The 243,793-nt window shown below is 39.0% G+C and overlaps 3 protein-coding genes across 5 annotated transcripts; 1 reads left to right on the forward strand and 2 right to left on the reverse strand.

Annotated features, from left to right (window-relative positions):
* Positions 1-32,422: 32,422 nt before the first annotated feature.
* On the reverse strand, positions 32,423-217,567 carry LOC124157878 (membralin). 3 transcript variants are annotated; one of them, XM_046532944.1, is made up of 14 exons: positions 217,347-217,567; positions 216,357-216,884; positions 213,399-213,591; positions 208,807-209,032; positions 194,535-194,838; positions 192,139-192,250; positions 190,748-191,003; positions 185,920-186,010; positions 161,989-162,046; positions 140,144-140,227; positions 98,633-98,765; positions 70,491-70,590; positions 35,298-35,964; positions 32,423-33,146 (listed from the first exon to the last, which is right to left on the reverse strand). In XM_046532944.1, the coding sequence occupies exons 2-13, from the start codon at positions 216,747-216,749 to the stop codon at positions 35,323-35,325; spliced, it is 2,592 nt and encodes an 863-aa protein (XP_046388900.1). In that variant the 5' UTR covers positions 216,750-216,884; positions 217,347-217,567; the 3' UTR covers positions 32,423-33,146; positions 35,298-35,322. The 3 variants fall into 3 exon arrangements, with proteins under 3 accessions (XP_046388900.1, XP_046388898.1, XP_046388899.1); XM_046532942.1 differs by having other exon boundaries at positions 32,423-35,964; XM_046532943.1 differs by lacking the exon at positions 217,347-217,567 and adding an exon at positions 217,008-217,224 and having other exon boundaries at positions 32,423-35,964.
* Positions 217,568-219,107: 1,540 nt separating this feature from the next.
* Positions 219,108-231,474, reverse strand: LOC124157880 (UBX domain-containing protein 6). The gene is made up of 8 exons (XM_046532946.1): positions 231,254-231,474; positions 231,093-231,180; positions 230,783-231,012; positions 229,670-229,821; positions 229,131-229,546; positions 228,724-228,881; positions 227,675-227,804; positions 219,108-221,480 (listed from the first exon to the last, which is right to left on the reverse strand). The coding sequence occupies exons 3-8, from the start codon at positions 231,004-231,006 to the stop codon at positions 221,160-221,162; spliced, it is 1,401 nt and encodes a 466-aa protein (XP_046388902.1). The 5' UTR covers positions 231,007-231,012; positions 231,093-231,180; positions 231,254-231,474; the 3' UTR covers positions 219,108-221,159.
* Positions 231,475-231,574: 100 nt separating this feature from the next.
* LOC124157879 (vacuolar fusion protein MON1 homolog A) lies at positions 231,575-243,522 on the forward strand. Its single transcript, XM_046532945.1, has 9 exons — positions 231,575-232,065; positions 232,148-232,383; positions 232,645-232,842; positions 233,039-233,282; positions 237,604-237,779; positions 239,182-239,302; positions 239,846-240,107; positions 240,855-241,126; positions 242,011-243,522. The coding sequence occupies exons 1-9, from the start codon at positions 231,778-231,780 to the stop codon at positions 242,149-242,151; spliced, it is 1,938 nt and encodes a 645-aa protein (XP_046388901.1). The 5' UTR covers positions 231,575-231,777; the 3' UTR covers positions 242,152-243,522.
* Positions 243,523-243,793: the final 271 nt, after the last annotated feature.

A 243,793-nucleotide genomic window follows, 5' to 3' on the forward strand; every position in this document is an offset into this window, starting at 1 on the left:
AAACATTTTTCTACAATAATTTGTACTTAAAAAATCACGCTGCAGATAGTGAAAATTACATTGCAAGATTACACGAGACCATTCAAGAAAAGCGAAGCACGATGTACACGGCCGGTCGTGCGGCGTACTTTGAACGCCACGGGTGTCGGTTCCTCTTTCCGATCTAAAAATAAATTAGCTGCAATACTTCGTCGAGCTTTGATAAATCACACTATAGACCGTCAAAGTACATTATAATAATGGACGAGGCCATTCTAACCCAGAATGTACGTACAATGTTGAAATCCTAGGTATTCAAAGATTGGCGTACTTTATACGCGTTATAGGGCGCTCGCTCGAGAGTGAAAATCATAGCTTTAGATTCGAACATATGACGATTACCTAGTCAGTTTAATTTTTACAGGAAAAAAATTATTTAAACATTTATTTCAAAAATCTCAACCTGGCACTGCGCAAATAGCTGAAAATCGGATCTGAATTTAGCTTTGGATCACTCTTGCCAGGTTCAGGTTATTCGAAATGCTATTGGAATCATAAAATCGATTGGAAATTTTATCTAGTCCTAGGCAAAACGATCAAAGTGCTTAAAGCAGAATATCGAAAAAAAAAACTTCCCCGAAACGCAATGGAAAAGCCTTGCGGCAATGTGCCAGACCCGTCGGGTTGAAAATCGTGATGGGTTGTTAAGATTTAAAGAAATCTATAAAGCAATTGTGCATACACTATACAACTTATGCGGTGACATGGATTCTGAAATATCTTTAAAGGCTAATTCTTTTCTAAGATCAGTCATTTCAAGTGATTTAGTTGTAAGCTTATATTGCTTAGGAATGTTGTTCCCTAACACACTGTCGCTATGCAGAATACTCCAATCTCCCTTATGCGATTAGGCAGCAGCTTTACAACATGTCGATTTAATTATTAAGACTATTGAAGATGTTCGTCAAAATGTTGATACAAAATTTGCTGAACTTTTCATGAACGCGGAGAACTTGCTCAGAACTGTTAACGAGGAAATGAAAATTCCGCGAATAACAGCCTGCCAAGAGCATAGGGTGAAATACAACACAAAAGAGCCTGAGACTTATTTTAGAATTACTATAATGATTCCACTTTTGGATGATTTCATTGATCAGCTAACGTCGATATTTCAAAATCACAAAGACACATTATCATTTCTCAATATTTAAATGCCATCTCTGTGTTGCCGCAGAGTTGACATCGACAACGAGGAATTAATTAATTTTCTTCGCTGCAAAGAAATCCAGAAGACTGAATTTAATTATTTAATAATATGGTTTACATTTTCATTTAAGGGTTTGTAATAAATAACCGTTAACCGTACACGCTATTTTATTTATCTTATTTAAATAATTTTATGTTTTACTACTATTTCATAAACCCCCCCGAAAATATTTTCTGGCCACGGCCTTGCCAGTGAAGATGAAACGGATGAAGCAAAAACAAAAGCACTACAGAAAGTTTTTGTAAAAATCTGAAATCCATCTCGAGGAAACAATGAGTAGGAGGATAATTTAATGGCAATAAGAATGGATGCACCACATTTGAATGCTATAAAAAGGTTATAAGGCTGGTTCGACAAATATTCTTTCTTAGATCTGTCACAATGTAGATATATAATGATAAGATAAGATGTAATATAGACTCATGATCGACAAGAGGTACAGCTTGTAATTTGTTCAAAGAAATATTTTGAGCACTGCCCTCCATACTAATTAAGTGTACTGAAAGTTGCGTATTCATTCGCGGCTAATTCAATTTCGAAATTCACAATCTCACTAGCCTAATCAAGAAGCCTTACACGTTCTTAAAACGCGAATTTTAGCATCCGTACATTTTAGCCACCCCATACATTCTACAAGCGTTAAATAACTAACCGGAAAGAAGAAAAGATCAATCCAGCCTACTAATGGGCTGTATTGATTTTTTCTACTGAATGATGTAAAATTGCACGTTTTTCATGGTAGTGTAATTTCATGACCTATTGATCTGGAACTTTATCATTTGGGATGACGGAAGGCGAAAATCATTCTCAGAAAGCGTCAGTACTTCATTAAAGCACAATACTGAAATGTTTTTGATTCTACAATTTTAATAATATTTTAAATAATGGATAACAGAAAAAATACATTTGTACCTTCAATGGGCATTCTTTATAACATTTCAATAATCATACATGAATATTTACGGAATGGCTCGGATAAATGGGACGGCTGCTACATTGGGGCAAATTGTAGCAGTGCCGACGTTCCCCAAATAACCGGAAAGAACTGTAACCAAATAAGTATATGCCAAGTCGGCCACGAGCAAACGGGTTAAGGTTCATGTTGAGGTGGTGCCGCTCATTCCGTATCCGCAACATGTTGCAAATACCCTCAAGGCTGAGAGCCACGGTATACACTGGGCCGCCCATATCATCACCTCCCGAACACGTATTACTTATTTCCTGTAGAATGGTTTTCCCACTCAAGCCGAACACGAGCTTCGCGTGCTACAGCCTCGATTTCATTTATTCAATAAACATCAACAATACAGTAAGTCCTCGACATGTAAACAAGATGCGTTCCAAGACGTTGTTCGTAAGATGAATTTGTTCGTAAGTTCAAAACCCTAAGTAAAACAAGGAAAAGTGTAGTTATCCTGCAGAATGCAACACTGCGTCATTATGTTCATCACGATGATAGCGAACTGATCTGCGCGTGCGACGCGACGCAGCTGGAGCCGCAAAAATCTCGCTGCCTGCGGGAAGGAACAACAGGCAAAACGCCGAACAGTTCCTGACTTTAAAACATTCTAATTGATACTCCTTTTAGATTGTGCCCAATCATTTGAGTTCCTCTTCGCCACACAGCGTTGCGTCGGCTGACCTCGAAGGCGCCAAATTTGAAATTTCGAGCACGATTTTTAAATGTTCGTATCTCTGAATCTTCGTGAGTCGAATGCTCGTAAGTAGAGGACTTACCATCCAAATCGAGTAAAAAATTCAACATTCGGTAGAGTTGTAACGTTGTTGCCTCCATGCTCAACGGAGTTGTGTCGGAGTGACTCGCGGAACTTCGGTTTCGCGGAATCTGATATCGCAAACCTCGGTAAACATTGGGAGCCGGCTATTTTCCTCCCCATGTGACGAGGCCGACTCGTCTCACACTCAACCCTCCCCCGGGCAATGAACGCACAATCAATCCGAGCGGTACCGGCAACCTTTGTCCCTCAGGATCGCCTTATATTGAGGAGCGCTCCTCCGGCTGGGAGCCTTCCCTCGCTCTGTCTGCGCGGGTCGTCTTCCGTCCTCCTCCGAGTGTCCTCCCGTCCTTCCCAGTCCTCGCCCAGAGCCATGGCACTGTCCGCACCCGAGTCGCCTGCCCCGTCTAGTGGCGTAGCCAAGGGAGGGGGGGCTCGGACCCCCCTAAAGATAAAAATACAATTATTTCCCTTGATAAAAGAAAACTAAATATTGAAAAATCATGAATTTACAAGATATTTCTTTAAAAAATGCAGTTTTTCGATCATGGAAAGTTTAAAAATTATTTTAAAGCTCATTATTTAGTACCCTTTTTTTAAAGTTTCCCCCCTGGTTTTGGACCCCCCCGAACGAAATTCCTGGCTACGCCACTGGTCCCGTCCGCCGCTGTATGCATGTAAGTACCGAGTCCCCCACACTCGCTGTGCCTGATCGGTCAATGTATTGGACCTTTAAAGCCACACAGGGAACCACTGTCTTTTCATTGAGAATACCTACGCTCTCCACCAATGATGTCGCGGCCGCCAAGCACGTGACATTGGGGTCGAACGAGGATGAGAATCGGTTGGGTGCCAGTACAGGTAAAAGGGTCAAGTTACCCCCGCACTCTCCGAAAGGAGGGAATGTGGTTTATATTTTTGGGTCATCAATCCTTTACGGAATTAAGAGTTCCCTCAGGTTGGGCCGGGGACTTACTCACGATCTCCCGACGGCTATCCTCATCATCGGGAAGGATAAGGAGGAAGGGAAAGGTGGAGAAACACAATATATGAGCCAAAAAGCCAGAAGCGGATACTTTTCCCCAACTGTAGGCGTCAAAATGATGCACAGCTGTACTTTGCAAATTTATATCTGGGCTTAATTGTCTGCTAAAATAATGAATGATACGTTGTTTTAAAGAAAAATTTATACTAAATTCTGATTTATTTTTTGTTTTACGAAATATTCAAAAATGTAGACACGGAATGGCGCGCCAGTGCAATAATTGACTTCGCGCACCGTCAAATTAGCCATTTTGTCAACTTCATGACCTTTGTAACTCAGCCTAAGGAAAAATACTGCGTATGCAGCATTCATCTTCAACAATGTTACAAATATTAAGGTAGATAGATAAAATGGCTTTGGCGTGTTTTTAGAAAGCATAACTTGTTGTTAATTAACGAAAATGTTTAAACATTATCTAGTCCTACAGTTTACCCCAAAGAAAAAACAAAACTCATAGAAACACTATAAGTAGCAGAATAGTGGCCGACGAATGAGCTGGCCTCCCCTACCTCTTCACTTGCCCCATCTCTATCCCGTGATGGTCCTGCCCTCAACAGTTGGCGGGGGAAAAAGAAATGGGCATGAGACAAACAGCGGTCAATACCAAGTGAGTAATGACAAACGTCACAGCATAAATGCAATAAAAAAGGCGTCCCGTAATTTAAGGTCTTTTAAACCAAGGATAAAATCCTAAATGCTATGTGTTCAGCATAGACCCATTTTATGCGAAAAAATCTTCATAATAAACTTTACTTGTACACAGGGTATATATTTTCGCATATTTAAGTGATTTTACTGTGAAATATTCCATGTGAAGTATCAGTAAACCTCTATCAACTTGTTGGAAAAAAATTTTCAACGGCTTTTTTCGACCATAAAAAAGGTTGGTGACATTAAGTATCTTTTAGGACACATAAGAATTCAAAGATTGACAAAACATAAGTCGTGTCTAATAGGTAGCTTAAAACAAAGCATGATTCAAAAATTTCTACATTGACGCAACAGGTGTTCTGCAGGAATGCGGTGACCATAACATCGATTACCTTAAAAAAGGTAAAGTGATCACCGGCGAATATTATTCAGAGCTTTTGGATATTTTCGATATAGATTAGTAGGAATAACGACCGCTTTTGAAGAAAAAATGTTCTGTATTAGGCTACGAAATGCAAACCAATCAACATTGCTCACTATAATTAGCCCCCTGCGACTACTTCCCGTTCACAAATATGAAGATGTGGCTGAGCGGTGAGAGATTTGGGTCGAACCAAGAGCTGAAACGAACTGAAACGAACGCCCATTTTGAGGGCCTTGATAAAAGTATATTAGTTAGAAGGAATAAAAAATTGGAAAAACGTGGGACTAAATGCATCGAGCTAAAAGGAGACTATGAACAGAAATGAAATCCTAAATCCTTAAGTTGGATTTCCTAAATCCGGTTAGACAAGTCTTTAATGTGCTAAAGCCTTCGTGTCTGTAATTCAGCAAAAACACATTCAGCGCAATCATCATTAGCCAACATTGTTGACTCAATAATCCTAAGATTGGTTTGCTGCAGCTCTCCATACCTATCTATTCCGCTAGCCTATTCAAAGCGATGTATTTCATCTTTTTTACATTCTTCATAACCTGCCCTAGGTATCTCATTCAGGGCCACCCCTTGCCCCTCTTCTCTTCCCCGTCCTTCTACGATTGTATTAATCAGGCGATCATGCCTTGTAATAAGGCCAACTGAACTTTATCGCCGCAGGACAAAATTTAAAACCTATAAAATCAATGAAATGACACATTCAATACTTTTGAGGCCTGAGAGCCAAAGGGTTTAAATTGCGTGCATCATTTTTCCAGCATAGACTTATCCCATATGCGAACATTTTCATTACTACCAATTTATTGCTTCTTCGGAATAAGAATAGAAAGCTGAATCTCTATGCATGCACTTTCATGGCACGCATTTGCAAGCGCAAAAGTCGCTACCTTCTTACTCGCCCTCCCACGTCCCCGCGGCATTGAGTTTCATGCCGAGAAGGTGAGCCCGTTCCAGTGCCGTAACTATTCACTTTCGACGCTCGAAGCATTTCTCGCCTATCTCCTTCCCCTCCTTCACCCTCCTCCCACCCCTTCCCTGCTTAAAAAAGAAGAGAGAGAGAGCACCCCATCCTCCCCTCGTCCCTTCAACCCACGTCACAAACCCTCTCCCTCCCTCCCTCCTTCCGAACGCGGCACCCGGGTGTGTAGGTGTTGGTGGTGGTGGAGGCGGCGTCTCTCTTGCGCCCTATGATTGTGTCATGTTTTAGAGGCCGCCAGTAACAAGGCGACGACGGTCTGGTGCTTTAGTGGCGCCACGGGCCGAGACAGCCCTCAAGCGCCGACGCCGCCGCCACGAGTCTCGAAGGACGCGATAATAAAAAAAAGAAAGGGTAGGGAGGAAAAGGGCTGGGGGGGTGAGGGAGTGTGCGTTGGGGGAGAGGTGGGTCAGATTAAGGGGAAGGTAGGGATGGGGTGGCGAAGAGGGGTGGAGAAAGGACTGGAAGGGTGAGAGGAAGTGTGCAAGGGTGGGAGGTGCGAACCGATACATTTTTAGAGCCTATGTTGCACGGAGGGAATGGGGTTACAGTTGGGAGATAGAGTACCAGTACCCGGCATAGATGACGAGATTGTCGGCAAGGAATAATTGAGGTCAACTAAAACTACCACAAATAGGGAATATTTGATGAAAACTATAAAATACTTTGCCATAACTAAATTGATCTCTAGTAAATTACAAAAAGATTACCATGGATGGAACGGATACAGGGAGTCCTTGAATTTTCTTCAAAATACATCCTCGAAAATTGCGAGTGCAAGTGGATCCCTGTATCCCAGAAATATGAGGTGTGAATGGTGCGTAAATGCGTAAAAATATGCAGTCATTTACCTAATTATTCTAGTATTGAGGCTTTTCGATTGCAAAAATGAAATCAACAGGTTACAAATTTTTTTGGACCCGATTTTCACGGAAGGAATTGATCTTGGAGTATAGGTCATGACCTATACTCCAAAGTCATAAACACTACATTGTTGTAATAATAAGGAAGGTCAGGAAAAGAAACTTTATTCATGGAAGGAATTGAGATAAACTGGGAGAGTAAGGATTTAAAAAATCCTTTTAATTACCGATAGGGGACGCATCACGCCCGTTCAACTGATCGAGTTTTGTCTTTTTCATGACCCACTAATCGCTTAAACTTAAGCTACTTACTTAAAACTTGCATATGATAAAATTCAAATCCTTTTCAACATTTATCAGTCATCGAATATGAAATTTTAAATGCAGAGAAAATACTGAGAAACCACATTTAAGATACAGGACAACGGTAATAAGGCCTTCGCTGGAAAGTATGAACTGACGCACTGCTAACATTAGGCAATTACTGCACAAGAGAGATTGACCTACGTGTGCACACTGAATTTCGTATATAAAATTAATCACGTGAAACATGGCGCATAGAAATTTTCACGGCCCACAACTATAACCATAGAGAAAAATACATTGAGAATGCACTTGCCTAGAATACATACTTATTTCATAATTGAGAAGCAATAAGATGAATGAAGGGTCGAATCAAATGTAACACATTGAAACACCATTCAAGACTGTCACTTAGGCAGTGTTTACCCGATATGATGAAGTAATTATCGATTCTCATGTACCACAGAAGCGGTCAGACTTGCATGAAAAACGTAACACCTAAAAAATTGAAATAAGAATGAGTTCAAAATGTTAAAAATACCTCTCGAGAGCCATATGCATTCGCGGATTTTTATTCAACCGCGGCTGGCGCTATGGGCATTATCCTTTTACTAATTTTACCATAGGATGCACGTTGACTACAATACCATGGTTAAAGTATCTCCAACCGTGATGCTTTTGATTTTCTAGATCAGATAGAAGTTGCTATTTGAATGACGAATGTTTATATCCAAAAGTAATTATTCCGTTTCAATTAAGTAAGATAGCCAATTCTAAATATGTGAAGCTATTAATTCTAATATTCGTAACGTGTGCCCCATGATAAATGACAAATTTTTCAAATAGTCGGACCGTAAGAATTACACACTTTCAGTATTTTTTTTAACTCTACGCAATATTTTTCCCTATGACTTAATGCTATAAGTCCTTTCTTTCCCATTTTTCGATTGAAGAAGCTCGTAAGTGTTATAATTTTCAGGAAAATGATTGAAATACGCTGAAAGGTAAATGAATGAATGAAAGGTACAAGAGAGAAAACATTGAATGTGACGCTATAACATTCACAAGGGAAAGTTAACGCCAAAGGAGATTTTAGCCCTAAATTACGGCAGCTGGATAAACCGGCAAAATATAAAGGCAGAGCTCAGCAATGATAATTCAGAGAAATAGTAAATTTCTAAATACCACAATGAGAATGAAGATAATTCCATCAAAGAAGACAGCCATTGAAACAAATTAAACGGTTATTTTTTAGTCATATTTCTTCGACCCGGGTAAAATTGAGTATCACATTTTCTTCCGAGCAAATATCTGCAAATTTTCAGCGCATTGTGCGTAAAAATAACATGAAATACTATGTATAATTTCCGGGAATTTCGAAACGCTTGTGACGAGGAACAAGAAAATAAAATAATACTCCTCACATAAACCTCTTCTAGTTTCTGGTACATTAAGCTTGTTCCAGGAATATCAGCGTAAACAATTCCAGGTAAGGAACCCCATCGTCAAAAGAAAATTTTCAAAATACGTTTCTTGGCTTGGATAAAGCCACCTCGGCAATGAGAGAGAGATTATGGTGACACGAATAAAATAAGAAATATTTATAGCAGGAGAAAACAAAGGGAAAGTGCCCCATCTGTATTAAGCCTTTCGAGGAATGCTAAGTTAATAAACTCCAACAATCCTTACATGCCAAGGCGTTTTTACTGGTGAGACGAGGGACGATTACAAGTTGGGATGGCATCAGTAAGGTCACCAATCCACCCTAACAAACTAATTTAGGGAGCTGACTTTGGAATTTCAAGAATCCGTCTCAGTTTGAAAGACAAATGCTTTGAAACTGGCTCCCACCGAGAGCCACCCACCCGGCCCTCCCAATTTCTTGCAACCTCCCAAATATCATGCGGCAATAAACCTGACTTCATTCCATCCCGCCGTCTTTTTCAACAGTACCTACAATATGTTTCGGGGATATGAAAGCCCATCACAGTGAAGCTTTGAGTCAGGGCGAATTTGTATATAACACGCGATTGCAACCATGCTTACTGCAAGATGCATCAAGCTACACTCTTGTTTTCTTAAATAAAATGGCTTGTTTAGAATATTGCCAATTCATAACATTTTTTTTTTTAATCTCTCCACTTCTGAATATCGCTGGCACGAGAATATGAATTTCTGTGCTTCTATGACAGACTATCATTCTTCACTTCTATGACATCCGCGAGTAAAGCATTTTTATTTCCTTGGCAGAAGCGCCTGGAAGTATAGTGAGGGATGAGAGATGTTGGAAATGATAGGATTAGTGGATAATGATGGTGGAAATGTGCCAGCAGGAAAGATGGAATCCGTGGCACGAAGAGATTTTCTAACCCCTTACAACCGAGGAGCTCACTGCGTTGACATGGCAATAATGTAAACAATCAGGGAAAAATAATAACAGAATATTCAGTAACACCGTAAGGATGTGTGAATTCTGGTTTTGAGCGCTCCCTGTCCTCTCGCGTCCTTCTGGTGGCAGAGGAAAAAAGCTGATCGCTTATAGTCCCTGCCCCAGGAGTGTATCCGGCGAGCCCGTCCTAAGGGTTTCGTTCCCACTGTCCTCTCGTGTAGGAAAATATATTTGTTTTCTCTAAAACACAAGGATGATGTAGATTTACCAGCAAATATTAGCATCTACCATTAGCACCACGATTTTTGTTTTTGATATCTGAAATGTCCTTTTAAAGCTTATTGTAACTTTCTCATCAAATATACTTGAAATTTTCAATAATTTAAAGGGCCATATGTCGTTATTTGTTTCTATTTAATACAACCTGTTTTGTATGAAAAATGTATTTTTATATTGTAATATTATTTACACTCCATACTTTCAATGAATATGCGCTCACTAAATAATTAAGAAATTATGTTTCTTTTACTTTATTTCCAACTTCAGGGAAAATCGTGCATGAATGAGGGTTGAAAGTATACTTTACGGATGACAACGTGGATTCGGAGAAGAACAAAATTTCCCCGAATACGGTTAGGTATTTAGTTAGAATGCAGGATTCTACATTAAAAATTATCAACTGATAAAGTATCATGTTAGGTCCTCTCCCGCATTTCCATCCATTGCTTCTTAAATAGTGTATGCCTAGGTCCCTAAAATGAGGTTTGGTTTCCCGTAATTAGGCCCTAGGAAGACTATAGGAATCTATTTGACGGATTGAGAGTGACAGCTTAGCAATGAAGCAATGCTACTGGTTTAGTACACGCAGTAGCCTAGGTTCAAACCAAGGTAGTAAAAGCTAACTTCTCGGCAGTCACCTGAACCATGTTTTGTTGTTTTTAAAGAGAAATTAATTATAGTAACTCCTCCGCTGGGTAGGAAGCTATGCTGTAATTTGTATAAGAGGAAAAATGCCGTGGATGAACTCGTTGACTTTACCCTTTCTTCCCAATTTGTGATACCGAATCATGCGGTATTCCTCAGCATTGCTTAGACACTCGCTAGGCTTTTGCTATTTTCCAGTACCACTCCAGACACATTTATATCACACATATTACGATTATAACCATAAGTAAATTTATGCGAAAAACTATGTTATCTTCAATCCACACAAATTAATCATGTCCAGAAATATTACTCATTTAATTTGCGATTGCTTAAGTTCTGCCATGGGGGGCAGGCCCATAGAGGGCATTACACATATATATATACTTATATCTCCATTCACATATTTAATTAAAATATTTTTCTCCATTATTTGCCAACTTAGGCATCTTCCCACATGATTCAAAGATAAAATGGTGGAATATAAAGAAGGGTGAAGTAGAAAAACGCGAAAAAAACGTACAAGAATAATATAATAGCATATATACACTTCAGCAAGTTACTCATCGCTGATGCCAAGCGACCACGGATTCAAACGCAGTACCGCACTTACAGTAAACGCGACAAAGTACCCCAGCAAGGATCGGGCTTCTGAAACATTCACTTAACCGTAAGGAAATTACCACGGACTAACCAATGGCGTGCGTTTACGGAGACACTCGTAAGTGCATGTTGAGTCCAAAAATTTCTCGCGGGAGAAATCGTTTTCTTTGTTCCAGAGAAGGCAAGCGACTTTTTCTTCCGTGGAATCGAGACCAAGGTGGAATAAAACAAATAAATGGAAGAATTAATTTATCACCAATTTCGAACACAGAAGGGAAAAAATGAATTGCGATCATTGACGCTGAAAGCAACCGTGGTGCGATTACGCTTTCAAGATAAGCGCTTCCACAAAGTTGGAGGAGAGAGAGGACTTCTCCTCTTCCCCCCCCCCGGGCTATAGGTACCTCTTAAGAGAGAAGACCACCTACCTACCTACTCCTCGGTCCACCTACTTAGAAACGGAAGTTGGGCGGGGGTAAGAGGACGGGGAAGATCCCAATATCTCCCGGAAGTGCCTTTTGTGTACCTACTTGTGCTGCCCTCTCTCTTCCAAGATTATGAGAAGTTCTCTCAAGGGGCGGGAGGGGGTGGGATCGGGGGGGGGGGGGGTGGCAGGGAGCGTGGGGGGAGGAGGGGGAGCAGAGTGCTGCTTTTGTGGCGACGAGGTCGGTAGGGGACTGCCGCAGCATGGGTGGTATAGGCACATGCGGGAGGAACATGGCGTACACACGCACACTAGCATACTTACGCGCGCACACACCAGAAACCAATTCTCTATTTACCTATCCATGTGCACCCACATACATGCCCAGCCCTCACTGCTAACACTTCAAAGAAAATCTTTCCCGGAGATTTTTTTTTACTTTTGGGTTCACCTCAGTAGACGGTTTAAGCGAGAGTTTTTATCTCCTCTTTTTCTCCCATTCCTTCTTTCTTATTTCCTCTCTGGGGTGCGGGAGGAGATGATGGCTCGCATGTGGGACTAGGAGGATATTATTTTGTTGGAAGGAACTTTGAGCGAGAGGGTATAATATTTTTTAAGATATTTTTCCCCGCCATTCTTCTGTGTCGACGGCCTCCGCTGCCTCCTGCCGCCGCCTTCTCAGATCGTTTTTCTAAGCGAGGAGAAGAAGAGAGTTAGGGAGAAAGAAACCTTTTCTTGGTCTAGGAGAGAATGATTTCTCTCCCTCCGATGCCCTACCACCCAGCCCACATTCGCCTACTAATCCTTTTCTTACCTTCCACAACGACGCTTCCGTCATACGAATCTCAGACTCAGGAAAGGAAATCTCTTACGTGCAATGGAAAGGAAAACCTCCCTTTGATGGGTTGTCCTCTTTCATCCCACACCCTCGCCATTTCGCTTCCTTTTCCCCCAAAAACCAACGCCCAACCTTCTCATGACACACACATTCTTTTCTCAAATCCTCATCTCGCCTTCACAAGCCCTCGCGAGCGGTGGAAATCCACCCTGGCCCTAACCTGCGGCCTCTACGGAGAATGCTCCAAGAATCGTAGCCACCTGTGGGGCGTGGCCCTCAATTGAATAAATATAGATATCATAACAATTGCTGCATCTGGTTAAATAGTCACTGACAACCGCTCTTATAGCCCACATATTTTTATTAAGTGACCCAAGTTTCGGTAAACTATGTCAATATCAAGGTTTGCAATTTTAATGTCATCTTTTGCCTAAATTAGGGTCGGTTAATAAAACTCCGTGGTTCATACTAACATTTGCCATAGATTACGTAACCTGCCGCACAGTTCTACAAATGATCGTAATCTAGTCTTAATTTTGTTATGGCTGTATTTTTCTGAATATATTGGGGAAAAAAACTCTGCATCTTCTCTACTCTTGGGATAGTAATCTATTCATCTAGAAATAGTGACTTACATTTCGTTGATGATAACCCTGTAAGACGGATAGGAAAAACAAATTACAGGTATACCTGTACTATTGAAAATAGTTTCCGAACTTACTAAAAATAAGTCTAAAAATCTCTAGACTGCTCAAATGACCCAAGACCCTCACGCCGTGATCTTCATTAGGAGGAGGATAGAAAGCATGACTTTATAGTCAATTCCAGTGGATTTTGACTTGAGGCAACCTTTCCGGACGAAAATTTTGTACATTCTGAGGTATTCATGCGGCGTTTGTAAAGGAAACTAGGCAACCAAAACGTATTATTCACTCATTCAACGGCGATAAATGATGAGGGCAGAGTCACTCCGAAAGAATCCATAAGTATACAGGTTTCCCACATTCGGGACTTGAGGGAGGGAGTTCAGTTCCATTTTCGCGGGTCACTTCAGACAAGGATTTTTGTTCAAGTTGAGTCAAGATAACTGGAATTTCTACCCCGTGATGCTTCGGACAGTGACTAGATACTACTATTAAAGAATAATTCATTAAAAGTTTGTGCGTTTCTGACGAACAACACGAGTTTATAATACCATTGTGGAGGTATGAAATTCACATCCATATTCATCGAGACTCCGTAAAGGTATTCTCATATAATCAAAACGTATTTTGTAGACCACCAGATGTGTAAATTCGCCAACTGAAATTGATACCTTCACCAATACGCATCTAAATAGGGATTTCGGGAAATGCATTCAAAACCACAAATATGAATGCAGTCAATGATGCCGTTAGGATAAAGAAAGGAGAAGAGGTTTTTTTATTTCATACCAAGTTTGGAAACCTCGAATTCTCAAGACGAAAACTTCGGCTATGGTGCAACGAGACTAGCATCTATACTTAAATTAGATATGATAACGACCAATGAGTAGTCATAATTATGCCATTAAACAGGGATAAAAAATATAAACTCTCCCATAAAGTTCAAAAAAATCCTTTAACCACAAATTTTCATCTTACGCATAATTAATCTCTTTTGTTAAATAATGCAGAAAACAAGGCAGAAGCCTGAAAAAATATGTTAAAGAAGGAAGAAAATAATGGAAATGGGAAACCAGGATCAAAAGCATAGGAGCGCTCCACAGGATTTCTATGAAGTGCATTGCAAACACCTCTGAATTCCCATCTCGCTCTCACTAGCATGAGGGCAATTAAGCGCCGGGAAATCTAATCACGACACCTGTGGGAATCCAATCCCTTCGGCGATGTGTGTCAGAATGCAAGTGAGAGACAGGAATCTAACCAAGACAGCCATGCAGCAACGAGAAATATGGCGTACATCAAAAGCAGGGTTAACAGCAATGGTGTGGAAGTGGAGAAGCCTAAAATGGTCAACAGCTGCACGCACCAAATGAGTTACCCCGCGGCAAGACCCTAGACTGAGGAGGTTAAATAGCCATGGATGAAGACCTCTCTAATGGATAAACAGCCAAAGATCAAAGTTCCTCGCTCCCCAATCCGAGAGTTAGAGAGAGGCTAGTAACCAACTCGTGCCAAAGAGATACTTTGCCTTCACTTCAGTGCCTCGAAGTGAATTATAACGTTTGAATCGAAAATACAAGTTTTCACTTGAGACAGAAACAGTAAAAGATATGCAGGTGGAATAAGGGGTAATAAGCGCAGAAACTAATACTTCCAGTGAAATTGATACGAATAATGATTGAAAATAGGAAAGTAATCCAGTTAACGAAAGGTAATGATGACTAAAAGCAACTTAGAAGCACTAAAACGAGATAGGTGCTCTTAAAATTGCATGCTAGTGGAGAGTGGACGATAGTGTTCATGCCATGAAGGCAAACAACTTAGTGAAAGACTTGATATGTGATTATCCATTTGCTGAAGAATCTCGTGGCACTTAAGTCGAGTTAAAACCACGAGGTCTATCCTACATACACATAAGATAAAAATTCGCCGGAGACGCAGGGTCATAAGAAGTTTACAGCAACCACCTTAATGAAGAATACATTTGAGGAACAAGAATTGGTTTACGCGTTTATTTAACACCTACAGAAATCGTGGGCTTTAAGTCAGCTGGGAGGTTTAATGCCATTGACTTTGAGGTGTCATCAAAAGAATGGACGATCAGACAACAAAGGAGCAAATTAAGTTATGGGCAATCAAAGGGAAATGAAATGATGAATCACATATCCAACGACAATTTACACAATAGATATAGACAATCTAATAGATATATAAATAAAGTAAGCTCCACTAGACAATTACTTTTCAGAGTAAAATGGTCCAAGTAGAGCACGCTATTAACAAGTTATATTTTCGATTGTTCATCTGCAGCCAAATTATTTTATTTTAAAAAAGTGTGAAAAGTGAACCTAGGAGAATTTAAACCCTCAGTTACAAAATAATTACCATTGTAAAGTGGAATTTACTAGCGCACTATCGTGAAAATCCACCATAGTATAAAAGACGTGAACCCTGGTTTCGATATGTGACTCCTGTATGGTAACACTTTTGACATGAGTTGTATCCATTGAGGTACGAATTTGGGTAAAACATCTACTTCCAATCTGAAATTGCATAACTGACTTTTCTTTGACCATTTTCTTCAAATTATTGAACTCCTATCACTTTCATAAACAAATTTTAAGATATTTAGTTGTGACCCCTGCTTTTTACCGTAATGGAGTCTTTTGGGACTGAAATTATGTAAATGATTGACACTGAAAAGTTAAGCGACCATTGTAAATAGCCTAATGGGCCGCTACAAACCGTCAAGCCCGAAAGACAGAAGTTCCATGCGTATAAAATGTGCGATGCGTTATAATATACCCCATTTGAAGACGGATGAAATATCTACTCCCTATTTGAATTCCTGAAAGTTGATTTCCACCTCTTTCTTACTGGATAAGTTCTAACAGATGATTTACGAAAATGTCACATACCACAACGATTCACGCAGTAATGATGAGTTTACACACTTTAGTTATATATTTGATCTCGTGCGACAAGAGTTGCAAAAAGTGATCGTTATCCAAAGAAATTGTAGCACAAATCATGACTAAGCACAGAATCAGCAGGGCACGAACAGATTCGCAGCTCTGAAGAAGAGGGAAGTTGGAGTGAAGACAGTGTAGCACAGGATGAAGATGGCGGAGGTTGCTACAGGAGGAAAAAGAAGAGAGAGGCACTGGAGAAGAAGCAAGGTAGGAAAACCCGATCATCCATACACCACCCCAATCCACTCTCTCTCCTATCCCTCGAGGAAAAAGAATCTCTATCACGACGACCTTAGGAGCTCGTTTAAGGGGGCTTAGTGCCTAAGGAAAAGCAACATTGAAGACACCACTATTTTCAATTCGTAACTAAACCTTTGCCTTGGTGCAATTTCTAAGGTAGGGATGAACACGTGCCATAATTCCAAGAAATCGTACATTTTTGGGTTGAAATTGAGGAAATAGGACTCAATACCCAACTTTATTCCTATTAAATCAACCTGTTTTTTAATACCTTCAACCCTAAAAGTAAAAACCTCAAGTAATATTTACAGATATAAGTGTTTTAACAACGAATTTAAATGGCTTGCATCACGTACTTTATGAATGAAAAGCTACGCTATTGAAAATGGGAACACAGTCTACGATATTTTTACAGTCGTTTCCACGGCGTTAGAAGAAAAAAATCAAAATACATTTTTGCACTATCTATCATATAGATTTTCATTTAATAATATTAATTAATTCATTACTTTTCCACACAAAAATAGATAAAATAATTGTTGCTTTCACTTTTTGAGCGTGATGTTATAGTGAAGGTGGTGAGCCACCTTAGCCCCGCCCTCTCCTTGCCCATCTCACGGACAAACCCGTCCGTCTTTTCATATGCCTTCAGCAGCTTTTCGCACAGGATTCGACGGAGAGATAGGGTGAGAAGAAATGGGCAGCGAGATGGTTTCCTGGACGTCGACGCCAGGGCAGGGGGAGTACAGGGAGGGAGGTTGTGTTTGAGGGTCCACAGCGTGCAGGGGTGAGCAAGAGGTGGGAGGAGGTCAGGTCGGAACGGAGGAATGCCTGAAGGGGGCAGCGAAGGTCCTAATTCGGTGGAAGAAGGGGATTGTTTCTGGGGAGCAGTGGGATGAGTAACAAGCGAGGAGGCGATCCAGCAAGGAGGAAGGAGTATCTTGAGCGTTTTCCCGTAACAAGACGGAGACTGCGGTGTCAAAGAGGAAGACACGATGATTTGAACACACGAAAGAGGCTTGAACTATAGTAAGCGGGCACTTAGCCTCTTTGTCTAACATATGCTTACACGTGTCCAGCATGGTGAACCCTCTCCCTGCCCTAGCGAGCTACATTGCGTTAATCAACCTATTCGACAGCAGTCAAACACTTGACACACCATAACAAAATAAGGCTGCTATCACTGTTTCAATAAATAAAAGATCGTAGCACTTTTCCAAAAGATTTTTTAATGCGTACAACGCGTTTCGGCTCACTGAGCCATCATCTTGTACAAGACCACCAGATGATGGCTCAGTGAGCCGAAACGCGTTGTACGCATTAAAACATCTTGTGTAAAAGTGCTACGATCTTTTATTTATTTAAATATGTCTAACTTCCACCAATTGAAGCCTAAATCTGTTAAACTGCTATCACTATTTTATCCTCAGGGAAGCTTCTACTACATTAACGAGCGTAAGACTCATAGCCGTAGAAAATGTCACCACTTTGAGAGATAACCCAGAAGACAAACGCAATCAGTTGCATACATTATGACGCCGTAGACCTGAAAAAGTTAATTCCATTTTAGGCGTCGAATGATATAATACACGTTATAAAATAAACAAATGGATAAAAATCACTTCTTGCTCTCAAATAATCACTCAGATTATTTCAAGGACATTTTATTTTAGTAATATTCATTAAATACTCAGTGCTTCAAATTTTAGGACATATCAATTCCGGCTCACAGCGTATGTAGCAGACAGCATTAAATAACCTTGTCCCAATAAGATCGGCTTAAAAGATTCACCAAAATCTCCATGATACTACCTTTCACAATAATTGCCCTGCATCTAGAAATACTGCATTGAAAGGAAGAAGGCTACCAAGAATCATTTCATGACCTAGATGCTTCATATGATTCTTCATGTATTATCAAACCGGCACAAAACAAGGCGCAAACTTTCCCGAATCACTGGCTTTACATGACGGAGTAAGCTAATACCATAAAAGAGTTGCTAACCTAACTAAAAGTTTTAGTGAATTTAGCCTTTCCATTTTAAATAATTAAAGGCAACACGGATACGCCAGTCACTTAGCTATATTTGCTTGCCTGATAAATAATTGAAAAAATATGTTATGATAATAAATTCACAAAGTATCCTTATGTGAGCAAAAATATATCAAAGATGTTCATTTGCCAATATCAAAACATTAATAACAAAAAAATTTCTTGATTAGGTGAAAAAATTAGGAAATCTTAATTAAGGCAGCAGAAAATATTTTCATTCCAGTCATGAACAAATAAATTAATTTGGCTTGGGATTAAATTAATAAAAAATGCCTTAATATCATCTTTGTAGCACATCGAAATCCATCGTATACCGATAAAATTTCCACTATGTTAGACTAATCGTTTTTTTGTGCAAAACAAGTAACAACAAAGTTACAATATAGTTACAAGAAATTTATACTTCAACAATAAATGTTACAAACCTATTTTAACACAGAGAGAAAATTTTAGTAGTTACACAAAAAAATATGCAAACTATGTTGTAGAGCTAGGTATAAAAGCAGCGGTTATACTGCCACTGTTAACACTTTTAAATGCTAAAATAAATTAAAATTTTATTAATTCATGACAGCTTCTGCGTCATTCTTAGGAGGCGCTATTTCTCAGAAAAAAATTGAATGGAGACACGTCGTTTCATCATTTGTTACCTACACTATTGTTGAGTTTCCTAGTTATTTTGTAAGGATGGCTTAAAATATAAGTAAAAATAAAGAAGAAACATGAAAATCTTCAGTTTTACCATGTGCTCTTTCAGTAATCCCAAAATCAATGACACGAAAGATTTCGTGCTTTCCCGGCGAATGGACTTAGTGAAGAGTTCTCGGGATCGCCACCGGGTCAGGAACTCTATATCTGCCGACGTTTCGATGTCCAACTAAATCTCTCTTCACTAAATAAATGACATGCTTAGTTAGGGATCGTAAAATTTTCACTTTTAAAATGTCAGTGCTTCGTTCTCATAAGTTAGGATTTCACCTCACACCGATCTATTACAGGTAATGTCAACGAGTATTTATCTATTTACTACGAGTGTTTACGATCATTTTTTGTAATGATGAAATTATTCTGAAACGAAGTTAAATATTCGAAAATTTTCCATAAATGGTCACTCAACATCTATTCCCGACGAAAAGGGACAAATAAGAGATGTAATAAGCATTTGCCTCAACATCTAATCTGGAAACTTTTGAAAACTATAGATAGCGCACAGTGACTCTGCCGGGATGAATGATTTTTCTTTTTCGGACTTATGGTACTTGCAGATGGCACAAACACAGGTATTTCCCTGTACTCCCTAAAAATTTGGCAAAATGTTTATGAGAATGCCCAATATACCTTGATAAAATGATAAATGAAGAGCAAACTTAGTGCATGTCCACAGTAATTTTATTTGGTACGACGCGTTTCAGCGACATGCACTAAGTTTGCTCTTCATTTATCATTGCATCATTATGTTCCTATTTCATTTTTTTGAAGAAATAAAACTATGAAAGTAAACGCCAACACACTACCTCTGTAGAAAAAAATCCTCAACAAGTAATTCAATTTTTTCAGGTATTACATCTCAACTTGAATAAATAATTACGAAATTTTGGGTAAAATTCTGTCTAAAACTAAAGCAAAAAGGACCTGAAGGTTGTGCAATCGATATTATTGGGAGCAAATAGTGGAAGAGGGAGCATTTAAGTGCTGCCCAGGAAGCGCTCAATAGCCCACACGACGGAAATAGATTCGTCGAGCTCGCATCTATCACGGACAGCTTAAAACAGCAAATGAGCCCGCATAAATCGTGCGACGCCATTTGTTTCCCGCCAAACAAGCGGACTACGACCATATCGGCGACTGCTATTTTCTCCGCAAACCTCCGGTTAATTAAAACTCGACGGCTATACCTTTTTCTGCCCCCCCCCCTTTTTATCCTCACTCGCCCCTTCTCACCGTCCCCACTCCACTCCTCCCTCCCGGCCCGGTAACTGCAGACCAATGGCATTCCATTCCTTTCGTCAGGCCGTAACCCCCCTCCCATATCCCACCTCCCACAGCAGCGATCAAATTAAACACGATTCCAAGAGACCGTTTTGGAGGGTGGAAGTTCTCTCTCTCTCTCCCTCTCTCTGCCCCTCTCATTTTTCCATACCTTTTCTCACTCTATCATTCCCTCTCGCCGTCCCTGTCCGCTTCCTCGGCCATCCTCTCCTCTCCCATTCCTCACTCTCTCACGGAGGGTCGACGAGCTAAGCGCGGCTCACCAAACTGAACGGATGCTGGGTAAAGGCCGGCAGCAATACACCCTATCTTCCACATCTCGATCCCCCCCCCCTTCCAGCATCTCCCTTAACCTCCCCCCCCACCCCCTACTCCCTCAATCACCTCTGCCCGAGAGGACCCCTATCCCCCTCATACCCACCCCCATCTCGAATTCCAAAAATCCTCGTCGACGACCGTCGGAATTCCAAAGGTGTTACGAGGACGGGGAGCGCGAGAGGTAAGGGGAGGGTTGAATGGCGGCGGTAGAGGGCGGGTGAGGTGCGGATGGCCAAGAGCACACAGATCGCCGGGAGTTAGTTTCGTCTGGGCCTAGAACTATCACTCATCGAAACAAATCAGACAACGACGGGTGTCGAAAGTTACACCGTTCGAAAATTCTCCAGATAATAAATCTCGCAAATTAATTAGAAAAGAAACTTGCTGGAAATAATGCTAATGAAGAATTTATTTCAACTTTTCCATTAATCATGATGCAGTTCAAAGGAGCTTGAACTGAACCCCACTAGACCTTGAATTTTCAATCCCTATTACTGTGAATACGTATCATTTTCCAAACTAAAAATAAAAAAGTCATTTTTTACCTGTTTAAGAACATAAATCCGCCTCGAAATGATGTACTGTAAATCATCTACAAAAATATCAGAAATTCTAGTGATAGCAAAAACTTTCATCATTGCTATTTACTTTATTTTTTGGTCCATTATTTACCGCCAAAGAAAGGACTGGCCTGGTTACACGGTACAAGAGAATGTATAAGAAAATGTGAGAATGTCTGAATCTCAGAATGAACGCGAAAATGCACCGTCTAACCACGCAAAGCTTAGAGCTCAAACAAGCAAGGGTTGACGCATCATTTTTAAGGACGGCTACAATTTGGAGTTTATGAATGCAAGATACCTTTGCGGTAAAGGGTGGATAAATACCCGGCGACGGTGTTAACTAACAGGTAAGTAAGACAGTCGCAAACGGTTCATGCATATCATTTCATAATTGCTAAAGTAACTATTAGTTTCTAATTTCCGTCGGATTTAAAGGTTTGCATAGGAAGTAATGATGCAATTGATGATGCAAACCAGATTTAAAATGTCAAAGTTTTCTCGTAATATAGGGATAACAACGGTGTCTAGATTAATTAATTGAATGGCGTCCCTCGCTTAGAAGATTCATTGCTTGTTTGTCTCTTTCCATTCTTATGAACTTGTGAAGTTTTCTAGATGAATTACGTACTGCTGGCAAGTTTTGCCTTTGAATGATTTTGCACGTATTATTTGCCATAATTCGTAGTATTTTATGACCGTGCCCTGTGGATGTGGGCACTGCCTTGCATGCTGGTGATTGGTCACCCCCTGCCAAACACCCCAGAGGTGGCTCGCATGGTATTATATTGAAAAGGATGCATTCTTTCACTGGCTGACATTCACAGTCATATCCAATTGGCTTAAATACTCTCAATCATGTATCCCATTCAATCACATAATTTTGATGAAATCAAGTCGGTCAATTGAGGGGGTTAGATCGATCCCGGTGGGCCAACTAAGATTTACGAACTAGATGAGAAATTCAGCCAGTGGCACCGCGATGACAAGTACAGTCCAGCCGCCGAGAGTTGTCCGATGACAGTTAGAAGGGGTAGGAGGCAAGGTTGCCAGGTATGCAAAGGAAACACCTATGTTGCTTGTAAACAAAAGGGTTCCGTGAGGAAAGGAGCCGGAAGGGACGACATTAGTGAATGATCCAAAGGAAGAATCCATACGGGCCATGGAAGAATCCCTTGTTTTGTGGTTCGAAGAAAGGGCTTATTTTGGTGGTTCAGGCTTTTTTCGTCGGTTATTAATGCATGTGACAACGTTGTATGACTAGGCGATGGTGTGAGGTGCGTTTAGGGGACAGCGATTGGCTGCAAACCGTGCTGGCGTAGGGTTCTTCACCCCTCCTTTTTATCTGTCATCGGACAACTTTCGCCGGCCGGACTGTAGAAGCAGGGACGCAGCTAGGAATTAAAACTGGGGGGGGGTTTAGGTGAAACCGGTGCAACTAATACCGGGGTGTATGGGGGTATAGAATACCCACAAGGATAAGCGGTAGGTGCGAGATCATTAAATTGCGGAATTTTAAGATAAATGGTTCAAAAAGGTGAGTTTTACGGCTTTCTAAGTGATATTTTATTAATCCTTACACCATTTTGTTAGTAATATCAATGCGATTAAGTAAATTGGATTAAACTCAAAAATTTCTCTGAGCTGTGGGGGGGGGGGGTTTATCTCCCAAAACATCCCCTCGCTGTGACACTGATTAGAAGTGGTTGCAATAAAGAATCTTTCCATATTTGAACCCATGGACTGGTATTAATTTGATAAAGGTGACCTACAGATAGCGTCATCTGCGTCACGATAGCATGTTAAAAATGGTAGGGTGCAGAGAAGGCCGGCGTGAGCCTTGATAAAAGGCGCCAATTGGATACCAGCATAACGTCCCACACGACGACGGACTTCTGTACTTGGTGCGACCTCCTCACAGCGCGCAAGTAGCGTTGGACTGCTCTGAGCGAAAGGCGCTGAGAGAACATTAGCTTAACGCCCATACGACGAACGGAACATTGTACTAGCAGTACCATGGGGATCGGGTTGGTGTGGTGGCTAGAGTGTTGGCTTCCCACCCGGCGGGCTCGGGTTCAAATCCCGGCAGTGGCAGAGAATTTTCAGAGACTGCCCGATCCCTGCTTGAATGTTGTGTGGAGGACATTTCAAGCGCAAAACTCCGTCCGTCGGATGGGACGTTAAGCCGTGGTCCCCTTGGCGCCTTTCGCTAAGAGCAGGCTAACGCCGACGCCGGGTTTCTCTCCACCCTTCCTTCCACACCCTTCCCTCATGGCGCAAATGACCTCAGCTGTCGGTCGCCTCCTCCAAATACCATACCATACTAGCAGTACCATGCACACATCACACAAGTGGGGAAAGAGCTTCCACGGAAAACTTCCGCCACCACCGATTTTGGAACACGGGCACTTTGGATGAATTGTCAATACCCTAGCCAACCAAAAACCCGATACCTTCGAAACTATAATCTAACACTTTATACCTGGCATACTACTTACTTACCAGCCAACTTCAAGCTTTCAGTATCTAACATATTTTGTAACGAAAACCATACCCACATTTCCACATGCTACTGGCGTGCCGACATTTGCAAAGTATATTTTAATTAGGATAAGTTTATTGGAAGACAATAAGAAGCATGCACATCGCTTTTCTGTCCGCGGTGAAGATAAAATATTCACTAAGGGAACGGAAGTAGACCATTAGCAAAAGAACTATGAACATCGATTTACCGAATGAGGTGGGTAAAAAACACAGTGTCGATGAGTTAGGATAGCAATTAGATATAACAACTAACGTACTTAATCATATCAATTACAGAGAAAACAAAAGCTTTCACACGTCTGATAAGTAGCAAAACTTTCACGCCAAAGCATGCATTTACATCATTATCCTAGAAACTTGCATGCATATTGTGGATATATTCACGCTTTAATGCAACTAAGTAAAGGCTGTTACCTTAGGTAAGCTCCTGAAGTCTGAATATTGGCCAATGCTGATATATTAACACCAAGCTTTTCACATAACTCACGACCATCACCAAACAGTTAAACGCCCGCCGGTGGAACTCTTCCTTCTTCCCAGTACACGTAAAGTCGCTGTTCCGATTACTGCGTTACTCCCCTCCCGCACTACTGTTTATGGAAACTTTAGCGCCAATTGGCCATTCTATGATTGATTGGAACTCTAATTAACAACAACCAATAATTTAAAAATCAAGCCCTTATTACTTGAATAAAATTTCTACCTATTTTCAAGGCTATCTATTCACGCTAATAACTGGCGGCAAGGACAGCACTTACGTCATCTACCATCAAAGACGGAAATTACAAAACGTAATATTCGTGATCACGTCCCAAGTCCACAACGGCTACGACGCGATAGTAACCTATACGGCTTGATACGGTTCTTATGAATAGTACTTATTTATGTAGCGTAGAAAATTCTTTCTTAGAAGATGCATTTGCGTACGCTATAATTTAACTTCTAACAAGTTATTGAGGTAATGTCGATTATCATAATTGATAACAAGAATTGGGATGGTATAATTTAAGAAGTGCTTGATATTTTCTTCAAACGTCAAGCTCTGTCAAACTCTAACATTTATAAGCACCAAGGTAGATAGTTTTTCTACTCATGTTCATTCCACTATCTTGGGAAAGAAAACTTTTAATGAAATGATATTCGTGATATGATATCCTCTCTTTCTTTCGCATATAAGAAGAATGGCAGTATATTGTGCATACATACGTACCGTATGTAGGACCGTAATAGCCTAACTCTTAGCACATTATGCTCGCAAAGGCCCCGGAGTTCAAAATCCTTTGGACATTGGCAACTACAGCTCTCTCAGCTGGCCAATGGAAAAAGGTACTCCACTCTCTATCTACTATGGTAGTCAGTCATATGCCTGTGCCTTAATGAGGGGCGAGCTCCAACCTCATCTATTCCAAAAAAAATATGGGTGGAAATGCTTAATGGAGGGGGCAAAAATCCCTGTTCGTTCGATTAAAAGCTATACCTCGCAGATTTAGAGTATCGACAATGGGCACCAGTATGTTATAACCCACGCATAATTATTTATCTCTCTCATTTCCCCGCTAGTTCTTTACTTTAAAATCTCTCCTACCGCGAAAATGTCTCAATTCCCTCACTAAAAACAAAAAATAACTCATTTTATTGAGTCATTTTTTGCTTGTCTAATTGTAAGAACATAAATCCATCTCGAAAAATGTACATTAAATTTATCTACAAAGATATCAGAAATTCTAAATATCCAATAAACTCTCATTATATCCTATGTATGTACTTTATTTCCGGTCCATTATTAATCCTCAAAGAAAGGATTAAGAGAGTCAAGCACATGTCAGGATTTGTATTCTTTCCAAAGTTACCGTGAGAGATTCCAAGAGGCGTGTATATACCTGACGGCGAGTGGATGGTTATCCCTCCGAACCCCGTCTATCGTGGAAAATTGAAAAGATGGCCATATCTCTGGCCATGACTCTCCAAAATTAGTTTTTATTTAACCGTCTGAACAAGCAATACTTTAAAATATATAATGAATATCAAAGAGCCACTTGCCTACGCATATCAGGTCTAAGGCGCATTATCGCGGAGAAATATTTCATACCACCGAAACAACGACCTTAATTACGGCTACTAATGTGAAGAATTTTTCACATACTCCGCTAATTATATAAGCACATAATCAAACTATTATTGATTAAAATAAATCGTAATTATGTTTATTCATTGATAAAATATTCAAACTTAGTGAATCATATTTCATGTTTGTCTCAACGATATGATTGCATTTTAAGGACATGAACATTTTGTATATCTGTTCCTCTGTGTTATTAATTCTATCCCTACAAAAATTTTTGATGAAGGCTTTTTTATGCTTTTGAGTTATTTCCCACATTTACATCAGATGATAGATGCGAGAGATAAAGGCACCTGTCAGGATTCCACACCCAGTCAATTTGTGTTTTCATAGAACGCTCATATTAATAATTCACAGGGTATGTGCCTAACGGTTACGCATGCGGTAAGTATTTGGCATACATGGGCATAGATATATAAATATATACGAGTATTAAATTAAATAAAGGGCCATTATCTATATCCGGTCGAGCCGATTCATCGGTGGTGATCTGTTCAAGCGTTGCCGCCGGCAACGGGAAAAAAATCCTTTGCTGCCCGCGGCACAATGCCTGTGTCCCCGAAATTCCTCCCCAGCCATTTCACTGCCACGGCATTGGATAATACATTCACGGCAAAGGGAGCGAATTCAGGAGTGCTAAAAGGGAAGGGAGAGGGAGTTAGAACAAAAGAGCGACGATATATACATATAAAAGTGATGGGTTGGCAAGGGCGAAACGGAAGACCACGGGGAGGAGGTTGTATGAACCATAAAGTGGAAAAGGAAGGGGAGGGTGAAAGGATTGTGGGAAGAGAGAAAAAAAATTGAGAAAACAGGTGAGGACAGAATGCTAGCTTTTGAACTCTCCGAGAGGTTCAAAGGTTTCGAGATGAATGGAAAAGAGGTGAGCGATGGGGAATAGTGTAGAGGAATTTGTCGGGTTTTATGACGCTCTGTGATTGAGAGAATGAAGATATTCCTCGCGTACATTGCATTTTTTCAAATAAGCCGATTCATTTAGGACTTCGCTCTGGATTTCTTTCTAATTTTTATCAGGCGACATCCTGCGAAAGGTATTCTATGACTTGCTCTACCATATTACATTAGCTAGCATCGCAATATTTCTTAACATGCACTTTATATTTCAACGACCATGATTTACACCTCTAAACCTCAGGAAGTGCTGGAGCTAATATTCCCTCTTTCCACACAATTTAACATCGTAATAAGGCCCTATGAAAGCGTTTACCAAGGACTTGGCGTGGCATAATTTCTTAATTTTAGCAAACTTAATGCCTCATTACAACTCAAATGTAAAGCAACATCGACAGACGTATCTTTGACTCTTCGCACGCACGCCTCAAACCTTCATCATTTGCATGACTCAAGAATTTCGTGACCGAACTGCAATAGTTCCATACACCAAGCATGAACTTCGCCATGAAAACATCATATGGCTTAGCCGGGATCCAAACCCGGATCTCCAGATGGCCGGTTTGGTATGCTAACGGTTACACTATCAAGCCATCTTTTTCCAAGGCGAACCTCAGACTGGGTTTACTGAAGAAGGGGTTGACGTCTTTAAGTCCACACTGCAGCACAGTACACAGAGGTGGTGCTAGAGAAGGCACTGTCGGAGAATTAATCCCTCATATTATTGGTTATCCGCTACGGACGTTTTTCGACGGACGGATCCGACACGGACGTTTAGGTTCAAATCCCGATTAAGTGAATTGATTTTTTCATGACGAATTTTATCCTTGGCGTATATAACTTTAGACCAGTGTGCATTATTCCGTACAGTCATTTGTTTTATGCAGTGCTTTGAATTAGTTCCGTCTTTAATCATTCCGCCCGTGGTGAAAATACGAATCCACGATCAATCCAATGAAATTCGACCCCTCTTACAAGTAAAATAATTTCCTTCCCTCCGCCACCATATCAAGCACCAGTTGTCTTGCCTCCTTTTCAGGGTATTAAACTTTTGACTTTTCAATTAGCTGAAGATGAATGTAATATTCATTAATATTAGATTAGTTTTTGTGTCTGAGTACCTTTTTTGAGACTCTCTACTTGACTAGTCGAAATCGCCTTAAAAAAATAAGGCACCCCTGTAATTCATGAGTTATGCATTTGACTATATAATACCACGGAACATGAGCAAGTTAATGCCTTGATAGAACTACAAACACTAAATTAAAACACACTACCACTTGAATACCGTCATTTCAATGTGAATGAAGCAATAAATGCTAACTCAAGATTTAGTGAGAGCCGATAATTTTGTCTACCCTCTGATTTTCAAATAGCAATGGCATTTAAAATTTTTATCGAGGATTAAGAAGAGTATTTTTAGCGCAAACAAAAATCCTGACTCGTATATTCACAGTATTTGAATACTTTAATAGCATAATATGATGTAAACACGTTTCCGAGGAGCCTTTTTACGTAATACCTCGTGCCCCATTGAAAATTATGAATCACGCTATAAAATTAGTAGGAAACGTGGTAACTGATTGCTAACGAATGCGGTTTTTGGAAACGAGATGACTAATTAAAATTTTTCCTGAAAATCATACTTCCTACTTTCCATAAAAAATAACTTGCGAAAGAACTCGTCGCGCATTAAGCAGAGACGCAACGAATTCCAAAGCTGAGGAATGTTCCAAGAACTCGTCGGGATTTTTAAGTTTTTTTCCTTATTATAGGAATGCAATAAGGAGTGATTGCGAAAAGAAATATCTCAAAAAAGAACGATAGGAAAATTCGATGAGCAGCCTTGGAAATCATAACGAGGGATCAAGATGGGCGTCGTCAAAAGCGGCGAGGACGGAGCCGTTAAAAACGCGAAGGGCAGAAAGAAGCGAGCGAGAAAGGGATGCGGAGATGAGGCAAGCAGCGGGGGATAAACCCCCACGAGTCAGGGGGTCAATTAGCGAGGGGACACTACGCTGCTAGGGGGAGATCCCGAGGGTAGTTCGGAGCGGGCGGGGGACGAAGTAACAGATCGGCACTAGCGGGGAGGAGAGTTGGGGACATAAGGAAGAAGAAGTCATCTCCTTTGAAGGGGAGCGAGAGAGGGTTCTGGGGGGCGGGATTCTGTGGGGTGGTGATTAATTAGCGAGATCCTGTTGAGCCTTAAAGTATATATCGCACTCCGGAAGAGACCGAGAGAGAGAGGGAGGGGATCGAATACCAAGTCCACCTCCTCCTCCAAAACCTCTCCTGCGTTCCGACCTCTCTTTACAGCATGCAGTGCTCCACACAGTCCCCTCCTTTCACACGGAATCACCTCTGTCCTTCCCATCAAATCCGATTTCCTCCAACATTCGACGCCCGCCGTGCAAAATCTGCCTCCCCCCAACAACTCCGCACGGAAGGAACCCTTTGGCCGATTACCTTTCAACCTCGGGCCCAAAAATCCTCGCACGCCAACGACTCACATCATCCAGCACTGCTCACATTTCGTCCCATCTCGTTACGCCGCCTTGGAGTCAGTCCTCTTCTTACTTCTGGGAATTCCACCTCGCAGCAGAGCGAGCTCAAATCCGAACGAGGGCGGAGTTGACGGCTGAGCCGATATTTTTCGGCCTTTTCCAAAGCGCCACCATGATGCATTTTTGCACCACTGGATATGAGATTGAAGATTGTGCAGTGACCTGTTGAGAGGTAGCTACACTGACGACAGAAGGTCCGTAAACCCCGTAGAGCCCTTGAGCACAGGTTTACCTTAAATCCAAGGAAGGAGACTATAAGACTATTTAGGTACCCCTAGACCACCAATAGACTTAAAATTTGAGGTGAAATCAGCAATAATTTTAATAAATATGGCTTATGAAAGACATTCGCCATAAATTCCACGTAAGTGCATAAGAACGTCAAAGATTTAATTTGACAAAATTTATTTTCCTTTTCCCATCAACGCTTTATAGAGTGCGAAAGAAACGTTTCATAATACATACCTGATTAACGAACACAAGCATGAATTTCGAAAGTTGTTACGTTAATCCACCGATGTTAAAGTTATATCCACGAAAGTATACTAAACATGGTTATCTCAGCGTTTAAACGAACTTCATTAGCAATTATACTTTCATTCCAATGTATGATATTCATTCCAATTGCCTTTTCTATACTTCCCATTACTGAGAAGTGTGTATAGCCTACGATTCCCAATATTCGGATACGAGCGGCACAACGAATCTCGCAATTTGGTCGAGTTTATCCATTGAGGTCAAAATTATTCCCACGAAAAATAGACAACGGGATAATCTCTTCCTTTCAACGCATTTCCATTCATTAAATTTTCATTCCCGTACATGTACTTCATTCCGATTCTCCTCCCCGTTATTCCCACCAACCCCACAAGTGGGCGAAGCGTTCGTTCCCCAATATCCGGCGAACAAGCGGCGCCAGCAATGGACCTTTTCCTCCCCGCTTTTAAAGGCTGGCGGCCGCCCACTCTCCCAATGTGCTCGCCCGCCCTCAATACAATCAAACCAAAGATCTTCGATGGGTTTCCCTCCACGCGAGAATAACAAGGTGCAAAGGTAAATGACTTGCGTTTATTTGGCTTCCCCACCGCCCTTATTGCCCTTTCTCCCTCCCAACGCAACCCCCACTACACTTCCACCCTCCACTGTCCTCCTTCCAGACGCTTCTCACTCTTTATCTTTGTGGCGCTGCGTAGAAGGGGAGGGAAATTCAGAAGGGGAGTCACTTTGAGAAAGCAACAAGACTTAACACTGAGGCGGGCACAGTTCCTCTCCTATGATTCTCAGCCTGCCTTTTTGACGTCTCCTCATCCACCTCATTCAACTAAAACTTTCACAAAGGCAAGGCAGGCCCGAGGTTACAGGAAGCAATTACAAGTACCATAAACATTTTGGCAACCACACGAGATTCCCATGAGCCCTGTTGGTTGATCTTGGTGGGGCTCAAGATAGTTCCACCGACAATTTCAGGGCAGGAGGAAAGATGACCAACCCTGAAGACATCATCTTGAGAGACTACTGGGTTAGCCCTAGTTGATAAACAGCGAATCAATTCCCTGATAAATCTAACTATTTATCAGGAATCCTATTTTCTACTTTCTTACTGATGACTTAGCTCTAGGAATTCTGAAGGAATAGGGTGCCCTTCTTAGACATAAATTTTTACATGGTGCATTATTTATTTACACCTTAAAATTCAAGGTTGCAGCCTGTCTGAATACAGCTCCATATTTGTGTATCTACAGAAAATTTCATATGCCAGAGGGAGGGAAAAGATGGGCCCCCAATTTGCTCTTCAAGCATAATGGTTTTGAACCTCAGCCTATAATTAATATAAGCCAGAAACCTAAAATAAAATGTTATCATGAAAACCGGAAAGATTAAAGACCTTGATCCCTCACTCAGAGCTTGAATCCAATGGTAGACAAGAATTGATGAGGGTACAGCTCAATCTACACCAAGCCAAAGACCTATGCACTTGCTATCCCAGAACGAGTTGAAAATGCACATAAAATCACTTTACCAATATCCTATTTAATTTATCCCATTATTTCAGCAACTTTAAAGTGGTATCTGTGTAATGCTTCTCCACATCTAATGCACACATACCACTGAAAAACTATTTTTTTCAGGTAGGGAGGGGTTGGAATAAGAGAATAGAGGAGCGTGAGAAAGGAAAAGTAAGGGGTGGCTGGGGGGGAGGGCAGGTGTATAATCCAACATAAAGTTAATGGTATTAATGATAATCAAGGTTGTTCCCTATTCACAAAAGTAATCACATCAAATCATTAAAGCCATTGGATCTTCAGAAGAAGGGTGCAGCTAAGAATCCTGATCCTTCCCTACCCTAAGGATGTGATGAATGAATGTAATGAATGTTTCTGTTTAATTTCATTATGAATCAAATGCATTGCACCAACTGTCCATTATGCATTTCCATAAGGCTTCACGGATTGCAACCAAAGTTACTACATGGGTGCATCTCATGCTACCCGAGCCAATAGTGTTACTTCTGGTTGTGTCTGACAGTGTCCTTTGTGTCGTTTTCTCATTACCATTTGTTGTGTCACACAACTTCTGTGATTTAACATCCTGCCGGGTAGGCATACCTCTTGACACTATCAAGGGGAAAACAACTCGTAGATTTCTAACCTTAACTATTAATCCTCTTGATGGAAACCTTATTACTGGGATACGCGTTTACATGACTCTTTGTTCGGCACACGGACATACATAACGATCAATGTTGTGGATTTAGGTACAAGCTGATCCCATATGCGGTACATATATGGAAATTATTTTTTATATTGTTTGCTGTTACATACTATGCATACCATCATCATAACTGCTTAGCGTCTTTATCTATAAAAATATCCGGCAATATGACCATGAATTCCAAGTTCCAAGTTTCCCACTTCTCTGGGCACTATCCTTCCTGAGCAACGCCAGGCAGACTGTTATTTGTACAGATTGTCGGCCTTCAATTTTAAAAGCTATGGCTTCTGTACAGCCATTTCACCCAGATGGTAAGCAGAGGATAGCAATTACATAATGAAACAAAATAAAACACAAATTTATAGAGATATAAGTATATATCTGTACAGGCACAGTATTTACATGCATATCACAAGATACGCACCAAAAACAAAAATATGAATACAAAATGATATTTAACACACAGTCAATGAACAGTATTGCTCTTCTACCAATTCATGGAATTCAGGAGTAATGAAGTCAAATTTTTATAGCAATATACCCCATTCTCTCATTCAACCTCAAAAATAAAACAATTTAAACCATATCAGTCAAAAACCCTGAAAGTAATTACATGACTATGTGTATAAATATATCAATACATCCAGAAGAGGAATAAAACAAGAAATTTTACAAAATACAATATTTACAAACACAGCATTCATATTTACTAGTAGCAAACACCACTAAAGCATCCTTGATATTCAGGTTTAACTAAAGTAAATCAGGTGTTTACAGGCACAAAGAGTATAATGAGTGCAAAGTCTTAGGGATAGCCATTCAATAGAACTTCCACATTCAAGCACCTTCATCATCTTAAAAAGATTTGTTGATTAATCACCTTATCACCAATACTGAAAGGGAGCAAAGCCTGAAGTCACAGAGCAAAAAGACTCACTTCATCAATAACTTGAAGTCTTGGAATATCTAATCCTAATTTCAAGCTTTTTCCTTGCACCAAAGGCATCCTACAATTCGAGAACATCTTTTGAAGAAGCTGTGGAACCTTCCATAAAACACCAGTTCTGCTATTTGTGAAATACCTAGGAAATAAACTTCATTACTTTCAAGTCTGGCATAAAAATTACACTTATCATAGACTGCTTAGATTATCGATTTTCAGAGAAAAAAATAATCATAACAAACATACAAAGATATGAAGCAGCAATATTAAAATCTTAGACTCTGATTCTGAAATAAAAATAGTACCAAATTGTGACTAACTCATCATTTCTCTGGGACCCAGGTTTTTTTTTTAAGTCTTTCAATATGTTCTTTCAAGAATTATATAATTTTTGGCTAACCGCACCATAAATTGTAGGACTAAAAATTGAAAACTAAAACCCCATCATAGCAGACATTTACTATAAGAGCTTCACTCAAGTTATTTGTGGATTTAAAATGTTCATTAAAAAAGTAAAACTTTCATAAACCAGAGAAAATTAACATGAAACAATAAATATTGAGCTGTGGGCTAAGTATTGGATGATGATGAAATCTACCACATTAGGCAAGGAGTTCCATTACATTATACTACATCCCACAATGCACCATAAATAAAACAACATAATTTACCTAAAAACATCAAGAAAACAGAATGATTTGAAATGAAAAAGCAACCAAACTTGGTAACAATTATCACAATCATAATAAAATGGCTAGGAATCTTATTTGTAGTTTCTAACAAAATCAAAAGACAAGATACCCAACACCTATCTAAATAAGTTTCAACAACAATGCTGACTACAAATTCAAATAACAATGGCTTTGGAGACTTCGCAATCACGAAACACCTCTCAGAATGAGGAAACCTTTGGAAGGACAATTTCCTTGATGCACAAAGCATGCTATCATTCTCAAGGGAAACCATAAAACCCTTCTCTTCCCTTCGTCAGTAGGAACTGCATGGGAGATGAACTGACCCACGATCAACCCGCCAGAGAAAGAAGATGGGAGCGAAAGGAAAAGATCACTACGGCCCTGGCTCTCCATCCTACTTTTTTCATCACTGCAGAGAATTCCCCAAAATAACAACCATGTGAGTCTCAGAAATAACATTCTCAAAAACAACAGTCAATTCCGAACACACACAACAGTTACAAACAAAACCCCTGCAGCATGAGGACGCACATTCATATTCACTCCTCAGTCTAGAAAGAACAGAAATGGGAGGGCTCAAAAGTACTAACAGTAATTCCAAGCATAATCCCCACTCAATCATCATTAGCAAAATAAAACTCAGTGACTGATGATTCATACGTGTGCCCTGAACCAAACTTATGCTTTAACTTGAATTATGACTGATACAAAAGGACTTTCATTTGAAAAATTCAGTACAAATTCTGAGATAAAATACACATTGAATTTAGGTTGATATATAATTAAAGGCTATTTCTGAAAAGTTTCTAATAACATAACATGTAGTCCTTTCCCTGAAAACATTGTGTTTCTCACTGGTCTAAACAATACATACCCACCCAATGTTATCAAACTTGGGGGGGCACTGAATTAAGCCTCAGTTTAGCTGGGGCTAAAATTGGGCTGGACATGTGTATCTAACAACAAGCCTTAAATGAAGTGCCTACCAATCGTTTAGCATACTTATGTGGGCTACACGTAGCGCCATAATCATTATGTGCTGGAAAGCACAGATTTATTGACTACTTTTACCCAATAAGGAAGTGTCAAAGCAAATGATTTTTATTCATAACATTCACTTTGGTATATTGATAATATTTGGACCATCACCATAATCCATTATTAGTGGATGTCTCAATAATTTTTTTTGGTGAATCAACTTTTAATGAGAAAACTGTGTCATGGGTAGCAAGCAATGAACTTCAGTCATAGAAATTATACTTCAAACTTGAATGACAAGTTCCACAGCAATGACTTTATCAGCTGTTAAATAGTAATAATTCTTTAAACTTCAAGGACCATTGCATAAAAATCCACTGAGAACCAATGCATTGACTCGTGAAATTGCCAAGGTAGGAAATTAAGCGAGCATTATTCAGATTTCAAAAACTGAACAAACAATCCTACCATAACCATCATAATGCATAAAACGTGTATCCCACTACATATTTCTGAGAGCAAAAAAGTAGAATTCTTTTGCCAAAATTGGTCATATTTGGGTGATACTAAAAAATAATAGCAACATGCCAAATCTTTAATCAGGTCAAAATCTAAACCTTAAGAAGGTGAGGTGAGCTGCAGTTAGGCGGTAACCTCGCCGGGCACACCACAGCCGTCAGCCGTGCCGTTTGGACCGCCGGAACCTCCGTCCACCGAAGAGGACCCAGTCTCCAGAACACCAGTACTCCCACCCAAACCCGAGGCTCGGCCTTCGTCATTTGATGGGGAATCGCAACCATTTCGGGAGCCAGACGCGGTGCTCGCTTCTGCCTTCTTCCCCTCCTGCTTGGTACTGCTGACTTCCTCTGACCTGGAGGCGCGGGCCTTCGCGCTTTCCCCGTCGACCCGCGGGCCCTCTTCCTTGCTCGCCTCTTCGGCCTCGGCGGTCGAGGGATGGGAGGCGGAGGAGGATGTGGAGGCGGAGGAGGAAGAGGAGGCCGAGGTGGAGGGCGTTGAGTTGGTGGACGTGGAGGTGGACGAAGTCGGCGTGGCGGAAGCGCCGCTGAGGGCCCGGCCGATCACCACGCCGAGCACCCGGCTGCCGCCGCCCTCGCCGGCCGCTGCACCGCCAGACCCCTCGCCGCCGGTTGACGAGATGCCCGACACCCTGACCAGCATCGCTCCCGCGCCCGCGGGCCGGTTGCGGAGCAGCAGCTGCTCCAGGTGGGCCTGTTGCAGGATCACCGGCAGTTCGTAGTGGTGGAAGAAGTACAGCATGGAGTGCTGAAAGGAAGGAAAGGAGGGGAATGGCATATTATCATGAGTTCTAAGTGTGGCGAACGTAAACTTCAATGGAGGCATTGAGAAGCCCAGGGGTACAACTGATTTTTTTTTCTTAACAGAGTTAGGTACCGATATTGATAGAATAAATATACAAAAACTTAATGACCAAAGGATACGAGTGAGTCCCTGCTCTATACTGACATCGAGTGGAAAAACTAATGCACAACTAAATATCGAGTAGCTGTCGTATGTTTTCTTTCCCTAAGTTTTGTACCCTAACCCTTTTTAGAAAAAATATCACTTGTACCCCTTGGTTTCTAGCACTCTTAATTGATAGTTTAAAAAGGGCCAAAAGTCAGAACATCATGTCCATAATATGAACTGTACAGTGATAAAAGAGGTAAATAATCGTTACAACGATTATCGCAACAATCCAAGATGTTATACTCATTTGAGAACGTCAACATTATATTTTCCCCAAGTCAAAAACATTGTATCACAAAACTGCGTACATTTGTAATCATTGGATCACAAAACTACGTACAATGGTGATTAGTTAGAAGGTAAAATACTACAAGAGTAGCAGTGCAAGGGTGGGATAATTTTTACAATGGAGGGTGGAGGAAGGTTCAGAGCTAAATTAAGTGTAGATAGGTGGTTTACATAATTATATCACATTACACGCAGCATAAAGTTGGCGTTATAAAAATTTAAATTGAGGTTTTGGAAAATAATACTTGTATTAATTCCAACCCTTTGGTGCAAACGTTTCGCCACAATACACGAGAATGATAACTAACAGCACAGAATCGTCCTCGTAGTATTATATGGGGTAGTAGAACATATGTGATTATTGTGGTATAGTATCTAGACTGAGAAAATAACAAAACAATTAGCTGCACAATCGAAAAAAAATTACAAATTCATTATTGGCGATACTATTATATTTCTACAAAATATATCATTACACTGTCCCTTCAATTCAAACATGTTTAATCAAAACAAAAATAATAATTCTAAACAATATTGAATAAGCTCCGAAAAATATAAGCCGTTCAAAACATAATATTTATGCCGAATCGCAAGCAAAAATATTTAACTGTGAACAAAAATTTTCCTAACATTTATAATTATATAAGGTATTTTTGTAAAAGAAAAGTGCCATTGGAAAAAAATATAGTCAGTCAATACTAGCGTTAATTAAACAGGGATTAGTAAGATTAAAGATTGAAGAAGATCAGCGTCATGAATTTTAAAAGCATTTTTCCACTTACGCGCTTTGACGTTATATAATTTCGCGTTCCATAATGAATTAACTTCGCGTGCCTTAAGACACCAAGGATCAGCGTCATAAATTTCACATGGATTCCTCAACTTCGACATGGTATAATTTCGTGTTCTATAATGAATTAACTTCGCGTGTCTTAAGGCACTAGAGTTCCAGTAGAAACGGACAGTCGATGTTCTGAGACAAAGCGAAGTACATACACACACGAAACGGGGTAATTTATGTCACCGAGTGCCACGGTCAACATACTAGAGGGCGCGGGAGACGCTGGATGGGGAGGCAGTCATACGTGGATTCAGTTAGGTCCCGGGAATCACAGCGACAGCAATCATCGTCCATTAAACTGCTTAATCCGGGATCCGGCAGGAGTCCGCGACGCACTGCGTTAAGCCAATGAAGCGCCGCAGTGGCCAGGCAGGCAAAGCCAATGAGGATCAGCGGATGGAGGCGAGGGTTGTCGAGGAAGGGGACAGAACTCGCGCGACTGATGGACGCCACGCATTAATTCAATGCAACGAGCAAACAATCGAGAGCGGGTGTACGCATTGAGGGGGCTGAAAGGAAATTCAACACGTCATGAGAGGACGACCACGTCACACACTCCCTTGAGAGATGCTCTTTGGGTAAACCACGCGGTGGTGTGGATGTCGCCAAAATGCTTCTGATACGATCTCAACTCGTGATCTACTCGCCCTTGGCCTTCCGCACGGATATCCCCTGCGAAAGGCATTCCGACACATCAAGTGCTTGCTGGAAGAAAGATTCAAAAATAAATTTTGCTGTATTCCACACATAATTTTTAAAAAATTGATTCGATTTCGACCTTTTCAGGTGATTATCACCTCTTGATAATGGCCCGAAAAGGTCAAAACCGGTTGAGTTTTTTTATCAAATACTGTGTGGAATGCAACTAAGTTTATTTTTGAAAAAGTGAACTCGTAAACCATTGATTTCATACATTTTGGAATACTAACGCCTCGATTCGATTACCACAACTCCATAGTGGTGGCTCTACATCCACGAAATATTAGAATTGAATCGTCTGAAAACGGCTACCTCATACCCCCTTCTCACCAGATTTGAATTATCCATGTCGTTACCTTCTTTGAAATTGAGTAACCCAAACGCAAGAAGAACTCAGGTAGGGAAATGAAAGATACTGTGGTCGTGCGCTAGTAATGAAGAAGGGGAATTTAGTCCATGAGCAGTAACACAAACAACGCCATCATTATTAATGGTAAGAAATTAAATGAGGAAAATAATACACCAGTCACAACGCCAGTGGAATAATACCAGAGAAGTGAAACATATGCGATGATATATTGTCCCCCCTTCGGTAACCAAGATTTTCGAATTAAATAACGCCCACAAAAAATCTTCAAACGTAATCGAATTCCATTTTCCGCAAAAGAATATTTTAACCTAAATTTAATACAGTTATCATAGTCGTAATGACCTAAAATACCTATTCCAAAACTCGAAATATTTTCTAATTAGATGCTCATGAATGAATATTATTTTTTTCGTGACATAGGGGTAGCAAATGATGACAAGTTTCTACAAGTAGCTACTAAACTCAGCTCCAAGAAAAGGACATGAAATTAAAAAAAAATTTCACACCACAATTCGCTATGAAATAAAGGTAAGAACGTAGGAATAAAATAGAGTGAAGAAACGTTATTTCAATAGTTTACTAAATAAAAGCCTAATGGAATGACCACAATAAAGGAGAAGAAAAAACATTGAAAATTAGACGGTTAATGGACATCAATTTTTATTGACCATGGGATAAAAACGATTAGTAATTACACATGAAGCGATTTATTCTCCACCAAATTTTGACACGTGTAAATACCGCACATCTACTGCGCAAGCATATTAATTACAAGAAATAGGCAATTTGAACCCTAGTGTAAATATTTAATTCATGAAAATTCGCTCTTCGAAGAGCACAAGATGGGGCAGAAAATTGACTTCATAACTTTAAGATATTTTATGAATGAAATGCAGTATCCAAAATGAATCCTCAAACCTTTTTCGAAAAGTTTGCTCACCAATTACATCCACCTCACAAATTTTTTCCAAGAAAACAAAGAATCCATCATTGATGCAATACGATTATAGAATATTCCTCGAAAAAACTGCAAATTTACTGGTTTTTCTCAATCCTTCATTTCCTGAATCACGCCGTCACACCCACCATCCCTTTTCCTATCGCTTATTCGGCCATTTTCGTATTTTCAAATGTGATACAATTAAGAGGCAATCGTGGCGTTACAATTGCTGTTGGTGGTCGTGCGTTCTGATTGGCTGCAGGACAGTGTCAGCGACGGGAAAAGGGACGTACCGTGTGATGGAAAAGGGGATGAAATTTCTATCCCTAGAACCATCGCGGAAAATGATCGAGTGAAACAGCAATTTCTTCCGCCATCATTAGAGCGATCGCTGGAGCTGTCCCTCGAAAGGGATGGAGAAAATGATTCTGTGATTCAGGTTTGATGAACAAGCCTCAATGGGCCAAATAGCCAACGTCCCCGACCCACTCCGATGCATTTCAAATAGGACACATATGACTCCCTTTTTAGCATTCACGAAAATCTGCCTTCGCTCATTGCGGAGTGATTAAGGCAAATGACCAATTCATTTCGGCACGACTGATCGCGTGCAAGGAAATGAAGGAGGAAGGTGCACGAATTTGGAGAGGCGTAATCAAGAGGGAGCTGGGGAAGTGTCGAACGCGGCAACCGCCAATGGTTTCCTACCTTACCTTCAGCCCTCATGGTCTCCAGGGAAAAAGATCTGATTGCCAGTCATCAATGTGGGAGTGTGTTTGGGCGCCTTCGTTCGCGGGGTCCTTCGCCCATCGGCCATTCGACACAAACGGCTTCCATCGCGCGAGGCTTTTTATTTGGGATGGATCTCAGCCACTCCTCGCAATAGTCCAATAGCCTTTTGAAGCCTAACTTGTTTCATTTGGTCGAGGCCAAGTGGCCTGCCCCATCAAGGTAATCTCTGAAGTGAATTGAGGAATGCAAATTGGTCGAAACACGTTCCACTTCCTTTTACGCGACAAAAGACCTGTAACATGCGTGACCCAAAGCATTTGATTCCCCGAAAGAGACCGTTACATCCCGATGGTTCCTGCATTTAAGTGAACAGCACTGAGAGATTTGATTCATGATTGCCTCGTTAGCTTCTTGATTATTGTTAGGCGTGTACAGAAGAGAGCAAGACTATGCAACCGAGGATGAAGTAGCCACGCCGACCCGGCTAACGTGCCCTTTCATTTAAAGGTCCATATTAAGAAAATAATTTTACCGCATGAGTTACATCTGTGATTATATATTGTTATTAATGCAAGTGATGTCATAGTAATATCATCTACTATTGTAAACATCCATTTTTTTAATTTTTGACTAAAAGCTATCCTAAGTAATACCCTAAACACGAACGTAGACGGATATAAATTATATAGACGACCAAAAACACGACAGGAGTTGAAAATTTCATGCCTTGGATTAGTCTTCTCAATATAGAAAAATTAAATGCACCAATATAGAATAAATTACTAAAAATTAATAAAAAGTTTCAGAAACCATGCGCCCTGTTCATAATGCTCTCCACAATCGGCTTAGACAATCACCGACAAAAAGAGCTCCAGTTTCATAGAATAATCCCCAGGGATAGTTCGGTGATAAATGAGCATGCACCTAATCATAAGTAGAAGAGAAGTACCTACATGAGATAAATAGCATTTTTTATATTCATGTAAACGGGCGGATGACATAAAAAAATCAATGTACAAAGCAATGCAGACGAAAATAAAATATTTGAAAAATGTATTTTGTAATAACATCTCAACGTGTTACGGGAATTACCAATTCACAAAATCTATTCCCATCGATTACAACAAACATATGAATACGACGAAAAATTGAGTAAAATCAAGCAATAAAATAGTCAAAGAATACCTCCTTATTGACCATTAATCCCTCAAATGGACATTTACCCTTCTCTCTTAAGCACACAATACGGTAACTAAAAAGCTGAGTGGCCACGGAGCATCAGGGCTTCGCTCACCACTCTAATGCACCTGCCATTAAAGAGAAAATGGCCGATTCCAACAGGGAGTGGAAGAAATAGGGCCATTCTACGGGGGTCAATGGTTAGGCATAGGGCGTCCCGACACGTTGCTAAGGGTAAGGGGGTTAGTCACCACCGATGCACGCCATGGAGGACCTAGCAGAGAAGAAGAGTGAGGCGGGGGAGGAGCATGAACAGGGGATGGGGTGCTGTCGGCATGGCGAGTGTTCGCAAGAGTGCCGGCCACTCAGCCGGCCGACCTAATCTTAAGGGCAGCGTGTAAAAGATATAAAGGATGGAGGGATTGGAGGAAGGGGAGGCAGCGCTCAAGAGGAGAAATGGATTACATGAGAGAATGGCCCAAATTTGATGGTGACCACCCCACATCCGATCCCATGGCGGCCTTAAAAATCCACAGAAAAAATATCAAACAAAAAGATTCCCCAAAATATAGCTGATGATTTTGTTGGAATGAGCAAACACGTCCTTTTTTATTGTGTCATTCATTACATTTTTGTTACGTTTTTTGTGTTGGCTCTTTGATTAGAGCGGTAGACAGTGGTGTATATTTTTAATTTTTTGTGAAAGAGAACAAAGTTTTTTGTTTGGACCACAAAGCTCATAACCAGTCGTTGGAAAAATACCCATTGCTAAGTTTGAGCAATGATTTTTTTTGCAACAGTTCCACATTTTAATAGATTTCAGGCTTAACTGTGTGAAACATTATGGAAAATGAAAAAAAAAACTTTTTAGGTCCAATAATATATATTTATGTATTTTTATTTACGTAAGTATGTTTACTTCTTGATGCATGAATGTTTATTTATTTATGCTTCAAGAAGTATGCATATTTATATACGTATGTTTCACTAATATAATATTAGAGAACCTAACAAAGTTTATTTTTTTCATTTTCCACATAAGATTCTCATTTGTGAGTTTCTGCAGTATTTATTGGAAATTTCTTAACGCGTTTCAGCGTAGAAATTAATTCATCCGGAGGGACTTTTTTTCGGCACCAATGTAAATGAAGTGCCTGGTTCTCCATTCCTTTCTGCCATTTCAACATTTATGTAAAGTGATCTCCCCTCCACTCTCCCAGGTCCCCCATCGTCCCGCCCCTCTCCCACTAATCACTGAACTACGATTGCAGGAATTGGGACTTGAAAACGAAAACTAGGTTCCATCTACTAATGGGCTTTATTAAGTTTTAAAGCAGGAAGATATGATACATAAATATTGCTGAACATAAAAAATAGAGACTTATTCTGTTACCATCATATGTTGCAAGAAAATGTTGATTTAAATAAAAACATTCCATACAAATTAAGCTGTCTGCTGAATTTCCCATTTCATGCTATTATAGTTGAATAAAATATGAAAATGTATGACAACACTATAGCCTTACGTCTCAAAATGCAGAATTGTAGAACCATTACGGTCACATATTTTTCGAGCGGCAAGAGATAAGTGGTGAGTAGATATAAGGTCACTGCGGTTGAAGCCACTTAATAACATTTTATAAGCTCCACTGGTTAGAATTCCTTGAATAAAAATATTGAGAAATGGGGATATTATATAATAGCCAATGAGCATTGTAAACGGGGAGATTTGCTACATCTTTCCTCCCAGCCTTAATAACTAACTTCTTTCATCCCAGCCAGAATAATTTCACAAGATATGCAGGGAGCAGTAGTAGTTTAGTAGTGTAGGTTAGCTAGGCATTCATCGTGAATAGCTAACCAACAGCTATTAAAGAGAACTAAAGTATGGCATTATCAATTTAAGGCAGAAGAAATTTGTGTGTGGTCTAATATATACTATAAATAGTATCTATTAATACTCTGTCAAAACGATAAATAGAAGCTTTAAAAAAACAAGACCAATACATTTCCTCAGCAGGGAAACCAGAACTATTTGACAGGATACGCTATACCCTTCATTTCATAATTATTTAATCCACTCACTAAAAAGAAGTAATGCTCAACTAAGGAACAACAGAGGGAAATGAAACACGACAAAATTATACAAAAAATGAAGCTAATAACCATGCATTAAAATAGTATTTCCTCTTGGTTCATTTCAGAGGACGAACGCTATACGACACAAGCGCGTTGGAAGAGTTTTTGAATGGAAAATAGTAACTCACCAACGCTGACCTCCACTATAACCATATTTTAAAACTAATTTACGCTCCATAAATTAGACATACGACAAGGCAATAAGTAATAGTAAAGAAAATGGCAATTTAACGAGATAGAAAAATTAGCCGAAAATGAATCTATGCATTTCCTGACTTACGATGACAATTTTTCGGAGTATTAAAAACGCCGCAACTAGCGCTATACATGTAAACGGAATCGGGGAGTAAAAACATGATAGGACAGGGATGTAAGGTCAGCGAGGGCTAAGAAGAGGTCGTCAGAGAGCGTAGTGGAGGGAGAGCGGAATAAGAAAGACCATAGGGATGGGAAGATGGATGGCTGCAGGTCACTCCTTTCGACGCGGCCACGCTGCTTTAGGATTCTGCAGCACCCCACTGACTGATTAATGACGCTTCTAGATAGTGGAACACTAGAGAGGGCCACACGAGATTGAAAAAAGAGAAGAAATCGCGTCCGTCCTCCTGACATTTCATTGGTTCTAAAACCAAAAGCAATGCTCATATTCCGCTACCTGTACAAAAATCGCCAAAGCGCATATACGTAGGTACGTACTAATTCCGATGAAAAGGTGATCGTTAAAATGAAAAAAAGCCGAAAACGTGTAACAATCCGCTCACATTAATGAACATGGACTTTAAAAATAGAAGATAAGCAAAGAAAAGATAAAATAAACGGAACAGTTGAACAACCCTAGGTCCGTCCATCACATTCAGGATTATGTCCATCCTAATTTTCTGGATTACTTCATAAAAACAACGATATGTATACATAATCTGCAAACAGCAAAGACCAAACTGATAATAATTTAGAAAACCACTAAAATAACGCACAACATAGAAAATCCTTAATAATTTTCTCCCAAGTATCACCTCTAAGAATAACCAGCATAGTTAAGAATTGTACGTAGATGTTTCAGATATTTTAACCGCAGATAATCTCAGACTTTGGACAGAAAATACACGGAGAGGTAGATTAAATACGCGTGCCTAATAAAAACAGCAGTCTATAAATATCTGTTAATTACTGTGAACTATACTGTAAAAATTAATGCAACAAGTCTGATTTTATAAAAAAAAAAATGTATAACATAATGAAAACGAGCGCACCGCACATGCATATTTTTCACTAATCCGAGCTTTGCATTAATTATAAAAATATTACATCAGTCAATGAACCTCCGCAACACGCACAACGCCCGGAAAAGGTGACTAGCGTTAGACATATCCAAGGGGAAAATTTCTCTGAATTCCAAAAAAAATACAGCAATCCGCGATAGGACGGCAAAGCACTGAAGTTTGGGATAAGCAGATACGGGCGGAGGAAAATAAAAATCCGCGAAGGAGGAGGAATGGCTGGGGGGAGGCGGCGAAGTCATCGGCGGGAGAGGAGGGAAGCGACCATTGGAGTCGGGGAGGTCATTAGAGGAAAACTCGAGGCGCTCAGGGAAGATGGGAAAAGGGCATTGAAAGACGCCGTCGCCGCACCGAAGAAGAAACTCGCTCGAGGAAGAAGAATAAGCGGAATAAGAGGATGGCGATAAGTGCGGGTGGGGAAGGGGAGAGATCGATTCAATCAACGATCAGGGTTCCACGCTCACCCCAGCGTCTCGCTGCCACGGCCCGAGAAGAGGATGAGGTGGGGATGCGTGGGGCGGTGGGAGGGGGAGAAATAAGGTGAAAGGGTGGGGGAGGGACGGGAAAGGGCATACACTACTAACCCGTGGGGGAGTGGAGAAGGTAGGTGGCCGAAAAAGGACTATGATGGCGGCGGCTCCTTCGTGGATCTTTCTCCAGAAGTTAAGAAGAGGAGAGAAAAGTTTCGCGAGCAGAAATGGTCGCAAGTTGTCATTATGGGAATATTCGTGGAAATTCATTTTTTTCGGGGCAGCCTGCAACCTCATCTTGAGAAAGGTTAGATACCCTTCCCTCCAGCGCTACCATCAAATATACAAGATATACGCCTCCAAAACCGGTATTCCAACATGACGAATCGCATAGCGGCCTCCGCCGATCAGAGAGCCAGTATATTTATTCCCCAAGAATATTCAGTAGCTAGGACCTTTCAGGGAAACAGTCTATCTAGCTGACTGTAACCTCATATCTACAACTTATACATACAACGGATAAAATTGAATACCTTGACTGATTTCGATTAAATACGAATGAGATAAGCATTGATACACACTATCCAGCCAATAACTAAAAGACTCCAACCATTGGCTATCGAGCAGATGAGAGAAGCAAAAGACAAAATAAGCTTTAGTAACCCACAAAAGTTAAAGGAAGAGCGATACACACGAGTGAGAAATTTACTATCACCGAGTAAAATAAAGATTACTATTAGGAAAGGAAAAGATATGACATTTTCAAGATTTAAAACAGTTCTTCCAAAAGAATCCAATGAAAATATCATGTTATCATCGGCATACTATATAGTAAAAATCATTTTACTTGAACGTCTGACTACTTAAACAAAATGAAGAGTCTTTTGAGGAATACAGAATACAAGAAAAACTATAGCTGCTTGCCTTAAAGAATAATGCAGTGCACATGATCAAATTTTCATGTAATCTCGTACTATTATGCAGCACGGGTGGTTAGGAGTCACCGAATGCAAATTTTCCATAACCTAGTTCCTAGCGTTTACGAGAATGGATGTATGTATTCAATGCAACTACGAAATAAAGGTAAGTAAAAGTCAGAACAGATATCACGACAGATGAAACTTTCAATAGAAATGGTAAAGAGAGCGCTAACCGCAAGAGAACATTCAGAGACAAAACACACCTCAACAACGATTAATATGAGCGGAGATACGAATGATATTTTTTCGCATTTACAGAGGAATAAAATTAGTACGAGGGTGGTTTGAAAAGTTCTCGGAATGGAATAGAAAAAATGTTCTTACATCACTGAAACTTATTTTATTTCTCAATATAGTCTCCTTGTAGATTTCTACATTTGGTCCGACGATATTCTAGTGCCTTGATCCCATTTAGAAGATGAGGTTTCCCTAGGCCTGCAAAATAGTTGTCAACTTCGGCTATCAGTTCTTCATTTGAAGTAAATCATTTTATCCACCAGGTCCACCCTCAAGAAATTTCAGTTTTGGTAAGAGATGGAAGTCTGACGGACGCACATCAGGTGAATAAAGCGGAAGTGATAGCAATTAATACCATAGTTTGTGTTATTTTGTACGAGTCGCGGCACTCATCTTGCAGATAATTTTTTCATTTCTAAATTTTTCGTTAAAATATAATATACCCTTTTATATGACACCTGGCAATAAAGAGCAATTTCACCCACTTTCAATCGGCGATCCTCCATTACCATTTTGTGCACTTTTACTATGATTTCTGGAGTAGTGACACTTCTTGGCCGACCTTTGCGTGGACCATCATCTAAGCTCCCCCAACCAAGTTTAAATTCTTTTGTCCTCTTGGCAACAGTTGACTGTGGAGGAGCAGAGTTCCCTAGTGTATTCTGGAAATCGGCATGAATGTCCTTTGCTTTCATACCTATTTTTACGAAGTATTTAATGACTGCGCGAATCTCGATTTTTTCCTTCTTCGCACCTCACTATGCGGCAACAACAAAAAAGCCACGTCACCGACACAGTTCTTTTCCATGAGCATTGACGTGGCATGTGTTTACAGCGAACAGTCCTATGGATATCACGTGAAAAGTTCGTTGCACTAGCGCTGACAACTCGTGGTGATTCCGAGAACTTTTCAAACCACCCTCGTAAATGATACCCACCAAGACTTTGATAAATTTAAACAACATAAATAATATTTTCGTGATCCAAATGAGTTTTGAGGACGCCTAAAGTTCCAGTTACTTCCCACCAACGATTCCCCCAACTTATGGAGAGGCCTTTTCAGGACAGAATGGCCTCTCTGCGCACGTCACGAGCATTTTTATGGATTTAGGAGGGAGAGGATGAAGGATGAAACGGGGAGATTTTGTCTTCTAGAAGTTTCAAGAATTATAAGTAGAATGTGGCAATAAAATGGACATTGTAACTTTTAGAATACAGATACATAATATGTGTCTAATTATGGCTAGAGAAAAACACGTACCATGAGATTAAACATGATCAGGCACAATCTTTCTCTTCATTTTTTATAAATAATTGCCACAAAATCGTTATCAGCAGAAGAGGAGCAATATTAAAAGGAAAATAAATCCAACTCAGTTGCGATTTGAACCCAAGATAATTCACAAAATACATTAATCTCAAAATGGAACCGAGTTAAGGAGCTTAGAACATTATAACTATCTTACCCATTTGCTTCATATGAATACGAAAATATACGACTACGGCCATCAAGGTTGTTGCCAGAAATTCAGAGATTCGTTCTTGAAGAGACTTTTCTTTCGACATTCCAATGCATGTTAAAACTCCACGTGCGTAAAAATTCCACTTTGGCAGTCGGTGATTAAGATACGTACAAAAAATCTAGTCAATTAGTCCTCGTTTGAGCAATACCTCACTATTTGGCTAACATGTTCACCGTTAGCAACCTTTATCCATAACATTCGGTAGACGTATTTCTTAAAAAAATATCAAACGCCATAGCATGATGGAATACCGGAAAGATTCTGTTTTGGACCTGAGTTAATACATAGGGCTACAACTAAAGGTGGAGTAGGTAGAGTAGACTTCCGGCCAATAAGGAACGACAAGCATCTGACGACTGAACCATCAGAATTCCGTTTTGATTGAGCAAAAAGAATAATGGATTACAGTGCTAAATTCTTCCTCGATTAATTAAGAAGCGTCTCCTTGACATCTCCTCTAATATCTTCTCGAATTTTTGATCCCGTTATAAAATTTTCCTCATAGCTACTCGACTGAAGAATTTAACTAGTTTTCCACGACTTCATCAACAAAAATGAAACGTATCTCGGAAGATAACAATAATGAACATGGCATTATGAATTAATAACGAAGCGAAAACATTTAATTGGCTCCGAGATTAATAGAGAAAACAAGCAAGAATCGCCGTAAGTGTACATAAGCACTGAAAAATCGTACAAGATGGAGGGAAAAAAACTTTTCCTGGAAGTCACTTCCGATCTCCCAAAAGAAGAAAAAAACACACACAATTACAAGAAGAACGGACGAACGGTCAAAGGGAAAGGAGAGGCAAAAGTGGACGGTGAAAGATGAAAAGAAAAGAGAGGAGGAGTAAGGAGAGAATCCTTACGTTAAAACGCTCACTAATGCTCATCCTCCCACGCCCCACCTTTCCTCCGCTCGCGAACACACACCCTCAATCTCGAAGATCCAATTAATGGCGAGAGATGGCGCCGCACTTGGGACGGGCAGGAAAGAGATAAAAGGGCCCGTGGCCAACGACTGGGAGGGCGGAGGGAGACGTAGGAAGGAGTCGTGCTGCAGAGAGAGAGAGAGAGAGAGTCACGAAGGGAGGGAGGGCTTAAGCCCGACTGCTTGCCGGGGAGGAAATTCCTCAAAAATTCGAGCGAAAATAAAGGGCCCGAATGGCGGGCGGTGGCCAATAAAGAAGGGATTCTGGTCGAAAGAGGCGCTGAGAGAGTGCAACAGGAGTGGGAGGACTCGACGGCGGACGGCCCAAAGCAGTGAATGACTGCACTAGAGGACGGGAAACGGACCAAACACCCCACCACCACCCAGACAACACTCCTCTCGTCCGCTCCCTCTTCCTTCGGACATCTCGCCACGGAGAGGAGGGATGCTGGCGTTGCCATGGCGACGGAGACAAGGTGGGAAGGGATCCGTCCGCCGATGCTAACGAGGTTTTCCGCTCGAGTGGAGTCGGAAGCAGGGTTTTCCATGGAAAGATATCTTCTTGACGATATTACACTGATTAATTAAATTAACAACTATTGGAGGGATTGCGACGATTTGCCGGCGAAAAAAATGCTACTGGTCACCGCGCCCGGAAAATCGTGTCTTAAGCCAAATGCTCATGTAAGTACACTAAAATGCATCAGAAGGTAAATAGAGGTCGTGAGTTAACGAGTCCCACCAAGGCGAAATTTTCAGTACTCAAGATATGAATATATGCGATGATTCATCTGATAAAATGTGTCAGGGGAATATTGTCCTAAATTGGCCATTAGGTACATTTTCAATTCCAAGGCATTTTAATTGAACCGTTTTTCTAGTGATGAGAACACTATAAAGACGACGAAGTCGACTTAAGTCGACAATGTTCGACGAGGTAACTTAGTGGAATGTAATGATTAAAAAGAAAAAATACAAAAACCGGTTAATTTTATAGGATGTAACACCTTCGACCCAACCAGTTCCACCTCTACATCATCAACTTTTGAGATTGTGTAAAAAAAACTGTTGGAGCCGGATGAGTCGTGTCCTTTGAATTCGGTGGATAAAACATGTTTTTTTCATTTTTTTAAGTTGATCAGGCGTCCCCAAACACCACTAAAATGACAATTTCATTCAGATGTAAACTTAAATGGTCAGTGTACGCACCGTTTAAGAGATCTGTAAATATAAATAAAGCCCAACGAGATAACATCACATGCGACACGATCCCTCTTTTCACATAGTCCCAGGCGTTCAACTAGAGGGGTGCCAGGAATTTTGGCCCGCCCCCTCTGCCGAGACGACCGCTTCCGTCCGACCTTAAGTGATTGATTATCCAAGTAATTTGCGATTCTAAGCAAGCCACCTCCAATCCCGAGGCACAACAGTAAAAGACAAAAGAAGATTGATTTTAATCACCACTAAGATGTTTCAGCAAATTGCAAGGGAGCCGGGTGACTTTCATTGTAATTGATGGAAAACTTTCAACAGAATAAGTATTAAAAATATTGTGAGCAGTGGAACTGGGGGAAACGATCCAAATTAAAGACTACGCACCGCAGTCGGCTAAAATGGAGAACTCTAACGCATGGATGAATACTATAATGTTATAACAAATGATAATCACCACGACATTAGCCGTGATTTGGGAGGAAATTATTCGTTACAGAGGAAACAAAATATAGCTGAAAATTGGGAAGAGGGCTGCTCACGGTTTCAATTTCTTTACGAGCATAACCATTAGCATTTTATTAACTCTTGCATGCCAGCGAAGACGATATTCATTATCCTTATGCGTGGAATTTTAAGACACCTCATTCCTTCCCAAACGTCCGTATTTTTGAATTCCATCACGGAATCCAATGTTTATAAATATGAGAGCGTGTTAAACTAACATATATGTTATAAAACAGACGCTGAAAATACAACCATACTTTAAGTAGAGTGACAATAATCCATTTATCTCAAGGGGTAAAATTAAAGTGTGGAACAGAATGGTGTTTATAGAAGCAGAAACATCAACATTCAGATTATACCAACAAAGACAAAACTTAGAGGAAAAATCAAAGATTGGAAACAGTCCATATCTTTCATTTGTTATGCTGAGATCACTCGCTCGGGGCTTCAACCAGAAAGTTGATTTAGGTGGGCAAGAGCAAAGCTTGCCACAGACGGGTGAATTTCAAATTTTCTGGGAAGGAGATTAGTTTCTTACCCTGAGCCACAGAGGATTTTTTCTTTGAGGGTGTCGAAAAGCTTCAGTTCAATTTGAACCAATTCAAACCATGGAATCCTCAATCAAAATCCCAACTTTCCACCGACATCAACCTCCGACATACGTGTCAGATTTTAAACAGTTATCACATCCAAATGCAATGATCTGAGATATAAAATACTCCTACTCTATCACAACGATATGAATTTTGCACCATATCAGAAAATGAAATCAAAAAAATAACTCATAGGTGTCTCTAGTCCAGAGTGAGTCCACCACCAAATGCACTGGGAGTGAATCTAATTACCAGCTGATAAACAATGAAGGTGACTCCAGAGGGAGGCTGTTCTCATGGAGCATAAGGGACAACCACGCCAGTCCAAATGCGTTCATCACAACTCCAAGGGTGTCGGACGCCCGAGTTCTCGCCAGGACTCATTGCAAAGACCAAGGGACGACGGATGGAAGCCACGATGCGCGTCTAATACGGCGCCCTCGGACGACAGAGCGGCGGAAAAGCAGGGGTTGCCACTTGGAAGGCTTCCATTGCCCGCGAAGTGATGGCATAGGAGTCAAAGGGTGCCCGGTCCAGAGGGAAGGGAGGGCATCGCAAAGGAAGATGATGACGAGGAGGGTGGAAAGGGACGCGCCAAAACCCTTCAACTTCCTTTCCAGGAAGGCGCCGTCGACTTTCTTAATCACGGGGACACCCATTGCTACCCCTTGGACCAGTTGTCCCTTCCTTCATCTGTGCGGCATTCCGACCGCAAGCAAAAGAATCCTGATAAACTGTCACGAGATTAAGACGGACGAATGCTGGGAGAGAAGATGACAGCAAACAAGTGCTTGGAAAAATCGAAGGGTTCTTTGATCTATCACGGTTTAATTCAGAGGGGGCTACTACATGGAAGCTAGTGAAAATATTAATTAGGAAAGCTTAAGAGAAATTTTGAAGAATCTGACACATATACCACGCAAACATGAACGAAAGGTGATGTTATTCGCAAGATACGATGTTTTTTATACACCTGAGACTTTCAATCTCTTGAAATTCATGTTCACTTGAATTGGCATGTTTGCGATGCGGATTACTAAGCTAATTATATTTAATAACCCAAATTATTTTGATTATCTTTATTCTTAAACATTTAAAAAATATAGAAAGAATCAACCGCAAAAATGTCATTCACAGTAACCAGAAACAAGGTCACTATGCATCGTGAACCTTACCAGTTAGAATGAAAAGCGTCATTATGCCAAGTTATACGGCAAAAAAATCACGTAACACGTATTTTTAATTATATGGAAAAATGTTCATAATCGAGGGAAATATTTTAAAACAGTGGGGTGACATTACACGATTTTGTTTGTTCGGTATTTTGGTTCACCAAAAACGTCTTGACGGCACGCTAATTGACAAAAATGTTTAGAGATAACTTTTAATTAGCTCGGATTTTCCTCGTTTGCGGAGAGAAAGTGATTTGGTGTGATAAAACAACTCAGTCATTCTATTTTGTCACCTCCCATAAAACCAGTCAAAAAAAGGCTACAACGTAAAATTTAAATTAACCGACTTGAAATATTTCTGCTAAGACCACGGCATCCAAACATATATTGATTAATCATGAGACTCTTCCGACAGAAACCAATGTATCGAATCTTCAGCTTCTCCCCACCTGATTGTGAATAATTTCACGAACCCTATACTTAAGTCATAGAACATTTCCGCTCTATCTTTTCCCTTTGAATAACGTTATAGTATGAGACCGGTCAATAATACTTTCCAAATACTGAAAAATATTCTCTATTGGTCATTTGTAGACATTTCTCTCTGTGAACTTTATTCCTCGACGTATTACGCAAAGTTCATGTCATAGATAGAATAGAGTGAATTTCAAATTTATTAGAACCAAGAGAATATTTATCAGAAATAGTCTCATAGTTAGTAATGATATGGCAGATTGGATCCAGTTCCGAAAATGGAGGACAACTAGGTGAACTCGGCAAAGAAATCTGGTGAAAATAATCGGGCTTCAATACTTTATTTCATTGAACTGGAGATGAAATTAACCCCTTCCAATTCGATTCATTTTCCGAATATTGTGCTCCCATTCTCTATTTATTTTTTCTGTGGTACTCTTTTAAATGGTAGGTAGTGAAATGATATTTTGTATTTTGTAATAAACGTAATACCATGAAATAAAATGTGATTGTTAAACATGGAGAAGACAGCTATCGCTACTCGAATAAAATCATTTTAATACTTCCAATGCATCATGTTTCATGAAATATGAATTATTTATGTATACTATGTTTGTTTTAACATTTTCAAGCTTTCAAAATAATTATATTTTTCCTCTAAATAGTGCTAAAATTATGAAAATCCGATGACAAGACACACTCGTCATTGCGCGGTTTGGCGTCGAAAGTTCATGACGAGCTAGACTCGTCATTACAGCGCGAGGGGTTAAGTGCCGATAACTCGGTTATTACACTTAATATCACTGCAGGTTTGACGAACCCATCTCTCATTTACCCGAAAGAGCATCTTTTTAAACGTACGCGTCAATGATCAACTGCTTCGTTCGAGACGAATCATGGTCACCACACAGGTACCAACATCAAAACCTCCAACACTCGACAAGCTCTAGAGCGGTAACCGCCCTTCAAGACCCACCCGGGAACAATACAGCCTCCCAAAGGTGGAGAAAGAAACCAGTGAAGTGCGAAGAAATGGAGGGGGTCGGTAGGTAAGGGGAAGAGTGGTGGAGAGGATGAGGGGCCGATGGATGCTGAAGGGCAGGAAGAAGAAATACGAGACACGGGAGGAGGGTGGGAAACGATAGCAAGGGATCCGTACGGCCCGGTCCCCCCCCCCTCTCCCTCATTCCCCCCCTTCCCCGCCAACCTCCAACTACCCACACACATTCCTAAACCTCTACACGCAAGCACACTCGGAGCAAAGCAGACGTCGCCCGCCTCACCCCCACCTCCTCAATTTCAACCCCCTGTCAGTGGCGAGGGAGGTGGCGCATGAGGAGGTGTGTGAGCCCACTACACTACATTACTCACTCACTCAATGATTCAACCCTAAAGGTGGTTTGGTTTGGCGAGGGTAGAGCTCACCCCGGTCTAGGTCAAAGGGATGTAAACATGATACATTAAAGGTAGGTGGGCCGGTTCCTTTCTATGGTCCACCATAGGAAGTGGCATTGCTGAGCCTGTTGTATGCTACCATTCCCACCCACTCAATGATTCGACTCGAAGGTTGGTTTGGTTAGGTAAGGGTAGAGCTCAGTCTGATATTGGATAGAGGTGTGTAAACACGATACATTCAAAGTAGGGGGGCCGGTTTCTTTCCACCTCGCACTTCGAGGATTTTGCCACTAGTGCTATTTTGACTCAGTTGCACTTGTTCTTCGGACTCAAAATGACTATAGTATTATGATTAATTGGTCAGGTAAAGGTATACAAATTAATAAACGAACAACTGACACTACTTGGCTATTTATTGAGTCCAATAGACGAATATGCAAAATTTTTGCGCGCAAAAATTATTCGGACACACGATGCACGTCGATTTACGCGCGTTTCTCGGAGCGCGCCGGTATCAGAGCGGTCCAACTGCGGGCGCACACGCCTCCTCTACGCTGTGGCGAGGCGAGACGCATTTTTGACTTACCTGCGTACTGAAGTGTGAATAGACATGGGATGAAAGGCACCTGATACGACTTAAGCTGAGCGAAAGCATTATAAGACTCCATAATCAGCGAAAGTCACAGAATCAAATAACTCGACTTGTCGAACGACCAAGGTCCACTATAGTACGACATAGAAAATCGGTTTCGGATGATCAAAACTGTTCTAAACAAGTTCCGAAGCGGAACACCGTGGAAATTGATAGACATTGACAACCGATTCACCGTGTGGGAGATCAAGAAAGACCCTAAAACTAGCGATCCCAAGGTAACTGCTGACCTACAGAAGTGCTCTTTTTACTTAATTGTGAATACCGTCGGGAATGTTGAAGAAGAACGGGTACCACGGCCGAGTAGCAAGGAGGAATCTGTGGATCAGCGTGTTCAATCGCGAGAATCGGATATATTTCGCGCGTGAGCATCAATATGAATCTCTAGTGTACCTACTGGGATCTCGCGAATTTTACTGACGAGAGCAAGTACAACATATTCTGCTCCCATGGTTGTCAAATGGTTTGGCGTCAGAAAAACACCCAGCTTGATCCCAAGAACTTGTAAGAAACAGTGAAGCATGAGCGTGGATCTGCAATAGCGTGTGAGGTGCATGGGTTCGTCTCGAGTGGGTAGATTTCACTTTGTGGAAGGGATCGTGGACCACAAGATGTACAACGACATGCTGAAGTAGAATTTGTTAGTTAGAGCTTAGAAAATATTTCAATAAGACAATGATCCCAAACACACGGCAAAGAATACAAAGCTGTGGATCGTGTATAGCACAACAAGACAGTCGAACACCCCTCAAAAATCACCAGAGCTCAGTCCTTGAACAAAGTACCCTCTAGAGTCACATCAACATTGGTCCACTCAATGCCAAATCAGGCAGGCAGTCCTGAAAGCCAATTGGAATGCCTCAAAATATTAAGTGTTGCTCACACAGTGCCTTATAACTTAATTTAAGATGAAAAATGCAAAAACCCGAATACTTTTTGTGCGATAAAGTTGAACTTGTTTTTCTTTTTTGCTTTAATTTTCGAAAGTTTGTGTTTTTGCTATATCTGTAGTGTATACACGAATAAAGAGTCTGTAGAACACAATGATAATCACTTCAAGCCAGAAACAAACGCACAACACAGAGAAAAGGGAAATTTTATCAAGAAAAAAGAGGTGTCCGAATACTTTTTGCACTCATTGTCAGTCTAAACTGCGCATCATAGAAGTCAAGGCTAGTAGTGTTCGAAATGTGTTGTTGATGAAGATAGACCGTGCGATTGATGAGTTAGTCTTAGATGAGAAGATAAGTCCATTAAACCCTTGAGAAGAAAATGGGACCACGCACATCATGAGATACAATGGTATTATGAAAAAATCGTTGAAAGACAAGTGGAAGGAAAGAACGCCTCGAAAGGTAGGACTAGGATAAGAAACAAGCCAATTATGAAGAATGTAAAACAGACGAATAATGCAAGTCTTTAGAGATTATCTGACGAGAGAACTGAGTGGAGAGCGGTGTCAAACCAGTCATCGGATTTCTGTTCGATGACGATGAGACTGGGGCCAGGTGCGCAAAAATGGAAGAACCGTCCCGAACAGCGGGCAATCTTAGCAGACACACCGATTTTGGACGGCAACTGATGACTGGTTTGACACCGGTAAAATATCGGCCGTCTACATTCCAATAGTGTACAATTGGAGGGCATGGAAGCTCTTACCGACTACACACCGGCAACGAGAAAAAGTCGGTTAGCAGACGGTCATTGCAACTGTGGATCACGACAACCAAGCAAGTGGTAGTTTGACCGGTTAAAATCCGGCGTATGAGCAAGAAGCGTTCCACCGATAAAATATCGGCCAGTGTTTTACCAGCCGTCCAAATTCAGTGAGTGTGCAAGGAGCCCGAAGCCTAAATCACATGATCCATTTTTTTCCAGAAGTTCATAGGCATAGCTACAGCGATAGCGGAAAAAAATGAAAGAATGACTCGCTATCATTTCCCGCGATGGTTCGAGGGATGGGATTTCCATCCCTTTTTCCAGCATTCGGCACTTTCCTTTTTCCGTCGCTGAAGCCATAGCTTGTACCGTCCTTCAGCCAATCAGAACGGCCGCTAGCAGCGATCGCAACGCCACGCTCGGCCTTTTATTGAACAAAAGTTGTAAATATGGAATGTGGTGGAAAAAGCTATGGAAAAAACGGGACGGCGGGAAAGACCGAGTGATTCAGAAAATGATAGGTCGAGAGATCATTCTTTTGGTCCCTGAAAGCCTATCGCTGGAGCTATCATTCCGAGGGATGGAAAAAATAATCGTGTGATTCAACAACGCCCCCTCGATGGTATCTCTATCTTCTCGTGATGAGGGGGCTTGCGTGCCTAAGTGAACCTGAGAGCTATGCCGGCGGGAGCAAAAGCTCCTGGTAGGGCCACCCAAGCCGGACAGGTCAAAGGGAATAGGCCCGACAAAAAGAGATACCCTGGTCCTCCAGGTTGGGGGTTGGGCGTGGGGCTAACAATCCCACACCGTAAAAAAATGTTCTGTTACGAAACCCATAAAGAAGCCTCGGAATACGGACGGATTTAAGGATAATGACACTGGCAAACGATCAGGAACTCGAAAACGGAATACAACATTGACCTTAGCTACATGGAATGTAAGGACCATGTTGAAGGCTGGAAAAATGGCAGAGATCGCTGAAAAAGTATTGAAATATGGGATAGATGTAGTGGCGTTACAAGAAATAAGATGGAACGGAAATGGAAGAGTGGATAAAAAGGACTACTCAATGTTCTATAGTGGGCCTAAACTGAGAACTGGACAATGTGGAACAGGGTTTATCCTTCATAACAAAATGAAGCAAAGCTGCTTAGGGTATGAACCTGTTGGGGATAGAATGTGTAAGATAAGGCTCAAAGGACGTTTTAGAAACTTATCTATCATCTCAGCTTATGCACCCACAGAAGATGCTAATGATGAGGAGAAGAATGCCTTCTACGATAAACTGGATAGAGAATGCAGCAAGATACCTAAATATGATATGTTGATTCTCCTAGAATATTTCAATGCAAAAATAGGAAGAGAGGACTTCTTGCAGCATGTAGCTGGAAAACACTCTTTACATACTGAAACAAATGGAAACGGAATGATGTTAGGCCAGCTGGCAGAAGCTAAAGGGCTAATAATCAAAAGTACCTGTTTTGCTCACAAAGATATTCATAAGGGAACATGGAAAATGGCAGGTACAGGAGTGGTCAACCAAGTTGATCACGTTCTGGTTTCCAGAAGACATGCATCTTCAGTCATTGACACAAGGTCTGCAAGAGGCCCAAACTGTGATTCAGACCATTATTTGGTAAAGGCCAAGCTCAGGGAAAGAATTGCGAATGTGGGACGTATTAAAGGACCCAAGAGGATACAGTGGAGAGTGGAAAAGTTCAGAAAACCAGCAGCTGTAGCCCAATATCAGGAAATCCTGGGTAAGAAACTAGAAGGAGCAGAGAACCTGAGTGTAAATGACTCGGTTGAGAGAAAATGGCTTAATATAAAGAAGGCTATGGAAGAGGCTGCAAAGGAGACCATAGGAGAAAGAAAGAGAACAAGGAATGAAGAATGGTTTGATAATGAGTGCAGAAAGGCTATAGAAAGGAAGAATATAGATCGAAGGAACACCATCCAGAAAGAGACAAGACAAAATGTTGAAAGATATAAAGAAAGCAGAAGGCAAGCAAATAAAATACTACGAAAAAAGAAAAAAAACCGTACTTAAAAGGGTTTGTGGAAAAGATTGAGGAACTGAACACACAAAATGAAAGTAGAAAGTTATACCAGGCAATCAAACGGATGACGAATAAATTTCAACCAAGAACAAACGAATGTAAGGATAAGAATGGGAGGTTGGTTGGAACAGAGGAAGAAGTAATGGGAAGATGGGCCGAGTACTTTAAGGAATTGCTGAATGTCAATGAGATAGATGAGGAAGATGAGGAGGATGGAGAAATGTTGAACATGAGGGTGGACACCAATATTAGTAGGCCGTCAATTGAGGAGGTGGAGGAGTCGTTAAAACGGCAGCGGAATGGGAGAGCTCCAGGGGAAGATCAAATTGTACCGGAGTTAATCAAGTATGGAGGAAAAAATTTAACAAAGAACCTACATATACTGATATGTCAAATATGGGAAAAAGAAGAGATGCCTGAGAAATGGAAGATTGGTTTAATTTGCCCTATATTCAAGAAGGGAGATAAATTGCAATGCAGCAACTATAGGGGAATCACATAACTAAATGTCACTTACAAGATACTTTCTTGTATACTGCAGAGGAGACTTAACACGTATGCTGAAGTAATCCTTGGTGAATACCAATGTGGCTTCAGGCCGGGAAGAGGAACAACCGACCAAATCTTTGTAATGAGACAATGCATGGAGAAATGTTTTGAGTACAACATTGACCTACATATGCTTTTCATTGATTTCCAGCAAGCTTTTGATAGTGTCAATAGAAGAAAAATGTTGAAGGCATTGGAGGGATTTGGAATACCAAAAAAGCTAATTAAGTTGGTAAATATGACTATGGAAGGATCTCAAGCTAAGGCCTATATCGGGGGCAAGACTAGTGAAGCCTTTAAGATAACAACTGGAGTAAGACAAGGAGATTCTCTATCAGCAGTACTATTTAATCTGTGTCTACATGAAGCCATGAAAGAACTGGGGTTAGAGGGGACAATTGTGCATAAATCTACTCAGGCATGTGCCTATGCCGACGATATAGTTCTAATGGCACGGAATATGGATTCTCTGAAAGAAATATTCAAAATCTTAGAACAGAAGAGTAGGAATATAGGGCTCAGAATCAATGAGAGAAAAACGAAATACATGAGAATGTCGACCACGGAAGACAGAAGATGGACTCAAAACGTTAATTTGGGCAGTACAACTTTGAAAATGTAAAATATTTCAGCTACCTCGGTACTAATTTAAACTGTAAGAACTCAATGACAGAAGAGATCAACAAGAGGATAATGGCTGGAAATAGGGCTTACTTTGCTAATATTAAGCTCCTGAAGTCAACTCTTCTATCTAAGGAGATGAAATTCAAGATCTATAAGACACTTATCAGACCGGTCGTGACATATGGAGCAGAAACGTGGAGCATCTCCGCTGGAAACGAGCAAGCTCTGCGGATATTTGAACGGAAGGTTTTGCGAAAGATATATGGTCCCGTGACAGATGGGGTAACTTGGAGGATAAGAACAAACAAGGAAATAGAAAATATTGTCCAAGGCGAAGACATAGTGAGGTTTGTGAAGACCCAACGGCTAGCTTGGCTAGGTCATGTAAAAAGAATGAGTGAAGAAAGGATGCCTAAGAAGATTCTACATGGAAATATGGATGGAAAGAGAAAAAGAGGAAGACCGAGGAAAAGATGGATGCAGGATGTGGAAGAAGACATAAAGGCTATGAGGATTGTCAGATGGTGGGAGAAAGTGCAGAACAGGAGAGAAAGGACAGGTGTCTTGAGGGAGGCCAAAGCCCATACTGGGCTGTAGTGCCAAGGAAGTAGTAAGTAAGTAGTAGTAGATTCAACAACGCCACAGCACCCCGTCCCGAAAACGCGCCCTGGAACGAACACTACACCATCTTTTCCTCTCCCATCCCCGCCCACAGCCGAACTAAACCTCTTCCTCACGCACACATATACGCCCTATTCAACCCCGAATTCTAACTCCGTCTCACCTTTCGGATTTCTGGAGACGGGATAGGGAGAAGGGGAATTGTTGCTTCCTCCAGGGTGGAAAATAGGGGGAGGAGCAGCCAATGGGTATGGGGCATGGATAACGGGGCTGGATGAAACCCGGCGAGGAGAGGAGAAAGGAAAGCGGATACGCGGCCAAATATGAAAATAAATACATTTCCTTCAAAAAGTACGGAAAATGCGGCGAGGCAGGTGGGCGGCGAAGGAGGATCGGGAGGGTCTCTCTCGGAGTTGGATGAGAAGAAAGTATAAAGAGGAAAATCCAGACAGAATTAGCTCACGCGATCCCCGAAATTCGTCTCAGGATCCGAAGAAAATGTTTAAATTCCATGAAAATGTTTTCGAGTATTTCGAGCAACCGTATCTCTCCCTGCTGAAGAAAAACTTTTCTGTCTTCAAATGACAACTTTAATAATTTTAAGACGTCAATTTACGGAGATTACGAACAAAAATAAGACCAGTTTCACCACTTTACTCATGAACCAACGTTTGTTTGGCAAAAAGGAAGTCATATTGGCCAATCAAGGCATTTTATAATGAAAAAGTGAAAATAATTCTACTTTCGTCCCTCTAATCATATTATAATTAATTTTCTACCCCAAATAGCAAGTTCGAAATCAAGTTTTAATGTTTTAAAAAATAAAACATGAGCTTTTTGGCACGGAATAATAAATAAAAAAGGTCATTTCATCACCTTATTTCTCAAGAGAGCAACAGATAATATTCAGAATACATCAAATATTAAAATAAATCTTGAAATGGATTATGGTACTTAGTCGTACCATTAATTAAATAGGGAATGGTCTCGCGCTCATTTGATAACTTGGTCCTGAGGATACAAGGCAATTAATAGTTCAAAGGAATTAAAAATTTGCCATACATCTCGCTTTCACAAGACAAATTCTAACAACCAAACTTGATTAAGGTACTCCCTGCAACTAATGCACAGGAATGAAGTTGCTAATAAGCCCAAAAATAAGCACTCTTTTACGTTTCAAAATAATAGACCAATAAAACAATATAATGGAGCAACTAACTCGGGAAGTAACCATAGAAGCCTTTATCTAAAATAAAAATAGATAACAGATATAGATGATAAGTGGCCGATTTGCCACGGCCGCTCGTAATCTTTCAACGCAGTAGTACTCGAAGGGCAACTACGATCCATTCGGAAAATGCTTTAAACTAGACACATTAGGAATTTTTCTTTTTACACGTGAAGATAAATTTTAATGTCCAAATCATGTTCTTAAATAAATTACTATAATCACCTACTAATAGATTTACTTTCGATACATCAAGCGAATTTCTTGTATTATTAACACAAAATCTGTTTATATACTAATATGCATGTTCAGAAAGGACAAAATTTGGTATCTGAAGTTGTAATTAGAGAATACATACCTAGAATATGGCTTGAGAAAAGATAAATGGGATAAGCACTATTTAATAAGCTATCTACTTTATGTATTCGACTTTCGATCGGTTATCACTGATGCATTTCATGAATAAAAAAAAGTGAAGCGATGAAATATCTTCTACTTCTTCAATAGCTGCTAACGCCAAGTTTCAAATTGAAAGAAAGAAAAATCGAGCCTTGACCGGGTGTTGAAGAACAGCAACTTAAAGGATCACTCACACAAACCAAGGCAGAAATCGGAATAGCGAATTCTCAGAATTAGACTTCCATCCACGCAAAATCGTCAATGCTCGTAGGAAACTCTGTACGCCGCATCCTCATAATTTCGAACCTTGAACCCACATCCTTTACGGAATCAAGCGAGTGTATCGCCCCGCTCAGATTAATCTGCTCAACAACCGACTAGAGTTCCTCATGCCTCAAAAACAGCCGTCAAAAGAGGAATCACATCACTTCCGTTAAAGGGCGATCGGCTCGACACGCAACACATGAAATGGCATCATCAGGCCCCAACGCTCGGCTCCCTCCCTTTCTTGTGCAGCGACGTCGGGGCCCTAGAGGCAGATTGTATCGACATTAACCGGGAGTCCCTATCCTCCACGTCACTTTCTATTTCCCCACACCCCTCCGACTAAAGCGATCCCGCAACTCGTAGATGTCAAGGGAGAGGGACCAAGGCAAGGCAGAGCACAGACCGGGATCCTGCCGCCACAACTCCTCATAATTACGGCGAATCTCAAACGTTTGATTACTTCATTCCGCATCAAAGCGTCACGGTCTCTTCAAACCGAAAATTATAACCCTCCCGAATTCCCCAACCCTCTCCCACGCCACAACACACACCGACTGCAAACCGCCAGCCCTACCACCCCACCCTCCCTCCAAGACGGAGCCAAACTCAGTGTCAAGACCATTGATAACATTGGTACCGTGCGGTTCGGACGATTTGGTAAATATGCCGGAGTCGAGTCACTTATAATTAGAAATGTTTTTTTTTTCAATTTTTTTACTTTAACTCAATAGTAATGATAATAACGCCATGACGTCATAATCTCAGTTTCCATTTTCCCCAAGTTTTTTCAGATTTTCTAGAGTATTAACAGTTTGTTTCAAGAAAATTCTGAAAGCAATTAAATGCCCTTATTATAGTATTTCCCCATTTGTAATTTTATGAGTTGAAAATTCCAGAGTTAAGTACCGAGGGACTTAAATTTCAATATGACTAGAATTCCAAATAAACTTTCAACAGTTATGCCTACAAATTTTAAATTTCAACAATTATTAATTGGTCGCAGCAACCACCATATCAATCATATTCATTTAGTATGATTCCCGAATCTAATAAACAAATATTCCTGAAATCTTTATTTATTTAACACCGGAAAAATAGACACCTATCATATAGCATACATTCAACATATGATTTAATTATGAGCCTGTATGATTCATGTGTCTGGCGCTAGCGCTGGCGTAAATTCACACTCACATGCAAGTATTTTCATGTAATATACTTTCATAAAGGCGAGTAATAAGGATGAATTCCGAGGTACGTATGAAATCAGCCTCTTCATGTTTGCTCGAAACGGATTCCGAAACACTTCAGGTATCCTCATTAATAATCAATCAAATAATTCAGCCTACGCTGTACATTATCTCTACTCTAAGGTAGAATTGAGACAGCAACGAACTTTTCTGGGTGTTACAGAAAAGTGCTACGATTCATCAAGTTATTCATAAGGCTTCAAATGTCCTGAATAGTTTAACACTCGCCTTTAGTTAAGCACCTTCCGCTGACATCGTGCTGATTTCATTCCATCTTTTGCTTCCAATGGCGCACCCACATATCAACTTGTCGCGATTTGTGGTACTGAATAATAGAGCTAAAGAGCAATTGGCTTATAAATACTATTTTATTTGGCTAATTAATTAATAATATTAATGGCTAATTATGAAGTAACCTAAATTATTAACTTGTTATTATATCAACCACAGTCCCGCGTTATTAAAATAAAGAGCGCACCATCTCAATAATATTAATTAATAATAATATTGCCCCGCCCATAAATCTACCAAATACCATGACTCCTACCTTGTTAAATCCACAAATTTATGGATTTCCCTCCCCGAACACCTATAACTGAATAATTCAGAAGGTAAGATTTTACTTACCTATAGCGTACTAATATTTCGTAAGTTGTTTATTTCTTAGCTTTATGGGATTTATTTAATGTCTTTGGTATTCTTAATTGTAAGCTTCACATCTTTATTAGAGCGAAAACAAAAAAATGACGACGATGTCCTTTATTACTTTCCGTAAATAAAAATAGATATTTTAATTATTGAATATTGGGTTTGTAAAAATACATGTAATATATAATAATATTAAAATACCATGAAATAGAGACAATTTTGTTTTTTCATTATTTCTTTGTTAATATTTTTTCTGACCTCATCACTATAATTGTCATTGTTCATGTGGTGATCTTAGAGGCCATGGTTAAGATGCGATAAATGGAAGCTTTTATTAAAAAGAGAAGATGCCTCGGGACGCTAGCAAAAAAAGAAAAATAGTAAACAGGGGGATGACAGCGTGGATATCAATAGCATCATTAATAGATAATTTCAATAGATAATCAGAAAACCCAAGCCGCTGGAACCGCACGTCATCATAAGCATGTGCGAGCCTAAAAATGTCACTGTAATCGTTTTAATATACTATCAACCACATGATCAATCCTCTCATGAGCTTAAAAGGAGGCACTGATTAGGCCACACTCGTGGAATCATCATAAACTTCAATTTTAGTTTGAGGACATGTTCAAGAGAACGCAAAATATGGCAACATATGAAGAGTTTCCGGGAGATAAACAGATTTCAGATTCACGGCAGCCATTCATAAGGAACTCAGGAAATCGACTGACGCCCAATTGCAAACGCACGCGGATTTGGAACGCGGGAGTGCGGGGGACGCTTCTACATGCACGCACGTATGTGTAACAACAATGGGAGGAAGGAGCGTCGAGTATTTTCGTCGCGGCCCGCTCCTCATCCCGTGGTGTGAGTGGCCTGGGGTGTCTTTCCGGGGGACTGCCAATGGCGCCCAATTAGGGAGAGAGTGAAGCTCGGAGGGGACCGTTTCAATGCTCCAAATTAAGGCATAGCTGTCCGCAACCCGGGATCCCCCGAAACACGCTTCCAAAAACTCAAACCCCGCCCTCAAACTCACACGGATCGAGGCCCCGACCGACCGCCTAAAATACATCTCCCTCCTCCCTCTCCCGACCATTGCTTCGAACAGAGCACACGTACACTCTCATCCTATGCGGCATTCGACCCGCGTTGCGGGAATGTCCTTCGGGTTGAGTGCATACGCGGCGGCATTTCAATGCCTCTCATTCTCTCCCGTACATACATATTTACGTATCGCACTGAATCAAGCTATTAATTGAAGGACAACTACGATGCCTTCAGAAAAAAATTTGCTTCCGCGATAAATAGAGCCAAGCGACGGTATATTACGCAGGAGATGCATTCCACTTCCGATGCACGGTTGGGATCCGGTTCACGTTTTTTTGCACAAAAAATCCAGGCATTCCAATAATATTGTCTACTGAGAATTCAATGAAATCCCTTAAATTTGAATGCGACATAATTGTGTAAAAATAAATATGAAGTAAAATATTTGAATTTGAAAAATAGACTAATATATGAGTAGAAAAAGTACTTGTTGGAAAAGTTTGGAATTGAGATAAGGGGAATATAATTCGAGCACAAATTGTAACCGAGAATTATGGAAGCGAGGTTTTTTATTCAATTGTGATTATGGACACACTTCAAGACTGAAATCCACCAACAAGCCTATGAATAAATGTGATAGGAAACATGGCATATGTTACAGCAGTTAAACCACGAGCACTTGGGCGAAGGTCACAGTATATCAAGATAACAGCTAGGTAACACGAAAGTTTTCCTAGAAGAAAGGAATAATTCGAATAACTTAATTTCCTTTTATGCACAAAAATATTGAGTATAACTAAGGAGTATTGAAAATACAGCACAATTATCTAACGAATTTACGTTTTTCAACATATTGTAACGAATAATTTCACTTTCAAGTAATCTCTTTTTTAGTTACTAATATCCTCAATTCCAATACCACACATACATAATTTAGTGACTTCGTTTATTTACCACTGGTTTCCTAATAAGATAATTTAGCCAATGTAAACCAATTTGAAGCGCCATAAGTATGAGATATCGCACTCATTGAACGCTACACTTCTATTTATTTGCGCATATCTAATGATCAGCAAGCAGTCCGGTGCGGAACATCACTTTATAATAATTTTTCTAAATTAAGATAAAAAGATTCCCTTTAATCAAATAATTCTAAGAGAGGGACAAAAAATCGTTTTGATGCAATATAGGCATATTTGCAAAGGTGATCTATGATAAAACATGAATGAAAACAAAATCACCACTTTTTCGCCTAAGTACCGAAAAAATTAAAAGTAAAAGACATCAAGGTTGGAATTTAATGAAATATACGTCTATTACTTTCCATATTTTACGTCATAAAGCTAATAAGAACAAAGCCGTGAGAACTGTTCCTATTTCCACAAAAAATATGTGTTCAAATACACACTTTACTAGAATGGGCTGGTTCACCAAATTCATTTTATTGTAAAAATTGTTATTCAAGTTTAAAATGTTGAGATCTGCATTTTTTTCGTTTTTCATATATGTCGCCTATTTCTCTAGCTAATCGCGAAGAAAATTCTACGACCTTAACCCTTTCAAATGTAAGTAGAATAAATTACTACAGAAGAGAAGAAGAGCGTGAAGCCGAAGAGAGCGGGTCGCCGCTTCTTCCCTGCTCCCCGGACTTGTGCAAGAGCCTTGCGAGTTTCTTTGTCGTTTACACTCTAGCAACCGATTGTTTCCCTGAATTAAACAATCCATGTACAAGTACATGAACAAGAAGTCAAATTACGTCACCAACTCATGAATACTGGGCGGCAACGATCGCGCTTTCTAAATTTGAACTAACGAGAGAATGGCTGAAAAAGGACGATTTTATTTCGCCTAAAGTTATATTCCTCTTCCATCAACCGAACTTTATAGACGAATTGCGATTTCGGTCTGATTTAATAACCTCGTTCACGCCCTGAATGTGAGCAAAGCTAGGATGTAGGGAGGTTACCACAAGAGGAGTATTCCCATGGAGGCTCAGAGTAAAGAACTGAGGACATCCAGAAGATGAAAACCAATAAATGGAGAGCAACGCGTGGTGAGGGGTGAGCGGAGCAGAGAGGGGGAGGGGAGAGAGGTGAGAAAGAAAGAGAAGGGAAACAGGGCGGAAAACCAACGTCACGAGTCATCAGGCTGATGGGTCACTGACAGCTCCCTCTCCCTCAAGCGTTTAAGTCTTTCGCCCCGACCACCACGCTTGAGTACTCCGCCTCATGCTCCTCTGTTCCCCAGCCGAGAGTAAAGAGGCCCCACCCACATCACCCCTCCCCATCTCCGCGAAAAAAATTCTACCTCTCCCCTCATTCAACCCATCCATTCTCATCACCATTTTCAATTCCACCAACAATGGTTACCGAGGGAGTTGCTATCCACTTTTTTTTCACATCTCATTTTACTCTAAGAGTAGAGGTTCTTAATCATAAACCTAATGTGTTATTTCATCGGATTCTCATCACAAGCAATGCAGTAGACCCTTTCTTTACCCTTGGTTCGGCTTGCGATGGTTTCGGCATACGACCTGAGCTGATTGTTCGCGCGCCTTTTAAAATTTCGCAAATTTTATTTCCATTCTAACAATATGTCTTCATATACGTAATTGTGCACCTTAGCTATTTGTTAACGAAACAAACTTAACATAGCAGGATGCGTTGGAGATCGACAATTGATTTCTCCATCGGAAACAATGCAATTCGAACACAGGATAAAATTTGCTTCATAATTGGTCCGGAACGGATTTATATTGAGAAGCGAGGATATAACGTATATTAAAAAAAAAAACAAAAATAGGGTTAATGCGTTTCAGGAAAAGTTACAATGATTGCACACCAAAATTCAAGGCAAAATGGGCATAGGTTATTTCACAGTCATTTCAATAGTTAGGCATAAAGAATTTATCTTCAAATGAATGAATGTTGGATCCAAAAGTTCTTAAAATGAAGTGAACAACCGAGTAACCCAGAAAATTGAAAACAGAGGATTCATAATTAAATGCAAAAGACGTGCGAGGAAATCTTGAAAGGGCGTAGAGCCGTCAAAGCGGAATTTCTTCACTCCCTATACGACTGTGAAGAATGAATGAAGAATGAAAACGTGGACAATTTTTTTTATAATTATACCCATTGCACGTACAACGCCAACTACTTACATATGGTCTAAATGATATAGAAAACCGTCTATAAATTTTAGTACCAAATTTTCCATGAAGGAAACAAAAACGAAAGTTGTTTTTGTTATTTGGCCGGGAAAAGAAAAAGAAGACGTTCATAATTTTGGTCATAAAATTAATAAAGAAACATAACAAATTGTAAGTACTGGTCTGAAAAATAATCCAATCATTATTAAACAAAAACATATTCATAATATACGGCACTACTACGCTACTTTTTCAAGTTAATTAGGTCTTTTTGCTCTTTCCTTCAATCCCAATACCTTCACGCTTCCCCCGCCCATCACATTTACACAGCGTCATCCTCTCTCCAAATTACAATTTAATTCACCCGCCTTTTGCACAAGGCCACGTTTCGACGTACAACCTCAAGCTATGTGCTGCATCAACATCAATTCCGAGGGAGAGACCCGACATATGTTTGACATTAGAGGAGGACCAGAAAGCCTGATTCGGAAAGAGCCACGCCCAAACATAGTCTCCCTTCGGAAATATAATTCATTGAAACCAGTCAGAGGAGAGGGAACTTTGGATATAAAACACTGCTTCCATCTGCGGTAACCATTAAGTTTCGGCGTTGATATCATTGCTTTCTCTCCTTGAGGGACTAGAGAGCTGGAGATGCTATTGAAATTTGAAACTAATTACCACTGAAAAATTGCTTGCACTCATAAATTTTTACTACATTTTATTATACTCGCAATCTTGTTATAAAGTTTTGGTTTTTGAAATTTTCGTAGAGATTAGATGCACTATTGCAATCCACAAACCATATTAAGTAAAAATAGTCTAGCTATTTTTAAATCTTAAAATATTAAGCACGTAGACGTACACCCGAAAATGGATTGTAATAGTGCTTGTTATAAAGTTATCGAATAACGAATTTCACAAAAACCTTTGGAACCAGTAAATGCCTTACCAAAATAACAGGGTCACAAATGGGCACCAGACACGATGGAAAACTTGAGGACTCTATTTTGCAACACCAACCGCGATAGCCATAAACATGAGCAGTTCAAAATACGTACACTACTTTATAAATTATAAGTGGTCGCGCATTGGGATGCAATAGACGGAATTTCCGCTAGAAGGCGGCGTTAGGTCTCTCCAGGCATCCTCGAGAAATCAGGAATAAAAAGAGTTAGTAATGGCGATTCAAACAGTGCTTCCTGGTAGTTACTTTTTCGTTATTTAAGTTTACATACCAATAAATAAAAATAAATAAGATGAAAGGTTACCATTCTTTTAGTGCTAACTAAACGATTACACTTAGTGGATCATCTGCCGAGCCTCAATTGGTTTTTCGTCGCCATATTTACAGGATTAAACGTTTCACATCTACCGATATACATTTTTTATCTCTCTCTGCATTCTAGAGAACTAAATTATCTCGTTAATATGGTGAGATAGGGAAACACTGTGAAGAAATTCCACTATATTAAGAGAGAAGCGGTGGCATAATATGGTGAATGGCATTTAAACAAACGTCGAAACGCGTTGATATTTTTCGCTATAAATAAATGAGCCGTTAGGAAATACTATATTCTTTCATTCATTTTATTCATTCTGAACCTGGATTTCAGTAGCTTACCTAAAATTGGTACAGCTTTTTCTAACGATATGGCTTTAAAAATAAATGAGCACAAAATGTTATTCGTTAAGTGTTGTGAAGAGAGATGAGAACAAATATCACTTAAATTGGTGGACAAAAATCCCTCAAAGAGATTAAGTTTCAACCGAAATTTAATTTTAAGCTCCAAAGAATTGGCTAGCTCGCTAGCATACTGAGTTCAAAATATTAGTTAATTACCAATGCACGAAATTTATGAACATAGGATTAATTTGAAGTAATTTTAATTTTTAAAAACGAGAAGAGCAAAAAATTCATTTGATACTCCAGAAATCAGGAAGGATGGATTAGAAAATGCTTTCAATAAAATCGACGGATCGCTAAAAATAGATATACATGAAAACGCTAACCGGCATAAGTCATTCACCAACATAATAGTTAATTGAGTAGATTACTTCCCAAGACAAATGAATAAGAAAAAAATTAAAATTGGAATAAAAATTAACGAAAGGGATGGATAAAATCTGTTACTCCAAAAAACAATCATAAATGTTTTCAATAGCTGGTTAGGGCAATAGCGTCTCGAGCAAAAATTCGCTAGTACTCACTTGAATGAACAGCCATGAAGTAACTAGCGCCAGTCCACTGTATTGGCCGTTGAATCGATAGTGGTAAGCGTAGAAGGAGAAGTGGTACAGATAGAAGAACCTGGCAAGAATAAAAATAAGCCATACATATAAAAGCAATTTCAACAAGAATCTATACAATGTTATCTCCACAGACACACTTACAAAAAGATAGTCTTATTATGAAAGGCAAAATAAAACCATATCATGTTAGCATAGAAATTACAAATTTATTATAATTCATTTACAAGATAATTTCATTGAGAGATAACCATAAATGGTAATGGAAATGGCTAGCTGTAGCAAAAAAAAAGTGACATGCACGAAAAACAGGCAATCGGAATACCAAGATACATTTCTAATAATATATATCGTTATGAATTATACACAATGATCACACGTTATTATATGAATTTGAACACAATTTATAACTAAATCCACATACATTTGACGTCACAAAATTGATATGCAAAGCATTAATACATTAACCAGAGTGTTCAGTGATAATAGATGAAACCAATGCTTCATGTAAAATTTCGATAAACTTTAATACGTGTGCACAAATGGGTACAAAAAACCTTTTTCCTTCAAAATCTATGCGAAATAAATAAATTTTATAGAGTTTACTTAATACACATAGGTTATTATACTTCAGAGAAATCCACCAAACAGACAATGTATACATTGCATTACACATTCTGCATACCATGGTATACAATTTTTTAATTGGGTTATAGCAAGTGAAGGTCGCGGCTTGCTATGCCGATGGTTTGAGTTTAAATGCTAAGGCGGTGCTGGTAATTGATGAATCAATTCCTCCGACAACAAAGACATTTTATTATAATCGCTATCTTGTTAGATTCACTAGAAAGAATAGAAATCATGAATGAGGTTTCCATAACCTGCATCGAAAACCTTTAAAAATTCTGTACAAATATAACTTCATTGTATCAATATATCAAGTTCACCATGCCTTTGAGTAGCTTAGGGCCACTCTTAGCTAACGGATAAACCGCTTTCCAGCCGCATGTTTTAAGTTCCTGCCCCAACGCAGTAAATCATTCCCTCTGACCGCCTCGCAAGTCATACAACGGGGACTAATCCGACGATATCTCAACGCGCCGCCATATCTTTACGGGCCTCGGAGTGACTAAGGGCGGAGGCCAGCACAGCGAAGTGGAGACGTAGAGAGGGAAGGGAAGTGCTCACGGGAGAAGAGAACGGCATTCGCCCTCGGTCCCTGTAAGTGCGGTCCACTCCCGCCAAATATGCTCATCAATTTCCAGGGAGAGGGATATCTTGTAACGCGGGAGGGAATAAAGGTGGGTGCGGGTAGGGCAATGGAAAGAAGGGGAAGAAGGCGAGAGGGATGGGGGGAGGGGAGGAGAAAAGCGTACGTTGCTCGGGCATTCGTAAATATTTAGCGATATCGAGGTGGGTATTTGGGAGGAAATGGGGTAAAGCGTGCATTTAGAGGGTTGGCTTAGGAGTAGGAGGAGAGGTTAGAGAGGGAGGTGGGGAGGGTTAAGTTGCGGGGTGAAGGAAGGAGGGATTGGGAGGAGAAAGAAGGGGTGGGCATTAGGGTTGGGGACTGAGGATGGAGGTTTCCACGGAGGGTGTATCGGAGAACCGACCCCTTCTATTTTTTTTCCTTTCCCCTTTAGCTAATGGTGTTACCCTGTCGGGGAGACCCTAGATAGCCGTGGCCATGGAGTGGGTGGGTGGGTCATTGAGTGGGCGTTGGCGCCTTGGCGGAAGACGCGGGGCAGGGGTTGGTCGCAGTGACGGCGAGTAAGTAATAGAGGGGAAGAGGCTGATTATTTCGCCCCGAATTGCGCTTACCCACGGGGCGTACACATCCACGATCCAAAGCGGTTCTCACTTCAATGCGCCTCTCATGTTCTCGATGGCAGAGTTATAAAATGCCATAAAGTACTTAACGCCCCTTTCCGCGAGAAAACTGCAATTGGAGTGAACCCTATATTGTCACGCCGCGCCATGATCATATTTCCCAGATCACATTTCAATGAAATTTTCACACGTATGCTTGGAAAAAAAATTAATCTTTTTCGGTGATTGTGATAATTTTCTTTCTGGCATAATAGCGTGGCCAATTCCTTATTGAGGTATGACACGAAAACCACAGAAAAAGGAAATGTGATTCTATACAACTCAGAGGCAGCGATAGGCTAGCAGATTAATAAATCGCGAAAATTTACAGCAACAAACACATCGTTCCAAACTAATCGTTACGTAAAAAATACCATTTTTAAGGGCTGGCCGTAACTTTTACTCGAATCAAACGCCCTATAAAAATACCGGAACTACACGCGAAAGATAATAAAATTCGCTCTCTTCATTATTAATAACTGAAAGTGCGTTTATAAAAACAATGGCTCTTCTTCCTTAATTATGAGAACAAACAAGACAAAATCATTGGATCTTCGACAAAAAGTGAGGGGGACTGAAATATTGAAATGAGGATTTAACTGCCTCACGGTTAAAACGTTCGCCAGTATTTTAGTTCTCACATCTCATTCGGCACAAAAATCTCAATAACTGCAAGAAGAAAATAAAAGGAAAATGAAGATACAGTAGAATATATCACTACGTCAATCTAACTTTCACGGCTATAAAAGAATATATTATTAGGTAATCTCACGGGCGGAAAGAAATAATGTAAAATGCAGAACCTCATCCCGAATCCGAAATAATATCCTGGAAGTAATTAAATTTCTGGGACGTAAAATACGTGCCCAAATAAGGATATAGGAATTCAAAACGCCAAAAATAGAACAACATACATCTTTTTTGTATTATATTTCACCGTAAGGACAAATCTGGAATAAAAATCACTCCCAAGATTACTTACGAAATATACGGATGAAAATAATTCTTAAAGCGTAATAACCTTAATGCAGTCAATATGAAGAGATTAAGGAGTCCTTATAAATCCTGAGGAATCCTTCGAGATCGTTTTCACCTTTTACCAGGACGTGAAAAATAATGAAAAACAGGACAAGTAAGGGATAAATTCCCAGTACATTGCGGAGGAAAAGCAGAATTCAGCAACAGGAAACTTTTTCAGTGAGGAGGACACCTAGGCCGGCGTCGATGAAGTGACTGAGCAAAGATTGAGGAAGTGGAAGGCGTCGGAGTAGCGACAGAGCGATCCCGAGGGTATGAGGTGGGAGTAAGGTTGGGAAGGGGGATTTAGCCATGCATTCAGGAGGAAGGTGGACGGGCGGGAATGGTGCGAGAGAGCGCTGGCAGGAGGTCCAAGGAGAAGAGGGCGGCGACCGCGTCTGGACTCCCACGGAGAGGCGACGGCGTCATGGCGTCGTCGTCCTCGTCACTCTCCAGAGAGAGGCGGAGGGCAGTTGATGAGTGAGGGAATGGGAAAACGAACAGAAGAGGAGCGGATATCGCAAGCGGCGCCCGGGAGAGGATTAGATCTGGGTTAGTTCTCTATTGCCTTGATCAACTATTTTCCTCGACAATTTTATACGCCGGGCAATTATGTTTTCGTGAGTCCTAATCACTGGTAAGCATTAACAGACTATTATAATAGAGAACTCGAGTGCCTCGCTTAAATACACACGGAGTGAAAAGAAATTTTTATAACTGATGAATCTCATCCTTTAATCCTAATTTATTCAATTTATGGGATGTGCAGTACTCATCCAGTAGGAGGAAGGTATCCAAAACGCCAGCAATAGAAAAACCCGATTCACTCTAAGTATATAATAACGCTGTTATAAATGAATTAATAACAAAATGCTGTTAATTCACTGCCTTAATCGATGAACATTAAATTCAAAGAATCAATTTTCTGGTTCTGAATTCTTGGTCTTCTGACCGGGTTAGGTACTCCATTTCTGCCGACATTTCTATGAAATACTTTTTTATCGCTCTCAGGAGTGGTTGATGACATTAGTGACTAACTTGCCCTAATGACGATGAAAAAGTATTCCATCGAAATGTCGGCAGAAATGGAGTACCTAACCTGGTGGGAAGCCAGAGAGACATTCACACCCACCATTCGCCGGGAAAAAATCAAATCCTTCTTAATCAATTTCATCGTTTTCAGAAAAAAATTAATTAATCAGAATATAGTAAAGGAAAAAGAGAGAATACCCACAGCAATTAAGTTTTAACAATATTGACAATTTATGTCTCCACTATAAGCAACATTTCCAATATGCGACACCGTGACTTTTTCAATTTACTTACAAATATAAATTTCTTGCAAGCTTAAAAATGAGCGCTCTAATTCCAAAAACGTAGTTGTTATTTCAACAGAACTTTGAATGTGCTATAAAATGTTAAAAATCACAGTGAGTACTTAAGGTAAATAAAGTAAAAAAGCTTCAATTCCAAATAAATTTTTAATCACTACCGCTGGTCATTTAAAATGATACACATCTCATTGTTGCTGTTGGGATCCGAGAAAGTCTACTGAGGCGGCTAGCTAACGCAGATCCAGTACGTCATTGCCTGCGGAACATATAAAAGGCCGTGCCCCGGCATGACCGGGGCAGTCTACTGCTGCGACGCAACGGCCTCGATGTAATTCGAAGACAATAAATAGTTAAACCCGGAGATATTGTCTTCATCATTAACAGAACGCTAAAGTTTCCAACTTGAGGTCGATTTTTCGGGAAGACAAATTAACCTTTTAGGAAACAATTAGGTAGGTTATCGGGGTTGGAAGAGCTCTTCTGTCAATTTATTTATTTATTTATTTATTTCAAAAGCCCACATACAGCAATTATTGCCAATTTACAGTGGCGCAATAACAAGATAATAAATAATATATAACAAGAAACTTTTATTACTACAAACTTATTATTACTTTAAAGATCGCTTATCAAGACTATAACTCATATTAAACTATCATATTCAAAATTAACTTAAAAATATCTGGATTTATTCCTCCCCAAGACCTCGATTACAAAACACCTTGATCAGCAACCTTTGGAATCTAGTAGTATTTCATGGTTAAAACGCTCATTTTCCGTTACTCTAGACGCATAAGTGTGCAACTTAAGTCAAGATACCAGTCCAAAATCAATAACACAAATGAAACATATGAGGCAGGGGAGAGCGATGATTACCACGACGAATTCAATCAAAATTGACATAGTGAAGCTGGAGAGCAAACTAATGGACATTCAAAAATAAATTCGCGATGGAACAACACAGTCCTTAGGAATGGCATCCCGATTCGCTGCCAAAGGAGGAAGATTCTGAATGGAAATAAATTTCCCTTTGTTGCCTATTGATCTCTTTCCTCTGTGGCAACGGTTCCGGGCATATTTGGCACCACAGCCCCCCCACGCCGTAGCGGGAACAGCGCGTGGACCAAGGCGCCAGTCGGGGCACGTGGGTCGCCCACGTGAATGACGGAAAGGGCAGAGTCGATGGACATACGACGGACGGACTACTCGTGACACAAATTTTCGCTTTTCTCAGCTAATGACAGCTTCATGGCGAATCATGGTGTACCAGCAGACGCTCATCTCAGCTTCCAACTACTTGGCTACGCCACGCTAAGTCAGGTAAAGTTGATTGGAATTAGGCTCAAGCCTTTGTATAGAGATGGAATAATATTTTGACATTGAGTAGTGACGGCCCATGAACGATATTCTCTCCCATTAAAATATGAAACTCTCAACCTTCACTTTGTGGTACCACATTGCAAGATTTGAAAATAACTTCGCAATGTTCCATAGAAAGTTACATCTAATAAACTAGGTTTCGGCTCTTTGCAAGTCATTATCAAGGCAAAAACATCTAACCACGAGCCACCTATACCCCGAATCCGTATACAAGGTCCTCAGTCATTACAAAATTCCTTTACGGAGTCATTCAGTTTCCGGCAGAAACCATTTATCATACGGGAAGAAAGATTTATTGCTAAGAAGGATCTTTGAAAAGGACTAGGAAAGTGAATATGTAATAGGGATGAAAAGATGTTACGCAATTGATCCACGTCGCCGACTTTCACGGAGAGGAACATTTTTAAGGCTATAGCCACTGAAGAATTACCACAGAATAACACATTTGACTCCTCAAATTCAAAATTATCCAAGTCTACAGATAACTCTTATTTCCAATCCAAATTATTTCCGGGAAAGGAACAATTTTTATCATAAACACATCGAAAAATATCGACTAGAAGATCAGCATTACCAATGTAGCACACGATAATATGATGCTATCCGCCTTCACATCATAAAAACTAGCATAAATGACTAGGTTGGGTGGTACTAAATATTTCTCGATAGAGAGCTGACAAACGAAGTTAAGAAGCCATTTAGCCGCATAGATTTAAATATGTTCGTGCAAGTAAAGGTGAGGATTTATCGCCGAAAATGATTACTGACCGGTCAAAATATGGCTAGATAAGGCCTACAAAGATTTTATACAAAGAAAGAAGGCTCCAACATCCCCTTGCAAAATGGACCTAACGAAATTTGCATGAATGACTTAGCAGTATCGAAGAAAACCTTCGTGAACAGAAGAATTCATCTCTCAATAAATACCTGATCATTTTATTTCAAAGAACTTTCTTTCTCACTTTCCGTTGATAGCAATAAATAGAGAAATTACATGGCTTCTTGAAGAATACTTAAATGGGAATGATGATAATTAAGCCAAAGGTTGGAAGCTCCTTTTTTCCATTCCATGGCTAGCTATCTACAATGGACGGTAAATCTCTCTATGTGAGAGTACTTACTTCGATAATATCAGTTTTTGTAGTCAAGTTCATAATGCAGACCTTTTCCTTCTGCACTACCTTAATTCTATCGCGATGAAAAGCTTTTTTTGTAACAGTGGAGCTGGAAGAGAGGTATTTGAAGGTAAAGAGAGAGAGAGAAAAGCAAACAGATGAGCGATCGATTCAGGAATTCGCCGTCTCCCGATCGAATAGCTTCGGCCCCCACGGAGGCATTACGATAAAGTAAAGCGGACTAGTGGAAGGGGGGCCCCCAAGGGACGATGGTTCTGCTCCTCCTCCAATCACTTAAGTCGGGTGGGCTCACCAAAGGTTATTCCTCCCTGCACAACGGAACCTGGCACACTACGTCCATCGCCAACTCGAGTCGACTAAATTCTCCGCCTCTGAGGACACTTCCCCGCAACACTCCAACATATGAGAGGCGACAAAACGGCGAGTTTCCTCTGCTGCTCTAACAAGAGGCAAACAAACTGAAGATAGGATGCGAACGCACACGCAGCCTTGCGATTACGACCCATTCATAATGGCCATGGACATTTTTAGGAGAACAAAAACACTAGTTAAAGAAATCGAGTATTTAAGGTGATCAATTAAAATGGCCGTTTTTTTTTGGCAAATTTGCTTTTAAATAATTTCGAGAAATATCAAGTCTATGGCATAATAAATCCATAGTTAACGCTAACCAGGCATAAAACCGGCACTGACAACTCCTCCTCACCGTAATATGATATTTATTTCATGTCAGTCGTTGTACCTCGATCAAGCTAGCTGGAAAAATCAGTCTTGATAAGAAATCTGAGGTTATTACCATATTCATAATGAGGAAAAAAAACGAACTTATGAAAGGTTTACTTATGCTGTCATTCCACGAAAACCTACGCAACTAATAGCTTAAGTTGATGAGAAGGCGCTAAAAGGATGCGGTAGGCAATAAAATGCTAAGAAAAGGAATAATTTTGGAATGATAAGAGTACACGTCCCTAAAAATATCATGCACCAACGTCAAAATATGAAACCATCAATCACTACGGCATTCAAAACTTCCCTAGGACTAGTAAACTCAACTCGTTCGATATCCCCATTCCCTCATACCACCCACTTACCAATCCGTTCCACTCAAATAGTCTTACCGCCTCAAAAAGCTTGAATCATAAGACTCCGATGATTAGAAATATTAACTTAATCGAGGACTTCACAAAAATATTGCGATGCATTACGATGGATCTTGCTTCAGAACATCGATTTATCCGGCCATTCTGGGACCACCATGAGGTTTTATTAAGCCAGAAAGAGAAACATCAGATAAGTTCAGTATTCCTTTTAATTTGTTTTTGTAAAAAAGATTTACATTTTAAGGAAAAGCACGTGGAAGAAATGATCAAGCTGGCTGTCGCTGTGTCATGACAAATATGAATGGTGGCTCCGAAATACATGTTTTTGAGAAGCTAATATAACGTTTTATGCAGTAAGGAGGAGGCGAAAAGAAGTCGATAAATCGCCTCCCGTAGAAGACTTACTAGCCATAAGACCTAAGAGACAGAGGGAAAGAAATGCAATACGCCCTGCCCTACCTCTCTCAAACTCAAAGGTAAACTCAATAACAGAGGAGTTTGAAAGTCACTTCGTTCATAGCGGCAGTGCCTATTTTTTTAATGGGACATATCTCTCTTAGGTTCTCATCTTTCGCACAAGAAACTTTGCTTCGGCGTCGTCAGCCATTTAATGAGTGATAGGTCTCCACAGAATTTAAAAGGCAACAAAAATAAGCTTTCCACCAATAAATTTGATGCCTAATTTCACTCTGCGAAGTATTCAACGATTAGAGAGTGGCGACTCGAATTAACTAAAAAGAATATGTTTAACACCGAGGCACCGACACCTCAGACACATATTAATAAGCAAATTGCAAGACAACAGTAATTTTCAAAGAATTTTTACCATGATGTTAGAAAATACTACCCTTAGAAGATTAAGATTATTTCTAACACGCATACGGAAACGAATGTCTTCAACAGAAACTTAACTGCCCAGCATTATTGCGCGCCTCTGATCCAAAGTTATACTATATTGAGAATAAATTTATTCGACATCATGCTAACAATTACTCCCAGGCACCACGCCCGACCAGATGCTCACGATTAGAAAAACGTTTACTATTTCACATACGAAAGGGCAACCAAAACTCAACTAAGAATTACAAATATAGCGACGCATTTTAACATGATAACAGGTACTTGGGTTACTATTCATTGGCTTTAAATGTAACCCTGACAACAGGAGAGTCTTGAATATCATTTGTATGATAAAGCGGTGTTAATGGACAACCGAATCACAGATGAGCACGCAGCGACTCTGCCGTGTTTTACGGATTAAAAATAACCAGCGACCACGGAAATATGATTCCCTGTGACGCCATGTCGCGCGGGAATCAATAATCAGAAAAGGCACATATGGTCACCGGCAGAGCAGTCCCCGACATCAATGAATATTCATCGTCTGGATCGCTTGTTTGCCCACGAAGCATTTAAGGCAATTATGCTAAGGAACTTATCCAGAAGACAACGGCTTCGCTTCGCTATCGGAAATTTCACGGTGAGGGCACGCAGTTAATACCCTGTCATGTCTAACGAGGGAATTCAGTTAACGCCCTCGTCCCAGAAGCCGTGCGGACGACACGATATTCATCGCATTCCCTGGCCTTGATCGTGCCGATTGGATGCGAAGGCTTGCAAAGATGTCGCGACGCGTCGCCACGGGGTCTGTGGATGGGTAAGGGACATCCTCCGGAAGGAGACAGCGTCCTCGGCCGAAAATGACGTGGACGTCGAGACAAACGTGTTAGAAGTAAGCTGTCGCCCAGTTGAGGACAGGCGCACCCAAGAACACACGCAGTATGTAGCCTCTGATTCTCTCAATGCGAAGCTGCCGCGACGTGGGACGCAACCAGAGGGCAAAATTCAGGAGATAATAATAACGGGTGAAGGATTTCGTAAACCAAATGTAATAAAACGCTTGGCCGTAACCAAAAATTTATTTGGGGATTCATTTGGAGAATACATCAGGGAGTGGTAATTTTGAGAAGTATCATTAATACTGCATTCGTAAAATATTTTGGTGGTTTTGAGCCCAATTACTTTCCTTCCGTTGGTTACAGCCTCAAAAATATACTTGTGGAGAGGCATCACTCCACCTTGACCGGTATATTTCTTGACGTATTACTCTATTAAAAGTAATGTTATCATCTTGCAATTTTTAGGGTGCATTAAAAAGATACCTGCCAAGATTTCCTGATTCTCAAATTTGAATCTTTTACCTTACTATTTCTTAAAATGAAAATATTTTCGATTTCAAATACAGAAAATTGTTAGCATAAATTTACTCCACATGCCCTGAAAATCTCAAAATTCTAACGTAAGTTTTAAACCACTGATAGGTCACGAGGTCGCGTTCTCTTAACACGTTCCGTGCTGATGACGTAGCGTCTACGTCATGGCAGCCACTACCCAGTGACTGATGACGTAGACGCTACGTCATGCATCCCTTTTGCATTATATTCCGCCCTGAGCGCCAGCCACCGCTGTTAGAGTATGGGAGAGGATCAGTGACCACTCTTCGCCTGTTTGCCGTGCGGAAAGCTCCGAAAAAAATTTTTTTTCGATTTTTTCTGTGTTTTTCTATTTTACCCGGTTTTGTTCTGCAAGGACGTCTTTGGGGGTGGCTTTTTACAATGTATTTCTTTATTACTTTCATTTTATAATGCAGAAAACAGTTATATATTCTCACAATTGTTCTCATACCTTAAAAAAAAACTTTTACAAATATTCAAAGCGAAATAATGAAAAGATACTTTTGCATTTGACGAGGATAAGTAATTACTTTATTACAAGGTATTTTATCTTTCTTTATGACTTTTAACGCAATGATTAGATTGTGTTTATTTAATTGGTTTTTATAAGAAGGAATACAATTATTTTTCCCTTGTTGTTATTTTCATTTTTAACGTCAATTAACGCTATCGTGGTAAATTGCTTAGCTGGTTGCCTAATTTCGGACATACTCCAGGTATGTGTATTTTTATCCTCACGATAATAATAAATGCTTCCGTTCTTATACTTTTAAAGTTTCCGAGTGAATTTTATTTGCTATGATTTCATCATGGCAAAATTTGTTGCTATCCCTTTGTTTATTTGCTGCTATGCATGAAATAATAAGTATATTTGCATAAATTTTACAATAACTTCAGTAAAGTCCTGGTTCCACATTGCAATTTATTTTTACTATATACATTTCATGCACAATAGCTAGACTTCCCCATCCTTATGTTCACTAGCATTTGAATTAGAGACTCCTTACTTGATTTTTTCCATAATATCCGAAATACTTAAAAGCATTCTATTTGGCATCCTCCCCAACAAAAAAATGCCTAAGAGAACAATTTCCACTAACCCATTCGCATGCCGCCGAACTCGGAGAAACTGATCCGGCCCGAGGATATATACATCCGAGGGTATAAAATGGGCAATACGTGTCCTGAAGGAAATTTACTAGATGGGAATATTTAACTATAGAAGAATTTCCCCACTTTTTGGCCTTATATTTCGTACTAGAATTATCCAAATCTCCCGTATCTCCAATAATTGAAAAGCTTGATCTTTATATGACTTGCATTGCTTCAGGAGAGAGAAGTCGCTTGATCAATTCATGTCAATTCTCCAAGCCCTTCAAATCAACAAGAACCTATCTACGTTCTCTGACTCTAACACTCCTCTGGCCCACCGATTATTCAAAATTATCCCCATATAGACGCATTCAAGGAATCAATGGAAAATGTAGTGACCCGCTCACGTGACCTGAGTTTGGAAGATTCTATGGTTCCATGGAGAGCTAGCCTGGGATATAGTGAATATGTGAGGGGAAAGCGCTACTGGTACGCAATAAAGTTGTATATGTTGACGGAAGCAAAGGGTTTGGCGCTGCAGGTCCTCCAACTCAGAAGTGTCTGGAAAAGGGCATTCGGAGAGGATGGTAAATAAATAATGGAGGATCATTTAGACTGAGGCTAATCCTTTTATATTGATAACTTTTATAACAGTGTAGCCAGTTCTAGATTTCATCCAAATGGGAAACCTAAATTGACGGGGACACTGAGGAGAGGCAAGAAAGTTATTCCTCTTTTGGTGCTCTGCTACAAAATAAAGAAAGGTGAGGTGGTGGAGGCCTTTCATGAGGATAAAATCGGTATCCTAAGGTGGACGGATGAGAGGGAAGTGCGGATGATCATCGCTGAATTGAGTGCAAAAAATGAACGAATCTACGAAAAAACGAGGGTGCACGCTGAGAAATCCACATGCGGTGGTTGAACATAGCAATTACAATTGTGGCCTCTATCATTGGAAACAAATGGTGTCTGACTTTCCCATTGAAAGAAAATTCATCAAATGGTACTAAAAATTGGGAATCCACCAACTGAAATCACTGTTGCTGAAACGTAATTTTTATTCAAAGAAAATTTTTGTAAAATTCCTCTCATCGACTTTCTAATTCCAGTTATAGAATCCCTTATGATCTGAATCTGTACCTTCGATCCATTTGAGGAGATAAGTCATCCTAGCCTGTCTCAACCAAAACCAAGGGCTTATTAGGACATTTCCCCGATTATATGAAAAACACGATAGACAGAAAAGACGAAAACAGAAGAGATGTAGGCAGTGCTTCAAGAAGAATGTCCACCAGGATACATCATATTATAGCCCCACCTGCCCATCTGATCCTCGATTGTGTGTTGACTGTTTCCAGAAGTATCACAAGAATTAGTGATGCAGAAAATGATTTGCCTAGCGGAAAAAAATTATTTTTTAATGTTTACCTTTTATATTTTCTATTTCAATATTTATTTAAAAAGATATTATTTTATGCGAAGTATTTAGTAACTGAAAAATTATTCTAAAAATACTGGTCAATTTTTGATTTGTAAAACAATATGTTTCATTGCAGCAATTCTTTGTTTATACAAATTTTCCCTTTCATTTATAAACCAATGTATATCATTATAAAATCTTATCCAGAGGATATCATATCGTTCATAATAATTTTTCCACCAAAGGGAGCAACACTTTTGCAGGAAATATTGGTTATACTCGCAATATTTTCTTTTGAGCAATAGAACATTTAAAATCGTATTTGAATGTATCATTTCCAGATTATAAAAATAATGTTTGCTGCATTACTATTTCCATTAGTTTTTTCCAGAAAGTGAAAAGTTTGGACGGTTTTTCGCTACAGTACTGACAAAGAGCAAAGAAATGTGGGAAACATGTAGGTGTGTTGCGGGAAGGTATCAAAAGTTTGACAGGATACTTAGAAAATTTAAATTTCAAATTTTTAACAAATGAAGGGTTATTTTTTTAAAAAAAGTGCGAAAACATGTAGCAGGCATCACAAATCATAAGATCACGTCGTTAAAATAATAATAAAAAATACAAATTTTTGCCTAAAAGTCAGCCACAGGGTATTTTCTTCAAAAAACGGTCAGCACGGAATGTGTTAAGATACCTTGATATCTACTTACCGCAACTTGGCCTCCTGTGACCCCGACATAGGTGCAAAATATTCCATCAATTCAAAAGTTTGAAACTTGATAAAATAATGGCAAACTCCAAGTTAGTTTATTTACGCCGATGTGAACTAGTAGATTGTTTTTTGCAAGACTCACCGTCTTCAAGCCGAGTGAAGTGACTGTGAACAATACAACAAGAGCTGTCTATGCTCATCATCGATTTCACAACAAGCAATGAAGATGGAAAGACTGGAATGAATTGGCCGAAAACTTTGCACCAAAAGCAATTAACAGTTACTATACAATTCAATTAATGCTTAAATTATAACACTTTTTAATATAGAAGAATTTCCTGACGCGGAGCATAAGAATTGAGTAGAACAAAACCAAGAAGCGTTTAATCAAGCATGGGCCTAAGGATTGCTGAGTAAAATGCGACTGCAGAAAATACGAGAGTGAACAAAACTCACTCAAATGAATAAACCTCAAGCGAGCGCTTACTGAAGCGCGAGCATCTATTATTAATTTATCTGCCACGATAAAAACATAGCTATGCGGAAGCAGTGTGTTCTGTTGACAGGTAGCGAACGAGGTTTGGTGATGAAAAATAATACCTTTCAAGGAAGGAAAAATATTACCAAGAAATATTTTCAACCGGGGATCCCTCTTAATATGATATAGCCGCTTACGACATCAAACGTTCAAGTGCCGTAGTGCCGAAATTCTAACCTTTTCATAAGAGCTTAAATCCGACCTTGTATTTGCAAGTAAACCAAGATTCCTCAAAGAAAATTCATAGATCAAGCTAAATAAATCAATGATGGGACCCATCCCGCCAGAAATTGACTCTGATTACCTTGATGAGGGAGATTACCCAAGAATTTATCAAAAATCGTTATGATTTCTTTCGGCACGTATCTTTAATTAATGACTGCGCGCGTGTGTATCTTCATTTTCCTGAGCACATTTTCATTGTTCGCTGATTTAGACGGGGGAGTCACCAGGCAAGTGAAGTAGGTTAAGACAGGACGGCGTTAGGAGAATTCAGGGAGATATATATAGTAGGGGAGGGGCCGAAGAATTCAGCAGAAATAAAGAATAATCACCCACCTCAATCATGAATTGGATACCATACAAATACATGTAACACTATGAGCTACAACGATTGCTACAAGAGAATAAACTCATGGGACGTATGTTACGGAGACAAAAACTCCCAGATTATGCATAACCATTCGAACAAGACCATAAATTCCGATGAAAAGAACTATATTTTTGAAACAAAACATTCAGGTTCCGAGGCACAGTAGGTACTGTATATGCCCTCGAAACCTTACCCGAAAGAAGCGCTCGCAAAATATTCACAGGGACATCGAAGAAAGAGCACAACCCGTAGCACAGTAACTTTTGCACCTCAATATTGGTTACGCCATTATCTATGCATGCATCACATACGACGAAAATTAAGGTTAACTATATAAATATGACAGGAAAGCACATTAGTGTATTTCTTTGTGAATCGGTTGCATATCTCCACAAGATATCTAAATGCAAACTCGAGTCGGCCCCTCGCAACTTGAACCGATTCGGCCCAGTTATTCACGAGCGCGAAGCCCACACGGCATTACGACGTAACCGAACGAATCAAGAGGAACTCTGCATGACGCCCTCAATTCAGGCCGCACGAAATCGAACGCACGAAAAAAAGGAGCAAGGATAGAGAGAGAGAGAGGTGTCCCGCCCCCAGACCACGGGGGCGGCGGGGCCTAATCAAATCCGAAACCCCTTTCTCCCGCCCCCGCGGCCCCACCCACCCCCGTGCACGCAGGAGCGGCCCGCCTCCCCCGACCCCCGCCCCTTTTCGAGGCGTGCCCCCAGACACCTGCGCCCGTCCCCGGCGGCGGGCGGAGCAAGCCTCCGCCTCCGAGCCACCCGCAGGCCGCGAGGCACACGCTCACGGAGATTCGACACAAAGGCGCCTCTCCATTGGCGGCGCCACTTTCCGCGCGGCCTCTATTTTCCTTGGGTGGGATGGCGCGCGCCATTGGTTCCGCCCAGTCTCGCTGTGCCGAGATTTCAACACACATACTTGGACGCTCCCTCTCTCTCTCTCTCTCTCTCTCTTTCCCGCCCTCGGGGCCGCGAGGAGTCGGCCCCCGGCGGATACGCTCTCCTCCTCCGGGGACGACCCACCAAGAGGCCCGCGCTCCGACGCCGGTCCACGTCCAGAATCTTGAAAATACCGTCGGAATATATTTAGAGACTTGCGAAAATCGATAGGTAAAATTAGAGCTGTGCGAAATATCCTCGAGTCGCCTTCGACTAAGTGACCATATTTACCAGCTTATGGAACAACACTGAAAATTTTCATACTTTCTAAACTGCGGGATTCGTTTACGTTCCGCAGCCCAAAGCTGAATAAGAGCTATCAATCAGTTAAGGTTTATGATATAAAGAACAACTTTCAACGTTTGAGGGTGTTTGAGTAACTGATGAAACATTTTTCACTAAAAACTTCAATTTCGCTCTCCGCCAAGATTGCGCCTGACCGTCGCTCAGTGTTATAATGATGGTATCGTCCCCTCGAACTTATGTGCGGAGTAGATAGTGACAGTGACACCTACCAGAGAATTTTCTTTCTAAGCCAAGTGATTCCCAGGATTTTGGCGTCAATCAATTTTCTTAACTCCGCACCATCAGACAACAACCCTGAGATAGGTTTAATGCAGCCCTTCAATCGACTTTCTCTTCAGCTAACTTTACTTAGCTTTACGCGTTTCTGCTTTCTACACCTAACTCCACAAAGACACATCATGGTCACGATTAACAACTGGCACGTTCCGACAATATTACGATACTGGATTCGCTTCGATTCGAATTTTTAAGGGGATTCAACTCGGTCAGTTTAAAATTAGTGCCTCATGCTCACAAAAATACTCAAAAACTGTGACAGTGGTGCGGAGCTTCAAGCTATTTCCAAAAAATGAGGCAACTCACAGAGCACGATTATTTCATACGAATATAAATGGTTGCCGTTGTGTATTAGAGTAAATCAATCACCATCATCTGCTCTCACACAATCTGTGCATTTCAAATGAGGAATGACTAGCAATTAATGATAGTGAGGAGAGAAAACGTGGCTACGCAACAATGATTACCCCAATGCCACCCGGATACGATTGGTCAAAACTTTTTCCTGAATAAAGAGACCAATACCGATACCAAAATTAGTTAACATCCTTGGGAAACTAGAAAGATAATTGCGAAGACAATAAATACCTCCACACCTGAACAGGCTTTAAAGGACACAGGAAAGAAAGAAAAAATAAATGAGAAATAACTTCAAGACTGGAGAAACAAGCAAGGGCATAGGTTTTGGTTAGCATCCAGCATCTTATAAATTATGAGAATCAGAATGAATTGGCTAAAATAAGTCCACCAGTTCTTTTTAATTTTGCCCCTTATGAATTTCATCCTATTCGCGAACTAGACGAATGAACAAGCTCACAAATTAAATCAAAATCTCATGCGCGCATGTAACCTCCGAAAATCTAGTTACGGGAGAATTTACAAGCTTAACATAATAAGAGAGATAAGCAACGGATGATTGTAGTGAAACGGAAATAAAAACAGGCAACGATGTGGCCAATTACGGATTCATGGAGGCCAGGACATAAACATACGTAAGAATTTCAAGGGGAATAAAAGAAAAAAATTAAATGTCAATGTGTTTTATTAAGTGTGTACATATACCACTCAAAGAAAATATAAAATGACAGGGATAAAATGAAAAAGAGAAGCGATGGAAGATATGAAGGAAAACCTCTTCACGTCAAGGGGTCTGGGATAATAAACGAAGACGCGGCAAGGGAAATGCGAAGAATATTCTTTTTGACTCCAGAAGGGAGAACTGGACGCGGAACCTACGGAGATGAACAAAATTACTCGGAGGTATTCTTAAAGGAAGTTGTAGTGAAGGAAAATGTATGGTTGAGGCGCAAGGAAAATGGAAATAAAGAGAGATATCAAGGATAAGAATACATTATTTCAAAAGAAGAGGAAGTTCCAATTAAATACAAAATCAGACGAGATTAAAACTGTGATTTCGTGGACAATAGTAAGTACGCAAGACACTATTAAAAGCTAAAACGCCTAAAACATTAATAAAATTCCTAAAAGAAGATTTCAATTTTTCGGTGTTCAGTCTCATGATCATAGTTATCAGTGAGTTCACCTATAGTTAGAATATGTTATAAGCAACTTTAGGAGTGTTAGAGGCACAGCAGAAAATGTGGTCTTAGAATGTCAGCACAATTGTTTCGCTTTAAAATGTAGAAAGAATAGAAACATAAACGAGACAGGAGATAGTGATTTCGTCAGAGTCCTCTCAACATCCTGCAAGGACTGGACTCATATGGACACCTGATTTAAGATTTATCGAAGACTTAGGAGTTTTCCTGGTCTTCGTTTTCAATTTACAGTTCCATGTGGAGTGGCAACTCTCCATGGGTAGACTTAATACAATATTTTAAGAGCGGATGGAAAAACCGGATCAATGTGGTTCAAAAAAAGGACTGATATCATTTTTATTTATTTTGAGAATCAGATTGAATTCTTATATCATAAGATCAGGAAAATCATTTCTCACCCTACATCCATAGCGAGCGTCCGGGGATAATTCACGTAATCTACGGTTAAGATGTGAGAAGTACGATTTTTTTCCGTACAAGCAGGATCCTCTCCCAAGAGAGATAGGACACGATACGTTTCCCTGTTTCCCTAGAAGTGCATGATACACAAAAATTTACTGATGTTTCTACAGTCATTACCAATTGCACTTCCAATGAAATTTTCCAACATTTGATTCATTAAACAAGAGAAGATATCAAATACAAATATGAATAGTTTGCTGCAGATAAAAGAAAATATTAAATTAAATGATTAAACATAATGAAAGAAAGACAGCGCATATTCCAAAGTCCAGCACTCAACGATATGTACCAAAAAAAAACAAGATTACGTAACAAAGCAATTATCCGGTGTTAGATTAGAATCCAAACCATAGGAATCACGGAACACCAATGGATAACGTAGGCCAAGGCTCGTTCTGGGGGGATAAATATGTACAGCATTTAACATTAAGCTTAGGGCATAAAAAATTTCCCTCAATCTGAAAATTGCTTGAAAACACTAGATACGAATCACAAGTTTTTTTTCCAAAATGTTAAAAAGTTAAGTTTCGTTCAAAATAAAAAAACGATATATTTTATTCCATTTACATACCCATTTCACCTACATTCATTTACACATAATACGTTTCGATTTAGGATCCTTGACATTAATTATTGTGAACTTTTTACTCAGATCATAGTCGTCTTCTAATACAGCTCTTCACTTTGATATTGACCGTCGTGGGTGCCTAAATAGGGTCAGTACCAAATTGACTTCCTACTGTACCATTTTTCACATTTAAAAGACGCATAAGCCCGATGCAGCAAACTGAAACTTCCCCGCCGAGTGGTTAAGGAATACACAGCTAATTAACAGCGATATTCCGTTACCAAAAAAACTATGAGATATATTGCATTATGTATTTGGAGGCTGATGATAGAAGCTTGTGCTATAATGAGTTTTTCTCGCAAACATTGTTTACTTCCACGAAGATCACATTTGCTTTGACAGTCGTGTTAAAAAAAAGCGTTTAAAAAATACGTAACCACGGTGTTTGTAACTACATAAAGATTACTCTTTACACGTGAAAGAACACAATCATATCGTTCTGTACTTACAGCTTGGAAAATCATCGAGTTTTGTACTTACGGCTTGGTCATTTCCGACCAGTTTAAGTGGTATTGTACAACAAAAAAAATCTGCCAAGTACTTCTGGGATCGTACTCAAGGACCCATTTTTCATTTTCAACATTCACTATTTGAGAAAAATTTATTATAAGTCTATGAATTTATCGCCACTAATTAGTTATGACCTTACCACAGCTACCAAAATACAAATACTAATGAAGTATCATAAATTCAATTTAACGCCATAAATTTAAAATAAATAGATTTTAGTAGTAGATCTAGTTGTTTAAATAGTTGACCATTCTTGGAATTGGGAAGATTAACGCACAAAAAACGTTAGACAACTGGAACAGGGAAGAGGAAATCATTGACATACACGACCCCAGGGCAACAAATTTTTTTTAACAACAAGCAGTGTTTAGGGAATAAAAAAAACCGAAGAAACAACTGACTTAGAATGACTATTTTTCCTCAGTTTTATAGTATTTTTTAATATGTTAGGAATATTTTTTTCCTTATGCAGGTGAAACTTAATTTGCTAAGATCTCACAAATGCCAATGCTGGCGTAAAGAAGGCATTCAAGGTCATACCATACAGGCGGAGAAAAATGAAAGAAACTTTTTATTATTGAAAGAAACTTTAGCTAGGAAATATCGCTATCAATTAAATGAAATGTTAAGCAAAACTTTTTATTATGGAATTACTGTTTTTTGTTTATTTTCATGCTCACTTTCAACGGCTACCTCCCGCTTGGACTATAACGATTATATTTTCCAATGTTTATGATAGAATTAGGTACCTCAAGAGATAATATCTGCTTCTGGTGTTACAATACAACGTACTGATAGAAGAAAATTATTCCTCACATACAAATATTTCGAATTTCCCAATAAAGAACTAGAAAACAAATCATCACAAGGGAAGAAACCACAAAAATCGTTAGTATGTTCGCAGAATTAAAAAGAAAGTACAGATATTCATTCAATAAATTAGAGTCAAAAAAAATTTGCAGAAGCCATCATTGGAGCCCAAAAGTCCTTTCCTCCAGCGGCACCGTTCGTGCCTCCCACCCCATTGTCCTCGCCGGCGCCTCATTGCTTACCTCCTCCCCTACCACCACCACCCCCGGCATCACCACGAGCAGACAGACTCCGAACACCACACATACAACCCCACACACACCATCCCATTCTCATCCCGCACGCCCCCGCTCCTCAAATTATGCATACATTTAACGTGCCGTGCTTGGAAAGTCAAACGAGAGAGGGAGTAGGGGGTATTGTAGGGCGAGAGAAATATAAAAAAAAAGCCGAGTGGGGAAGGATGGGAGGTAAGTCTCCGAGCTGAGAGCGAGGAAAACAAGACAGCAGCGGAGGTGGTGGCGTCGCCAAGAGGTGAATGGAAAAGGACAATTAATTTAAAAGACAGCGCTAAATGGTTTTTCGACATTTAAGCGCGTTACGCCACGCACGAGTTATCGCGTGATCGCGGCACAATGCAGTCGGAATGACAAATAATGAGTAAGCCCTTATCCTGTGGCCTCCGCTTCCAAAGTTAAATGTTTAAGCTTGTGATTAAAATAATAATAAGAGGGGAATGGAAAACGAAATATCCACTGCCTTGCTAACATTCGAACTAAAGTTCATTTCTTCATCACGTACAGATTAAACCTTCGTCGTAAATTTCTATTATTGTCGGCTGATCTCCGGGGAAACTTTTCGCAATGGAAAATTGAAAAGAGGGTAAAGAAGGGCAAATATATAAAGAATTTCGGCGATATGAACTGGTGCAGATTACTTAATAATTGTCAAGGTATGCGTTCATTGCGAATTGTTATTATTTTCTCTTTGTCAGCTGTTCTGCAATGGCCAATGAGGTTCAGCAACGCGAGTAATGAGGAGCAAATTTTCCATTTATCTATAGGTTATCCACATGATAATCTAACCTAAGTACCACACTAAGTCATGCTCGAATAAGTAACCATCACGTTTTACCTTTTTAGCGCACGTCAGCGGTTGATTTTTTTTAACATAAGGACTGTATGTTTCCCTCATGGATACGCACTATGACTATTAGTTTTCTAACTTTTTCGAACAGAATGCAGTAACTTGTACGAAAGGGTAAACCTTTCAACAATATACAGCGGGAGATGACATCTCTCGAAATAACGGAAATGTAAACCACCATTGTTTTACATAGCGACGCCATTGACTTTCCAACAATTTTTAGGGTCACATTTATCCACAATGAAACATTTTGGATGGCTAAAAACATGCTAAGTCATATACAAACGATTTGAAAGTTTCTTGGGGGTCATTCCTGGCAAATGCTGTCTTAAATTTTGGCATCTTCACAAAAAAATCTTAGACTCACTTCCTTAACTAATGAAAATAATTAGCAGCACACATTGTTTACCATTAAACACCTCATAGGGAGTTATTTTGGACACTATTTCACGTTTATGATACAATTATATGGCTGAAGTATAAACGGCCAAGCCTTGATTTTCCAGATGACAAACTTTTCTCTTCTTGCAATATATGCTCCAGGTGTAGAATGTACACGATCTAAAATCCATTTTATTACTTCGTACAATACAGAGGAATAAGTACTCCAAAATGACGAAATTTTGATTCCTTGTAGTAATATCACCTAAAGGTAGGGTTGCAAAAATATGTCTGTCACAGTTAGTATTACAGTGATGCAGCACACTGAAATTCGCCGATGGCCATAGACGAGTGAAAATATTCTCATAAAATAAAATTAGAATTGGTTGATTTGGGTACTTCTCTCATTTCAGGGGGTAGACTGGCCTTAACTAAACTGACGACTGGGACTCTCCGGCAAGGGAAGCTAAGCATCATAGAAGTGGAAGTTTGTATTTGCCAATTACATGAGACAGAGGGATACAGAAGATATCAAACAGAAGAAAGGAGTAGCAGAAAGAACGACAGCGGAATCTTAAGATTTATTAGGAGCACGAGGAAGGGCATGAATAGAGGGAAAAAAGATATCTCATGAATATCTTAAGAAGACGACGGGACAACTTAATCGGTCATATCATACGATATGATGGCCTAATGAGAACAGTAGCCAAGGGACACGTGGATTGCAAGAAGGGCCAAGGTAGGCTTAGGGCACAAATAAGGAGCTAGAGGTGAGGTAAGAGAAAGAGAAAAGCAATGTAAAAATGAAAAATTAGCTTATATCAGTACTAAGTCGCAGCTAAGAGCTGTACTAAATCAATCCACGGATTTATGACGAACGATGATGGAACTCTAAAGATAACTTTGGATTTCTAAAACTTGATAACTTTTCCAAGAAAATCTAAACAATTCCACCATCGGCCGAGGAGACGTAACATCAACGCCGAAATTTTCGCCATAGTTAAATTTTAACTTTTTTAAGAGTATCCTTGGACATAATCCTAGTGCATAAAAATTACGTAATTTTCACGCCACAAAAATTCCACAGCCTAACTGAACACACCCGTTAAACAACGCGGGTCTGCCTTCGTCACTGGAAGAGCAATGGTTGAGTGAAGGGCGCCCAAATAGGCACCGCCTCCGAAATTTGCATACGCCGTGAAGGCGGCGGAGGAGGAGGCGGACGATGGGGAGAGACGGTCGAAAAAGCCCGCCGCCGGCGCCAGCGCCACCGGGTAGGGGCAGCGGCGGCAGGCGCCCCCCCGGACAACTCCCGAGGAGTCCACCCGCTCTGCTCGGTGGGCCTTTTAATTTACGGCGGGCAAAAGGGGGTGGGGGTTAAATGAGGCGAGAGAGGTGCAAGTGTCAAAGGGGGCGCTCTCGTCATGGATAAATGAGTCACCGAGTCCACAATTATTACCGCCCCCGTCGCCCTTCCAAACGAGAAGGCCGCCGCTGCTACTGGATATGGGGAGGGAGGGCGGTCATGTGCCGATGGCTTGAGATAGAGGAGCACATCATGGAGACTGGGGGCGGAGGAACGACGAAAGGGAGAGAGCGGCGGGAGGGCACCAGGAGCTGAATGCGACGATGATCGTAGAAAGCGAGAGGACTTGTGGGGCTTCCCTCAACCCACTGCTCCCTCTTCTATCGAAAGCTCTATGTTTTTGAACGGATGGCGGTACAGTAAATAGGAAATGAGAAGTTCCTATAATTAAATTCATAAGCAAAATATATTTAAGAAATATGATTTGATGCTTGAATCATACTTAGCGACCATAAACAAAGAAAACGACATTCAGCAGCCCTGAGGATGAGGCCCGAGTCGGAGCTCAATACGTCGGCTAATACGAATAATTTAACCCGGTGGAAATCCCGAGAAGAGTGTGCCCAAAATATATTCTTCTTGTTCTTCTGAGGAGACTCATAATAAATACACAGCTTAGGCACCTAAAATTGCTAGAAATTGAGTTGATTGGGAATTAAATTTCTATGCCTACTAATCCACACCTTCTATGGAAAGCTTAATGTTTTTGAACGGCTGTGGGTACACTAAATAAAATAAGAAAGGCTTTTAATGTAATTTATGAACAAAATATATTTACTTAGCTATTCGGAGGAGACGCGCGATAAATATACAGCTTAAGAAACAACAACCTTATATGGAAATCTTTATGTTTTGAACAGCTGTCGGTACACTAAATAAAATAAAAAAGGCTTGTAATGAAATTCATGAGCAAAATATATTTCCTTCGCTATTCGGAAGATATTCGTGATAAAGATAAAACTTTGGCACCGCAAATTGCTAATTTTTGAGTAGCTTAGGAATCAATAATAACTTATATTCCCCACAAAATTACAATTTTCAGTCGTAAATACTGATTAGGAACGTAGGTACCCCATTGGCATTAAGACAACGTTTTGGGGTAACCGACTCAATTTACATTTAGAATGTTTTAGATGTGTTGCTACATATTAGAACAAATGTGTATCGATGCTGGCAGTTACAAGACGAATCCACGCGTTGAACAGAGAAATTTGAATTTTCCTATTAATAATAGATATATCGCATAAAAGCACCTAATTAGGAGAGTTACGTCATTTTGAATTCCAAATAGGATAGTTTAGTAGAAGTATTGCATACACCGCATTTGCAGAAAACTGGAGGATATAGTGCGTCGAAAAGTATGCATATCCATTGTATACTGCTAATTTATTCTGTGTGTCCAACATTAGCTTTCTAACATCGAAGGAAGTCGTAACATCCGAGGATTCCGAAGGTAAGAGCTCCATTAATGTTTTTAATCAAATGTCAATTTTATATTCTATTCAAGGTGGGAACTCCTCGTATACTACGTTTTATTCTTTAAGTTTTACCTGGAAGCCATCCTGTTGATACCTCTCGTTGGTATGCCATAGAATATTTTTTTCTGGAAGTTACCACAGTAGATAGGCACACTCGATAACCATTTGTACATCAAATGGAAAAGGTCCTTCAAAAATCATTATCAAGAGTTAACAAGGAGTGGAATTTCGGCAGGTAATTTGAACCTGAGGAGATCAGAGAAGTAATTCAAATTTTAAAAAATCCATTGAAGGATCTTGAAAGGGTAGAAATCGTTCATTACAACTGATGCAAAAAGACACATATTCAAGTATGTAGATAGCTGGCTATATGCATTTGATTTATTGAGTATAAAAAATATAAATTATAAATTTCATGTTGTTCATAATTGTTTGGATATAAAGTACCCATCAAAACCACCAAGGGCACCTGACAAATAGTTCCACTTAAAATACGATTTAGAATGATAAGAGTACGAGCTATCCAAGCTCCACCTATCCAATTATAATTGCATGAACGAGCGAACTTTCTCGTATGCATGTACCATGATCGAAGGCTGTGATAGAGGAGGGGCCAAGCACCAAGGCCGGGAAAAGATGCTTGGCAGCGAAAAAGTAACAAGAAAGTTGTGCTGAAAGAAGGGAAGGGGGGAGAGTTGTGGGGAGTAAAGAAATTGTGAATTGGGGTGGGGCGGGACGACACGGCGCCAACCCTCTTTTTACTCTCCCAAGACATGTCCCTGAGTTCGGGGGACTATTATGCGCGGACGCCGCGACCGGAAAAATAAAATTAAGGCCGCGAAATAAAGAGAGAGAGGAGTCGAAGTCTTCGAAGGATGTGAACTAGAGGGGGGCGGGCGGAAGAGGCAGGAAAGGAGGAAAACCGCCATCACCAAGACTTGGGTGGGTGGGGCGGAACGATGTTAAAAAAAGCATATTTAGCATTCAAGTCATCAGCGATCGTTCTTCGCTCCCCTGGGCGCCTCCCTCACACGGCCTGCGAGGGAACAACACGGAGCGACTATCTCTTTATCTTCAGCCCCCTTCGCCCCCCCACCGATCCTCACTCCTCCATCACTACTGTCAACCGATGTGCCATCTCCGCACAGCACCCTCCTCCCCTCATAACAGGACACCGCACCACCTCCCCCACCCGGCGGGCGACCCTCCGACACGCCACCCTCCCCGGCCGCCAATCCAACGCGCGCGTCTACCCTTATGTGCCATTCTTCCCATAAACACCATTAGCGCCCCTGAGACGGAAGAATTCTTGTTACCCATTTTTTTCTCCTTTTCCTCGCCTTTTCTCTCTCCTTAATGTCTTGTACGGCCGGCCACCCTTCCTCCTCCCTCGTCGTCCCCTACCCACCCTCTCAAGTGCCACGTCCACTTGTTCGAACATCCACGCGTCGGCAGCTGCGAGACGTGACGAGTTTTGTGGAAAAATTTACGAGGTGTCTCGTGCTTAATTGTGAGGATACGTTCGGGAGGGTGCAAAGGGACTACATGGGAGTTGGAAACATCATGGACAGCACGATAAAAGCTATTAAAGGGCACTACATCAAATGGAAAACTGCAAAGAGACAGTGGTAAGTGTGTTCTTTGGAGTTCACCACGAGACCAGTAAGTTTTCCACCCGATGTCACCGGAAGGGCCAAGCCATCAGTAAAATCTGAAGTCTTGCCACACAAATAATGATTGCTAAGCTGTGAACGCTAAGAGATAAACGACAGAAAAACTTACAATGATTTTAGGCTTGCGATATGATATGAAGTTTCATTGGAAAGGCCATTATAAACTAGTGTTATCACGTTAATGCTAAAAATAGTCATCACTATAAGCATTAGCGAGTGTTCCTTGAAGCCCCACAAGGTGATGTAAATTGAGTGGATGTGCCTGTGCAAAAATAGCTGGTTACATTGGAGTAGGAAGCATCATGTACAAAGCGATTAAAGTTATGACCTAGTCGGTTCTACATTATATGAAAAAAACTACAAAAAGCTGATGATAAGCGCGTTCTTAGGAGCCTACTCTGAGGCGATTACGTTTCCCACCCAATGACAACGATTCGCGTAAGCCATTAATAAAAGCCGCAGGCTTGCCTCACGTATGAACAAAGAATGGTTGCTACAGGGTGAACGTTGAGATAATTAGATCAAAATAATTTCAAATAATTTTAACTCGCAAATTTATATGCAATTTTGGCACAAAAAAGCCATTAAGACTTTTCCGACAAGTCACCATTAACAATGGGCAGATGTATGAGAATTACGATAGAGAACTCCATGATAGAAGAGGTAAATGTCTACATTAAATTCTTGAGTATTTGGTTTTTAAAAGAGTATTAATTTTGTACCTCAAATACGTAATTATAAGTTCATATATTTTCTTCAAGGTATTCTATTAAGTGTAACCAAGCCATATGCTTCCAATACACTGAATTTCGCATTATTTTAACAAGTTACCGACACATGAGCTTCATTGATTAAATATAGAATATGTCGGAGGTCGGGAAATCCAAATGCCAATTAAAGTTAGACGGAAAAATATCTCCCAAACCGATTGTTTCCACAATCCGATGAGGAAGGTAGGGGAACAGGTATTGGCCCGCTGAGGGATAAGCTAAGAGAGATGGATTCGATTCCCGTTGTGTGACGTCGTCAGCAATCACGTGGAGAAAAGTTTTCGATGGAACATGATTGGCTGCGAGTGGAACATCCCCAGAATTCGGTAATTTTCGTCTACTTAGGTGCGTTCTGCATTTTTTCGACTGTGTGGAATAACTTTCTAGTTCGTTACCCAATACAAGAATGACAAGATAAACCATACCGATGTAAATACGAAATGACAACTTAATGTGCAGGTAAAAAAAAGGATTAATTAATTCCTCTCTTAGGGATTTCCAGAAATAAGGTTTGAGCCTATCAAAAAGAAACTAAGATATTATATTATACACGTTAAAACTCTAACTCTTGAAGCCTTAACAGTAAATAAATTTTGTGTAGCTCGAGAGTTCATTCAATACTCACTGATTCACATCACTAATTGATAACAATTTTTTGTCTCATATTTTTACCGATTATCTAAAATTAAATGTAAATCGGTCACAGAAGATTAACCCTTTGTTAAACTATTTATACTAGGGAAATCACCGAAGGCAATCGAAAAAGCAAAGCAATTCACTAGAATACAAGTGTTGATCGCAGAAATTCGAGACGCGAATTCAAGAAAATTTAAAAATATCACCGAAAAACACTTACCCTGGAATTCAATATTAGCCAATTTGGCTGAAGACATATTAACGCCATTCAAATCATCTAATTTTCCGTTGCCTTAGATTAGCATTGACTGAAATTCTACCAAAGTACGCTTCATCAGGAACAGCTCTCCAATCCAGTCACCGCAGATGCCTGCAGTAAATTTAAATTGCTAAAACTGATACATTGATGAAACCCAAAAGCGCCACAAACATCAAGAAAAACATTCCTTTTTAACAGAATTCTCGCGAGTGAGCAAGGACAGCGGTAAAAATAGCTACTGGCCTTTTATTATTCAACAAAATCTTACATAAATCTGCAGACCATTACCCTGAATTGTACAATAGAAAATAGTAATTTCGTATCTCAACAACTTATGGATGATTTTTTCCATTTTTCCCGAAGTACTTCATAGCCACAAATTATGACGACGATATAAAAATTTTTCACGTGCTACTAGTAGATAATTATAATAATAAAAATGATGACTACTCACCGAAGCCAATGTCTCCTGGTTATAGATGTGTGGCAACAAATGGCATCATACTGATCCGCAATCCAGACAATAAGAATGATGTAAAAAGCAGTTGTGGTGTCATTGAAGAATTCAGACATAATTGCTTCCATTCCTGAAAACAGAAAAAGGAAGATCGTGTTATTTAGAAGGTAATGAATTTGAGCTAAAATGCATAAAAAAGAAGTAATACTATAAAATTACCCTTGGGCTGCTTTCCGCAAAACAATTACGAAATTAATGTTGTTTTGAAATACCCAACGCGTATTAATGATACAGTACTAAGCTGTTTCCGTAGGATGACTAATACAAATTTGGAGCAATGATTGGGGACAAACCCTTAAGGTAGGAATCTAACATACATATAGAAATACGATAAAAATGCAGATGAAGATAAAGGAATACTCGCATTCCAAGCAAGCAGTTTAGTGCGATATTGAAGTTCAGCGTCCTAATTAGAACATTATTCAATAATTCGCCCCTACTGATGTCAATGTGGCCTTTTGAATCCTCAATTCTATTTTTTTTAAGTAGTCGGGACAAGAGATGCCACCAATACATCGTTTTTAAACTTGGTAGAACTGAAGGTTCTGTAGAAAAAACACGGGAAACAAGTATTTATAAGCAACAGACGCGAGTACATGGAAGTGTAGATTACATCACTCTTGTATTAACGTATCGTAGAGCGTAGCGCACTACATGCGACGGCACCAACTGTTAGGGCCAGAATGTAATGCAGTGGTTCCCAACCTTTTCTTGTTTGAGGCACCCTTGGAAAGCCTTTCAAAAGTTCCCGGCACCCTTATAAGGAAATAGATATTTAAAATCTCCGTAGCTTTTTTATTATTATTTATTTATTTGTTTCATTTCGAGAGTTTGCATGCAACAACACCTTATACCTAGTCCTAGATGATATGAGAATACTGTTTACACTGATTCTGCCTAAATAAAAAAAATAGTATTACGATACAAATATGTAATGTGAATTTTGGCGGCACCCTCAAAAGATCTCACGGCACCCCTTAGTGCCGCGGCACACCGGTTGGGAACCACTGTAATGTACATTGTAATGGCTGGTACGCAAGAAGGAACTGGGAAAACTATATCACAACAAGGCCTTTCAAGGCATGATTTAATCATCCCAATTTCCTAACATTCATAGCATACTTTATCTTATCTTTTTTCATGCCAAGATATTCCCTCTAAAATGGAATTTATATGAATGCTAAAACTCAGATACGCCATCACAGAAAAATTGCGTCTACAAGAGCAAGTAAAAAATGGGCCACTACTCGTCGAGTAATTCACATTAATCTCGACGGTGGCCCAAGGATTTAAAGCATAAAAAGGTTTATCCATTGAAGTTAGAGGCCGGCTTTATCTCTAAACCGCCCAAAATCAAGGTAGATCTAATCGTCCCGGTAGCTCAACTGGTAGAGCACCTGGCCGGCAACCAGGAGGTTCTGGGTTCGAATCTCAGTCAGGCCGCATTTTTACCCTCTGATTTTCTGACTTTTTCCATCTACCACAGCACCGTTGTCCTCGTCATTTTTCTATTACATCTTCCTATCCCTTTCTTTCCTTACCTATGAATTTATACGTATGTTTACGCTTAAGGCGTCGTGTGAATGAATGAAGTAATACATAAAAAAAAGATATTCCCAGTCTCTAATCAGCATATATGGGATTGGAATACCATAACCTCTAAAACTATGCATGATTATTTAAAATCCAATATCCTGCACGTACGTCAAGAAACATAAGATTTCATTTCGGTGAGGTTAAATAGAAGATACACTCACATTCCAATAAAGAATAGAATATAACCACAGGAAAATGAAGTATTATGTCATTACTTCTACTGCATCTCGTAGATTTAAAACGAAATCCGATATCCGCGTAAATTCGGAAAGAAAGATAAACGAGGTAAAAAAATGCACAAGTCCGTATTCTTGAACTTCCAAAAGTATAATTATATTTAACTTCGAAATAGAAACGAAGAGCGACGGCTTTTGCATGGCTTAGCTGTTACGTTGGAGAGAAGAGAGCTCTGAGATTTCAGCCGAAGACACGATCTAGCAGGGGCGCGTTAGAGTCGGGAAGAAGTTGTTCGAGTAAAGAATGCCGATAGCAGATAGGCAGCAGCGGGAGGCATTCGACAAGGAAAGCCGAGGGAATTGAGAGTAAGAGAGAGAAAGCGGCCTGCCAATGAATTAGAGGACGGATTAGGGGACGAATTAGCCTAAGACATCCGACAGCAATCCCTTCCGCATTTCCAGAACATCTTTGCGCCCACACACTGCCTCTCTCCCTCAGGACAAGCGTGTGAACCTCTGACTCCCGACACCCAACCTCCCGCCCACACGCTACAGTAATGTTATTAGGAGGAGAGCAAGAAAGGAAGAAGGCGGTATCGGGGAGGAGGAGGAGGTGCTCTCGAGAAAGGAATCTCTCCACCAAAGGGGAAGCATACGAGCAGGAGGAATCGGAAACACAGATTGGGGGTTGGGAGGATTTTCCGTGGCACCCGGGGGTGGGATATTGGGGAGGTCGGATCGGGGTGGAATGGGGAAGACAAGGTTGGCTGTGAGGCAAAGGGGGTGCGCGATCTTAATTAACCCTCATCCCCCACCCCCCTCTACACTTGCGACCAACTTCCTCCCTCCCCACCACGGTAGCACCACAACCCGGAGCGGAGAAATCGAAACCCGAGTGGAGTCGGAGGAAACATCAAACTACCCTCTTCTCTATATCTCTCCGGGCCCTCCCCATTCCCACACCCCCACGCTGCTACTCCCCCCCACAAGAGAGTCCCCGTCCCCACAAATCCCTTGCTCGTCTTTCACTCAATATCTAAAAAATCCTCGGATATAACCGCCCAAAGACATGGTATGAAAAACCGAGATCGTGTATGGAGGGAAAAGAAAACATACGTTACGGCTTAAAAACAGCGGGCTAAATCCAAATCAAAGTTGTTGAGACATGGAAAACCATACGGTACAAATACAGTATGAGCAGGCATGGGCGCCGGGAGGAGGGGAGGGGGGCAAGAAAAAATTTGAGAAATGGTTGTATTGACTACTTTTGTAATTTGAACAGAAAGTGAATTTAGCTAAGGAAAATATGAAAAAAGAGCAGTTGCAAAAAGTTCTATAAAATACAACTACTGTTGTTTTACTACTTAAAGAAAAGCTTCATCACCACTCTCGGTAAAATTAGGCCCCTGGAGCGGTAATTAATGCACCCTCCTCAAAATGTTTCTACCGGCGCCAATGCGAGCAGCACTATAGCAATAATTAACCACTAAGATCACGCTGATTTGTAATAAATTAGTAATAGAACGCGCTTCCACTTTATTTTCTATTTTTCATTAAATTAATCTAACATTGCTGACTAATATCAACGCTTCTAAATTTTATTCAGTTGTATAATAATTGGAAAACACAGAAGCAAAAAGCGATCAACAAGGCGAATAAGTCTTCATAAATTGATACAATGAATGCCTTTCTGGCAACGTAAATTAAGGAGCATAAAGCGTATGTATTTTTAATCTAAAATGTACCAATCAGGAGTAAGAATTAATACAAAAATATGACACAAGTTTGTTGCATATATCAATAGAAGTCACAGCCTCTTCAAGTATTACTACTCCCCCTTCATGCCCACATGTAGCCTTCAAAATTATCACTCGAGGATAGTAGCACTTCACATTATCCTTTTATAACCAAAAGTACCGGCGGGAGGAGAATTCGAAGATTTTATGGAATAACCATCACCGCACGCTGATTGGAAAAATACAATAGAATAGAATGAAAACAGTTTCGATGCATTGTTTCTAAGCTCCTTATGAGTTGCATGATACTTCAGGGAGGCAATAAAATTTTACCGAGAAAATTTCAAAGATACTTGGACAACCAGAAAACCGATGGTAGGTCGAACTTAACAAGAATCGGCGAGACAAAAGGTATAAAGATTAAAATCCTAAACATTGAATGCACTGAAATAATAATTAAATTCACTAAAAAAATGAAGTAATGAGATCAATAGCATGAATTTATCAATTACGTACTTAGCAAAGATGCATCATGCGTTCTCACTTTCCCAGTATTCGTATTCAAACGGTGGGGGAGAAAAAAACTGACGCGAGCAACGAATTTAACCACTTTTCAACCACTGCGGGATTCAAGACAATACGCGCACAAGCTCCCTCAGGCAGTTTATGAGGAAATTCTGTATAAAAGCCGTGTTTCCGGTGTTTCCGCTCGCACACGGTAAACAAAATAAGCTTGGCCCACATCACATGTGCAGATGACAAAGGATTCCACGAAAGGCTTCCCTTTAACCTTTGAAATTTATCTCCGCAAAGACGCGCAGGCTTTAATTCGATCGTTTGGGCAACAAAATATTTCCCAAATGAAGCCGCCCAGAGACACCACACATTGAAAAAACTCTCAATTCCCACGATTAAACAATATGAATGCTCACTTCAAGGGAACCAGAAAACGATTCAAAAATGAGGAAAAGCGTCGAACAAAGCCTTGTGCAACTAATCGAAGGGGAAACTGGACGGAAAACTTTCGTCCGTGAAACCATTCCATTCCCGCGGACATGCTGATGCTATCCAATTACAGGAAAGTCGTCCGTCGGACGGCCGAGGCATGACTGGACCTTTTCGATGCAGAGGCGTGGTCAAGTCGATGAGGGAAAGAGAGATAAATAGATGGAGATGGGGGTAAAATATAAATTAATGGTTCGGGAGACAAGGAGCGGGGCGGATAGAAGAAACGCAGGCCGAGTGAATGGACCTTGTGCATGAGTACTTGACACGCGTTATTTGGCACACGGCGGTGAAAAGGGAGAGAGAGAGAAGTAGGGAGGTGGTCTTCCAATGACAGGGAGAGAAAGGGAGGAGGTCCATTTCGCATGATTAGTCCCACACAACGCGGTGGATATCTGGGCTGTATCACGTGAGCAAGAGGGGAATCCTCCACGGGCACTGAGCACAAAACATTAGCCTGTGATAGTATAATGACAATCGTCGAAGCCGGCGACAATACCCAGATGGCGACACACGTGTATGATAAGGAATTACTCCTCACCAGAAAGCTACAGGCATTAAATAAAGCGCACAATGAAATAATTCCTTCTTAGTTCTAGTGCAAGGATTTTTTAAGAACAACGCATATAATCAGCTTAAGGTACTACAGTAAATTTTTTCATAAGGTGCTACAAGACACTGCCTTAAAAATTAGTATCGTAAAAAATACATACTAAATTGCGTAGTCCTCTCTTCCCGTATAACAGCATTTTGTATAACTGACGTATATAACAGCATTTTGTAAAACTGACGTATATAACAGCATTTCTGATAAAAATAGAGATAAACAACTAACATTATGCTAAGCACGCCATCACCCTTGACGCTAGTAATTGAAGGGGGAAATATATTTTATTTTTTCAAATAAAATATCTAAGAGAAGGAAGATCCACGCTAATCAATCAATAAAATGTAATTGGAAGATGCAATTGGTTATACGACTGCTTAACAATTTTTTATCCCGACGTTTCCCGACATAATATTCGAATATCTTGGCTGATAAATGAGCTATTATGCATTCGTAAAAGCTAATTTTTAACTTCATATGTTGTTTCTGATAAAAACAAGTAATTTATCCATATAAAAACGGGGACATCAATTTACAGTTCCTTAGCCGTCAACACCTTTCTATATTATGCATCGAATGAGGCTCCATCTATATTACTGATGCCAACACCTAATTCGAGATTACAAGAAAATAACACCAGACGCATACTAAATTTGGTTTCACTAAATACGCTCAATACCAGGGTTGGAATCATGCATAAATAAAATCCGACAAATTAAATGCATTTGACAGAGTACATCTGCCCAAAAAATTTCAACATTTTAAAACGGGAACAACTGAAATCCCTATCAATGGATTAAAACCAAGTTTCCTTCCATTTTCCTAATAATTCCTCTTTTCAAAGTTGTATGCAAGATCTTGTCTCTTATAACGTGCAACAAAAACATTAAATATCCCTTACAACAATTTGTAAACTTCTCCACTGTCTAGGGTAAAATCACTCATATTCTAATAAAATTCCTTACCAATACTAAGAAATTGCAAATTCCATTCAATAGGATAGCCAATTCTTTCATCCTATTCCCTAAGTATGGGAAAACACCGAAACCAAACTTCATGTAGAAGTGTTGAGGTAGGAGGGGACCAAAAATAACTCCACCGGCATTTAATTATTCCCATCATACAAACACGAAGAGGTTATAATCAGTTCAATTTACACATATTTTCTTAACGTGGTCTCCAAGCATTTTTTTCTAGTTCGCTATAAATACTTCTCCAGTGAACCTTCATGTAAGTCTTAACTGATAACAGAACAAATTTGATTTCTGACAAGCAAAATCCTTCTAACTCATACTAGTAGCGTCCGTCTCCATCCGTAACTCCGTATTCAGCTTACTAAATCAAATTTAATACAAATAAAAAATTCTTCCATTATCAAACCCAGCAAAGAAAGGCGCATGAATGAGAGAATAATAACAATATTAATACTAAAAGTGCCGAGTTTATTACAAGTAAATTTAGGGCTAGATAGTACTCCCTTATAATTTACTTCCATCACAATCTCATTCATCCATGCCTTGGATGGTGGTTAATCCACCGAGGAGGAATTCGAACGCGCGACCTTTAGGTTGGCAAAAGGGGTCGTTACCCCGGCGCCACCGCGGCCGGAAAATATTAATAAAGGGAGGAGGGCAAATAAAAGGAATGAAGCATATGGAATTACTTCCCCTTGCCCAAACTATTGGGAGTTCAAAAAATGAACTTCTGGAGAGTATAATCGGCGGAAGGTGAGGGAATCGAAGGAAGACGGCTGAACACATGAAGAGGTGGGGTTGCGAAGGGTGCCAAGCTGAAGGACCGTGTCCCCTCCGTGAACACCCCCCTTGCCTCCGGCGCGGAAGCGGCGCGGCGTGCAGCTGAGCAAACGCTAGCACAGGCGTCCGCCGCCGTTTCGCGATGAGGCCATGTAATGCTGGTGCCTCTTCATTTTCCACGTGACGGGACCGCGATGTGGGCTCAAAATGGATGGGGCCATACGGCAGCGGGGTTACGTACACAGGGAGAAAATGAACGAGCTACAGCGTACGGGTCGTCGCCGTGGAAGGATCGCGAGTCTTGTCACGAGGAGTATCAACACGCGTGCATACATAGGCGAGCACTCGCGTTTCTCGCTCCAGAGGCATCGTACACAACATTTCAACTTGACGTAACTATAGAGTTCAAAAATTGAAAGCAGCGTCCGCTGACACATGATTTTATTCTTTCCTGGCGTATGTTACCCGTGAAACTTTCCCGATTTTTCCACCGGGTGAAGTAATTGTAGGCCGACGTTTCGATGGCTGCCTCTGCGATCGTCCTCGAGACAATCTCATACCATGTGAACGATGGCAGAGGCAGCTATTGAAACGTCATCCTACAAGCAACCAACCGGATGGAAACCCCGAGAAGATTTCACTAGAGTCCGCTGTTTTACAACTTCAAACGGTGACTCGACTTTTCACAGATGAAAGAGATATCCGAATGCTTCGGTCATTTGCGCCACAGGGAAACGGTAGAGAAACCCGGCGCCTGCCTTAGCTTGAGCTTTATGCAAGGTGGGTGAGGCAACATGGCTTATCCGACGGACGAAGTTATGTACTGGAAGTCCTCCAGGAAGCACTCAAGCAGGGATCGGGTAATCTCGTCCGAAATTTGAACCCGGGCCCTGAGGGTGGTAAAACAACTTGAGTCATCCCTCCAACCAGAAGACTCATCGTATGGTTATTAGATTAGCTGTAAAAGGCTAATATTTTCTAAAGGTAAGCCAGTAGTAAGACATATAGTTTTGTCCCTCAAGTCTTCTAAAATCGATTTTACCATTGACTAGCGGTCTTAGCTGAGAATCGTAAAGATTTTCAATTGATAGCCTTCATCATAATAAGGCAAGTTCTACCAGGTTGATTTGTTGTGAACAGAGGGCTTCCCACGAGCGACGTGCTAAAATCGCCCGGGAGGGGAATATTTTTCGGCAGTTTTGGCAGAGAACGAGCATGCGATTTCCCTCGAGGAAGGAGAAAATTTGCGACAGGAATCGCACACGTGGATGACCTTATTTACCATTGCAACCTTTCTCCAACAGGCTCTATTTTGAAAATTCACATCGCCTTGCTAATGCGAAAGGATGTACTTGAGGAAACGCAGGGGCACCATGACTTCATGAAACTGATGAATCGTACACACAACGAGCAAGCTGGAAAGAGGTTTACGAGAAAACTCCAGGGCGAATGTATCCTGTTACTCACTTTGATGAAAAAAATAGCATGGTATTGAAAAATTTACCGAAGGAAGCAAAGTTGATTTGATTGAGCAACCAACGGGAAATATCAACGGAATTTATGCGATAAACTGGAATTATTACAGAAAAAAGGATACCAAAAATTAACCATAAATCTCTACACGTTTAGTATAAACAATATTGACATGGAAAAAAGGGGGATTATACTGCAAATAAGAGCACCTAGAATCGCGCTGAAAATATTAAAAATCATTCCTTTGCTAAAATGTTCCACAACTCTGATTACCTGCCAAAAATATTAATTATAATCCAAATGAAATTAATTTATTTCACTGATCGAGCTCAGACCTTACTTCGCTTTGCTATTTTAAAGCATTTTTTTCACGCACGATTTCGCAAGTTTTTCACGAAGAGAATTTTAATAACCTGCAACATTTGTCGGTCTGTATGGACAGAGCTGGTATTAATGTCGTCGAAATCGAATGATATCTAATGTTCACATGAGTAAAATAAACCTAGAGTTTGAATGTTTGCATTAACTTGATTATGGTGTACCAAGTCCTGATATCTATGGATAAAATAAAAAATTATATACATTCAGAAATTCACAGTTCAAATAGAAATTCAGGAAATATGGATAAAAAAGTAAATTGGCAAGCTATCAAAGGTATTTATACCCTTCTATCAGTATCAATACACATTGAAATATCGCGACAATTTGCTGCCATAACTTCTACGGAATCGACAGCAATAAGATCTTTCATTGCGTTGATCAAAGCAAGAAAAATGCGAATGTGTTTCTGGTTGAGTATTATGTGCCATGATGACCGCCGGGATCGACGCGTTGAATCAAATAACCGATTGAAAATGGGCATTTAACCACATTGTGGTTTAAATGCTTGCATTTACTACAACTGATGTCTCTTGACCGAAAATTATGTACAGTCTCAACGAAAAAGATAAAGCGAAAGTTAAAGACCAACTGTTAATTGGTCGAAATTTCCGAAACCTTGACGGACAAAGGCTGGCATAGGAACAGGCATACTTTTTCACGTGGCTTAATAGGTTTAATTTCTAAATCTTTCAGTCGATTTTCTTTTACCCTTCGTAGTTGTCAGAAAAACTGATCCAAATGATAAATCTCTTACTATTCCCTTAAATCAACCATAGCACACTTCCTTGACAACCAGTGATAGTAAAATTGCCTCTTCCTGTCCTATATTTGTTCCAAGTAGTCCTCTACTTATTTTTCTTACAACCTCTCGTTGCAAGTGATTATTAACCCTTCAGCTCGCTGAAGTGGAGCACTTCGTGCTCGAAATACGCGTATCCGACGCTCACCCTCGTTCCTCTGTGCTTGCATTTTTATGACTACGCTCTTTTTTTAGCGGTTCTCCCGGAATCTGTGCCCTACTGTGTATGAGAGTGAATGTTCTTATTGCTTGTGAGTGTGATTGTGTGCATACTTGCCATCCTTAGGAGGGTCCCATTAGCTCTGCGAAGGATCACAGGAAATGTGCTTTTGTTAGTAACCCGGTATTCTTAGTGGGGTCTCATCAGCCCCACGAAGGGTCCCAGAGTACAACCCAAGGTTACCTTAGCGAGGTCTCTACAGCCTTGCAAAGGTTTCATTCGGGTGGTGTGTTTGCGGCTGTGTCAGTCCCTTGCGAGGAAGCAATACTCCCGTAAACTGCCATTGGTGGGTTATTCGGGTAGAGTATAAGTTTAATTTGACGAGAGGAGCCAAATTTTACGGCCATTGGAGACTTTCATTTTGTTTTGTAGTGATAATAACAATTAATAGCAGTAAAAACTATTATAAGTAGTGAGTGAGTTTAAAATATAACATTTTTGCTATTCTAGAATATCCAACTGTGTTGCGTGCCGAACGTTCACAGAATTTACTACTCCTCTCTCTGTCAGTTTTTTTACACACATAAATATACTAAAATGAAGCATCAATTGTACGCAGGAATATAATCATCATGGGTTTTTTTGAGTGAAGCATAAAACATGCAAACAGAGCTATTGCCAAATAGGGATGCAAGCAAACGAAAACACAAATCCGCGCCATTGATTGGCCGAATGAGGCAAGCATGTCTTGAAGGGACGGGGACTGATACCGCGGAAGAGGCGGTTAGCGTAAGGATCGTCTCCATATACGCGAAACGACGGAGCACATGCAAGCGTCCCGAGTCATTCAGACGCGGCGAACGGAACGGGAAGAGAGAGGGGAGGAAAAAACCGTCACGAGCAGGCAAACGGGAGTTTTTCGAGCCACCGGATTCCCCAAATGTAGGCAGGCAGACAATGGTCGCAACACGTAAAACAAACGCACCGCACTCCCCCCTCCGCAGAAACGCGAATAACGAAGAGCTCACGTCTTGTGCACACGATGAGCTCGCGAGTGCGCCTGTACGCCTCCTTGTCAGCTGCCAGCGCCACGCGCCCGCTCTGTCATTAACAATGGGCGCCCGCGTTGCAAGGGTGGGAGGGGGGAAGAGGCAGGTTAGCGTGGGGCCATGGGAAGAGAGTTTTACATTATACATACATATATAAACGGAGACGGTTAAGGCACCAATAAAAAGTAACTGCGCTTCGAGACAGATACTCTTTAAAATTTTGTGCGCAGTAATGTACTACCGAGAGCCAATTATAAGTAAGAAAAGGAACAGGTTACTGCTACCTACAGTTATTATAACGTTATGAAAATGTCCCAAGAGGTTGATATAGAAATAAAACACATATTTTACGGTTTCTTTAAAAAGAAACGATCCCTCTACTTCTCAATGATTCAATAAAACTTTCATCAGCTTAAGCTCATATATTTGTCAGATAAAGACCGTTACTTATCATAATAAGCTTTGCAAATGTCCCAAGAGGTTATTATAGACATAAAACATATTTTGCGATCTCTTTTTAACTAATTTCAAAACCCTGAAGTAGTACTACAATAAATGAATGCATTTTACGTAAAATTCTCCAGTGAAGAAAGAGTTTAGTAGTTATATACCCTTATGGGAACAGACAACATTTATGGCAAAGTGTGTAAGTGGTACAGTAGCAAAGAAAAGTACAGATTGCTTCCAGAAAATAATAAGTAACATTTAAAAAATGAACTATTTACTGGTACCACTCATAAAAAGCTATTCTCCACAATTATCTTCACAAACACTTAGCCTACCCACGTGTAGGATGGGAAAGACTGAGGGAATAGAGAGGGGAGAGTAGGACTCTATTCAAGTGGTATTGGAATGCAACGAGGAATGTACATAATTGATTCGCCAGGAAGACGGCGCGCATTGACTCCATCAAAAAGAAGTGACGGGATAAGCAGACAGGACAGAGATGGGGGAAAGAGATTTAAGTAAGACGAGCGACACCAACTGGAGAAGCTCAGAGGCACCACAGCGCAAGACATTAAGAATGATGAACGGAAGCATTGTGCCCAGCACAGTGATACTTATCTTCTACGCAGCTCCACTGCACTAAACTCACACAAACAATGGAATGCAACCCAGCAGCAGTCATAATTTAAACTCCAAACATCGCCGTGGGTAAAAAATGTTAAATTATTCGTACATGAAATGCTCTCATGTTCCAGTTTCTTCATAGTTCAAGTAAAAAAATTATTTCCGATTTTATAAAGGCCAAATGCACCTTTAAAGGGCTCGTACTTAAATTATTACTTCTCATTAGCAAAGAAAGGTTGTGTAACTCCACCAGGCGGGAGGAGTTAATGTCCATTAAAATATCATAACTTCGAGTTCATAAAAACCGGGAGGATCATTGAGAGAGAGTGAGACAAAAGAGAATGGCAGAAATTATGGAAGATCAGCAACTGCCAAAAACAAATAAGTAAAATCGAAAATATTATCTACTATCTTCGGAAATTAGGATCTCATATGTATATTTCGGGTATATAACTACTAAACTCTTAGGAAACTAAATAAAAGATACAATGTTGTATTATATTATGTTTCCTGTCACCAAGTTCCACCAAGTACCGCCATCCAGCCTTAAGTTGAATACTAAACTCTGGCTTCACCAGTGAATTATACGTAAAATACGTTAATTTCTTATAACACCACTTCATTGTTTTGAAATTAGTTTTAAAGAGACCGTAAAATATAAGTTTAATCTGTCTATTAACCTCTTAAAACATTTTTAGGACGTTCATGATATTTTATAATAATCCTAAATCGCCTGATCCTTTAGTTGGCAATAGTTTTACAGCATGGACCAAGGGTGATTATTATTATTTCAAAGATATCTTCTTACACGAAAATTTAATTTTTGTAAGACCAAATTTTCTTAAAGTCATATACCGAATAATTCGTCAACTTTACACTTTCCCTTGTCTTTCCTCAAAACTTTTTAATTGAAATTGTAATAACGGCCCTCACTTATTCAAAAATGCCAGTCAATCCCGGAATTCTCGATATTCATGAACAATAGTCCCACCGGCAAATTCATCCACACCCGAATCACCAAACCATTAAGACCGACGAGACGGCATAGGTGGCGGCTAAAAACCACTCGGAAGTTTTCGTCCCAGAGGCAGATGAGTCGCGCGGAGGGAGGAGTGCATTTTCGCTACAGGTGTCGTTCCACTTCCCCGAGCATTCATCAGCGCCCGCATAATGAGACTACGATCGGGAGACGAGCAGGTGGCGAAGAGTGGGCGACAACCCGAGGGGACATGAAGATGAGCCAAGTTGGGTATTTCGCCATCGACTAAAAGAAGCACGTGACCAGAATTCACTTCCGAATGGGACGAATAATCATCGACGAATCGACGAATGGTTAATCATCATCATCAATATCGGTTTATTAAAGCTCGACGTTGTTTAAAGTCGATTCCAGTTTATGAGGGTTATTCCCAGAGGCCCATCTCCTCATCGCTCCACTAACGTAATGATTGTTACCTCACGATCGAGTAATTGAAATCTCAATATCATTATCATATGAATAAATAAATTACCGATCCCTTTACATTTTTTAAGATATATGCACCTGGTTATAAAACGATTATTATGCTGAAAATGACAAGCTTCTAAATAATAAAAATTGTAAGTTTAATAGGGAAATGTTGAGTATAAAAAAGCTCATCAGTCAAAGGACGAGAATTCATCGCTTAGTGATTAAGTAGCTACATATTTAGGCTACTCCTATGAGTTTATCAAAAGATGGATAATAGGTTTTACAAATATTGCATTATATATCTCATTTGGCAAATAGCTTTATCATTCATTAAGTAAAAAATATCCATCTCCTGAATTCCTTTGGTAAAATCACGAGAATTCAGACTAATTGAATTTTAAGCAGCTGAATGAGGTCCAACTACAGTTATGACGAGCATATAGATTTATCGAATACGGAAAATTATTGCATAACTACGAGGAAACAGCCAACGGAGAATCTCACTGGAGACACTCCACTCATGAAACGCAAATATCACAATGGAAAAAGTTATTTTCTTTGGTCTGGATTCAAGCCATAATAAAAGCACTTGTCGCGAATTCCGTCCCCGAGTCGAGAGCCATTCCTGGTAAATAATTTTCACCGTGGGATATATAGAATATTTAAGGCAATTTACCGCTTCGCGCAGGACATAGTCATCTCAGGAATATACGATGTATTCGATTCAGGTAATTGGACTGACCTGACAGATATATTTCACACAGATGAAAAACACAATCCATTGGATTCATCACTTATGGAAGCTATAAAAAAATGAATGCATTTATAAACGAAAGGCATTACTACTTAAAAGAAACCAGCGATAGAGATTAATCTACAACAACTTTAAGCAATTAAGAGAGTACAATCAGTAACAATTTAATAAAAAATACCTTTCGACTAAAAAAAATTAAACTCGAGGAAAATAAAAGATCTAAGAAGGGTATGTAACTATTAATATCAGTAATGAGTAACATCGTGCCAATATATTAATTTTCAATTAGAAATACGGTACATTTTATAAAAATCTAAAGAAATTACGACATATTTGGTTAATAGAAATTAGCCGTATCGTAGAGATTGTACGAGATGATAAACAGCCACAGAATACGTGATTAGTTGAATGAACCCAAGTCGGTTGAAACAGGTTGAGTGTGAGCAGGAGGCTGATTCCACAGCTAACTCAGCCTGCGTCAAACTCCATTTATTCGGAGGATGGGAAAAATCTACGGCAATAAGGGAAGTCTCCATTGAGAGAGCCCATGTCGATAGATTCCCTTAGAGTATGGAAACAAACTCTATTAGAACGCCATCTGATAAATCGCATTTGGATGGACCTTGGCTCACTATGAGAGAGAAATCCCAAATGGCCCTATCTCCCATAGCCACATGCACGCTGCGAACTACGAACGGGAATACTGGCTGCCCCCAATCACACCCCATAACAACACTACAATATCCGTAACGCACCAGCCTCACCAATTCCCACAACCCACTACCACCAACAATCGCAGTATTGATTTTTCAAAGCCAAACATAAAATGAACCAATGATACCCATGTCTATAAAACCTAATAAAAAGAGCAGTGTGACAATTCTAAACCTATTGAAACTAGTCACATCATTCCATTATTATGATCCCTTCCAGCAATTACTGAGGCAAGAAAGAATGTATTACATTAAATAAATAGTTGAAATAGATTTTTAAACGTCAGTACTACAAATAGACTTTCAGTGCTCACATAGCCATAAACTTACGAGCACAAAATTTCATCTTTGAATGTCGGCTCGATCAACCACAATAGGCCATACCTATACTTATTTGCGGACCCCTGAGTACCATCCAAGAGGTAAGCAATGAAAGTGTAGAATAGTAATATTTATTAGGTCTACACGATTCGAATAAAATTTAAAACGGAAGAGAGGAAATTGTATTTTGATTATTTAAATAAATTGAAATGACGTTCTGCAAATATGGTATGAGCAATATTCATAATATGCATCAGAATCAAAAGCTTATAAAATCCTCGGCTATAAAAATAGAGGGACAGCGATTGAGAGAAAACTATAATAAATTCATTTATCGAAACATATAGTGTAATGAAATCCACTTTTTCCAAACGGAAAGGAAAAAACATGCTTAATTTAATATAGCAAGGGATATTAAAAGAACCTAACATTTAAATAAAAACAAATAACTAAAATTGAACGGCGAATTTACGATTAAATAAAAATCATGACTTACAATCTTCTTCTTCAGATAAAGGAAGAAACGCAAAATTTTTACTATAATTTATCTGATAAGAAATACAAACAGAATTGGACAGGGCATAAATGGTCAACTGAGCGCATTAATTTTTTTTCATTAATAATTGCTGATTCAAATTAAATTAATTCAAGACACAATATTACTATTAACAATTCCCTAATAATAATTCGACGAATACCTCAATAAAGGCATTAATTATTTTTATTGAGCATGTGAAATAATACTTCCTACGCTTCATTTAATACGCTATGCCGTGAAATTTTCAACTAATTGATTATTCACTTCGAAAGAGAATCAGTTTTACGATCAAAGCTCACTCTAACAACGCTTTTAGTGAGCGACGCAGCTCCTATTCCGACGCAATTATAATAGCAATAAAGTAAAAAGGAGAAACCAAAAGAGAAGGCTTCTTGTTCCCCTATTACATCGCATGCATAAAATCGGTCACCCACCATTTTATTCCGCTTCAAAGCCCCCCGCACGCACACAACGAATAACCCAAGAATGTATTTCGGGTAGAGCGGAACATTTTTTTATTTGCGAACGAAATGCACTCACACGATAATCTAATTAGGGCGTTTGTTTGGCGCGGCCGGCATGTCGGAGCACTTATGATTGCTGTGCCTCACCTACCCCCTCCTACACCCGCCAAAGGGCTCATATTCAAGCGGCTGGCGAAGGGGTGCATCAGCGGGGCCGGTCAGAGGGCGGGGGTTGGGTCACGGGCGGTCTCTCGAGGTCCGTGATTGATGTGATGCTGCCGCCGCAATATGATGGAGAGTAAAATTGAAGGGCTGATGCGATGAAAGAGATGTAATATGGGAGGGAGGGGGGAGAGGAAGATGAGAGGGCCACCGAATATATTCGTACACACGGGGCCGCAGAAAAACGCGGACGCTTCATTGCTGTCCCCCTGATATATGTATTTTAAGCGATAATCCCCCGCTGGCGGAGAGCTAATAATGGGTAAAATTTGCGATACCGATTTCCATACCTATTTTTTGGAATTTCTCCCGATGTAACCAACGATAAACCATCGACGCGACGGGTAGGGTGTTCATGGAGCTGTGTCTGGAGAAGCGAAGTAATCTCATAGCCGTGGTCCTCTGAATTGCCTCGGAGACTTAGCTCGGGTGCAGGTCAAGACACCGATCACACCGTTCGTAGAGCTAACATTCAAGAAATCATTGTCCGAAAAAAGATATCAATAGACTGGAAAATTGAAAATGTTACGCTCGTATTCAAAAAGGGAATCAGACATGATTAAGGGAACTATCGCCCAATTCCATTAACATCGATTCCCGGCAATATTCTCGAACATATCGTTTTTAAGCCATATCATGACTTTCCTGCACAGTCGTCACTTCCTACATGGATGGAAGCATATCTTCTAGGAAGGTAGATCACGCGAAATACACCTGTCTTTATTCAAGATGTTCTTAAATCTGATGAATCGAAAAGACAAGTAAACGCATCATTTCTAGATTTTACGGAAGCTTTCGAGACGGTAACTCGCAAAAATGAGATATTCCTCTGGGTGCGATAAAATTAGATAAGAAATATGAGAGTATTTATAATGTCTCATTATTCTTATTTTAGGAAATGAATAAACTTAGCCGCTTCATCCCTTAGCTCTTAACCCCTTTTCAACAGTTGGCGTGTAAAATGTGGTTTTTAGAGAGATTAAAATGAACTCGTCTAGTCGTTCGATTTATGTGATTATTGTGCAGCAGAATAAGCACCGTGATTCCCATATCGAGGTTCATAGATTAATCATAATTTTGGTGTTACATTTTGAATTCGTTTACGCAAGACGTGCATTTGCAGTGGGATAATTACATGGATAATAAATACTTAGTGGAGAAATCCTGTTCGTCTACATCTTCATCTGTTACATAAACCACAGTCATGCAGGTTAAACAAAACAGTAGTAAACTGGATTCGCAACTTTTTGAGAAATCTCAAGCAAAAAGTAGTTCTTGAAGGAATTACCTCCGATCTAGTTAAAGTAACATCAGGTATCCCACAAGGAAGCGTAATCGGCCCCCTTCTGTTCTTTATCTACATAAATGACCTCTGCTCCCGAATTAGCAGCAAAATGCGTTTATACGCTGACGACGCTGTCCTCTGTATTTTCAAGTTCGACAGAAACGATAGACTAAGAGAGAAATTTGCCGAACGGATAAGTATTGGAATTTTTTTCTCCAGAAGAATTAAGGACTTTAATAAATACTTGGCGGAATTTAGATAAAGCATTTCCTTTAAATTTGCTAACGGCTGGTGTCCTAAACACCCTTCCATCCCCTCCCCCTCCCGCACCATACGCCTGTTTAGGTGCCCTTCGGGATAATATCTAATGTAGATTAAGACGAACAAGTTTTCTCCTCTACTTCTGCTTCATGCAATTATCCCACTTCAAATGCACTTCCTATGGTTGTTTATTAAGCGTAATGAAATTCGTACTAGTTTAACAGAATTCCAAACGTAACACAAAAATTATGACTGTTCTATGAACTGCGATGAGAGAAGGATAGTGATTACTCCGTAACACAATCACCGCATAAATCGGACGTCTTGAGGAGTTTATCTCCCTAAAAGATCACAATTTACACGCCAACTATTAAAAAGGGGTTAAGGGGCTAAGTTGAAGCAATTTGTAGATTTCCTAAAATAAGAGTAATGACACGTTAATAATTACCGTATTTTATCGTTCGTAGGTTTATTCTTTAAAATCAGAAAATAACAACCGCTATTACGATCAATCTAATTTTTGCATGCAATATACTGCATGTGATGGATGAAATAAGAACAATAAGACTTCATAGTAATTTCCTCGACCGAGGAGCAGCGAATGACTTCATGCAAAATAACCGCCAACACCTAAGCTCTGTAGGGAAGCACAGACAGGACTAACACACTCACAGACGACATGAACTCATGCCGAATCCGCGAAAATTCATCCCCCCGACTACCTTAGCTTTGATTAAACCAATCTGCGATCCGCGGCCCACCTATTTCGCAAGTCACACCGACCATGAATGCAATCGGGCCACGATCCCGGGACGGTCGGGCAAACGCCGTGGGGACTCCGCGGCGCCACCGCCGCGAAACATATTTTCAGGCGCCACACGGCGGGAACACACGTCTGCAGCAGCCAACGTCCTCACCCCGTCGTACCCCCCTCGGGGTATCGACTCGCATATGAATACGCAATGAATGAATAAATGAATGCAAAAAGATATGCCAAGAGAATACGCGAATTTTCGGGACAGAAACTCTATTAGGTTTAATATTCATGGCAGGGGAAGAGGAAGTGGAGAGAGAGGAAGGCGATATGAGGAGACAAAAGTGGGAGGGGGAGAACGTGAGGAAGGAGTGGGGAAGAGGGTTGGGAGGCGGGAAACGAGAGAGGGGAGGAGAAAAGATTTCCGTGGTCGCGACATTTTGTTTACTTGGAAAATTAAATGCACCCTCCGAGGCAATCTTCTGCGAGAGGGCGGAAGCAAACGATTCAGGGAGGAAAAGGCGGCTGCCTTGGGTGATGGACACTTCCCGACGGCGCGGCTCGACAGCGGCGTAAGTGCGCGTATGACGGTAACAGCCATGAGTGGATGATCGTCATTACCCTAAGAGGCAGGAAGACCACTGTATCTTACCGCTGAACCAGAAATACAAGACTGAGATATTCTCACTTGCCGTATTAACATGCACTAACATTATTCGCACACGTTGCACGCCTACAGCAGTGGTTCTCAACCGGTGGTCCGCGGGCTACAAGAGCAAAATTTTTCTTCAATAAAAGGTACAAAAATTATGTGCATTGGATGATATTAGGGTAAATAGATAATTATAATATAATTTTATTCTAATTTCAAGTATACCGGTACTAGCCAAGGTGATAACTTTTACGGGAGTCACCCGCAATGCACAAATTGTACGAAAAATCCACAGAGGATCCTCCGGACAACAATTTTATTCCACCAATTATTAAGAATTTAATAAAAAATAATCACACATGCAAGTACGCGTTCGAAATGCTGTTACATTCAACCACTTTTCTAAGTAATGAGGAAATTTAAATGAGTCTTTTAGCTATTCTTAACGCCTAAAACCTCAAGTATAATACTTTTGAATTTGATAATGTGGAAAGGATACAGCCGGTAGAACGGGTTAGCAGCCGCTACATTGGTGGTGGTCAGGACACGATTTATTTTAAGTAGTTTCAAACTTCAAGGAGTTGTGAACCAATAGTCTAAAGGAAAGGGTGTGTCCAGCGGTAAATCGCTAGAGAATCTTCACCTTATGGTAATATTTTGTGGGTATTCATAAACATACTCTCGGGTCCGCCAGACTAAGCTCTTTAACAGCATTTCGAGAGTGACTTTAACCCACGTGCACCAATATCTTGGCTAACTGTATATCATGATCAAACGTGAGAGGTTGTTGGATCTTACCGTTGAGAGCAACACTGACATATTCTCTACACACGCGCAAACCCTCATATGGACAGAAAACAGCCTAGAGTTCACTCTGAAGGTAATATTTCGTAGACTTTCAGAAACAAGCCGTCATACACCTTATAATATGAAATATACGGAGTTATACATACAATGAGTGGAGTGGAAACCATTCGCTACTTTTTACAGATTCTCTCCAAGTGGGGTAATTTAGTGAAGTTACGAAATGCGTATTTCCTCATGAATAGATTACTCGCAAGAGGATTGCGTCCTTCACAGTCAAAAAGGTATATTCCTTTAATAAAATTCATTCAAGGGATTAGTTCCGATGAAAGCATAACTGTGTTGGAAACAAATAATAATGCGCTCATGCATCAAATTTCGTCTCAAACAAACCGGGGTGGGCGGTAAATAAAATGGTTGAGCAAGGCGCGTCAAGAGATTGACACTAACCTTTCCGATCTTGGGTCATGAACGAGGAACTTTAACAGTACTCTACAAGAATTTGTTTTTTCACAGAAATAATGGTTGCTCGATGCAGAAAGCATGTAAGAGGATAATTACAAAAGAAATAGAATATCATATAGAAACAATGCGAGTTAGCCCAAACAATGTAGTCGGAAACCACTATCCATAACTTCTGTAAGTCCCGGAAATAAGAGCAGGTAGAAAAAAGTGCATAGTGACTTCAAAATTTAACAAGCTATAACGCACAAGAGCGACATAACCATTCAACCGCGAAAAGAAATTGCAGTCAAATCACACTTATAAGATTCAAATGATTTTATCACGCTACATATTTTTCACTCAATCTTTGTTGAATTTACCTAAGAATGACAACCCCATCATATACAACAAAAAATTGTTGTAGCCCGTTCAAATCAGCAACAACAAATTCTTTTTCAACCAGGATCGCATTTCTGATAAGAGGAAACTTACGATGAAATAGAAGGAAACTAACAAGATGGTAATGGCTCGGGAAAGCAAGTGAGAGAAAGAGCTAGGTTACATTTCTTCCGAGACTATTACGTAGAAGTTGAAACTCGACTAATATAATGTCTGGCGAAACGAAAACTGCAGCATTTATTAAAGGCAAGCAAGGTAAGATAGGTAGCATAGGTTGGAGGCTTGCAAAGAGTGGCACATGTAATAGAGCTTTAGGTTCAGCGTAATCTTCTTCAGTACTGCTATACCCTGCAATGCATACAACCCTCCTTAAGGGTGTAAGCCCATACATAATATGCTAACCACCTTAAGGCCTCAGAGAAATTTGGAAGGGATATATTTAAGAAAAAGAACAAAATCTCAAGAATATCTCAGAAAATTTTCTCTCCATACTTTAGAAAACGCATCTTTCCTTATTGCCTCCCAGTTAAATAATGGTAGTCTCAGTTCAACAGCGTAAGTTCGGAGTACACATCTCCTTATACTACGGATAGAGAACAATACTATAAAGTCATTTTTCGTTACAAGCATCAATTACCCACTACTAAAGGTGAAAAACTGCAAGTTGGACCATGAAAAAGTAGGAGTAGTTCCCTACGTTATAACACAAAAAAATTAGAATACACTCAAAACTAAAATAATTTAACAAAAGTAACAACAAAAAGGTGTTTCAAAAGTTTCCTCAGGAATGTCAGTTTACAAAAGTGCATATATACAATGTTGAAGTGAAAACTGTCTCCCACAAGAATTTCACACTGCACTTCCAAGGTGAAATAAGCAACAATAACTTATCTCCAATCAAATCTTTGGGTACACTTCCCTAGCGAACAGATAACATTGGAGCGGATGAATGAAATAATTCAAGATAATTAGCAATAGCCTAAACGCATACTACCACGGAGGGGTTTCAATTACTTTCACAAAATAACAAATTTGATACTAATTTGCCAAAAAAACGATAGAGAATTGATCATAATCCTTCAAATGAAATACATATCATTACTTCACGTGCGCATGGGTAAGGACATAGAAAAACAATAGGGTAAAGGTTGAAACCATAGCGATATCGAGACTGGATGTTCAAGATAACATTCCGGTTCGAACCCATTCACAGACATCTGTTGTTTCGCGTAACTCCGAGAGCAATTTCATTTCAATTGACGCCCTAATAAAACATTTTTTTTATTTGAAGAAAAAACCGCAGATCACAAAAGAAAAACATTTATGAGAAAAAGTTCTTCCATAAATACAATAAAAAATGTATATTTCCGAATACATTTTCAGCGATACATAATTTTAAGATAAAATTATAGCTTGAGAGCGAAATTATAAATATCTTTCAATATAAAAATAAAAACCAATATCAAAATGGGCACAAAAATTCGATTTTCTGTGAGGCCCATTGAACTTGAACCCAATTAATACTACATCACGATATAAATAGCTACTCGATTTTAAAACAGATGGAAGCAATTCGCTATCAATATCTGATACAGATATAGTCCATAAAGCATAATTCTACCATAGACAACTCGGAATAAATTCTTCGTAGATTAAAAGCATGATCTTTCTTTGAAAAGCGGATAAAAACTGAATTAGTGCACTTGAACTTAGGTTTTTGCAATTACAAATCAACTCATGATTATTAACGACGGGCATGCGGGATATGTAAACGACTGCAGAAAACAAAAAAAATAGCAATGAGAACAGTAAAAACAAAGACAAAACGGTTTCAAGCTAACGGATAGCCGAACAACTACACGATAAAGAACCAAGAATGAGAGTCATGCTTGGTAGAAATTGAGTTACAATTACGGAGGAAAGAGGGAGTGAGCAACTCGGAGGGTAAAAGGAAAGGCGGAAGAGGATAGGACGTGAAAGCGTGAGGAAGGGAGAATGAGGGATACGCGGAACGGCTGGCTGGCAAAAGAAAGTGGAAAATGGAATGAGAAAAGTTGATGGGAAAGGGAGGGGGCGGGAGGCAGAAGGGAGTTGAGGGAGCGGTTGAGGAGGGGAGGACGGGAGCCTGTCACCGTATGTCGGTGTAGATGGCAGACTCAGATAATTCGAGCGCTGATGATACAGCTGGTCCCCATGGGGCGGCCGTAGGGTGGGCACGAATAGGAAGGAGTGGGAATGGGGGGAAGAAGGGGGGATTTATAAGGGCCATAAGGGTTAAGGATAGGGTGTGAAGCCGGGGTGGGAACAGGGCTGGCTATGGGGGACGTCCTGCAAAGAGAGAGGGAGAGAGAGACTGCGAAAAGTTCGTATCAATGAGATTGACGGGGAAACCTATCAACCTATTCTCTTCCCAGCAGGCGCCTGGAAGGCCCGGGACATAAATGGCTGTAGATGTGAGAGAGATGGATGGATACATATAATTTTTTGCGCAACTCGATACCCTAAATCCACCGCATTCCTTAATTAAGTGCTAAACAAATGAATTGGTATTTTTTATCATTTTCTACAAGAGATAACCTCTTTACTGGAGCTTCAGCTTCTCGTCAAGTAATCCAATCCATTCGTTACAAATTTTCCCCGGCGAGAAAACAACTGCTTGGGTGAATCGCATTTCGCAAGCAATGAAAAGGGGAAATTACTTTAAATCTCTATAAGATGAAGGTAAGAGGTAAGAACGAGATCCTAAATTTGATATAGTCAAGAGTAGGGAAAGATCGAAGAAAAGATTTATCAATTATGAAAAGTACAGTCCGCCAAAAAGCAATTTAGACAGCAATAACAAGCTGCATATTTCATTTACAAAACGAATGATAACTAAACACCAGTTATATTCTTGACTTTCACATTGAATAAGAAAAATTCTATCGCTGATATTACACACAAATCCATTTTATTCGTATCACAACTCGATCATTAAAGTAAATGTAACTGTTACGAAGGTAAAATATTATTAAACTCATGAGCACCTAAAACTAATTTACAACATTATTCAAACCAAGAATGATAACATTTACAAAGATAGCACCGCAGCACTAGTGAAATGAATGACTGATAAATGTGTGAAAACTTGCAGGAATTTGTACCAAAATACCCGCCGCCATATTTCTAACCGCCAAGAAAGAATTAAAATTTAATGGAAAGTTATAACTTAGTTATTCTAAGTTAAACGGCAAGGCAAAGTTAAAAGGCAAGAGGAAAATAATAGGGATAAAACGGAGGGTAATGCCAACTGAGGAATGAAATAAATGAAAAAGAATAAATGGATATAAATACATTTTAGCACTTTACTCATACATCAATAAAACAATGTTGCATTCCACAACGTAATATTGATCACAGACTCGATCGGTATCATCCTATGTAAGAAGTCCAAATATATTCTAAAACCTGTGAAGGCTTTAGCCAATAAGCTAAATTATTCATATTTTTATGAAACAAAAATATTTTTACACACCATTGAACTAAATTGCAAATAATATCAAAAGAAATTCCAAACATGTAGAGACTTAATGGTTATGACGGTAAGTATAAAAACTTCCTGTGCAAAATCAGAAAGTGGAAGCTGTCCATGAAAGAGTTAGGCTATACCTTAAGGGACTCACAGCAATAGTTAATGAAATTTATAAAAATATTAGAATAATTATTACTATGAAAGTATCCTACCGATCAAGGTAGTTTTTCAGGTAAATAATAATGGACGATGAAGAAAAAGGAAAAACAGCAGCTTTAGAAAATTAGGAGGAAGCGATGGGGACTATCTTTCATGACGGTTATGGAGTCTGGGATGGGAACAATCTCCAAAGCAAAGTAAAAAAATGAAACTGTAAACAATAAAAAGGAGAAGCCGTGAGAATGGGTAACGAATAGGTACTCGAAACGTCGGCGCTCTTACAAAATCTCACCCGCGCGGAATCCCGAGAAAAATTAGTACAATAAAAAGGAAATATCACGATAAAGGAACACGGCAACTGAACAGATAAACCGCATGTTTAATAAGAACAAAATATATGGTTTCCTAGAAGAATCACAAGCGATGGAAAATCCACGACATTGCTAATCAGTTGGACTATGATAACAGCAGCACCGCATAACAATAAAATTTTATTGACTTTTATAAAAATAAGCTGGGAAGTTACGAAGTATAACCATATACCAAGATAAGTATACACGGCAGTTATGAGACAAGGAGAAAAAAGGAGACAGAAAAGACAAGATTTTTAAATTTCAGAACCACTGAAGTATTCAAAAGTTGAAGAGACGAATGGAATAACTACTGCGGAGGAGTTAAAAAGAGTAGGGTAACGCCGAATGCAAAGAATTCAGCTAACTTAGAGAGAAAACTTAAACAGGCATCTTTTCGGTAAGAGGGACTTACGTCAGCAGTCGTTTAAGTTCGTGGAAATAACTAAAGGAAGGCACGCATACGGTAAGTATAAGGAGTTATGAATGAAAACGCGAAAAAATTAATATGAAGACAAAAAGAAAGCAGCGGGTATTAAAGAAGAGGCTGCATTAAACGCTAGGTTGGATAACTTATATGACTTCTAAATTAAATTTATACTGATGTTAAAAAACAGGAATAACGACGATCTTGATGAAACACAGAAAACTGGAGAAAGTTGCAATAATCAACTAAACGCGTCGTGCAGAAATAAATAACCTAAAAGTGCAATGCCTAAATTAACTAATATTAAACATTTCTACCACATCTTGCAATAATTCATGCATGATATAAAAAGTATATTCAACTGCCAATAATCGGAAATATTGGACCGACATCTTCAAGAATGACTTCTGCAGGAGGTAAAATTCAAGCACAGCTATGTTAGGTAAATAACAGAAAATTCTCAGGAAGCGGAAGATACTCACCAACGAAGACAATTAAATAATTGAGATTTTAAATTTCCACAAGAAAATTAACTATTATCTTCTGAAAATAACCAACGCTCACTCCGGCATTCCAATACCTTGACAGAGGAATCTCGACAATGTGGGGAAAAAACCTTCAGCTAATTTATCCATTCTTCCTCAGCAGAGCGCGAAGGATCCTCCGAGGAAAATGTAGAATTGAAAATCAAATATTTCAACCTCCAACGAAGAAAACAAGAGCTCGCAGCGCGGAAGAATTCAAGAGGAAGATAAGTACGCTAGTGATAAATGGGTGCAAGTTTCCTAAGATATTTTACCTTTTCTACTAAAATTTTATTTAAATTCTACCGTAAAGTCGAAATACAATTAAACTGTAACGAAGGTAATCATCCAACCATATGGCAGATTCATAACAGTAGGCATAGAACTTCAGTGAGTACAGATATGAATATTTCAGTTAAACTGGCAATTGAGAGAAAAATGTGTGGTTACAATTTTTCACCAAAGCGAAAGGTGAGAGGCAAATTGTGAAGGAAACGTTTTTCGATGTCCATTCTAGACTAGCATTAATATTTTATGATTTGAATGTTCACCAGTGTTACAGAAAACTCAAGTGTATACAAGACAAATATATTCCTCATTTTCTGAGAGTACATAATGCGGTTATCTAAAAAAATCCCATCCATAGTGGGATGCTTATGTCATGATTCTTTAATAATTGTAATGACAATAAGCCGCGGTAGGAATAACGAGCCAAGAAAAAGCACCGCGCTACGTCATGTTATAGGGCTACAGTACTACCGCAGGGTTACATATTTTAATAAAAATAAATTTTCATCAAATGTCATCCAATTTTTCCATGGTAAAAATCTTAGCATTTAGTTAATTGATGTCCTAAAAAACCAACGCCAAATATAATTAATCGGTAACGGATTTCATGGAAAGGTATTAATTCCTTTCCGTCCGTTACCCACTTATACCTTCTTCATAAAAACTACAAAAATCAAATCCCAATCCTAAATTTTTGTGTGCTTAAAACAAAAATATTCTAAAGAAATATTTTATTACAGTTCTTAAAGAGAAATAAATGAAATCAAGCATGCCAGGAGGAAACCAGTGTGACCAAATACAGGTCTAGCTCGTGAGGTACGCAGAATGCGTAGGAAAGCAGAGGCATGGGTAAGGGTGACCGTTCGGCGAGGTGAAGAGGAAGAAGAAAGCGAGGGAATGGAAGAGGAATGAGACGGAGAAGAAGAGGAGGTCGGACCAGGAGAGGGAAGCCGGATGGGATGGGAAGGAGCGAAAGGCAACAATCGCAGAGGAGTCGGGGGAAAGCCCTTAAATGCAAGAGGGCGCCCTCCCCCCGCCCAGCGCCACTGACAACGCCTCCACCAACGCTCTGATTGAAAGTACCATTCTTTGCCCGCGCCTTGCCACGTCGTTTGGGGGGCTTCCCCGCTCAGGGCTGGGCGATTGCAATCTTTTCCGAAACGGCGGGAAGCCTCTGAAAATAAGCCCGCACACACAAATTTTAAAGTTACAACGGGTAAGGTGAAGTGGCTGCGAGGAGAGAGGGGGTTGGAGGTGCGGGACCCAAGGCTCGCCCTGATAGACGAAGGCGGGGAGGATGGGGTGCCCCACCACCACCTGTACCCGTATATTTCCCGGAAGCCAAAAATTCCGCGATCAATGAGGAGTTGATGCTTTGAATACGCGGACAGAATGCAACGCGATCGTCGGTAGACGCCATTTTAAGCTGCTGACACTATAGAGCTGGACGATATCGAATCTATATCGAGTTGGCACTTTTGGAACCAATTATTGGTACGTATCTCACGAGTAAAGGACTGAACATTTACTCTTGATCGAGTGGTAAAACACAGGCATTCTATGTGTGAGGAAATGATTTTACTCATTAAAAAATCGAAAGCAATTTTAAGAAAGAACGTCGATACTTGGTTATTGTGCTTTAGCAACGAAGGATACCCAAGATGTAGTATTCAATTTCCTGGTAATAAAATGGAACTACTAGTAGAGTAAAAATCGTACCTTTCCAACAGGAGTTCCTATTCGTTGGAAATATAATACATGAATTGGCTTGATATCTCAAAAACAAATCTATGGAAGTTTCCTTAAAAACATATTTCAGCTGATGCTAGATAATCCGACATCTAGCAAAGATCAAGCATGAGTTACACAAAAAAAGCATCAATGAAGTTATGGAATAATATCGACAGCTCTACTTTTTCGATGTCGGTGTTTGAATGATAAAAAATAAAGTTAGAAATAGCACAACAGCAAACTATTTGCGTAACAACGCAAAACAGTAATTGCGACAAAAAAAAACTCGATCGTTAAGTGCCAACGCATCTACCTTACAGTCATTATACAACAAATATGAAGCCATACTGTATCATTAGTCAGTTAACCAAATTATGCTGCTATTAGGGGATTTTTGTTGTTATTTTATTAGGGAATAGGAGTATAAATACTTTCTTATCGACAAATAATTGATTACTTAGAAACAGAACATCATACAAAGATTAAAATTCGATTTCACTCCCAGCTACAGCCCCTTTCATTGGAAACAAATAAAATTCTACCTAAGGACCTAAAAAATCTCTTTTGTGTGTGCCTAATCAGTGAGTGTGTGCATTGCATAATGATTAAAGTCGCTGTCAGTCCCACCTAGAAACATCTGCCTGGATCAGCCACTTGTTCTAATAGTCCCTCTTGATTACATGAGGCAAACACATGGGAAGGGAATAGAAAGCATGTTTTTGGGTGAAGCCTTGAATGAAAGAGAAGTTAATGTACGTTAACGTTTCATCTGCAACGCCCGCTTTACATGGAGGCGACATGGAGGATAATTTCCCTAGAATTTGGAATTCGGCAAACAACAGCTTCCCTCCAACAAAAGAGGACAAATAGGAATAAATAGACAGAGGAAGTCAAGACATTCACGCAAATTGCGTTATAGATACTCTGGCGAAGACGAGGGCAGCCTTACAAGAGCAAACGACAGCTTTCCCAGATGACGTCAACAGGTAAAGAACTCCCATATTTACCGAGCCAAAACGGCACTCGGTGACTGAATAAGCTTTAATGAATAACTGTGAATGGAAGACGTCATTTACAAATCATGCATGCCCAGATATTAGAGGCGCACGACCTTACAATCACACAACCTATTTCATAAATCTCCTGATTATCGTGATATTGAAAATGAGAAGATAAGGAGTCATTGGAATGTCATTTAACGCAAATACTCCTCGGAAGCATATCTAAGAACGTATTCTCCCTAGACATGGAAAAAAACTATTTTTTCAGCCGCTGTTGAACAGCCAGCATATAGAGAAGAGCAAAAGTTAATTGCATCAAAATAAAGTCTAAAATACATTTAGATACTGTTATTTATAACAACTCTCTTTTTCGATATCAGTGAAGGCAAGGAATTATACAACGGCGAACTGCGTAAGAATTATGGTGTATACAGTTGTTACCTCTCAAGCTACTTCGATGTATTATCACATCAGCCTAAGATAAAGATTTAAATACGAAAAAAAGACTTATTCACCAAAATGCCAAATAGAATCGACGCACAGTGGGCTGAAATCGAAAAAAGCTGGACAAAAGTCCAAAATGACGTTTTTTGAGATAGAGACTTCAAACTTGGCTTAAATACGTATAAATGATTACCAACTATAGATTTATGTGCCATTTTACATCAATACGATCCGTTACTGAGATACAGTGGCCCAAGCATGACCAACTTTTTAAAAACACGCGCGGTCTCGTTTTTCTTCAGAAACCTTTGAATTTAAGCAAGTGGTGTTGCATTGGCATGATTTTTATGGAATAAAAAACGCAATATTCCTATGAATTGATGTTTTGCCTATACTTTCCACGAATTTTGAAGATTTTGGTTCTCATGTGACTGGTTTTACAACGCAAAATGGCGGACCCGTTTTTCACGTGAAATTTGACATAAAGTAGACATTATCTTTCGTTTACGAAATATATAACTCAGGAAATTCACATCACGGTGTAAAGTAGAGATTTTTTAAGAATACTAAGCAGAAATCTTGGAAAAAAGTCTGCGACGAAGGTAATGAGAGCGATTTTTCGATCGCGAGTCAAGGCTGAGCTACACGCCGCGGGACCCTGAGGCCCGGTAACCGAGGTCGATGTTTCAAGTTTTTTGAAACTTTATTCTTGAAAATCGTCATTTTAAGCACAGAACCTAGTCATTAATGACCTAAAACACTATATTGATGACATTAGCAAGGATTTTGGATCGACCGAATTTACCATTTAACGCGTTACTCGAGTGGAAATGCTTGGGATTGGATATTTGTCGGAACCATTCCACGTATAAGAAACATGCTTCGGGTATTGAATTTGGGTTAAAAGATTGACTTGGCATGCTAAAGAGAGAGAAAAACAAAATGTTTTCCCGAAATGCAACTACCGTTACCCTTTTCCATTTCCAACCTCGCCGTGGTGGGTCGCGCGTTTTATGACGACGCAGGTATTTAACAGATTCTTCCTCAAGGGTTTTTCCCTTTTCTCTACAAAAATACGTTTCAACTTGCAGTATCAGTGCGAAGGAGTGCCGTGTTAGTTCTCCTAATGTCGTGTCGTTCAGTAGTGTGATAGTCAAGTTCGTTTTGCCTATTGATATGTTTCGGGATTTGCTGAATATCTATCTTTTCACGGAGTTTGACGGCGCAGTGATTTTCCAGCCTGAATTTTGTAAGGTGAGTTTTTCATTCCTTCCATTTCAAAGATGAGTTTTTTTAGTACATTTTCAATGAATCTTTTAATTACTAATGAATTCTTACTATGTTTGCCTCTCAGTAACCATGACAATTATGATGCGTGTTCTCTAACATATATTTCTAATTTTCAATTCACCTCGCAGGGTTTCGAGTGCTTTTTGACCTACTAATGGATTCTAACTATGTTACTCGTTTTGAGTTTCATAAAGAATTATTAGAAACGAAGGGAATGACATCAGGATTAAAAAAAACTTGTTGGATTTTTTGTAGCGGAGATTAAATGTTGAGAGCTACGAGTCTGCTCTTGAAGGTGTCCGTGAATTACTTAAGTTGAGATTCTGGTCTTATTACGAAAAAATGTGGAGACAATATTGCTGGAACAGTAAAAGATTTTATTGCTACATATTCGGATCAACAGCTATGGAGATGAATGATTTGAAGGCAATATAGAACCGACTTGTAGGTGTGACAAAATATTCTTTTGGATTATCAACCTCACATTGCTACATCCGATTTTTGTAATGTGTGCTACACATATAGTACAGGATAATTTTAAAAAATTGTTGGTAAGAAAGAATACAACAAAGCTGGAATCCAGTTCAATGATGAAAATGCCTTCTAATTACGGCCAACATTCTTTACATGCCCGAGGATATCTGAAAACACTCCTTATAGAGAGAAAAGTTAGATTTCAGAATGTTTTTAGAGGAAGGATGAGGGTTTATTGTTGATATTCCACTGTCTGTATCAGAGAACACGAATGACGGCAACACCGCAAGGCGTTTCTTCGATTCCCCAGCATTGGCCGCTTATTTGAAGGGATATTGAGTAAATGTAGACTGCAATAGGATATGTACACCATGCACTGTAAAGCAAATGTAACATTCACGCATGTTTGCATATGAAATGGTTAAATACTTCATCTAAATTATATGTTTTCATAGGAAAGTGTAATGTACCATCAGAAGAAAATTAATTCTTCATAATTACAGGTATCAATGTTGACCTAATCAAACATTTTTCCATCATTCTGAGGGCAATATCAAGTGGCATAACTCTAAATTATACAGCTTTCTCGGACTACTGCCAGAGAACTGCGGAGTTATTCACTAAGATGTATCCCTGGTATTTTATATACTTACTAGTAAGTACCTATATATACTTACTCTATGGTATTACATAACAACCACGGTACATAAGGTGCTTCCGCATACAAGTAATTTTACAAAAGAGTTGACTCTTCCTACGGGACAATTATCTGAAGAGGCATTAGAAGCCCAGAATAAGGACATGCGTAAATTCTGCCCGAGATTCAACAGAAAGCACTCCAGAGAGGCCACGAATGAAGACCTTTTCAAACGACTGTTATTAACGTCTGATTCACTTCTTTACACCATTCGTTGAAACGTATTTTTGTAGAAAAAAGGGAAAAACCCTTGAGGAAGAATCTGTTAAATACCTGCGTCGTCATAAAACGCGCGACCCACCACGGCGAGGTTGGAAATGGAAAAGGGTAACGGTAGTTGCATTTCGGGAAAACATTTTGTTTTTCTCTCTCTTTAGCATGCCAAGTCAATCTTTTAACCCAAATTCAATACCCGAAGCATGTTTCTTATACGTGGAATGGTTCCGACAAATATCCAATCCCAAGCATTTCCACTCGAGTAACGCGTTAAATGGTAAATTCGGTCGATCCAAAATCCTTGCTAATGTCATCAATATAGTGTTTTAGGTCATTAATGACTAGGTTCTGTGCTTAAAATGACGATTTTCAAGAATAAAGTTTCAAAAAACTTGAAACATCGACCTCGGTTACCGGGCCTCAGGGTCCCGCGGCGTGTAGCTCAGCCTTGACTCGCGATCGAAAAATCGCTCTCATTACCTTCGTCGCAGACTTTTTTCCAAGATTTCTGCTTAGTATTCTTAAAAAATCTCTACTTTACACCGTGATGTGAATTTCCTGAGTTATATATTTCGTAAACGAAAGATAATGTCTACTTTATGTCAAATTTCACGTGAAAAACGGGTCCGCCATTTTGCGTTGTAAAACCAGTCACATGAGAACCAAAATCTTCAAAATTCGTGGAAAGTATAGGCAAAACATCAATTCATAGGAATATTGCGTTTTTTATTCCATAAAAATCATGCCAATGCAACACCACTTGCTTAAATTCAAAGGTTTCTGAAGAAAAACGAGACCGCGCGTGTTTTTAAAAAGTTGGTCATGCTTGGGCCACTGTATCTCAGTAACGGATCGTATTGATGTAAAATGGCACATAAATCTATAGTTGGTAATCATTTATACGTATTTAAGCCAAGTTTGAAGTCTCTATCTCAAAAAAAACGTCATTTTGGACTTTTGTCCAGCTTTTTTCGATTTCAGCCCACTGTGCGACGGTAATAAACAGTACGTTCGAGTTACTTAAAAACCAAGCAATATCGTGCCCTTATTTATTCTCAAAGTTATGCCAAACACTTTTACAAACTATTTTGTTTGAAGGAAGTTACTGAGATAGTGAGCTACGATGAGCTGAAGAAATATATGAAATTTGGAAAACGGCTGGCTCCATGAATGCCTAGATGGAGCCGCATTAAGAGGTCTCGTCCGCTGTAAGAAACTGCTTGTAGGGCCCATTACGATCTTCCGTAACCTTTTGAGACTCGCCTGAAGAGGCGAAGCACCTTGTGAAACAAGGTATACTTCACTGTTGGGGTTGAAACGCTTGAATTGAAACTCCCCACATATAATGGCAATTTCTTTAATCAGAAATATAATAATTTTTTAATCCTTTTTTATCGTTTAATAGAGATAAATCACCACTCGGTCTTCAGCCGAGCAATAGAATCAAGTTTGACAAAAAAATAAATCCTAATACCTTCTCCTAAAAAGTACTTTACTCATTTACTCTGGACGCATAACGTGAACGTGTTCCCTCATCCCAGCGAAATGGCGTTCACAATCATTTTACTAAATGGGCGATTCCAAATTCATAACAGTGACTATCACCCCAGCCACTTCGAAATATATTTTCAACAAAGAGTACCTAACATTTAAATATTGATATCAGTTTTAAAGACCACGAAACTGTACGGATGACACAGGAGAAATTATCAATCTAAGCATTCCATGTATTCCTCAACTACAAACCGGAATTTTTCATGGGACCATATACTACAACATTTTTGGATTGAAAATCATAACTGAGCCTCTAAATGAATACTATTTCTGCACTTGAATCGTTTGAAAAATTCTATACATTTATACAATATTAAGTAAAACTATTTTTTGCTTAAAGAGAGTAATGAATCCTTCTTTCCATTATTTTTTACTTAAAATGTTCAAATCCACATTTATTTAACTCACATTGCCATTGCCATTAAATGGGGTTTCTAAGTGACATTTTCTTTAGATACGGCCCTGATAAAGAATTGAAAAGTTTCAAAAGTAAAATAAAATGTAGTCTCAGTCACTAGAACGCATGATAAACGGGAGGTAAACGCTACTACAGCTAAGAAAGCATATACCAGGATCAATCTATTTCATCGTCATTACTAATCGAATAAAAGCTTGGTTTGATACAGCTTTTCTCGGACCACCGCATCAATAACACATTCAACTAAACAAAACTCTTGTAACTTCACCAATGGCCTTTTCAATTTCATTAACAATGAAGTAGAAATCAGAGGACCTTTATGATGTTTATATTGAATCAAAACACAGCAATGATTTCAACGTGAACACGTATTTAATGTTTGCACACGCACTTTAACGCAAGAAAAGCAATCGACGAGAGGGAATGGATATCATCAACACGAGTCACCCTAAAATGCCCCCCAAAATTTACATCCCAATTTGATGGTCACAATTCAATGAGCAATTAACGCAAAATAGGTTACTTCGCCCTTTTGCGAGCAGAGAAATCGGAAATACCTTCCAATTCTCGTTCCTCCAACAACGATAATACAGCCACTCATTTATTTGCTTCCATCGCCCCGAAAACATTCAATATGGCCTTTTTCAAGGAGCGAGTTTAAGAAAAGAACGATGAACGATCGGAAACAACCATGACCGGGATTGGAACAACTTACCCAGGGGGGAAGCGAACTTCGGTTAGCCATGAGAAGACTTAACTCCGTCTCAACGGAGGCCATCGTTTCATATACCCCACGCCTAAATTTTATCTTCAGAACATGTGCGCTTACACTGACTTGTGGCAACACGAAAGTTGGTAGAGATTACCCCCAATGTACGGCTGAGGTGCGTTGTATCACAAATGTGCATGCTTCTTTCCCTAATTGTAAAGGCCGTTTTACACGGGGCACGGAATTTCGCAGGTTAGAACTGCATTAATTTCTAAAATGGCGTGGAATTGCATTAATTGAGAAATTAGAACAGGGGCTATTTTGCCATCTCATGTCCACGCATTCTCGCATGTGTTCTAGCAATTCACCGCTTTACACGACGCAATTTTGACTGCGCCTTCGTACACACGTCAGATTGTGCAATTATGTGCCCCTTGTAAGACGGTCTTAAGAAAGGGCCGGTTTTCAAAATGTTCTTTCGTCGGATCACAATAATTTTAGTTAGGAGTGTCATCCGCATACAAGCATTGGACCATACCATTTGTAGTCACCTCAAATATTTCCGGCAGCTCCGGCTAATACCATTACTTTACACCCATATAATGCCATATACACGTCACATAATGCCATTAAAAAATGAAAATTTGTTACGAAAACCTTGTTATTTTTTACTTTAGTTTGATCTTGTTTATGACGCAAATGATACATAGGGATTTAAACAAACTGAATACTTGTAAAGCTGATTTCTGAACCATAAATGGAATATCCCGCATATTGAAATTTAACTGTGACTGTTGAATTTAAAACCAAAATACGTGGAAAATTAATTTCATCGAAAAACTAGGATAATTTAGATTATTACGCTCTCTGATTATATTTGCACATTGCCATCCGTAGCCCTCCGGCACTTCACAGCGGACGTCACCCCTCAAACCCCCCAGGGAGCGAGCACACAGCGATGGAAACAAGAGATGCACCAACATACATACACACATACCAGCACGACACGGACGATTCGTCACCCCTTTCCTCGAATAACAGATAGATGGATTCCCGCTTCAAACGCCACATATTGACGAATATCGACATACTAACGAATTACTTGTTTAAAAACGGCGTTACCACCATGAATTATTTAGGATAATTATTAGGAAAAAATAAAGAAAAACTTTTTTATCGCCAAATAAAAATAATACAGTTAAATTTTTATTCCGTCAATTTTTCAATTAACTATGATGTAAGCAAATTTGTTGCTATGACCCTATCATTCCCATTCCTTTAAATGATCATAGCGCCGCCATCGCATTTTGGTGGGCATTTTTAAAATCGACCTTCATATTCAATTTAAAATACTGAAAAACAATCGAGAAACAGTTAAAATCATAATATAAATGTTAGAATATTGCATTACCATCTGGTTCTGAGTTCTCCTGACAATTTCAGCTTGATGGCTAATCGGAGAAGGGTTCAAATTGGGTTGCAAGATTTGACCCGGACAAGATGACCAACAAAAAAGCGAGTTTATTAAAACGCTATGAAATAATCCTTTATAAATTTTCACCCACGTCTCAAAAATGAACATTTTGCTTCTAAGAAAGCACCAAGGTTGAATTCTCAAACTAAAGATACAAGAGTTATTGTACACCGTCCACTCCATCGCTCCTTCATTGTCAGTGATTCATCCCCAAGGTTAGCCGGCCGGGTTACGGTAGAGCTCACTCAAGACAGCCACGGCGAATTTTTCACGAAGATTTTTGCTGCAGGTGTCCAATAGCTTAATTCGGGATTTGAACCCGGGACCCTTTGGTCAGTAATGCAATGCTCTACCCACTAAGACAGTGGCGGATCCAGGATAGGGACAAGGGGGGGGCCGGTAACCTCCCAGCAGTAGTAGGGGTCCGAACAGTTTTTTACCATTTTATTTAGCATAAACTGGATACCCAAGCCCCTCTCTGGATCCGCCACTAATTGCAAGATACCGCGGTCCCTCTCGACTCAATATTCCCAAAAATTATCAGGGCGATATCGTAAGATTTAAACACGTAATGCACCAGGAAATGAGACCGGCTGAGCGGGAGTGATGAGTTTTCCTAATGCGCAAGTACGCCGGGGAGCGACGCTAGCCTAATGATAAGCCATGCGCTGCTGCCGCGCGTACACGACCGCACCGCGGACGAAACGGAGCGATTCCCACACCAAACCCCCGAGGACCGTCGCCGAACATTACCAGCAATGAGAGCACGGATCAAAGCGAGCGTGAACGCGGACTCGCGGCCGTGCTTTCCGGCTGGATGGAGGCACTCGTCTGGCGAGCAACAAATAATATCCATCACTGCCCGGGACCACATCGAAAGGGGGCGGACGGGGGAAGAGGGGGACAGTGGGACGTGTTCGGGCGAGCCTCAGCACGCGATATCTCTCAATAAAGCGCTTGACGGCAGCAACCACAACTCACTCGGCGTTCACGATTTTATGGACAGGTGAGGGTATAGAGCTCACCCCAGACTAAGCCGCTGACGTGCAAACCTTCCGAGTACGAGGGAATCCACTGCTCACCCAGCGTCTTAACTCTAAGGTAGGTTTGGATATGTGAGGGTAGAGAATACCCTAAAACGCTACCGAAGAATGATGAAGATAAAATGTATCGGTCGAGTAAGTAACGAGTAAGTGCTAAGGAGAGTGGGAGAAAAGAGAAGTCTCCTAAAAACGTTATGGAGAAGACGGGACAACTTAGTTGGCCACATTATTAGACATGATGGTCTGATGAAAACAATTGCAGGAGCACAGGTGGAAAGGAAGAAAGGCAAGGAAAGTCCCCGAGTGAGTTACATAGGAAAGGTTATAAAGGATGTAAAAGAGACGAAATACGTCACTATGATAAAGCTATCGAATAGGAGAGAGAAATGGAGAACAGCGTCAAACACATCTTAGGATTGTTTACTTATGATGATGAGAGATAACCCCTTATAAAGGAACAGGCAGGACATTACTACACCTTCCGGGTACGAGGGTATCCACACCTCGCACTCACGGACTCATACCGAAAAGTTGATTTCGAAAGATGAGGGTAGAGTTTATCCCAGGCTAAGCCACATGCTTGTGAATAACACATCTTAATGGATCGGAGGACACAACGACTCGCTAACTTACTCAGCATTTCCATCTTAAGGTTGGTTATGATAGTAAGAGAAGAGGTCATCAGGGACTAAGCCTAGGGACTATGTATTTCACCTATTCAGGGAATAGCATCAACTTTATTTTCCTGAGCTACCTCTTACTCCAAGGACTTTAGTCTGTGAATGCCTGAAGGCTTCATTCCGATAAAACCAGAGGCCTTTCGATCAGTAGCAAATCCCACAAACAACTCGCAGTGGCTTAATTAAGAGAATTAGAATATCAAAAACGATTTCAGTAAAACATTTTTCTGTGAATAAGGACAATCAACCAGTTTCTGTTTCTCAGAGTGGGAAAGAAGGGGTGGAGAAATGAAAATGAGGCCGACTCAAGACGTGACAAAGTATCTCCTATGATGAACCGATAAAAGAGCAATTAGCATGTCACTGGAATTATGGCTAACATTTTACGCACGACACCTCATCAAGTATATTGATTATTATCAAGGGACTAATATCCATTACCAATACTAGAATACCCAATTAAATTCCTTACGCTTCCCGATCCCCATCAGGCGACTGCGTTCCCCCACAAAAATATTAGTCAAATTACGGCGGCTCCGAGACTTCCTACAGCAGGCAGTAGATGCATGCCATCAATATTTTACGAAAATAACATATTCGAGAATAACTTTTTCAATTGTAATGTGCATGTCAAGGTAAATTGAGTGATGGTAGAGCTAATCCCAGAGAAAACCAATGACGCGTGAATACCGGTCATTCAGAACAGGAAATTAGGTTCCTGTGCCTTCAAATGATGTTTACACGGGTGCTCGAGGGCCTCCGCTGGGATCAGAACCCCAAACCCTTACAGATGAGACTTATATTCTGTAATACCGAGTTTCCCCAGCACAAGTACCACGAATAGAGATATTAGATTCTCGAGGGATCTCCGCCGTATGAGGGATGAATATTAAGATCACATGGGTTATTTATTCATATCTTCTCACTGACAAGTGCTCTCTACCTATTGAAAAATAATCACTTCAACAAATACCTAGCGTAAATACGCGCCTAGGCCCGGATAACATAGGAGACATCGAGTGGAGAAAAGACTGGAATACTGGGAATCAGTTGCTCACATGCAGCGCCCTATTTCGACGAAGATCCAGTATTTATATTCGTAGAGGGAAGCGTGGGAGGAGGCGCGCAGCGGCGGGCGGATGAGACCTCGGCAGGCGATATCTCCCAATGAAGCGCACGGCGGGGGCCGCCACGACTACTGCTACACTGGGTAGGTACACGCAGGAACCCCTTCCCCCCCTTCCTCCCTCTCTCCCAATTGATCCCACCTTACACGCCCCGCACACGTTTTCCCATGACACTACCGACTCGACGGACAAGGTGCCGCCATCTGTCAACGCGTGCGCCAACTGATAGGTGTGCGAACGACCAAAAGGTCGTAGTCACTCTAATGGTGATCTCACAGGGCAACATCATTATTAACCATTCAGAGGAGGCGTATTCTGCCTCCCTTCAAGCTTTCCACGGCGAAACACACCCGAAGGTAGCCCAGGTGCGAAAACAAGGCCACGAAGATGTAGGACCTCTGAGTAAGGAAAGGAAGGAGCGACCATAATGCATAAATTATTATATGAGTACAGAAGATATAGGTTCTTTAGGTGACTGTGCCTTGAAGGGAACCGCTTACTTTGGGCAAATATTCGAGAACAGAACCCAATTAAGGAATCACCTGGAGATTTTTGCTGTTATTACTATTGGAAGCCATTTACAAGGCCCATGTATCGGTGGCAATGGCCGAAGCATGCGTGAAGATATGAATTTTTTAAAACTAGAAACCTAAATTGTTATTCTTCCACTCCATTTAATTATATTGACTACGTATCCTCACTCACTGCTCCTCTAACCACTGATGAAGTTACGAACAAACAATTTAATGCATTGAAGTAGTGAGATGCAAGCACCCTTCTTATCTACTAAAAGAATTTTAAATCTTTATAAGGTCATTATCATTTCGTAACTGTAGATAAACTACCAAACTACTCAAAGAATTTGATTCTTCGAATATTTTTACTAACTGCATTTTAAAGCCTGTGCATGCATATTTACAGAGTTATAAATGGAGCAACCGCTTCATTGGGGAAAGCATACCCGTCCCGAAGTGCCCTTATTGACCTGAATGTACAATTATTATAGGCTTCAGAGCACGCAGCCATGATTGAAACCCATGTAACTATATACACCACGAAAAGCTATCCCCACATGTAACCATGAGAAAAAAGACCAGTGATTCAATTATTCCCACGGTTCCACTGCTTGTACTGCAGAAGGAATTTTGTTCACTCTGAGTAAAAATTTCACATTAATTTAGTTTACAGCTCCCATTGAAGAAGAGATCTAAAGCTCTCTATTTACACTACTTTCAATCATTGATTCACTTACCTTTCCCAGTTTCTCTAAAATATTGGCATTAATTAGCAGTAATGTGATTTCAATGTTAGCCTCACTTTCGGTCTAGTTAATACAATGTAAGGGAAGAAATCGGTCGGCAAAACGATGCCAAATAATAACAAAAATGAAGCCTTAATGAAAATCAACTTCCGTGGGTTTAAAAAGTACTCCTGTCCAACCTTTCACACCCACCCCTTTTGTATAAAATAATATTTTCATAAATAACAACTTTTAATTCAGGGAGCAAAAGTTCACGATAAGGCATTTTATAAGCCGTTGACAGTATCTTTCATTAACACTTGACCGCTATAGTGTCAGCTTAAGTGACGTTTTCATCTATCTAATTTACATACCTGAAGAAAGTCCAGCAATATTACTATAAAAATTAATAAATAGAATAGCCAGGTGAATAAGCTTTGTTCTATCTAGACTATGGCGCACCTAAAATCAGCGAAAGCGATATTAATTGTAATATACATTTCATTTATGCAATGACATGGTACAAGCATTGCTAAAACGAGTCGGGGGATTTTTTAAAGCCATTCCCCGGATATTTAACAGATAAAGCCCAATTTAACCAATAAAGCAGTTGAAAAATGCACACGATAAAAATACTGTAATTTAAATGCCCATAATATGACAGGTATTTTGCTTTTTGGAGGAAGCCTAAAAAGTTGATAAACACAAGGTTATCATTTGTGTGACGAGATGGAAAACAAAAGTCACCTTAGACCTTCTTACCTTAACACTTTAAGAGTATTTTTAATCTTTACAATTTACTTTACTTTAATTTTACTTTACAATAACCGATAAGAAATAACGATTTACTGAAAAATGATTTATTAATTATATAAAGACATGAAATTCATATCTAGCAATCTTTCCTCAATTTCTAATGGTTTTTGAATTCAGAAAAGTTTACAGAACCACGTCGTTTGAACAAAAATAAACTTGATGAATGAAATCATTTCAATAGGATTCACCACTTCATATTGCATTTGGCCATCCAAAGCATGTTTATTACACATGTTCTCTGATAGCAGTTACAATAACTAATAAATCGAGCCTCGATTCATAGCGTGGCTCTATCTCGCAAAAAAATATCGGGTTGAGAGAGCAAAAATTTAACAAAATTATGTTGAAAATATTTTATAGATAGCAGAATATTTTGATTGGGCAATTAAAAAAATTGGATCACTTACCAACCAGGGCAAGGATTACTGTAAGCAGCGGTGCAGCTGGAAACGTAATGGTGACGTTGAGTTCCAGCATTTGCAGGAGATCCACTATTTAAAGCAGGTGCCATGAACAAAAAAGCAAAAAACAAAACGAGTAAATAAAACAGGTAAAATCTATATGCACAGTCAAGTTAAACTGCAAATAATAAAAGTTTGATAGATAAATTACATAAAACATTTTCTACACACTAAAGCCAAAAATAAATTCACTTCGTGGCATGCAATATTTAATTATACCCCTTTTTCACTAATCTAATGAGTAAAAATATTTCTATAGATTTGAAAGTTCCCTTGAATCAGTTAAAAATAAGTGCACTAGTAGGTGGCAATTGGTAAAACAATTCCACCTCAAAATTAGGACTAAAATTTCAAGCAAAAACCAATGCTTAACATCATTTCTGCTCACCAATAAAAAGCATTGGGTGAGCACATAAAACTACCAATGAGATCCACCTTTCTTAGTAGATGGAAAACGTTAGGCGTAAAATTTTCCATAGAAAAAAATTACCTTAACCGTAGCTCAACGAAAATTATAAAATTCGCTCCTCGCTAAATGTTACACATCACAAATACTCCACCAATTCAGCACATTAATGAAACTAATTCGTCAATAACTCAGGGTATAACATGAAATGTTAAGGCAATATGGATCAGAGTAGCAAAAGAGGCATATTTCAAATATTACTGTATAAGAACTATCTCACATCCAAACACAAAGAAGAACTCTTTATAGACCGCATGTGAACAAGGCCCCACAACGGCGGCAGTCATAAGCATAGATAGGTTTCCGAAATAACGTGAGAAAGTGTCATGGTCTCTACATCGAAAAAAATACAGTCATATATTGCATTGATGACCACGTCGAAAATTCGTACGTCCGTAACGCACAATCTCTATTGAACATCAATATTTACGCATTATTTCGGTGAAAATGATGCCAGACCTCGTAAAAAAAAACAAAAAAATCGCCGAGAATACCATCTTAAAACGCATAGATCCAAGTATTTCGTCGGAGAATTCCTAACTACATCTCTCCCAATATGTGAACCGTGTTACCTTATATCCCTTTCCTTTCACCACCACACTGTTATCGAAAACGGTTCACCAAAATTCGAGGAAGGCACTACACCGCAGAAGGTCGGCGTTGGGGAACGCTGAATGTGAAACTTGAACTCATCTCGGCACAGTGGGATTCCGGGAAAGGGAATATTGCGGCGCCCTCTGCGGCGAGCTACACGCTTCCCGTCCGACGAGGGACCTCTCCAACGCGGGGATCGGTTTCCGACGGAAGCAGGCATAGATGGCTGCGGAAAAGGAGTCGATGGGCAGAAAAAGAGGGAGCAGGAAGAAACAAACCTGATTTGGACACCGAGAGGAAACAACAGGCAAAAACGAAAGGTTCCGCAAATATGCATCAAGTGTTCAGGCTTCACTTGGAACCACATATCTTTAGTGCGAAATAACTCACTTTGCAATATTCCACAAAACTTTATTATTCCGACATTACCAGTCTACCTTGATAATGATATCTAGTAGTTGCAATCAAGGGTAGGAGTAATTAAGTTTTGTGGAACATTAAAAAGTGAGTTATTTCGCACTATAGGTTTCGCCACTAATGGAAAATATTAAGAATGGAACTTACCCAATTTTTTGGCTACCGAAAACTTGTGAGTATTACTAAGAAAGTGCAGCATAAAAACTTAAGATACGACCATTATAAAGTATCCTCAATGTCACGATTACATAAAGACAGCACCTACGCATGACGAGAACCCCTGAATTCATCCGCTTGAGATAGGACATTGACTAATTCTGAACTGAACTGAAATGCGTAACTTCTCTTTCATTTCTTAGAGACAATTGAAGAATAATTTTTACGAGGCATACTGCGTACTACGATTTTCAAATGCAGTATCTATACAACAAGTGATTATTTCCAGCAATACGATTTTTAGAAAGACAGGCAAAGAAGCCTTAACATCAAATGACATTTGAACTAGTATCTCTCCCCAGAGTTACATGAGGAATGGTAGCAGTAGCATTAGTACCTCTCCCTACAATACAAGAGGCGAAAAGCGATTTAATAGAATTAAATTAGACGTAAACAAAAGGATCTTAAAACTACTGGCAGGTAAGTGGAGTAGTTTTTTAGCGATTGCTATTACAATGCATCAAATCCATTGGAGTTCACTGCATTTTTACTCATGCACGCGGTTAGTCCAAGAAAATTTGATAGTCCATTGAAAATATTTTAGTACCAAACTTTTCTTGGTTTTTCTGGCATTCTTTGTCTTTCTGTTTGTATTTTATGTTACTTCCATTGATATACTTCTTGTAACTAGTGCATAGAGTAATAAAATATTATCTAATAATGAGTATATTTTACCCATAATTCCACGGAATATAATGGCATAGCTACTGAGGAAATTCTAACGAGTTTTCAAGACGTATAATAAAACGGAGAAAAAATAAAAAGAAGAAACGGAGACGGAGAATAAAACGTCACCTCTAGGCTCCCAATATTATTCTACGGGTCACCAAAAATGCCTTATTTGAATGCTGACAACACGAAACTTGCGATATATGTATTTGACTTTATCACACTTGGAACTTATTTCCTCGTTCCTTCGAGGTAGACGTCCTGTAAAATGTCTTACTCCTGTTCCCTGACTACACAAGAATTATATCATTCCCAGAAAACCGAATATAACCCACGGCATACTACAACGTTCACTATTAATCCATTCCTCCAAATTCCAACACTCACAAACCAACAATCCAGTCCATACAGACCAAGTAGGCATTTAGACCTGCGTTATTCGATATGGGAGAATGGTAGGATATATGGGAGGGTATCCGCGGATGGTTCCCAACCTCAACTTCTCTTATTATTTATTGTTACAAATCTGGAGACAGGGGATGATAAAATATCAGTTTCCCTGAATAAGCCTACTTGCCCAGAAGCATAGAGCTTTTAACGGAAAACATAGATCACTAAAGCCCAGCCGACCTACAATACACATTAGACCTTTAATGCATAAGATATTCACTGCAACGGAAACAAAACATTAACAGCACGATACTGAATAAAATATACGACCAAAATTGTCATAATTTTATCTTTTCCGCCTAAAAATAAAAAAATAAACATTTCTCCATGATTTCTGAAAAGCACATGCGGTCTTTTGAGTACATCTCTAATTCCCTGTCTTGAAGAGATCACAAAATCCCATTCAAATCCCTACAAAGGGGAGAGAAAAATAAAAATATTTGACCTTCATCCTGCATTTTACAGGAAGGAAAAAACCTTCAAAGCGTCCTCAAGAAAACATCAATACTTTTGGAGACGCCTAGACGCGTAGTAATACGAAAAACCACAGAAACACGCCCAACCTCCACACCGAATCCGGAGCACCCACCCCTATCCCCATTTTATTCCCCGCTACGCGCTTGTCCTCTCTCTCCATCTTTCCTCCTGGGGGCTACTTAAAAGGAAAATCATCCGTCAAGCGACAAGAATGGGTCTTATTCACGCCGGGGACGAGGCGATGCGAGCAATGCGGTGTGGGAGTAGGGTGGCGGAGATCTCTTGCACATATACGTGCACAAGCGACTGATGCGCGGGGAGCGAGATATGAATGGGGGAAGGACGCAGCCGTAAGGTAGGAAAAAAAGAAGGAAGACGGTCTTGCGGAACAGCAGCGCTACCCCCGATGCGGTGGCCACTCGCGAAGCGTACCGGGGACAAAGACATAGATGGGAGCGCATTTCGCGAGGAACAATAGACCGGGCGGTAGGTATTCTGCCAATTGAGCCTCTATCTCTAAGCGAGCACCTTACACGTACAGGCTCTAGACACATCCTTCGCGGAGAAAAGGACTTCCTTTTCGACTGCAGATCCAATTATTAACATGTGGTTCAGGGTCATTCCACTGCCACGGGAGAAACAGCTGGACATCCCGACATATATTTTTATTTCGTCATAAATTTGTTTCTCCACTAAATAAAATTCTTCGCTTAATGCATTTAAACAAAAGAGTTGGTAATGAAATTGATTTTTGACATTATTTAATTATGCGTGTACATAAACACTTCCTTAAGTCTAAAACTCATTTATATAATGAATGATTCACGTAACTGCTACTGCGTTTTAATTTAAGACACAAGTAGGAATTCCAGAAAACATGACTCACGTAAGTTTTACGCTTTCAGCAAAAAAAAACTGATAAAAAAATTATAGCATTCCCATGATACCAAAAAATTAAAAAGAACGATATTTTCAGACGATAACGCACTGAAAAAATCTAATTCTGAGGAGGACCCTAATTTCCCCCCTATGACAAGAAAAGACATCCCAAATAAAGAAAAAAATGCACTCAAAATTTATGAAGTTGTGACGGAAATGAATGAATAAAACAAAAAAATCTAAAATATTATTGATGCTAAAGTTGATTCACAGCTGTTAAAACTGGAGTCCACAGCAGTAAAAGCTGAGATGCATTCCGACTTCCAATTTTCAAGCATAAACCTTCATCCAGTAGCTCAGAATCAAAAAGGAACTTCTTCCGGTATCAATAATTTACCATGTATGGCAGCACAGTTCACTAAATTTTAAGAAAAAATTTCCGTGGGATACAAAACCCAGTTACAATCACCAACCACGACTCAAATATTTCCGTTCGAGCACATCATCTTATCTGCAGCAACAAAACAAACGGCTACACAAGCTAGTATATTTATCCACTCCTCGCGTAGTCGATAACGGAAGGTTATTGGAAAGGGCAAGGAAGTGTGGGAGCTGGATAAGAGGAGAAGGATATCCAGCCACACAAGGGAATCGGCCACACTGATTGAACGAAACTGCACTTTTTTTCGATTTTGAAAAACTTGCGGCATGAAATATTCATCTAGCATCTCAGAATTCCCGAGAAATTAAATGGAATATCTTCTAAGGTCTAATTGCAGGTCATTCATGGCTCAACATTTTCCTACATTAAAAATCAGAGGCGTGGATGAGCCTGCTATAGTTGCGATAATTACCATCACTCCAATCTTTGGGCTAGAGCTAATTTTTTCCCGTCTCAAAACACACGTTCTTAATCACAAAACAATATTCAAATGTTGGATGTAAATTTTGTTCAACCAATACAGTTTTCAGCAAATTATTTCGAACATTTAGGTACACTTTGTTTCACAGGTAAGCCTTGATAATAGACATAATTTGCAAGCCTTGGGTCGGCTGAATAAAATTTAATGTAGCAATTCATAAGTTGTTAATGCGATAAAAATAGTCTGCATTTCCACAAGTAACCGCCTGAAACCTTTAACAAAATTCGTTCAAAACATCGACTATACCTCCACGTATGTTTATATACCTTTCGCTTACTTTATACCGGAAGGATAATGAAAAGGCGGCCTAGGAAGAAAGTGGGAGGGAGGAAGCAAATTTATGGCCCATCAAGAGGGGATTCGGCCACAGCGACCGCATGAAATGACATCATTTTTCGGTTTAGAACAACTTAAGGTACTAACTGCTTTTCCATTATCTCATCATGTCTACCTTCAAAAAAGGAACTCCTTCCGGTGTTTAATATTAAGCCATCCATGGCTCCAATGTTACTTTTGCCAAATCCTAATTAGTACACACACGAGGTGAATGAACCCAGTAGCCATCGATAGACATTACTAATTACATCTTTCAGTTTTAGCACTATTTTCAGCAGCCTCAATGCAAAGGTTCAAAACAAATAAATCAATGCTCATTATGTATGAAAAAGGAAAAAAAAGGAACGAAAAAGCGCTGGACATGGGGGGCGAGGATATTAAACTCATTCCTTAGATGAGGGAACAAATGGACTGTGCGAATCGCGTAATGAGCAGGAATAGGGTACTAAAATATGCGTGAGCGGGAAGAATGCTAGAACAGCGGTGGGGGGGGGGAGGAAGAGAATAGGAGTTACAGTTAGAATGAAAGAATGGAGGCCTTATTGTGAATTGTAAAGGGAATTTCAAAGGGTGATTCATAAAATGCTATCGTAATGGGTGAAACATTTTAATAAAAATAATAAAATCACTATCCCGGACACCTGCCATATTACGAGACAGTTCTCCATAGAATAATGACTAAAGAATATAAGCGAACTTTATTTGGTCCGTTTGCTTTTGAAAAATCTTGAGAAGGACAAAAGATTAAATAACAATAATAATAATTGATTAAACTTTTGACTACATTTTAATTTTATAAATTTATAATAAATTCAAAAGAAACGACTACAAACGTTAGTATATTTATACAATTCTTCCATAAACAATAATGGAAGGTTTTCGGAAAGCGCAAGAGAGAGTAAGCTAGCGTGGGAGTGAAGGAGCGGGTTCATGGTCCACCAGGAGGAGTAGGCGGCGGTGGAGGAGGGCACCTGGGCCAAGTAGTCCATATGGGAGGGAGAGGGTGCATTCCCTCGGGTCGAGAGGCTTCCGTCGCCTGCCTCAAACCGGCCACCGAGAGAAGATAGACCCACCACTATCCCCCCTCCCACCCTCCGCCGTACACGGTCCACGGTGACCAAAGACATCCCACCATCCGGGGCACTCGCCCACCTTTTCCTCCTCGGGGTCGTGGGAATGGAAGCGGGGCCGGAGAAGATCAAGGGGCTGGGGGGCTGCGGTCTCCAAGATTCGGGAGAGAGAGAGGGTGAGGAGAAAAAAAGCGATACACTTGCGTCCCCTCCGAGCCTTTCATCCTCTCCGCACCCCCTGCCCAACACCCTCCGCGGACTCCCACACCCCCGCCACATCTCCTCTATCTTCCGCTACTTCCCCATCTGTCTTCCCCATTCCCTTCTCTCTCTCTCTCTCTCTCTCGACACACAGACACGCATACACCCAAAGGGGGGCAACCGAATGCATGAATGAAGTATCCGTAAGCACTCAAAGGCGAAATTTGGTGTTTGCAGTAGTTATATACGATCACAGATTTGTGAAGAAGGAACCGATTGTGATTTACGAAACCTGCGCACGTAATACAACTATTGATTGTATCAAAGATATTCGCAGGACATCGTCGTAAAATCTTGTCGTATCTTTTTTGGACTCGGTGATTATTTTTTTCATTTTCAAAAGACCTACATGCCTCCTGGTACCTGTACCGCTGGTATCACCAGGATAAGGATTTGGTGAGAATGTGCGAAATTGGTTTTTGCGTTAAAATTTGAAAATGCAGTTAATTATTTGATTGCAAATTGTGCAAGAAAATGATATCATTTATGATTTTTGAACTATCAATTCCCTGTTATTTCTACTCTATTGCCCTCTTATCCCACGTATCCGTAAGCACTCAAAGGCGAAATTTGGTGTTTGCAGTGGCGAAATTTGGTGATCACAGATTTATGAAGAAGGAACCGATTGTGATTTACGGAACCTGCGCACGTAATCCAACTATTGATTGTATATAAGTTATCCGCATTACGAAGCGGCGATTAAATTTTTAACATTCAAAAGTGCCGCAGTTTCACAGAGCTGTGCTGCTGGCATCATCAGGTTAGAATTTCGTGATAATGGTTGAGATTGGTTTAAATCTTACTTGATTACAAATTTTGCTCGAAAAATTTATCATTTACGCTTTATAAGCTATTAATTCGCTTTATTTCTTCTCTATTACCTTTATATCCCAAAAGCTTATCGCTATTTGACCCGGTTGTACGTATTATTTTCATATTATTCGTTGATAGTTCCAATAAAACATACATATATCACGGTACAGTGTTAATAAACCACCCTAATACGCAATAAACACACCCTCCTAGTGAATTCCTTATTCATGCAGATGACCGCAAATGAAGCGGTCGAGAGTTCAAGATAAAATGGCACACGTCGGTTATATATGAATTTCCAAAAACTATTCTGGACCACTGTCATGAGGAATCTGCCCTGATTCTCATCCGGCTCCATTATTTTGTTCATCAATTTCGTATGTAACGCAGCACGATGGGAGTTCACTAATTGGAAATAAGTACGCATGGTAATACTGCCGTATTAAAAAATAGAGAAAATTACTTCAATAAAATCCACTTACAATCAAGGCTAATGAACCCATAAACATAATCCTTAAGGTTTATCAGAATGCTGAGGACACAATTTTAAGATAAAAAATCTTTTTCATATGTAAATTTTAAAATATTTTTCAAAAAGCACTACGCTAAATTTGATTGAAGAATGAGTTGCGAAAACGCGGAATCTTGAGGACTGCTTTCTTAACTTGCACTCTTTATCAATGGTTTTGATATACTGTTATCTGGTGAGCCCCAAATATACCTCGATGACCTAAAGAAACCTCTAGAGAAGATAAAAAACACAAGGAAACGTTGAAAAATGTTCAAGACCTCTACCCCCTCATCCTTTACAGCCATCCCCACGAATGGGAGACTTATAAAGGCACTCGAGATTGAAGAAGCGGAGGACTTGGGCGAGGGGATACGGTTAAGGCAGACTGAGACAGTGGGATGGGCTGGTACGGAAGAGAGGAGTCGTCCGGCGACAGCGCTTCCAAATCCCAGCCAATGGGCACGGGGAGGGATCATCCACACCCAGCATCCACTGCCGAACGGCGGCCGCCACTCTACACCACACCGGGGAAAGGAAACCAACCCACCCACACCCCACCCTATAAACCTCTCAACACGCACACTCCGAGGCGAAATCATTTCTTCCCTCTCCACGCGTCCCCTTCTTTCCTGGACCGGAAAAAGAAGATAGATCTCCATTGCCTCCCGATCACTCCCCCCTCGCTTCTCCAATTCCTAGATCCATCCCAGAAATCTCTCGCTTTCCTTCTCTCTCTCTTTCTCTCTCCGCTCCCCTTAACCAACCGTGCCTCGATTCAGAGTCTCCCAGCCCTGATATCCTCTCCCATTCGCACAGCTCACAGAAGGAGAACTCTCCCGACCGCGTCGCTTAACTCAAAGTCTCTTCCCACCTTTCCGTCTCAACAGAGTGAGGAAACAGAGAGGGAGGGAGGACAAAAAGGGTATTTACCACTGTATTCTTGAAATAAGACTAGCATTTAAATAGAGAAATAAGAATAACATCAAATTAGGGAAACAAAACTGGAAGAGAAAAATGAATTCCGTTATTAGGGAAGGAGAATAACTAGCGATGGAAGAAGCAATGACAAAAATTATAAGAAAAATAGCCCATGCGAAGAGAATTCCAGCCAAGGAAAGATCTATTCACAGTAGGAAATGTAAACAAATAATTAAGGAATTAATTTATTAGACATTATGTTTGAAGTATGTTTTTTCTGCGGAAGTGAGGCATGGACAATGACAGTAGCAGAGAAAACAAGGATAGAGGCCTTCGAAAAGTGGTGCTACAGAAGAACGATGAGGAAGGATCGAATGGATCGACCGAATTAGTAATGATGAAATGCAAAGAAGAGTAGGAGAGAAGAGAAGCTTCATGAAAACCTTAATAAGATGACGGAACAACCTTATAGGCCACATCTTGAGACATGATGACCTGATGAAGAGAATCGTCGAGGGACAAGTGGATGACAAGAACGGAAAAGGAATACCTCGCATAAAATATATGAAACTAGGAAAGAAGATTTAAATGAGAAGAGATAAGTAGGTGTGAAAAGATTAGCTGATACAAGAATTGAGTGGAGAGCTACGTCAAACCAATCTTGGAATTGTTGACTAGTGATGATGATGATGTTCTTGAAATAAAAGATCCACTCAGCGCTTCCAACCAAGGGTTGCTTGGGTGAGGCTAGAGCTCGTCCCGAAAGGCCAAAGGTATGTTTTCAGGTAAAAATTTCACACATTTACAGAAACGTAGCCAATCCTTTGGGCCATCTCGCGTTGTGAAGATTTATTTATTGCGGATATCAAAAGGCTTCACCAGGGATTAGAAACCGTGTCCCATCCATTAAGACGTGTTGAAAGGACACTTCTCTTAAAATGTCCACCTAGCTTAAGATGGCCCCGTGTACGGTACAGGGCAATGGTCACTCTATGAAACTTGCTTTAATGAGAACCTCGCCTGCATTGGAATATTTTTTAGCGCAGCACAGAACGAAGTAAATAATAAAGTTACGACGGAAAGGCCAAATCAAATTTTGACTAAACCAAGGATGGAATATTGAAAGATATATTTATTTATACAAATATTACTAATTACCTAGTTAGAAATTGCATATTTTGCGCAAGAAAATGAGACTAAAATCCGTAAAGCTATAAAAAGTTTTTTCATCATCTAACTTAGGAACCAAACGTCAATATAAGGTACATATTACTTTCGTGAAGAGCTGATGTTTATTTGAAGTGTGGCCAATAAAATATTTTCCTATTTTTAAATAAAGGTGAAAAAACAAACCCCGTATTCAAATGATAAAAGTTGTACTTTCAAATCAAAATTTTGTAAGGGAAAATGATAATAAAACTGTACCCATTAATATCTCTTTCTATGACTAGGCTAATAATTCACGCAGAGATTATATTGAATTAAATACACAATATAGGCACGAAAATGGCAAAAGAACTAGTTCATGATTCCTTCAAGAAAAATGTTCATGACACAAATTGGGAACCTATCTTTCGAGCATTAAATGCTTCTTAAGCACTATCTTTAATGGTGCAGCAGACACAATACAGTATTAAGCTGTTAGAGCGCATTGAATGACCAGCAAATAAAGTCTTTCAAGACAAAACCTTGGATGATGAATTCCTTGCTTTAAAAAAATTGAAAATAAGATGAATTACTTCGGAAATACAATCTATACCCAAGAAACGTTTGCATTAGGAAATAATTTGGTATTTATGGCGTAGTATTTTACTGGTTTTAAAGTTATATAGGAAACAGATATCAATGAGTGAGAACAAAAGATGAGTCCAGTGAATTTCAATAAATTTCTGCAGGTGTACCACAAGGATCTGCTCTTGGCCTCATTGGCCACCCCATTTTCTTAATTTATGTCAATGATTTAAGTAATTTGAAATTAAACGGCACCTTACAACACTTGATGATGACACTGCCCTCGGTTATGAGGGAGTAATATGGAAAGAGGTAAAAGATAAAATGCTACACGGCTTTAACCTTTTAATTAACTAGTTCGCACATAACAAAATAAATCTGAGAGGCAACACAAAATATATATGTGCTATGATCCCAGTCATTGTTATTCAATACCATGGGAAATACCCTATCATTCACCATTCTCAATGATATCTTGCAAAAACTCTAAAAGGGTTGATATATGTAATTACCCACGAATAACTACTGATGAAAAACTAAAGCGGCATTCATATAAAAAATGTAACGTAAACTTTAAATTATAGTTTGTCGAAGTCAATCTCTATTAAAAATAGGTATCCCCTAAAGTTCTTGATAGCTATACATTAAGTCCTTGTTCATTTTACATAATGCTAAGGCATTATGTGTTGGGGAGGTGCATATAGAAATACACTAAGACCAGCAGTTTTATTTCAAAAGGGAATAGTAAGAAATATTAGGGGCAAAATCGATAGGACCCCTAATTCCTAAGTTATTTCGACAGCATAAACTCCATTTAAGATTTTATCTTTTATTTTACCTACCATCTATTATTTTCATAAAATAATTAAATATTTTTATAAAGCGTATAAAATATATTGCAGTTATTGAAAAGACATTACAGTAAAAAATATTTACAAAACTCCAAAGCCGACCTTAACAGTATTCAGGCGAAGTTACATTTATATGGGAATGAAAATGTTCAATAAGTTACCAGAAGACATACAGAACACTAATGGTTAAAGGTATTTTCTCCAAGAAGGTATCATGGTTATTAGAATTCGAAAATGTTGAAAGCCATTTTTATTTCCTAGCATGTCTTTCAAGGTTAATATTTGTTGTAACTTGCTTTCTGTCAAAATTATTATTTTCATTAATGAAATATAAATACACCGAATTGATTTTATTATTTTTATTTTATTTTCTGCGTATTTACTCTTATTATTATCCATAAAAATAAATGTAATCAAGACATCATGTATAATGAAGATGCCTCAAAAACAGTAAAGCCTAAGGGGCATGTTAAATATATGTTCTACTATTTTTATTGTCAATTCATTACATTGTTATAAAATAAAGTCTTTAAAAGAACACATTGCCATCCTGGTCACCACCTTGAATATCTAATTTCCGGTCTATTACTCAGCTAAGAAACAATAATGGCCGATTTTAGCGTGATCGAAATAAGGGGAAAGGGCCAATGCCCAATTTTCACTCGAAATAAAGCTAAATTTTCAGATTCTGAACAATTAAGGTAAAGACGCAGCAGAACAGACTCAGCCACGCACGACCTTCTTTAAATCCGCGTGTCTCGGTAATTATTTTTGTACAAAGATGGTTATAGATTTAAATGAAATTTCAAATAGTTTATTAAAACTATTTCATTTCCAAATGCCTTGAAAAATAAGGCCAAAATGCCACTTTTCTTCTAGATTACGAATCCTGAGTATTAAGCCAATAATTATAGCCGTTTAAACAAGCGATTTACGGAAATATTTGGGAGAACAGCATTTTTACGTAGCCATCTTGGACCCCATCTTGAATGTATTCGGTCCATTTTTTAGCTGGGCATCCGCGATTTTCGCGTTCAGCAGGGTCGAAATAGGCGTATAAGCTCGGGTGCCCAAATTTGTTACGAAATGCCTCTCGAAATACGAATTTATGGAATTTAGCTTAGACTATATCCCTGATTATGGATTTTCTTAAATGCCGAAACGGTGGCAAAGGATGATATATTTTGAGTATAGCACAGTATAAGGAGGAGGCGACCGACAGCCGAGGTCATTTGCGCCACGAGGGAAAGGTAGGTAAGGAAGGGTGGAGAGAGACCCGGCGACGACATTAGCCAGCTATTAAGAAAGGCGCCAAGGGAACCATGGCTTAACGCCCTTTCCGACGGACGAAGTATTGCGCTGGAAATGTCCTCCATACATCATCCACGCAGGAATTGGGCAGTCTCTGAAAATTCTTTTCCACCGCTGGGATTTGAAGCCGAGCTCACGGGATGTGAATCCAATACTCTAGCCACCAAACCAACCCAATCCCTGATATAATTTGACCACTTTAACTAACCTAAAATCACTATTTCAAATAGATTTATAAATCAAGATGTATAGATAAAGAATACTGTAAAGTTAAAATAAGTTTAACGGCTTATAATTCTCAAGTGAATATCTTCAAGTTAGACAGACAGTAGTTCAACATCTTCGCTTCCTACATCCCCTCTTCGTCTTCCCTTCCAGACCACACCTCATCGCCTCCTCTTGCTCCCTTCCCAGCCTTCCTCTCCCATACCCCTCCCCCATCTCTCCACATCAGCGTGTCCAATTTCGCAAATACATCAGCTGAACCCAATTCCACTTTAATTCCAAACGCAGTAGAAACTCGCCCGCCCCGCGACCCCCCATCCCTCCCTACCTTCTCACTTTTTTCCCCATCCCTCCCTCCTTCCCGACCAAGTACTAGGCACACTTACAGAAATACCAATCCCAGCCCATTCGGGCGAAGCTCAACTCAAAGCTTTGCTGTATCGCATCAACTTATTAAACTCTTGCGATAAACTAAAGCTCCGAGTAACCTGTAGGCAGCGCAAACACAAAAACGGATATCGGCCGAACATCAAAACCCAATCTCTGATCGACGGGAGAAGACCGAGCACCTTCCCGTAAATTTCGGGGGAAAAGAGAAGTCAGTTCTGCTATAAGTATATAGAGCATCAAAAAATTTACTATCCCGCTCATTCGAAGGCCAAGCGGTCTGCGAGGAGTTTGCGTTGTTTACGAGACAGCCTTTGCAGCTCATCGTGTTAACTCTGGCGGTCATCACTTTTCAGTACAAAATTGAAAAAACGCTAAAATATCATATCATAACACAACAGTGGTAGAATAAATAAATAAACATTCTCATCATAAGGATGGCGAGTTACACATACAGTCAGCTAGTAGCGCAATTTCGTGAAAACTCAACCAACATGGGACTACGTGGCTATTAATATTATCTTTTAACTACCTAACCATTATTATACCATTTTTGAACAAAAAAATCATGACCTAAAATTGAACTCTTAAAGTGGCAAGTAACACTTACTTTAGTTCACTAAAGCCAGAAACATACTTATAGACAAGAGCATAAGCAGACCAACGTTCCAATTGTAGTAACTTAACGCTCAATTAATACCCCAAGGCCTATTAATGGACATAAATATCTACATGAACACGATACACAATGAGGTACAATAAAGGAGAAAATTCCACGCGTGCATAGAACGCGTAAGACCAAGTAAAAAAAAGCTCGGTTGAAAATCGAGCGTAGGTACTCACACATGCGAATACAATATTCGAAAACAATCCCTTAATCATGAGTGCAAATCTTACGAGCATCAAAACACTGCATTATAATCTAACAAAAACATGAATGAACAAACAAAGAGCTAAAAACACGTGAACAAACTTTCATCATAGAGCGTATGTAATTCGCAATATAAATCCGAGTATTTTATACCCCAGTATGAGGGACGGACTTAGAAGACCAATATATGATTCGCGCATGAGCATTATTCTCATCACCCCACAGAACACTCGAAACGCCTTTGACTCAGAAGAAGTATTCCGACTGGAGAGAGAGAGCTGTGAGTCACAGGTACAATTGCGCCCAAGAACAGTTTTTCACCATAATTTACAGGAGTATGCTTCTTCTAGCCTGTCATTCATGTGCTGAGAAAGTATAAAGACGGGGATAGAAAAAGGGATTGGAGAAGACCATACTTTTTGCAAAATATTCCAAACCACACGCCTCACTGAAGGATGAGTTACACACAGAGGTATTGACTCTACACTCGACGAGAAAAATATCGATGAACTCCTTCTCTTGAGAGTTACTTGCGTCCCATAGAAAATTTTCCCGCCGCAATAAAGAGGAGAAATACATGCAAGGGCTAACCTTATCTTATGAAATCCGTGAACACATTATTTTAAGAAAGTATCTTGATATGATCGCATCATCGAAGCGTGTCGGATAGGAGTCTCCCAAAACATTTTACCACTTCATAATATGAAAACTTTTACCCCATTTGGTCACGATCCAATGGAGATTCGAGCACGGCCAATGACGGCAGCAGAAACTTATCCCTAAGTAGTCATAAGAACTGCATTGAGGCCGGCTAGACGCAAGGCGGGAAGATGTAACGTCATTCATTACTACATTAAAATAACACTCAGAAGAAACATGCAAACACATCCGAACATAAAAATGCCATAAGATAGAACGGTCCAGGAAAATATAATATCAACTTGGTAATGACTTGTATGCATCGACATTTGGCACGTCTAATGAATCATGAAGAAAGAGAAGAACTAACAAAGTACTAGGATTTTACAAAAAATGCTCACCAGATACACACATTAAAATTGGGTTACGTAGTGCGTAGATAAGTAAATATTTTCTCTAAAATTACCAAACTTATTCTTCAAGCCAAAAAAATTAATAGGTTTCAATGCCTCAGAATTTTACTCAAACAAGAATAATGATTGCCAGTTTGAACAATTTGAACAATCATGAAAGGTCAAAATTGTGGTAAAATGGAAATAAATAATTAATTGGAAAAATAACCACCATCATCGGATAAAGATGCAAAATAAAATTATCCCATGAACTTACTCTGACAAGATAACTATTGGACAATGTGCCTCTTTCTAAGTACTTGAAAAGCACAGAAAAACTTCAAATTTCAGCTTCAAATAATACACTAACTACTTTTAACCTAAAAAAACTCGAACAACTTAGTGTGTGGCGCAAAGAGCACCATTTCAATCACTGGTCTGGAAAATCAATGCCTACACCACTATTTCGATGAATCTAGAAACAATATCGAAAAACTTATACATAAAAGTTCTCCAGAGAACACAGCGGAAAGAAGCTTTAGTGTGAGCCCGCGAAAAGCATCATACGGCATCACAATGAATAGGTTGCTCTTTTTCTAACACATCGAAAAAGAAGAAGAAAAGCATGGTGCTTGCTATAAAATGTTTTTTGAAACTTTCCTTAGGGACACATCACGACGTTTTCGAATTGGCAAGAAAATAAATAGTATTATAGAGCATTGGAATCGGATGAGAAGGCGTTCTAATCTTAGGTTCTATTTCCGGAATTTAGAATTTTAAATTTTCCTAATTATAACTTTTTTTCCGTACGTTTATACCTAAATTTACTATCATATTCATGATGTTAGAAATGAACTTCTAAAACAGGAGTGGATGGGGTAATCGCCCCATCCCCTAATTGCAGCTATTGGACTCCAGAAGGAAATACGACTGAGGTACGAGAAATCGCTCCAGAATTCCGCCTTGGACACATGCGCCGTCTGGGCAATTTTCGTTGGGCCCGACGGCGCCAAGGTGACCTCCGTAAGACTCGTGCCATTCCAAGCCCCACTTAGTGGAAGGAGGGAGTGGAAATACGAAAGGAAACAACAAAACGAAAGAACACGTGTGCGCTCCATGACACACGTGCATATGGAGGAAGAATCAATCTATAAAGCCACCCACCACGGCCCGAGGAGTACAATGAGTTATGGAAAATGCAGGTAGATACCAATCGAAACTCAAAATAATATCGCGAAGCTCGAGAAATGATTAAGTTAAGGTAAGGTGGACGGCAGCATATCTATGAAAATATGATACTTAAATAATGGTTGCTGTAACTATTAACCACTGAGCATTACAAGTATCTAAATATTTTCTAGAGCGTTGGCCAAATATTTATAACTTATATTTAATTCTTCGACAACGTTTCGGCGAATTCTTCTTCGGCGACTTCGTTAGAAGGCAATGAATACGCCGAAATATAGTTCGTTGTATTTCAATAATATTTTTCCTTAATATTACCATTACCTACCCGTCTTAATTTAGCCACGAATAACAATTGATTCAATTCTTGGGTTGGAGGCCGGGAAATTCTTTTTAGCATACTCGGGCGTTTTCAAGGGCAGAGTAGCCATTTTCGGCACCAGTATCCATACAATTCTGTCCTGTGTGGGCACCTTGATCGCTAGAATACTATAATAAATAATAAGGGGTGTTATGGAGGGCCAGAGCATAGAGCCACATAGCAAAAATCGCATATTTTTAATCGCATTTTTCGCGATGTTCCACCACCTAAAAATTATTTTTTCAATACGCCAGCCGAAAGGTATTAAAAAACACCTCCAGAAAACGTTTTTTTCTTTTTGGCCCTCTCAAACATATTTTATAAAAACATGCGTTAGAAATTTTCAAATCAACGCCATATCTTCTTGTCTCGCTCAAAGTTCTTGAAAACAATTGGAAATCTGCTCCATGCAATAAGGTTTCAAATGCTGCAAACCGCATTAAAAAATATGTCTTCTTGACCGAGATATTAAAAAAAGAGTGAAAATCGTATTTTCGATCTAGCCGGCCCTGGTGGGCCTCTAGCGGGCTGGAAATGTGGGGAGGTTTGTCCTATTTGATCCCAAATTGCATACCCCAAGTACGGGAAAAATCCGGGAGGGGGTACTTTTCACCCTCTTTATCCGGCAATGCCCTTTGTTGATTAACTTTTGCCAAATATTCTATCTCAAACTTGGCCCAAACTTATATTACATAATAAATACACATCTACCTAACTATTGCAAAAATAAAAGTTAGTGACGATTCATGAACTGATTTAATAAAATACTGTGGCGTTCCGGATCCTTCATTAGAATACTTAAAATACCAGTCAGTAGATGTGATAACTGCTTCCGACAGTAGTCATATGACTTACAGCTTCAATCATGAACTATCAACACCGCCAATATTTGTTAGATATATTCGGATTTACTCATGCCGCACTAGTTAAGTATGATATTATTTATTGTTTTATAAAGATGAGATATTACGTATTTAAACAAACTGTTTGAGTATCGTCAAAAGTGATCCCAGTACAAAAAGTATTCGCTTTATCTCTAGATGTGATCCAATTTTTCTGAATGAGAATTTGAACTTTTTCCAAGGAATTCCGCTTTCGTTAATTTTGATTGAAAACAAGCCATAAATAAAGCAGGTTTCAATGCGAAGAGATCATGATAAAATAGTATTATTTTCCCTTATATCTTACAATAATAGCAGATAGATAATAATTTTGTGACGTTTTTACGAGTTTTGAAATTATGATTTTGTACCTCTTCCTTTCATTTTTTATAGCATTAGTACATATTTATAAATGAAAGGGTAAGAACCAATTGATTTCCGTGTCATCAAATCATTAAGTGCTTCTGATTCCGCGATTATTTTTGCTATAGCAAGAGCAACAGTAGAACATCGCTTTACAGCTGGATTGTTCAGAACAAGCTTATTTCGTATTATTTATGAAATTAGTACTGACAGTCCGCCGACTACAACCACTCCTTCCCATAACTGCATCTGCTGGATGCCCCAAAGTATAAACGAAATTCGAAAATAATCACATTAACCTGCATGTAAAATATACGTGGCTGGAAAAGTCTCAGGAAGAGATTTCACTGGTATAGTAATGCGCAATAAACGAGAAGGTGGAGGAAATGAAAATTCACTTTCCATATTCAATTCCAAACCACAATGCTTCAACAATACAACTGAATTATCGAGGAATCTCACTGTAACAATGGCCGGGAATCAAAGATAAATTAGGAATGCACAAAGTGAAGTTTCTCTTCCTACTTCGCAGTTTCACAAAGTAAGCCGCAAAAGATAAGAAAAGATGGGAGTTGAAAAATTCGCGAAGATATGACAAAACAACAAATTATAAGTGATGACAGACGCGAGAAGGATTATTTATGCAGATAAATTTTCAGGTCAATAAAAATAATAACTTTTTGGTGTATGACAACCAAAGAAAATCCATCCTCTACCTCCGTCTTCCGACCTTTGCAACAGCTTCCAGCCCACCTTGGGTGGAAAATTCTCGGGTTACCTTAGCATCAAAAAACCATCGCAACCAGTCATTCCTTCTCTCCCCACCGAAAAGAGGGCTGGATCATCTCCCGAACACATCCCCCTCGCGTCCCTCACGCAATATCCCCGGACAATGCAATACACCTCGGAGGGTGGGTCTCTGGGAAGTCCCCACCCCAGCGCCTGTTGCGCGCAACACCACGCCCAGAGGCGCCTAGCCGAGGAAGATAATAGCGCATGAAGGGCTGACGGGAAGGAGAGGTCACGGCACACGGGTACAAAGACAGATGATCAAGAGAACGGTTTGAGATAGTAGCAACGGACTGAAGGCACCTCACCCCTCCAATCAAGTGACATAGGGACAAGCCTCTCTCTTGACAATACTGAAAGTCATCTCTTCCCGGTGCATCATCGTAGAGGAGGAGTATGCGTGGAGTGAAATTTCGACTGCATCTTATGCAAACCATTTGCCCACGCACTATCAATCCTCAACTTTCTAATTATGAGGTAGAGCGGTTCGGGTTGTTGTGGTGGCTAGTGTGAAGACCTTCCACCCAGTGGGCCCGGGTTAGTACCCTAGAGGTGGCAGAGATTTTTCAGGGCCTGCCCGGTCCCTGCTTAGGTGCTTTGTGGATGGCACTTCAATAACAGCACTCCGAACGTCGAATGGCGGGTTAATCCGTGGTCCATTCGGCGCCTTTCATAAAAAGCAGGCTAATGCCGGAGCCGGGTTTCTCTCCACCGTTTCTTCCCTACCCTTCTTTTTAGCGTAAACGATCTTTGCTGTCGGTCGCCTCTTCAAAATACTACACGAATAACTGGTGATTGAGGAACTTTTTCTATTGGAGTCCATCGATGGCCTTTCCCCATCGGCCAACGAAAGAGGACACTATTTTGCTATTTACCCGTGTTATACCTATACTGCGATCCTGGAAAAAACCCCATGGGTCATTTCGAATAGACTCATTGGGTTTTAATGAGTATTTTAAATTTTAGACACTTAACTATAACGAACCATCAGTTTCACACGTAATTTGAGAATAATCAGAGAGACTCGAACTTTAACCCCATGACGAAGAAAGAGTGAATCCAAGACCGAAAAAATAAATTCAGTAGCCGAATGAGTAAAAGGATATGGGATAAGAGGAATTGAGATCAATGCAACGACACCGCATAAGTATACCATGAGGAGCAAACAGGAGGGGTAAACCACACACCTATGCCACAGTTGTCACAGTCAAATAAAGACTTATCGAAAAGTATAATTCTAAAATAATATCAATAACATTTATTTAAAGTGATGTATACGAAAATATTATAGTTTTATAAATACGCTGTACCTTAAGAGCAGTTATCATTACACATTAGCTATTTCCATTAATTATTATGAACCTTCCGCACTCCCGCCCCCTTTTCTGACTCTGCGCCAGATATACCCAGAATTCCCGAGTGGGACTTTCGAAAAAGATTAAGAGGACTCATTACATCCGCTGGACCGTTAGTATTTTGCTTACATTTCTTGCTGTATTCATCTTTTAAAACTTAAGCTATCATCTTGAAATTTTCGGAGAGATAAACAACTTAACAATTCAACATCAACTTAAATTTTAAGTATCAAAATTTTACCTCCACGAAAATGCAATGGTAAAATTTTGCAAGTTTAAGGGACAGACAATTGTTGACAATTTCAAGGTGATAGCGTAAGTTTTAATCAAGTAATGCGTCGCTAAAAGATACCGGTCGAGCAGGAGTGATTGCCTTCCCTCAAAAAAAAAAGCGCGGCGAGCATGAGCGTAGGCGCTTTCGCGGGAGGATGCTTTATGAGAAGGGTACTTGAAAGGAAGCGGCAATCTTCTTTAAAGTCCAAATGGCAACAGCCATACTCCCTTTACTACGGTAGCTCGTCTAAATAGAACAAAGAATAGTCCAAATGGCAACGGCGTCCTTCACAGGCTTCCCTATGCTACGGTAGCTCGTCTAAATATAAGCAAGAATGCCCCAGACAAAATAATTTTCTTCAAGCGCAAGAACCATTAGCTTTCACAAGAACCTTCTCTTAAGACGTTCTATCTTATAAAACACTCTCGTCGCAATGCCGAGAGCAGACTGAATTAGCGCACCGAGGCGATTGTTATGAACTGTTTTCCGTGAAACGCCCTTGTTTACTCAAGCCCCATCCCCCAAGCACCTCTTCAAGAAATCAAACGGGTGGACGAGGGAGTGAAAACGAAATACTTGAATACAAAGTGCGTGGGCCCTCCAACACTGCATAAACTTCTGCGCCCTTCCCTTCGGCAGACTCACCGACTGCCGACCCCTACCTTCGCGAAGGTGGTGCAGGCGAAACGGAGCACGGATATATGCCATGAACACTAGACTCCACCACCCTCAAAATCCCCATATCTACGCTTCCACTACGAGGCTAATTCATTCTGATTGAAATGCTTTTAAAAGGTATTTTTACACCAAAATACGAAACAAAACCAGATGTAACCACTGCAAATCTGAAAGCTCAGACTTCAGGATGCTCGTGAAAACGTTTCACTGATATCGACACATCGCTGCCGCTGGAAAATAGTTTTCTCTTTTTTCATGTCTACTGTATGGTGGATTTCTGGTGACGGCGACCTCCTATTTTCATAGCAGCTTGTGTTTCTATACTCGTAGCGAAGTGACGAAAAGCTCATGATACGAAGCAATACCTTAACCCCACATTCAAGTGAAACACACCGCGATCTGCGGTCGAAAATGTAAAAATCAGCGAAAGTTTTGGTACTCTACTTAGACACCGAAAACTAACACTTAAATTAAAACAAATGGACAAGGGAAACTCACCGATGAAGACGAATATCTGATGATGAGAGTACCTCAGCAGCATTGATATGGAAACCGTCTGCAAAAAAGAGAGAAGAAATCAGTACCCACCGCCAGTTTCAACGGCAACACACATTTTTCCATAATTAAATAACTCGTACAACCATAGTTCAGACCCTTATATTCTGGTTCCTTATCATCTTTATCGCATACGAAAACCACCCTTAAAGATAAAATACTTTACAAAAAAGTTAAGAAACACTGATACTAACTAGGGAAATTATTGAGAAAATCATTAATGAGTGTTACACCTTTCACGTAATATTGCCTTTGACCGAATACTGATCCGAAAATTAGATATTCCGGCTACATTTATGCTTCAATAATTAAAGCAATTCAATATTAAATGATTAAATTGACAGCTTTAAAGGTAATTACTGAGTAAAGGCTGGGTATGGAAAAAAGAAAACGTACCTACGAGAAAAGATTTTTTGTGAACATTTTCCAGGAATAAAAACATTCATAGTTATGTACGGCACACATTGGTTCCTTAACTTCAGAATACGTTCATAAAGAGAATCACAATTTTTATTCAGCAATTACTGGGTCAACATGGGGTTCACCAAAAACAGGAGTCGCAGTGGATAACATGAAATGAGGAATCAATCAGGGGAAATATTGTGTAGAAAAACATTCCCTGGTAAAGATTGCAACAAGTGCCTCTCGACTATGAAAGAATTAGAAGAAGCGGTAAATATCATCATAGATAAAAATTCACTGAAGAACCTGCAGCAAAAGATAACGAACCTAATTACCTAATGCCAAATCAAAAGTCTTAATTCGGAAAAAAATACTTAAGGATTTCCAACAAAACCAAAAAAATCCACGTTATTTCAGCGTAATCTCACTCGGTAGAAGCTGTGGAGGGTTGAGAAGAGAGCGGAAATACGAGATCACGACGGAAATTCGATCCTCAGGGGTTCCAAAAATAGGTCGTTCATCAAATATCAACCACGAAGCGGAGATGCGAGCGCAGCCACTTGACTCGTACATTCCGTCGACCACGAACGAAATAAAACTCACACGAGCGCCATCAATCAAACCAATTGGTCAGTGTTTACCTCTCTCCCCATTGGAGACTGAGACGGGGAGATCTTTGGTGGTCCAGCGCTGACATTGTGAGTAGATGGAGCTTTCCACGGCCAGAGACCAAAATGGACAACCGATTGTGACGGTTCTATTACTTTTGGACAGCGATGCCATAAGGAAAGGAGGGAATCCAAAGTAATGAATTGCACACCTTTAGCGTAATAACTCCTTCGACTAGTACATGTAGATGCTCAATCGAGAAAAATATATTCTTGTCACATTTAAGTAGCAATTATTAAAATAATTCCATATGAAATTATTAGAATGGTAGCTAAAATGGTATTTATTGAGTCAAACTTCTTGCGCAATGAGTAAACGCGACAAAAAATAAGACCGAACTGCTAACCAAAAACTTCATCAATGACTCAGAAGTGTAATTATAAGGGTGATTGATAGTTGAGCTATAGATAGGTTATAAAGCATTCGTAAACGATAAAAAAAATACGCATCGCAATTCCTAGCATCGCATTTCTCCTAAATTTATTTAATACAATTTTCTAATCACTACCGGATATTTTAAAGTAAGAAAAATATCAACGAAATCAGCTGAAACGTTTTTGGCTCAAAGCTGCACGTCATCAAACTCCAATTGAAACCTTATCAAAGCTTAATGGTTTCGTTACCACTTAAAAACTACCCAAAAGACAATGCCACGATTAGAAGCAGCGGTCCTAGTTTTGTGCCTCAGAGGAAATATTAACAACAGGGATTAACTGTTTCTGCACATTCCGCCGAGATTTAAATGGCAAAATTAGAGATCGTGCGATGGATTTCATAGGCTGACTAAGAACGTTATTTATTTCCACTCATTTAATAATCACGAAGGTGGAGTATCAGATACAGATAAAATCTATTTATGAATGTTTCTTTTGCTGACACTTTCTTTTTCCAAGATAATACTGAAGTTGGGGTTTCATTGACGTCCTCAGAATCAGGTTATTCCGCAGCCACCTTAATACAGTTCACATATAGTCCCGTGGTTTGGCCACCAAGAGGGGCATTGCCCAAGCGCATTGGCTACCCACCATCCATGCGACCACTGTGCGAATCGGAAGGGCGGGGGCGGGCGAAACGCTCTCACGAGGACGGATAGAAGAAAGGAAAAAGCCTCCATGCCTGGCCCTTCCACTCAGCTCCCGCCCGGAAAATAAAGAAATGACGGCGAAGGGTCGATTCGGGAGTGGGAACTCTCAACGCCTGCCCCACCTCCCCGCTTTCCCATCCCACCACACACATATACCGCATCACAATCCCCAACCACGCAATAAATGAAACGATAAAAAGGACCGCCACGTGTTGACGAGAGCGTTGATGGTCTTATAGAAAAAAGGAAGAGAATACCGCGAAACCTTCGCCCGAGACCCTAACACCGCGGGCTATCCCGACACATCTTGCAATGGGTGGTATGCAATTATGTCCCAGGGTGGACAATCGAAGGCCACAAGGAAATTCCGTGACTTTTCCAGACTTTCAGACAAAAGATTTTCGCAGTGAGGTATTTCAATTGGACCCGAAATTGCAATGCATTTACAAATATTGCCTCGTCGTCTTCGTGTGGCGTTCTTGATTCGTGGATCTCTCCATCTTCCAGGTTTCCACTTAAAAGTTCTTTAAAAATTGAGAAGAGGTAAATGTAGTTTTCAAAGGCCTACACTATATATCCTGGATGTTTCAAGATGGAAGTTTAGTTTTACATCAATAATATGCTACGTAAAATCACCTGTTGAGCGGGGCTAATGATATTTCTCACTCTCCATTCTCATGATCATACTACTGTCGCAGCAGCCACTCTTCTCTGTCTAAAGCCGTTGTTGTCATATGTATATAGGAATAGCATTCAGAGACTGACCTTGATCTTATCCATAGGATGCCAATGATCCGACTTGGATTACATGAAAATTGCATTGCCCACCAAAAAACGTGATATCGAAAAATATATATGCACTTATCACTGCAAAGATAACGAAAATGATAATCACTTAATATTTACTTGTGCTTGAGCAAACGAAAACATTCCTCCATTACATTGGTCTTGATTTAGCAGGAAAATAGTATCAGGACTTAAATGGAACGCCACACAACACTCAAACACAAAAAACACGAATTCAAAACTCTGATCTGACGGAGAAATCGCGAGGAAATGTTGGTCTGCCAATAAAATATGCCACTAAACAAATATCAATCATTCTGACGGCAAACGACGTTGATACCATCATTTTTCGGGATCAGGCAATCAGATACCAGAATAATAATAGTCATTCCAAAGTATAAAGAAGTATAAATGAACACAGCACTGTCAGAACGCTACCTTAACAGCAGAAGAAAATGACAATGGTATGAGGTTCAGCGTCGAGTAAATGTTGATTAAAGACAAAAATTCATTTTTTTTTTTTTGGAATGGTGAGGCTGAACATTGAGGTGGATTGGGCCTTCCCTTAGCGGAAGAATGACGAATATTATACTAGACCGAAAATAAGTAACTTTGATGAATTACTCTGCGGATGTAATATATTTCGAAAGGGCCAACTGATTTAAAATATCCTCCTAATACCCAATTAATTAATTATGTCCTGTTCCCTCCCCTTCTTTTATACTCTCAGTCCAATGGCGGAAAACTCATTCACTATTTTTATTAAGATCTTTCTCTTATCATTATACCACACGAGATGGCATAAAACATTAAATGAACTTTCGTCTGACGGAGAAACCACGAATCAGAGTAGGCCTTCCACTAATTCCTGTATATTAATCATATTACGTGCTCTAAAAGCAAACAACACGGGTTGCATATATTTTTTGAGGGGGGAGCAGGCCAGCAGGATTTCAAAGACTGCGTGAAAGGAGGTGGGAGGGTTGTCGAGGGCTGCTGGGAAGAGGAAACCCTCCCGCCGCTGGCCGCCGTCTCCATAGAGATGGATGAGGGGGAGGGGCGCCAGTCGGAGCGTCTCCCCCCACCCCTCCACCCTCTCTCTCTGCATGACGCCAAATCATTTCCCAGGATTCCCTCCCACAACTCCTCAACTCTCCACTTCCTCCCTTTTCCTCAACATTCTTCTTCTCCCACTTCGCCTCCCACTTGTTCTTCCAATATCCTTGCCTCTTCTCAGTCTGTAAACGCGATTCCTCACTCACGGTATCCACACAACTCTCGGTACCGACATCATTCCAGGTGGAAAAAAATCTCCAGCAAAACCCAGCGAATATGGCTATCAGCGAAAGTTCAACATGACCCATCACCAAGAAGGGATAAATGTAACCAGGGACAATTATTAACCCTAATTGAAAGATAAAAATCGAAAGCTTAACATTTCAAGTAACATTGTGTTGAGGGCTAGATAATAAAGGAGAAATATAACTACCACCATATCAATGGTTGCGGTTATCTTCATTTTCACTGTTTTTGTTATCTTTAACGATATTAATATTTTTACAGTTACCTTTATAAATGCCGGTCTCGGCGGCGGCGTGGTAAAGCCCTCGTCTGCCAAAACGAATGTCGCGGGTTCGAGTCCCGCCTAGGTAGTTTGTTCTTATCCAGGGCATGGGTTGCTGTGTTCGTCCTACGCTTTTTTTCCTGAACCAAAATCCTTAAATGCGCTTTTAGGTGCGTTGAATATAAATAAAAAATAAATAAATGGTTACATCTGCAACGCGCTTGATGGCACAACAAAAACTGAAGTAAGGATTAAATATCATGAAAGTACTTAATTTCTTCCCACTTGCTCTACCAATATCCTAGCTTCTTCCTCATTCAACTGCATCTCTCCACCCACGGTACCGAAACCACACTTGTTATTGACATCCGTGGTGGGGAGGGGGAAATCCTTCCTGCTCCAGCGAAGTCCACCGAATACGGCTTTCTGCGAAAGCTCAAAATGCCCCATCGACAAGAAATGACGAAAGGTTGGATATACCCTGGGTCAAGTGCAAATCATAAAGCACCTCAAATCTTGAATTCTTAGCAAAATGTAAACATTTTACAGAGGTTTGCAAATGAAAGAGGAGGCGATTTAGACCCACATGCAATTTGCAATTTCCGAGTGGCACTTGACGTACCAAGGAATAAAAGAAACCCACAGAGTATATAATGAACAATTCATTGAACATAGCTTCAATTCTCTTCCATGCTAAAAAAAAAGCATCTTCAAATGCCCTGGTCTTTTCTCTGTCCAATAGCGAAACCCCATACATGATGTCAGAGTTACAAACATTCATGCCGACGGAAAAAAATCCATTCAGATCCAGCTAATTCCAGCGAATACGAATTTCAGCCGAAGCTCAACATGACCCAGCACTAACAAAGGATGTAAGGGAATGGATAACCCAGCCAGTTGGTATTATTCATATTCTACGAAAGACAGAACTCGAGAGCTAATACGCTGAACTTGCTAAGCGGGTAAAAATTGGATCTAGACCTGTATTAATAACAACGCCTTTTAAGGTACTTCATGGATTCATTACTGATGAAATCCCTCATAAAAAGCATGAAAATACTTGATCTCCTTTCACGCTTAAAAATCAATAAGCTTGAATCGCTGTAGGTATACGAGGGCTGCTCACAATGCAACCTCCGTTAAAGAAATTAATCGGAAGAGGTAGGGTAGCGATGTGTTTCAAAATTTGAGTCAATTTAATTGCTCAGTAATGATCCCTTTGTTCTTAAGAGAAGATAACGAAACCGTTATTGAACCAATACTTACAGCCTTTTAAATTGAGAGCTGCAATAGAACAACCCGCCAAATACGAGGCACGCGTTAATGATGAAGAGTATCGGAAAGCTATAAGAAGTTCATTGAATCAAGAAACGCGCCAAGCGGTACAAATTATTATTTTTATAAATATGTATTCCTCATCAGAGAATTCAACTCCACAAAAAGCAATGAGCCCATTTGTATCGGTAATTTAGCGTTGGAAGGGAGGAATTACTTTCCAAAAATGCGTATCAGAATTAAATTTGTAGAAATTTGATATATCCACGTCAAAAAACAAACAAACAACGATAACTTAACACACAATAAACTTGTGATAATGTCATTAGGTGCTGAAACCATGGAAGGTTAAATGAATAAAAATTTTACGTGGAAAATTGCCAGTTTTTAAATTTTAACAATAACCCATTTCTGATATTAAAAGTAGCCATTGCCATTTTCAAAACAGTACAAGGCCTCTTCGTAGTAATTTGGGATGAACAGTTTTTTTATACTTGGGGATCCTAGTTTTTTTGCTTCGATTTTTTTCAATGATTGGATAATACATAAAGTGACATTTCTCTTCACGGGGAAAAGTCGAAGTTGCGGCTTTGGTAGCCGCGCCGATGAACAGAAAAATTGGTTAGTTAGCTAAATAAATCCGTGCAGTTTTTGAATTCGTTGGCTACATTAAAAGAAAAACTCTTACTTTTTAATTAAAATAAAAAGCTTCGCTTCGTTGCAGTGAGATCCTAAAACGAGTATCGCGGTCCGTGCGGTGAGGGATGGGGGAATAGAGACATCGGGAAATTATACCGCCGAAGTAGATACATACCATTCCCCACTTCATTCCCCGAAGATAGGCATTTCCTCCCCTTCCCATCACACCCTTCGCCGATGAAATCGGAAAGGAGCGAAGCGTGGACAATCGCATTTCCTAGCATGGGCGGGGCGAGACGACCAGGGAATTGGACCACGCTGTCACAAAGGGGCCGAACATATTCACCACCGAGATTGAGAAAAAATGAGCTCACTCCTCTAAAGTGTTCCCCAAGGACGAGGCAAAAGAGGTTTGAGTGAGTGCCACACTGTGACGGTACCGCTTAAATTTATGGAACCCACTCCGAAAAGATGAAACCGAAACAAGATTATTACCACCGCATGGTCAAGAGCAATCTAAATTTGCAGCTATACCCTCCTCTTAAAATTCCGACGCCTTTCGCATATTACATTCTACTCTTAGGCCACAGACAATGAGAGGTAAAAAATATATGGGTTAGAAAAATATGAGTGGGAAGGAAGGAACTTAAAGGCATTAAAATCTCTCTCTACCGATTGCTCTGACGAAACCTGAATTGCAGTTGCAGCTGCACCCACACCAAAACCGAATATAGCAGACACATTTTATTTCGAATATGACCTAAGTTAGACAAGGGGAAGTCCCCCGAAGGCGATGTCACATATAAATCAAAAGTATGCCCATGCGAACAAGCCCTCATAAATATGGCTTTACGTCTGATTTTAAAACGGCTTCGATACTAATTTCTGATACATTCGCATCATGGCGAGTCAACCATTGGTATTAAATTAAATATTTGTAAAATCTTTTGAATATGCACGCCCGGTTAGTATGCTTGTGTGATAGCTAACGTGGTGGTTGAATGACAGAGGTTTCTAAATAGAATTACACTTTATACTCAGTTTTCTGTCACGTTGATCCCTGCATAATTCTTAACCAATAATTACCGACCGGATAATTTATTATCAACTAGCCCAGCGACGCTTACCTCCGTTTTTATCAGAAAATCTCTACGTCACTCCCCATTGTGACACCTCCTGCAAATAGTTTCATTATTTCATAAGTGGGAATCCTAACACTGAATAATGAAGCACTTCCCACACACATCTTCCCATTCGTTTTAAGGGACCTTATTTATAAGGATGTTTCCCTCGCCCTCTCTGGAAACAAGAAGAAACTTCTCTCTTCCATGAACTTCATACGTTTTTCATTAATCTTAAACTCCTCGCCATCATCATTACTTTACAATCTCACCACTCTTATCTAAAGTAAACACGATTCACTTCGTCAAAAATTAGCATCAGATCATCATGATTAGGGCAAAATTGACATTTATGAAGTCCGTTTTGCCGCCAATATATACGCCTAATATCTATAACATCATTTATAATATTATAATCAACAAGTACTATACATAATTACGGAGGCTTCCGCGGTGAGTTGATTGGTGATGGTTTTCCGGGTTTACACCGCGTTGATTCATGTTGTCCAAAACCCGAAGACGGGAGCTGGAACGCGCCCGAAACTGTCGTCCGCAAAAACATGAATCAACGCGGTGTAAACCCGGAAAACCATCACCAAGTACTATACATATATACATAGCCATTTAGCAGTACAGCCAAAAAAATTGTTAATTTTTTTGGCTGTACTGCTAAATTTCATTAGATTATGACCCATACTTTTAATTGAATTTACTTTCTTAGTTATGTGATCAACGACGCGTTAAAATTGTTCGTCACTCATGATTTGCGAAAATAACTACATATAAGACCAAGTGCAGCTATTCCTCTTAGATTTTGCGGGCTCAACTCGAAAATAATCTGCTAATCATAGCCAGTTACCACCTGCCAGTATCCTTGAGAGCGAGCCACCACCATTCACGCCTGGGATGACGATTACAGTACTAGACACGTATACGCAAAACCACGGATACCCAACTCCAAACGGGCGGTAAATACCCGGAGGTAGAGGTAAAAACCTAAATATTAACTAGAAAAATGGTTACTGAAGTAGGTAGATTAATAAATGTTATTTCTCTGCGTACTTCATCGTTCTAAACTAAAAATAACTTGATCGTAGAAAATTTTCCCAATAAAAATATAGAGCATAATCGGTCATTTGGTCGGATGGCCGACTGAATTAAAGATAAGCGTATAACCGTATCAAATCTGATCAATAATCATTAGCCATATTTAGATTTGTTGTTACATAAACTAAAAAACCAACTGATTACGGTTCTTATCAAGGCCGAATTTTTATGGGAAGCATTATATCTAAATCCTCATATTTGCCTTTTTCGATTAATAATTTATTCTTCATTTTTGCATTGTCTTCTTAAACATAGTTAAGATTAGATCCCAGGTCCTTAACTTAATTATCATCGTCATAGAATGATTAAATTTAGAGTCAAAGTAAATGAAGTGGTTGAATCCGTGCATACAGCAGGATTTTTCAATCATGACTGAGCACACATGAGGAATGGAGCGGAGAGAAAACGGTAAGAGAAAAATAAAATCTCATTAAAGTGATAGTTACGTACGACAAGGGTGAAAAGAATAGCGAGCTCAGCAAGTGATAAGCCGATGATGAGAGTTGACGGGCACATCAAACCAATGATCGGAATAATGACTCTCCATGACTACGAAGCAAGGGCCTATTAGATGCCGGCTCCACCCACTGCATTCTCGGAACTCACACACAACGGGGATTGAACTATATAGCATAAACAAGGAGGACAAAGTTGGCCAAAGGGAACCACCTAAATGATCCCTCTGCCTCCTCACACCACTCCGGCCATCCCCCATCTCCACTGAAAATCTGTCAGGGCTCGGCACCGCACGCCAGGGGTCTGGGGAGCAGGGCGGAGGGCGAGGGAGAAGGGACAGAGGAACGTAGCGAAGACTACGACGGGGGCGGGGGAGGGGATCAGGGTGATTAGAAAGAAGGAGGAAGCGGGGGCAGACGCGGGAAATGAGGAAGAGGATGAATGCTAGATTGATGACAGGGGACTTAAGAGGGGAGGAAGGCAACAGCGGGAGGCGACGGGCGACCGCGCCGCGGCGAGAGGGCTGTGGACAGCGCGGACGGGGGCGGGGCATGTACGGCGGCGAGGAAAAGACCCTTTCGAAGCAACAGACGGGGATAACGAAGTCTTGTCCCATCTTTCACGAGCCGAGAAAGGCTACGAATAAACAACTTCCCAGCCCCCTCCACATTCCCGCTCCACTGGGCTACCTAATCTTCTCTATCTCGGTGATCTCCTTTGCCCATACCGAGATCATCCGCCGACTTGGCTCGAGTAATGACGCGGATCAATATTTTTTTTTCTTGCTTTGCGAACTCCTCGAGGGATCGAGACATGACACGCTCTTATTTGCCTCGAGGATATCCGTGTCGCCACCTCGGAATTTGCCAAAGGAGAGGTTTATGGGTTTGGCGTGGTTCGTTAGCGCGTCAGTGGTCCCAAGTTGATTTATTAGATGATGAGTTACATTGAACGCTCCCAGGCTGGATTTTGCAGAGAGAGCGAATAATTATGAATTTGCTGGTCACCCGCAGGGTTGTTCATACTATCACCAAAGTTTATTGGAGGAATCGCTCGATAACAATCGCTTTGTCCATCACAGATGAGCCAACTGCGTTCCGAAACTTCAGTATTATTACCGCTCAATCGCCCTTTTTTCATGACTCATTAATGTTTAAAACTTAAGGTAATTATCATTAAAATATTCAGCTAGCCACTTAAAATATTTTCCTGTGTCCAAAACTTATTTATTTTATTATATACAAACATTATTTTCGAAAGGTATTTTTTCTATATTTGAGATACAGGTAAGCGTTGACTCAAGTCTACTCAATCCCTCGAAATTTCAAGATACCTTAGGTCTTAAATGAGTAGGTAATGCGTCACCAAAAAATACTAAATATGATGGGTAGAGAGGGAGAGGTGTGCCCTCCTTCACTCTTGTGCCCAAAAAATGCAAAAAAAAGTTTCTCGTAATACCTAACTCTTGAGAATGTGAAGACTTAACTACTGACTGAAGAAAGTGGATCGATAGTTTAAAATATAACCCTCACTTTCATACTCAAATGCACACTCAATTTTGCAAGTTTTGTTCAAAGCCCGAGGCATCTAGCCTCCGAAAACATTATAACCATTGCGTGCGTAACCCAATGAAAACTCGAAAATTTCAAGCAAGGACCCGACTGAAAAGTACATACATTTTTAAAAAGGATGAATCAATCAAGATCAGACAAGAGATCGCCATAGAAAACCGCTTCATAATAGCTTTTACCTACGGTTTGTCATCCATATACCGTACTTGTAGAGGATTTGTGGACAGAGAAACACGAAACATTCTATGCAGGCCACAGAAAATAACTGCCCGTCATTACCCTCACGATTGGCCCAATCATGCCTAACTCTTTGATTTCAATTACTGCCTTTTCAAACCATTGAAATTGCTGCCGTAACAAATGCCTTTGAAAAAAGGCCACGGTCGCTTTTGTGCCCCTCCACTTAGCATCACGTGCTAAAATTGTTCGGACGCAATCACTGGTTGGACATTCTTCGCACGCGATCTCATTATGCCAACCCCTCACTCCCACCCCATGAACTTTCAGACCACCCTTCCCCCGCGTTACATCCCCACCATAACCTCACGGCGCTCTGGATCTCATATAATCTTCATCCCCGCCCAACGGCGCGTACGGCAAATCACCAAGTCAACAAAGACGACGGCGATGAAGAAAGGAAAGTTCTGGAAGCTTGGTGAGGGAAGAGAAATGGGATTGAAAGCCCTCATTTTAATTTACGAACTGTTTTCATGGAGGAGAAGTGGGTGATTACGGGGCTGAATCAGCCGGAGATAGAACGGAGGGAGGCCTTTGATGTCCAACAAATTTGTTGAACTCTTGTCATTCCGGAAGGAAACCTTGAATGGGGTGATGGAAGACCAATGCAACGGTTGGCGAAGAAAAAAATCACGTGCTACCGTTATTTTTCGACACCATTGACGAAGCTACCGCCGTTATTTGCTCTTCAAAGCACTGATGGCTGATCCCAGTGTTTTCGAACAAAAGCACAGTGAATGAGGCCTAATAATGAATCCGGGGACAAATGGCTTGATTTCATCACAAGCTGCCAAATTATAAGTAAAAAAATAAAGCAATCGCAAGCATCCCATGTAATAAGGGATGTTCAATTTGTGATACGTTAATGAATTTTTCTGAATAATATACACATTTAAATAATATAACAAAAAAAATGGCGAAAATACACTCAATTATGATGCACATCGCAAATGTGAATACAGATTTTTCTGCTTAATCTTAGCAGTAATTGACATTCATAGATGGGACTAAACCTAATACGAAAGAATAAGAAGATCTTTCATAATTCAAAAGAATGAAGGTTACTGGAACTCTTTCTTTTGATTTGAGTTTCAATAAAATGTAAAGCATCTTTCACACTTCTCGAGATGTCTTGATCTATGAACGTGGAACAGGTCGTCTTGAATGCTAAAATGATATTCAAGACCATTCAAGATGATCTTTCATGAGTAATTATTCAACATAACTTGAATCGAGTTTAATGGCCTTTCACACGGTTGTAGAAAGCTTGAATTTACTTGATTTACCATAGTGAACATAGACGACAAAGGAAAAACGTATATCGACACCGAGAGAGAAGTATAATGATAATTTTACTTAGAGGCAAATGTTTATATCAATTTCTTGTATCACTTAACTTTGATTCTGCTTAATGCGGTAGTTAACTTCATATGAACACCTTAGCTCTTCGTTAACTTTAATGAGGGCTTCGAAACTGCCATGATGTCAACATTCATCCAGTCTCCAAGATAGCGCTTGGAAGGCTGGAAAACCTTCACTGATTGGTCAAAATGCTTTAACACCATTCGAGAACAATAGAAATTAGAACCGTTCAAGGTAAGACGAATTTGAAGGAAATGAAGGCATTCTAGAGCATACAAGATGAAATGTCCGCAGACATGACGATTAAAATGGTGTCCTATTGATTCAAGAAGGCTTGTTCAACGAGTCTTGAACGGAGTTTGACGTTAATTTGACAGTGTGAAACCGCCTTAAGAGGATGTGCTAAAGATGAGGACTCTAGATATGAAAGTAGAAATGCTTTAATGACTTCAAAAGAACTGACTTATTCTAAAAGATGAAGCAAGCACAGAGGTCACTGAGATCTTGGAATGGAAAATGACTGATATTTTGCCAGATGAGGATGGTGAGGTCACTTTAAGCATAAAGCTCTAAGCTGCATTAAAAAAACAACATTTTAGATTATTCACACAGGCAATTATGCACAAGATGATTTGTATAATTTACCTACGGCAAACGTAATTTCATACATTAGAATATAAAAATTTTTTGCACATCTTCCCACACCTTGAAAGGCTTATGAGAACAGTATCCCAGATTTTTAGTGAAAAATATAAATTTGCATGTTTAAGTATTTGCCTGCCTGTGCTAAGGAGTTTGACTTTTCGAATGAGGGTAGTGATGATGCTAGTGAAAGTTACATCTTCGTAGTAGCCGGTAAGATGAAAATAATAGCTCACACCTAAAAATGCCAGAGAAAGTCTTTGACTGAGAAAGCTACAAAAGATTATTTACATATTTTTTCTGAAGACTATGATATGAAAGTTTCAATAGATAGATACAAGGCTATCTTGATACGTGATTTTGTGTTTTCTGAGTGTCCAATTAAATTAAACTAGTAAATAACTTTACAGATTCTTTTATTACACCTCAACCTTAGATGTTGATGAGATGACCGCTGGTTCTGAGAATAAGAGAACTGTAAAGGAATCTGATGGATGAGGTCCGTAGAAATCTTTGATTAATCTTCATCTAGAATTGAAGTTTTGGTGCAAAGGTAGCAAGGGACTAAATCATGGATGCTATAAATATTCTTTAACATGTTAAGAAAGGCAGTGATGAATTAATAATAAAAGAGTTTACATTCAAATGCTAGTCTTTGGCCACAGCGGTGGCTGATCTATGGGGGGAAGGCTAAGAGGGCTATGGACCCCCCTTGGGTATCCAATTCATGCTAGATAGAACGGTAATTTTTTCTGACCCCCACTTAGCCTCCCCCCTACTCTGTATCCGGGATCCGCCACTGGGCCACAGTACGATAAAATTACTACGAGGCAAACCTTTTTCCAGAAAATGGTACATTAAAGCTTGATTTTTCCCTACAGGTAATGGTATACTAGTTTTCAATATGCTGGTGGCTTGCATTACACATATTTCGGTAACCTGAATACAGCATAAGAAATACTCAGGTCACTGTCAGGCTTCAAATAAATATTTTAAGTTATTGACCGGATTGGCTATATTACAATTGGAGTGGTCGAATGACTTTCGGTAAAAAAAAACTCAATTTTCATAAAAATTAAGCTTTATTGGAGTGAAATTGAGAAAAAACTGTGCCCTGTAACCCACCATTAAGAAGAGAGAGAGAGAACCTAGGCAGCACAAAAGATAATTTAGACGGAAATTATTCTGATAATTTGGGGCAAATTTACCCTAGTCACCATTACCCTTTCTTTACCATGTTACCGTATATCTCCGAATATAGTCCCCCCTTTTTTTCCAAAAATGGCTGAGGAAAAGTAAGGGGGGGGGGGACTATAATCGAGTGTAATCCAATTTAGAATACTAAAGGTGACCATCAAGTTATAAATAACGGCATAATGGCTAATGTTCTCGTAGTCTTCTATTTGAGTATATTTATGAGGATTATAATCGAAGATATGACTATATACTGCCACGTTTTACCGGAAATTAAGACAATTTTTGCCACAAAAGTTGTAAAGATACGATTCTTCCGATTCAAATAGCATATCGAATACGCGTTTTCACGGAATCCATCGGGTAGCAGTTAATTTTTCTTGGAAAAGTATTGTTAGAATAATTCAATCGACACTGATCACTTTATGACGCAAAACAATAAATAATTAAAATCAAAACTAAACACACACTATCACACTAATCGAACACTAGAATTGAATCAATAGTATATATACCCGTCGCTCATTTAATAGTAACACGATTTAAATCATTGCGAAAAATAAACAGATAAAGTAAACTAGTGATGGGTCGATTCCAAAATTTTATCGATTCCGATCCCGATTCCGATTCTGACATTTCGATTCCGATTCTACCGATACCGATTCCATCGATTCTGATGCCATAGGCTCCAAGAAAAATATCAATTAATTCCAGGCAACAAGAAAACTACTTTTTTAAATATTACTCTGTGAAAGAGTCAGTTGACAAAAGAATCTTTCATATCATTGCTATGTAATTAAAATATAATAGCTAAATTTCAAAACAGAACATACCTGAAAAGTGGTGTTACATGATAGGTATTACTTTAGAATATTGGCACTCATATATGTTGACAACATATATATATATATATCCAAACTACAAGGGAGAGCCCTGAGTACAGGAATTTTCATAGCTGTAATAAAGATTACATACTACGTATATGAATCATGTAATATTTGGCCCTTTCAAATTCTCAAGCAGAAAATCCAATTATTCTACATGCTCAGCCAAATCTTTTGCAAGTTTTGACTTCTCCATGTTACAGTATTAATTCCTGCAGAAAATTGCCTTTTCCTACACAGGTGTGTTATTGGGCAAGTACTTTCCCACCTAAATTGCAAGATTTTGGAGACTTTGGAATTTTTATTAAAAATTATATCAACGATTTGTTGGATCTTGAATCTTAATGGAATTCAAGTGGACGAAGCGAACAACTATAGAACTAAACTTTAGTTTTGTAGAGCCAAAAAAAATGCTATACTTCTCACGTCATTCAATCAACCTTAAAATCTCTTGCTTTTTTAAGTTCAAGAAAGAAACTAAACGCTGCAAATGAATATTACATCGGACGGACGCAGTAATAAAAAAGGCTAAAAGAGCCTTGTGGGGTGAAAACTCCCCCTACCGTGCGACTCTCCTCGGCGAGGGTGGAAAGGGAAAAAGGGTATCGCTTGTTGCCTTTCACGGAAACAGTTCATTTTTCTCTCTCTTAAGCATGCTGACTTAATCTCTTCACTTTACTTCAATACCCGAGGCATATTTCTTACGCGCGGGATGGTTCCGAAAAATATCCAATCCTTAGTATTTTCACTCGAGTAATGCGCTAAATGGTCTAGTCGATCTATACATAATCCTTTTTAACATCCTCAGTTTATTGTTTTAAGTCAATGAAGACGATTATCCATGCTTTAAATGACGATTTGCAGGACTAATGTTTTAAAAAACTTAAAAATCGGCCCGTTACCGAGCCTCAGAGGTCCGCGGCGTGTAGGTCAGCCTTGACGCGCGATTGAAAAATCGTTCTTATTTCCTTCGTCGCAAACTTTTTTTCAAGATTTCTACTTAGTACTCTTTAAAATTCTCTACTTTATATTGTGGTTCAAATTTTCCGAGTTATATTTTTCGTAAACGAAAGATAATGTCTACTTAATGTCAAATTCCACGTGAAAAACGGGTCGGCCATTTTGCGTTGTAAAACCAGACAGATGAGAGCCAAAATCTTCAAAAGTCATTGAAAGTATAGGCAAAGCACCAGATCAAAGGGATATTGCGTTTTTTATTCCACAAAACTCATATCAACGGAAAACCACTTGGACAAATTCAAAGGATTTTGAGGAAAAACGATATCTCGTGTGGCATTGAAAAATTGGTCATGTTTGGGCCTCTGTATCTCACTAAAGGTTCGCAATTATGTAAAATGGCATATAAATCAATATTTGCTGATGATTTATGAGTATTTACGCTGAGTTTCCAGTCTTTATCCCCAAAAAGGTCATTTTGGACTTTATTCAAGCTTTTTCCGATTTCGGACCAGTTAGCGCGGGGTAGGAACTAGGAAGACGATCGGCCGCCGCGGCTGGCGTAAAGGTATTCGGCGCCTACATCGACAACAACAATAGTGTATTCGGCAGACTGAAACTACCAGGCCAAGGCATTAGAATGACTTATCGGCTTTAAAAACTGCATTAATACACGAGTTTCATGATAGCGCTTCCTGTCGGCAGATTGCTGGACCTACTAGCCTCGAAAGCTCTGTAGCCTTAACTACTCGACTCGACATCCGTAATGCTACTCGAAACGCTCGAGTCGAGTACCAACTACTCGATCGACTTGAATTTTCGAGTACTCGCACATCCCAAGAAGATATGTGTTTTGTTATTACGATTACGTGGCGCGAAAATTCAAATGACTGTTGGAAATGCGGTCGTATATTTTGTTGTTTGAAGTACTGCTGGAATCGGAATCGATTTTTCGCCTTGACAAGTACTCGTTTTCGATTCCGGTTCTTGGCCGAGAATCGAGGAATCGAAGAATCGAGGAATCGAACCGACCCATCACTAAAGTAAACCTTTCGTGACGATTTCGCATTTCATTGCGGCCGTAGCTACTATATGTCCATGTGCCCGTGCGGTTCGTGTTTACAACCACTGCCTTTACCGCCATCACAGAACAAGAATGCGCAATAGTTATGCATTTTTTTCTGAAAAGGCACAATAATCAATGGCTTTAAACCAGAAGCGCCGGCATTACTGCATTTGAACGAAATCCAGCGACTCAGCATCGAAAGTGCGATCAATTTATGGAGGAATATCTTCAATTCGCCAGGGTAAGTAGGATCGATAAATTACGTCACATAATATTTCGCAATTATTTTCGCGATATTTTCTTTACTAAAAATAATTTTACGTTCAACAGTGGATCAAGTAGAAAGATGAGGATCAATCCTGCGGCAGATTAGAAACCATCAAAGACGGAGTTTCGATGCCAATTTAAACATAGCCGTTGCAGAATGCGCCGTAAATCATAGTATTCATATGACGGCTGAAAAATTTGGCGTGGAAAGAGTCTTCCCCTATGAAAAAATTGTATAAAACTGTTTCAAAATTTTATACAATTTATACAATTACCATGGCAATTGTATAAATTGTATAAAATTTTGAAACAGGTTTATACAATTTTTTCATATGGGTTTGGAAAGATTGCAAAGCGCTAATACATCGCGGAAGTCATTTCGGGGGTCTCGATGCGGCAGATTCATAGAATTAGAGGAAAATATCGTCGAAGTTGTGCACAAATGCAGAGCAGAAACTCTTTGTGTAACTTATGCAATGATTCGCAACGAGGCATTGAAAATTGATAACATATTTTTTCAGTGTTTATGTTTGGTGGAAAAAGTTTATTTCTTAATTTTATTACTTTGATATTTGTAAGTCCTGTAGTTTAATTATTTTGCTTAGCAGGCATTAGATGGCAATATTTTTATAATATTTATAATTTATTTAACACAATTTTATTTAGATTTCCTAAATTCTTCTAGTCACTTGGATTTGACATGACTTGTGATGGGTGTGTTACACTGGGTCTAAGAAAGTTTCAGGGCCAAATGCCATACTCTTTATGGGCTTTATGTTAAAGCTTATATATTTACATTGTCTGTAGTCATTTGGAAATCAAAAATATTAATAATTTGTGAGTGTTTAAAAAAATACAATAGCCTTGGATAGTTGTAAAATTTTCTCATTACTTCATTACATCTGGTTAAGGAACTATAAATTACTGATACATGCAATGGATAACAACATATTTTAGGAATAGTTATTTTGTTGTGATGGAAAATGTGTGAACAGATTTGTTCTTATTATTCACAGAAAAAAATAGTTTTTATTGACTCTAGAATCTTAACTTGCTAACCACAGAAAAACTGCCTTCCTTTGCTTTTTAAAATTTTTCCCAAAACTGGGGTCTCAAAACTAGGGGGGGGGACTATATTCAGAGGGGGACTATATTCGGAGATATACGGTATTACTCGCCTACAAAATTGCCAACAGTGAAGCGTAAAAAATATATAGTGAGGAATTTATTAAATTGTATGAGGTTGAGAAAAGTTTAAAGTAGAAAAATAAAGTTCAATATATCCACAGCGACACTGTAGTGATATTTTTCAAATTATTTTCAATTTAGTTTCGCAAATAGTTTCACATTATATACACGCCATCGATGAAAGGCTATTTAACAAAAATTCAAGTATGTACTTAAAAATTACCTGATTATTTTCGTAAATAAAAAGAGAAGAGTATAAATTTTCATCGGATAATTATTTTCGTTAGAATAATTTAATGAAGGATTGAATTCACATCTTGACGGTTAGCTATTTTGGATCCTCAACTGCGATTTGCGACTAGTGGACTGTAACGTTGGCTACAAGTGAACAAATAAACAATGAAGGAGGAACATGAATGCGACTGCAAGTGCCAAAGTAGCGTGCCTGGCAATTATAATTTTTAGCTATTACTGGAGCATGAAGTAAACTAAACTAAGTTGCCTGATACAATGCTGAAAATGGTAAAATATATAATTCAGTGGAAATTTTAACCAAAGAGTTGCATCACTTTTTGTTGTGACGCCATGGTGACACAATATACTTTTTAATAACCAATATAACTGAAATTTGGTTCCCTCAACCTCAGCTAAAGTATATTTTAGTATTTATTTACAGTGATTTCATTGAAAATTTCAGGTGAAAAAGTTTGAAAAGCAGTTTTTAGGATTCTCGTTTGGGCAAATTTGTTTCCTCGTAATCTTGCCCTGAGGAGTTCAGTGTGGAAGCTGTTGTCACCAAGTGCTCAACGGTAGAAAATTAGTTCCAAGTTTAACATTGTTTCTATTTTAAATGAACTCAAATTGGCAGTTCCTCTTAAAACATAGCTGTTATTTATTTCGGTAATTTCTCTTTCTTCGAGAACGTATGTCCTCATGAATGTGGGTTCTATTTTTGTTATTATTTCTCTTTCACCAAGTGGTTATTTCTCAATATAAATGTCATATTTGTATACATATTTAGTAACTTTTCGTCGTTCAATAAACAGTTATTCTTCAACATCAATGTCGATTTCATTCATTTATCATGCATATGAATGCCTATTCGTAGTTCCAGCCAACTACACGCCAACTACCGGGCGAAAGTAGAATCACTGGTCCGGGTATACTTTTGCGCACGGCTCATTTAGAAAAGATTCTTCTGAGGAGAAGTAGTGTCGTTTGCTTGCAATGGAGAATATTCCAATGCCTTTTTCTCCAAGAAAAGGGAAATCTAACAAGAATTGCTGTGTGCCACAGTGTTCTTCCAAGGCCTGTAGGGACACCATAGTTCAATTTCACGAATTTCCAAAGCCAGGCGATGTTTTCTATCTCAGGAATGATTGGGGTGACATGGAGAAGGTCGATCGACGGAATTTGTGGACTCACCGATTGAAAATCGGGAAAAAGGCGACGAAGAGCATGCGTACGTATTCCATGCAGGGACAATGGGCATACATAAAATATATGTATTTCTTTTTATCTGCACATATTTTCTGAGAAACAGATGCCATTATGGAAAAGCATTGGTCTAACCTTTGGGGGTATAATTGGTCTTAGCTAAAGGGGCTGCTGGTATTTGGGCAATAAGTTGTGCTTTACCCTTAGATAAGTCTAAATCTTGAATTAGATCACTTAGGTCCTCGTATTATGGGATAAGGTGCTCTTTTTGACAAGTCTGGGGTTCTTCTACATCAGGGCTGTAATATTCATCTCGATGGCTAGGACCTGCTTCCACTACCGGTGTAGCTTCGTTCACTAAGGCATTAGAATCATCGAGGGTGCGAGTAGCTTGAGCTTTAGGGATAGGATTAGTATCAGTACGCTTCACCGGGTGAATTGCTGATGGTAAATTCAGATAAATAATTTCAGAATTGTTTTTTTAACCCATAGTGTCGGTTTCGCAAAAATAGCATTCGTTAAATGGAAAGTGGGTTCAACTCAAACCATTGGTACTCCGAAATTTTGAGAACGATTTCCCCAGTTTAGCCATTCACAAAGACTTCTATGACAACCACTGCAACAGAATTTAGTGGCCCACGATTCGCATTGGTCACCAATTTTACACCCGAAATAAAATTCATAAGATTTCCGCGCAATTGCAGTCATCGCTTTCATTTGGTCTTTAAACACTAAATCTCCACTGGTGTTATAAAACGAATTGGGATGATTTTTGCAGGATCGCTGAATGATCGCGAGAAAGCACTTTATGGATCGCAAAATAACACGCTAACACGCTAGAAAAATGAAGAAAGAGTAATGGAAAAGAAAAAAAGAAAGAAAAATGAAAAGAAGTTTAGATTAGGGATTGTTTTCCCCAATTTAGGGGTTGCGTAAAAATGGAGGGTGATAGAAATAAAAGGAGGTCATTTTCGGATTCAGCGATCCAAAATTAGCCAGAAACACCCTAAATTGTAGCCGGGCATTTTTTGAACTATTTTTTGCAGAACAGTGTAATTGTATGGTACTCTTGCCACTGACTTGATGAACACTGCAACATCCATAAACTAGTAGTAAATGATTGGCATTTAGTAGTATTATTTATGAATACTAAAGGTTAAATTAATGTAGCATAAAATGATTAACCACTAACAGCTACTAATGCACTAATAATGCACTTATGAATCCATTGTTTGTAATCGACTAATGAATTTTACGTTTATGCTTACTATTGCCTACTATCACTCAACATCTATGCTATTGTTCATTATATACATTAATGATCTCTGCTCCCGCATTAGCAGTAAAATACGTTTATTTGCTGACGACGCTGTCATCTATCGCGAAATTAGTGATCTCGCTGACTATGAAATTCTATCATCTGACTTAAACAACGTTCATTTGTGGAGCCAAGAGTGGGGACTCAAACTTAATCTGAGCAAATGCATGGCGGTACATTTCTTGCGGAATTCGTCCAACTCTAACCATGTTTATGCAGTGGATGGCATTAATGTAAAGGCAACAGACGAAGTGAAGTACCTGGGAGTTACGATAACCTCGAACCTCACGTGGGGAACACATATAAACAATGTTTGCGGCATAGCCCTGAAGAAATTAGGATTCGTCAAGCGTATTGTGGGAAGATTTTCGGATGATAAAGTAAAGGAAAGGTGCTATTTTGCTCTCGTCCGACCGCACCTTGAATATGCAGCGAGCATATGGGATCCGGTGCAGAAATACTTAATCCGCGAACTGAATAAAATTCAAAGGAAGGCTGCGCATTTCGTCAAAAACTGCTACGGGCGTACAGACAGTGTTACCCAGATGTTAAGCGAGTTAGGCTGGGAGCCGTTGGAGACTCGGAGGCTGCGCGCTAGGCTTAGATTGCTTGAACAATTGAGAATGGATATCTTTAAGAGCGACACAGAGAACATAATATTAGAGCCACACTATATTTCCAGGTCCGATAGATGTGATAAATTAAGAGAGATGTTTTGCCGAACGGATAGATATGCAAATTCGTTTTTCCCCCGAACCATAAAGGACTTTAATAAACGCTAGTCCCAACTTCGTTTGAGCACTTAATTTTATTTTTAGCTGTAAACGGCTGGTGTCCTAACACCCCCTGCCACACGACTTTTAGGCGGCTTGCGGGGTATTATGTAGATGTAGATGTAGATTGTGCAAATGATCTAAAGGCTATGCTTGAGGAGGTTCTCGGGTATTGCTGCGTAGGTAACATTCTCACTCCTCCTACTGGGAGCTTTACTTTCATAAAAAGAGCGATGAAAGAAAGACACCCTCCTCAAGATGACGACCACAAGGGGAAGAAGCCACTTACATACGCTAAACTTCCATACATCTCCGGAGTCACCGATAGAATCGCAAGAATCCTTCAAAAAGGCAACATTAAGACTCGCTTCTGCACCGTGAAGAAGATTCAAAATATCCTACCTTCACCGAAGGATAGCCATCCTCCCCTTCAATTTATGGGAGTGTATGAGGTTCCCTGCTGCTTCGGCAGAAGCTATGTGGGACAGAGCAAGCGTTCAATCTCCCAAAGGCTTAAAGAGCACGAAAGAGCGTTAAAATTACATCATTGGGATGCATCAGCTGTCGCTGAACATTATTCCTCCAGCCCTGGGCATAAAATAATGTTTGACGCTACACGGGTATTGGCGAAGACGAAAGAATATCATCCGCGTCTTATGCGTGAATCCATCGAGATAGCTAAAAGGCCTAACAACTTTAATAGGGAGGATGGATATAACCTCAGACGTATATGGAGAGGGTTTCTGGCCCAATATAATGACCAACGGCTATCGCCTAAAATTCAAAATGAGGTCAACAATGGGTAACGAAACATATATAAGCTCGGGACGAGAACGGTTTCCTCCCATTCTCTTGATAACGCTCCCAGTAGGAGGAGTGAAACGTTGATTAAAAATGTTACCTACGCAGCAATACCCGAGAACCTCCTCAAGCATAGACAAAAGAAGCTGCGAAATTCTTCATACGAAGATCTAAAGGCTTGCATTTTTCTGACTGCCCCGCTTTGCAAGAACAATCAAACTTCCGGATCTCGATTTTTTCATCAGTTGTTAGGCTAATGAGACCGTTTATTTGAAGCGGTTCCTTGGTAAGGCCACTTGTTTGAAGAACAAGAGCCATTATTTTTTATTCACAGCCATTTCTTTGGTGAAGCCCCACAGTGATGACCAAACCCGCGTTTAAAACGCACTCCCCTTCAACGATATTTCGTTGGCTGCAATTTCCACCCAAATATCGCACAATTACTTCGTAGGTCACAAAAACTTTGCCACTCATGTTCCTTAGAGTACAATTTAGTCCGAAAACGAAGAACGGTGCCGATCGGCGCAATCGTATCCACAACAATAAGGTGAATCACGGAGATTGCAATTGAAATGTGTTGTTATTCACGAGAAGTATACCCGGACTGACGGCCATTTTGGATTATGACCTCAGCGATGACAGCGCCGCTAGTGGTGATTTGGTTTCCGAATAGCGCATTAAAGCTATGTACTGTTAGTTCACAATAGCACAGATAGAGAGAGTGTCGTCATGTTTATTACAAAGCTCCACAGATGGCTCTGATGTCACATCAGGAAGTTTTACCCGGAAAAAGTACAAATTTTACCTATGTTTTACCACGAAATTACCCGAATTTTACCACTTAAATTTACAAATATTTTACCCGTTAAAAAGCAGGTTACCCATATTTTACCACAATTTTACCCATGTAAAATTAGGGTAATAATGGGGTAAAACGTCTTTTGTGCTGACTGGGAAGGCATCAGCATATCATATTAAATCTGCAATCTTTATGGTAGCTTTGCTAAGCAGGAAACACAAAATCTCATCCTAATATGATTGAAAACCATGACATAATTCTAAAAATTTACTTACAAAGACCAGCATTATGAAAAATGCAGCAATATAAGAAGTTCTGGCCATCCACATGCTGACAAATCGGTAATGTTCTCCAGTGACAACATTTCTGAAATTGAGGAAAACAATGTCAGACTACACTATTTTTCATTTTAGAATCACAGAATACATATATGATTATTTGTTTGCTTGAGCAAAAAAATTAGGGGCAACCAATGCAAGTTTTTATACACATTTCTCTAATTGAATCATCTACCATCAAAACTTAACATTTAAGCACCGAAATTACATTTTTGATTTGTCAATTACTCTTAATGTCACACATCCTACTTTGGTTATTGTATCACCTAGAATTTTTCCCCACTCTCAATTATTGCAAAATACTTGGTCATCAATCACTAATGCATGGTGTATAAATACATGATGACACCAAAGTGTCATCTCAGGCACAAAAAATATGTGGAAGCATACTAATGATTCACTGATCAAATATGTATATATAGCCTTCCTTGGTGTATTTTCCTGAGACAAGTGTTTAGTAGTTATTTTTCCTTAACTTGAATTCTCGGAGTAGAAGACGTAGAAGCATCTATGAGCAGCAATAACATCACTCATTACTTGACTTAATGAGACCTCTATGTTTATTGTTTCAAGAGTGCTAAAGATGGCACAATTGTGCTGCATGCTCACGTAACTGCGTCCCGATATGACTGCCCCTCATGCACCTTTGTGCAATTCAACTTTTTTTTCACAGTGATCGGAATATTGTTTCTACCGTCATACAGCCATTAGATACATCTTAGCAATCCCAGACAATCCAAGTCCTTTATCACATAGCTACACATCAAGTAACACACAGCCACCAATGCACAGTTTTTGGAAAAGAGTGCCAATATTGAATGAACTTCTCTTGGATTTGCTAGAGGGTGAGAAAAATTAAGCCAGCCTAATTTTTATTTAAGGCTGTCTTCATTTTTTTGACCCTCATTCAAACCCATGAGAAGTTCATTCCTTGTATTAGTCAGAAAAGTGCTATATTGTACAAACACAATAACATTGTTTTGCAATACATAGACTCTCCTTAATACGAACAACGTTATTACGAAGTCCTCGTTATTACGAAGCAAATCGTTGGTCCCGAGAAAAGGCCTATCCAAGCTATAGTAAAAGAAACGTTATTGCGAAATTTTCGTTTTTACGAAATTACGAACCTCAGTCCCGGTCCCCGCGGCTATAAAATGAACTTTATTACGAAGTTCCACGCATAAGCAACGGCATTTATGTGGATATTCACTACACTAAGTTATAATAATCACGCCGCGTTTAAGTTCTTCTCGTGAACTGTGCCCAAGAGCGTCAATTACGGTTCTTTCTCCAATGTACACGCAACATCACATAATAAGTTTCATTCCTGTGGAGCCATGGTGACCCACTCGTAACCGCCCGTAAATTGGACGTACAGTTAGTCCTCTTCCTACGCACATTCAATTTACAAATTTTCAGAGATAAGAGCATTTAAAATTTTCAAATTTCGAATTTGGCGCCTTTCGATTTGGCCTATACTTCGCGGTTTGGCTTGGCGTAGAGGAACTCTCACTTTGGGCACAGTCTGAACAAATTATCATTGAATCCGGTTTGAATTTATGAACTGTTCAGCATTTCGCCCGTTCATCCTTACCGCGAGGAGTGATTTTTTCGGCTCCGTCTGCGTCGCACGCCCAGCTACATCAGTTCGTAATATCGTGAGCTAGAGCACTATTATGATGCAGTGGTGCATTTTGTAGGATGACCGTACGTCTCAATGCAATTTCATACAGTCCGGCCGGCTAGTCTGCCCGACGGCAACATAGGAGGGGCGGATAACCCTACGCCAGCACAGTTTACAGACAATCGCTGTCCTTCAAACGCACCTTCGCCTTGTCTCTCAACGTTGTCCACTGCATAAGGCGCACCGAAATATGGCTGATCTACAAAAAAAGCATTTGTTCGAATAACCAAAACAAGTGATTCTTCCTCTTTCGGTCCTTCACGCGCGGCGTCCCTTCCGCATCCTTTCTTCGCGGATACCTTTGTAGGCGTTTCCCTTTCTTAGCTGGCAAACTTGCCCCATACTCCGACCTAGACCATTCTGTGTGTCATCGGACAACTCTCGGCAGCCGTACTGTAGGTTTATCAACTTAGGAACAAGGTCATGGAACGCATCCAGTTCGTATATCGGACTTACTGTCTTCGGGAAGATATCAACCCTCGATTGCGTCGTGCCGCATTCTTCTGTTGAGAAACTGGAACGAATTTTCCTGTTTAAACATATTTCCACGTAATTTAATCGTGGTTATTAAATGCTGTTTTTTTTCGATGATTCCAAAAAGAAACGTTGATACGAACTTCGTTACCACGAACTTCCGGTTTTTCGGCCCTGCGAACTTCGTAATAACGAGAGTCTACTGTATTCCATTTGCAAAATTACATAAAAATACTCAAGTAATGGCAAATGCAGATGTTTCCTTAGCAAAAGAGCATAGACAAGAAAGAAAATCATTAAGTAAAGGTGAATTTGGGAACTTCTAGGAGGCAGATAAATATACTAAGTATCTGTAGTAAATTATACAAATATCATCCACCTCCATCGATCATATAACAAGAGCTACATGGAACCTTATATGGAAAATACATGGGGATGGACAGATCCAGTATTTTTTTTCGAATCCAGATCTAATACTCAATTTCAGGTGTCAGATCTTCATATATTTTTGGATCCAAATGCATATTCAACTGCCTGCTGTAAAACGAAGTTCTTGTTGGTAAATGCAATCTTCTTTCTTCTTGGTAAATGCAATCAGAGAAATGCTATTTATAGTTCCATATACATTTTAATAATTTAGACGATTAAAAATTATTTTTATAAGCTTTAGGGTTATTTGACAGTGATGCGTAGTTTTCCGCGGCGTTGTCTAGATGATGTCTCCATGTTCCTGGGCTTCACCGCGTGGATTTTTCTTTATGACGACAGTTTCTCCGGTATTCCAACCGGCGTCTTCAGGTCGATCCGACCTGAAGATGCCGGTTGGAATACCGGAGAAACTGTCGTCATAAAGAAAAATCCACGCGGTGAAGCCCAGGAACATGGAGACATCATCGTTATTTGACAGTATTTAAATTTTCCTCATGCACGTTACCACTACATTATCTCACTTTCCCTTCGCATGCTGACTTGAGTTTCACCTGCAAATGCTTCAGTTGTGGTGAGGTGGATTTTGCACTTCCTCGCGATAGTTTCACGCCACAGCACCCACAGATGGCATACATTGAGCTCTCCTTATCTCAATAAAAATGTTTCCACACAATGAAATAAACTTTTTCAATATATCATTAAAATAAATTGCAACTGTGCAATCTACGACACAATTGACAATGTTTATAACAACATTGACCTCATGCACTATGAGGCGTGGGAGCAGAAAGAGACAACCGCTCAGCAATTTCGAGAGGAGGGTGAGTAAGCAGAAGCGCATAAAGGAGAGGTGGAGGGGAAGAAGCACGATCCTAGTCTTTCGAGCTACGTGACTACGAATGAGGGATTCAAGGACGAACATGTCAGATCTTCCTATTTGTGACGAAGCGAAGCCGGGCGAACCACGTGATAATACACTTGGCATTTCCAATCCATCTCTTAGGATTAATTCCCTAAGGATGTATTAAAGATGTATGAGAGCTGGCCTTTAAAATGTTTTGAATAAGTTTCCCTTGTTTGAGGGGGCTATGCTTGTTTCTTTGAAAAATGTGCTGTTTGGGCAATGTTATTTAGTATAGTCTAGATATAAGTAGAAAACTTAGTATTGGAGCTGAAAAAGCTAAAATATCATCAGAAATGCATCGCATTTGGTCCCATTCTTTTTTAAATCTAGAGCATGTCATCCATTTGCTGAAGCTATCCAGACATCTTTGGGCCCAGAAATTCCCTCACCCAGCATTCATCCTTCAGAAATGGATAACTGAAGGAGGTAGGCCGAAAAAGGTTAGTTGGTGAGACGGGGTAGGGATGAAACATGCTTCGATTGTTCTAGTGTGACCTGATATTTTCCTTCCAAGGCAATGATTTATGGTCTGTCTAATCTCGGAAAAGAAAAAAAAAACATCACAGAAGCAGGCTGATGGAAGGCCAAGAGTTATTTTCTGAAATCTGTGACGAAGTAACTTTTGATGCCGTAACTATCCAACGGCGCTGAGATTCCCCTGAAGGTTGTCCAATCTCTTGGGAAGAGTTACACTATGTGCCTGTTGTATATTGCCTTAAAATTTTCCATGCCATAAATTCTGTAGTATAACCCCTTCAAGAGATTTTAAACAAAATGGTTCATAAGTATTTATTGGATCCAAAGTATCCAGTGAAGGGCAATATCCACGGATATTTGGGTCCGAGGTATCCCATCAGACCATCTCTAAAAATATGTAATAAGTATGATATTCCCTCGTTGTTCACCAAGAATACGCTTTTAAAACTGTTCTTTCTACTGAACAGGATCGTAATTGACAGTATAATCCACCTCTACACAGTAGGGGAAGAGAGGGAAGTAAAGAGATTCGAGGAATTTGAATCAGAAAGGGGAGACAACTAGAGCAAAGAAAACAGATGAATTTAGCAAGGTAAACATATTATGTATTAAAAACATCAGTAGGGAGGGAGGTACGCATGAAGAGTCCACGGCACATGAGGAGGTATCAGGCAAATCATATAATAGAGAAGGGAAAGCCAAAAGGAAAAGGAGAAAAAGATCCAGGGAAGTGCAAAAGAATGAGCAACTGGAGCAATGCTTATATTAAGACGTTATTTCCACAATGAACTGACCTCAAATATCCTTTATTGTCTTCTCTTTCTGCCAAAGTTTTGATGCTAGACATAAGCAGGTCATCATAACCAAGGAATTGATCAAGGAGAAAGCGTGAAAAGGCATCTCCAAAACATGGCTCTCGACCTGGGTCCAGGGTTACCACTCTCACAGGAATTCCAAGTCGCTGCCTTGTAGCAGGAGACAACCTGAGGAAACCATATTCGAGGGAATACTCCACAATATATTCATCCTCAGGCCATCCATTTTCTCCTTCTGCAAGATAAGAATACAAAATAGCTTACAATACTCACAAAAATGCTAGCAATGCAAATCAGGATACATACACAGGATATATATAAGATCCTTTTCAAAAATTACAGATATCAACTAAAAAATGCAGAAAATGTACAATAATGTGAACCTACAAATGATTGTTTACAAATAATTCTCACATAATTTTTTTTTTCAAAGGCAAATGAAGCATTATAACATAATTTTACTTAATGTAATATGCAACCAGTTTTTTGTTACAAGACAATGGCACAATTCCAGATCTTTTAACCAAATGAGATATTATTAAAATATATAGAAATTTTCCAAACTTATATTCAATTTCACTCTCTCCAACAGACTAGAAAGAATGAAATTCATCATATAATTTCATTCATATGAATGAAATTATAAGATGAATTTCATTCATTCTTTCATTTCTTCTTGTCAATGAAATTATAAGATGAATGATTCATGTTCCTGGCAACCTGCGGTGAAGTTAAAGGTTGCCTGCCCGAGAGATAAGACTATCTTAGGGGCCCAGGGATTGATAATTCTTACATATCTTATCTCATAACAGTTTTATTTTAGCAAGATAACAACAGGCTTAGTCCCCCAAAAGTCACTTTCACAAAGGCCCATCTTTTCTTCCCAGTCTCTATACTTTACTATCCTGTGCCTTCAAGAGTTTATATCATTCCACTACAATCACAGACCCCTCAATATAGCATTCCAGCTCTTGTCCTTGTGGAAAACCAAGAGCTTTTCACACTGTCAATTTGCTAGGAAAGCATCTAATCCTCTTCCATGGATACTAAATGTAACAGATAGCCTGTTAGAGAGTCACTGTTACAGTAGACATTTAACACATCACATCAGAACATACAGATCTTAAAACTTTAGAAAAGAATATGGACAACCAGCGATAAAAGTAGATCATAAAGTACATAACAGCGAGATATGTTATTCTAATTAGGATTTATTTCCCAAGGATGTATTAAAGATGTATGAGAGCTGGCCATAAAACTGTTTCGAATAAGTTCCCCATTTGTTTCTTAGTATACATTATGTCAACAACTTCATTGTATTAAGTCAATATAATAATCATTGCATAAATAACAATAATGAATATGATTACCAGTCCTTGATGCTTTATCAGAATCAGCAGAATAGGATTTGTGAGGGGGAATAATTTTCTCCTCTTTAGTCACAGTCTCGTCTTCCAAAGTTTGATTGCCATCCATCACAAACTGAAAGAAAAATAAGCTAAGTAAGCACATGGACACTGCAGACTACTTAACCAAGGGTTCTACTTACGTTGGATTCTGCACATGAGCAGAGATGATTTTGTGTGTGCTTTTAAAAATTATAATTTTGCCGATTGTACTTCCACTAATACAATATTCATTAATTATGCAACTCCACACCTTATTTGTAAAACTTAAATTTTTAGCAAATCAACAGATACTTGAGCTGAGGCTATTTCCTGACCGATTCCTTGTCTAAAATTAATTCAGATTCACATTTTATGCAATTCCATTTATGATCAGTCCTCCAGAATAGATTAATACATATACAGTGAGTCCTCGTTCTACGTCACCCCGCTTAACGTCATTTCGCGATAACGTCACGAAAATTTTACGACCGCGATTCGTTTATCGTCCCTTCGCTTCGTGATAACGTCACGTATTTTAAATTTCGCGCGAGAAAAAAGGCGAATTGGCGGGCGTTGCAGGTTGTTAGTTACGTGGGCGGTAATACGGTCAGTCCATTTAAAGTGTAAAACGGTGTGTATATTGTTAATTGCGATTACGTTTTTGGCAAATTTTAGCATTAGAGACATTTCCACGACAATGTCCAAGAGAACAATGTTCACATTAATTTTGGTTCCTGTTACTGCGACGATGTTTCAGCGATGATGATACCCAGGCGACGCCCGCCCGCCTCAATTCGCAATTAAAACCATCTCTTCGATTTCATAATCCCAGTTTGCCCGCCCTCGCTCATTTCCGTCATTTTGATTTCGCTCCTGACCGGTCCGAAAAGAAATTCTCGTAGCGAGGGTAGGGCCTATGGACCGGAGCACCCGATCCCCGGTCTGTGGCGTCTGGTAGCATTCATTCATTCATTCATTCAAGGTTTTACTTGACATAATGGTTTTCAGGAACCTAAAAATCAATTTCAAGGCATTTTTCCGTGTAGAACTCGGAGTTTTTGTCGTCACTTTTTTGCCGAGTTCACAATAATTTTGGTTCCTGTAACTGCGATGATGCTTCAGCAATGATGATGCCGAGGCGACGCTCGGCCGGGCGACCACCATAGCGAAGCCGAAAAGCAAATGCAGGAAGATACAAAAATGGAGAAGGATTTACGTCACTGCTGCTATTGTCGTCGATGAAGACAGGAACTCGTATTTATGCCATAGTTTGGCATTCCCATCGAAAAAAATGCCCCAGATATGATACGACAAAATTTTTTCGCATAGGAATTGTGAGGTCTAGGAACCGATTTTCAATTTTTACATTGTTTTTATGGGATATTATGCTTCGATTAACGTCATTTCGTTTATCGTCACATTTTTCAGGAACGGTAGGTGACGTTAAACGAGGACTCACTGTACTAGTTAAGCAAGGCACTACTATACATACTCGATGGGCATTTCTCACTCAGTACACATATTCCACCAATTTCTTTCTTGGACATTTATTTATTCTTATTTTTTATCAAATGTCCATTCGGCAGCCTACGGGCACAGAAGACGTCTTCCCCCTTCCACACCATTCACCGATGGCCCTCGGAAACAACACCCGAAGATAAGAAGACAGCCACGTGTATTTAAATGCTTTCGTTTCTATCTCCAAAGTTTGTTAACCCTAGAAAAAACCCTTTCATTTCCACCCTTTTTACCTCCTCCGGTTTTTCCACTCTCCCCTCCCCCCCCCCCCACGCTTTCCAGCCACCTCCTTGAGGATTTTCCATCCCATTTCTCCTCTCTCTTCCCTCAGTTCTTCCACTCCCACCTCCTAAATATGTATAAATTAACTGCATTTACCACCATTTGTACCTTGAAAATGATGTAGTTACATCGAAACTCGGGTCGGATTAAATTTATTTTTGTGGAAAATTGCAAATCATCTTTCATTATGAATCAATTCCACTCCATCTCGCTTGATTCCTCGAATTTTATAAATGACAATTATTTTAGCATACAATTATAATTAATTATTTTCATCAAAAGCACTGATTGGACATAAAACTGTTGTTCCTTTTAGTCTAATTTTTCATTTTTTCCATAGTTCTAAATATACAAACTGGTTAATAGCAACTCCAGTATTGTAAAAAGGATGAAAATAAAAAAATAGTTGTGCATTAAACCCGATAAAAGAGTAATGCATAAGCCAATCAAAATACTATTACACAAGCATCATGAATGCCAAAATTATAATTCAGAAAATTAAGACTGTTAAAGGTTAAATTACACAACATATATCATTCATCATAATCATTTAAAGAGAAATAATGACAAATTCATACCTTCTTGGTTTCAAGTGAAGAAATATGCTGTTGCCCTTCCCATGGCCTGGTCGGAGACATTGGAGGAGCTTCATTGCCATTATCAGAAGAATTTGCACTAGCTGACTTAGAATATTCTGTGCTTGGCATCACAGGAACAGTACCAAGATTTCTTATGTTTCTCTCATCAATCTTTTCTTTATCATCATCCGATAGTTTTAAATCTCCATGTTTGTCAACATTTCCCAGACCACTATCATCTTCCTCAGATGAAGGTGATATACTAGATGTGTCTTGCACAGTAGATGGTTCAATATGCACATACCTAAGGGAGAAAAATGAACTGAGTATTAGTAAGCTCATCTTTTCTACAGGAAGACAACATCAGAGTGACAGAAAGGATACTAATAGAGCAATAGGGTAGTTTCCTTCATCAAAGAAAACGAAAGGCATTGATCGCAATTCGTTACCTACCATTAGTGTATTCGTTATATGTATACAAATTATTTGGTTTCAGAAATCCCAGTTTGGAGGAATGCTAATGGTCAATTTTAACCTCATTTGAAAAAGGCCAGATTGGCACCCATGCAATGCCACTCCATGTGACGTCACAGGGGCCTAGATGCTATACGAGTAGTCAGGAGTTTTACATCATCTGAGATTACCAATGCATGCATGAGGCACAGAGCTCAGGGATCTCTTTATAATCATCCATTAAAATTGCCTATGGTCGGAAATTTTCCTTCGTTTGATAGAGTATTAATAATCCTTCGTGGTCACTCCCACCCCCAAAAAGGAAGAAAAGGGAGAAAGAAAAAAGATTTAGGAGGGTGCTATCTTCAGAGGAGATGGCAGAACTCCTTTCTCTGGATGAAGACAGCGAAGATTCCTCCTTCGGGGAAACGGAGTGGGGATCCTCAGAGGACTAAGAAGAAGGCTGGGTGGCTGATCCCTCAAAAAATGTTTCTCCTTCCCCTCCTGACCCTCTAGGCTCTCAGTCCCCTCCCCTTATGATGAGAACTGCGACAAGGATGTACACTTGGACGGACAAAAGACCAACCTACCCACAATTCCCCTTCACTGACACCCCTGGCCTCAAAACGCAAGACTTAGGAGACGATCCCCAAAAGTATTTTGACCTCCTCGAGACAGATGACATGGTGGACTTAATAGTGACGGAGACAAATAGACAAGCAAACAGAATTTCTGCTAATGTATTTGCCAGAGCAAGAATAATGAAATGGAAGCCACTCACATTGGTGGAATTTTTAACATTTTTGGGGGTTCTCTACCACATGGGCACATGCCCATTGAGTAGAATATCCGACTATTGGAGTGTAGACCCCCTTTTCAATTATCCTTACTTTAGGAAATGCATTAGCAGGGACAGGTTTGCTGCGATCATGCAAGCTCTGCATTTTGCGAGTAATCCTGGTCGTGATGAGCTGCAACCGTCTGATCAACTCTACAAAATAAGGCCCCTTATTGACATTTTCAATAGAACAATGGACAATACTGTGACCCCGACTCAAAGACTGTGCATTAGGCCGGCCCTTATTTTTCAGAATTGCGAAAAGTTATGTTTTCCTGGTCTCAAAATGATCCAAATGGTGTTCATATTCACGTGTTAAAATTTGGTTACTTTAAAATAACGGCAACCCGTGCCCCAAGGGCCCTAAGTACTAAGGACCCTCGATTGAGTTTTTTGGGGCCGAAAAAGCGCTATTTGTATGTAAAACGTAAAAGTAAAGCCCTTTAGGGCCGATTTTCTGTTTGTTTTAACCTATCTCTAAGCGTTTAGGAGATATCGTCCGTCGTAATGCAATCCCCCCCTAGGGCGCCACCCCGCACCGCGGCACCGCTGAGGTATGTCCCGCACCACTTACTAGAGACTTCCCCTCAACCCCCTCCCCTCCCTCGGCAAAGACTTTGCTCCTGATGAAAAGATTTACATGCTAGTGGTACAGTATTGAATAGGTTGTTCCTCTTGTGTCATGATTAATGTTGTTAAAGCCTATAATGTCAATTTTAACCCTTCAACGCCGTCCTATGTACTGGGTACCGACCCCTTAAACCTTGATTTTTTGCCGCCAAACGGTCGCGAACCATTCCAGCAGGCTTTGTTCCAAAGTGCTTTTTATGTACAAAATATTATAAGCATGTGATAGAAATGTGTCTATGAATAATAAAGGAATGAAGGGAATGAGCAGGGCTTCCAGGGCTCCAACAGTAGATAGAAATATTCAAGGAAGAAGAAACGAGGCAGTCAGTTCACGGATGTAGATCACTGTGGATAGATAGAGATAGTTCTTGTGTATAGTGTGCAAAGGATAGGAAGTGCTAAGTTTTTTAGGATGTAAGGAGAAAAGTAGTGAAATAAATACTTTATCATGAACGTGACGTTCATTTTAAGAATAGAACAACAAGGAAAGGCATGTAATCAAGACTAAATCCAGGCATTCAACTGGTAGGAAAAGAAAGTGAAGAAATACTCGGCTCAAATTTACCGACAGTGAGAGAAGTACTATGTGTTTTCTCTATCACCTAATGGGTTCGAAATTTGTAAGACTTAGTGCGAGAAAACCCGTGAGAAATGCGTCTCATCCATAGTATAAAACTAGAATTCCTGTTGTTACGGAAAATAAGGCGATTGAAATGTTAGAAAAATGACGCAAAGAATGAATGAACGTGCAACGGCATAAAGAGAGCGCGAACTACAGTGGATATGAAGAGAAGAGAATCTTTCGCAACAAAACTTGATGATTTGCTTGACATTGCAAGGAGCGGTACCATTGGATTTTTGACGCGCAGGGAGGAAAGTGCAGTTAATCTCTCGGATAAATGTGCTTGGGCTGAAGAAATAAAGATCTTACGCACATAAAGAGGAGAACGAAATGAAGTTACTGGTTGAATAGATTTCAATATATTCAAGAAGAAATGAAAAGATGTGGTTCTCCGCTCCTTTTGTTGCATTAGCTCCCATCAATGACCCGCAGTTCCTACGAAGACTTGTTAATTACGAAAAAGTTAACCTAGACATAGCGAAAGCAGCACAAAAGAGGTTTTCAAACCACTTGTGGTACATGAGTGAGGAGTTGGTAGGCCTGTCATTCTTTGACGGATCCATTTCTAGGTGTGAAAAAAAACGTGATATGCCATATGTGGTCTTGTGTGGGAAAATATGATCCACCGAAGAAGGCATTCTATAAACGTAAAGACATGACTAAGGTATCTATACCAAATTTTGTCACCACTAATTCGAGAAAGCTATTTAATGTATTGTAAATATGCATTGAATTCTTTGATGTGCACATGCGAGAATGGGATGAACATACAAGAACGATTTGCAAATTATTCGGGGTCATCAAGTGGGAAATGATTGTGCAGCGAGAAAAGTGAAACTAATTCAAGATTTTTAGGCAGTCACGTTGAAGGAAGAGAGCTTTCAAAATGTATTACCAAGTGTGACTTTTCATCGCAATACAACCCTTACGTGCGGAAAGGCACTTTCATTGCTAAATATAGGATGTCAGTGATCGAATTAGAAATACGATGATAAAATTAGAAATACGATGAAAATCTATTTTATTTTGGTTAATGTACCGAAAATCATGGACAGAGTGAAAATAAATTGATCTCTTGGATTGGAAGTATTGTTATGGCAATTAAATTATTTCTAAGGTAAGCACATTCCTTCAGAGGCTAGATCTTGACATCAGGAGCAAAGTCTTTGCCGAGGGAGGGGAGGGGGTTGAGGGGAAGTCTCTAGTAAGTGGTGCGGGACATACCTCAGCGGTGCCGCGGTGCGGGGTGGCGCCCTAGGGGGGGATTGCATTACGACGGACGATATCTCCTAAACGCTTAGAGATAGGTTAAAACAAACAGAAAATCGGCCCTAAAGGGCTTTACTTTTACGTTTTACATACAAATAGCGCTTTTTCGGCCCCAAAAAACTCAATCGAGGGTCCTTAGTACTTAGGGCCCTTGGGGCACGGGTTGCCGTTATTTTAAAGTAACCAAATTTTAACACGTGAATATGAACACCATTTGGATCATTTTGAGACTAGGAAAACATAACTTTTCGCAATTCTGAAAAATAAGGGCCGGCCTACTGTGCATAGATAAATCCATGGTTCTCTGGAGAGGTCATCTTATCTTTCGTACTTATATGAAAGGTAAGCGACATAGGTATGGTATTAAACTTTATATGCCCACTGAACCTTCCGGATTAGTTCTAAGATTTCTCGTTTATACTGGGTCCTCTGATCCTGATGTGGGTGGGCCGGGTCATGTTGACAATGTTGTATGGAAATTAATGGAGGGAAGATTAGATTCTGGGCGATCGCTCTTCATGGATAACTGGATTACAATAGTGTTGACTTGACCCACTGTTTGCTTGAGCGGAATACCTACTGTACAGGAACTCTTAGATCTAATCAGAAGGAGAATCCACCTCACGTCCTTTCTAAAACACTAAAACGCGGTGAAGGTAAAACGCTAGTGGATGCATTCAGTTCCGAAGGGGTCTGCGTGATGAAGTGGAAGGGTAAGCGGGATGTACTGATGATCAGCTCTGCATTTGGGAGTGGCCCGATCGATGTCTGTCCCCGGCGAGGACGTGGCGTCACTTCCAAACCGGAGGCCATTGCTCGGTACAACGAGTCAATGAGTGGCATCGATCACCATGATCAAATGATGTCATATTATCCCATTGAGCGCAAGACATTGAGGTGGTATAAAAAACTGGGCGTCCACATACTTCACCTCGTTTTAGTGAATAGCTTTTTCCTATTCCGAAAAACCCACCCGAAATTTCCTCTCCATGATTTCCGCCTATCTGTCATTAGAACACTCTCAGTCCGTCCTATTCCGAACCTATTCCTCGTTCCTCTCCCAGCCTAACCTCCAGGGTCCTTGGATTGTAGAAGCACTTTCCGGAGACATATGACATCAACCAAAACGTGTCCCTCATGTCTCTCAACGAAACGAAAACGTGTCCCTCAACAACGCTGCACATTCTGCAAGTCTAAAGGGTTCAGGAAGGATACAGCATATTTTTGCCCCACCTGTGAGGGATGCCCACCCCTTTGCTTAAAGCCTTCTTTTGAATAATTCCATAAAAACATTCAATGTTAGATTGTATGATGATTTGATATATTAGGTAAATGTGATGATTTAATGTATTAAATGATGATTTGCATGATTTAATGAATTAAATGTTATTAATTAAAAGTATTAAATGTTAATTTAAAAATATTTTTTATTTTTGTTTCCTTTTCCTGGTGTCCTGTCCCCCCGCCGTGTGCCTGGTGAAAAAAGTTGGCTCCTTTAGGGAGGGCGGAGGAAGAGCGAAAGATGTAAAATTCTATTGTTTCCTAACTTTGGTATTCCATCCTGGAACGGGTAAGAAGCATTAGCGCAAGTTCCTAGAAGATAGGGATCAGCACTCAGGTGGGGTTCGGGTGATTAGCAATTCGGAAGTAGTCGTCAAAACCCAATTTTTGAATGCACTTGGAATGCCGTCTCCTTCTCTGCATTAGTCCTCCTTTGTATGTTTCAATACAAAAATATATTTCACGGAAAGTGCGCCGAAAAAATAAAAATGTGTCTGAAAAATTATGCATCGAAATATTATACATATTTTAATTGCAATGAATGAAAAAGCATTGTTTATTATAAATGTTTAGAGCAGATCCTTTTTTTCATTTCAAACAATGCAATTTTGAAAATAGAGTGACCTTAACCCTCTTAGTGCTATCCTTCTTCCTGGGTTACTGGCGAGAAATGCGGAGGGTATTTTCATAAAATGTAGCAACTAGGAAAAAAAAACAATACAAAGCTATTTTATTATATATCCATAAGCAGTTTTTTTTTAAATTATTGAGGTTAAACTGGTTAATCAAAAAAAATATTTTTCCGTTTACTGAAAAAAAAATATATCAATGTAATAAGATATAGCAAATTAGATAATGTACTATGTAAGAGCCGATATATCGGCCCGCCGCACTTTTCGCCCAACCAGCAAAAGCCGATATATCGGCCCGCCGCACTAAAAGGGTTAATTTGAGACTCATGACAAATAGTCCAGGAAATGAAGCATTTTGCCTTGCAATTTTTTCAAACTGAATCGATTTTCTTTAAATATTCACAATAAGTAGGGAATATACCAAGAATCAAAATCTATATCATGCCGACAGGCGCTTTGACGCTAGGGGTGGTTTCCACCCCATCTCGGGGGTGGAAATTTTTAATTATATTTTGACAAGAATGTATAGAAAAATTAATTGTAAGAATAAAATGCTCTTTCCATTTTTTGCGCCAAATTAATATTTTTCGAGTTATTCCCGATTGAAAGTAACAGTTTTTTGACGAAAAGATCAACGATTTTAATCGGTTATCGGCAAATAACTTGAAAAGTTTAAATTTTATTAGGAAATTGTCAGTTACAAAACTGTAGTTTGTAAAAAATTAAATAAAAATCTTATTTTAAATTTCCTTTATGACCAATTCGGACCGAACTACAACTTGTTGATGGTTATCTTTTGTTTGTCATACGCTAAATTTGAAAGATTCAATACCAAATAGCTGGAAAAATGTATTCTTCGAGGAAAATTTATGCAATCTGTTTGAAAGTAATTTTTAAAACTTTCTTAAAATGAGAAAAAAAAATTTTATCATGAAATTTGAGCGAGTTATGATTAAAAATAAGATCAGTCCCTACATTTTTCTACGAAAAAATCAGTGAAAACAACTCCTTATTACCACACTAGTCAAAATTGATCAATGCCCTTCCGAATTTCTCTTTATTTAAGTATTGTTAATTGATTATAGAAGTTTTTTAAATTTACAATTCTAAATTTTGAAAAAAATGGAGGTAAAAGTGAAAAGCCATTTTCTACAATTTCGTTTAAAATGCTCTTTTTTCAAAATAACTCCAAAAAAACTGGAGATATGAAAAAATGCCAGGGTAATAAATTGTAGCTTCTTTATTTTCAAATATTTTGGAGTGTTTAAGTTTTCTGTGCAATAAATATTTGGTGAGATATTGATAATTCAAACCTCAATCTACAAGGGAGCTCCAACTTATTTAAACCCTTTTCAAAATTAAGGACTCAAAAAAAATTTAATTCATATGACCTTATAGTCAGTAAAAACCCTGCAAAATACTATTTAAATGAACTTTCAATCATCAAAAATAAAGGAGCTATGTTTGAAATACCAATTAAAATTTATTTTCGAAAAATTCGAAATCCACAATTCAGGGGCCGTATTCTGTATTTCGTCGGTACCGCAACGGTCGGTTTCCCTTCCCAGCCCACCGACAGCACATCATTCCGTACCGACGACGGTTTCCATACCGACAACGGCAAATTCAGCGATTCAGTATGGTCGTCGGTATCAAACCAGTCGGTACGGTTCCCTCTCCTTCCCAAAAAGGGAAAATCCGAATATATCCGAAGTTTCACGTGTCTCCACCAATGAAAGAAGGATAAAAACAAGTGAAGACTCATTGGCACAGTTTATTTTCGTCATTCTCAATCTTTTTATTTGCGGAAATTACGACTTATTGCTAGATTAAGATAAACGATATTGGATAAGTTGTTAACAATGCTTATATAATGTGTGGTAGTAATGCTGTACCTACAGAATCGAAGGAAACAATATTACAACATCACAATAAAGTTTGTATGTGATGGAGATTGTTGTTGCTGGAATGAATTATTGAAACTATCCTTGAGATCGTAGTTTTTTTTTAAATATTGGTTCTGTATAATGCTATTTATTCATGATTTGGTTATATAGTTGTCATTATGTAAGTTCCGTCTAAATGTTATCAACGGAAGGTTATGCCATTGGCACCGTAGCAAACGAAAATAGCATACCATGGAACGTGAACGTAGGATTCAAATGTAAATGTCATATTAGAGCAACAAGTTAGGAAATTGTTATAAAAATATGGAGCTGGGTGTAATTAAAAGAAGTGTAATGAGGAAGTAAATAAATTGTGATTGGGTGAAATACATATGTATAAGTTGCGCATTCCAAGTGAGAGAAAATGATAATATTGCGGCAAACCTCATACTTATTAACAAATATCTTCTTTTATCGTCAAGGGAATCAATGGCTGACGATGAAATGAAATATAGTTGCCTGTTACAAATGAAAGAAACTGATACCGTTGTGGCAAACTTCATGCTTAAATAAAAAGATCTGATTTCTATGCCGAGAGAAACGCCTAATTGATGATTGAGTGAAATAACAGTCGCCTATTCAGAGTGATATAAAGTGATAACATTGCGGCAAAACTCAAATTTAATCAAAAATATCTTTTTTATGTCAAAGGAGCAAATAAATGATGATAGAGAGAAATAAAGCCTATTACAAGCGAGTGAAAGTGGTAACATAAATGAGAGAAAGTCATTATATGTTAGCAAACCTCATTTTTTTAAACCATTATTTTATATTTCTGTCAAGGTATTTAATATAGATGATGACACAGTGAATTATAGAGGCGTATTCGAAGGGGCAGAAAAAGATAACATTGCAGAAAACCTCATTATTTACTCGGTGATGAGGTAAAAACAAAATATAACATACAATGCGCACCGGGGAGTTCATGAAACCCACTAGTCGGTGGCCGTATCGACACCTTTTTGCTGTCGGTACGGCTACCGACGATCTCCCGTCCTCTCGTCGGTGCCGCACCGATTGGGTTCGTACAGAATCGCACGACTTCTTACCGGGAGTCGGTGTGACGTCGCACCCGACGAATCAGTGCCGCACCGATCGGTTTGGAGTTACAGAATACGGCCCCAGAGCATAACATTCTTCATAACCAGTATATACTTTGTGTGCTTTACGTTCGAAGCTAACGATACACTCAAATTTGCTACAAAATAAACACACATACCCATAAGATGTATATATACATACACATATATGTGAGTATGAGTGCTCTCGCTCACAGTGACCTGTGTGCATGCATGTGGTGGGAAGACTGGAAGCCATACAGTCTCCGTTTGATAGTGTTTCATGTAATATCTACATAAATGTAATTTATTTGTTTATGTTACGATGACGAAGTTTGTTCTGTTTATCCTATTGCTATATCTTTTCTGTGCTGTGATTAAAATCATCAGAGAAAACAGTAAATACATAATAAAAGGAGTAAGAAAGTGAATGAGAAGATACAATGTGATAATATTCTAAAATTATTTTCAAAACATAAAAAAATAATTATACAAATGATTTACACTAAATTTTATTCGTATTTAGCTTTAAAATATAATTTTATAAGTTTTAGCTTTTAGGGGTAGTTTTCACCCCTAAATAATAAAAAGTGCCCTCGGCATAGTATAGATTTTGAAAAAGGGGTTGTGATTAGTCTAATCCCAAATTTTTATGCAAATCGATTCGGTTTGAAAAAATTTTTTGAAGGGGGTATGATTAGTAAAATCACAAATTTTTTTGCAAAACAATTCAGTCTGAAAATTCTTTTTTACATTAACCCCCAATAAGGGTTGATTATTATGGGTTGAAACACCTTAAAATTATTTTCCAAACATAAAAAAATAATTATACAAATAATTTAAATTAAATTTTACCCGTATTTAGCTTTAAAATATAATTTTATAAGTTTTACCTTTTAGGGGTAGTTTTCACCCCTAAAAAATAAAAAGCGCCCTTCGGCATACTATAGATTTTGAAGTATGATTAGTCTAATCCCAAATTTTTGTGCAAATCGATTCAGTTTAAAAAAATTGCAAGGTTTTGCACTTTTATGAGCTTCATTTCCTGCACTAAACTGAATATTATATAACTCATTATTTTCAGAAATAATAATTACATATTGTTAAGAGGTCCGTGAATTTTGTGAGACGCGATATCGCGAAATATCACGAAATCTGTAAATAAAAATGAAATTTCGCGTCATTTGCGATTTTAGGTGGATTGGCAAAAAAATCACATCTAATGAGTCATAATCCATTGTTTAACGCTGCCGACATTCATTTGCTCTATCTCATTACGATTCCAAGGTCAATTGGCTCATTTAGTCTCGCGCATAACGCATCCTCGTAATATCACGCACTGTACTGATTTCTCCTCCAGAATTTTCCGTTAAATTTATCACTGCCCCTCTCTTTGATTCCCATGTATCAATCCTGAAATATTTAGAATGAGGCGCTTTCTCACCTGAAGAATTAGATATTATGAATCAAAAATGTGCTGAAAGAAATTTAACGCGGCCGTGGAAGAGCGGAAATACAAGCTCACGCGCCCGGTGCGCGTCAATGCCGAGCAGTAATTCCGGTGACTCACAGCGACGCATTAGACAGCGTTATTGGATAACTTGTGGCAGGAAAACCTTGAGTGTGGGTCTAATGTAACAATTTCGTTGACTTAAACACGGCCGCTGGCTGCGACCTGGCCGCCATTCTCGGCACGGCCCACAGCGTGGCAGAGAGTCATCTCGTCTGAAAGCGGCCTGAATTTCACGGAGTCATGACGTGAACGGCGGGCGGCAAAAAATTGTTTCATCAGAAAGCGGCCGCAATGTAGTACTGACGGTATTTCACGCCTTAGACGGCGCACCGCCGGGCCGGATTGAAATGGGCGCCGTGGTGACCACGGTGGCCGTCAACGGCACTGTGCTGTCAACTGCCCGATTCGATTCGTTTAAAGACATCCATAGATACGTATGGTTATTTGAAAGCATGAAGCGCTAGCAGGTGGGGGAAGGGAAGAAAGGAACAGAAAGGATTGGAGGAGATGGGGTTCTCCACTGAGCTAAAATGCAAAAAAAATCATTTCGACATTGGCCAAATCTAATATCAAATTCTTCAGGTGAGAAAGCGTCTCATTCTAGATGTTTCAGGATCGATAAATAGGAAAAAAATTTCAAGTTTCTTTGAATCCGATTATGTTTTGTTATTTGTGCTTCTTTCACTGCTTTTCCTGACAGATTGGCAACAGCTGTCATCAAAACTAAGCAATTTTGTTGTATCTGGCTGCTGTCCTACCTTCCCTCAACACCTGGGTGAGGGGTATCGAAAGGGAACCCACAACATGAAACATTTAGGCCAGTTTGTAAGTTATACAGTACTATGGTTATACTGCAGCTACCCAGCACTCAGTTTGAAAACACCATCATGATAGGTTGTGTTTTGCGGTTGCACAGTTTTTTTATCGTAGTTCCAGCTTTAAATATCGAATGAAGGATAGGATTTTTAAAATGCCAAAAGATAGTGATACTGTTCATACCAGGGCAAGTGAATTCAGCTCAGAAGGATTTTATGTGAAAGACAGAGTGTTACTGCGCAAAGTTTACAATAAAAGATTTGAATTTGAAAGATCTGACACTTTGTTAAAGCACATCAGTAGATACACATATACGTGCGAAAGAAAGGGGACCCACAAAACAACAACTTTGAATTTATTGATTTGAACATACAGTCACTCAGTCAAAGAAAGCGAACAAACCAAACTTGTTTTCAACCAAAATACCATAGTTAATGCTAAGATAAGTTTTTAAAGAATGGATTTGAACAATATTACAATAAAACCGTCTATGGGTAGAAAAGCGGCATTGAATTCGATAAAAGGAATTTGTGATCAAATGACCACTAGCCGTCCTTATAGGTGGGGCGAAACTCCCGTCCTCTTATTGTTAATTTAAAAATATGAAATTTACATCTTTATTTGTTATAAATTCCCTCCTCTGCTTTGAATTGAAAGATATATTCCTCGTCGGATCCTTCACATAAAAATTCAAAAAGTTGAAATAGAAAAGGTAATGCAACATAATTCTCTATCAACGACTAAGAAATTCGTATTTTACCAGCCATCAACGTTCTTGCTAGTTAATATTTACGGCACGGATCAATTTATATTCAATTGACGTGTCAGATTAAAGATAGAAAATGGCATACGGTAAAAAGAAGAAGTCATAGAAAAAATTGTCTTGATTATGCAACCATGCATTACACTACGGCAATGCTATCCCGTGATGTCGGACGACGATCGTCGTCCACTTTGAAATTGCAATTTTCCATTTAAAAAATTTTTTTCGCCATTTCCAATGAATAATCTATACATAGAGGTCCGTGAAAGTGGTTCTATTTATTGCTAAAATTCGTTTTAAAACCATGTGATTTTGGTGTTATTTTAATCTTGGCGGTGTTATTTTAATGCAACAATTTTCCCATGTTTATGGGCGTTTTATTATTTTATGCTACATGTTTCATGTATACTTATACTTTTATTAAGCATTTTACATAACTTTTAACACAATTTTAACTGTACAAAATTTCTGACAAAATTAAATGAAAGAAATGGTTCAACTTATACGCGCGGACTGAGTGCGGTACAAAACATCGATTTTTATTTTGCTAGATGCTAATGGTCGTAGTTAATTTTTTTGGATGAACTTTCTAAAACGTTTTATTTAATTCAACGTAAATATCTCGAGGTAACTCTGTGATCCTTTTTTTATAATCCTACAAGAACGCAATATTTCGACGAAAAACAGGGTCCGCCATTTTGTATCGTATCCGCCACAAATAATACAACTGAGTCATGAAAGTTGCCAAGAATTAACAATAATAAACCACATAATAATATTGTAAATTTTTGTTTCTATTGATTAACTACAGGTGTGGCATTAGTTTTAACATGCTGAATTTTGATAAAAATTCAATGAGGGCAATTTTTGCAAAATTTGTTCCACTTTGAGGCCAAGTAATTTGTTTAAAAAAATTTCCAATGAAAAACGGCTTGCGTCAAAAATTGCACTGATGTATTGACAATATTTTTGCAAAGTTTCAATTTCCGCACTCAAAAAAATCGATTTTGAGGTTTTGTCCAGCATTTTTCGATTTTAGCCCACTGTGCAGCGGTACGCCGCCTAAGGCGTGAAATACAGTCAGTGCTACATTGCGGCCGCTTTCTGACGAGACGACTTTTCGCCGCCCGCCGTTTACGTCATGATGCCCTGAAATTCAGGCCGCTTTCAGACGAGACGACTCTCTGCCACGCAGTGGGCCGTGCCGTGAACGGCGGCCCGGTCCCAGCCAGCGGCCGTGTTTAAGTCAACGAAATTGTTACATTAGACCCACACTCAAGGTTTTCCTGCAACATGTTATCCAATAACGCTGTCTAATGCGGTCTAATGCGTCGCGGTGAGTCACCGGAATTACTGCTCAGCATTGACTCGTAACGGGCGCGTGAGCTTGTATTTCTGCTCTTCCGCGGCCGCATTAAATTTCTTTCCGCACATTTTTGATTCATAATATCTAATTCTTCAGGTGAGAAAGCGCCTCATTCTATATATTTCAGGATTGATACATGGGAATCAAAGAGAGAGGCTGTGATGAATTGAACGGAAAATTCTGGAGGAGAAATCACTACAGTGCGCGATATTACGCGGATGCGTTATGCGCGAGACTAAACGAGCCAATTGACCTTGGAATCGTAATGAGATAGAGCAAATGAACGTCGGCAGCGTTAAACAATGGATTATGACTCATTAGATGTGATTTTTTCGCTAATCCACCTTAAATCGCAAATAACGCGAAATTTCGTTTTAATTGACCGATTTCGCGTTATTTCGTGTTATTTCGCGTTATTTCGCGATATCGCGTCTCGCAAAATTCACAGACCTCTATCTATACATAATGATACCAAAACCATCTAAAACCAAAGAATTAAAATTCAGTCACTGGCAAAACTTAAAAAATTTACCGCCGCATTTAAAGTGTTAAACTCAACACATAAAATTGCTTCAACCATTATTTTCCAGCAGTTTTAGGTTTTGATGGCAGTCATGTGACCAGGGAATATGACAGCAATACAGCCTGCAATAGGTAATTGGACTTGGCTGACAAAAAAGTTGAGACTCTCTCAACTTGGCCAGACAAATCACATGATATTTGAGTGCCAGCTAGGTCCTTCCAAAGGCTATGTGACATGGGATAACATTAAATCTCCTCAGTTGCCAACAAAATTGACTTACATATTATACTAAGAAAATTGAAATGAGTAACACAACCTTCACAGAGTCAACCAAAATTGCATTTGACAATCAAAATTCCTAGGGAGGAAAAATAGTTCACCAAGACCAATGCTTGTATCAGAGCTCCCTATATTGGGCCCGAACTGCTTTAGCCTACCAATTAAGCTCTTAGCCCATATAAGGGTAATCAGGCTTGAATCCAAAACAAATAACCATACACAATTTAATAAATGTCACCAAACTACCTAAGAAAGGCGAGAAGAATCCTGATAAAATGCCTACCCATTTTTTGAGAGCTGTGCTAGCATCTCTGAAAGTGGATCATTTCCTTTATGGCTTTCCTCTTCTCCAGGTTTTTTCATGTACTGCCTTGCACTATCTTGAGTCATTCCACCGACTGGGCCAGAGCCATCAGTCCATGAGTGTGTCTTCTGAACATTTCTGCTCTCCCCAAGAACAATGGCACCATCTGAATCAATGAGACTCCCTCCTTCCGTTGGATTGCCAACTGAAAAGATTAATTGATTAGCATTTATGACATCAATAAATTCATTGTTGGTTGGTTATTAGGAAGAAATTATAAATAAAATTGCTCTTGAAGAAAGTACCATTCAACTAATTGCAAGAAGTCCATGATTCTTTAAGAATTTGCTTTTGTTTTATCTGTTTTATTTGAGCCAGAATTACTGATTTAAAAAGTTATCAATTAAAAGTTAATCTTAAAAAATTTAGTCAACTATTTGATTTGATTGCTACTTTTCGTAAAAGTAAACTTTCAAGTTTTACTTTTAAAATTTTTATGTAGGCTGTTAAATTTTGGTGAATGTCGATCTGTCAATCAAAGCCAGTCCGCCAGACAAAGGGGACAATAAAAAGGTATCTTAGAACGCAATATAGCATGGTAGTTGAGCAAGAATGTAATGGATTGGCCTAAATGAATGCATCCCAACAAAAGTGGGGTTGAGTGAGTTGGCCGCACAAGTTTCAGTACACAACCTCAGACAAGAATACACCATATGAAGACAATGCCCACAATGGCATGAGTGCCTTCCCAGAAATATCATGTAATCCATATCAGAGTATTGAACATGAGAAAGTGGGTCACCAAAAACCTATAAAGGGGGAGGGGTCTCACTAAAAGTAACACATCTGTAAAAAATGTGCCAGTTTACAAACTCCGAGATATCCTGTTGTCAGCAAGATTGAGTAGAGTGACCATAAAAATTTTGGAACGCACTTCCAGATGAATAACCATGACAACACATGTATATAATATCCTGGAGGGCTCATTCAACATTTATTGACCCAGCAGTCAAAAATATGAAAAGAGGAGGTAATGAAGGGAAGAGAAAAAATCCCTTTCTTGAACTCTTCCACTACATTGGGCTCCAAAGCGATTCTTCCATATTTTCATATTTTAAAAATATGAAAAAAATTTCAAAAATGCTATAAAACAATTACAAAAATTAGCTTATTATCAGCTAATTTTATTACAAGTCTTCTTTAACAATTCTTGTTTTAAGTTTTAGGGACAAATTTTACTCTATGACTCTGACCCATGGTCTGGATTGAAGTTAGGACATAAATGTGGCATCAAGAACGCTGCACAAAGCTAGGTTTTCATATTATACCTCAAGCAAATATGATATGATATCAAATATCTGAAAATAAAGAATGAAAGCCATAGAGCAGTAGAGCATAAACATTCTAGCAACCAAACATATGAAGTCCACCACAATACTTACTAAGATCAATTTTTGCCACAAATTCATGTATTTTGAGAGCCAATGGGAAATCACAGCAACAGATACACAAATAAAAACCTAGAAGGCTTTTTAATACGCCATAACGCTAGGAACAGGTCCTTCCTCAGCCTCAGATTGTCTCGAAAGGCTTGTTTATTACCCAAGGATAATGTCCCAAGGTGCAAGTGGAGTGGGGGCAGAGTTGTCACATCCTCTGAGGCAGAGTTTTCCTGAGAAAATCCACATTTTGCAGCACAAAGGTGGCTAATTATTTTGACTGAGATGGTGCATGGCAGGTTTCAGACTAAGCTCATTATTTTGAGTATCATAAGGTCAGTTTGTATGTCTTTAGATTTTGCTAATACTTAAGCTAAAGAACCTAAAGAGATGCACTATTTTCATTATGATAATTGGTAATAATAAAAATGTTGCAAACTACCAGTTTCTCACCTTATTTATACTATTGGTAAATTAAAATTCTTTTGCATATTTTGTATAAGCATGCCAAAAAATTATGGTCTGGAGACATATAACAGATCATCAGAAAAAATATAAATACAATGGTGTCACAATTCTTCACAATTACCTAAACTCCTAACTGGAGCAACAGAATTTTAAAAATCTAAACAGAATCTACTTAAGTAATCCCAATCTAATATGACCACTGAATAATTTCTCTGAAAATTATCTTTAATATTGATAATATACAATTACAGATACAATGATACCAGAATCAGCAGATACTAATTATGATAAAATTAATCCCACCCAGACACGATTAACAATGCAGGTACTACAGTACACTCTCATTATTACGAAGTTCACAGGACCGAAAAACCGGATGTTTGTATTAGCAAAGTTTGTAAGACTTCTTTTAGGAATCATCGCAAAAAAACGTACTTGCAAAAATTTCTTGTCTCTTTAATCTCCCATACTTATAGTCGTGCTGTGGAATAGCTTTAGAGTCATGAGTGTGATATACATGGTTTAAATACTCACAAAGATATTAAAAACAAGCACATTCATTTGATTTTATCAATAGCACTTCCTCAATCATAACATATCATAAAAACTAAATAATGTGTAACTGTAATTAAACCATAGAATAATCGCATCTACTTGGGATATCTCAATAGAAATCAAATTGTCGAAAAATGGATCCGAAATGGTAATAGATTCTTATCATTTCAATGAAATCAAGCATAAGTGGCACACTCTAGAATTTTTAGCAACTCAAGAGGTAAATTTCTTACAAAATAATATCTTTAAAAAATTTTCGTTCAGTTTTGAAATCATCTGCTTGAAAAGTGATGCTAGGGAAAATAATTTTCGACTGATTAGCTCATACACTCCAAATTAATTCCGCAGTATTTGTCTTCTTACATTCATGACCATCCGTCATAAAACACAATTATAACGCGTTAATTTATAACGTGTGAAACACAAACTCCTGATGCAATACAGTAATTCCTTGACATACAAAAAATATGAGTTCCAAGACCTTGTTCGAAAGTTGAATTTGTTCATAAGTTGATAAGCCTAAGCAAGATATCGAAAAGTAAGTTTATCCTGCAGAATGCAACACTGCATTACAATTATGCGTAAATCACAATTGTACAAATTGATCAATCTGCATGTGCGATGTGGTTGGAGCTGAAAAACATTTACTGCCCACAAGAAGGAAGAATGGGTGAAACGCTGAATAGTTCCCGAATTCATAACAGATTAATTGATACTTTGTACAGACTGTGCTCAAAGTGCGATTTCCTCTACGCCACACCACATTGTATCAGTCAACTCCAAAGGAGCCAAATTCGAAACTTCAGGCACACTTGAATCTTATGAATGTTCATATCTCTGAAAGTTCATAAATTGAGTGTCCGTAAGAAGACGACTTACTGTACAGCCAATTCACGAGCGGTAGTGAGTGGGTCACCATAATTCCACAGGAATTTAGCCTATTACATGATGTAGCTTGGATACTGAAGTATCTCCTTCTGAAGATAGAACCATAATTGACACTCTTGGCCACAGTGCATGAAGAGAACATGAATGTAGCACAATGATTATAACGTATCATAGTGAGTATCCATCTACATATATGCCATTGCTCATCCGTCATAAAATTGGCAATAAAATTGCTTTTGTTAACTGCCAGAGCTGGGACTGAGGTTTGTAATTTTGTAATAACAAACAGTTCGCAATAACATTTCCCTTACCATAGATTGGAGTAGCCTTTTCGTTGAAACCAACAGTTTGCTTCGTGAAAACAAGAACTTTGCAATAAGGTTTACATTAATGAGAGCCTACAGTAGTTCATTCCAAACATAATACATACAACTAAATATTCTACCACAAGCAAGAACTCAGTCAATCACTCTTCCTTTCCTCAGTTGCTATTACAATTGAAAGATATCCACCATCACGACACTTCTAAGCAGTCTACATCAGGTATCTAGCTTATGAAAATTCATTTACTTCAAAATATAATTCAATACATGGAAGTAGCAGAATTCAATTACCTATTCAAGCAGCTAAATTGGCAATTTAAAGCTCAAAATGACAAGTGATGATACAGTTGAAGTCTATGACACTGATGTTGACATTGTCATAAATATTTTTCTTATACATCTTTCAGTTGTCTCAGGTATTCATGAAAGATATTCCACTTGTTGAGGAAGCTTGCTGGTTTTAATACCAATGCTGGGTAAACCTCAGTACACACATAACGTAACCTTCCAGTTCCCTGATACTAGAAATTTTGTAATTTTCAAAATTCCATGCTATGTACAAATTCTTGAGTAATTTGGGCTTTAAGGATACCCTGGCTCCAACTTTACCGCAATCAAATGGATAGTGACCAGGAAAGGGTTGGCAGTGTACAGACAGCATTTTTTCTAAAAATAGATATGTACTGTGCTATCATTACTACATATGTATTCATTATAAAACCGCAATGCATAATAGAGGCCATCAGTTGGAAAAAAACAGGGCTCCAGCACCACATTATACAAGAAAACACTTGAATTTACAAGTTTAATCATAGACAGATCAGCGTCATAATTATGAAACACTGAATCTTGCATGCATCGAGCAAGTTATTTCAAGTTAGAGTAATAGACAACTTACCCATTTTCAAGATCCCTTCTGCATCTACAGGAGTGGGATTACTACTACCTCCATTTGATGGATTCGACCGCAGGATTTCTACTCTCAGTATCCCATCACGAGGCCAATCATCCCTCACAGACTCCAGACAATCAATCGGAGTACGAGAAAAGGCAACATGAATGTAGGCAAGAACAAAGAAAGCCATAATAGCCTGCAAGAGAAAACAATAAAATGTAACTGTCACCATGAAAGGAAAGATCATTTCTTCACTGAATTTTATGTTAACAATTGAGCATTATATTCTTCCTTTCCCAATAAGAAACTAAAATTCCTTCACATTTTTTTATAGTATTTAAAAAAAAGTATGCATGAAAGGTAAAAACAAAATTTTTTGAAAGAGAGAACTACAAGAACTTCTTGAAAGAAATTATTGAATATGAAATGCACACAGCCCACAATGGAGGCAATTGGCACATTCAATATTGGTAGCAGTTTTCAAAATTCTTCCAAAAACACGTCCAAATTTATTTCAAGCCTGAAATAGGTCTGACATCAGGTTGGAAACTGACAGTTAAAAATTAAACGAGGAAACTTACTGAAGGTGGACACCAAAGATGGGACCTAGCAATAAAATTTTTGAGATTGACAGAACTGAGAAAGCTTAAACTCTAAGGAAAGATAACCACCTCAATTGATTGAGTCCTATACATCAGAATATGCTTTTATGGACCACATCAACTGAAATGGCCCACTCTAAATTTGATAAAAGAGTAAAACCAAGGTGTTCCGCTATTTTCCATACCTCAGTAAATGCAGATATCAAAAAAACACTTTTACTCATTTTTTTTTAATATTCATAACACACTAAAGATAAAACTTTCAGAACTTTGAATAGATCCTTTCACATAAACTTTTGAAAGCCGAACGCCAAAATAAAAAATATTTACATCATTAATCACAATCTCTCCGACTCATCTTCCAGCTACAAAGGCAAAGTAATAATATTTTGGTCATCCAGCCATAAAACAGAACCATTATAATAGAAATGTATAGCTCCCTTAAGGAAGACAGAGACTTGCAACTGTAATAAAATGATATAGAAAATAAGCAAGAAATCTACTAGCATGCCTCACTAGCAAGTGATTGATCATTGTCACAATGAAAACAAAGACAATGCCCTGGACTGAACACTAAACACAGTAATTACATTGACAGCAAACTTAGTTCAGCCATGAAGAATCTGAGCTTTTCCCGGTGAATAGCATGGATGAAAGCTTCTCGGGTTTCCAACCGGGTCAGGGTCTGCATTGTGTAGGCCGACTTGGTCAATTTGGAAAATCGGCCATTGCTGAACACTGTGTCCAGGAAAATCACAGCATCTACTGGGAAGAAACTACCCAACTCGGAAGAACGAGAGGCTATTGGGAACGTATTACTAAAGAAGCCATAGAGATCCGTCTTCACCCAAACAACATCAAACGAGATCGAGGACTGCAGCTAAGTAGCGCTTGGAACCTGGCAATAAATAGGACGAGAAAGGAGGAAAAATCGCGGACCAATCAGAGACCACCTAGGAGAAGGAGGAGGGTATATATATCAAAACACAGTGACATCGGCATCATCAGCCCTGAAGATGTTGGGAAAGTCTCCCAATGAAACGTCAGCCTACACAATGCAGACCCTGACCCGGTTGGAAACCCGAGAAGCTTTCATCTTAGTTCAGCCAGTTACTTTAATGAGACAGCTTAGTTTTACATTGGAAAAGATAATTTTACAAAGCCTGTTCTACAGTGCCTCTAATTCTTGTGTAGCATATATGTAGTTCTATCTTTTGTGGATTATCTCATCATACAACAAAAGTATTCCATATGTAAAAAATGGCTCTAGGAATAATTGCTGGCTCTGAGAATAATTGAGATTAATTCCCTGCAGACCTTTTTACTACGATTTCGAAATACATATTCTGCCTATGTATACATTTTGCTAACAATGATGAATGTGAAAATTAACCAGAAATTTTTCACCGTGAATACTGTAGTACACATTCACCTATGAATGACAAAAAGTGATATGAATTACAGTATTGTGTGCTCTTAAGTAGCCAACAAAAGCCCATAAGAAATGGGCATTAATTTATACAATAAACTGTACGTTTGTATCAAAATTGTAAATGACATTCATTTGATTAAATTGAAACTGAAAAGACTATTCCTTACCAATAAATATTATTCCATTGCCAAATGCCTAAGTGATTGCATGTATGTTACTTTCATACATAATATGTTTTCGAAACTGGTGCTTACATTAACTTCGTAGTATTTAGCTTGTTGCAGTAGTTATTATATCAATGATAATTGATAGTAAAAAATGGCAATATTTTATGGCTTATCATCGCAGGAACCATGGTATAGTGTCATTGCTTACTGAGCCTCATTTTATTTTTCATAAATTTGTCATGCATTTTACTTATATCAAAATTAGACTATGTAGTACATAATCTCATAAAATAAAAATTATGAATTATAAATAATGAAATGTGACTTGTATTTTCAGTGGTATAAACTTCATTTTAATAGGATGGCATAATGTGTGACTCTTTCACACATTGTGCTATCTCAATAAAATGAAGTTTATTTTCTAGGATCATAAAATTGGATGAATACATACAAGTGCCAATAATTTAATATTTCCACCCATTTTTTGCAAAAATTAAAACTTTATGCAAATTATCATGTGCAGATCTTTAGTTGATGCAGGAACTTATTTTCATTAGCTGAGCTGACCGTAGTTTGATGCTCATTATGCTCCACCTTTCCTCAATTTAAAAAATTACTTGAACAATCATTAGATTTTTAAATAGACACCTCTTAACTCACAGCAACACTCATGGGTGCTTGCAAGTAAATTAAGAACTTTTATTGAAGGAAAGTAAAGGCTGATGATATATCTAAACAAAATTAGGATTAAATTTATTACCTTTAGAAGCACAACAAACTCAAGGAATCTTCTGACTGGGCGAGGAAATGTTCGAGCATATGCAACAGCAGCCTTGAAAAAAAGGGCATGAAAAAGTCGGTCTCTAACATTGATGAGTGGAGCCTGGTTGTTGTTATTGTTGTTATTTCGAGCTCTGTTGTTGCTCATGTTATCTCCTTCAGGTGGTGGAGGAGGAGGTGGTGAAGGTGGGGTCCCATTTCCTCCTCTTGCATCTCCACCATTATCACCATCTGCAGCACCATTATTTAATTCTTCACCACCAGCCCTTTCACCTTCTGATGCTTGAGACGAATGTCCACTAGCACTTACTCCAACACGATTGTTTAACACAACAGTTGGGTTTCCAACCTCACCATTTTCTTCTTGTGGCATGTTACCACTCTTTCTGAGCCGTCACTGAAAATATCTTTCAAATCTCCGGCAGTGTTGATCTTCCGTTATTCATTTGAGTTTAAGGGAAATAAAGTTCTCGCACAGTTCTGGGTCATGTCTAACACCTTACACAATCTGAAAATCCAAATAAAAGTTCGATCACTGCAAAAAGAAACGCCAGAAACAACAGATTCGCACAACAAGGTCGTAATCCTGCTTTCTCAAATGTTACCAGCAATTATTTGTTTCGACATTTACATTTACCCCAAACAGAATGATTACATGAGAATATCAGAACTTCCTCCACTGAAATAAATGCTTGAATTCACCAAAAATATCGTTTATAACGAACTATCACCAGCGACCCACAATCGGGGAACCATTGGCCTACATAAAAGTAACCAGCTGGGGAAAAACTTTCGTCACTAGGTCAACACGTATGCTCCATTAATTCAGATGGAAAAATGAATGACCTTGAAAACGACTTTTTAACTCTGCTCGCTTCAATCAGAATTAGAGAATGTCATTGGATCATTTCAAATGAAAATGATAATACTATATCCTTAGCCAATATAAACCACAGAATTTGCCTTTTACCTTAGTCCAAACGGATGAAAGCAGATTTTGGCGAGAACAACTGAGCTCTAATACGTTGCAACACTTTCATATCATTTCACCCACTCTTCTTATTATAGAATTGGAGGGTGATTACGAGGGTATGAAGTTGTTAATTACATTGACCGATCTCAGAATGTTAAGAATAATGTTGTTACGCCGAAAGGCCATGTTAATTTCAGTCTTCCATTTTCATGTAGGCAGACGACAGGAGAAATGCCCACCGTGCGTGACGTAGGTTTTCGCGGCATAGCTTTCGAGTTGTCGAAGGACCCGTAAAAGCTTAAAAGTAAGCTGTTTGTAACTCATGTCATTAGAATCAGTGGGCCCCGTTAAGATCAATAAGATTGAACGCCTGGTGCACCGTACGCACGAATGCTCCAATGGTTTCAATTCTAGCGGTGAGGCGGACAGTAGGAGCGATGCAAATATTCCTAGCCTGAAATCGCGTGAACAGTTCATCAAAATTGTGGGATATAGCTAGAGATGGGACAAATACATTTCAGGTGTATTTTAGGTACATATTACTCTTAAAATTTGTATTACGGATGCAAAACACTAATTACAATGGAAAATTGCATTTTAAATACAAAAATTAGTATTTAATTTCTACTTTCCTAAAATTTTAAATACCGTCGGACGGTGAACTTCAACATTTTCAATGCCATGAGCTCAAATGTATCAATACTAAACTAATTTCCATAAATACTCTACTACTAAACTCTATGCTAATTTCATTGAAAATTTAATTCAGCATTTTCACATGAATTAATGAAAAATAAGCAAAATTTCAACAGCTAGTGCATATTGAAAAATCAGATTTATATAGATTTAAAAAACAACCATTTCAATCAAAAGTGCCAAGTTTAAAGGAAGAATGTCTAGATATTTAATTGTTTGGAGGCCGGGAGTCTGTAGAACTACAGAGGTCTACAGCACTTACTCTAACGCGATTGTTTAACACAACAGTCGTTGGTCTAGGGATCTGAGAGGTGGCACGTCTGCCTTTTTTTCAATGTTTTTTAAATTACATGTTCAGACATGTCATGCCACAAATACAGAAATACCTGTATAAAATTTCTATACATTGTCATGACAATTGTATTAGAATGTATACAAATTTTCTCTCCGAGGAGGTGGGTTTTCATGGGCATTTTTGAGGAATAGGGCATAGAGATGCAAGGTGGATCTGCTTCCAAGGTTCAGGGAAAATCAGAATATTGTTATTTCAGGTAATCCTAGCCAGAGCTTAATTTTGTCCTGAACGGCATACGTCTGTACCTCTTAATAAAAATTAAGACGTGTCAAAAAATTTCATCATTTTACTATGTTTTGTAAAGCTTACTTTCATTACAAGTTTAAAACACTCAGAAATTTTAGGAGGGGCTTACATATGTATCCACACCATTTTCAATATTGAAAATGGTGTGGATTAAATGTGTTGGTAATGCATTCCGGTACCTAAAATTATAGAAATTATCCACTGATCCTACCATCCCCAGGAAAAAATCCAGGATCCGCCCTTGATCATGCCCCAACATGTCTATTCACCCTTTCCCTTAGAAGAGGTGGATAGCCTATTGTTCTAACAGAGTAATTTATTTTCTATACAAGCATATGTATAATAAGAGTTATCTCATCATAAGTTAAATTATTGTTGTCTTTCCTCAACAGGAATTCTTAGAAAAAGTAAGATTTTTACATTGTAATGAGAAAAAGGATAGGTGGAGTTAACACACACAGTTCCAAGGAATATTTTATTGAAGATTTTTTACCAGATTAAGCATAGCTACATATTAAGTTTTGAAAATATATTCTAAAAAATATAGGCTAAGCCAATTCCTCATGGTTTCAAACATTGTATTCTTCTAAAAAATTTAGGATAGGTGCTTCTAACTTTTGTATCTATCTAATAGATACATTTTTCAGGCTTTTTGATAGCAGTTACAGAAAATGTTCATCTTCATTTTACATTTAAGATGCTCACCACCACCCATAATAGACAAAAGGTATAAATTTTTAGGTTTAGAAGGAATCAATTTCATATTAATGATATCTATGGATAAGAATTATAAGAAACCCAAGGAGGTTGCTCACCATCTCTAATTTGCCGTAAAAGGAGTGAAGCTAGACCTGAGAGATAAAATATGGTAACCTTAAATCTATTATGTCTTGGCTTCCATGATAAGTTTATTCTAACATATGTATCATAAAAAAAAGGTATATGTAAATTGAATCCTCTATCACCAATGTGATACACTATCACTCAGAAATACCGTAAAGAAATGAATTTCATTTCACTGTCTTCAGTTGCTCTCAATCACAAAGAATATAACATTACTTATGCTTTGGTAAAAGATTGTTGATAGTTTGTCCTAAAAATTCAAACAGATAATTAAAAGAGGCACGGGTCATAATCATTTTCTCATAAATGTGTACTTTGGTATTTATGTCATCTTTCTCTACATCTTTATTGCCAGGCTATTTAAAAGCTAGTGGTTTTGTGGAGGGAGATGCTAGGAGAGGGAAAGTAGGGTAGTGTTTAGGAGGAATGAAGTGCTAGGCAGATAACCTAGTAAATTATTAATCAGACAACTGTTAACTGAGGCCTTACTTCAACTACAATGTGGATTAACAAAGATGGATCTCTACTGCCATCCAGAAGGCAACAATTTCAAGGTAATTCTTGTACTCTTTTTCAGTAACCATGTCCATCAAAAGCCAAAACTAGGAGATACATACAAGTAACATTTTCACGCCTTCCAACTAAAAGATAACTCTTTCATGGAAATATTATTTCAAAAAAGAGGATCATGTGAAAGAATGGGAAGCCCTTGCCAGGAATATTTTAACATAAATTTTTACAAGAGGACACTCATTACTGATAAATAAATCTTAAGGTTCAAGTAAACGTATCTCAATGGAATGGAACGAATAAGTACATACATTATTCTCCTTAAAACTGATTTGACATGGCCCAATAATAATATGTATTATATAAATTTTAAAGTATCAATTTCAGATTATTCATTCTAACCTTAATTTTTATCAGTTGTGTAAAAGATAATGGTACACTTTTATGGGATTGGATATAAGATTTCACGTAAATATGTCATCGAATACTATCAAATTAAATGAGACTGTTTTATTTCTCATCAATGCCTTATAGATTTTCCAGAACTTCGTAATCCTCTTAGCCAACAAAATATTTCTCATTTTCATGCATCAAAACCATATAGTGTATGGGAATTACATTTACTCCATTCCTTCTCATAATGTTAGATAGTGGTGCAGCTTCATTGGCTTCGACAAAATTTATTTGCATAGATACCTACATCAGAAAAAAATCAGTGCATTCTCCATGTAGACGGGGATGAAGAAAGTAATTCACTCGTGCAATATTATGTTCTAAAAATAATGAAGGTATCACATTATGCCCAGGCCATTTTTACCCATTACGCCAAATACAATTTTTACAATCAAAGTCTATGATTCAACTTCTGAAGCACATTTCGAATAATTTTTGGAACATAATTCATGACATTTTACAAGACTAATATTTGAAAATATTACAAGATATTTAATAAATATTTTAGAGTGTTTTAAATCACAATAAGTACACAACACTCACAATGATCATTCACATCGCAATGCAATGCCTCTTGGCACAGACATGTGCAAGCAGAGGTATGAAACCAATTAACTGTTGAATAGTAGAATTATGCTGCTCTTTACAATTAAATGAAAATATATACCAGCATTTAGCAACAATATTGGGTTTAATTGATTAAATACTCAAACAGGTTTCAATAGAATCATTACATCAGGCTTTAGGTATTCTTCTCTTTCATCTTTAGTGCCTTTCTCCCACGAAAAATGTAGAACAGCATTTGGTACAAGGTGTAAGTCCATAAGCGTTTTATCATCTTCAACTGGCTTGCCTTCTCCAGAATCATTATCTTTATCTGCAGCACTTTTACTTTCAAAAGGATGAATCACTGAAGATATTCTGTCTCCGGATGGCAATATTAACACAAAAGTCTTATTTTCCACGAGTAAATTTTCTTGGACAAACTCCACAACTGTTGAAAATCTCTCATATACAGAGAAAGTTCCCTGCAGAAAGAAGAAAGACGGATTTATCAATAGATCAATAGGATGGGCCTCCATTCAAAATAGTGTATATTTTACACGGCTGTACCCAAAAAAATTTATCAGGGGCTTCATATGGCAGGGGGTAGAATTTATTTGTAGAGGGTACACTTAAGACTACAGCAACCAAAATTTTTGGACAGATTTAACACCCTTGACTCCTCTACAATCAAAGGCCTTCAGTCGCTTACATTTCATACTGACAACATTGTGTTATCAAAACTACATTTAATGCAAAGCAGTGCATAGCTGTTCTTCTTTACTGTGCTTCTACTTAAATAAATTTGACTCAATCATTTCTTCGACTGTGAAGGAAGTCCTCATTTCATCAATCACAAACATTTTAGATCTCTCTAAAGCTGCAGAATATTTGATTTTAGGATTAAAGAATAAAAAATAGCAATGAAATTTATGATTGAAAGTTAAGAAACCTTTTGACAGGAAATACAGGAAACTCTCGATTTTGTATACAAAGCAAAATATTACGAAATTTTCTATAATACGAAGTTAATTGTGGTCCCAGCGAAAAGCCTATGGTAATTAACATTCCCGTTGTTTCAAAAAGAAGTTCTATTGTGTGTGTTACGCCCACGACATCAATGAAATAATAATCAGAAAGTATACATCAGATCTTCAAACGTGTCATCGCTAACAGCGCATTAGAAGCTCCTCCTGGTAGCATAATTGCTAAAAACACCCCGTAACGAAACGATTTTGTCAGGAGTAGGTTGTAAAAGAGTTCCATTTCGTCTGCATTATACCACATGGGGAATACTTCTTAAGATACTTAGGATAGGAGTCCTTTCTTCCATGGCTTCGGGTTAGCACCTCAGGCATCACCAGCAATTATAAAGGGAGATAATGCTTTTGTGCTTTAAATTGATACATAGAACCAACCTTCCTAACACTTGAAGTTCTCGATTCTCAATCTATCGCTGAAATACTCCGCTTAAGCCTTAAGCAAAACTACTTTCTCAGGAGTTCCCACAGACTGAATTGGGCAAAACGACCTGGACAAAGCACCTTCTAACTCTTCATGTTCTGCATTCCTTGGGCACTTTTGCTGTGATGGTTTGCCCTCCCGCACCACAATAGACCTAATCCTTTCTATGTGTTTTTTTTTAAATTGTGAAGAGCGAATATAAAGATAAATTGATTATGCCACTCTCGCATTGCTCTATTATTTTAATTTTTTTGCTTAGACGTGTTTTACATTTTTTGGCCATAGCATCTACCTTCAAATGCTCTCTATTAATTCAACTCACTGACGTACACATATGCTTTCTGCCGCCCGAGAAACAAAAGATCAAGCATTCGTGTATGTAAATGCCACAATGTGCACCAAAATGAATACTTATTTATCGAACGACAGTTTACCACATGAATTTGAGACTGAGAACTCCAAGTTAACTCCATTTCGAACAGATCGCCAGCATTTACAGATATTAGGGACTATTGGTTAAGGTTTTCTGGCAATGGAAACTCTCGCTATGGCGAGTGTTTCTACAACACCAATTGGGCCTCGTAAAAACAAATTTTTTTTGCATGCTAATCATAGGGTCAATTGACAGTGCTTCAGCTACCTCTTGTAATGGTGGGGGTCTCGCAATAGCCTGCACTCGCTTTAACGAGGTTCCACTGTAATACTTTACACAAGAGCCCATATTGAGGGCAGAATGGCTCCTCTATTGCCAATTTGAACAGGGATTTGACGATTATGTGCATTAAGTATTCGTGTAATTACCTTGCTATCTATCCATGAGGGAGGCGGTGTCTGGCTGTCTTTCGTCCTGGAAGTGCTAAATCGTAAGGCATGGGCTTGAACTAAATTCATAAGAGAATGTGCAAAGGGCTTCAGTCGGTGCCTAGCGAATGTCTAAGCAGCAAAAAGTGGAAAAGAAGCAGTGGCCAGGACTGGACATAACAGGAGTGAAGACGAAGATGAAAGTGAGGAGGAGTATCTCAAATATTGGGCTCTATTTACCACCAATTTATTTTTCAGGCTACTCGTAATGAAGAGGCACTTCCAACTCTAACCATGAACTTTCTTGTACCACTCCCACCTGTTTCCCCATTCCGAGAGATTTTTCTTTCCAAAACCTTTGTTTACTCTGTCCTACTACCTTTTGCTGATCTTCCTGGCACCCAACTTACGCATCCCAAACCCCCCTCCCACCAGCATTTCTCCCCTTTCCTAGCATTTCCCACCCCTTTCCAGTGATGGAGCTTGAGTGCATTGTAAAAAAACACGGCGGCCCCAACACGTGGTCTCAGGCAAGACTAAAGGCTCTCTACCCACCCCTCTTCCTCTCACCCACTGCACCTTGCTTTATCCTGCCCCCACTTCCTCATCCAGACAGCACCCATCCCACTCTTATTTACCCCACCCACTTGGAATATTCTCTGACACTGCAGAAGTGTGTCACTCATCTTTACCAGCAACGGGGGTAAGTTTCTTACTGCAGAGAGGCTGGAGAAGTATTTTTCATTATCGGGGAAATGAAGAGGAAAACTTTGTTACCCACATTCATTTCATTGGCTACGACACGTGTTTTGTCATTTCTTGGTATACATATTTTTAATCTGTCCTCATTCCTGTGAGACTTGACGGATTACCATGCCCTCCCACTCCATTCACACAAAGATATGGCTGGGCTACCTGTATTGCCAATTCCATAATTGACCCTAAATCACTTTAACCAAGTAAGGAAGCACAAGTTGCGTATTGGCCTATTCGAGAATTGAATGAGCTAACTTTTTTAAATCAATTATTTTATGTTCATGGGATTAAAAAATTATCAATCTGCTTAGTACATATTTGAAAAGATTGAGACAAAACCTGATGTCATTCTGAAATTATGAGCTTATTGTTTGGTTTTGTCAACCTACTATGTATAAACATGATCAATTACCGTATAAGCTTGTGTAAGAGGCGCACACGTGTAAGAGGCGCACCCCTATTTTGAGGATCGAAGCTGTAAAGAAAAAATTTTGCTGCATTTTTTTAAATCCTATCATGCGGTGTTGCAGATGTATGCCTGGAATTTCGACAGTAATCGAAATTTCATCTCTCAGTACTATTTGAAAGAGGAAATTTTGATAACTGCGGCGGTGATAGCGGCATAAGAGGGAGTAGAAAGAGTTCCGATCCTCTCTTCGCATACGCCATCGCTCTACGTTGCTTGTCCTACTCACGAACAATTTTGTTTAAAAGCTCTCGAAGGAGTATTGCAATAGAATTGCAGCCGTAGAAAATTTTAAGGCAAAACACGACAGGCACATAGCATGAACCTTCCCAAGAGATTGGACAACAATCGGGGAAATCTCAGCGCCGTAGGATAATAACCACGTCGTAGATTTAAGGCCCCTTGCACACACACCGATTTTGGACGGCGGGTAAAATATCGGCCGTCCACATTCCAATAGTGAACAATGGGAGAGCATTGGAGCTTGCACACGTACCGACCACGCGCCGGCACCGGCAAAATGCCGGTTAGCTGCCGGCCATTGTCACTGTGGATCGCCGGCGCCGGCTAAAAAACATAGCAACTTATCGTTTGACCGGTAAAAATCTGGCGTGTGTGCAAGCATCGCTTCGCCGGTAAAATATCGGCCGATATTTTACCGGCTTTCCAAAATCGGTGTGCGTGCAAGGGGCCTAACGGAACTACACTCGGCCCTCCATCAGCCAATGCCTCTGCCGTTTTTTTCCTTTCCGAGACTCCACAGGAAAATAGGAAAATTTCAAGTTACAGGGGAACAATTGAAACGTGTTTCATCCCTACCCCATCTCACCAACTGACCTTTTTCTGTCTACCAGGTTCAATTTTCCGAGTTTCTGGAGGTCAAATGCTAGGTGAGTCACCTTCTGAGCTCGGAGATATCTCGATATCTTTCAGCAATCGTAAGACACGCACGAGGCTCTAAAAAGAATTTGACCGAACGCGATGTATATCTGACAGCATTTAAGTTTTTTGAGCTCTATTTGATTGACACAAAGATTTATTGCTAAAACAAGGCTACTAAAATTCAACATAGTCCAAACAGCACAATTTCGGAAGAAACAAGTGTAGCATAAGCGCATTCAAACAAGACGAGAGGGACTGGAAACTTCAGGCAACGCAAACTGCGTATATCACATTGCTGTGCCTTCGCCCCTTCGCATTAAAGGCAACGACGTCACATGCAAGATCGGACGTGTTCTTCCCTTGCTCCTTCGCTCATAGCCTCGTAGCTTGAAATACGGAGGGGAGGGAGCGCGCTCCTTCCCCTCGACCTCGCCTTCAGCGCTCTTCACTTATAAGCATTTCCGATTTCTTCTATCCACCATTTAGTCCAACAATGAACACACTCGTTCGAATTTTTTAAACCGCAGGTTTAGACACCAATATAATTTTCAGTTGCAAAAATCCTCATATTAGCGTCTGAAGATGATTTTTGAAAAATCAGGTGCTCAACGTAATGGAAATTGCTCGGCAAGACAGATGTTGACTATTAACCAGGTATGTCCTTCAAAACGACGCGTTTCTATACGTTTGATAAGCGATTACACTATGCAGTATAAATGCCGCGGGATGCCCACTCGTGGCAGTAAATTTAGCGCGCGCTCCGGAGCGAATCACCCCGCGCGATCTTTTCAATGTTCACCTCTGGGGTACCGACGTGACGGCGCGATGCTTGCAAGAAATTCAAACAGGAGCATTTTAAAAATACGTCACTAAGGGATAAACTCCCCTGCCTGCCGTTTGATTTTGACCCAGGGTTTCAGATGACTGACTCACGCTGAAAACCAAGGCCACTCAGTTCCCCTTGGACTTGCGACCGGTAAAGGGGAGGGGAGGAGATAAGAAGTTTGTGTAAGAGGCGCACCCCCATTTTCGGGTGCAATGTCTGGGAAAAAAGGTGCGCCTCTTACACAAGCTTATACGGTAACTCTAAATGGTGCCAGAAATACATCATGTTTTGGACTCATTATTTTATAAATATGTATTATGTAGATTTGTAATTTTTAAATGTTGGTTTACTTTCATGAACTTTACTTTCTTGAAAATTACACCTCAATACGTTGGTCTTCTTTAGTTATTGGGTTTCATTCTTCACCGAATTTAAAATGAAGCTATGTAAATTGATACAGAAAAGATTTTTTAGTTTTAGCACTAGAAATAGGCATGCCATAAATGGATATAAATATTTGTGCGTAATGGAGAAAAAAACTAATTAATGATTGAATTAAATTATTCTAGGTTTTCTGTTTGGGTGAGGCATTCCATACACCTCTCTGTCAATGTTTCAATCAAAGGCTTTTCTATCGTCATCATGGTCGTTGATACATACTGGGTAAGAAGTGCTGCATTTATAAAATTGTCTCTCTTCTTCTCTGCAGACTTTTTAATCAATTTTAGTTATATGCTTTGTCCTTTCCACGCTACTACTATTTTATAATTATGGTGCACCAATTTTTAGTGCTAAAACTAAGAAAATCTTTCCCTACATCAATGGTACTTTGCATAATTTCCAATACCATGGAGAAAGAAACATGAAAACTAAATTAGGTTAAGGTGCACAATTCGGGGTATCATTTTTGGGGATTCACGCAAGTGAACCAATACTTCACCTAAATATGTATATTGATAAATGATTACACTTATGTTTTAGGAAAAAAATGAATACGGATAACAGCTTCTCTCTCTTTATTTCTCCCATAATGGAAGATGCTTCTCCAGCCTTTCTCTGATAGAAACCTTGCTCCTGTCTGCATAAAAGAAGAGAGACATACTGGTAAGGCTGCTGAGATATGACTTGTGACATCAGCCGTCTTTGGCCCAATGAAAAGTTGTTTGGCGGCACTGAAGATTTTTCACAGATTTTCATATTTTTAATGTAATGTAGTGACTAAATGTATTACTTTATAAGCAATATATTAAGTTTTTAATACTCCCCTTACGATAAGCTAACACAAAAACGCAATTATTTTATGATATAAATTTTTAGTACATTACTCGATTTTTTAATAATGCCATATCTCAATCCTATTCTTCAACAGTTCATTATTTATGCAGAGGAGATATTTCCAGAATTTGTAACTTATTATGAAGTAACAAATCAACAGCAAAGGAAAATTATGATTAGCTGAGTATATGCTACACTTTTGAACTTACCTGCAACAAGACTCCATCTGGAAACCTGATTCTAATCAGAGAGTAACGATAAAGCTTTCTCTCTCTTAGCTCTTCTCTTTCACGCATTGCTTTTGTGCGAAGCATTGAACTCTGTTCCACAGCAGCAGCCCTTCAATGAGAAAATAATAAAATAACTTTATTAAAGATTCCAAAATGTTTATAATGCAAATTTTATACTTTCTTATACTCAAAATGACATGAGAGCAAAGTGAATAAATGTTAAATCAAATTTTAGTACACAATTTCTGATATTATCTCACCCCTACAAAAAAAATCCAGCCAAATTGAACATTTACCACACTAGCAAAAAATGATTTGAATTAAAATAAAACTTTATAGTCTAATGCTTTTAATCCTTCCATGACCATGTGAGGTAACACAGTTACCCCAAATTATGTTAATGTTGTCCCATTACTATTTTTTGTAATTTATCCAACCACTTTGCTGTTACTTAGACAATGAATGATATTTTTTACATTTAAAGTGTTTTTGAAACTTTCAATTATTATTGGTTGGGTAACTGAGTTACCGTGCACAGCTGTTGGCGGGAAGAAAACAAAAACTTTGTTATATGACTGCAGGCAGAACAGTTGAATGCAATAATTTTATTATATTATAATTTCAATAACGCCAACAATTCTACATGATGGCACCTTTTGTACTTGTTTTTATAGCATTTTAGTAAATGTATAATAACAATAGCAAAACATGAAAGATTCCAGCCATTTCGCACAAAATCAACATAAAAACCTTAATTTACCCCACAATTTATTCCTAAATTACACAAAACAAGATAATATGTATATCTTTCAAAAAGAGCGATTGTGTTTAATTACAGGAAAGACTAAAATAAAACATATAATTTACGAATTATAAATGGGATACCCCACACAAGTCATTCCCAGGCTCAGTCACGATTAGCCCTACAACTCAATTTAAGTGATCGAAGGGATAAAAACATATTGAGTACCCATTGAACAAGGAATTTTGTTATCTTTTATCTTTGCATTATAGAACACAATACCAACCTTAATTCCATTTCACGCTTCAATTCTTCTGGAGATAAGGTAAAAAAATCAGGTGGCAAATTCAGAGGAGCTGCAGCCTGTGAAGGTAGCAGGACTTGCGTATTGCGGTCTAACTCCAGTTGAATTGATTCAGCTGTCCTAAGAGCGTCAACTAACATCTAAAACCAAATAAATTCCAAAACAATAAGATAAATGTTAGTTGAACTATTTTCATGAAAGAACTTTTCACTTACAGGGTTCATTAGGAGGGTCTACTCTTAAGAATGCAGTGAACCAAAAATGTTGGGGGTCTTCAAACCCCTTTATCCCCTGGCTGCAGTATGACTAAAAATACACACATTCCTACACTCTGAGGAATTGGGGTTCTATTTTACTATTCTCGATTTTAACCACAAAAATCAACTCACCGTAAGTTTATCCATCTCCTCCTTTGAATACTTGTCAAACATGAGAAAATCCTCCATTGCTTCTCCACCTTCTGCATTTCCTTGATTTTCAGCTAGCATTTTACAGACCTGGAACCCAGCTGCTCTTAAAAGAATGTCAGACCCTTGAACAGGAGCAACACGGTCCCGATATACCCGATTGGAACATCGTATCTTTCGGTACTTCTCTTCATCAGGATGTGCAACAATGTTTTCAAGATATTTACATATAGTATCAACACAAGTTGAAACTTTTTCTCGGCCCAATGTGCGATTACATGAGTGAATTATTAAAGCAGCAGTAAGGCCCATCTCATCTTCTGATCCAATCTCCAGTTGTTCATAAAGGAATTCCGAGATACGTTCATTCCATTTTTCTTTTGAGAGTATTTCTGGTCCTGAAATACCAGTTCACGAGTTACAAAATGTGAAATACAGAATATATTATCTCCGTGTAGGAAACTTACTTCGTAAAATTTCTGTTAGAAAAAAAAACTCAAAATCTAAAAGGAATAACATACCCACTAAAGGACATTTGAAGTAGACTCCCTGTACTGTCAATGGGGAATTAGATTTGGTGTCTTTTTTGGCTGGTGAGCTAGTGCCTTTGGAGGCATCTTGTTTTTCTGCCTCCAGTTCACGACGAACTTGCGCACGAATAGCATTCAAGGATCTAAAAAGATAATTTCATCACAGAAATGAAAACAGCAGCCACAAATAGATTGAATAATTATTCTACCCGAATTCCAAAAATACAAATAGGCCACAAGAGAATAGGGATGGGCGCCTATTAGACACATCACCTACCTTGATTGCTTATGACTAGTGGTAGAAGAAAAAAAATGCAATCTGAACACATATTCCCAATACTGCTTACAATGAGTGAATCATCACTTTTCAGTCATCATTTGGAATGAAAACCGACTATAGTATGTTTACAGCAATTAACATTACTTCAGATAACTGCATGTTTCGTAATTGCTTATGAGAGTGCAACTAAAGAACTCAAGCTTCTCAGATGACTCAACCCAGTGACTTACCCCCACATTGGGAAAGTTCAAATAGAAGCTGGTAGGAGCATAATTAGCGACATTTTACTCACGAGAGGGAGAGAAAGAAAGATAGAGGAATGACCAGGAACTAAGATAAAGAGCTATGAAGGCATTAAAAGGGGAAATAGCCTCTTCTGACAAGGATGTTTACAGATATGAGGATGGACTTTTCCAAGGACTTTACGGTTAAGGTCCACTAGGCTGGTTTCTGAACCACATCCAAGACAGTCTGGTTCAGAAACCATCTAAAACTTCCAAGAATGAAAGTAAGTAGGGGGCCATCAAAGGATAAGCTGCTCCTGGGACGGCTACATACCAAAAAGGAAACGAATAAGTTTCTTTTAAATGTCATCAAATGTAAGCATGTAAAATTGAAAATACTCTTAGGCAAATATTATGCATTTTTGATTACGTTGTTACACGCCATTATGATGAGTAATTTGGACAAGGACATATTATTGTGTAGTGCGTGTACACAGTCATATTGACATGGATACATATAAATAAGTGCATTACTCATGATTATAATAGGTCAATGTCATACACAGCAGCAATAGATGTGCCAAATTATTAATTGCTTACGTGTTAAATGCTGCAGATTGTGTATTTTTCTGCTCCATTCGCGCAAGGGCAGCAGCAGCAGCCTGTTGAGCTTCAGCTGATGGTGGTACTCGAGCAGCCGGCACATGAGAAGATGAGGGTTGAATCTTACGAACAGTCTCTTCATTTAGCCTGTGGCCGGGGCCAGCTAATTTAAATTTGGCATCAGCCTTTTTCTTTTGAAAGAATTTCTTGATTGCTGACATGGTGCTCTAGAGAAGAAAATTTAATATTTTGTAATACATATTCCTAAGGCTTTGAAACAAATTATCATATACACTCAGATGCTTACTAATGTTTTTAAACACGAGGAGAATGCTCTTTGGGAAGCTTGAGCTGAGATACGCTTTTCTTCAATTCTTCAATGGCTCTGGTGCTCGCTATAACATAAAATAAAGTTGAATAATTGATTGAAAATCAACTTCTAACCCCAACAAATTCTAAATCACTCACGTGGTCGCATAAATCTCTCAGATATTCGTTGACCATAAACTTTCCATGAAATGCAAATGAAAAAAATGTTGGCAGAAAGTATAAATGCGAATGCCTTCAATAATTTAATCTGAAACTCATCAAAGGCAAACCACTGAACAAGATCTTCGCAATATTTAAAAATTGTATTAGTCTCAGGTTTTTCTAACTCCTGTTCGGAACCAAAGCCTACAAGATCCAACAAAAATGATGACCATTCGTGAATGTAGAAAAGGGCCACATCCAAGAGGGTGGAATTGGAAAATAGTCCATCATTAAGAGATGTCATCACACTAAAAACGTGTAATTATCAACGAATTGTGGAGTATACACCGTCATCACCTCACACAATTATCGGTAACTTTTGCTCAAGGAAGTTCGTGCAATTTGTTAACAACACAAAAGCGAAATTATCGATAAATAAACAAAACACTTGTTCGCTGCGCAATACGAATGGAGGCAGGGAGGTAGGGTCAGCTGCAAATTGCCAAATTCTGTGTTGATCCATGGCGACTGATCCGCAGAAAGATTATCAAACCGAAGAAGGCATCATTAATGACATTGATGTAGAAGCGGTTTGTAAAAATGTCTTGGAGCCGGGAGCATGCTCGGAGAAAATGCTCGTCACTACAGATTCATTCGAGGAGTTTGAGCAAGAAATGGACTCGAGTTTCGATGAAAGGCAGATGAAGGAAAGCACCACAAGTACAATCAGCGAAATACAGGAAGAACTGCACGATGGAAACAACAGTTCTGATCCCGAGGATGGGAAGCTTATGGCAAACGAAGTGGCCGTATGTATACTGATCATTGTCAGTGAATGATTGAACTTGTCATTTGTTTGTAATTGGTCCTAATATCTGTTGGAACGGACAGGAGGAGCTTGCGTCTAGACTTAGCGAAACGAGTCTTACCTCAGTTGAAGGAGAAGTCAAAGCTGACGAGGATAAGAATGGAATATCAGAAGAGGACGAAAAGGAGGATGCTTTGGCTACCCCTGTAGGCTCTTTGTCCGGCACCGAAGAGACCGAATGTTGGCAGAATGCAGCGTGGAAAAGACGAAGAAAGCACATATTCATATTGAGTGCTGCTGGTAAACCAGTATATTCGAGGCAAGTGTCAAAAACGATTCCATTTCAGGGTGTTCATTCCTAAGTGGATGAAATACGGCTAATTTTACTCATTCGATGATGAGGCATTTTTGTTTTTTTAATACTCTAATGTAGGTAATAAAAATGATATATTTGGCATGTAAGAATTTTTAGCAACAATGCAAGTAAGGAATAAGATAGTGATAGTATTAGTTGTGTTTTATTCATCATTGATTGCTCACGATTGTACTTTTTGACTTTGACTGATGGTTGGTTTTTAAGGTATGGAAATGAAGACAAGCAAGTTACCCTATTTGGAGTAATGCAGGCATTAGTGTCATTTGTGGCTGATGGGAATGATTCAATCCGTTCAATCCATGCGGGTCCTGTCAAATTTGTTTTTTTGACCAAGGGACCTGTTATTCTTGTTGCTGTATCCAGAACTGTGGAAAGTGTAGCTCAAGTAGCAATGCAACTGACGTAAGTTATTGGTTCATCCTTTGATGTAATTATTTGTTGTTAATTTGTCTTAATATTCCCTGTTGTAAGTGATCGGTCAAAAACTAGTGCTACAATAGCATTTCAAAGAGGGGAATGGCATGAATTATGATTAATATTATAGATAAATATTTTGAAGGGATTTGCATTTTATGTTGCTTAATCTTTTAACTTGCAGATATGCTCACAATCAAATCGTGAGTGTATTAACTTCATCCCAGTTGGCGAGAGTATTTGAACAGAGGAGGAATTATGACCTCCGTCGCCTGTTATCTGGTGCAGAGAGGTTACTTGATCGCTTACTTTCCTCTATAGAAACTCAACCTGCATTTCTATTATGTGCAATCCGTTGTTTGCCTTTGGCAGCCAGTGCTCGAGAAGTTATTGGATCAACCATTCAATCTGCTTGCTCGAAAATTAAGGTTGGTTGTTAGAATTATGCTTCATATTATTTTATGCAGCCTTAATCTTACTTAAGGGAAAGAATAATAATGTATTTCATGGAAATTTGTAGATCAGACTTGTCATCCTGATGGAAAAAAAGTTTCTTATCAGGAGCTTTATTTTGCAATCATCAATTTTTAAGCATTTGAGCAGGTCAGCAGCATAAAATATTTAGGAGTTACATTTGATAAATACTTGAAATGGTATCACCATATAAATGATTTAGTAAGAGTCTTACGATATTATGTATCGAAGATGTATTTTATTCGACGTAAGTGTCCTTGCCATTTTCAAGTAATATTGTACAACGCTTTGGTTGGCACTAAGTTAAGTTACGGTTTGATATGTTGGGGTGGTGCCCACAAAACGGCATTGAACCCTGCAGTGGTACTTCAAAAAAAAGTTAATTAGAATAATTGCCAACAAAAATCGTTTTGAGCCTTCCCAAGTAGCAAAATCTTATGTAAAAATTATTTTAAAATATATTGCGAGAACATTTTAAAATGATTTTAACATAATTTTGAAAACATATTAGCTTTCTCTGTTTCAACGTTACAAATCTTTTTTTCACCATTTCAAAATGATTTTAACATAAGTTTAAAATATGTCCTACTCTTGTATGAGCTATGAAATATAGATTTTAAAATATGTTGTAACTAATTCAGCCTCTTTTAAAAATGATTAATTGCTATGTTAATATGATATAAGTAAACACATGTTTGAAATTTCGAACTGTGCCAGGAACAGTCAAACAAAAATTTCCCACCTAAGAATTATCCTAGCGTCAACAGACATGACTGTTTTGAAGGAATTGGTATATGCATCGTGAAAATTACAGAATCTCCTTATCTGCGTGCTTTCACAAAAATCCCACCATTACCATAAACACCTTGACATATTGGATATCAGATGTCAGAGTTTGGATTTGAAACGAATTTAAACCGAAGAATTATATACTCGGGCCTTATCCCTTTTTAGTATGCAATAAAGCACATATTGAGTGTTTTCAGGTGTTCCTTGATTGCATTCTCGGATCGTTCACTGTCCATTTTTTGATGATATGCCTTCATATTGGGTTATTTTTCCCAGAAATTCATTATTTTAAATTTCTAGAAATATTATGGAAAACTGCTAAAAAATACAGTTTTGTGGATTTCAAGATGGCGAAATTCAAACTCACTTTTGAAAAAAGGGATTCATTTTTGCTAGACAAAGTCTCCAAAATCATCTGTATTACTTGTTTTATGTAAAGCTACTTGTCAGTTACCACAATCACCTCCAAGGAATGAGAATGTTTATACTGGTTTATTTTATCACACTGGTATGACTAAGATTATGTGTACCAATGAAAATTTATATGAGCGTTTTAAAATGATTTCAAAATAATGACCTAATTATTTCAAAATTATGTTAAAATGATTTAACCATTATGTTAAAATAATTAGAAAATAATTATCAAATTATTTCAAAGTTATTTTAAAATGTGTGTAAAATAATTTTGAAATTGTTTTAAAATAATGTTCACATAATTATTTTTCTGTGAAAATAAAAAAGGAACATTTTTGGCAAAAATAAGCCATTACTTCCTGCATATCCAAGAATATACTATCAACAAAATTAGATCAAATGGTACAAGACTTAAAAAGAGCAATGCCTAATACATTATTTTAAAATTATTTTAAAATCTTGAAAAAGTCATGAATTTAGCCATCTTATGATATTTTGATTTTAAAATCATTTGAAATAATTTTAAAATCATTTTTCAATATTCTTTTGCTACTTGGGTTCTTACCCCCTATTTGTTAGTCTTAAGTTATTGCCATTAAGGTACATGTTTGTTTATAAAACTTTAAAGTTATTTTTTTTGCGAAGTGGTAGTTTTCCAGCAATTTCTGGAACCGAGCATTGTTATAACTTACGTAGGAATGTAAATTTTCTAGTTCCTAAGCCTAATCTTTCTTTATTTAAAAGATCATTTCTTTATTTGGGGCCGAAGATTTTTAATAAATTACCTTGTTTGATCAAAGAGTTAAAGAGCATAAATAAGTTTTGTAAAAAGGCCAAAGATTGCAATCTTTGGCCTTTGTCGTTGTTGTCCCATGGTGATATGGATGATCTTTTTGATGTTTGTAAATAATATAAATATTATTATATATTATTTTTATATTTTTGTGAAAGGAGGAAAAAAAGAAATTAATTTTGTTCTGTCCACATATTATACTTTATTCTTGCTTATTGTAAGTTATTGTATCACATATATGTTTCATAGTGATAATGTTTCAAAAAATTATGTATACTTCTTTTTGTTTCTGGTCTGCCGTTAAATTAAATTTTTAAGATGGTAGCTCCCATGCTGGTTTTTTAACCATTGGAGCTACCTAAAGCTCCATTTGTGTTGTCCTGTTAAAAAAAGTTGTACATTCATCTTGGAGTATTAAATTCAATTCAATTCATTTTTTTGGTGTTAGAGTTTGTTCAAAGGGTACAGTACGAAATTTTACTGGCCAAATTGAAAAAGTCCATAATTTTAGCAAAAATTATCAAACCTGGACTCTATGATTCATCATTATTCTCACTTGCTGATACGTATTGTGTGGACATTCATATCTAGGCATTTCCACCTTCAGGTTCTTCAAATCTTCTGTACTTGCAATAGGATCTTACATTTTATGTTCCTACCTTGAAATTTCTCACACTTGACTGATGTTATCCCTACTATATTGACCACCTAATGATCTGAATGGGATGCTGTTTTTTCCTGGGAATTCTTTATCATAGATTTTTCTACCATATTTTAAAATAAAGTTTAAAAAGTGGAGCTGCTGCATTTCCTAGGGATAGTGATGTAGTGCTTCTTGCCTTTTACATCACAGTACTGTAGCCGTTAAAATAAATTCAGCTTAATAAGTAAAAATTGATACGGAAAGTAAATAGTCGTCGGGACCGAAAAATTGCTACATTGTAATTTTAAGTTGCGCAATTTCAAGAATTTTTATGGAATCCCACCAAACAATTACTTATGTTTGTCTGCTTTTATTTATCTTTACAAAATTAATAAACATTTTGGGATGTTGTCTGTGAGATTATTATTAAATTAATGCTTTTACAGTAGATTTTAAGTCATAAAATATTGCAAAATAATATTACATTTTATTAAGTTATCTATGATCTGCAGTTCATCAGAATTCTCACACAATTTTTTAATGTAAACAAAGCATACATTTTCCCATTGTGTATCATAAATGAAATTTTAGAATCCATGGTCAAGTACAAAAAATATACTGATACAAAAGAGGTTCACTATTGTTCAAAATAAGATAGTACCCTAATGAAAATCTTTAAGTCGAGAGTTGAAGCCGAGGCGGCATGTAGCCAGGCCCCATCCCTGAGCCATGAATGCTTGTGTGCCAGCTGCTGAAGACCCTATAAAAGAAGGGACCCAGATGGGGTGTCTAGGTTTTTGCCGCTTAGGAATTCTTTTCAAGTGAAGGGGTTGCCATATTTTAAATTCGGAAGCATAAAAAATATTGCAAATTTTGTCCAGTAGGTAATTGGGCATCTCTTTCGCCAATAGGGCAATGGACTACTTTTGCTTCATATCAGTGCACTCTGGAACACCTGCATAATTGTGCTCCATGTGATCATATAAAAAAGGCATTGATGTGGCTACTGAAGGAATGAGAATTCAATGTACTCAATCTTATTCTGCTACTTTCATCCTCGGCCTGCAACCAGTAATTCTGACTAATTTCCATATTGGTGGAATTGAAAATACATGTACTTTAATAATATATTTTCAAAAGTTCTGAAATTAGTATTGCAAATAAAATGTTTAAAGTATTTTGTATTTGCAACTAAAACACATTAGAGAAGTACGTTTTAATTTAAAAAGAAATTCGAGATCAAAAGACAAAATTTAAACCAGTTTTCATCACTCTGTGCGCTTATTATTACGTTCGTTTTATTTTTATATTACGTTTAATTTAATATTAAGAGCTTTCATATAAAAATAAAGAGAATATTTTAATACAGTAATTGTTGTATTTTGTTTTTAATCTCATATATGAGAAGACCTGTCAGACCCTTGTGCCCCCCCCCCCACCCCCAGAAAATAATCCTGGATCCGCACTTCAGAATATGTATAATTAAAAATATATAGTCACATATTAATACTTCATAAATTAGGATGCTATGCATAATGTGCACATAATAATAAATTATTGGTATGAAATGGAGTGCTTGTGCTTATAAATATCAATGAGTATCAGTTGAGCTTTAATTTTTATAATTGTTTTTCAGAATTTGGTGTTTGCCATATTAGTAGCAGATGACCAACTAATTTCTTTGGTACGAATGAAGAAATATTACATTCATCCAGCAGATCTCCATTTGATTTTCAACCTAGTCAGTTCATCAGAGTCCTTCAAAGCTGCTGAGAGCTGGACTCCGATATGCCTTCCTAAATTTGATTCCAGGTAATATTTGGTTTGATATAAAAAATAAGTACTTAATAGGTTTTCATCAGACCCATTTCTTTATCATATAATATGTTGAAACATGTAAGTGATGAATATTGGTAATGCTGCTGAAGCCTGTTATAAAAGGTACTGCCTGTAGCAAGGGTATTGCTGTAGAAGTGATTTTTTTGTGTTGGTTGGTTCATGAGGGAAAGCATGGGGAAATCGTCTGCCTATAATGAGTCTCGTGTTTGTGATACTACTATTTTGAGACTATATTGTTACAGACACATTATTCTGACTATAACCTTGTGCCAAACCAATTACAGAATGGTTGTTACCCCATTTCATGATTCACTAATTTAAGGTATCATTGTAGTTGGTGAATGAAACCTAATCATCTCCTCTACTACCTAGTGACACAATCGTTCACTAAAAGTCTTATTTCCTTACCTGGATACTATTGCAAAGCTAGATAGAGATGAATACTGTATTGCACCTAAATATTCACCTCATTGTTGGACTGTTGCTCAAAGAATTTTTTGAAGTTTCTGCAGTGATTATCCATGACAAAGGGCATTCTTTCACAAACTTCCATGACTTATGTGTGAGGACCTTTGCTACCACCTCAATACGGGGCTTATCAGCTGAATCATGGACTCTGTGATCTTGCAGCTGCTCAGATGGTGCTGGAGTGCCCGAGTGTAGTGCCAGATGGTCTAGCACGTCCGTTAGTGTCTTCTTCCCATGCTGTATTATTTTTTTCGTATTTTGCTAATTGCCCTAGAGATATCCATTCCTGCAGAATGGGATCTCACTCAGTGATGCCGTGAAACTTGGATGGTATGGTTGTCTCTTTCGCATTCCTTTGTATGATTGATCATGCTTTAAAGGAAAGACTTACACATTTATTCTCTTATATTATTTCTCCCATTACTACCAACACAAGTGAAATAGGCATTAATGATATCAGAAATACGTTGTGTTTGGGGTCATTCTTCTTTGAATTTTGCATAATTTGCTAGCTTTGCAACTCCACCAAGATATAACATTAAGAGTGACCAGTAGGTATTAGATTGTTTACTCCATGCATGACTTATCATTCACAGCCCAGATTTCAATGCTCAGTATTTTGCTAGATTTGTTGTGATGATAGTTCTTTTGTGGATAAGTATTCAGGAAAACATCTGCAGCACTTGTTATAATGGACTTCTAGTGTGTTACAAGTCTTTTAACTGTTTTGCTAAATGATGGGATTTCATTTGTAGTATATGCTTCGTAATGTTTTGGCCCATTAGGTCCTAATATTGGCATGATATGCTGAAACCGTAGCTGGTGGGAGAATAAAAGTTAAAAATTACCAATTTCTCAATTTTAGTGTGGGCATTGTATATTTAATGAATGGTCCTCTCCTTTCCAGTGGTTATCTCCATGGTCATGTCTCTTACCTAGCAGATGACTGCCAGGCCTGCTTATTACTGTTGACAGTGGATCGGGATGTATTTTTTACTCTATCTGAAGCTAAGCAGCGGATTGTTGAGGTAAAATACTGGTGTAGTATTTTGCCTAGATACTTTTTGCATATTAAAAATTAGAGAAGGGTTGAATACATATCATTTTTCTCAAATTTAAATATTGAATAGGAATATTTAATTATTTTCCGAATACCTGTTTGTATATAGAATACTGAATTACTGAATAATGAATATGAATTTCCCACAAATTTCAAATATAAATGACTGTTAAAATTTAAAAATTGCTGAAAACTTTGCAAGTCATACTACTTCAAAATACAGCTTCTAAATCCTGACACAACAGTCACCCACGATTACATGAAACTTGTGCTCACGGAGTACAGCAATTCTTTTGTTTGTTTATTATATGCATATTGCAGGTTATATTATTAGTAATGCTATACTGCATTTATGGAAAAACTTAAACTAATTAAAAAAATTACAACTACTTACCTTGTGATTTTTAGATCTATTGAATAAGTGAAAAGTTTTTCTAAAATCAATTGATACCACCCAGTAAATTTTTGTTTATCTCTCTTGTGATAAAATATCTGTCAATCCGCATTGTAGCGGCTGAGACGTTGTGATGCCCTGGTGTCCATCAATCAAGCCTTGGCTGAGGGCGGTTTCAGTGCCAGTGCAGCCAATGCTCCAGGAGTTCGACATTTCCTGTATAAGTGTCGCTCATCAGCTCAATTTGCTTGTCCCCGTGTTGAGAGCCCTTATGTGATGCGCTCACATAGGACTCAGAATCCAAGGAGCGGTGAAGGGAGGGGGAGTGGATATTATGACGCTAGTGATGATATGGAGTCAAATGACAACAGCTCATCTGGTAAGAATTTACACATTCATTTTAATCTCAGAAGTATAAGGTTATGCATAAGGTGGGTTGAATGTTTTTAAACGCTTAAATTCTGCAGCTTGTGCATAACATTAAGGAAGAATATTTTATTTTGGATCTAATTGGAGTCTGTAATTACAGTTTTTTATGCTTTGCTTTCACTCGTTTTTGGTTTGTAAAACTATTCTTTTTGTTTTTTTTTTAAGTACATGTGTAACCTCAACAATGGCTAGTTCTTTTTGTGCATACAGTGGATGTAGATGTATTAGTTATATTTCTAACGACTTTTTAAAAATATTTTGCTGTCTCTACCCCTGCCACTCAAATTACTACAGATCTTAACTTCCACTTATGCATTTATGTTCCTAGAAATTCTCCATCTAGTGCATATGTAATCAATCCATCACTTTCCATACACCTAGCATCACAAGTGTTATGATCTATTTGACTTTGATATTTAGATAACTCCTTCTGCTGACTAGAGCTTTTTCCTTTAAATTTTAATCATGGTTTTCATGCTTTGTCAACATCATTTTTGTTTAATTTGTGTGAATCCCTGTATTCAAGTCATATACATACTCAATGTACCAGGCTGGAGGTGCTCTGTTAGTACAGCTTTGGTCTGACGGGCTCATATTTTCAAGCATGTACAAAAGAAAAAATTTTAATCTTTTTTTTAACCATTTTAAACCATTTTTCAGTGTTTATTTAAGCCTCGCTCAATTCATTGCCCTGCAGGTTTTTTCACTCAGACTAGCAGTTCTAGCAGTTTTGGTTCAAATACCAAACTGGGTGGCAGTATTTCTGGATCCATGGCATCTGGACTCAGCGGACATGATGATGATGATACAGTAGGAGGCTATGGTAGCTGTTGTGAAGAAGATGATGAAGAAGATGGAGAAAGAAGACTAATGGGACTTTATCAGCAACTATATCATCGATTGCACTCAGTTGCAAGACCTCAAAAGGTTTACTTTAAACAAGCTGACTCTGAAGCCATCTTGGGATGGGTAAGTCATTTATTATTTAGGTGTCCATTTCAGAATCTCAATTAGTCCATGATAACAGAAAATGCACATACCACGAAAAAGCTTGACTTACACCTTGTGTTAGAAGGATGAATCTTTTTCAATTGAATATGGTCATATAATGGTAACAAATCTCATTCACAAGCCATTTTAGGATTTCAAGTAAAATATTTTACTCACAGCATTATTAGTTAAGTAAGCAAAACAAGGTTTGCATTTAGATGCCTAAATTATTTTATTTACTTATATTTTGGCTTTTATCTTCCCACTGGAAAGACTACCATAGAGAGATAACAGTCTTTTATCATCTTAAACTAGGTAAATGTTTTTGTGGCTGTACCAAACATACTTTTCTCTCCCAACACCACATCTCTGCAAAGTTGGAATCCCTGTACTCTTATTAGTTCAGGCTTAAGGTTGTGTAAGTTAGTGGCGTGTATAATTGAAATAACTTGGTTTTGGTCCACAAAAATGTAAATACCCAGTAAATGGCGCTAGGTGTTGAAACTGGGGTGAGTGATTGTATCCTATTTTTGTGGACTCTAAACAAGTTATTTTACTTACCACTATCCTCTATCTGCCAATCTGCTTGTACCTTTCATATTATTCACGAAACACCAGTTAAAATTATAAATATTTGTGAGGAATAGTGCAAAGGTAGTCCTTTTGGTATTTATGGGTGGGTTTTCATATTCATTATTTTCTCGGTTCATATATCATTGGGACTCAAAATTTGTTATTTGTTGTTAATGGAAATGACTTTTTAAACAGGATAGCTTTAAATATTTCGGGTACTCTGTCATTTAATTCATAATGTTTATAATTAATTCTCATTTCTACTTCTAAAGCTCTGATCTCTGTTTCAGGTCAACTCAAAATATGAGCTCTACGTCATTTTTGAGCCATTGATCACAAAGACAAATGCCATATCTGCAGTTGATAAAATTCTTAACTGGATTAAGGAAGAGGAGCAAAAACTTTTTATACTTAATGCACCCACCTTTTAAACGTGCATTGAATCTTTAGTAGCAGTCATTCAAGGGTCAATACTTCAGTACACAAAGGGAGTGATTTCCCATGGTTGCTTTCATAAAATTTTTCTTAATTGTTTTGGGCCTTAAATTTTTTGTTTTCATATCTATAATTTGAGCATGAAAACTATTGTCCTGGATTACAGTACGCCTGAAATATAATTTCAAGTGGAATGTTAAAGCAACATTCATTTCTCTTTTTTATTTTAAATAGAGCTGAGCTATAAATCATGCAATTATACCAGTATCAAGATAATGTCTAATTTTTCGATATATCTTGAGTAATTGGTAGTAGTCCTATATTTTTCCTAGGTGCCTACCTGACTCATCATTATGAGCAATTTTCCTGTTGCTGCTGGAATTTTGCAATAGTATTTCTCTAATATGTACCATTCCATTGTTATACAGGTTCAAGTATGTATACATATTGTTATGTAATTAAAGAAAATTTTTACCTCATGTACAATAATTGTAAAAATGTTAACGGAGTGAGTGAAGATGGGAGAGAAAGATAAAATGTAGTATAAAGGCTTTGCAAACCTTAACTGGTGTGCATAATATCTTTGCAGCGGAAATTAGTGTACATGGCTGTTTCATCTGTGTGCAGGTTATTATGATGAGGTCCAATTCATTCGGCTAATGAAGAGTACCTACCAAATATTTGCTGTGCAATTCAATATCTCTTGTATGATAAAATGTACATAATAGTAATGCAGGGGAAGTTGGCTACTATGTAGCTGATGCTGTGGGAATTTATTTTGTTGATCCAACCATTTTGTGATTTTTTAAAAATCTTATTTGTTTAAATTACATGTGGTGTATTTTAATCTGAACTATACTGAATGACATTCTTATAATCATGCTAATCACTGAAGTTGATATGTAAATATGTTTATTAAGCCATCAATACGATGAAAGAGTATTAAGCCTATAAACAAAGATTGTATAATTGGCTGGTACCACCTCCTAGTGTCTAATCTAATGAGCAGTCATTTTAAATTATTCGGTTGTACTTAACTCATTTGCTTTAACTGTTGTACTAAAATTAATTGCTGGGTAAAAACAGTTATGCATCACAAATCAATTCAAAGTTGATCTTTGTTATATTTTTCTTTTCCGTTTTGATAGTGAAACAATCACAGTGAGATTGAATAACTCACTGTGGGATTCAGCTGCTCTATGCCTTGGTTAAGTCTAACACTATTTTGAAAGCTTGAATAAAACTTTCTCTGCCTATTATGAAGCAGCCTCTCAGAATTTTTGGTACCAAGAAGTCCTCGTAAATATAACTGTGAAGCTTAATGTTATGTAATATTTTTGGTTAAAATAAACACTTTGTTGCACTTACGTTGATTATTTTAATAGCATTGTCATGTAAATCATCCTATATTTACATGTATCCTCTGAAGTCTGCCCTTTCAATTGAATTAACAAGCAGTGTTATTTATAATGAAAAAATAGGTATTACAATTATTTTTGCATGGCTTAAGCCATAGAATACTAGTGTAACAGGCATTGGCTAACACTAAGTAAGGGTTGGTTCAGCTTTTCTTTCATCTTTTTCTTCAGAAAAATTTGTATCTCCTATAAAGGTCATTTTCCATGTTGAAATGTTTTC

The sequence above is a fragment of the Ischnura elegans genome, chromosome 4, assembly GCF_921293095.1.
Source record: "Ischnura elegans chromosome 4, ioIscEleg1.1, whole genome shotgun sequence".
In the NCBI taxonomy this organism is placed as follows: domain Eukaryota; kingdom Metazoa; phylum Arthropoda; class Insecta; order Odonata; family Coenagrionidae; genus Ischnura; species Ischnura elegans.

Bases quoted from the DNA above. Each gene is read 5' to 3' on its own strand.
- LOC124157878 (XM_046532944.1), bottom strand. From the start codon at position 216,749: ATGCCACAAGAAGAAAATGGTGAGGTTGGAAACCCAACTGTTGTGTTA. The intron at 186,011-190,747 runs GTCAGTTCATTG...CCTCAATTTCAG, and splicing joins GACAATAAAGGATATTTGAG to AAATGTTGTCACTGGAGAAC. The intron at 162,047-185,919 runs GTAAGTAAATTT...TCTTTTTTGCAG, and splicing joins TTTTCATAATGCTGGTCTTT to ACGGTTTCCATATCAATGCT.
- LOC124157880 (XM_046532946.1), bottom strand. From the start codon at position 231,006: ATGTCAGCAATCAAGAAATTCTTTCAAAAGAAAAAGGCTGATGCCAAA. The intron at 228,882-229,130 runs GTGAGTTGATTT...ATTTGGTTTTAG, and splicing joins AGGAGATGGATAAACTTACG to ATGTTAGTTGACGCTCTTAG. The intron at 221,481-227,674 runs GTAAGTTCAAAA...TTCTTTCTGCAG, and splicing joins CAGATGGAGTCTTGTTGCAG to GGAACTTTCTCTGTATATGA.
- LOC124157879 (XM_046532945.1), top strand. From the start codon at position 231,778: ATGGCGACTGATCCGCAGAAAGATTATCAAACCGAAGAAGGCATCATT. The intron at 232,384-232,644 runs GCAAGTGTCAAA...TTGGTTTTTAAG, and splicing joins GGTAAACCAGTATATTCGAG to GTATGGAAATGAAGACAAGC. The intron at 233,283-237,603 runs GTTGGTTGTTAG...ATTGTTTTTCAG, and splicing joins CTGCTTGCTCGAAAATTAAG to AATTTGGTGTTTGCCATATT.